The sequence below is a fragment of the Schistocerca gregaria genome, chromosome 4, assembly GCF_023897955.1.
Source record: "Schistocerca gregaria isolate iqSchGreg1 chromosome 4, iqSchGreg1.2, whole genome shotgun sequence".
Classification (NCBI taxonomy): domain Eukaryota; kingdom Metazoa; phylum Arthropoda; class Insecta; order Orthoptera; family Acrididae; genus Schistocerca; species Schistocerca gregaria.
In genome coordinates this window covers 256,401,037-256,689,394 of record NC_064923.1, presented here as the reverse complement: position 1 = coordinate 256,689,394, position 288,358 = coordinate 256,401,037, and the positions used below count along the sequence as shown (strand labels likewise).

The following is a 288,358-nucleotide window of genomic DNA, read 5'->3' as shown; positions in this document are numbered from 1 at the left end:
TTCTCTTCTAATACTAAGCTACATTCACTATGATGAGGAATACTGTTATCCTCAAATATAATTTGCATTAATAACATGTTATTTACTTCATAAAGATGTTTACACATTATTTATTCTGTTTTGTTCTAATGCTCATGTGTGAAGTTGATGTTTCAAAAGTTATTCTGATCTTTTATGTATTTACTTATGTCATAATTCCTGTAACAGTGATGTATATGTTTACTTCTATTCTTTTGTAAAGCCTGTATTACTGCAAATGTTATCTGTACTATTATGTTCTTTAATGATATATTTTGTACCTTTGTTATTGTATTCTCATGTTATAAAATTGTAATTGACATCAGTTCATCAAATTAAGTAACTTGTAAATTACATTTCACTGCACACGTTTCTGTTGGTCATAGTATATGGACAATATGTGAGAAGCAGGGACTTATAGTGTTTGCACATGTGTTAATAATTCAGCAAGGGACTGGATAACAGCATTGCTGGTTCTAAGGACATTTCAAACAAATTCTTTGTGAGTGGACAAGTGGTGGTTTAGGGACTTGCTGTATTGTCCACAAGACTTTTCGATGGTGATTGTGCATCTGCACAGTCGCAACAGTTGGCTGCTAGCCATCTCTACAAGGACTGAAGTGGGTCTGCACCTTCGATGGCCCACCAATACCATTATTTCTACAAGGACTGCAGTGGGTCTGCACCTCTGGTGGCCCACCAATACCATAATCTCTACCAGGACTACAGTGGGTCTGCTCTGTGATGACCTATCTAACAATAGTCTTCAACTTCGACTGACTCTGCTGTGGGTTTGCCCTGTTCTGGTCCATTACTTGTCTGCATGTCAAGTGTCAGCACTGTCTTCCCGTTGGAAGGACAACACTACTTCTTCAAGACTGCTTAGAAATCCACTACTTCCATGTGCATTCTCTTTTACTACTCAGACTTTGAAAAAAAAAAAAGAAACAGTGTAATTTTGCTGTGATGAATGATCATGACTGTCTTTGTGGGACTGCGAGAACATTTTAGCTTTTGAACAACATTGTATTAATAAGTGTGTGCATTTGATATATTTCTTACAGTAATTACGAAAAATTTTTTCAAATCTGTATTGGCCACTGCCCAAAACAATTTGTAAAATTTTTTGTGGGGAGCATGGGGGCTATGTAAGTAGGCTGTTTAGGTTTTCTTATTAGTAACGCCATGTAGCGCTCTGTATGAAAATCGCTGGCTGTGCTGTGTGCAGTCTGTGGCTGGTTTGCATTGTTGTCTGCCATTGTAGTGTTGGGCAGCGGCAGCTGGCTGTTAGCGGCATGTAGCGTTGCGCAGTTGGAGGTGAGCCGCCAGCATTGGTGGACGTGGGGAGAGAGATGGCGGAGTTTTGAAATTTGTAAGAATGGATGTCATGAACTCATATATATATATATATTATGACTATTAAGGTAAGTACATTGTTTGTTCTCTATTAAAATCTTTCATTTGCTAACTGTGCCTATCTGTAGTTAGTGACTTCCATAGTTTGAATCTTTTATTTAGCTGGCAGTAGTGGCGCTCGCTGTATTGCAGTAGTTCGAGTAACGAAGATTTTTGCTGAGGTAAGTGATTTGTGAAAGGTATAGGTTAATGTTAGTCAGGGCCATTCTTTTGTCGGGATTATTGAAAGTCAGATTGCGTTGCGCTAAAAAAAAATATTGTGTGTCAGTTTAAGCACAGTCATGTATATTTTTCTAAGGGGACGTTTCACTGTGAACGTCCTTCATATCACGAACAAATAGGGAAAGGTAAACAGCGTTGACACGATGGTTCTGCTGAACCGAAGAGAGTTGTGCCGACCGAAAAATGCCGCAACAAAATATTAAACGAAGCATCACGCTGTACGTCTTACTACCGAGAAAGACCAAGCAGAGGCGACACAGCCCGAGCTCTATTTCGCATGTGGCCCACACACCCGACACGAGTTAAGTTTGGAACACCGCTGTAGATGGTCACAAAATTATAGCTCGCTCTCAGTTAAATTAAGTCTTCGCAAAAAGTCAGTGCAAAGGTGTCAGGTGGGCCACAGAAAACCAGCGAAACTGACAGGATAATATTTATGGCTTTTTGACAGCTTCTTGTTGTACGGTTAGTGAGTGAGACTCATTAATAGTACCTAGGAACCAGCCGTCAATGTTACCGGACATTGATGTCAATCTTGGTATTCATGAAAAATATAACATATGATTCGTCAATTGACATATCGTCTGCTCGGATACGTTGTATCACATGGATTTTCGTTATGGTAACTTGTGTTTCACATTCCACAAAAAGTCCGGTATGAATGAATAAATAAACAGCTTCCTCATGCTATAGTTTATATATATATATATATATATATATATATATATATATATATATATATGTATATATATATAGGGAGAGCAATTTCCAGGCGCTTAGTGCACAAAGCATAAAGTAAAGCGCCGAGAACGACACCTTGTTTGTGCCGGGTGAGACAGTACAAGAGCGCATCATTTCGCCCCAGAACCTGATTAAAATTTTATGGGCACATATCATAAATTTATATCTAAATCTACATCTTTACTCCAAAGGTGGATGCTGTGCGAAACAGTCACTTTCCCCCTTTCCTGTTCCAGTCGAAAATTTTTCCCGGAAAGAACAATTGATCACAAGCCTCAACATTTTATTTTGATGTTCTTTTCGAGTGATATACGTCAGCGGAAGCAATATATAGGTTGACTGTTCTAGGAACGCACACTATCGCAACTTTAAAGGTAAAACATATCCTGAAGGGTAACGCCCCTCTTGTATCGTCTGCCATTGGAATCTCCTGGGCACTTCAGTGGCGCTTTTGCCCTTAGTAAATCAGTCTCTCACGAATCGTGCTCCTCTTCTTTGAATCCTCTCTACTTTCTGCATCAGTGATATCTGGTACGGACCCTAGACAGACGAGCGATATTCAAGTACTGATCGAACGAAAGTTTAGTACTCTACCTCCTTGCGGGTGGACTACACTTCCCTGCATGTGAACAGTTCCACCTTAAATCGCTCCGTACGCGTACTTCTCGTTACTTCGTGGATGTGACTGCTTCCAGTGATTGAGCTGTAATCGTGTAAACGTATGATAATATATATTTCTCTATTTAGATGCATGGGTTAAATTTGTTTAATGCTGAAGGTCAACTGCTAATCCCTGCACCACGCCTCGATCCTCTGCAGTTCTTCCTGCACTTTGCTACAAGTTTCTAACATTGTGATTTCTCAGTATACAATAGCGTCATCCACGGAAAGCATGATTATCCGCTAGACCATTAATATATGTTGTGAAAATTAATGCTCCAGTAACACTCCCTTGGGGTACATCCGAAGTTACTTTTACGTTTGAAGATTTCTATGCATTGAGAATGAAATGCTGTGTTCTGTTTGTTAGAAACTCTTCAGTCCAATCTCAAAGATAGTCTGATATTCCTTTCGTTCGTGTTTTGCTCATTAGATGCCACTGTGGAAGTGTGTCAAACGGCTACAGGAACTCAAGGAACATGGCGTCAACATGTGCCGATATCTACTGATTTCTGGGTCCTGTGGGCGAACAGGGCGATCTGGGTTTCACTCGACTAGAAGTCATTTTCATTCCTACAGAGGAGAGTTCGGGTCTCCAAAACTGTCATAACACACGAGCATAAAATCTATTCCCAAATGCTACAAAAGACTGTCATCAGATACATAGGACTATAGTTCTATCTGTCTGCTCGATGACCCTCCTAGAAAATGGATAAGACGTTCGCTTCCTTTCAAAGTACTAGGAATGCTTCTATCCTCCAGCGGCTTACGATAGACTGTTGCTGGAAGGAGAGCAAGTTCTTTCGCGTAGTCTTTCCCTTAAACAAAAGCTATAATTTAACCAACTGGGACCACACTTTTAAAATTATAAATAAATATTGTACTTGCCCTTGTCCACTAGGAAAACGACCATAAAAATCTGCAGCAATAAGATCCACACTTTTTATGGCACTATCGAGAAACGTAAATAGTTTAGTCGATGGGTACTAGACTTTATCTTTTGACACAAATCGCAGCTTTCCACCATTTGCTGCACTTTGAATTTCAGCCCTTTGAAATGATAATACTTGTGCCCATATCCAATATGGATATATTTTATTAACAGTACTACGTACAGAGTTATTTTATTAATAGTACCTTTAGGCAGTCGGAATACAAAGCCGTCAGAATGAACCACACAATCTTTTCTTTCACACAATACTTCATCATTTGTCAAAAACCTTTTCTTTGTTGTTTGATTTCGTTTACTCTTTTCTACCTTGACAATAATTCTTTTAAGCCAAGGTTGTGTGTCTGGTTTCTCTTTTACCTTTGAAACTGCTTGCTTTCTCTCTTGACTATTATCATTCTTTTTTCATAAAACATCTCATTTCCTTCTTTTCATCGTCTCCCACGTTATTAGTATTTGTCATTCCTAGAAGCATGTCTGTGACCTGGTTTGCTTAACCTCGTAGTGTTTTTTCTCTATATTAAAGTCTTTGTAGAAAAAGTGTCCTTCTCATCAATTGACTGTTCAGTAGATTCCTTTGCAGTAAAAAATTAAGGGCTCAGTGATGTAATTATGCCGTTGTTCTATGTCCTGGTAAAACGATTAAATTTCTTCAAAGGCCAAACCACAGCCAAAGCTTTATTCTCAATCACTGAATACTTTCTATCACAAGCTGTCAACAAACGGCTTGCAGAATCAATAATCTGTCATCTTATTTGGCCTCCTCTCCATTCTACCTGACAGATATCCGCGCCTGATCCATACCTCGATGTATCAACCACTGCATAGTCTAAATTTTTTGCATTTAAAGTTAAAATTACATACACTGTGTCTATCCATTTAGGACGTCCCAAAATAACTGGATTTCAAAAGACTATTTTTATTTGACAGAATTCCTTCTCACAGTCTTCAGTCCACTTCCATACTACTCCTTTCTTTAACAATTGAGAAAAAACCATACTTCTGAAGACCTAATTTGGTATAAATCGTTGATAGAAGCCTGTTTAGCTGAATAAAAGCTTTAGGTTGAACATTTTACTATGGCCAATACTTTCTTCTGGTTTTGTTTCACCTCTTTCACCATTTCTTATCTGATCTACATACTTTTACTCAACAAACTTCTCCAGCACTGACTGGAGTATATTGGAATTCACGCCATGTTTAGCGGTTATGGCAATGACATCAACATACAGAGCTTCTTTTTCCATTACCTCTTCTCATAAAGCTTTATCCGGAGCGTGAATAAATTTGGCTACACAAACGTTTAGTCCAAAGAACAGACCTCGAGTTTTTAACTTTTACCACCAGAAAGAAATGAAGTGTACGTTCTTGACTTAGGTGCCAGTGGCACTTGCCAATACCCAGTAGTTAAATAGATCATACTGAAATACTTGACTCCTACAAATGTAGCTAATAGTTACTCTACATTAAGTGGACGATCTCTTTCGGTTTTAATAAACTGATTCATAGTTCTGGCTTCTAGTGCTAAATGGATATCACCATTTACTATTCTCACTGGTGCTATTGTATTATTAAAAAAGTTAATTGACCTGTCGATAATGTTTCAGGTAAACATTCATGAATTTGTCCTCACAATTTCCCTTATACAAAATGAAGTAGGATACAGACTTTTATAATACTTTGTTCATTCCTTAATAATTAATTTACATTCAATTCGCCAATGTTTTCCTGATCTTTCAGGAAACACAGTTCTGTATGTCTCCAGCACTGTTTTGAACTATTCCCTTTGGCTTCGTTGCAGGTTTGTTAGTTTTGCACATTTTGCATCTACTTCATTTTCCTTAATCTATTACGTTCATTTGTTCCCAAATTATTTCCGTTTAAATTAGGTAGAATCTTAGCTACCCAGACACACTCACCTTTATCTTCTTGTAAGTCATTCATTTCATTGATGAATTTAATACCTCTCCTCCTAACATTGTTAAGGACACTAATACTTTCACCTAATGATATCCTTACTTGATTTTATTTCAACAGTTTGAGATCTAATAAAAGTTATGTTTCCAGTTCTGGTAAAACATACATAACTTGTTTGAAACTCATGTCTTCTATTCGAAACTCCACATCCACCATCTCTTGTATATTCTTCTCTCTATTTCCATTAGTACCACGAGTTGTTACTCTCGTAAAAGGTAACATAACGGCTCCACCTTGATTGTTATTTTCCTCCCACAAGCGCTGGTCGATAAAACTCATGTCATTGCCAATGTCTATAAAAAGACGAACAGGAACATCCTGAATATGACATTCTATTGGAGGCCAGTAAAAAAATCGACTCTATTACCTTCTGCTCCATTAACATATCTCCTACATCAGGGCTTCCCAACCTTTTCAGTTGGCGGGCCCCTTCTTCAATCGAAAATCCATGGCAGATCCCTAGTCAGTCAAGACCACAGTAACTTTAAATTTCAAAGCGAAACCCATTGGAACTGAAAGCTTCTTAATGCAAGTGCCATGTTCCCATTGACCCCCTCCCCCCCAAAGTATCAATAGTCTTTGGTTTATAGATGAATGAAAACAACTTGAAATTAACGATCCAATTTGAATTCCCACTGTATCCAGACAGTTACTAGTGGATTTACTCCCTTGGTTCAACACACTATAGCCGGATTTTAATTACTTGGTAATTGACATTTCACATGTCGGTGCTGCATTCCTCCAAGAGCAATCAACGCCACGTCCCAACTGTTCGCTGTTGACAAGCTGCCGCTTGCAGTCTGTTCACTTACACTGTTTGACTGCTGTTTTGTAAGGAGCATGCATATTTCGTAACAGTCGTGTGTGTGTGTGTGTGTGTGTGTGTGTGTGCTTGTGTGTGTGGGTGTGGTTTTTCGTGAAATCCGAAGAAAAATGTTCAAATGTATGTAAAGTCCATGTGGCTTAACTGCTGAGGTCATTAGTCCCTAGTCTTACACACTATTAACCTAAGTTTAACTTCCGCTAAGGACAAAGCACACACACACACACACATGCCCGAGGGAGGACTCGCACCTCCGGCGGGAGCGGCAGCGCAATCCACGACGACATGGCGCCTCAGCCTGCGCGGCCATTCCGCGCGGCTGTGGAGAAAAGAGCCAGACCCATGATTCGGGATACAAACACATCACTAAAGAATTGCCTTTAAAGGCATCTGTTGTGCAATGTGTGGGAATACATTCACCCAGTTTACATGCGTTTCGAAAACCGAATTTCGTAAGCCGATGTCCCAGTTCCGCTTTTAGTTGGTCAGGTAAACCCTTCAAAATCGATTATGGACATCTGCTTTTATAAAGCCGTTTTCCAGTTCCACAATCGATTTTCGTGCCCATGTAAACAGCTCGGAAAGTCTAGTTATTTTTACGTCTTTGCTTATCTACTGAACGGCTGCTGTCAGTCCATAGCTGGCAGCTAGCAGGCGGCGTGGCAACAGTTTGGCCACAGCTGAAAACTTCAACTGCTACTTGGACACTATATCATGGCAGTCAGCCTCGACTGTAAACAAATGAGGAAAACAAACAAACAGACTCTGATATATATATATATATATATATATATATATATATATATATATATATATATATGAAGACAAAGCATTTCACAGAACGTAAGACTTTTTTTCTCAAAGGAAACAATTCTGGTTCTGGGAGAGGAGGTTTACCTTTTACAAGGTGGCACGTGGAAAGTCCTTGTTTACGCTCGCAGCCAGTTGCCACAATATAGTGTCAGAATAATAGCAAGTAGTTGTAATTGAAGTATAGGCAGGCCATATTTTTAACTGAAAGGACGGAATATATTATAAAGAAAAGAACTTAGCTTTAGAGATAATTTTAATTTTCGTAACAAAAATATCAATGTCAACAGAATTCAGTTAATAATTATTTTGTAAATGATAGAAGACAGAAACAAAATTCCTACAGAGTTATAGTTCAGGTACGTTCACTGAGTATCTACGAAGAAAAATGCTTTCTTCTTTACTATAGATGAGTATGTAGGAATAATAATGGAATCCTAATGTGATGGTTGAGGGTGCTTCTGCTGATACAATTTTGAAAAATTGGGTTCGATTCTTGACAACTGGAGACGGATGTCTGGTTCCGCATCTAGACAGCTTCGGTACTTAGTTTTGTAGGCAACATGGACCGACAATCCAGATTCACACATGTATGTCGTGGCAATCGGAAGAAGTACACGTTTTGCCTTTTCAACAAGGGGGTAGTATTTCTTGTTATCCAAACGGATCCAAAAGTGTGAGTAACCGTCAATGTCAAATCTTGATTTCAAGGTAGTGTCTGTGCCAATTTTTATCAATAACTCATATTCATTTGATGATAGAATGTTCGGCTTTTTGGATACAGTGAATGGATTGACCACCCATTCGTATTTCTGCAGCTTCTCATCTTCAGTTGTTGGGAAATAATGCTCCAACAATCACATCAAGCTTCGGAGATGTTCCAAGATTTGATGAAACAAGTTCTTCCCAAGCGCCAATGTTTTGTTTTCCAAAAACTCTTTGAGAAGAGGAAAACACTCGACCTCCCCTTCCTCGACACTCTCTGCCCAAAAATTGATTTTCCTCTTCAATGCTCGAACTTTGTCAATAGCAGTTACCTTTGTTTCACTTTGCCCTTGGAGTAAAATATTCATTTCGTTCATTTTGGAGAAAATATCTGACAAATAGTCAAGTATACGCAGCCAATTTCCGTCATTAATAAGGTCTGCTAATTTGGTGTTATGCTCCAAAAGGAAAGCTAAGACTTTCAATCTTAATTCATACAAGCGAGAGAGTGTATTCCCACGTGAGAGCCACTTCACTTCTGTGTGGAGAAGCAGGGAACGGTGAAGGCTTCCCATATCTTCACACGGTATTGTGAAAAGTCTTGACTACAACGGCCTTGATTTTATGTAGTTAATGATTTGAATGGATTCGTCTAAAACTTTCTTGAACAAAACAGGCATTTGTTTCGTAGCTAAAGCGTTTCCGTAGAGAGCACAATGGCTACTGCTACAATTCTTCTCGTTTTCTTTTATTTTCGTTATTGCTCCGACTGTAGGACCTGTCATAGCTTTTGCACCATCTGTGAACACATCTATGCAATTAGACCATGAAACTTCGTTAGTCTTTAAAAATCATCCAGTAGACGGAATATTTCAGCACCTGTTGTGTTGGCAGGTGGTGGTCTGCACAATAAGAGGTCCTTCTCAAAATATCCAGAATATTCATAACGGACAAAAGTCATAAAATCGCTAATCCTGCAACATCGGTGGATTCATCTATCTTCAGAGGAAATGAATTGTGTTGGGTGCGAGAAAGAACAGTGTCTTTCACATCATTTCACATGTTAACAATACGTCTCTTGACAGTATTGTTTGATAATGGCACGGAGATACAAGCTTTACTGCCTCTTCGTCTAGCATGCAGGAAACAATATCATTAACACATGGCTTTATGAGATTTTCTGCAATGGGATGAGCTTTGCCTGTTTTTGCCACTCGATAACCAACCAAGAAAGAAGCTTTTAATGAATTTTCATTAATTTTTTGCGTGAGTTTTCATGCACTGCTGAGAAGCAGCTAGTTCAGCACTCTTCCTTTTGAAAAAATCGATGTCTTTATCCTGGAAATCCGGGTAAGTACCTTCAAAATGACGGCGTAATTTAACTGGAACCATTGACCTGTACGTGTACAAATTACACACTGAGCTTTACCCTCCTTTGTACCCATAAAGCCCATTTCTAAATAGCTTTGTCTGTACTTACTCTTCTTGGTTATTCCACTTCCACAGGACATTGCAACCAATAGAGAACTTGCAGCGTTTTCACATAATAAATCCGGCTGTGGATCTTCTTGTGATGGTTCTTCCTTTGGTCGTCCTCCCTCCTCATTCATTTCAACGGGGAACTTCCCTTGTTGTAGAGGCGATGGTGAAACTGTACCCTTCTTCAATTACCCTGACTTCAGCCACCTATCCATGTTAGAAGTAATAAACTGGTCAAAAATTGACTTATGCAATAGGTAGTGCACTGACAAAGCGGAAGTGCCAGCGAGCGCTGTGATTGGTCGACAAAGCTCGCTCCGCGCATGCGTAAAAGGTTTCAGCGCATCTAGCGCCGTGAGCCGGCGCACAAAGGACCCCCGTATTGTTGCGAAACAGTCGATCAGAGAAGCTGCATTCTCCAGCAGTGAACTGTGTATGCGTTCTCACTCAGGAACCGCAAAGGCTGCTTGGGAATACGACCTGACGTAAAAGTACACATGTTTTTCACACGAAAAAAATAGTGATGAATTTAATCAAAATACCCACGGGTGTACTGCCAACGAGCACAATATTTCGGCGATCAAACATGTCGCCATCATCAGGTGAACTGACGGACTGAGCTCCTGTGAACGTGCCGGCATGGAGATCAGTACGCTATGGCTGCTCAGGGGGAACTGGGTTCGGTTGCGGCGGCGGCCGATTTAAATACACTCCGCCCGCGGCGCGCTCCCTCCGCCGTCCGCGCCCCGCGCCACGGTCGCGCGTTGGAACAGATTGCGACGGCGTCTGAGATGACGTCGGTGTGATGGCTCTGTCCGCCGTGGTCGTCACAACTATACGTTTGCTCGATTTACTCTTGATTAACACAATCGCTGGTTCCCAAGCCTTGCTAAGATTATAGCCACAGTCACGGTTTATGAGGTCGTCATTGGTGCGAATTTCGATGGCCTCTCTAACAACGCTGTCCCAGTATCTCGACGTCTGTACCAGAATCCTCGTGCGGTCATACTCCATAGCGTGATTTTCCGACAAACAATGTTCAGCGACCGCCGACTTGCTCGGATACATCAGTCGAGTGTGCCTCTGGTGTTCACGGCATCGATCCTCGATGGTACGCATCGTCTGACCAATATACGACTTGCCACATTGACACGGAATCTGGTACACGCCGGCCTTCCTCAAACCGAGGTCATCTTTGGCGCTCCCCACCAGTGCACAAGTTTTATTCGGAGGACAAAACACAGTTCCGACCCGGTGTTTCTTCAGAATGCGGGCGATTTTCCCCGAGAGTGCGCCTGTGTATGGAATAAATGCAGTGCCTACCTCCTCCCTCGTGACTTCATCCATCTCAACAGGTTGTGCTGCAGTGGTTGGGCGGAGAGCACGTTGAATCTGCCACTCTGAGTACCCATTTTTTCGAAATACAGTTCTCAGGTGTTCCAGTTCCTGGGGTAGACTCTCTGCGTCAGAGATAGTGCGCGCCCTATGTACTAGAGTTTGAAGTACCCCATTCCTCTGTGAAGGGTGGTGGCAGCTGTCTGCGTGCAAATACAGATCAGTGTGCGTTGTCTTCCGATACACCCCATGACTTAGGGTGCCGTCAGCCCTTCTCTTGACCAAGACGTCAAGGAAAGGTAATTTACCCTCCGTTTCAGTCTCCATAGTGAATTTGATGTTGGGGTGTATGGAGTTTAGATGTGTAAGGAAGTCAAGGAGTTTATCCATACCATGCGGCCAGATGACGAACGTGTCGTCCACGTAACAGAAAAAGCAAGTAGGTTTCCATTCGGATGACGACAGGGCTTCCTCCTCGAAGTTCTCCATGTACAAATTCGCTACCACCGGTGAGAGTGGGCTACCCATGGCGACTCCCGCCGTTTGTTCGTAGTATTCTCCATTGAAAGGAAAATACGTGGAAGTCAAGTGGTATTCTCGTCAAACTTCTGATTAATCAATTCAACCGCTCTCGCAGGGGTACCCTCGTAAACAAGGAAACGACGTCAAAACTCACCATGATATCTGACTCATCCAATCTGAAGCTATCAAGGCGTTTAACAAAATCCACAGAATTACGGATGTGATGAGGGCATTTACCCACATAAGGACTTAATATTCCCGTCAGGTATGTGGCCAACAAATATGTAGGTGCCCTGATGCTGCTGACAATGGGGCGTAATGGTACCCCCTCTTTGTGAACCTTCGGGAGTCCATATAGTCTAGGCGGTACCGGACCTTGGGGTAACAATTTCTTTGCGTCACCCTCCGGTAAATCTGCGTCCTTGAGAAGAACCCTCGTCTTGTTCTCCACCTTCTTTGTAGGGTCAACGCTGATCTTCCGGTAGGAATCGTCATTTAGCAGGCTCCGCATCTTATCAGTGTAGTCCTTATGGGAGACAACAACTGTAGCATTGCCTTTGTCAGCCGGTAAGACAACAATTTCAGAGCGTTCCCTTAGATCACGAATGGCTGCCCTCTCTTTACTGCTGATATTTGACTTCATCGGCTTGGATTTCGTCAACGCACGACAAGTTTCACGACGTATTTCCTCGGCTGATTCTGGCGGAAGTGGAGCTGCAACCTGTTCAACAGCACTAACAATTTCTGCGATCGGAGTGAACTTGGGGGTGGGAGCGAAGTTGAGACCTTTCTGCAAAACCGAGACTGCATCATCACTCAACACCATACCACTCAAATTGATGACAGTCTTGCACGGAACCTGCAGAGATGGTTGGTCAAGGAGACGTGAGAACTTAGCTGTTTGACGTCCGGTAGCCTTCTTATGGGCGGAATCAGCTGACACCCAGGTGACACCATCAATCCAATCCCAGGAAAAAGGAGTGAACTTAGTAGCCAGTTGCAAATGTAGTTTGAGTAATTCCTGTGGGATAAACTCAAGGCTCCGGCGGGTGAATTGCACTCTCTCACGTACCAATGCGAGGCTGCCTCGTTTCTTGATTCTCTTAGCTGCTACAGAATCGATGTGATGCATAACCTTAGCAAAATTTGGAACAACATTCTCGGAACGACATCTCTTTAGAAAGGCAAGAGTACTTAGCAAACTACATCTACGGTGGCGCAACTTTTCAAATTTCTTCATGCTGCGATACATCTCCCCGAGAAGGTGTGTGATGTGATTCTTGAACTCAAGTTGGGAAGTCCTGTACTACATGTTCTCCTTCTTGGTAACGGATAAAAGCGGATTGAGAAATGCTCTCCTTCTAAGATTCTATTTCAGTTATAGTTGACTTTTCTCTGGTTGCTACTCTGAATCGTCTTTGCTGTTCTCTTTGCTCTGGTTATGTCCAACACCCTTCATTACTACAGTGTCGTCTCCAATACCGTTGCCTCCACATGATCAGACTTGTTCTATCATTACTCCAAAAAGATCCCTCCTTCTCTCTGTCACTTCCATTTCTGAGCATGAATCCGCTTTTCATTTCTCACATATTGTCAACTTATGCTCAGTATGTTAGACAGTCCAAAGTGCACATTATTCATTTAACTCGTTTTCTCATCACGTCTAAACGGTCTTTTTCCTTCATTACTAAATTCATTTAGACTATCACAACTCTCACCAGAAATACTTAAGTAGTCTAACAAAACTTGTGCGTTTTCCCAGGTTCTGCCAATAACCTTTCCTCTGGCTGTGGTGAGTAAACTGCTAATTAATTCCTCTATTAAATGTGAATCATTTGTACCTTTATTTAAATATTATACTTCTCCTGGGTAATATGCCGCTTTATAAAGTTTCTGTACCGTCTTCAAGAATCTGTACAAACACATAGTCTTAAGAAATGTATCCGCCGTCTCTTCTGCACATCTTGTGACCGAAACATGGCTTTAAAATCCATTTCAAATTGACTACAGGGCTCAAACCGGTTTACATTTAATGAACCCCATTGATCTGCACTGTAATTCACGTGGTAAATTACAAAACGTATCTTCTTATCATCTCAAACTGGTGGTAAAACACTTTGGAGATACCTTAAAAATAATACTTGGTGTGTTTTCCCATGAGAATCAAATTTTGGGAACTGTTTTTGCATTCCATTGAGCATGGCAAACGTTAAGTCTTCACTCCAGTTATTGTTTTCTCCTTTGTTTACCTAAGTCTGGTCTGTATTCTTGAAGGCAATCCCAGATGGTAAAGCTATATTCTCTTGTATAGTTATTTTCACTTCCACAATTTCATTACTTCTGTCTGGTACCTTGAACTGTGGAAGGGCATAGTCATTCCTTTTGTTGTCTGTTTGCATCTTCTACTGATTCTATACTAACACTATCGACCAACAGGTCACGCTGCCTTAGTCTTTTTACAGCCCACATCTAAACCTCCGTTTTGTACCTATGTATTTTTTTGTTTAATGCTTCTAATGAATGCTAGACACACTGACTTTCATGCCTCACTAATTCTATCTCCTGCTCGAATACTTTGGACATAGTTTGCAATTTACGAATCAGCCACTATTCTGCTGTTCATTTACAATAAGTTTGGCAACGGAAGCGTTCAAAGCTGTTAATTTTTGCTCTGCTGTATTTAATTATGAACGAAGTTAACTATCAACTTAAGATAAAAAATATCGTAATTGTTCTTCTGTTCTGGTATTACCTGTTTCCATAAAACTATCGAATCGTTCTGAGCCTTCTTCCACTTCATTTTTTATAATTTCCGTTTCTTCCATTTTTCTCTTTTTCCTGATTAGCTATAAACTTAGTCAAAAGTGTACACACATTCTCCTTCAGTCATTTAGACAAACTTGCAAAATTACTGTCGCAATTAACCACATAAATATTTAAAAAATCGACTGAACACACTTCTAGGCTGCATAACACATCCAGTTCTACAGACTATTGCTTCACTGTGGGTAACGTTAAACTAATTTCAATTCTTGAGCATAGTTCTTTCAAATAGCTTATTATTAGTGCAGTAATGGCCCTGGATACTAGTAACTGAGTCACTGTTCATGAACTACAGTTATTGGATTCACTGCCTACTCCTGTCGGATACATTCCTCCCCACATCACTGTACTCCTTGTTGCCTACTTCGCAGATAAGGCATTGAACAGCACATGTCTTGGCGGTTGTTCAGTAGAGGTTGCTTTTTCAGCGAAGGAATTACTGTGCCACACCTTCTGCAGACACCAACCAGGAACGACGATAACATCATCTGGCCCGAAGAGCCAATGGGCGACGAACTCGTTAACTCTGACAGTAATAGCCATCACGCGTATTCAACGCAGCCATCCGTGCAATGCCCGAGGGCTGCAGATACAGTCTCATTTCGAGAGTATCATTTTACAATCAATAACAGTGTTCTGCAGTCGACAGCCGCAGTTGCCAAGTTACCAGCACGTGTGGTGGATTATAGATAGAGAGGTACCATACTGGATTACGCCGTATTAGTAAACAGACTTGTTAGTCAAACCACCACAACCTTACTGCTGCTGTGCCCATACGGACTTAGTCTGCGGGAGGCCAGAACTACTGGATGCGAAAACTTGTCATTGACAAAGTCTTCGTCTGTATGGAATATTGTGTACTAGAGTTCATGTCACAGTATTTTGTGAGTTATTTTACTCTACTAATTTACACTCCTGGAAATTGAAATAAGAACAACGTAAATTCATTCTCCCAGGAAGGGGAAACTTTATTGACACATTACTGGGGTCAGATACATCACATGAACACACTGACAGAACCACAGGCTCATAGACACAGGCAACAGAGCATGCACAATGTCGGCACTAGTACAGTGTATATCCACCTTTCGCAGCAATGCAGGCTGCTATTCTCCCATGGAGACGATCGTAGAGATGCTGGATGTAGTCCTGTGGAACGGCTTGCCATGCCATTTCCACCTGGCGCCTCAGTTGGACCAGCGTTCGTGCTGGACGTGCAGACCGCGAGAGACGACGCTTCATCCAGTCCCAAACATGCTCAATGGGGGACAGATCCGGAGATCTTGCTGGCCAGGGTAGTTGACTTACACCTTCTAGAGCACGTTGGGTGGCACGGGATACATGCGGACGTGCATTGTCCTGTTGGAACAGCAAGTTCCCTTGCCGGTCTAGGAATGGTAGAACGATGGGTTCGATGACGGTTTGGATGTACCGTGCACTATTCAGTGTCCCCTCGACGATCACCAGAGGTGTACGGCCAGTGTAGGAGATCGCTCCCCACACCATGATGCCGGGTGTTGGCCCTGTGTGCCTCGGTCGTATGCAGTCCTGAGTGTGGCGCTCACCTGCACGGCGCCAAACACGCACACGACCATCATTGGCACCAAGGCAGAAGCGACTCTCATCGCTGAAGACAACACGTCTCCATTCGTCCCTCCATTCACGCCTGTCGCGACACCACTGGAGGCGGGCTGCACGATGTTGGGGCGTGAGCGGAAGACGGCCTAACGGTGTGCGGGACCATAGCCCAGCTTCATGGAGACGATTTCGAATGGTCCTCGCCGATACCCCAGGAGCAACAGTGTCCCTAATTTGCTGGGAAGTGGCGGTGCGGTCCCCTACGGCACTGCGTAGGATCCTACGGTCTTGGCGTGCATCCGTGCGTCGCTGCGGTCCGGTCCCAGGTCGACGGGCACGTGCACCTTCCGCCGACCACTGGCGACAACATCGATGTACTGTGGAGACCTCACGCCCCACGTGTTGTGCAATTCGGCGGTACGTCCACGCGGCTTCCCGCATGCCCACTATATGCCCTCGCTCAAAGTACGTCAACTGCACATACGGTTCACGTCCACGCTGTCGCGGCATGCTACCAGTGTTAAAGACTGCGATGGAGCTCCGTATGCCACGGCAATCTGGCTGACACTGACGGCGGCGGTGCACAAATGCTGCGCAGCTAGCGCCATTCGACGGCCAACACCGCGGTTCCTGGTGTGTCCGCTGTGCCGTGCGTGTGATCATTGCTTGTACAGCCCTCTCACAGTGTCCGGAGCAAGTATGGTGGGTCTGACACACCGGTGTCAATGTGTTCTTTTTTCCATTTCCAGGAGTGTATTTGTATAGTAGTTTCAGAACGCTACACTTGCACAGTCATTGATCGTGATACAGCTCAAAAGAAGCAGAAAGCACATCGCAACAGTGGCGAAATCGGTATTGTGTCTTGACACCTACATTTCTGTCAGCATTGGCACAAGGGACTCAAACATCGGCTGTATCATTTCTCCAGATATTTGGCACATTTATGGACAACCGTTGAAGCTTTTGTGCTTCAGTGGACACTTTGGACCTTGCGGACAAAGGTATGTCTTGCAGCAAGTATAAAGTACAGTGTACCCACTAGTGTTGACTTCAGAACTATCAGTCTCTTGTGGACATTTCAAATTTTATCTGAACTCTGGTTTTCTCTAGTGGACTTTACTTGAATTTCGTTATTTGGTGGACACTGGTTCAAATGGCTCTGAGCACTATGGGACTCAACTTCTAAGGTCATTAGTCCCCTAGAGCTTAGAACTAGTTAAACCTAACTAACCTAAGGACATCACACACATCCATGCCCGAGGCACGACTTGAACCTGCGACCGTAGCGGTCTCGCGGTTCCAGACTGCAGCGCCTAGAACCGCACGGCCACTTCGGCCGGCTGGTGGACACTGGAATTTGGGTCTTGCGTCTTGTGATTTCTTTGAGAATTCTACTTGTGTGTGACCCCTTTCAGGTGGAGCAACAAGCTGACTTTGAGTTTCCAATTTCTAACCTCCTCTATTCGGTAAGCAGCCTAGAAAACTTGAGTGCTACCAGGAAAATTTAGGGGCTACTCACGAACAGTTGCTACACCAACAGGAGTACCGGGAACATCGCCAAGTAGACGTCTAGCGACGGCCACTGGCATTCCACCCACTTGAACCGTCATAAGAACAGTGGGCCTGTTACGTGGAAATATTTCAAAAACATTTTATGGCATACGGAACCTTAGGTGATGTAACCAAATGTGTTTCCCTCTTGTTTAGTGCCTGTACTTATGCCCGCAGTCTGGTTCAGCAGCTTTTCCCAGGTACAAGCCCGTGTAACTTGAGTTATTCGGTTGCTAAGGACAGATTAAGATACTCTTCTCAGAGAAAACTTCTCGTTGCGGCAACAAGCCAGAAATGTTATGCTACTTATAAGAAGCCTGGCCAATCGTTTACTGATTGGGTCGCTACTTTGCGGGGCCTTACTCACCTCTGTCGTTTCCAGTGTGAAAGCAAGATTGTGCTCTTTCCTATGCGGATACTGCTGTGAGGGCTATCTTAATTAACCATGCTCCATTCACAGGGCTACTTATGTAAGTAGGCTGTTTAGGTTTTTTATTGGTAACGGCACGTAGCGCTCTGTATGAAAAATCACTGGCTGTGCTGTGTGCAGTCTGTGGCTGGGTGGCATTGTTGTAATACTCGCCATTGTAGTGTTGGGCGGCTGGATGTTAACAGCGCGTAGCGTTGCGCAGTTGGAAGTGAGCCGCCAGCAGTGGTGGATGTAGGGAGAGAGATGGCGGAGTTTTGAAATTTGTAAGACTGGATGTCATGAACTGCTATATACTCGTATATTATGACTATTAAGGTAAATACATTGTTTGTTCTCTATTAAAATCTTTCATTTGCTAACTATCCCTATCAGTAGTTAGTGCCTTCCATAGTTTGAATCTTTTATTTAGATGGCAGTAGTGGCGCTCGCTGTATTGCAGTAGTTCGAATAACCAAGATTTTTGTGAGGTAAGTGATTTGTAAACTGTATAGGTTAATGTTAGTCAGGTCCATTCTTTGTAGCGATTGCTGAAAGTCAGACTGCGTTGCGCTAAAAATATTGTGTGTCAGTTTAAGCACAGTCGTGTATAATTTTTCTAAGGGGACGTTTCATATGTCGAACCTTAGCCGAGGATAGCTCACTGTAATCTTCTGATTTTTTTTTTTTTGTAGTTTGTGTAATTAGTGTAGATTTTGCTTATTGCTAACGCGCAATTGTAGAGAGAATTTCCTCAGTAGTTGTAGTTTTTCATTGTTGTACAGTAAAACAGTTGTGGCATGCATGTAGATTTGCACTAAGTATTTCGCAGCTACACTTGCAACTAACTACACTCCTGGAAATGGAAAAAAGAACACATTGACACCGGTGTGTCAGACCCACCATACGTGCTCCGGACACTGCGAGAGGGCTGTACAAGCAATGATCACACGCACGGCACAGCGGACACACCAGGAACCGCGGTGTTGGCCGTCGAATGGCGCTAGCTGCGCAGCATTTGTGCACCGCCGCCGTCAGTGTCAGCCAGTTTGCCGTGGCACACGGAGCTCCATCGCAGTCTTTAACACTGGTAGCATGCCGCGACAGCGTGGACGTGAACCGTATGTGCAGTTGACGGACTTTGAGCGAGGGCGTATAGTGGGCATGCGGGAGGCCGCGTGGACGTACCGCCGAATTGCACAACACGTGGGGCGTGAGGTCTCCACAGTACATCGATGTTGTCGCCAGTGGCCGGCGGAAGGTGCACGTGCCCGTCGACCTGGGACCGGACCGCAGCGACGCACGGATGCACGCCAAGACCGTAGGATCCTACGCAGTGCCGTAGTTGACCGCACCGCCACTTCCCAGCAAATTAGGGACATTGTTGCTCCTGGGGTATCGGCGAGGACCATTCGCAACCGTCTCCATGAAGCTGGGCTACGGTCCCGCACGCCGTTAGGCCGTCTTCCGCTCACGCCCCAACATCGTGCAGCCCGCCTCCAGTGGTGTCGCGACAGGCTTGAATGGAGGGACGAATGGAGACGTATCGTCTTCAGCGATGAGAGTCGCTTCTGCCTTGGTGCCAATGATGGTCGTATGCGTGTTTGGCGCCGTGCAGGTGAGCGCCACAATCAGGACTGCATACGACCGAGGCACACAGGGCCAACACCCGGCATCATGGTGTGGGGAGCGATCTCCTACACTGGCCGTACACCTCTGGTGATCGTCGAGGGGACACTGAATAGTGCACGGTACATCCAAACCGTCATCGAACCCATCGTTCTACCATTCCTAGACCGGCAAGGGAACTTGCTGTTCCAACAGGACAATGCACGTCCGCATCTATCCCGTGCCACCCCACGTGCTCTAGAAGGTGTAAGTCAACTACCCTGGCCAGCAAGATCTCCGGATCTGTCCCCCATTGAGCATGTTTGGGACTGGATGAAGCGTCGTCTCACGCGGTCTGCACGTCCAGCACGAACGCTGGTCCAACTGAGGCGCCAGGTGGAAATGGCATGGCAAGCCGTTCCACAGGACTACATCCAGCATCTCTACGATCGTCTCCATGGGAGAATAGCAGCCTGCATTGCTGTGAAAGGTGGATATACACTGTACTAGTGCCTACATTGTGCATGCTCTGTTGCCTGTGTCTATGTGCCTGTGGTTCTGTCAGTGTGATCATGTGATGTATCTGACCCCAGGAATGTGTCAATAAAGTTTCCCCTTCCTGGGACAATGAATTCAAGGTGTTCTTATTTCAGTTCCCAGGAGTGTAGATATTATTTTCAGTGCTACTTTAATGTGTTCTCTTATTTTGCTCTTCAAATTGTGGTCTCCTGTGTTGTCGTGTGAAATATTGTGACAATAATGGCGTGTGAGAAACGTAACACTAGGCTCCAAAGTAAACTGAGAAATAATAGTGACGACGAGCGTAGCTTACCAGCACCACTGTGTAATGAATTAACAGACATTCTAAGTAGTAATTTGGTAACTATGCATAGGGAAATGGAGCGGGCGTCAAATAATGCTGTAGACAGTGAAACAGGTAGTGAACAGGAAAGCATTATCGATCGATCGGTCGGCAACAGCTCGCCTCAGGAATCAGGAATGACAGGACACAATCTTGCAAATACTGCAGATTCAGGTTTTGGGCCCTCCCCGTTTTCTAAAATAAGTCAAGACACATTTTCTTCTTGTCAAAATGTGAATGTTGCCGGTGCAACTTCACTGCCGAAAAGCACTGAGGAACATGTTTCAGACACCAGTGCACTGTTATTACAGTTAATGCAACAAATGGGACAAAGGCTACAAAAGTTAAGACACAATGCTTGAACAAAATCAGAAACAAATGGGACAAAAGCTTCAAAAGTTAGACACAATGGAACAAAATCAGAGACAAACACAGCAAAAGTTAGACGCAATGGAACAAAAGCTTCAAAAGTTAGACTCAGTGGAACATACGCTTGAACAAACACGTGAAGATTTTACTACAGAATTACATAAAATCGAATCGAAATGTCAAAAAGTCAGTAATGACGTAAAAACACAAATTTGTGAGCATTTCCAACCTATTTTTTCGCGGCATGAAAATGCATTACAGAATCACGAAGCAGCCATAAAAGAACTGCAAACTATTGTTCATGAAAATCATGAGACCTTGCAAGCTGAAATTGACTCCGTTGTATCTACCGATTCGGTTACGCAGCTTGCAAAAACTCAAGAAAACTTAAAGGACATAGGAGATACTCTGAAAATTGGTTCAGAATTACACATGGAGGACATTAGTTCATTATCAGAGAAAGTAGTTGAACTTTCGGATCAGCTAAATAATTTATCTACGAAGGTAGATGATAATCTGAATGACACAAAACCGGTAGTCTTTAATGACACAGAAGAGTTCGAACAAATTAGGAAATTCAAACAAAATCAGAATCAAATTAATACGCAACACCAAAGAGAAATCCGGGAAGTACAAGATCAGCTGACACAGGTAATACAAGAATTACGTATTTCAGAGGACACACGCACTCCATTACGGGAAGAGGGACATAAAAATACGGAACTGCCACAAAATAATAACACAGGGCACTTCGGAGATTATGAAAGAAATTGGCAAAGTACACCGAATTTTGAGATGGAACCTCCGAAACGACGTAACAGTGACCGACATGCGACTCGCCGACATGATGATTTTGACTATAAGCTGTTCATTACTACACGTAAATTCAAAACTCCGCCATCTCTCTCCCCACATCCACCACTGCTGGCGGCTCACCTCCAACTGCGCAACGCTACGCGCTGTTAACATCCAGCCGCCCAACACTACAATGGCGAGTATTACAACAATGCCACCCAGCCACAGACTGCTCACAGCACAGCCAGTGATTTTTCATACAGAGCGCTACGTGGCGTTACCAATAAAAATCCTAAACAGCCTACTTACACTTAGGGATCTTATCCATTAGATGAGGTGTTATCAGTTACCCAAGTTTCTGAACAGACCAAGCAAACAGAACACGTGCTCGACTACAAGGGAACTGAACTTCTTCAGACAACCTTAAAGTGTGTGGATGTTCTTAAAGGGAAATACACTCCTGGAAACTGAAATAAGGACACCGTGAATTCATTGTCCCAGGAAGGGGAAACTTTATTGACACATTCCTGGGGTCAGATACATCACATGATCACACTGACAGAACCACAGTCACATAGACACACGCAACAGAGCATGCACAATGTCGGCACTAGTACAGTGTATATCCACCTTTCGCAGCAATGCAGGCTGCTATTCACCCATGGAGACGATCGTAGAGATGCTGGATGTAGTCCTGTGGAACGGCTTGCCATGCCATTTCCACCTGGCGCCTCAGTTGGACCAGCGTTCGTGCTGGACGTGCAGACCGCGTGAGACGACGCTTCATCCAGTCCCAAACATGCTCAATGGGGGACAGATCCGGAGATCTTGCTGGCCAGGGTAGTTGACTTACACCTTCTAGAGCACGTTGGGTGGCACGGGATAGATGCGGACGTGCCGGGCTAGGAATGGTAGAACGATGGGTTCGATGACGGTTTGGATGTACCGTGCACTATTCAGTGTCCCCTCGACGATCACCAGAGGTGTACGGCCAGTGTAGGAGATCGCTCCCCACACCATGATGCCGGGTGTTGGCCCTGTGTGCCTCGGTCGTATGCAGTCCTGAGTGTGGCGCTCACCTGCACGGCGCCAAACACGCACACGACCATCATTGGCACCAAGGCAGAAGCGACTCTCATCGCTGAAGACGACACGTCTCCATTCCTCCCTCCATTCACGCCTGTCGCGACACCACTGGAGGCGGGCTGCACGATGTTGGGGCGTGAGCGGAAGACGGCCTAACGGCGTGCGGGACCGTAGCCCAGCTTCATGGAGACGGTTGCGAATGGTCCTCGCCGATACCCCAGGAGCAACAGTGTCCCTAATTTGCTGGGAAGTGGCGGTGCGGTCAACTACGGCACTGCGTAGGATCCTACGGTGTTGGCGTGCATCCGTGCGTCGCTGCGGTCCGGTCCCAGGTCGACGGGCACGTGCACCTTCCGCCGACCACTGGCGACAACATCGATGTACTATGGAGACCTCACGCCCCACGTGTTGAGCAATTCGGCGGTACGTCCACGCGGCCTCCCGCATGCCCACTATACGCCCTCGCTCAAAGTCCGTCAACTGCACATACGGTTCACGTCCACGCTGTCGCGGCGTGCTACCAGTGTTAAAGACTGCGATGGAGCTCCGTATGCCACGGCAAACTGGCTGACACTGACGGCGGCGGTGCACAAATGCTGCGCAGCTAGCGCCATTCGACGGCCAACACCGCGGTTCCTGGTGTGTCCGCTGTGCCGTGCGTGTGATCATTGCTTTTACAGCCCTCTCGCAGTGTCCGGAGCAAGTATGGTGGGTCTGACACACCGGTGTCAATGTGTTCTTTTTTCCATTTCCAGGAGTGTAGAACGGTAAACATCGCCAGGCATCTGGGCCTCGGGTTGCGCCACTGAAAGAGGTCACATCTTGAGCTGGTAACTCTTCTCGTGTCAAATCTTGCTCTCATGTTACATGACACGATAGACAGTCCTACTGTTGCAACCGCGTTACATACTCAGTCTGTTGGAAGCTCGGTCATAAGGCTGGAGTTTGAAGAAATTGTCACACCATCAAGCACTCCACATGCACTGGTGCATGCGTTTGATTCTAATACTGATGATTTTGAGAATACGGTGTACGGTGTTATGTCACATCATGGTTTTCCTGGATAAGGGGGATATCTCCTTTGTTCTCTCTCATAATGCACTTGACCCTAATGCTGATGAATCTGGAATTAATGCGTACAGTATTCTTTTACACAGTGAAAGCGCTGTTTTGGTGGATAATTACATCTGCTTTCGAATAATTCATTTAGAGCTGTTTAAGGTTCACCGAAAACCATCGTCAATAGTGACACCTATTCTCTAATTGGGGCCACATAGTTGTTCAAATGTCTTGGAACACTGATAATTTACAATGACCATACTACTCACATGAAAGATCGTTAAGCATAAGAGCCGTACTACTTCTGGTAACACAATCGCACACAGCAGTCTGTGTCTTGGGTCTAGACCTATTCCAGCTTCCAAACCGCCAGAGCACTGGATCACCAGTATCCAGACCACGGATGGTGCAACAATTTGCCTTCAACACTGCCTTCAGACCAGATCAACTGTGAACGCGCAAGCTGTCGCCTGCACGTGTCCCATTCCACGAGCAGAAGAAATCATGTTCAAATTGGGGCAGGGCCACTTTTCCTCTCACATCGATTTGACTGAGGCATATCTACAACTGTCTCTCAATGAAGAGTGTCAACAAATGGTTGTCGTTAGAACGCCTTTTGGTATCTACAAATATAAAAGACTTCCCTCTAGCATTAACACAGCAAAGGCACTAGTTTAGTGATATCTCGACCAGCTGAACCCACAAAGTTTCAGGTACGATATCATCATTGCCGGCAACACCATGAATGAGAATCTACACAACCTGGGTCAACTGTTGCACACCTTACGTCATACAGGACTCAAAGTGCTGATCTTCCAGAATGAAATCGAGTACCTGTGTAGCGCCCTGTCGCCAGGACGTCATTGTCACCATCTGGATCAGCAACAGAAAGCAGCAGTTCTTCGTCGAGTCCATCGTCGCATATTTGGAGACACGCTACGGTAAGAAGGAATGGTTGCCAGGTATGGTTCAAAAATGGTTCAAATGGCTCTGAGCACTATGGGACTCAACTGCTGTGGTCATTAGTCCCCTAGAACTTAGAACTACTTAAACCTAACTAACCTAAGGACATCACACACATCCATGCCCGAGGCAGGATTCGAACCTGCGACCGTAGCAGTCTCACGGTTCCGGACTGCGCGCCTAGAACCGCGAGACTACCGCGGCCGGCCCAGGTATGGTACTGTGTCAGATGGGCAACGTCATGTACATTTGTACATTATCTTAACTGCCGATGGTGATACAAGGTGGAAACATATCAACTAACACTGATGACCCTTAGAGGTGTATGTGGCTTCTGAATATTATAACCCATTCCGAGTTATAGGTAAGAGCACCAAACCTATCCAGCGGGAAGGAAGGGGGAGCTACAACAACATCACAACAGTCCACCATTTCCGACGCCCTTCCACATGGAGACACGTCACAAGTTGCCACTTCAAGTAGTAATGTCCTCAAGCGACTAATTTCGTACCGGCTGGTACTTGCCCCCTTTAATACCACCTTGCACAATCCATACCACAACTATTATCAGAGTGGGAAACGGGACGGCGAATCATGGTTGGTAGTCGTACTTTGATTTACGCATACTTAATTTATTAACGCAAGATGCCAGCAGATCATTCGCCATAACCCTCACTACAAGCAGTAGTTACTTAGTATAAGTTCTTATTAAAAAAAAAAGTATAACCATAAAATGCATGTAAAAACAGTTCAGAACCAACTAACAAACCCAGTATTGCCACGGTTTCGCCACACTTAACAAAAACTTACAACTAACAGCACAGTTCCTATCAGAGTGGGCCAGCCACTTATTTGCATTTAAATACTACACGGTCCAAACAACGTTTGAATCTCACGTGGTTAACCACAATTCACTAGAACACAGATATGTAACACAAGCAAGAAAGATTGCCATGAAACAAACCCAGGTTACACTTAGTTGCAGGTCTATCTTTATGTAACGCAAAAAGCATTTGTTTAAACATCAGATTATCACAAATTACAAAACGCGTTTTACCCGCCTTGGCAGAAGGAAAAGATACTAATCTTTTGTATGGGGTCTTCGTCCAAAGCAATCCAGCCGTAGCAGGGTTAGGTGAACACAGCGGGACATAGGCTGCGGGTTACACCTCACTCTCCGCCAAGGCGTTAGCGCTTACAGCAGCTTTTGACGAACACAGGACAATTGCAGCTCTCTGAAACACACACAAAATACAGGGCAGAATCCTTGCATCAGACATACGGGCATCAGTCTACAAAATGTTCCGTCCACAGCAATCACTGCTCTTTATATTGAAACCACTTAAGGACGGTTCACCAATAATAATAATAATATCACTTAGGTTTAGTTTTCAATCACTTAATACAGTTACAACTACGACTTCACTGCGGAGCCAACATTTAACTAGCTCACCCGGAGCTCATCCACATACTATTCGATTAACGGCTGTGTAGTTCCACAATCATCTAGTGAGTGAAACGTCTCTCAAAGCGTCGCTCAACCACATACACTAACGGCCAACTTACTTGATGTTTGCACACAGCGCAACTCAGCGGCTCAGACAGCTTATCCACATTCCTTCAGGACCTTTCCCTTGATAGAAATCATGAAACTTGGATCTCCGAGATGACCCAAAACACAGACTTGCCGATCAATACAAATGTGTGGTATATCACGCTGATAGGGCACACTCGACACTGCTTTCTCCGGAGACATCCCAAGTCTCTCTATGTTTTCCTTCTGAATGCTGACGGCCGACTCTTGAAGCCCGCCAACCCGGAAGAAAGCTACACCATATGAAAAGATCTCATATACCCTTCAAAATCGATCGCAACGATATAACGAGCGTACCCGGTGTTGGCTCACCAAAACTGCACCAATAAATCTGTGGCAATTTCACTAACAAATCTGTTTAGTAATACAGCATATTCCACTACGGTGTCTCTCTTTAGTCCACCGCACTTACTGGTAACTGCGTGACTATGACGGCCGATCTAGAAGGTAACTGTTGATTGTAAAATGCGGCCCTCGAAATGTGACTGTCTCTGCAAACTTCGGACTGTAGGTTATAACACCACACAGATAGCTACATTGGATCCACATGATTGGCTGTCGCTGTTGAAGGTAATGAGTTCATCACCCATTGACTGTCCTGGCCAGATGACATCATTGGTGTCCATGGTTGGTGTCTGTGGAGGTGTGGCAAAAAGACATTCCCTTCCCTGAAGGCAGCCTCTGTTCAACAGCCACCGAGAGTTGCGCTGCTCACTACCTTGTCTGTGAAGCAGACAACCCAGAAAACAGTGTTGTGGAAAGTGTCCAGCAGGCGTAGACAGAGAAACCAACATTCCAACACCCACAAGTGAGGGGAGGGTGTAGGTCTCTTCTATAATAGGCGTGAACAATGTCCATCTGTGTTGCCACTGATAGGGTCTATGCTCATTGTGTCAGGTAATGCAAGACCGTCGGAGGTGGTGAGCTGCTGTGATATTATACAGGGTGTCACCTAACATTACCGCTGGATATATTTCGTAAACGACATCAAATACTGACGAGTCGATTCCACAGACCGAACGTGAGGAGAGGGGCTAATGTAATTGGTTAATACAAACAATAAAAAATTGCACGGAAGTATGTTTTTTAACACAAACCTACGTTTTTTTAAATGGAACCACGTTAGTTTTGTTAGCACAACTGAACGTCGGAAGTTTCAAGCGTCAACTTTAGGGTACAATATCTCCGGATGTAATTAACATTTTACAATGAAACAAACGGCACTGATTACGTATTTGTTTATATGTTCATATGTGCTAACAAAACTAACGTGGTTCCATTTAAAAAAAACGTAGGTTTGTGTTAAAAACATACTTTCGTGCAATTTTTATGGTTTGTATTAACCAATTACATTAGCCCCTCTCCTCACTTTCGGTCTGTGGAATCGATTCGTCAGTATTTGATGTGATTTACGAAATATATCCAGCGGTAATGTTAGGTGACACCCTGTATAATATCACATCAGCTCACCACCTCCGACGCTCTTGCATTACCTGAGACAATGAGATACTACCTTGACCTCACTGACGAATTACCGATTAATGATCCTGATCCTAGTGGCCACAATGTTGTACCAGTGGCACAGTGAACCCGTCTGGTTGATGGAAGAATGCATTATAGACGTGCCCGATACCATGGGTTATGCAGAAGGATTCGAACTTATGACTCGTGAACGGTGCGCCACTGTCCATCATGATGGCGAGTGGAAGAGTCTCTACTGCGAGAATCTGCTTCAATGATCTAACAATTTTGGACATGACTCTACAGTGCATACATACAACATACAGATACCGCGAGGAGGCCTCTACAGAAATGAGCCAATAGTCCCAAGAAAGATGACCACAGAATTAATTTGCACCCGACTCTAAGGTTCTGCTGGATTAGGCCAGGAGAAATACGACTGCGGGAGAGCCGCCTGGTACTTGCAGCAGAGAGCACAAGTTCTAAGTAGGGACTCAACATCTTCCTCCAACCCCTCCCATTACACATGTTGTCGAGCTATACCTTAGTCATTACAGTGTCCCAGTGGCGACGGTGTGCCGCTGTAATTACAACCTACGCCTTGCCTCCTGCAGAATAGGGGATGATGACCCCTTGGTAGAGTGATAGAGCCGTCCAAAAATGCGCGAGATTGGGATGAGCCAAGGACCTTTTTGTTGCAGACCACAGAGATTGCGAGAACTGTGTGCTTTATGAGAAGACTGTATATTTCGTAATATCGTCAGCCACATCCCTGGATTTGAGCGGAAAGCTTGTGATAGCCTTACTTGAGAGGCCATGAATCCTGAAACAAACCTTGATACATGCATCAAAGGAATCATCTCCACCTGTAAGCAGGCGTGATGCAACGTCGGTATTTCCATAGTTGTAGGATGTCCGGAACTCGATCGCAAAGTTACAGGTCGGCAGAAAAAGGACCAGTGGTGCAGACGTTGCTGTGTCTGATCGGCGTAACGGCACAGCGAGGTGAGGTAAGGGAGTCTATCCATGTTCCAGGAGCCACTTGCACAGGGGCGCCAAACTGTCTCCAAGACAAACAAGATTTTCCAACATTTTTTGTGATTAGAGTAGTTTCTGTGTATTATTATATGCGTTTCTGGAGGGGGCGCTAATAAAGTGTAATGTCGTATCCCGTGTGCTATTGAAAAGGGGGGGGGGGGAGGTAGATCGCCAATAAACTATCGTGCCCTGGGCGCCAGTTATGTTCGCTACGCCACTGCTTTACGGGTCTTTGAGCCACCATGGGTTTAAGCTCCGTCTGCAAACAGCAATTTTCGGCCGGAGATGTAGTAACGGAATTTTTTAACAGCGAAAACGAGTGCCAGGGCCTCTTTCTGAACTTAGGATTAGCTGTGCTGAGCCGTTTTTATCGTTTTGGACACGAACGCTAATGGCTTATCTGCCTTCCCTATCCAGTGCTATGATATTAATATTAGTACAGTAACAGTAAATAATGACTACAATTCAATTTACTTTTTTCGTGGACGGCTACACGAAGAAAGCATTGCTAGTGGAACTTCCTTTTTTCTGCAACTCCTTACCGTCAATGTGGCAAAGAGCTTGATTAGCCAACACTACAGTGCAAAATAATTCATTCAAATTCTGTAACACTAGATCAGAGAATATCAGGTTCCTTAATGAATGCGCATATAAATCTGCTTTAATTGAAAAGTACCGATGCAAACAAAATCTTTTTTCTTTTCATAATTTTGTTAAACACTGTTCACCATGGAGTCAAAGGAAATGGCCCTTGTTGAAAATTCATTACAAAATGCAATATGCCAATACGTCGGAAATCTGAGCTTGGCAACAGTTGAAAGTAACGCGCCAACTCGTGAACTGGTCTATGGCTACCAGAACAACGAGGTTGGAGGCCCACTATTAAAAAATGATGACACTGGTAATATAACTAATCATGATGTCACTTTTATGATGATCTATGAAACAAATTCTCAGTTCTCACCGGGAAACATTTTTTTTTCAAATATTGAAACTGAAGCTCGCGATAGCGAAAATTCCTTTGATTATTTGCTCCCGATGTCGCGACACAAGAACAGGAAACAGTTCATAAAGGCAGTGTAAACACTGGCGAGACACAAAATTTGACACAACTCACGCAACTAATAACACAACAGTTTACACAGCAGTTCACAAGACATCAGGAAAATATAGGGCAACAGCTTACACAGCAAAATCAGGCATTCAACGATTTCAAGAATAGTATTAGCTAACAGTTCAGTGAGGTGAGTATAACTATACGCACTGAGTTATCTGACGAACTATCCGGGAAGTTGGCAGAGCTCGGTAAACAAGAAATAATTACCGACGTGTCCCGCAATACAAATACGTTAACGGCAAAGTTAACATCAGTAGATTGTAAACAGGAACAACTTGCAGGTGAGTTGCAAAACCTCAGTGAAGCATATTTTCAAATTCAGGCGACGCAATCCCAAGTGGATGCGTCGGTAAAAACGTGAAGAACGCAGTCAGTGAGCTGCAAGACGTATGCAGAAAACTGCCTACAAAAATACACAGGTTGAGTCTAAGAGTAGGTCAGTTAAGTCAGAATTGGCGAAAAAACATAGATAAGTTATGTGCAGATGTAAAGGAAATAACTGGAAAAGCTGGAGCTGAGATGCAGGATAGGGGCAGCACCCTTGCTGAAAAGGTAGTGTCAGAATGCAAAATTTATGTAGATACTGTAGAAGAAGCTCTAAAGGAGAAAAAAAGTCAACTTCTAGCTAAAATAGACTCGGCTTTAAAGGAAGCAGAGGAAAGGTTATGATGCAGTGTTGCCAAATCTACTGAGAGCGTGGTGTGCTTGTTAACATTACTTGCACATGAGGGATTACATAGGCATCGCAAATTCCCGATATTTACTTCTGAAGGGAAGAGAACACACCCTGTGGTCTTTATCAGAGCGTTTCGAAATGTTTTACCTCGTACCTGGACCGAAGCCCTGAAAATTAGATTTGTTGTTGGATACAAACAGGGTGACGTTCTGCTGTGGGCTACAGACATAGCGGCCGGCCGCGGTGGTCTCGCGGTTCTAGGCGCGCAGTCCGGAACCGTGCGACTGCTACGGTCGCAGGTTCGAATCCTGCCTCGGGCATGGATGTGTGTGATGTCCTTAGGTTAGTTAGGTTTAAGTAGTTCTAAGTTCTAGGGGACTGATGACCACAGCAGTTGAGTCCCATAGTGCTCAGAGCCATTTGAACCATTTGAACAGACATAGCGGAACGTTTCCAATATTGTGAACAGTTTGAGAGAGCATTTTTGGATAAGTATTGGTCTGAGGCCGTTCGAGAGAGGCTCAGACGTGTAGTATTCAACCCAGCTCCGTTCAGTAGCAAGTATGGAAGCTCAAGGGGCTATTTTGAAAAATATTTGAATGAAACTAGATGCTGGACGAACCCGGTATCTCAAATAGACGTGCTGAAAATTTTAAAAAGCCATCTTCCTGCCCACATTAGATAAAAACTCGTTACCATCCCGGAACATGACCCCGAATACTTTCTGTCTGTACTGGACTCAATAGATTTAATATACGAAGAGCGACCAGTACAACCCAAGCCTGTTAATACGCCGATAACGACACAGGGATTTACGGACCAACAACCTCCGCTGCTCGTGGTCTGGCGGTAGCGTTCTCGCTTCCCGAGCACTGGGTCCCGCGTTCGATTCCCGCCGGGGTCAAGGATTTTTCCTGCCTCGAGATGACTGGGCGTTGTTGTGTCGTCCTCATCATCATCATTCATCCCCATTACGGTCGGAGGAAGGCAATGGCAAACCACCTCCGTAGGACCTTGCCGGCGGTACGGGTCTCCCGCATCGTTCACCTACGCTCCGTCACGGAGTATGGGACTTTATCATCATCATCATCAAGTAAACAACGGTTCCTTAGTACAACACAGATGGCATCCTTACCCCACACAGACCTATGGTAATGGTAAAGGTAATCAAAACATCAATGGAGAAAGCCGTAAAGACAAAGGTGGATATAAAAGAAATGGGCAAAACCGGCCTGTACAATATGTACACGCACAGGCACAAGCTACCGTCAATTATCAGGTGATCGCTTGGCAAAAGCAAAACGGTAACAGACAACCGAATAACCCACAGACAGCGGAATTTGGCCAGCAAAGTAACGCACATTTGCCGAATAACACGCAGAGGCAAAGAGAATTTCAGTCGAGAGCCGTTGGGGTAATCAAACACCAACGGTCCACGTAGTCGAAGTTACTCCTAACCCAGAGACCGATGCCAATGCTACGCTGGGAAACTTGAATTGGTCACGGTAGGCCCCATTCTGTGACCTTGGAGGAGAGTGGCGGCAAGAGCTTGATCAACACTTGGCTTTATCAGACACGATCAAGGTTGGTAAATCCACTAAGTTGTATATAAGAATAATAATATTAGATTTAGGATGCTGGAAAGTCACACTCCAGAATTTATGTGTTAGTTGTTAAGGAAAATTTTTGTTTGTTTTTTTCTTGTCTGTCAGATGTGTAAATGATGAGGTAAGTGGATGTAACAAGGAAGAAAACTGATTCAAATGGCTCTGAGCACTTTGGGACTTATCTTCTGAGGTCATCAGTCCCGTAATCTAAGGACATAATACACATCCATGCCCGAGGCAGGATTCGAACCTGCGACCGTAGCGGTCTCGCGGTTCCAGAGTGTAGCGCCTAGAACCGCTCGGCCACACCTACCGACAACAAGAAAGAATATTACTTTTATGTGTCTGGATACGATGATACTTCAAACACAACGCTTCGCCTTGCGCCTAGCCCAGTCGTAAACGAATAAACAAACTTGTGAAACTCACGGTAGCGCGGAATGCACTACACAACTCGCCGCGACGTTAGTGGTAGCCGGCCGCTGTGACCGAGCGGTTCTGGGAGCTTCAGTCCGAAACCGCGCTGCTGCTACGGTCGCAGGTTCGAATCCTGCCTCGGACATGGATGTCTGTGATGTCCTTAGGTTATTCAGGTTTAAGTAGTGCTAAGTCTAGTGGACTGATGACATCAGATGTTAAGTCTCATAGTGCTTAGAGCCATTTGAACTATTTTCGTTAGTGGTAAGAGAACGACGCAACGAATGCACATTGGGGAGAAAGCTAGTGAACCAGCCGCAAGTGCGTGCGCGCCAGACACACAGCTGAAACTTTTGGGGCACCCAAAACAAACAAATCCTAGGAACTATAGCCTGCACCAGTATTTTTAAAGTCTGTTACATGGAAAGGGAAATAGAAAATTAATGGAGGGTCTATACTACAACTACAACTATCTACACAATACATACAAACAGAGATAAGCTAAGGGATTATATACACGGAAAGGTATCCTAAACTACGAAATATTTACTAAAGTTACGCTACTATGTACATTATATCTATATAGTTACAAATTTAACTAACTGAGGAACCAGAAAACTCTTGCTGCAGGTAAGCAAGCGAGTGAAATATAAGTGGCAAACTGAATAAGAAGTCGCGCCACCCTCATTATACACTTTATCTTTCAGATTTACAATGTAAGTATAGACGCACACATGACATTAAATGAGTCTGTGATAGCACGACTGCACACTGAAGTAAATGTATCCATAGTTGAATATATGGAAGAGGTATTAGTGACCATCGTGCCACTGTTTTAAGTTGGTATTAAGTTTTAAGCTGTGTGCGAGATAGGTGCGGCAATTGCTCACACTCGACCAAAAGTGTATCCCACACACCATTTCAACACAATGTCTGTCGACGTTTGATCGCAATTTGCAAGACTTTTTGCACCGAACTGTGGCTGCTGATGAAACCTGGATCCATCATGGGGCATGGTGTACTTATAAGTAGCCATAAAAAAGTTCAGTTGCGACCCTGTTAAAAACCTAAGTAATACCGACTTTGAAGTTCTTCTCTAGGGAGAAAAGCACATGATTAAACTACACTTTTTCCTTTCCATGAGATCTAGGTGGGTTCGCTGGGATCTAGGTGGGGGGGGGATGGGGGAGTGGTTTGAACTGGACCTCAAATTGGTTCCTAATCCACCCCATTCACCAGAATTAATCCAATTTTTTCCTGCTCCCTAACTTGAAACTTTTGCTTCCTGGGAAGAAATTTGCATCACATGAGGAAGTGATAGCTGCAGTCAAAGAGTATTTTGCAGAGTTTGACAGAACCTATTTTCCCGACGGGATGAAACGTCTGAAGGATCGCTGGACAAAGTATATACACCCAAAGGAGACTACTGCGAGAAGAAACGTGAGTTGTCTACAAAACAAACACTTTTACCGCTTTTTTGACAAACTTATCAAACCATATTCGTATATGATACATGTGAGCTCTAGTGACAATAATCTTTTTTACCTGTTTATAACTTATGTACATTAGTTTTGTCAGTCAAAGCATCTAGCATAATATTTCTCAAGGTTTGTCATCCTATTAATTTCATTCTAAAACAGAGAAATATGAGTGGGAGCATAATTTGGAAGATAAATATTTGTTGAAACCACTGTAACTTTTTCTCGTTTAATTTATTCAATTCATAGCAATTGTCATTTAAGCTATTCAAGGCCAAAATTTATTCAAGGTTTAAATAATTATCTTCGATTGTGGAAATATAGTTAGATTCCTGAATAGCAGTTGTTTTATATAGTGTAAAATCACTGGAATGTAAATTGTAAGTAATGTTTTTTGGGTATTTCATTCTACCATATTTAAATCGTATTAATTTATCTATTATCGCTATTATAGTTCTTTGATTTTTTCCACACAGAGAAACATATATTTTTGGTTATATTTACATTAGTATGAAAACCAGAAACAAATAAAATAATTGTAATGATACTATAATGTTCTGAAAAACAAATACAGAATATGTTATAAGTAGTAGTATAAACGAGCCAGAAAATAATTTGTAGTTCGGCAGTTCAGCAGTTACGAGTTCTGAGTTTACTTTAGTTCATTCGCACTAAGTCATTTGTTTCATGGTGCTTCGGATATAGTTTCGGTGAAATAACATGTTTGTGCACTTTCGCTGAAAAGTCAACAAATAATCAGAAGAAGGATCACTTGAGTACTCCGTCTATTTATCATCAAGACCCAGACATCAACTATAAGCGATCAAGTCACTGAATGAATCGAGACCTCGGGCACTGAAGCCAGATATACCGTCATAACACCCTTTACAAGAAAACTTAATTTTACATGCAAATATAGTGTTTAACACAAAACTGAGTACAGATATATGTTTTCATCGATGGTATTGTGACAGTGCTGTTGTCCCTCATAAGGGATGTTCAAAACCCTGGTGCAAGTCTTTCAATTTGAAGCCATTTCAGTGACTTGCGTGGCCATAAACACGCTGCTAATCCTACGTGGAATGTGAGCCACGTATCGTTCCTGGTGAAGCTTCAAATAATTGAAAAGCCAAGGCTAAGGTTAATACAGACTGAAAAATGCCAATCTCACCAGGGTTTGATCCTACGACCTTTATGTTCCCAGGCTTGCAGTTTACCCCAAGTCAAGAATCAGATACAATGCAAAAACAAAATTTAAAAATAAATCAGGAGGAGAAAAATGCCCAACAAGAAAGGCTTACTTAGAAACGCACTCATACGTTAGAGGAGACATCGGCACAATAAACCCCATCGCGCCATTATGACCATTGGCCACGAAGTTTCCATAAGAATGGTGCAGGGAGACTCAGTAAAGGTGTCTGAAAAAAAAGTTTATTATTAATCTTATGCATCCCTAGGACCTTGCTAACTCCACCTGAACGAGAACGAATAAACGATATCTATACAGGATCGTCCAGTACTAAAGCCACTTTGCTTCTCTTGTCTCTCACATTTAATCTTTAACGTTGTTTCGAGCCTACACGTTTATTACATTCTTTTTTCTTGTGCTAGTTCCCTATGATAGATTTACATGTTTATCTTCATTCTCTTATAATTCATATAGTCAAATCGTTTTTTAAAAATTCTTCATTTTTTATGAAGATCCATAGACACTATTAGATCTACTCTGTTTTCCGTTATGTGATATCTAAATGCGGAACGATCTTTTTCATGTGGCATTAAATCAGTTCGGCACAGTGGTTTTTATTTTTCTCCCAGAAATAAACATGTCTTCGGCAAGTTTTCACTGAAATACTGACGCAGAAACCAGGTTTTGATTTCCACCATATCTTCGTAATTGTATACCAGACATGTAAACACTGATCTGAATAATCTATGAATTTTTGACATGCATCTTCTTGCACTGTCTTTGTGGATAAGTGTCGTATTCTAAGAGAATATGTCGCTGTAATATAGATGCCGGCAGTTTATACGTGACGCCAGTGAAAAACGGGATGCACTCACAGTTCTTAAAACTCAGGACTCTGACATTGCGAGGTAGCCATTCTGCTACGAAGATTATGCAGCCTTAAACCCTTATTTGGCACACGTAGAAATACTGCGAATAAAAAGTATTAAATTATTTAAATTAGATGTAAATGATCATATGCACAATACATACACACACAAAAGGCCCATGGATGCTACAATAAAAGTACTGCAGTATTGTTCCTGTGGCTGAAAAAAATGCAAGTTTTTTCACTGTCGTATGTTAAAGATCTTAAAACAATTTCTTTTTGCTAAAAGCACGGAATAATAGTACCGAAAACTTGCGTATCATTCAATGACATAGGAGCTCCTGCTTATTCCTTTTCCTGGTCTTGTTGTCCATCAAGTATTCAGTTCCAGGCTTTTTCTTCCCAGAAAAGATAAGTCCGTTTGCAATGTCGCAGGTAAGAATTCTGTAACAAGTTTGTATAATATCTCACCTTCAAGACTTAATCTTTCCGTTTATGGGCAGTTTTCATTAAATAACTAAAAACTGTCCATCAATCTAATCAAATTACTACACCAGTAACTGACGCTCACATAAAATTGCAAGTTAAACAGAGTGCAATTTTGATATTTATTGAGAGCAACATTGTCAAATAAAGGGTTAATATCATATAGTGCATGCATTTGCTTAAGCATAACCGTACTGAAGACACATTCAATTTGGGTACAATATAACAAAAAAATATAAACACAGTATATTTTTCTATGATAATTGTGTTTCAGTACTCAAAAGACTCTCTGTAGGTGAAGACGCGTTGTGGAAGGACAAGGTCAAAAGTAAAAAAGAGTTTATACTGTAACCTGAAAAATTACTTGAAACATGATTCTAAGGTGTTAATTTACACTGCTGGCCATTAAAATTGCTACACCACGAAGAAATGCATATAAACAAATATATTTTACTGGAACTGACATGTGATTACATTTTCACGCAGTTTGGGTGGATAGATCCTGAGAAATCAGTACCCAGAACAACTACCCCTGGCCATAATAACGGCCTTGATACGCTTGGGCATTGAGTCAAACAGAGCTTGGATGGCGTGTACAGGTACAGCTGCCCATGCAGCTTCAACACGATACCACAGATCGTCAAGAGTAGTGACTTGCGTATTGTGACGAGCCAGTTGCTCGGCCACCATTGACCAGACGTTTTCAATTGGAGAGAGATCTGGAGAATGAGCTGGCCAGGGCAGCAGTCGGACATTTTCTATGTCCAGAAAGGCCCGTACAGGACCTACAACATGCGGTCCTGCATTATCCTGCTGAAATGTAGGGTTTCCCAGGGATCGAACGAAGGCTAGAGCCACGAGTCGTAACACATCTGAAACGTAACGTCCTCTGTTCAAAGTGCCGTCAATGCGAACAACAGGTGACCGAGACATGTAACCAATGACACCCCATACCCTCACGCCGGGTGATACGCCAGTATGGCGATGACGAATACACGCTTCCAATGTTCGTTCACCGCGATGTCGCCAAACACGGATGCGACCATCATGATGTTGTAAACGGAACCTGGATTCATCCGAAAAATGACTTTTTGTCATTCGTGGACCCAGGTTCGTCGTTGAGTACACCATCACAGACGCTCCTGTCTGTGATGCAGCGTAAAGGGTAACCGCAGCCATGGTCTCCGTGCTGATAATCCATACTGCTGCAAACGTCGTCGAACTGTTCGTGCAGATGATTGTTGTCTTGCAAACGTCCCCATTTGTTGACTCAGGGATCGAGACGTGGCTGCACGATCCGTTACAGCCATGCGGATAAGATCCCTGTCATCTCGACTGCTAGTGATACGAGGCCGTTGGGATCCAACATGGCGTCCCGTATTTCCCTCCTGAACCCACCGATTCCATATTCTGCCAACAGTCATTGGATCTCGACCAACGCGAGCAGCAATGTCGTGATACGATAAACCTCAATCGCGATAGGCTACAATCCGACCTTTATTAAAGTCGGAAACGTGATGGTACGCATTTCTCCTCCTTACACGAGGCATCACAACAACATTTCACCAGTCAACACCGGTCAACTGCTGTTTGTGTATGGGAAATCGGTTAGAAATTTTCCTCATGTCAGCACGTTGTGGGTGTCGCCACCGGCGTCAAACTTGTGTGAATGCTCTGAAAAGCTAATCATTTGCATATCACAGCATCCTCTTCCTGTCGGTTAAATTTCGAATCTGTAGCACATCATCTTCTTGGTGTAGCAATTTTAATGCCCAGTAGTGTAGTATTTATCAGGAAAAGATATACTAAAATTTACTTGTTGGACCTGGCGACTGTTCCAGGACCGTGATCAACGGTTCGCGTGTTGGCGTGCAGCAGGAATGCCGTGCCACCTCAGTGCTGAGTGAGTGTGCCGGAGCTCTGCTTTCTCGCCTCGGAAGTATTACGTGCTACAAAGTGAGCCTTCGTCTCCCACCAGTTCTATGAAACGCTTCATAAAGAGGTTAGTTCCCCTTTCCGGTCACTGTTTTCACTTCCAACATGCAACGCTTCCTAATGTTACTCTTAATGTTTGTTTCTCGAATGCTGACGCTCAGTTCGGTATTGGAAATCGATTCCAAATACCTATGCAGGTGCAGCGCGTGCGGGAATCTTAATGATAGTTACATTTATTCTGACAGGTATTATAACTTTCATTTTTGGCATTACGTGTCAGTAACTCAGTCTCGAGTTCGAAAAATGTGCTTTGAGGTAGATGCGGAAATCCTGCTTTGCTTTGATTAGGTAATATGCTGTTGCCTACCTCCGACTTGTTATGAAGTGTCAGGTGCAAGAGAGATTCGGGTAAGAGTACGCAGTTAAACAAAATTTGGATATATATTTAATCATTCCTTGTAATCTAAGTGTATATACACTAATTTGCCATTTAAGCTGCTACATATTAATCATTGACAAAATAAATGCATTTCTAATCTCAAGAAGGACAGTAAGAGCGAGAATACAAAAGCTTTTAACTGCATACTCTTACCTGCACAGGCGTCCTAAACCTTCATGATCCATACAGCCCTCATGTCACCATTCTTTATATTTATCACTTCTCTGCATCCAGATATCATCAAAACGACATCTGCGCCATGGGAAAACGTTATTTTCTCCTTTTTTGCATTATCACTTTTTTGAGGAGCTGTAATAATTATACATCTACATGTACATTTATACTCCGCAAGCCACTCAATGATGTGTAGCGGAGGGCACTTTACGTCCCACTGTCATTACCTCCCTTTTCTGTTCCAGTCGCGTATGGTTCGCGGGAAGAACGACTGCCGGAAGGCCTCCGTGAGCGCTCGAATCTCTCTAGTCTACATTCGTGATCTCCTCGGGAGGTATAAGTAGGGGGAACCAATATATTCGATACCTCATCCAGAAATGCAACCTCTCGAAACCTGGCGAGCAAGCTACACCGCGATGCAGAGCGCCTCTCTTGTAGAGTCCGCCACTTGAGTTTGCTAAACATCTCCGTAACGCTATCATGCTTACCAAATAACCCTGTGACGAAACGCGCCCCTCTTCTTTGGATCTTCTCTATCTCCTCTGTCAACCCGACCTGGTACGGATCTCACACTGACGAGCAATACTCAACTATAGGTAGAACGAGTGTTTTGTATGCGATCTACTTTGTCGATGGACTACATTTTCTAAGGACTCTCCCAATTAATCTCCACCTGGCACACGCCTTACCAACAATTAATTTTATATGATCATTCCTCTTCAAATCGTTCTGTACGCATACTTCCAGATATTATCCGGAAGTAACTGCTACCAGTGTTTGTTCCGCTAACATACGATCATACAATAAAGGATCCTTCTTTCTATGTATTCGCAATACATTACATTTGTCTATGTTAAGGGTCAGTTGCCACTCCCTGCACCAAGTGCCTATCCGCTGCAGATCTTCCTGCATTTCGCTGCAATTTTCTAATGCTGCAACTTCTCTGTATACTACAGCATCATCTGCGAAAAGCCGCATGGAACTTCCGACACCATCTACTAGGTCATTTATATGTATCGTGAAAAGCAATGGTCCCATAACACCCCCCTGTGGCACGCCAGAGGTTACTTGAACGTCTGTAGACGTCTCTCCATTGAGAACAACATGCTGTGTTCTGTTTGCTAAAAACTCTTCAATCCAGTCTCACAGCTGGACTGATATTCCGTAGGCTCTTACTTTGCTTATCAGGCGACAGTGCGGAACTGTATCGAACGCCTTCCGGATGTCAAGGAAAATGGCATCTACCTGGAAGCCTGTATCTAATATTTTCTGAGTCTCATGAACAAATAAAACGAGTTGGGTCTCACACGATCGCTGTTTCCGGAATCCATGTTGATTTCTACAGAGTAGATTTTAGGTTTCCAGAAATGACATGATACGCGAGCAAAAAACATGTTGTAAAATTCTATAACAGATCGATGACAGAGATATAGGCCTATAGTTTTACGGATCTGCTCGACGACCTTTCTTGAAAACTGGAACTACATGTGCTCTTTTCCAATCATTTGGAACCTTCCGTTCCTCTAGAGACTTGCGGTATACGGCTGTTAGAAGGGGGGTAAGTTCTTACGGCAGCGGGCAGATATCAGAAATGGTCATGTGCACCTGCACGCTTCCGGCACCAGATTCTAGTACTCCAGTACTCTGGTTGGAGATCAGACTGTGGTGTCAGTTGGTGTAAAGAAGTGCCTCTAATTTCTGGCATCATGTCTGAGTAGAGGAGATTGTTTTGCCTGTTTTTTGATGGAAAATATTGCACGTTTACAAGATTATCGAGGAGAAATCCTGTCATCCACCATTGGTCGTTTTGAGTTTTGACGCACTTGATGTGGTGCAATTTTTCGGGTGTTTTGCACAGAACGCAAGATATGATACAGAGTGTAGTTCTGATGCCAAGAACGTAGGGAAATGCAGTACCACACAGCAACACCCCAACTTAAGTTTCTATGCAGTACCCAAATGATTACACGAATGTGCTCTTAATGGACTGGTTGACACTTGTATTACACAACTGATCTTATTTGAAAGCTAGCTGAAAAAATAGATTAGTTGTGTGGGGTGTGTATATCTATGCCTGTGGGTTGTACTTTGCTCTGTGGGAGTAATGGTCAATCTTCATGTTTTAATTTCCCTGTTAACATACATCGATTAAAGAAGTATCACGTTAGACTAATTTAGGACTACTCTATCAAATGAGTACGTAAAACTATACTACAAAATCATTTTGTTGAGAACAGGAAGCAAACTGCCGCTTTCAGTCGACACTGGGCGTTGCGTGAAAGACATGATGAGTAGCATTTGTTTTAGCTGAGACCAGCTACAAACTTCCAAAACGAAATTGAAAATATCTACGCAACATAAGAGAAAATACAATTGACAAATTTTACGAGTGACGCCCACATCTCCGATTAGTACAATAGTGCAAGTCGTTGGATGTCCGCATCCATATATGTGGAACATGACATCGTAGGAAAAAAAAATACAATTTCTCCTGCATGATAAGGACAGTGTGACAGCGAGAGAAATATTGGGAAGCACTGGCAAGCATGTCGAGGAGATCATAAAAACCTAGTACAGTTGGAAAATAATCTGTATGTGTCTGTGCATAAAAAACGAGCTACAATATCTACGCTTGAGCCTCAAGGACTGTAGACCCTGCTGTGTTTAATTGATGTGTAGACATTCTCTTTATGTACACACGCAGTATAACAATAGAAGTGACGGTATGGCGCGCTGACTGCCCACGCTCAGACTCCTGTTAGAGTATAATGACTTTTAGCTCATCGTACAGCCGACATAGAATGGTTAGTGTACAGGTCTTGCTACGGAAAACAAATCAGGGTGATAGACTGTTAATAAAGTCTCATTTCTGGAAATCCTCGACGAGTAATGGGTGAGTTGCCCGCACGGTTGGCCGTGCGGTCTAACGCACAGCTTTCCGGGCAGGAAGGAGCGTCTGGTCCCCGGCACGAATCCGCCCGGCGGATTTGTGTCGAGGTCCGCTGAACCGGCCAGTCTGTTGATGGTTTTTAGGCGGTTTTCCATCTGCCTCGGCGAATGCGGGCTGGTTCCCCTTATTCCGCCTCAGTTACACTACATCGGCGATTGCTGCGCAAACAAGTTCTCCACGTACGCGTACACCACCATTACTCTAACACGCAAACGTAGGGGTTACACTCGTCTGGTGTGAGACGTTCCTTGGGGGTCCACCGGGGCCCAAACTGCACAATAGCCCTGGGTTCGGTGTGGAGCAGCGGAGGGGTGAAGTGGACTGCGGTAGTCGTCGTGGGGTTGCGGACCACTGCGGCTGCAGCGGGGACGGAGCCTCTCCGTCGTTTCTAGGTCCCCGGTTAACATACAATACAATACAATAGGTGAGTTACAAAATTATTATTACAGTGTTTTTAAGACTGATATTGCTGCGCATGATTAGCTGAGTGGTCTAAGGCGCTGCAGTCATGGACTCTGCAGCTAGTCCTGGAGGAGGTTCGAGTCCTCCCTAGGGCATGGGTGTGTGTGTGTTTGCCCTTAGGATAATTTAGGTTAAGCAGTGTGTAAGCTTAGGGACTTATGACCTTAGCAGTTAAGTCCCATAAGATTTCACACACATTTGAACATTTTTTAAAGACTGATTGCTACTACCCACATACGGTGGTGAGGCAATAGTCCTCTGCTGAGACTTGCATGCTGGCTTGAGGCGAAAGGCTTATGTGTTCCCAGTGTGATTTGTTATTACAGATGAGGCTGCTGCTGCCGAGGCGTGCGAGTGACCATTGGCTGAGGTGGCATCTCATCCGCATTTGCGAAGAGGCGGCTTCTCCAAGAACACTGCAGCTTGGTGTTGTAACAGCACTAGAGACAATGGACGTGGACTCTGTAGCTGCTGTCATGAGAGGCACGCGCGATTACAGAAACGATGACATGCAGGACTCTTCCTTGATTTTTTTAAACATAAAATGCATGGGGTGCTCATGAAACGAAGAGTTGTTTATGTTTGCAAAAGGGTCATAAATCAGTAGGGTAGAAACTGCCATCCCTCCATACTCATAGATTCCACATAATTTGGGTTAGTCGTGGTGTCAAAATTCCCCGTAAATATTCGTTAATTTTATTCTGAATTGGAAACATTTGATAACACACTCTCAAAAAAAGGTTAACTTCAAGGACTCATCGCACATGGTGGCCAAGAGAATGAAAGAAAATTCGTGTATCACAAAGCTTGGCAAAACTCAATCAGTAACTGTGAGTATATGTAAAACGTAAACGCTCAAGGATTAGGCTTTAGGCCTGTTCTGACTGGCTGGCTGTTGCCTACCAGGCAGCGAGAGGAGCAATCTATGATTCTGGGACATGTCACCAGCATGTCTACTATTTTTCCAGCTGTCATTGCCAGTAGACGAATCCTGATAATGTGGTTGCTTCTTTATTCAAGCAGCTCCTCATTTGGCCTCACCATTCCGAGAGGACTCCATTCTAGACATCTTTGTGTAAGAAAAATATCTGAGAATTAACTGGTTATTGAACCCTGGTCCTTCTGTACCACAGTAATGTTAACCATTTTGGTTAGATTAGATGTACTTTCATTCCAATTGATCCGTAGTGAGGAGGTCCTCCAGGATGTAGAACATGTCAAAAAAACAACAATACATGACAAATATTTACAACTAAAACTAATAAGCTAATGTACCATTCCACAGGTCCCAAGCGGAATGATCGTCATTTTTTATGAACACTATATGAAACAGTCATTTTACAAATACTAATGCACTGAATTTAAATTAAAAACTTTATTTGTTTATTTATAAGGTAATAAACTATAATACTTATTTACAATGAACACATTACTGCACTGAAATTGTGCAGAAGTATATATATATATATATATATACAGGGTGAGTTACCTAACATTACCCCTGGACCCCTGGATATATTTCGTAAACCTCATCAAATACTGACGAATCGATGCCACAGACCGAACGTGAGGAGAGGGGCTAATGTAATTGGTTAATACAAACCATAAAAAAATGCACGGAAGTATGTTTTTTAACACAAACCGACATTTTTTAAATGGAACCCCGTTAGTTTTGTTAGCACATCTGAACATATAAGCAAATACGTAATCAGTGCCGGTTGTTGCATTGTAAAATGTTAATTGCATCCGGAGATATTGTAACCTAAAGTTGTCGCTTGAGTACCACTCCTCCGCTGCTCGATCGTATCGGAGAGCACCGAATTATGTAGGGATCCAAAGGGAACGGTGATGGATCTTAGGTACAGAAATCAGTGGGTTTTACTGAGAAATCCATTAATGGAGTAGAAGGAGTTGGCCACCAACAAATCCTTTAGGCTTCTCTTAAACTGAATTTCATTGGTTGTTAAGCTTTTTATGGCTGGCAAGTTATTGAAAATGTGTGTTCCTGAATAATGGACACCTTTTTGTAGAAGACTAAGTGACTTTTAAATCCTTGTGGAGACAGTTGTGAGTATACTCGTTATTAAGCCTTATACAGGTGCATTTTTTGCAGTGACTCACGGAAAATCGTTTTCTTGTCGTATTAGATTTGTGATTGATTGACTGTATTTAAGTTTTTTGTAAGTTAAGGCCAAAATTTATGACGATAAGTATTCTTCCCATGGTTTTTTGTGAACTGTTACTGGTTACTATTACACAAATTTCGGAAGTTCAATGATGAACTAAAACATTTCAGGAAGCCAACTCATTATGCACCAAATTTCTAAAATATGACGATATCTGCTTGTTTCCACTAGTATTAGAAAGAGACAACATTTGTAACCTAATTATAAACAGAAACTGATTGTTGTACCAGCTTTTCTTTTATATACCTGGAATAATGCACTCTCACAAGCGGTCAGGCAAATTCAGAGATAGTAAGACATTCCCACAAACATAAGTAGCAGAGGTATTGGGGTTCTGGAACAGGTAATGATTTAATCTCAACGTACCGCCCAGGCCTCTTGAGCTATCGCGTATGGTATATACAACATCAGGATGTCATCTGATACCAAGCAGAAGTCAAGATAAGCACCTCCAAGCTCACCTAGCCACTATTCCAGTACAAGGCACAAAATCAAGAAGACCCTCCTCCCACTGATCTAGGTCAATACGCAGACTTAAAAATGGCGGGAAATCAACTCCTCTCTCTTACTCCCACTTCTCTCTTTAGGCCAATTGTGTGCCCCTTGTTATTGGCAGTCTGCGCACTGTAGTGGAAAGATCATCAGGGAGGTCAGCCACCATCCCCACATAGTAAAAACTAACTGCACAGTGGAATGTAAGTATTATTAACCACTTCCCCTCATTACTGTAATAGTGCGGTAAAAAAATCCATTTTCTGTAAACACTCAACATATGATCATCTCTCATTGCTGTTTACAAGTTTGGAGCAATTTGTTGTACTTTTTGACCAATTTTTGCTCACTTTTCACAATCGTACTACAAAGACACACGAAAGTGTGAGACTGAACAATTACTGCAGTACATTATTTCAACAAATAAACTATTACTACATACCAAATCTATGAATAATTTGGGCCTGCATTATTAATGACTGACATCATAGCATCTTAGAAATAATGCCAGTTTTTGCAGGTACTCCAACGTATGACCATCTTCCATTACTGTTTATAATTTTTGATTAATTTGTTACATTTTTTGACTGACTGTCTCCCACTATTCAAGAGGCTCAACTCTAAACTTTTAAACAGTTACCACAGTCTGATATTTTAATAAATACAGCGAGATTTCACACTAAATAATTACCACAGTGCGATTTTTCAACAAACACAATGCTATCCCATGTTAAACAATTAGCGCACTGGATAAAATACACCCCTGCTATTTACCACGTCTACGATTTCACTATAAGTAACTTACTCTACATTGGTAGAGGGCTAAAAGCGTTGACATCACTAACAGAATGCCTTAGAGGAGTCGGACCTGGAAGATTATGGTGGACTTGGAAATAATGGTGGGAAGAGCATAGTAGCAACATTCTACAGACAAGTGGTTTACATTGAAAAAACATGCACAAGACATCAAGAAACTGCACTGTAAGTACTTTGCTGCAGTTGGGCTCTTACCCCCACCAGAAACATTGGATGGAAATGGTAGAGGAATGAGCTTGATTTAAAACAAACAAAAAACATTTTCCATTTTCTGTTTCATAAATGAGCATGGCCCCTCGCGATCCTCCTGCCACAACGCTAGTTATGCTACTGGAGTGACAACACTGGGGGAACATCTACTCTCTGTCACACAGGCAAAAGTGTCTCACACACCTCACAGAGTTAACACTACTGAAGACAGAAAGTGAGATGACCTCTCGAACATTCTTTTAATCACAAAGGCAATGGCCACAAACTTGTCACATAGTTGATATAAAACACTAGTGGAGAGCGTAAGTGAGGTGAAGAACGGTCACTTGAGCCTTATCTGTCGCACCAGCCACCAACTGTTAAACGAAATCGCTCACAAATGGTAAATAACTGCTGGAAAGCTGCAACTTGTGCGTTGGCCACTCCAGCCAGCAACGGCCATAAGCATCCCACACACTTGAGATAAGAGAGAATGCTAGTATTGACATGTGGGCAGCATTGGTATCAGCAGAGACCTCGATAAGACTGGCAGGCTGAACCCTACAGATTTTAGGCACAGAATGCAAGTTACATTAACTGCTCTAATATTTTTTTATTGCGTGTCTATAAAATTTCTGAGGATATTGCCAATAATGAGTAATTATTAACATTCAATCATCTTAACATGCCACTAATGCCAGCAAAGTTATCTTCTACAGAAACAGTTTTTTTCTTGGCTGTAATATATAATAAAACACATCATTCCTTGGCGGCAGACACTACCTGATCAAAAGTATCTGGACACCTAACTCCGCATTAGTGATCAGAAATACAATGTGTCCCTTCTAAGAGCCATAAGATGGACTGTCTCAGTGTTTGCATCTGTAGGTGAAATCAGCCAAGCAAATACTGCTCATTGAATCTTAAATCTGACCCCAATTCTCACAGAAAATGTTAGCCAGTGTCTCTTGCAAACAAAATGTTTTCAAAGCAGTATCATTCGAAATCCGTTTCATCGATCTGCGTTAACAGGAACATTAAAAACATGAAGAATAACCAGTACTCCAACATTGAAAAGAGCTAAAGTATCCATGTCAAGTCCTAAACCCATCATTCTTATATACAGGGTGGTCCATTGATCGTAACCGGGCCAAATGTCTCACGAAATAAGCGTCAAACGAAAAAACTACAAAGAACGAAACTTGTCTAGCTTGAAAGGGGAAACCAGATGGCGCTTTGGTTTGCCTGCTAGATAGCGCTGCCATAGGTTGGTAACAGGTAGGTTTTTTTAAATTAAAATACAGAACGTAGGTACGTTTGAACATTTTATTTCCGTTGTTCCAATGTGATACATGTACCTTTGTGAACTTATCATTTCTGAGAACGCATGCTGTTACAGCGTGATTGCCTGTAAATACTACATTATTGCAATAAATGCTCAAAATGAAGTCCGTCAACCTCAGTGCATTTGGCAATACGTGTAACGACATTCCTCTCAACAGCGAGTAGTTCGTCTTCCGTAATGTTCGCACATGCACTGACAATTTCGCTGACGCATGTTGTCAGGCACTGTCGGTGGGTCACGATAGCAAATATCCTTCAGCTTTCCCCAGGGAAAGAAATCCGGGGACGTCAGATCCGGTGAACGTGCGGGCCATGGAATGGTGCTTCGACGACCAATCCACCTGTCATGAAATATGCTATTCAACACCACTTCAACCGCACACGAACTATTTGCCAGACATCCATAATGTTGGAAGTACATCGCCATTCTGCCATGCAGTCAAACATCTTGTAGTAACATCGGTAGAACATTAAGTAGGAAATCAGCATACAGTGCACCATTTAGATTGCCATCGATAAAATGGGGGCCAGTTATCCTTCGTCTCATAATGCCGCACAGTACATTAACCCGCCAAGGTCGCTGATGGTCTACTTGTCGTAGTCATCGTGGATTTTCCGTTGCCCAGTAGTGCATATTATGCCGGCTTACGTTAACGCTGTTGATGAATGACGCTTCGTCGCTAAATAGAACGCGTGCAAAAAATCTGTCATCGTCCAATAATTTTTCTTGTGCTCAGTGGCAAAACTGTACACGACGTTCATAGTCGTGCAATTCCTGGTGCATAGAAATGTGGTACGGGTGCAATCGATGTTGATGTAGCATTCTCAACAACGACGTTCTTGAGATTCCCGATTATCGCGCAAGTTGTTTGCTACTGATGTGTGGATTAGCCGCGACAGCAGCTAAAACACCCACTTGGGCATCATCATTTATTGCAGGTCGTGGCTGACGTTTCACATGTGGCTGAACACTTCCTGTTTCCTTAAATAACATAACTATCCGGCGAGCGGTCCGGACACTCCGATAATGTCGTCCAGGATACCGAGCAGCATAGATAGCACACGCCCGTTGGGCATTTTGATCACAATAGCCATACATCAACGCGATATCGACCTTTTCTGCAATTGGTAAACGGTCCATTTTAACACGGGTAATATATCACGAAGCAAATACCGTCCGCACTGGAGGAATGTTACGTGATAACACGTACTTATACGTTTGTGACTATTACAGCGCCATCTATCACAAGGCGAAAAAAAATGGTCCAACTAAAACATTCATATTTCTTTACATACTACACGAATATGTAATAAAAATGGCGGTTCCTATCTTAAAAAACGCAGTTGATATCCGTTTGACCTATGGCAGCGACATCTACACCGCCAACCATAGCGCCATCTGGTTTCCCCCTTCAAGCTAGACGAGTTTCGTTCTTTACAATTTTTGATGCTTATTTCGTGAGATATTTGGCCCGGTCACTGTCAATTGGACCACCCTGTATATCAACACCCCCTCCCAACCCCCACATGTATTCCTTGCTTACAACCTTCACATTTCTTAGTATAACATCTTACTCTCTTGTAGCTTCTTGATGTTATGACTGCCAGCGTTTTGTGTAAATTTTTTAGGTATCAGATACCCTCCACTATGTACACGATGGGTGCACTGTTGGACAACCGCCAGATTGTGGTGTAACAGTTGTGGAGGTCTTCAGATCAATGGTCAAACAAGTCTTGCTGCTGAACCTTTAATTATGTATTGCTTTGCTTACTCTTATGTCACACATTATCCTTCTCATCAAGGAGAAATGCTATTATTATCAAAATGCCGTGTTTCACGCAGACGAGTTAAAAACCTGCACTTGGCTCTAAGAACTAATGTTCTGCTATTTTTTAACGTTGCCATCCAAAAGTAGCATTTAAATCTCCATAAACAGGAGGTTTTTTAGGTTTTTTTTCTTTTCACAGGATAGCCAATAAGAAAGCAAATATTTGGGTACAAAACTTTCATTAATCTTTGCATACACATGTACATATGGAGAACAATTCTCTCTTTATGTTTTCTTGGTGTAGTTTTAATACCATCCACCTTAATTATTAACTTGTAATTTAAATCTACATCCGATTCATCTAATTCTTTCTTCAACCATGTAAGTAGGCTGTTTAGGTTTTCTTATTGGTAACGCCACATAGCTCTCTGTATGAAAAATCACTGACTGTGCTGTGTGCAGTCTGTGGTTGGTTGGCATTGTTGTAATACTCGCCATTGTAGCGTTGGGCAGATGTATGTGAACAGCGCGTAGCGTTGCGCAGTTGGAGGTGAGCCGCCAGCAGTGGTGGACGTGGGGAGAATCTTTTATTTAGCTGGCAGTAGTGGCGCTCGCTGTATTGCAGTAGTTCGAGTAACCAAGATTTTTGTGAGGTAAGTGATTTGTGAAAGGTATAGGTTAATGTTAGTCAGGGCCATTTTTTGTAGAGATTTTTGAAAGTCAGATTGCGTTGCGCTAAAAATATTGTGTGTCAGTTTAAGCACAATCTTGCACAATTTTTCTAAGGGGACGTTTCAACCACTACTTCGACAAATATTTTAAAATAAGAACCGATAGCGCATCGTGTTGGCGCATGCTGTCACGTGACGTTTTTCCACTGTCGGCTAATCGTGGCCAGTCTATCACTACGCCGCCATTACGTTTCATGTCTCTGCCGGTGTTGGTTGTATGATTATACTGCTTCGTTTGTCGCCATGTCAATCTTAATCCTACCGATTGTGAACTGCGCTCGCTTATTCGGTTCTTTAATGCAAAGCGAGTTCGTCATTCTGAAATTCACTGGCAGCGTGTTGAAGCTTATGGCGTAGGTGTAATGAATGATGGTACTGTGTATAAATGGTGTATGCTGTTTAATGAGGAAAGGACAAATGTTCATGTTCAAGAACAATCTAGGTGGCCTAATGTCTTGAGTGAAGACTTGACATAAAAAGTTGATGGGGCAATTCATCAAGACAGGTGCTTCACTATTGACGAGTTTCATCAAAAATTTCCATGAGTTTCAGGATCAGTAATTTTTCACATTGTTACTAACAAACTTGACTGCAAAAAAATGTGTGCGAGATGGATGCCGAAAATTTTGACAGAAGAACATAAAACAAAGCGAATGACACATTCTTTGTCCTTTTTGGAGTTCTGTCACAAGGATGGCGACCAGTTCTTGAGTCACATTATGACTGGTGATAAAACAAGGACTGCTCACTACACTCCAGAGAATAAACGTCAATGCAGTGGTGGGGTCATTCGAACTCCCCGGCGAAACTACGAAAATTCAAGCAAGAACCTTCAGCACGGAAAATCATGGCCACGGTTTTTTGGGATAGGAAAGGCATTTTCAATTACGACTTTTTGCCAGGAGGAATGACGATAAATGCTGAGAGGTACTGTGAAACATTATTAAAGATCAGGTACACTATTCAGAATCGTCGATGGGGACTGCTCGCTAGCGGCTGTGCTGTGTCAAAACGCACGGGTTACGTTCGCCCTTCCTAGTGCTGAGCATCCTACCCAATAACTTAATTATAACACCTGGTAGTTACTGTAAATACACGTGTTAAGAAAACAAAAATCTGTTGTCGATGATCCGAGAGCTGCAACGAAAAAAAAAAAAAAAAAAGAAAAACTACAGGTGGTGAGCGTGTGCGACTTCAGCGATGCAGCAACTCGCCATTGCTGGGTCCATAGATTTTGCCTGAGCGACGCGCAGCAGCTGGCCGCTGTCTTAGATGACCGACAGTATCGATGAATAATTATTTGTCAAAAGTTGGCATGGCGCTGCGTGTTTGTTCGTAAAAATGGTTCCTATTGTATGACTTGAAGAGTTAGTTAGTTCCCAAGTAACCTTTCACCGACTATGTAGATATATCGGTGTGTGTCTAGGTCTGATAATAGAGCGACCCATTGCGTGGTGTATTGAGGCACTGCAGCTGACGGTTAAGGCTTGGGAGAGGGGAAGAAGTTTTGATTGGTAGAACCAGTATTTTAATTTGGTGCAGCTCACAGAGGCAGCGTGGCTATTTAGTCTGTTAGACTCCTGTTCATATACGTAGCTGTGACGGTTGTTTCCTCCCAATGCTGAACAACGGAATGTACAGAGATTCTGTGTGATTTTATGAATAGTCGCTGGTGATACACTGGTTTTGGCGAATTTAGGTGCTCAGGCTGTCAATTGATTGTCGTCTTGTGGACAGTTTCGGTCGTAAGACATAGTTTGCTGTGATAAATCAGCATGAGCCTGGTTTGAGAGAGAAGTAGATTTGTAGGTGCTGAGTTTTTGGGAATCGGTAAAACTGATCCGTGGTGTATGATTAATGGTTGCAGCTCCCCTACAGATAATTGGGTTGTTAACTATCTAGTTGGAGCGGTTTGGAAGTGATTGGTGTGTGGGTCGAGAAGGAGAAACCTCGAACACATTTTTGTTATTGTTTAAGTACCATAATCCTACAGTTGGCGTAGCATGGGCTCGTACATACTCGAACTGTGTCTCCGTAGTGGAGCTGATAAGCGGCGAAAATAAAGGAACCATTTTACAAGCAACACGCAGCTAAACATAAACTTGATTAGCCAAAGTGACCAGTGGCTGAATTTGAGTTAGGGAACTTAGCTGGTCGCGTCTTGTCAACGCCTGAATAGGTTCAGATTTGTGTAAAATTGTTATTTAACGTTAGATTTAAAGTAGCGGTGGCACCTAGGGTTTTTGTTTCTATTTTTTGGATTACTGAATTTCCATTTTGTGGGGTGAGGTACTCTTTGATGGTCCTCCGGCACTTACATGAATAAAAGTGTACTGAAATACCTAGAGACAATAAATTCAACTTTTCTCGGGTTAACAGAAACCTTACGTGTATTCAATTAGTAGCTGATGTGCGTGCATATATATTTTGCGAGAAAAGCAATCTTAATAACGCTTTGCAGAACATAAGTATATGATGATATTTGCAAGTGTTGCCTGATCAAAATGATTCATCAATTGAGTCGATTTACGTTAAATATACAGAGGTTAAGCGTGTTAAACAGTTAAAACGATTTCATTGATGGAACTCTTTCCATCCTAAGTAATCTAACTTAGAATGGAAGTTGTCGAAATTTATTACGGGAAAGTCAACGATTACACCGATAACAGAGAATGGTACATCTGTGGAGTATGTGATGTCGTGTTATTTTCATAGCAACGCTGGCCTAAGCTGAAAGAGATTTAGTGACAGCATAAACTATTTTAATTCTTGTCGATATTGGGGGAAGAGTCTTAATACAAAATGGTCAAAACACGACGATATATGGAACAGAAATTTTGTAAGTAATTAAATGGTTACTAGACTTTTCCAGAGATAATATACTGTGTTGTGAGAATTTCTTTGTGTGAGGAGAACAATTGCAAGCTAGAAGTGACATTTATCACGACATAATAAAAACGGGTGCTGTATTTAAAGAGGTTTGATGCTTTGATTCGACCCGTAGTACGATAATGGGAGTTGTTAGCGAAATTGGCCTATCTCGTAAGTACTGCTTGATATTGGTGGTCATTGTCATTAGAATGTTTAGATGTGTCTATTTGCAGTGTAATCGTATCATTGTCCAGTCACGATGTTGTGTATAGTATGGGTGCTTTTTATCATTATTCGATATTCGTGGCGGCTGTATAGTCAGTGGTTGAGGTTGCTGCAGTAGTAATTATACTAAAGTTGATCTGTCTTCAATTTGTCCCTTGAGAGTGTGATTATGGTACGAGCTAGACTTCGAGTAGTTGCCAGGCGCTCCGCTACGACTGGAGTCTTCTGAAATCTGCTAGCGTTCCACAGTCCTAACATCGACTGTAAAATTAAAACTGTACCAAATTAAAGCTGTAGTGATCGATTGGTTTGGCCAAGTATTTTGCGCGGCAGGAAGCCATACATCAATGGCATAGCGACGTTGGTACAGTACGATTCATTGTCGTTGTGAGTTCGATCTTGGGTTCCGCCAGTCTGCGAGTTACACGGCATCGTTCTGCTTCACGAAAATACTCAGCCTCATGTCGCGGCAAGAATGAAGACCCAACTGGACTAGTTTCATTGGGAATTACTGGGTCGTCCACCATGCAGCCTTGACTTAGCACCATCAGACTCCATATATTTCCAAAACTGAAGGAATTTCTCTGTGGAAATCACTTCGTAAATGATAACATGTTGAAAGAAATTGTTAGTGACTGGTTTAACTGTCAGATTGCAGTGTTCTATGTTGCTGGTATTCAAAAGCTGGTGTCATGACTTGACAGATGTTTACATGTTCATAGTGATTATGTTAAAAAGTGAAAAAATGTGCATATTGTAGTTAGTGATACAATTTACGTTCGTAAATAAAGTTTCTCTTACTCCATTGCAAATCAGTTCTTACTTTAAAAATGACCCTCATAATTTTTCTCTTGTAAAATATCTCCTTTATGGCCTTAACATTTATGTCTGTTCCTACCTGTAATTCTTCTAGCCAACAACATTTGCAGATTTTAATTTTTCCTCTTATCTCCTGCATTACAGTACTACTAACATATTCCACATCTTCCTGGGTATATGTTGGCAGCTCTTCTGCGACACATTGTTGTCAATTCATGTACAAATGTTTAGGTCTGCAACTTTTGCAAACGAATGCCCATTGAATATAGTTATTCCATCAGTTCTTCACTCTGCAAAAGGCTCTTCTGTTGCAAGATGCATGGCATCCAGCTCACCACATGTAGATAAAAGTAACCAACCTCCTCAAGTTGATACATACAGAAAGTGGAGTTCATAAAAAGAAACTCATGTATTCTTTAATACAGTAAACTTCCACTGAATCATTTATTTCTGCAATCACTCCGATAGATGACCACTTTCCATCAGTATTCATAGTAAATGCCGATAATTTTTCCTATACACTGTGTTTTAAGTAATATATGAGCCTGCACATCTACAGTGGCTTCTTATTTTTCCAGTTACAGTTTGTTTTCCTCTTTCATGGCAATTGTTTTTGCTATATACTACCCTTTTTGTCCTTTTTTTTCAGCTCTGCACCTTCCTGTTCCAGCTTTATTTTTCATACATATAACACATTAACTACACTTAGGAGTGGAATTTCTTTACTAAAATATAGTTTAAGTCTGTTTGATACATTTCTTATTTCCTTAAGACTTGTGCAATAGCATTGTGGCGACCAACACTAATTTGCCAGTATCTATATTTAATGGTATTGTGGAGAACAACATCCTAACTGAGAAAAATATTTTTACTCTAGCTTTAATAAAACACTTATGTATAATACACATGTTGTTGTCTTTGTTGGAGTCTCTATTAATAACCTCTCCATACATTAAAGGTAGGGAATTAAAACTCATAGGCAGATTAAAACAATTTTATAAAATTTTCTTGGTTTTGATTGCCTGGCAGTTGTACTTCTATACCAGTCAACATTCATGTGTCCTCATTACTCTCTATCCCCCAGATATAAATTGCAGAACATAATCTTTATTAGGGAATGGTTGAAGTCTGCTTGACACATTGGTCCCTTTAGCTGTTATCGGTCTCAACATAGAATTTCGATATATGTTGTACACTTTAAACAGCCTTGCGGCAGTGGATACACCGGTTCCCGTGAGATCACCGAAGTTAAGCGCTGTCGGGCGTGGGTGATCATCCAGGCCAGCATGTGCTGTTACCATTTTTCGGAGTGCACTCAGCCTCGTGATGCCAATTGAGGAGCTACTCGACCGAATAGTAGCGGCTTCAGTCAAGAATACCATCATAATGACCGGGAGAGCAGTGTGCTGACCCCATGCCCCACCTATCCGCATCCTCCTCGGAGGATGACACTGGAGTCCGATGATCCTGAAGGGCCGCTTGTGACTTGTAGACAGAGTGGTTATACACTTTAACAAGATGCTGGATTGAGAAAAAATATGTTTGCCCCAGCTACAATACCCTTTGCCCCAACTACAATACAGTCACTGCGTATAATACAGATGTCATCTTATTAGTGTATATATTAACAAGGTTTGTCTATACAATGCCTGCCAGCTCTCTTTTTAGTAGCCAGTTCTGCAAGTTGCATTACATATGGCTTTTAGTTCCCTGTCTGGAGTACAGTATTGCTGCATGGACTGCTTCCAACCATTAACAAATATTCCATTTAAACTACATTCATCTATGGCATATACACTCCCTCTTGATGTTGAAATGCGATGTGCTTCCAAATAAAAGCCAGTACTTCGGCAGAACAACAAAATCGGAACTGTAACGTAGATTTCTACTAAGAGATAGCCTACAATCTGTCGGCAGTCCTATTTTTAGCTGTATGTTACTGCCTCCCACCATTAACAAATGTTCCATTAAAAAATCTACATTCTTCCACATTATATACCTCACCTCCTGATTTTGAGATGCAGTGCACTTACAAGAAATAGACAGTACTCCAGCAGAGTAATGGAATCACATGCATAACAAGAATTCCACCATGAGACAGTCTACAATATGTCTGTCATTCTCCTCTATTTGCAGACTTTTATTGCTTAGTAGTGCCTCTGCCATTAAAAAATGTTCCATTAAAAAAGGTTAAGCCTTTCATGCCCTATACACCCCCTCCTGATTTTGAAATGGAATATGCTTACAAAGAATAGCCAGTACTACAACAGAGCAATGAAATTGGATGCATAACATGGATTTCCACATAGTTTGCAGCAAATATTTCAAACTATATGCAGATAGAACGTAGTTCATAAACTTTCACAGTCCTGATTGTCTGGAAGGTGCACTACTATGGAGTTCAAAAAAATGTTCAAATATCTCTGAGCACTATGGGACTTAACATCTGAGGTTATCAGTCCCCTAGAATCTAGAACTACTTAACCCTAACTAACCTAAGGACATCACTCACATACATGCCCGAGGCAGGATTCGAACCTGCGACTGTAGCGGTCTCGCACTTCCAGACTGAAGTGCCTAGAACCACTCGGCCACTCCAGCTGGCTATGGAGTTCAACCTTCATGTTTTTATATTACACCAGTGGACAAACTGCAGAACAACAGTGGTGTAACATATATGTTTTATACTGAGAATCTTTAACAAGAAATAATTAATGGAGATATAACAGTCTTATTTTTGCTTACAATAGCATTAGTGCTTCCCTGGTAGTCATCTTCTTTCTCAAGGAAATTTAATGTTAGGTAGTCACACATCTCCATTTTGTTAAAAATCTCAGAAAAGTCTTGCATGATACCCAATTCCATAAGGCGATAATAGTGTACACGAAGTTTATGCAGTGGTCCAGGCACCTTTTCCGTCAGAATTTGCAATTTAACATTCGCCAATTCCACTTCATTTTACATTGCCATAGTTTCTTTATATTTCCAGAAATGGCTTCCACCATTGCCTGCTAAATTTTCCTTGATATCAGTTTTGCCTTGACACCATATCTCGAGAATTTCCGTGTTTCCACTATTAACATACACATTTGTGATCTCATCCAGTGCTCATATTTAGTGCTTACATTGAAGCTTTACAACTTACACTACAAGCTTAGCTTACTCCCTAAGTATAAGACTTTTTTTATTTTTAAATGTATCTACAAATTACTGCAGATAAGGAATTATAATAGTTATGTTAAGGCTGATTTCTGTGGTAACAGACTTAATTATTTATCTATTCAATGCTGCCTGACATTAGCTTAACAGAGGGTGCAATACAAGCCACCTCTTGTGTGCTCGTTTCACATTACAAAGCAGTTAGTAACAGATGTGTAGAGCTGAATGTTTTACCAATAGCTCTGTGCAAAGAATAAAATGGCATCTTTTTAACACTTTGGAAGACCTTTAATGTTAACAAATGCTGGTATTGTCTGTTAGTTCTAAATTTTAGCTTTAAAAACCAAGCTGGGTCAATGTTGACCAGTTTTTCGAAGAAAGTCTTAAGATCTCAGTGTAATCATGTTAAGAACCGACTATCCAGATATTGTCTGCCTATATACAAACATCGATGCATGGTGTCTCAATGTAACAAAAGGCATCCACATCCTTTTGGTGGAAAAGTAAGTACACAGCACTTTCGCCAACATCACCATATGATCTCTAATGCAACATAAACTATACAGAATCTCCAAAACACCAACTTATCTTCTATGCACATAATAAATACCCCCTAAACCATTATTTTTCTACATGTATGTCATTATATGACCACTCTGCTTTAGTATTTTACAGTAAATACTGGTATCCCAAATTCCCATTTCGTATCTCGATTTTTCTATATTTTTCCCTGTTTTACAAATTGTTCCCTATTTTCCGTATTTTTCCATATTTTTTCGTATCTTCCATATTTTTCTATCTGGTTCTGTTACCCCACAAACCATCTGCAACATACCAGTTATATTTCTTCATCTACAATGTGTTATAGATACACTTAGAAAAAAAGTTTTATACAGAGGAAGTAATCGAAATTTACACTATAAGCAATAGGACTTTCATGTAAGCTCTAGATTAGAAGAGACAAGATACCAGACATGTACGTATACACACACACACACACACACACACACACACACACACACACACATTACACAGAGGAAGTAATTAGGATTCGTGGTAGGAGCTCTAGCACTTTAATTTAAGCAGAGATTTAAAAGATGAACGGCACCACATATGCATATATTAACAGTGAAAAGATAGGACATTATACAGACATGGTGTCAAGACGAAACTGACATAATACAAAGAACCTACGGCTGTCCTGTAAAAAGAGGAGGTGATCGACATTAAAATGCATGTTTGTTGGCAAGGATCAAGTGCCTGGACTATTGGATTAGCTTCTTGTAGACGGTTATCACCTTATGGATGAGGATATAGTAGAAGACTTTGCTGGGATTTTTAAAATAGAGATGTGTGACTACCTAACATCAAACTATAAATTTTTTTGTGTAGAAGGAAGAATACCAGCAAGCAGTAATGTTACTGTAAACAGCAGTAAGACTGTTACATCTTTTTCATCTACATCTACATCTACATCCATACTCCGCAAGCCACCTCACGGTGTGTGGCGGAGGGTACCCTGAGTACCTCTATCGGTTCTCCCTTCTATTCCAGTCTCGTATTGTTCGTGGAAAGAAGGATTGTCGGTATGCCTCTGTGTGGGCTCTAATCTCTCTGATTTTATCCTCATGGTCTCTTCGCGAGATATACGTAGGAGGGAGCAATATACTGCTTGACTCTTCGGTGAAGGTATGTTCTCGAAACTTGAACAAAAGCCCGTACCGAGCTACTGAGCGTCTCTCCTGCAGAGTCTTCCACTGGAGTTTATCTATCATCTCCGTAACGCTTTCGCGATTACTAAATGATCCTGTAACGAAGCGCGCTGCTCTCCGTTGGATCTTCTCTATCTCTTCTATCAACCCTATCTGGTACGGATCCCACACTGTTGTGCAGTATTCAAGCAGTGGGCGAACAAGTGTACTGTAACCTACTTCCTTTGTTTTCGGATTGCATTTCCTTAGGATTCTTCCAATGAATCTCAGTCTGTCATCTGCTTTACCGACGATCAACTTAATATGATCACTGCATTTTAAATCACTCCAAATGCGTACTCCCAGATAATTTATGGAATTAACTGCTTCCAGTTGCTGACCTGCTATTTTGTAGCTAAATGATAAGGGATCTATCTTTCTATGTATTCGCAGCATACTACACTTGTCTACATTGAGATTCAGTTGCCATTCCCTGCACCATGCGTCAATTCGCTGCAGATCCTCCTGCATTTCAGTACAATTTTCATTGTTGCAACCTCTCGATACACCACAGCATCATCTGCAAAAGCCTCAGTGAACTTCTGATGTCATCCACCAGGTCATTTATGTATATTGTGAATAGCAAAGGTCCTATGACACTTCACTGCGGCACACCTGAAATCACTCTTACTTCGGAAGACTTCTCTCCATTCAGAATGACATGCTGCGGTCTGTTATTTAGGAACTCCTCAATTCAATCACACAATTGATCTGATAGTCCGTATGCTCTTACTTTGTTCATTAAACGACTGTGGGGAACTGTGTCAAAGGCCTTGCGGAAGTCAAGAAACACGGCATCTACCTGTGAACCCGTGTCTATGGCCCTCTGAGTCTCGTGGACGAATAGCGCGAGCTGGGTTTCACACGACCGTCTCTTTCGAAACCCATACTGATTCCTATAGAGTAGATTTCTAGTCTCCAGAAAAGTCATTATACTCGAACATAATACGTGTTCCAAACTTCTACAACTGATCGACGTTAGAGATATAGGTCTATAGTTCTGCACATCTGTTCGACGTCCCTTCTTGAAAACGGGGATGACCTGTGCCCTTTTCCAATCCTTTGGAACGCTTCGCTCTTCTAGAGACCTACGGTACACCGCTGCAAGAAGGGGGGCAAGTTCCTTCGCGTACTCTGTGTAAAATCGAACTGGTATCCCATCAGGTCCAGCGGCCTTTCCTCTTTTGAGCGATTTTAATTGTTTCTCTATCCCTCTGTCGTCTATTTCGATATCTACCATTTTGTCATCTGTGCGACAATCTAGAGAAGGAACTACAGTGCAGTCTTCCTCTGTGAAACAGCTTTGGAAGAAGACATTTAGTATTTCGGCTTTTAGTCTGTCATCCTCTGTTTCAGTACCATTTTGGTCACAGAGTGTCTGAACATTTTGTTTTGATCCACCTACCGCTTTGACATAGGACCAAAATTTCTTAGGATTTTCTGCCAAGTCAGTACATAGAACTTTACTTTCGAATTCATTGAACGCCTCTCGCATAGCCCTCCTCACACTACATTTCGCTTCGCGTAATTTTTGTTTGTCTGCAAGGCTTTGGCTATGTTTATGTTTGCTGTGAAGTACCCTTTGCTTCCGCAGCAGTTTTCTAACTCGGTTGTTGTACCACGGTGGCTCTTTTCCATCTCTTACGATCTTGCTTGGCACATACTCATCTAACGCATATTGTACGATGGTTTTGAACTTTGTCCACTGATCCTCAACACTATCTGTACTTGAGACAAAACTTTTATGTTGAGCCATCAAGTACTCTGAAATCTGCTTTTTGTCTCTTTTGCTAAACAGAAAAATCTTCCTACCTTTTTAAATATTTCTATTTACAGCTGAAATCATCCAAGCAATAACCGCTTTATGATCGCTGATTCCCTGTTCTGCATTAACTGACTCAAATAGTTCGGGTCTGTTTGTCACCAGAAGGTCTAATATGTTATCGCCACGAGTCGGTTCTCTGTTTAACTGCTCAAGGTAGTTTTCAGATAAAGTGCTTAAAAAAATTTCACTGGATTCTTTTTCCCTGCCGCCTGTTATGAACGTTTGAGTCTCCCAGTCTATATTCGGCAAATTAAAATCTCCACCCAGAACTATAACATGGTGGGGAAATCTACTCGAAATATTTTCCAAATTATTCTTCAGGTGCTCAGTCACAACAGCTGCTGAGCCCGGGGGCCTATAGAGACATCCAATTACCATGTCTGAGCCTGCTTTAACCGTGACCTTTACCCAAATCATTTCACAATTCGGATTTCCGTCAATTTCCTTCGATACTATTGCACTTCTTATCGCTATGAATACGCCTCCCCCCTTCACTGTCCAGCCTATCTCTGCGGTATACATTCCAATCTGAGTTTAGAATTTCATTACTGTTTACGTCTGGTTTCAGCCAACTTTCTGTCCCTAGTACTATATGGGCGTTGTGACCGTTTATTAATGAGAGCAGTTCTGGGACCTTTCTATAGACGCTCCTGCAGTTTACTATTAGCACATTAATATTGTTATTCCCTGTTGCATTTTGCCTACTCCTACCTTGCCGCGTCTCAGGAGGCATCTTGTCGGGCCTAGGGAGGGAATTCTCTAACCTAAAAAAACCCCATGTGCACTCCACACGTACTCCGCTACCCTTGTAGCCGCTTCCGGCGTGTAGTGCACGCCTGACCTATTCAAGGGGACCCTACATTTCTCCACCCGATAGCGGAGGTCGAGAAATTTGCACCCCAGCTCTCTGCAGAATCGTCTGAGCCTCTAGCTTAAGCCTTCCACTCGGCTCCAAACCAGAGGACCGCGATCGGTTCTGGGAACGATACTACAAATAGTTAGCTCTGATTCCACCCCGCGAGCGAGGCTTTCGGCATTCACCAATTCCGCCAACCGCCTGTACGAACTGAGGATGACCTCTGAACCCAGACGGCAGGAGTCATTGGTGCCGACATGAGCAACAATTTGCAGTCGGGTGCACCCAGTGCCTTCTATCGCCGCCGGTAGGGCCTCCTCCACATCTTGGATGAGACGCCCCGGCAAGCAGACAGAATGAACACTGGCCTTTTTCCCCGACCTTTCCGCTATTTCCCTAAGGGGCCCCATCACCCGCCTAACGTTGGAGCTCCCAATAACTAATAAACCCCTCCCCCCGTGTGCCTGCTCGGACCTTGCTGAAGGAGCAGCCACATGTCCACTCACAGGCAGAGCGGGCGATGTCACACGGCCAGCCTCCACATTTACCCTCCGCCTCGTGCGCCGCGAACGCCGCTGAACCCGCCACTCCCCTTGGGGAGAGGGTGGCCCAACCGCCCCCGGTACCCGCGAAGATGTCTCGACAGCAGGGACAGTGGGTGAAGCATGTAACACCTGGGGTGTACCTTGCGACGCACCAGACTCCCCACTGCCGCTACACTCCGAGGCAGCAGCCTGAAGACGGCTGACCGCGGCCATCAACACGCTCAGCTGTTCGCGAAGAGTGGCCAGCTCCTCCTTCGTCCGTACACAGCAGTCACACATCCTATCCATCCTAAGGAATCAATTTACTGAAGACGCTTAATCAACTGTTAACTAGACTGCTAATTCACTAAAGGCGGCTGATTATTGACTAAACTATGATTACTAGCCACTTCTTGTAGAAAACAATGAAAATAGTACGACCTGTCTCTGGACTGTATTGAAAACAAACACTAGCACTACTGGCACTATGGCTGACTAAAATAACTCTCCCTGACTGTATTCAAAACAAACACGAAGTCTGTGGAACACTATTACTAGCACTCGACAATTAAAGCTTCCTAAAAGCAAAAACACACGGAAGAAGAAGTGTCAAGTAAGAAAAATACATTTAATACTTAAATTAAGGTAGCTCGCTGCACAGCAGACGTGAAGCAGACGGCGGTTAGGGCGACATCTGTTCCCTATTTCGGATTTCGTGCTTAAAACATGTATACAGCACCACTGTCATTCTCCACTTTGTCTACTTGGGTCATATGAGAACATGAAGTTTCAGGTATGTAGTAGTACAACCAGCATTGAGAATAGGCTATAAACTATGTTCTGTACGCCTATAATTTTAATTGTTTTCCCATAATCTGCGTGGAAATCTATATTACACATCCGATTCCATTGATCTGTTGCAGTACTGACCGTTCTTCATGAGCGAACTGCATTTCAAAGTCAGGAGGAGATGTATATGCTGTAGAAGAACGTAATTTTAATATTTGTTAATGGAATTTTTGTTAATGGCAAGAGGCAATACCATAAGCAACACTACTAACGAAGGCAACTGGTAGCCACACATAGTGCACCTTGTAAGATACTCTACTAAAAAAGGCGGCTGACAGACAGAGGGTAGATGACTTTTGTTAACACAGGCTCAAAAACAAATGGCTTAGGTATTATATATAGGTGTTATATTTCAGCTGGAGGAAACATACATATTTATTAATCTACGATCTTGTTATACTGATATACATGAATATGCTGCAACGAAATGCTGTTTCCAAATGATGTGGAAGTAGGGGGAATAAGAACACCAGATATTGACTGTTGTAGCGCATAGTTCTCTGTTATACTGTCAAATAGTGGTATTGGCAAATTAGGGTTGGTTCTCATGAATAATGCTAATCGACAAGTTTTAAGAAAAAGAGAAATTTATAATGCAGACTTAACCCATGCCCTATTCAAGATGTTACACCCTTAAATGTACTGTAGTTAAGATGTTATTTGTATGTAAAATAAAAACTAGAACTTTAAGACATTAAATTAAGAAAGTACGAAAAGGAGAGTGTATGGCGAAAATACATCCTATGAAGCGGGAACACAAACTATAACTAGAAAAATAAGAGGCTATTGCAGATGTGCAGGTAAGGCTCACATATTAATTAAAATTCAAGTGTATGGAAAATGTAGTTTAGTAGTGTGGTACATAAAATATCGGCATTTACTGTGAGTATTGATGTAAAGTGGTCATTTGTTCGAACAATCACAGAAATCAGTGGTTCAATGGCAGTTTGCTATATTAACGAATACACGAAATTTCTTTTTATGAGCACCCATTTCCATTGGAATCATTTTTAGGGAGGTTGTTTAGATTGTACCTTAATGTGGTGGACTGGATGTCATGCATCTTCCAAAGAAGAGCATTCTGCAAAGTGAAAAACTGATGGAATAACTACATTTAACAGACATCCAATTCTGAAAGTTGTAAACTTAAATTTTATACAGAAATTGACAGGAATATGTGGCAGCAGAGCTGCCAATACATACCTAGGAAGATGTGGAATATTTTAACAGCATTGTAATGCAGGAATGAGAGAAAAATTTAAATGTGAAAATGTTGTCAGCTAGAAGAATTGAAACAAGGAACAGAGCTAATTGTTGAAGCCTTAAAAGACATATATTGCAAGAGAAAATTTAGATACAATTTTTGTTGTTGTGGTATCTTCAGTCCTGAGACTGGTTTGATGCAGCTCTCCATGCTACTCTATCCTGTGCAAGATTCTTCATCTCCCAGTACCTCCTGCAACCTACACCCTTCTGAATCTGCTTAGTGTATTCATTTCTTGGTCTCCCTCTACGATTTTTACCCTCCACGCTGCCCTCCAATACTAAATTGATGATCCCTTGATGCCTCAGAACATGTCCTACCATCGATCCCTTCTTCTAGTCAAGTTGCGCCACAAACTTATCTTCTCCACAATCCTATTCAATACCTCCTCGTTAATTATGTGATCTACCCATCTAATCTTCAGCATTCTTCTGTAGCACCACATTTCGAAAGATTCTATTATATTTTTGTCCAAACCAGTTATCGTCCATGTTTCACTTCCATACATGGCTACGCTCAATACAAATACTTTCAGAAACGACTTCCTGACACTTAAATCTATACTCAAAGTTAACAAATTTCTCTTTTTCAGAAACGCTTTCCTTGCCATTGCCAGTCTACATTTGATATCCTCTCTACTTCGACCATCATCAGTTATTTTGCTCCTTTACTACTTTAAGTATCTCATTTCCTAATCTCATTCCCTCAGCATCACTCGACTTCGACTACATTCCATTATCCTCGTTTTGCTTTTGTTGATGTTCATCTTATACCCTCCTTTCAAGACACTGTCCATTCCGTTCAACTGCTCTTCCAAGCCCTTTGCTGTCTCTGACAGAATTACAATGTCACTGGCAAACCTCAAAGTTTTTATTCCTTCTCCATGGATTTTGGTACCTACTCCGAATTTTTCTTTTGTTTCCTTCTCTGCTTGCTCAATATACAGATCTAATAACATCGGGGATAGGCTACAACCCTGTCTCACTTCCTTCCCAACCACTGCCTCCCTTTCATGCCCCTTGACTCAACTGCCATCTAGTTTCTGTACAAAGTGTAAATAAGCTTTCGCTCCCGTTATTTTACCCCTGCCACCTTCAGAATTTGTATGAGAGTATTCCAGTCAACATTGTCAAAAGCCTTTTCTAAGTCTACAAATGCTAGAAATGTAAGTTTTCCTTTCCTTAATCTAGCTTTTAAGATAAGTCGTAGGTTGAGTATTGCCTCCCATGTTCCAATATTTCTACAGAATCCAAACTGATCTTCCCCGAGGTCCGCTTCTACCAGTTTTTCCATTCGTCTGTAAAGAATTCGCTTTAGTATTTTGCATCCGTGACTTATTAAACTGATTGTTCAGTAATTTTCACATCTGTCAGCATCTGCTTTCTTTGGGATTGGAATTATTATATTCTTCTTGAAGTCTGAGGGTATTTCGCCTGTCTCATACATCTTGCTCACCAGATGGTAGAGTTTCGTCAGGACTGGCTCTCCCATGGCCGTCAGTAGCTCTAATAGAATGTTGTCTACTCCCAGGGCCTTGTTTCGGCTCAGGTCTTTCAGTGCTCTGTCAAACTCTTCACGCAGTAATGTATCTCCTATTTCATCTTCAACTACATCCTCTTCGATTTCCATAATTTTGTCATCGAGTACATTGCCCTTGTATAGACCCTCCATATACTCCTTCCACCTTTCTGCTTTCCCTTCTTTGCTTAGAACTGGGTTTCCATCTGAGCTCTTGATACTCATAAAAGTGGTTCTCTTTTCTCCAAAGGTCTCTTTAATTTTCCTGTAGGCAGTATCTATCTTACCCCTAGGGAGATAAGCCTCTGTATCATTACATTTGTCCTTTAGCCATCCCTGCTTAGCCATTTTGCACTTCCTGTCAATCTCATTTTTGAGGCGTTTGTATTCCTTTTGGCTGGTTCATTTACTGCATTTTTATATTTTCTCCTTTCAGCAAATAAATTAAATATTTCTTCTGTTACCCAAGGATTTCTACTAGCCCTCGTCTTTTTACCTACTAGATCCTCTGCTGCCTTCACTACTTCATCTCTCAAAGCTACCCATTGTTCCTCTACTGTTTTTCTTTCCCCCATTCCTGTCAATTGTTCCCTTATGTTCTCCCTGAAACTCTGTACAACCTCTGGTTCTTTCAGTTTATCCAAGTCCCATCTCCTTAAATTCCCACCTTTTTGCAGTTTCTTCAGTTTTAATCTACAGGTCAGTATCAATAGATTGTCGTCAGACTGCACATCTGCCCCTGGAGATGTCTTACAATTTAAAATCTGATTCCTAAATCTTTGTCTTACCATTATATAATCTATCTTAAATTTGTCAGTATCTCCAGGCTTCTTCAATGTATACAACCTTCTTTTATGATTCTTGAACCAAGTGTTACCTATGATTAAGTTGTGCTCTGTGCAAAATTCTATCAGGCGGCTTCCTCTTTCATTTCTTAGCCCCAATCCATATTCACCTACTACGATTCCTTGTCTCCCTTTTCCTAATACCGAATTCCAGTCACCCATAACTATTAAATTTTCATCTCCCTTCACTATCTGAATAATTTCTTTTATTTCATCATACATTTCTTCAATTTCTTTGTCATTTGCAGAGATAGTTGGCATATAAACTTGTACTACTGTAGTAGGCTTCGAATTCATGTCTATCTTCGCCACACTAATGTCTTCACTATGCTGTTTGTAGTAGCTTACCCGCACTCCTATTTTTTTATTCGTTATTAAACCTACTCCTGCATTACCCCTATTTGATTTTGTATTTATAACCCTGTATTCGCCTGACCAAAAGTCTTGTTCCTCCAGCGAGCGAACTTCACTAATTCCCACTATATCTAACTTTAACTTGTCCATTTCCCTTTTTAAATTTTCTAACCTACCTGCCTGATTAAGGGATCTGACATTCCACGCTCCTATCCATAAAACGCCAGTTTTCTTTCTCCTGATAGCGACGTCCTGCTGAGTAGTCCCCGCCCGGAGATCCGAATGGGGGACTATTTTACCTCCAGAATATTTTACCCAAGAATACGCTATCATCAGTTAACCATACAGTAAAGCTGCATGTCCTCGGGAAAAATTACGGCTGTAGTTTCCCCTTGCTTTCAGCCGTTCGCAGTAGCAGCACAGCAAGGCCGTTTTAGTTAGTGTTACAAAGCCAGATCAGTCAATCATCCAGACTGTTGCCCCTGCAACCACTGAAAAAGCTGTTGCCCCTCTTCAGGAACCACACATTTGCCTGGCCTCTCAACAGATACACCTCCGTTGTGGTTGCACCTATTGTACGACTATCTGTATCGCTGAGGCACACAAGCCTCCCCACCAACAGCAAGATCCATGGTTCTTTCGGGGGTAGATACAATTATAATTAAAGAATATACAGGTTTTTTATTTGTCAAAGTACTGGTTAAAGAAAGAATTACTTTGAAACAGTAATGTGTAGGATCACTGATTACAAGTTAGTGATGTAGTGAGATAGTTTTATTGCCTCACCCATGCATTGTGCTCAGGGTGTAGGCCATGGTGAAAGTAATTGGCAAATAACATATCTGCACAATGATACATTTATTTGTCATAACAGAATACATTACCAACTAACAAATCGGGATTGGTTCTCATGAATAATATTAATCCACAAGTCTTAAGAAAAGGAGACTTAAGCAATGCCCATTTTAATATATTCCACACTTAAGCACAGTTAATATCTTACATGTATGAAAAATAAAACTGGAGTTGGAAGATATCGAATTTAAAAGGAAACACGGAAAAAAGAGTTGTTGTTGTTGTAGTTGTTGTGGTCTTCAGTCCTGAGACTGGTTTGATGCAGCTCTCCATGCTACTCTATCCTGTGCAAGATTCTTCATCTCCCAGTACCTACTGCAACCTACATCCTTCTGAATCTGCTTAGTGTACTCATCTCTTGGTCTCCCTCCATGATTTTTACACTCCACGCTGCCCTCCAATGTTAAATTTGTGATCCCTTGATGCCTCAAAACATGTCCTACCAACTGATCCCTTCTTCTCGTCAAGTTGTGCCACAAACTTCTCTTCTCCCCAATCCTATTCAATACCTCCTCATTAGTTATGTGATCTACCCATCTAATCTTCAGCATTCTTCTGTAGCACCACATTTCAAAAGCTTGTATTCTCTTCTTGTCTAAACTATTTATCGTCCATGTTTCACTTCCGTACATGGCTACACTCCATACAAATACTTTCAGAAACGACTTCCTGACACTTAAATCTATACTCGATGTTAACAAATTTCTCTTCTTCAGAAACGCTTTCCTTGCCATTGCCAGTCTACATTTTACATCCTCTCTACTTCGACCATCATCAGTTATTTTACTCCCTAAATAGCAAAACTCCTTTACTACATTAAGTGTCTCATTTCCTAATCTAATTCCCTCAGCATCACCCGATTTAATTTGACTACATTCCATTATCCTTGTTTTGCTTTTGTTGATGTTCATCTTATACCCTCCTTTCAAGACACTGTCCATTCCGTTCAACTGCTATTCCAAGTCCTTTGCTGTCTCTGACAGAATTACAATGTCATTGACGAACCTCAAAGTTTTTATTTCTTCTCCATGGAATTTAGTACCTACTCCGAATTTTTCTTTTGTTTCCTTTACTGCTTGCTCAATATACAGATTGAATAACATCGGGGATAGGCTACAACCCTGTCTCACTCCCTTCCCAACCACTGCTTCCCTTTCATACCCCTCGACTCTTATGACTGCCATCTGGTTTCTGTACAAATTGTAAATATCCTTTCGCTCCCTGTATTTTACCCCTGCCACCTTCCGAATTTGAAAGAGAGTATTCCAGTTAACATTGTCAAAAGCCTTCTCTAAGTCTACAAATGCTAGAAATGTAGGTTTGCCTTTTCTTAATCTTTCTTCTAAGATAAGGTGTAAGGTTAGTATTGCCTCACGTGTTCCAACATTTCTACTGAATCCAAACTGATCTTCCCCGAGGTCCGCTTCTACCAGTTTTTCCATTCGTCTGTAAAGAAAGGAAAGTAGGTGGCGAAAATACTTGCCATGAAGAGCATTAAAATCCTAAAGGTAAGCTACCAAAGCAATAGCAACAAAGTGCCAGAGTTTGAAGCGCTCAGGAAAAGCAGTGAGGCTCACATAATACCAGGTACAGAAAGCTGGTTGTAACCTGAAACTGACTGCTGTGAGACTTTTGGGGTAAATTTAACTTTATATCGAAAGGATATGAAAAAGGGAAATTGAGATTGTGTGTTTGTCATAGTAGACAAAAAACTTAAATTCATTGAGGTAGAAATTGAAGCTGCAATTGACATTGTTTGGGCACAAGTTAGTATCAGGGGTGAGCATAAGATTAGATTAGGTTGGTTTAATTATTCATTCCATAGACCCATAAAAGAGGGAATCCTCCTGGGTGTGGAACATGTCAGATAAACACATTATAAAAATGTAATTAGAAAACTTGAGTTTCATTAATTTTAATGATCCTCGGTCAATAAACAGTAAAATTCTGTGCATGAATTAAATTAAAATGTCTAATATTTACAGGTATAACACTTACATCTGCTTTCATTAAATCCATCATTCAGACATTTGCTAGTTTCTTTGCTATTACGACCAAGTATTGTCAAAAATTAAAGTAAATTATTCATTTCAGTGATCCTCAGTTAAGAAGAACCAGATTATGTACAAGATTTAAAATTCGACTTCCACTATTTACAGACTTAAGACTTACATCTGCTTTCCATACATCCATCTTTCACACAGCAGGTAGTTACTTGGCTGTTACAACCAGATATTGTCAAAAATTAAAGTATAATAAGTTTTCATTAAAATAGTCTATTGAACTTGTTGAGAAACTCGTGGATAGAATAGAAGGAGTTGACCACCAAAAATTCTTTTAAATTATCTTTAAATTGTGCCTTGTCTGAGACTAAACTCTTAATGGTTGCTGATAACTTATTGAAAATATGCATTGCTGAATACTGGACTCCTTTCTGGGCAAGAGTAGGTGATTTTAAATCTTCATGTATATTGTTCTTGTTCCTAGTATTGATACTGTGTACTAAGCAGTGAGCTGGAAAAAGAGATGTATTATTTACGACTAACTGCATTAAGGAATAAATATATTGAAAAGCTTTGGTTGATATGCCCAATTCTTTGAATAGGTTTCGACATGATGTTCTTGGATTTTCACTACTCATTACTCTTATTATTCGCTTCTGTACTCTAAAAAATTTTTCTCTGTTTGTGGAGTTACCCCAAAATATGATACTATATGACATAATGGAGTGAAAATACGCAAAATATGTCAGTTTTTTATATTTATACCTCCTGTGTCTGACATCATTTGCATTGCAAACACAGACTTGATTAAGCACTTTAGTAGTAGTTTATTAGTATGTTGCTCCCAACTGAATTTATTATCAAGTTGTAATCCAAGAACTTTACACTCCCAACTTCTCCTATTTCCATGTCAACATATTGGGGAACACCAAATATAATTTATTCCCAGTCAGATTATATCTGACTGCCTACTGCTGAAGTGTTACGTAATGACACCCTTTGTTTTATATTAGTAAGATATGACTGAAACCACTTTGCAGCACTACCAATGACGCCATGATATTTTAATTTACTTAAAAGAATGCTGTGATTCACACTGTCAAACGCCTTTGACAGATCAAAGAATGTGCCAGTTGCCTGTAATTTGTTGTCCAATGAATTAAGGACATTTTCGCTGAAAGTGTAAATAGCTTTATCAATATCAGAACCCTTAAGAAACCCAAACTGTGACTTTGACAGTATGTTATTTTCACTGAGGTTCTTAAGTAGTTGCTTGAACATAACCTTTTCAAAGATTTTTGAAAAAGCTGGCAAAAGTGGCATCGGTCGGTAATTTGACAGCATTTCTTTCTCGCCCTTCTTGTGGAGAGGTATGACTTCAGCATATTTAAGCCAGTCCAGGAATGTTCCTGTGACAAGTGATTGATTACACAAATAACTTAAGATATGATTAATCTCATATGAACACTCTTATAATAACTCTGTTGATATGTTATAACCACTAGAATCTTTGATTTCAAGCGCTTTATGAGAGATTCTATTTCTTTGGGTGAAGTAAGAGTCAATCCTATTTTACTGAGATTGCTTGTTTGCACTTGTCTCAGATATTCCATTGCATTATTTACTGAACCTGACAACTCCATGCTATCAGTAACAGAAACAAAACACTTGTTTAAATGGTTTGCAACACAACATGCGTTTTTTACCAGGGTTTCATTTATTTTTAGAGCTATTTTTTCCTCCTCATTTCTGGTTCTACCTGCCTCTGACTTAACTATATCCCTTATTGTTTTTATTTTATTTTATTTATCTTCTTCTCATAATGCAGGTGTTTAGATTTCTGGATAACCTTCTTCAATATTTTGCAGTAATTTTTGTAATGAGCTATAGTGCTAGTATCAAAGGTGTCACTACGTATCAGATAGAGTTTCCTTTTTTTCCCACATGGTATCTTTATCCCTTGTGTGATCCATGGTTTCTTATTAGACTTCTGCTTAATTTGAGTTACCTTCAGGAGAAAACAATTTTCAAATAAGGTGCTAACTTTATCAATGAATGTTTTGTATTTTCCATGTGTGTCTTGGATGCTGTAAACATTCATCCAATTAATTTCTTTGAGCAATCTCAAAATTTTGTCAGTTTTTTACTGTTTTATTGGCCTTCTGTACTCAGTTCTGATAGATGTTTTACCCTGACAATTTTCAAAATTTAATGTTAGGTGTTGCATGCCGTGGTCAGATAGCCCATTTACCACTGGTTTTGTAATGTGGCTTAGTTGCATATAATTGTCTATAAATATATTATCAATGGCAGTCTTAGAACATTTGTATACTCTAGTTGGGAAATTTACAGTAGAAATTAAATTGAATTACAATGTAACTGATTTCAGTAACTGTTGACTGACAGTGTTTTTCAGGACATCTATATTAAAATCACCAGCAACCACTAGTTCTTTGTTTTTTAAATTTTATATGAGATAATAAACCCTCAAGACCGTTTATAAACAGGTTGAAATTTCCTGAAGGTGCTCTGTATATGGCTACTATTATAAAGGACCTATTATGGAATTCTGTCTCTGTTGCACATGCTTCTAAGTGCTTCTCTAAGCAAAATTTATTAATGTCAATATCCTTGAATTTAAAATTGTTTGTAACAAATGTGGCTACTCCTCCTTTCTCCATCTTCTGTCTACAGAAGTAGGAGGCTAACTTAAATTCTGTAAGGTTTAACATATCTATACCAGAGGTCACATGATGTTGAGAGAGGCAGATTATATCAACTGGGTTCAATGACTCTAATTCATCATTGTGCATAAGTAGTTCATTAATTTTAGTTCCAAACCCTCGAATATTTTGATGCACTAAAGATAGTTGGCATTTCACATTTACTGAGATGAAATAGGGTGGAAATAAAATTTCTGCTGAATGGTGTAAATTTTTAACCAACAGCTGCGTTCGCTGATCCAATGTGCCAGGATTATGCTGTTTGATTTCTTTATCAAGCTGAAGGTTTGTTTCAATCTTTACTTCTCTCAGAACTTGAATTCATTCTGTCCTACCTATGCTAAAAAGGTGTTGTTCCAACACCTATGACCACTGGTATATTACCACTCATGGCAGTGTCTTCCCCCCTTACATTTCCTGCTATTAGCCCAGCCAGTTTACCCTTCCCTTTCCTGTTGAGGTGTAGACCATGTAAGTATAATCCCACCTACTGAGAGAATCAACAGAAATCAAACCAATATGTGTCCCGGCACCCGACCCAAGCATCTGTTCCAACTCCAAATTAACTCTCCGACAGTAGAGTTTAAATGAGGTTGGACATGGCGTCTCAGAACAGACACAAACTCAACACTGGTATGTCTCGTTGCTGATGCAGTCTTTGCCAGGTCACACTTTATATTGTACCAAGGATCTCTGTCATTGATAATTGGATCCTTCTGTCACTCACCAGATTCATCTTCTGATGTAACTGAAAACTTCAGAGAAAACCTCAGTTCACTTGTGCATGAGTTCCCCAATCATACGTACTCATCAGTGGAGTTTTAATCATCCACAATTAATTGGGAGCATTGCAGTTTTGTTAGTGGGAGGCGTGATAAGACGTCCTGTGAAACTTTACTAAATGCATTCTGTGAAAACAACCTAGAACAGACAGTTAGGAACCCCACTCATGATGAAAATATATTGGATCTAATGGCAAAAAATACATCTGACCTCTTTCAGAATGTTCACATTGAAACTGGTGTCAGTGACCACAACATGGTTGTGGCAACAATGATTCCTAAGTACAAAGCACAACTAAAACAAGCAGAAAGATATATATGTTCAGTAAAGCAGATAACAAATCAATAGTGTCATATCTCAATGAGGAACTTGAAACTTTTAGCAAAGGTAGGAGCATGTAGAGGAACTATGGCTCAAGTTTAAAATAAAAATTGACCATGCACTGGATAGCTGTGTACCCAGTAGTACAATTCATAATGGGAGGGAATCTCCATGGTATACAGTCACTGTGAAGCAACTTCTAAACAAACAGCAATTAATGTATATTAAGAGTAAAACAAAGTGTAGGGCTATAGATAGAGAGATGCATTTGGCTATCAAGAAGCAATGCATAATGTCTTCAATGACTACCATAACATAACTTTGTCAAATGATCTTTCATAGCACCCAAGAAAATTCTGGTCTTATGTGAAGGCCCTTAGTAAAACCAAAGGTAATGTCCTGTCGCCAGCGAATGACATAGGAACTGAAATTGAGGGTAGCAAAGCAAAATCTGAAATGCTTAACTCTTTTTTCAAATGTTCCTTTACAAAGGAAAACCCAGGAGAATTGCTCCAGTTTCGTCCTCCTACCAGTGAAAAGTTGAATGAAATATGTTTTAGTGTCTGTGGTGTTGAGAAATAGCCAAAATCGTTGAAACTGAGCAAAGCGCCAAGCCCAGATCGAGTCCCTGTCAGATTCTATACTGAATTTGCAGCTGAGTTCGCCCCTCTCTGTGATACACATTGACATGATAAAAATAGCATTTCTACTACGTGAGAAAGATAATGTGTGACATTGAAAGGAAACTAAGCAATGTATAATTAAAGGTTCAGCAGCGAGGCTTATTTGAGCATTGATCTGGAGACCTGCTTATCTGCTTTCCCTTATAATCTCGCCATTAAATAAACTATTGTCTTTGTGATATACAGTGCATTTATTTCTACAATTTTCATCTCAAAAATTCACACACTATGCTGCAGCCATAACGTCTGAGTGACGACAAGAAAGTGATTTGTTAATAAGAAGTAGAGCAAAGTAAGATGCTGCATTAAGAAATATAAAGGTTATGAACTATGAATATTGTTGGGGTTGGGGTTAATGTATAAGAAGAATTAAATTGGGAAGCTGATGTGAGCAGATTACTGCTTTGTTATGTTGGAGTGCTACCTATTCTTCGTGTTTTTTATATCCCTCTTAACAAATACCGACGAAACATATTTTGAATGATGATGTACAATTCTGCTTTAAAACTGATTCCACCTACAAACTGCAAACACCTGAGACAGTCCTTCTGCTGACTCCTTGGATGGATACATTGTATTTCCGATCGCTAAGTTAGAGTTACATGACCAGCTGTTTTTGATCAGACACTGTCTGCCACCAAAGATTGCTGAGTTTATTATATATTACAGCCAAGACAAAAATGGTTTCTGTGGAGGTTAACTTTTCTGGCAGTAGTAGCATGTTAAGATGACTGATGTTGTACTGATTCCTGGAAATTTCCTCAGGAATTAGGTATACATGCAATAAAAAATATTAGAGCGGTTATTGCAACCTGCACTCTGTGTACAAAATCTGGAAGTTGCAATCTGTTAATCTTATCGAGGTCTCTGCTGATACCAATGCTACCCACATGTCAATACCAGTATTCTCTCTTACCTCAAGTGTGTGGGATGATTATGGCCGTTGCTGGATGGAGTGGCCAATGCACAAATTACAGGTTTCCAGCTGTTATTTAACATACAGGTATGTGGGCGATTTCTTTGAACAGTCGGTGGTTTGTGCGACAGAGGGCTCACGAAAGGCCACCTTACTCATTCTCTCATGTAGTTTTGTATCTCTCAGGTCTGTGGGACGCTTCTACCTGTGTGACTGAGAGCAATTACTCCCCACCCAATTACATCCATAATTAGCATTGTGGCAGGATAACTGTGACCCCGGCGGTATGGTCAAGATAAACAGTGCAGAGACCATGCACATTTGTGGCAGCAACATAATTCTTTGCAGCACACTTTAACAATGTCTTGTGTGCCTTTCTTTAATGGAAAATACTTATTTGTAGAAAGTCTCCTACTCCGATTTGCCAGCCAAAAGTGTGTGTGTGTGTGCGTGTGTGTGTGTGTGTGTGTGTGTGTGAGAGAGAGAGAGAGAGAGAGAGAGAGAGAGAGAGTGTACATATCGATCTTCCGCCAATATTTACAAGTCTACTGTAACCTTATAGTATCAGACTCCTCTAAGGGAGCTTGATAGTGACATAATTGTTTTTAGCCCACTAACAATGCAGGGATAAGTTGCTTACAGTGAAAATGTCGACTTGTCATTCCCAGGAGCGTATTTGGTAGTTGTTTAATTGAGATACCACTGTTGTTAAAGTATCACACATAGATAATTGTCCAATGTGGGATGTCAATGTCATTTGTTGTAACATCAGATTGTGCTATTTATTTAACATGGAATATTGATGTACAAGCTGAAATATTGCACTGTGCTACTTTTTTAATATGGGATGTCCTTATACTTGTTACAATATCACACTGTGGTAACTGTTAAAAATTAAAAGCCTAATATCTAAGGGCATCTTTGGCCGCCAGTCTTGAGAAGTGGGAGTAATTCAGTCAAAAAAGTAACCAATTACTCCAGAATTATAAACAGCAATGACAGGTGACCATATGTCAGAGTGCTTGCAAAAAAACTCCATCATTTTAACACACTATGACATCACACATTAAAAATGCAGGGACAAGTTCCTCAAAAAGTTGGTACATGGCAATAGTTTATTTGTTTCAGTAACACAAAGTGATAATTGTTCAGTCTCATATTGTGTCTTTGGATTAAGATCTTGAAAAGTGGGAGAAAAATTGTTAAAAATGTAACAAATTACCCCAAAATCGTGTTGTTATACATACATTGGAGTGCTTCCATAAAATGCCATTATTCTTAACACACTATTATAGTAATGAGCGGAAGGGTTTAATAATACTTATATCCCACTATGCAATTTCTTTCTAATATGCCTGGGAGACAGTGACTGATATCTCTAATGATCCTTTCACTAAGGTGGACAGACCTCAGATAACAAGGCTCACTCCACTGGCCTAGAGAGAGAGAGAGGGGGGGGGGGGGAAGGGGGAACTTGGTTTCTAGGCATATTTAAGTCACCCTAATGATCTCCATTAAATGGGAAAGATTACCTTGATTTTGGTTCTTGTACCGGCACAGTTGATGAGTGACCTTGGAGGGACTTATCTTGGCACATGGTTGGTATCAGGTTACATCCTGATCTTGAATATATCTTAAGCAGTTGCTCAAGTTGAGTTGACCTCTTTGAGATGAGTTTGTTATCTGTTCCAGAACCCACGTAATTCTACTAGTAACGTAGTGCAGCCACTAAGCTGGTGGTAAGTAAGCGTCCCACAGCCCACAAAAATAAATATTATTTTTATGGTAAGTATACTTCTCAAGCCTCGCAGAAAAATCATTTTGATAATAAGCCTACTTCACATTGGCCTTTAAAACAACCTTATTTGGTGCTGTGTAAACTTCACATTACTGCTGAAGGCACAAGAGACTTAAGTAAATAGTATTTCCGAACAGACAGGAACTACAACTGGTGCAGTGTACTAGCAATAGACGCCATGAGTGTGCAGAGAAGGTACAAATATTCCTGCGAATGCAACAGAGAAATACAGTTGCTAGTACGTATGTTTCCTGCGACCTGTAAAGTAAGCACTGAAGATGCAAGTATCAGATGTTTACTGCTAAAAGCCAAGGGCTCTTTTTCCGACCAACACCATATGGAAAGTCAGTGAACAGAGGTACAAGTCTCTAATATGCCATAATTCAACTCAAACTATACGGAGGCGAAAAGTAATTTATGTTGCACAAACTACTGAACTTCCAAAAAGCATGACAACACACAATTATCAGATCACATAGTGGCAGTTCAGATCAGAGCAAAGAGCCCTCATGAAAATCTGTATTATTCGGATGCTACTCTTGGTAGTGTAGTGCATAGCTGTTGTGTTTCTGTTGTTAGTCAGTTTGAGATGCAGATGCAGTCTCCTTAAATTCTTGTTGGTGTTTTCTTCATCTCTGAATAACTACTGCAACCTACATCCTTTTGATTTTGTGAGCGGTGGCGGCTGGCGCTAGGGTGTCCCACTTGCATCGCCGATATCGATATTCGTCTTCCTGCTATCTTTGACTGCTCCCCTGGTGGTTTTCCAGGTGAAAGTGTGACGAGGGAGTCTCTGATCGGCGTTCAACGCTCCAACTTGCATTGGAAACAAGCCCACGTCCCTAACTGTGGTGCATGGGCCTCGCCATGCTCGCCACCCTTGTCTTTTGGCGTGTGCCGGATGTACGGTGTCGATTATTGGTCGCCTTGACGTGCAGAATTGGGTGGGTTCATCGTATCACGCTGAACAGCTTCCCACCTCGTAATTTGCAAGCTTCAAGTTGTGTACAACTTTAACTCTGTGTTTAACTAAGAAGATTCTTGAAACTTATTGTGGCATTGGTAGCTGCTGAAGATAGTTCTGAAGTTGGTTCCACTGTGGCTACTTTAAGGAGGCTGATGTTCCTCATTCTGTTTCTGATCATTTGTGGAGTGTGTTTTTAAGTGGTTTTCATGCAAATTTTAATTTGTTTTAGGACATATTTTCCGCTTTGGGACTGGCTGCAGTTGTGTTCGAACCTGGTAGCTGTAGAGTTAATGGTTTAATATAATAATAACTTGGGGGTGTGCTTATTATACGTATATTCCAGTTTGGCTGTGATTTGATCTTGTCTTCATTGCAATCTATTTGCGCTGCAGGCCACATGTTAAGATTGCTCGTTCCCTGGCATCGGCGCGATTGTGGATTCTTGTCCGGACCGCTCATTGTGGGGCCGGTCGGATTATATATAAATATATACCACCTGCTATGTGAACACTCGTATTGCCTGCTGGCCATAGCATTATTGCTTCCAAACACTGCTATAGGCCTTAACACCGTTCTCTAAAGTTAAGTGCAATTTGGGAACCATTCTGAGTCATTATATGCGTTAGTTAAGTGAGGCCACTTTGTTAATATTAGCGTTTCTGTAAGTCATTTTACTGGTTGACATATTACTAGCTATTCTTATTTAACACTTACGTTAATCATTCATGTATCTTTGTAGTATAAGGATGCTTCACTGTGGACCTTAATGTGGGCAGTTCAGATTCATTAAGCTTTAAGATGTCTTTGTTCTTTATCAAGTTGTGGTTATGTATGGCTGTGTAACTTTGGTTGAAAGTGTATAGTGTTATTAGACTCTTGAGATATGAGTAAACAAGAACAATTGTTCATGATAGACTATTCACGATGCCTTCCATCAATGATTTTAGTTGCGGATGCAAAATAATATGACTCTTATTCGTGTTTATGTAATTCAACCAAAGTGAAGATTTGTATATTGCATCAATAAGAGGGCAAATGTCTCTCTGAAGTTTATAATAAAGTCTGTTTTGAGTCAATATAAAATTGTAAAACAATCACAAGCTTGTCCATCACCAGTGATCCTGGGCTTCCTATTCCCTTTAAATAACTTTGGTGAGATTGTAATTTTGATTTTCTAAAGAATTGAGTAGTACCACAGTTCAATGTGCTTCCTATAGTCAGGCTTTGGTCCCTCTTTACAATTGTTAGCCCTTATGTTTTCCTCCATTACCAACTTAATTTTTCCTTGATTCTTCAGGATGTGACCTATCAACCAGTAGTTTCTCATAATCAAGTTGGCCCACAAATTTCGATTTTTTCTAACTCAGAGCTCTACCTTTTTATTAATAATCTAATACAGGGGCGGGCAAACGTTGCACACGTCTCATGAGCGCATAGTGCTCCATGTGTGCTGCATGTGTGCTGCTTGCGTGCAATCGTCAACCGGGGAAGTGGCGACAGCCGGCAGGTTGCGGTAGTGTAGTACCAGGCTAAGCCGCGGACGTTGATGTGAAGTGACCACTACGAAGTAAACATTGTATTTCAAGAACCGGAAAATGCAGAGTGAATCAAGGAAACGGAGAAGTGGAGATTTGCTATCTTTTAAAAAGGAATGGAAGAATCATTTTTTCTTTGTGCAAAAACGTGAAAATTCGAAATGTTTAGTATGTGGCAGTATTCTCGCTGGTCAGCGGAATTTAAGTATTGAACGACATTATAATATATTTCACAAGGACGAATACAATTTATTGTCAGATTCTGAGCAGATGGGGAAATTGACTGAGCTTGAGAAGAGCGATCTGACGATACTATATGAATCTGACGTAAGTTGCTGTTGTCACGAGAGATCTGCGACTTTCTTTCGTCATGTCTCTCATCCAACTGATTTAACATTTTTTGGAGCACTGTTTTCAATTTTTCAGGACGACAACAATGATAGCCCAGCATACGTGCGAGTTATAAGATTGCGCTTAATATAGCGAGAGCTGGAAAACCATTTGCTGAAGGTGAGTTTATAAAGGAGTGCATCAATGACGCTACTGATTTACTTTCCCCACTGAATGCAAATCAGTTTAGAGCTATCAATCTTCCTTGGCGGACTGTAAGTCATCATATAAGTGCCATGGTATGTGAATTTTACCATCAATTAAGGAGTGCAGTGCAGTAGTTTACTGCATTTTCCATAGCACTTCATGAGTCCACAAATATTTCAGACACCAAGCAATTAGTGATTTATGTCCACGGCCTAGACACTGGTTTGCACATAACATATCTTTAAAATGCACGACCACCAATGCGGACTTCCTAAAAGTCATTGAAGAAGCTGTCGATCCAGCTGGCTTAAACTGGGAACGTTTGGTGTCAGTGACAACAGATGGAGCACCTGCAATGAAAGGGGAGCAAATAGAATTTGTTGGATTACAAAGACAAAAGCTACAAAGTACAGAAGAATCACTGTACAGCATCCACTGCATTTTGCACCAAGATGTACTCTGAGCAAAAGCAGCAAAACTGGGGAACATCACACAAGTGGTTATTCAGGCAGTTAATTATTTGAGATCACACGGGCTTACACATAGACAGTTTCACATATATTTAGCTGAAATTGGGGAAGAGTACACTGATGTACCGTACCACAGTGAGGGTCGCTGGCTTAGCCACAGTAATGTACTCAAAAGATTTTTTGAGCTGAGAATACCAACAAATCAGTTTTTAAAGGACAAAGGAAGGTACGATCCCAAGTTAGAAGATCCAGAGTGGGTTGCCGACCTTGCATTTTTAGTGAACATTACCGGATACATGAATGCATTGAACACAAGTTTGCAAGGAGAAAATCAGCTAATTTGTGAAATGGCTGAAAACGTGCCAGCCTTCACTAGTAAGCTTGAGCTGTGGGAGTGACAGCTCCCGTCAGGGAATGCAGTGCATTTCCCTACTCTGTCTACTGTGCGAGAACAGAATTGCAAAGAATATGTTTCGTACTTAGTGCAACAAAAGAGGAAATTCTCAAACGATTGGGGGATATATCATACTTGTCCAAAGCTTTTGAATGGTTCTCGAGACCATTTGCTGTTTCTTTAGATGATATTCATCCCAATTTGCAAATGGAATTAATAGATCTAAAGTGTAATTCTCGTCTCAGGGACAAGTTCCTTTTGGCGAGATGTGCAATATACTCTTATCAAGACTTTCCACAGCAAGAGGTTCCTCGTCTCCATCGTGAAGCCGTGAAGATAATGTCAATGTTTGGCTCGACATACGTTTGTGAGAGATTTTTTTCTGTTATGAAAATTAATAAGTCTCGATTAAGAGCAAACATCAGTGATGAAAATTTATGTAACTGTTTGCGTTTGTCTGTAAGTAGAAATTTTGTTCCATGCATTCAACGTATTGTAAACTCCACATGTGATAATTAAATAAAATGTATCGTAGGTAATAGGTACTCTTTCAAACCATGATTTCTTTCAAGCACTCTTACTAACCTTATTCCATCATTCAATAAAACAAGCTAGGAAACAAAATAAATTACAGAGGAAGGAGTGGAGAGACAGTATGGTGGGGAGGAGAGAGAAGTGGGTGGCCAACTTGCCCCTATGTGCACACAGAATACCTAATACCTGCACACGAGCAAGTGCACCGCACACATGTAGGATTTCTGCCCGCCCCTAATCTAATGTAGACATCTGATTCTCAGCATTCTTTTGTACCATCACAGTTCAAAAGTTTCTGTTCTCTCTCTGTATAAACTGGTTATCATTCAGATATCATTTCTGTACGACGCTACACACTGAACAAATATATTTGTAAAAGAGTTGCTAACACTGAAATTTATTGAATATATATTCAGGGTTAAAGAATTTCTCTTTTACAAAGAAGCAATTTTTGCAGCTTTCAGTCTACATTATATAGCCTCTCTACTTCGACAATTTTCAGTTAATTTGCTGCAAAATTAGCAAAATTACTACTACCTTTAATGTATCATTTTGCAGTATAATTTCCTGAGGAAGATTTGATTCAATTTGAATACATACATTATTATCGATTTCCTACATTTCTGTAATATTCTGAGTTTTAATCTGTAATTCATAAGCATTAAATTATTGTCAAAGTCCACAGCTGAACTTGGATTTTTTTACTTTAAAATCTCTTTTTTTATTGTTATATAATCTCAAACTTGCTGACAAATTAAAGCTGTGTGGTAGACAAGGACTCGAACGCACTAGACAGACGTCTTCTGCAATATATATAGATAACAAAATGAGCAGTATCAACTATGGTGTTACAGAAAAGTTCATCATAGAATTAGGGATATCTGACCATTCAGCCTTTCTTATCTCATTGTCAAATTTAGATGAAACTGTAATAGTGAAACTAGCCAGGAACTTCAGCCAATGAAATGTGAATATATTTGTCTTGAGACTAAATGAAACTTTCTGGTCTTTCAGCAACCAATATTCAGTAAACATAAACTACAACGTTGTATCAGAATTCATGAGTGCTTTCAATGAATGTTTCTCCTTCATAGCAGCACATGACTAAAAGTGTAAAAAAAGAAAGAAAGAAAAACTTGTGTATAATTGTAGGTGTCAGGATATTTAATATTAGAAAAAGGAAACTGCAGATGAAGCAAAGAATAACTGTGATGCAGAGTTTCCTATGTATGTAAACAAATACAAAAGAATATTTGGCAGAGTATTTAAATGGGCAAAACAATTAACAAACAGTAAATACATATGAAATACCACAAATAAATCAAAAGCTGTATGGAAGGTTCTCAAGACTGAAATAAGTGCTGAAAAAATCAGAAATTGATGGCAATATGATTACAAATTCCAGACATTTATATGAAGAGTTCATATAACTCATATAACTCAAAACAAAAATTATGATCTCCCTCCTCCACACATAAATCCTAATATCATGTGACACAGATGGGAAGAATTCGATTTTACTTGTGAATCCTGCTATGAAGTGGGTTACACTAGAAAATAACAAGAAACTCCAACAAAAATAATAAAGGCAGGATGTGATAATATTGCACCCAACGTCTGTCATAATAAATCAATCATTTGATGAGGACTGCATTATGGACAGGCTCAAATACATGGAAGTTTGACACATCCACAAAAACGACATACAAGAGGAGATAGGAAATTTTCGCCCAGTATCAAAACTATCAATTTTGTTCTAAAACATTTGAGCAAATAGTGTATAAACAAATAGAAAATTATAACAAAACATTATTCTTAGTAATCAGTATGGATTTAGGAAGGGGAAAAACACAGTGCACACTATTAATGAACTAATCACTAGAATAATCACATGCCTCAGTTACAAGGAGTGCATATCTGGTACCTTCTGTGAGCCCACTACAGTATTTGTTATGGTGAACTGTAAGTATCTGCTCCTCAGATTAGCTTCTCATGGCTTCCATGAGAAATCTTTAAGTTGGTTCTCATTCTGTCTCAAAAATAGAAAACAGAGGGTAGTTATATACATAAGGGTGAGAAATATTGCTCTAGTTAGAAGGAAATACAAGTAGGCATACCCCAGGGGTCCATACTAGGCCTGTTACTCTTACTATATTGTCAGGTAAGGTAACTTCAGCTACAATTATGCATCCAAACCAGTCCTGTAAAAACACTGAAGAATTCGCACAGAAAACGAAACAAACTCTTCAAGAACTAGAAAATTATATAAATAATAATGCTATGAAACTAAACCAAAACAAAACGCAAATTGTATACTTTGGACCAAATGAACTTTTTAATATATACAATACAGCTAAATGACGAAGGTGGAGAACTGATCACTACCAAATCTGTTAAATTTCTTGGAGCGACTATAAAGAAAAGCTTGCCATGGGCTGACCTTGTGGATTGTTTACTGAAACGATTAAATAGTTTTGTTTATACAGTGAGGGTACTAAAAAAGTAATTGACTTAGGTGACTTAGGTGTTAAGAAAATTTTGTATCATGCATATTTTATATCAGTTGTAAGATATGACATCATTTTTTTGGACGTTGATAAAGGAGACCGTCTCAGAGTTTTCAAACTACAGACAAAAATTATCAGAGCTATGACTGGAAAAAACAATAGACAATCATGCAAAACTTTATTTGCAAATGTTGACTTATTGACAATTCCTTCTATGTTTGTATATGAATCACTTCTCTTTGAGCCAAAAAAACCCATATCTTATGAAACAAGGCATAAACAGGATAACATGACACCTTGCCACAGACTAAAATTATCTGAAATTACTCCATATTACACGTCTTTGAAGATTAGCAAAATAGTATGATCAAAATTCGAGGAATGCAAGCTAGAGCCCATAGGAGCAAACATGGAAAAATATTTGAAAAGCAAATGTAACTACAGAGTGGATAGTTTTATAAATGAGGAAGACAAGTAGGAGATATTAAATTAAAATTGTTTTTCTGCATCTATCACTGTATGTACATGTTGTCTTGTAATGACACAGTATGTTCTTTTTATGTATTGGTGTAAGCTGTCGCCAGCACATCGGTCGGCAAAGAGGTTGCAAGAAGATCGATAATCGGCACTGAATCAAGAATGCCTATCAGGAGAGAGGTCAAAGACTGACTCGTAAGCAATGTGTCGCCAACGTCCACTCAACCACCAGTAGAGGTGGGCTAAATGGTTATTCTGGAGTAACTGTTATCACAGTTCCAGTTATTCTTTGATAACCATTATCGTTAACGGTTATTAATAACTGCCATTTTATTTTTCGCTAGCGAATACCGAATACTCTGAGGGGGTACAGTTCAATAATGACATAGTTGGAATCCATCAGTTTAGTTATCAGTATAATTGCGAGAAGTGTGAAATGGCAGGAATGTCGTATGAATCGTGTCATAACCTTAGCTTATTAACTCCGGGTACATTTTAGTTGATGTTAGAACGATTATTAGTGTTTCATATTATATGTTTGTAGGTTATCGGTCGCTGTTAGAAATATTATCTTCGCAGATGCGACAGAAAGTACGCAGAACTACGCCACAGCACTGTTTAAGTAAAATGTTAACAATGTGCGTTTTTAAGTATGAAGTAATATGTAAACTGAGTACTGTAGGTTAAATTCGAAGCTTAATTTCTTGTGCTGCTCACATAATAGAATAAAGTGTATAGCCTTGTAATACAATGCTTTATGAGTAAATTTTCACTCTGCAACAGAGTGTGCATTGATTGAAACATTCTGGAAAATTAATACTGTGTGCCAGACGAGGGCTGGAAGTTGCAGCATTCTCCATCATTGACTTATTTGACCTAGAAATTTTATGATTCGAGAAGGGCTTTTAATATCAATGTGGAACAAAGTGTAGTGTGTTTCAGGTACGTTAATTTTTTTGTAGAATATTCTTCATATAATGAACAAAATCAGTCAGTTTTACATCAATCACGATTTTGAAACTCTCAATATTCTCTGTCATACATGTAATTTGTTCATTTCGTATAGTGAAACCACCAAGTTCAAAAGGCTCACACTTGTGGTACATAATACATTTACAAAAAATAGAAACCAATAATAGAGAAAGAAAGAGTATTAAAATAATTCATCGGGTGAAATAAAACCTTCAGATTTAATTTAAAAAGAAAACAATGCAGTAATGACACGATTCCTTCTCTAAGGGAACTAGAGGTATTATAACGCAATCTATCAAGTCTGAAAGCAATGTTAGTTGCTATTAACTACAGCAGAGATCGCGAACTGACTGGTTCCGGTAAGTTGGCGGTAACCAAGCAGACTGCCTCAGAAAAGCCTGTTCTCCAAGAAGAGGAAAAAAATTGCCTATAGCATACACGAGAAGATAAGCACTCTGAAGCTGAGCTACAAAACATTTCTCTTGCTCTATTACCATATATTCAACAGATACACCGACTTCTATACGGAGGAGAGCACAGTGTAACTTATTATCACTTCGATTTCTGTCTGTAGTTTCTTAGTCTTGCTGCTGTCCTATCATCAGTGAAACAAAAGGTAAACGTTTTCCCTTGGTCAATATGAATATTCTAGAACTTGAAACGGAGCTGTCCACGCTGTAGCACAATTCTCTACTTTCTCTTATTTCTTCAAATACGTATTTCGAACTTTAAGTATGTAAGAACTGATGTGAAACGAATCGGCTGTTAGAGGTACCCAAGAAAACGGGTTCTCGAACCAAGATTTTGGAACTTCTTGCTCTTACTAACAGAGTACGTGATACAAACGGCAGAGGGTACATCCCATAGTACCAGTTGTTAGAGATTCTTTCTGTTCCATTCATGTATAAAGCGTGGGCAGAATGACTGTTTAAATGGTTCTGTGGGTCCTGTGATTAACCTAGTCCTGTCTACACGATCCCTACGTGATTGGTATGGAAGAGGTTGTAGTATATCCCGACAACCATTATTTAAAATCCGGTTCTTGAAATCATGTAAGTAGGCTTTTTTGGGACAGTTTACATATATCTTGAAGAGTGTGTCAGTTACAAAGTGCTGTTAATTTTATTGTGCTCATAATGTTTCAATGCTAATAGTGTGTAGTAATATTGCAGAGATCAGTTAATTATCTCCTCCTTCGAGATGTGCGCCTAGTAGATCAGAGTAATTCGTATGGTCGACCAAAGAACTAGTTGAGCTAGGAACATCTTCACCGTTTAAATCCTTTGGTATTTTGGCAGGTTGTATATATAAACTGAGAGGCATGGAATTTGTTATGGTTATGAATATGTTGTTGTGGGCATTACATAGCGTAAGATGTTACTCAACTTGAAAGAGGCGTAAAAAATCAGTTTTTGTCGTTAGGCATAATGGCGGGTACCATCACATGGGAATATTTTTTGAAATGCACCGACGAGTTGTTACGAATATCCGATATTATCAACGACGGCTGGGTTGGACGAGGCAGTAAAAATATTGCTGGATCGTATTACCTAACTAAGACTACGAAACGCAGTTGTATGATTGTGAAAGAAAATAATGAAGCTGTAGATTATTTAGAAGACTTGGAATTAAAAAGATATGAGACCGACAACGAATCGGTTTCCAGCAATGTCAGAGACAGAGCGAGTGAATGGGAATATCATGTACTGTACAACATTAGTTACAGTGTACCAGTGTTATATTTCAATGCTTGTTTCTCAGACGGAAGTTTGTTTTCCTTGGAACAACTGTGGCAACTACTGTCATGCAACTTTAAAGGAGCGCTAGAACCCCAGAAATGGAGTGTGTTGACTCAGCAAGAACACCCTGTTCTAGGGCGACCATTCTTTCAATTACATCCCTGTCGAACAGCCAAATTTTTGGAAATATTTGAAGGCTGCAGCTCGAACCTTCTTATTACATGGCTAAGTTCTGTAGGACCATTAGTTGGTCTAGAATTGCCTCTGCAATACAGTCATGAACACCACAAGAATTACTCACACTGAAACTTCCAAAGGAATATTACAGGACAGTGTTGTTAACCATTCACAAATTCATTTATTGTAAATAAATCTGTGTGTACAAATTTTAGAGTTGCAGTCATAATTTTGACCGCTGTATTGAACATTATTAAAATGAAGAGGCACTATTTATAATAAATTGGCTTTCTTACAGTGAAGTTTATTTTATTTATTAAAATTAGTTTTGCATGATATTTTCCTGTATTATATTAGAATAATACCACTGAGCTCAGTAAAAGTGTCTTCCATTATATTACAATAGTTGTTTAGCATTCAAATTTGTATGAATTTTGTCAGCATGTGGGGTTTAGTTTACGATCATGTGTATCCACATAACACAGTTGGAAGATAATTGGTTTTTAATGTTTAAATACTTGTAAAATCATTCTAAATTTTGTATGGTTAGTAGTGGTGTTGCAGTCATACTTAATTTGGCATTACAGGAATCTATCTGTTTTTCTTGGAACCATTGGCTAATTGTTGTGATCTACTTTTGTCTGTATTTTCTTGCTACGTCCATTCCATTTTTGGAAGTTCATTTTTACCTTGTTATTATTTCATAGTTCTTTTGTCATACATTTTTCCTTGGCAGAAGTTCACATACACAAAAACTTTGATGCACTTAGCTTCCTTTTCAATATGTTCATTACGTAGCCAGAGTGTTGGTCTCAATGGAAGTGTTAATCAGTTGGGGTATCCAGGTCACGATTTTACAATTTGGGTATATAGTTTCTAACTTCAGAATCTACCAAAATTTTGTGCAGGCAGTCTTCGAATAGAAGGTAACTATGATACGCACAGTCTAAATTAACACTGTGCCAGGTATGCTAGAAGTAGTGAAATAGGCAGAATCAAGTGTCTCCCTAGAATTGACTGCACACACCATCTAGTTTGGCTATGCATGTAGTAGTGTTACATGTGTCAAAAGTGACTCATATAATTAATAAAGCTGATCATATCTTTCATTCTAGCCGAAAAGCTTTTAATGCACATTGACATCTTTCTAATGACATACTTTTCTGGCAACGTAGAAATTTATTTTTCCCATGAACTTCATTCACATAATTTTCCACAAAATATTCACTCAATTGTGTTCATGTGGTATTCGTCAGTTTCTATATTTCTGTGGGCTGTTGCTAGAGCCCAGTCGTCAGCATAACCAAATTTTCGCAATCTGGTTGCAGGTTGTCAGCGATGTAAGGGCTGAAAAGGAGGGGTGCAAGGACCAACCCTCAATTACAAATCCATGAAGATACTCACGACATCCAAGGAAACCAACTCCAGTCTAGGCATCCTCCACTAAAGACCGCACAGGCTCTGCACCAAATCAACTTTAAAATAAATGACCGATGGAAAGAGGAATGGGAGAGTAGTAAACTGCCACAGTATACCATGCATCTTCAGTAAACCAAAAGGATTTGATTGCCCTCGCAAAGTTTGGTCAACTCTTAATTGCATCAGAACCAAATTTGCCGACTCCTTACACAGATGGGGTAAACTTCCTTCGGCCCCTTGCGACTGTGACGCTGAGAGACAGACGGTCAAACACATCGTGCAGGAATGCCCACTAAGGGCATACGAGGGTGACCCACAGGATTCCCTAATGGCGACCCAAGAGGCAATCGACTATTTATTATCCAAGCTGGACGTCTGCTTGTGATTGCTCTTCTGTGAGTGTAAATTTACAATTGGCGGTGTCCTTATATACTAACTGTTATTTGTTGCTCTGTTTATACATATGTGATTTTTTTTTTTTAATCGTGTTGTTTCTGTAATTTTTACTGTGATGTTATGACGACTCAAATTTGCAGTTGTAAGTTTTTTTGTAGGTGCTCAGCAGAATGTGATAATATTATTAAAGAGGAAAATGCTTCCTAATGTTCCACAAAATTGGATTTATTTTCTTGCAAATCATCTTATGGACTATCAGGCCAACATCAGGTGACATCTGAATGTCGCAAACACAGATAAACATTGTGTACAATGTACACATAGATATTGTTTGTACAGAAAACACATCAGTGAGAAGGTGTTTGGATAGGGTATATAAGAAAAGTATTACAATAATTGCATTAACTAAAAAGGTTGGGTAAACAAAGTTTTTATTTGAAGATACATATAACAAATGATGAGAAATATTTACAGTTTGAATCTAATATTTGGAACAAAAACTTAATTTGACAAGGGTGAAAATGGAAACTGGGTCTGATTATTTAGTACTTGGCTGGCATTTTGTGTCATATGTTTGTTGATTTCCATTAATTATATTCTTTCTGCTTTTCCTGGCAGACTATAAAACTTCATATTCTACATCAAAATAATGAAAATCAACAAACGCTAGATACAGAATGCCAGCCAAGTACTAAATGATCAGACTCAGTTTCCATTATTTATTCACCCCTCTTTTTGTTAATGTAATTATTATGATATGTTTCTTATGTATCCTATGTAAACACATTGTAACTTTCGTATTTCCTGTACAAATAATATCTGTGTAAATCGCACATCGTGTTTATCTGTATTTGCAACATGCAGTTGTCACCTGAAGATGGCCTGAGAAGCCAAAAGCTGGTTCATGGGGAAATAAATTTAATTTTTCAGAACATTAGGAAGTGTTTCCCTCTTTGATATTAATAACTTTGTAGTTGATTAAAAGTCTTCTATATTTTTTTATAAATTTATTCAACTTACAAATACACTAAAGCAATGTTAAAGCCACACCAACACTGATGTTTGCTACATATTTTAAATGATTTGTCCAGGAACCACTGCTGACCTACGTTTGTGACATATTTCATACTGATGCCAGCTACAAATTTTTGCATGCATGTGGCTGTCATGGAAGAATATCCAATGAAAGTGTTTTCAAGGATGCCTCCATAAGTGATGTAATGCACAAAAATAGACTGAACATGCCACCACAAGAATATTTAACTGGAGGAACAAAGAAATTTCCTATGTTTGATGCAAAAAACACACACAGAATTTTTGAATCCCGTCTGCCTAGGGCATGAACGGTTGTTGAAAACCCACTTAGCATTATGGTCTTGATCTGTCACTCAGACAGCTGAGTGGATCCAAAATTTCTTAAGATGAACTGCAGAATCAAGAAATCAATACACTCCATAGGAAAGCTATATTTCATATGATAATAAACAGGTGAGGTGACCTCGGGCACATGCAGACAAGATGACACTGTCTTGTCCATCACTACTACCTCCCAGAACTTACCATGGGGACCTTCAAACTCAAACAAACAAATACATGACTGTTTGGTAAATTACTTTTCAAGCCCACAAAGACTTATATTGCTACAGTACAACTGTCAATAAGTGCTGGTGTGAGTGTAGAATAGAAATAAATAAGCTTATAGACAAGACAAATTTTTGTATCTTTTGTTGACTGTATCCCTTATTTTCTTTCTTTTTTCATGTATGTCATCAAGAAGCTGCATGGTTTCAAAACTGAATCACATTAACTTAGATGTTGTTTCTATGCCACTGCCTGACTTCCTACTGTCTCCCATGCTCCTTTTCTCCCAATGGTACTGAATGATCAGCAACTTAACATTCTTCTTGATGGAGCTGCTGTTGATGTTAAATGCAGCAGCAACAACATGGAGCTGCTGTTGGATGACAAACATACAGACACTAGTGCCATGCAAAATGAGATGCAGTAGTTGACCGGGAACATTATTTCCTTTGATCTGGACAGACAGTGCCAGGGGTAGCTACTTCCACAGATGGCTACAAAGCACTCCACAAATGCTGTTTAAGGTACTGAAGAGGCAGGAGGATTAAAAGCAAAACGAATACAGTTCCTATGGAAATTTCATGTCATGAGAACTATCACCACTACAGAGGGTAGTAACAATAAATAGACTTCATCGATTGCTTTTCAAAGCTGAAATGTAGGGTAGGGTAGGGGGGGGGGGGGGGGGGGGGGGGAGAGACACAGTGCCTACAGTTAGTGTGGATGTGGTAATGGCAGGGTCATCATGTCCACGTTCCTCTGTCACATTCATAACAAGCAACATGGGTGATGTGGAAGAGATGACATTTGGTGAAGTGCTGTTACTGATGAAATATGTATTTCAACTATGTTTATTTAATTCAGTCATCATTATCTTTACATAATCTGAGGGTGACATCTAAAGGAAGTTAAGAAAAACTGTGCAGTCTTCTATATTCAGCCCACATAGTAGGTGATTCCTGCCATTTCATTTATAGTAAGTTTTCGTCCTCTAACAATGACTATGCCACCTTTCAGTTTATTTTATTTTTTTATTTATTACCATGACATGGCTCTACACACAACTATGTGTTTTAAGAGTAAAACTCTCATCACATCTGCCCATGTTCAAATCATTAATCAGACTTACTTGAATGTGTAAACTAATCATAAAATAATTTCATTTGGGCCAATGCCTTCTTGGGGCACTGTGGTTGTAGGGTAGCAGCTATTTACAAAGGCACTATGTCTGTTGAGTTATATTCGTGGTTCTTCATTGACCTAGCGTATTTCCAAATCATACATTCCACTAGTCTTAAATACATGTACAAGATTTGTTCTGGTCATATCATTGGCCAGTCTAATTAAAAGTGAGAAATTCCTATTTTGGATAACTTTCTAATCGATTCACTCTTTGTCATTTAAATTATCTGCAGTGCTACCAATCTGCTCAATAAGAGTTGAAATACGACAGGCATCAATGTCGGAGAGTAAAGGTACTTCACTTCACTTTGCTGAAAACACATCACCAAACCAATTCAAAAATAGAGTTATTTCGATCAATAACTGTGATTGTGCATAAACTGCAGTTTGTGATGCACACTCTTAATCAGTCCATTTTGCCATCTCCTATTTCCTCTGAATACATATAGGAGTGGAATTATTTGTCCTTCCACACAAGAGCACTGATGTGTTTTTCACGATAAGATGCAAATGTTTTTTGGTTGTCTTTTTCATCTACGGCTGCAAAAACTTTAGTTTATGACAGGTCATAGCAAATTAAGAATTGTCACAACTAAAGAGATCTAGTTTTCCATCAAGAAACCGTTCTTTAAAAGATTTTGTTACAGCTTTGAGGAAGCTTTGCACTGCTTGTGTCTTGCATGTTCAAATATTTATTCTTTCTTGATTGAAAAGCAGTACCTTATCGTAAAAGTTATAAACCAGCCTGCACCAGGCCACTAGTGTTCACATCTATATGGGAGGTTGTTTTGTATGATAAGTTGTGCAAGATCAAAAATTGTGTGTCCAGGTGAGCCAAACTCATTTTTCTCCATTGCTTTCTCATCCACTTCAGCATCAGACAAAGATGATCCAACACAATCATTATCCTTATCACCTCTTGGAGTGACTCCTTTGCTAAATACATCCAGAATACAAGATTTTGTATAACGCTAAAAAATACTGTATGTGAATTGTAGATGCTGTCCTGGTGGTCCTACTATGTACAGATCTATCCAGTGATTGGTCAACCATTCTAAATTTGAGCCACACTTCATTTACACGCTCCTATGTAGAATGGTGTTTCAAGTTACTTTTGAGATATGAAGCTATCAATATATTTCCATTGTAAGTAATCTTTTGAGTCTACCTGTTCAAAAATGTTTAGAAAAAGCATTTAGTATTGTTTCACAAGGTGTCTTGTCACTTCTACCACTTACCCAACTGATTATTGGAAGGAACACACAGAAAATGTTGTGGGGAATGCTAACCAAAGACTGCGTTTTATTGGCAGGACACTTAGAAAATGTAACAGATCTGCTTACACTATGCTTGTCCATCCTCTTTCAGAATATTGGTGCGCAGTGTGGGAGCCTTACCAGATAGGATTGATGGAGTACATAGAGTTCAAAGAAGGGCAGCATGTTTTATATTATCACGAAATAGAGGAGAGACTGTCACTGAAATGATAAAGGATTCGGGATGGACATCTTTTTTCATTGCGGCGGAATCTTCTCACAAAATTCCAATCACCAACTTTCTCCTCAGAATGCGAAAATGTTCTGTTGGCACTGACCTACATAGGGAGAAGTGATCACCATGATATATGGAAAATCAGTGCTCACATGGAAAGATATGGGTGTTCGTGCTTTCCTAGTTCTATACGAGATTGGAACAATAGAGAATTAGGAAGGTGATTCGATGAACCCTCTGCCAGGCACTTAAATGTGATTTGCAAAGTATCCATGTAGGTGTAGGTTATGGCCTTCACCAGTGATTACAGCATACAGGGCCGGTTTACGGCCCAAGCAACACAAGATGTCACTTGGAGCAGCACAATTCTTAAGATTTCTACACAGGACATTAGCAGCAGCCACTGGGACACAAAGTGGAGAGGAGCCCCCGGACCAACCAAGTGCAAAATTCGTATACAATGCATCTCAGAATTGGTAGCAAAAGCCTAAATGAGTGAAAGTGTATGAAGGAAGGGACAGGGGGCCTTCCAAAGTGATAAGCTGCTTGTGCAGAAAAATGTTCTCAAACTGTAGTTGGAATCACGAAGGATGGCAGTCGAGTTTAGGCTCATTTTGCGCACCTGTGTCATGCATTCTCCAACAGCCAGTGAGCATTCAGTAGTGTTCTGAGCACTGTGCTGTGAATGTCACACTGAATGTGAGCATTAAACCAACATCATAGCAAGTTATTTACTGCATTTATTCAATATTTTACAAGTTGTTATGGGTGATGGTGATGGTAAGCGACAAATACTGCATAAACAAGTGAGAGAGACAATTTGCATGATACATGCTTATATCAAGCACAAATCATACGTATGCACGTTCCACAACTGTCGCTTAGAACCGGCAACAATGCTATTTCCATCCCTTTCTCAGCCTGTGCGAACCACTATTGTTTGTGGATTGAACTATAGCCTTGACTGTATGATTGGGTAACACAAATGTGTTAGTGAGCTGAGGTTTTCTCTGATCGTTACATGATACTGAGTCCTTCTCAAATGATCTAAAAAAAAGTTTCAATTTCTGTCATGGTGGAACTGATTTTCACATCTACTGTGACAAATACACCACCTACATTTCCCATCAAAAATCTCACAGCTGTCATTTTTAGGTTTTTGCTGTTTTCCGTAACAGTTGTCATACGAGCTGCCCTGCTTTTCAGGAAGTGCTACAAACCCTGGAAATTGCTTTCAAATGCTTCTGGAGTTGCTCAATAGAATTTTAATAGTCTCATCTATGGGTGTCATTTATTTCAGTCTTACTCAAGTACTCTCGATAGAGTCACTCAGTCTTAAACACCCTTTTGCACACTCTGCAGTGGCAGCTTTTGATTTGTAGTCCACTTGTGACCCATTTAGTGTAACCCTACAACTAACAGCTGTGTGTCAGAAGTCTAAGAAGTCATAGCTCAACTAGGAACCAGAGTGCTGCTATCAGTTCGGGGACAGTGCTGCAGTTTGTGAGCTTAGTTGAAGCTCTGTGTGTAAGACTGGTCTTCTGCACCAGTTGCTAGTATGATCCAAATATGATCTCAGATCCCAGCCAACAGCCACTGTTTATTTCAACATGGGTCACAGTCTGCAACTGGTTGCAGCTTGTACCATCAACATCTGTCCAAGAAGCCTCCTCAACATTTTGAAGAAGGCTGTCTATGGATACACACTCAGTGTACAAGGTGATGTTTTCCACCTGTTGCTGCACAGGTAATCTGAGCGCGCTCGGTCCTACAGGAGGCCACAATGGGACAGACTGGTTCCGGTGGCGGGCTCTTTGTAGCCCACGTGAACGCGCAGTCGCTAACGGCTCACTTCGACGAGTTCTGTGACCTGTTCTGCCAATCGCTGTTCCATATTACCCTCATCTCTGAAACTTGGTTGAAACCAAACAGTTCTTCCAATGCTATCCGAATCACTGGTTACTCTCTCCAAAGAGCAGATCGTGAAACACGACGCGTGGGTGGTGTGGGTCTCTATGTTCGCTCTGATCTGACACCTACTGTACTATGCACATCGGATGCAAAGGGCGAAGGAGAAGCAGAGTTCTTGTTTTTCGAAATAAATACATTAAATCAGAAACTGCTAATTGGAGTAATCTATAAACCTCCAAAAGTCGGTGCCATGTCGTCCTTTCAGTCTGCCCTGTCCTCACTCTTGACACAGTATGAACACACAATCATTATGGACGACACAAACATCGACCTACAGTTAAAATCTCCCTCTGCAGAAAAACTAAGGAGACTGTTCCACTCCAATGATATGAGTTTAACACCGCTGGACCCAACTCATCACACACCACACCCTCATAGATATAATAGCAACAAAGTGACCAGATAAAATAATTCACGCCAATCAGACATCTGCTCCGGGACTCTCTGCTCATGACGTGATATTCTTAAATTACTCAATGCATACTTCCAAAGAAAAATCTCACCTGGTAACCCACAGAAACTTAAAAATGTTAACCATGATGCTATTCAAAAGGATTGCTCAGACATCCCTTGGCATGATATAAGCAATGAACCGACTTTAGACGGAAAAATTCGGGAATTATGTCCCAAAATTATTGCACTGTATGATAAATACGCTCATCATCGCACTGTCAAGGTAAAGAGAGCTCCACTCCGTGGCTCACCACTGCATTACGCCAGCTAATGAATAAACGTGAAGCTGCACATAGGGCCTTCAAGCGTAACCCAACTCCTGAGGCGTACGAAGCTTATAGGAAACACCGAAACAGAACCAAGCAAAGCGTGAGGAATGCCAAAATCAGACATGCCCGCTCTGTCGTATGCGGCATATCAAAACCTGCTGCACTGTGAAAAAAGCTGCGCAGTTTTGGTATAGGGAAGCTAAGATCTGACACTGTTTATCAAGCGTCTGCAGAAGAATTAAACGATTTCTTCTCAACAGCTGTAAACTGCCATGCACCGACAAATTAACAGCCCCAAGATATCAATCTCTCGAGAGACAAGTTTTTCCTAAAACATGTCACTACCAGCACAGTACACAAGGCAATTATGAGAATCTCTTCCGAGGCAGTAGGAAATGATGGAGTGAGCATTGGCATGATTAAGAACGTCGTAGACACTATTATTCCAGTTATCACAGGCATCTTCAACCTGTCTCTTGTCAGTAGTACATATCTTACTGAGTGGAAGCAAAGTTTAATTCAACCTATACCCAAGACTGACAACCCTAAGTCGCCAGGTGACTACAGGCCGATCAGCATACTACCTGCAGTATCTAAAGCCCTAGAATACATCATCCATGAACAGCTGACAGATTACCTCAAAACTCCTAACATCCATGACGAATATCAGTCAGGCTTTCGAAAGCACCATAGTACAGCAACTGCATTAATCAAAGTAACTGATGACATTAAACATGCTATGGACAGACGTGAAGCCACCATCCTAACACTGCTTGACTTTAGCAAGGCTTTAGACACAGTTGACTTTGATATATTACTAATTAAAATGAAACAGCTGAATTTCTCAAACAGCGCAATACACTAGTTTGACAGCTACCTCAAAAACAGAAGTCAACAAGTCATTTGTGGGTCGGAAAAGTCGTCATGGAAAAACGTGCGCTCTTGGAATTCCCCAAGGCTCCATCCTTGGTCCATTACTCTTCTCACTGTACATTAATGATATTTCTTCAGTGATTCACTCCTGCAACTACGATCTATATGCCAACAACATCCAGCTGTACATAAATGCAAGCCTCAAGAACATTGCTGACGCAGTGGCGAGTATGAACGCAGATTTTTGCTCTGTTTCTCGATGGGCACAGAACCTAGGTCTGAAACTAAACCCCAAGAAATCCCAGGTCATACTTGTATCTCGTCCAAAGTTAATCAGCCGGTACTTTCGCGAAACAGTCCCTCAAATACTTCTCAATGGTACCCAACTACCATACCAAAAAACAGTAAAAGACCTTGGAATAATCTTGGATGAACACCTAAACTGGGAAGAACAAACAGTCACAGCTTGCTGGAAATCGCTCTCCTCCCTACATGCAATTCAAAAATTTAGAAAAATATTTCCAACTCATGTTAAACAAAAATTAGTCCAAACACTAGTCTCGCCTAATCTTTACTACTGTGATGTAGTTCAATACGGCACAAATAGTGAAAATTCGAGAAGCCTCGAGCTAGTGATGAATGCTTGCGTTAGATACGTGTGCAATATTTGGTTGTATGATCATATCAGTCCTTCATACTCCCAAATAGGTTGGATACGCCCACATAAGGCACACGATCTCCACACGATGTGCTTACTTCATCGATTTCTTAGCCACTGGTGCCACCAATACTTATCTTCTCACATTAATCACCTATCATGATTCCACAACCGCAATACCAGATCGGATACGTCTAGCATCTTGGCTGTACCTTTACATAATATAAAATATTTCTCCGTGTCATTCTCCATCTCAGCCATACAACTATGGAACGCACTCCCCTGTGATCTGCGTCTTATCCAGAACCACTCAACATTCAAGAGGGAACTCAAAACTTACATATTAGGGACGGTATAGCCACCATTGTTGTGCCCCTCTCATCTCTTTCTTTCCCCTCTCCATCACAGCTTCGAATTTTACCATTCTATTTCTCTTCCTCTAACCTATCTACCTCTTCTATATCTCTTTCACCCCATTTTATCGTGTTATGTCTCTGCTCGATGAGAATAACTCACAAGCTGCAAGAACATAACGAGAAAATTCCCAACTAACAATAGGACTGACATTCACAAATGAAAAGTATGTTTACTTTCATATACATAGTCATTATCATCATCATCATTATTATTATTATTATTATTATTATTGATTATTATAATTATTTTTTTGATTGGTGTAATTATCATTGTACTACTGTTATTATCTCTATTTTTTTTCTTTAACATTAATACTGTATAACACATTATATGTTATGTAGAAACTGTAACTCGTTCAATCTGAGTATGCCTTGTTAGGTGTAAGAGAGGGCCTGAAGGCCCTAATCTTGCCAGGTAAAATAAATGCATAAATAAATAAAATAAATAAATTTCCCTGAGGAGGTACAATTAATAACATTACATTCAAAGTGCCTACTGTTTTGTTTTTCCTCCCCTGTAACATAGTGCTGTCCTACAGGAGAAATTTGTTTCCTTGGTCAGTTTCAATCTAAGTTGGAAGACAACAACTCAAGCCTTTTGGTGTGGGGGATGAGTGGTAAGTAAGTTCTCACTGCTCCCTCCTCCACTTGCATAGGGATCTTAAATCAACCACTGACTCACCAGCCTCAGTTAAGTTGACAAGTGGTAAAAGTTTAAGTAAATCTTGGAGAGAAGACAATATTCACAGAAGAGGATAGTACTTGTGATAGCTTTGGTATCCAGGTTAACTGGATGTCAGTAGTTTACGCAAAATATACTTTCATAGCAGCTTGACAGCAGTCAATTTGATGTTCATAAGCAGCTATGAACTGCTGTATGTAATGTGCTTGAGAACATTTACTTTATGCAGAATTTAAGTTATTTGCCAGTGCCTTTCCTTTATTGACATATCTAGTTTAGTTCTCTATTAATGTCCACCCTAGAGCAGCATTTTCTCATGTGGCAATATTTTCAAAGCCAGTAATGAATAGAACTTATAAAATAAAATATCTTGCTTGATAACTTGTTCTGCCATCTATTACTTTGTATTCAGTCTTTATTCACTAGAACTTAATGCAGTAATTTTCACTCTCCATGTAATCAGTTTTTCTAGATGTGTTTTTTCTTAAACCTTATTGTAAATTATACAATGTGGCTTTTTCACAACCAACAAATCCATTACTTAAAGCTTGTAGGGAAAGTGGAAGAAAATAATCTGAACAGAGCAACTGCATAGTTAACAGCTTTATACTGAAGGCCTGAATTTTGAATGGTTATTAGCAATAACTTGAGTGCATTGTTCTCCAGAGTGACATTTACGTAATGTGTACTGTATATGTGGCATCCAGTAATTACTGTGGCAAGTGAACACAAGGACGATGAATGTCTGTGAAATTTAATGTTTTACTGGAGGGAGACTATAACTGAGACTATTCCATACTTTAGCATCCAAGTCAAACAGTAACAGTTTCATAAACAACAGTCTACTAAATGTTTAGGCAGGTCAGGTGAAGATGTGCTTTGGTTTCATCAGGAGTGTGTGTGTATGAACAGAAACGAGAAAAATTCTCCAAGTTTTTTGGTAACCATTGAAGATAAAAAGGTAGTAGAAAGATTCCTGGTGAAGCCAGTCAGATGGTATGCAAATAGCACTTGGTCATCGAGGTGTCTTGCTAGCTCAGAAAACTAGCTGCAGCTAGATGTTAAAACCTGTCGTTCTTCTGCTAGAGCCATTACAATGCGCACTAACAAGTGCCAAAGTGAACATTCTACACTGCTAAGCACTTTTTGCTACCAGATAGAATTGTTTGTTCAGAGAAAGACACTTGGTAATAAATACCAGCATTCTCTAAGTGACTGTAGGACTGTCTGTTGCAAGATGATGTGAGAACACCAAATTGTTACATAGTTGATAAGATCTAGGACTACAGTGGATTTTCTAAGCCTGAACTGACACTTTCACTTGCAGAGAGATAATAGAGTAATGTGGATTAATTATTAAATGGATTGTTCACAGTTTTGCTCTACAATTTAAATGGATTAATTATAAAATAAATTCAAGCACACACATTTTCCTTTAAATAATTTGAGGAGTTCGAGTTCATAAAAAAAATTCTTATGAATATGTGGTTTATCTAATTCGAAAAATAATGAACAAATGGACTCTTGCCTCTAGTGTTCTGTAATTACTTATCCTTAGATTCAACAGTTCAGAACAAACAGTACTCCAACTTATTCTTTGGGAGGTCATTCATGAGCACCAGTCCATTCACAAAATGAGAACAGAGTCTATGCCCTTCATCTGTTGGGACATTGATCGCCATGCAGAAACTAAGAGGTTCTAGACCGTATGCCACTTTACTAAGTTTTAGTAGTTTCTTATCTTGGAAATAACATGCTTGTAGTTTTCCAATGAGTTTGAAGCTCTATACAGACATATTTCATGGTAAAGGGACATGGATGAATAATTAGGTTGTCAGGCAAAAGGCCTCACAAGGTAGCTACAAATAGCTGTTGACAGTCGTTGAAAGTCAGGAATCAGTTATGTCAAAGACCAGAGTAATTTTTATACTTGACTCGTTTACTCAAAACTACTTTTTAAGATATTCTTTTTAATATTTTGAAGAAAAAAAACACAAAGAGTTGAAAGTAGCACATACTAGTGCTGGTAATGGAATGGATTTTCCAGTCAGAGGATTTGTTCATTTATTATGGGGTTTTGACTTGTTCGAGTTGGACAAGAAATATAAGAAGTGCAAATAGCTAGACTCCTTTTTGTTTTCATCTTAATTTTTTGATGCTTTTGGACAGAAAAATTACTGCTATGTGAGCACTTCAGAGGTATCAAAACCCAGACCTTTGAATTGCAGTCTCCATAAAAATGGAGTCATACCACTTGCCTCCATCTAAACGTATTTTGTGATTAAAAATGCAGTACCATTCTCAAAGAATATTCTGCTCTGTGTGGCACATAAGTGTACAATGCACTTTGTGAAAGTCTAATCACTCTTTTCCATCAGTTGAGAGTGACTCTTTACTTTTATTTTTTGTTTAAAACACATTCACCAGTAACTCCTCTTCTGATGCCCGGCTCTGCTCCAATCAAATGATCACCTGCTAGGTTTCCTCTGGCTGGCTCCAAACTTGCTAGTCACTTAACAGCAGTACTGGGGATAAACCAGAGGGAGTGCACTAATCGGAAACTCCAACTTAATCAGAAGTTCACCAGATCCCTTGACCAATCCAGTATAAGCTGCCTGATCAACATGTGAGAATACTCTTGGCTGTTCTGGTATTTTCCCTAGACAGGGCATTTGATGCTGACTGCCATGCAATTCTGAAGGATGTGGATCTGATGTGTGATCAGAGAATGAAACTTCTGATCAGTTCCAGTCCTGGAAATTCTCCATAGACCATCCGGCAAACATCATTGTCCAGTGAATACTTCTGCAGTTGCAGAAGTATTTTCTGAATACTAGGATACATGAGAATGAAGCTGTAGGTTACACATTGTGACTAAATGTAATCCCACTGCATGTTGTAATATTATGGTTGAGAAGGTATCTAATACATTAATGCAACGAAGCCAACTTCCACAAAAAAACACCTGTAGGACCACAGCAGCATTACTTACAGATGCTTAGCTGTGTTATGTTGACATGTGTCTGAATAGGGTTGCATCTTTTATTTTCCCCACATTTCAGTCAACATATTCCTAGTTAACCATCACTACAACTGTTTGTCACCACTTAAAAAGAGAGAGAACCCACAATGTGATATGGTAATTCTTCATAGCTTTGTGTAATAATTTCAGAACTTGTTTCTGTTACACCTATGTAATATCATATTAAAATATAAAGAATTATTATTTTTAAGGAAATCACATTACAGATGTGTAATTTCTCGTTAGATGATATGATAACAATAAAATACAGAATGCAGCTGACAATGTCATGGAATTTATTTATAATATACATATATAACTTCAGTTTGATTATGAGGACTCTGAAAAAATATAACTTCTGTTCCACACTGTATAAAGATCCTTAAAGCTCATAGTACAGGGATCATGTAATGCCAGTATTATACTGTTATGTACAAAAATAATTTACAGGTATTTACACGATACTGGATGGAATAAAAATAATGGGAGCATTAAAGGCAACCACTAGTCATGTGGTTGAAGCACTGAGCAGTTAGAGACGCAAACACGATTGAAATAGTTGTAAACCTTTTAGGTAACGTCCTACCTCAAACCCACCTACTTCCACCCACACAAAATAACATTTTTGCAGCACTGCAACCTCAAAAGCCCAGCTGAGCTGCAGTACTGAAACAGTACAGCTGTGTATCACTTTTTTTTTAAGCCCATCAGTCCAGTGTCTGGAAGCTTAGTGGTGGAATCTGAGACTGTCGACTGCTCAATTGTACAGTGAATGGTTCCCGTCACTCCTTTCATTACTTACTCTTATTTACAACATGTACAGTGGTCAAATGATAAAATATAGGCTCTTATTTTGTCAGTGTTCTAGATGATCAAATAAACATTTTGCACTGTTTCTGTCTTTCCCTTCAGACATTTTCAGTTTCTTGACCAGGAAAGGAGTTGCTCCATTGCTTTTTCGTTTCTGGACCTGGAAAAGATTTTAAATTACATTATATGAAGTTTATTGGCAGTAATGCAAAAGAAGACAAGTAATGATCAATCCTTACCTTTTGAGTAACTGTTACTTCCTCTTTTTGCTCGGCTTTCTCAGGGCTAAGTGTGGCGAATACAAAATTGCGAGAATTCTTGGTTGTGATGACAGTGGATGTTATACTGGTGCCGTCAGTCAGCTGTGCTATCCTTGCTAGTGAGCTTTCACTACGAGCAAGGAACGATCCACGTTTTGTCTGAAATATTGAATTAAGTTAGAACTGACACTGTAAGGAGCAGAAAATGGTAGATAATATTCATAACTTGGTTTGATTGTTAAGTTCTATCACACAAAGAAACTAAAATGAGAAAATCATCTTTGTGCTGAAACAAATCCAAAAGGAGAAGAAATATTTAATTTAGTTCACTGCAGTTACCCCCTTTACCTTAATTTCAAAAGCAAAATTACAACAATCAAAAGCATTTAGTGTGTATTCACTGAACAGTTCTTTCTAGTGAGTTGTTGTATTTTCACACAATATTTTATTCTCATTAAAATTATTATTATTATTTCTTTCTTATCTCAGACGTCATGTCTGGTCAAAAGTAGAAAGTGACGCGGACCTTGATCAAGCGTGACTTCCTTTTAACTGTACGGTATATGTTATATTGCATTTAGGAACTTTCGGGTAATTGAACATGTATCAATAATTACGGATTTCTGTAGTTGTATATATAAGTTTGGATGTAGCTGTATTGCATTGATGTACTGGTGGATATTGTGTGGTATGACTCCTGTAGTTGGTAGTATAATTGGTATAATGTCAACTTTATCCTGATGCCACATATCCTTGACTTCCTCAGCCAGTTGGATGTATTTTTCAATTTTTTCTACCGTTTTCTTTTGCATATTTGTTGTATTGGGTATGGATATTTCGATTAGTTGTGTTAATTTCTTCTTTTTATTGGTGACTAGGATGTCAGGTTTGTTATGTGGTGTTGTTTTATCAGTTATAATGGTTCTGTTCCAGTATCATTTGTATTCATCATTCTCCAGTACATTTTGTGGTGCACACTTGTATGTGGGCACGTGTTGTTTTATAAGTTTATGTTGTAAGGCAAGCTTTCCTACATTGTCATGTCTTCTGGGGTATTCTGTATTTGCTAGTATTGTACATCCACTTGTGATGTGATCTACTGTTTCTATTTGTTGTTTGCAAAGTCTGCATTTATCTGTTGTGGTATTGGGATCTTTAATAATATGCTTGCTGTAATATCTGGTGTTTATTGTTTGATCCTGTATTGCAATCATGAATCCTTCCGTCTCACTGTATATATTGCCTTTTCTTAGCCATGTGCTGGATGCGTCTTGATCGATGTGTGGCTGTGTTAGATGATACAGGTGCTTGCCATGTAGTGTTTTCTTTTTCCAATTTACTTTCTTCGTATCTGTTGATGTTATGTGATCTAAAGGGTTGTAGAAGTGGTTATGAAATTGCAGTGGTGTAGCCGATGTATTTATATGAGTGATTGTTTTGTGTATTTTGCTAGTTTCTGCTCGTTCTAGAAAGAATTTTCTTAAATTGCCTACCTGTCCATAATGTAGGTTTTTTATGTCGATAAATCCCCTTCCTCCTTCCTTTCTGCTTAATGTGAATCTTTCTGTTGCTGAATGTATGTGATGTATTCTATATTTGTGGCATTGTGATCGTGTAAGTGTACTGGAGTGCTGCTAGGTCTGTGTTACTCCATTTCACTACTCTAAATGAGTAGGTCAATACTGGTATAGCATAAGTATTTATAGCTTTTGTTTTTGTTTCTTGCTATCAATTCTGTTTTCAGTATTTTTGTTAGTCTTTGTCTATATTTTTCTTTTAGTTCTTCTTTACTATTTGTATTATCTATTCCTATTTTTTGTCTGTATCCTATATATTTATAGGCATATGTTTTTTCCATCGCTTCTATGCAGTCGCTGTGGTTATCCAATATGTAATCTTCTTGTTTAGTGTGTTTTCCCTTGACTATGCTATTTTTCTTACATTTGTCTGTTCCAAAAGCCATATTTATATCATTGCTGAATACTTCTGTTATCTTTAGTAATTAGTCGAGTTGTTGATTTGTTGCTGCCAGTAGTTTTAGATCATCCATGTATAGCAAATGTGTGATTTTGTGTGGGTATGTTCCAGTAATATTGTATCCATAATTTGTATTATTTAGCATGTTGGATAGTGGGTTCAGAGCAAGGCAGAACCAGAGAGGACTTAATAAGTCTCCTTGGTATATTCCACACTTAATCTGTATTGGCTGTGATGTGATATTATTTGAATTTGTTTGGATATTAAGTGTGGTTTTCCAATTTTTCATTATTATGTTTAGGAACTGTATCAATTTAGGATCTACTTTGTATATTTCCAATATTTGTAGTAACCATGAGTGGGGTACACTATCAAAAGCTTTTCGGTAATCAATGTATGCGTAGTGTAGCGACCTTTGTTTAGTTTTAGCTTGATATGTTACCTCTGCATCTATTATGAGTTGCTCTTTACACCCTCGTGCTCCTTTGCAACAGCCTTTTTGTTCTTCATTTATAATTTTGTTCTGTGTTGTATGTGTCATTAATTTCTGTGTAATGACTGAAGTTAATATTTTGTATATTGTTGGTAGGCATGTTATGGGGCGGTATTTAGCTGGGTTTGCTGTGTCTGCTTGATCTTTAGGTTTCATATAAGTTATTCCATTTGTAAGTGTATCAGGGAATGTGTATGGGTCTGCAATGTAACTGTTAAATAATTTAGTTTGATGTGAATGTGTTGAGGTGAACTTCTTTAGCCAGAAATTTGCTATTTTATCTTTTCCAGGGGCTTTCCAGTTATGAGTAGAATTAATTGCTTTGGTGACTTCATGTTGCAAAATTATCACTTCAGGCGTTTGTGGTATCATCTTGTATATGTCTGTTTCTGCTTCTATCTACCGTGCATGCCTGTTATGTTGTACCGGGTTTGACCATATGTTGTTCTAGAAGTGTTCCATGTCTGTTATGTTTGGTGGATTGTCTATTTTAATGTGTGTGTGTTATCTATTGTCTGGTAAAATTTCTTTTGGTTTGTGTTGAATGTTTGGTTTTGTTTCCTTCTATTTTCACTTTTTTTGTATCTTCTAAGTCTTTTGGCCAATGCTTGAAATTTCTGCTTCATTTCATCTAATTGCTCTATCGCTTCTTGTTGTGAGATTTTACCTAACCTTTTTCGTTTTTATCTGACATTTGATGTCTTATAAATTGTGTTAGCTGTCCAATGTCTTTTCTCAGTTTTTCTATTCTGATCTGTAGCCTGTGTTGCCATGCTGGTTTTGTGGGTTTCTTCTGTGTGTTGGTTGGTTCTGATCTCTGCCTAGTGTGTATATTTAGTGTAGTGAGTGCTCCTATATAAACCAGTAGTTGTAACTCTTCCATAGTTGTGTTTTCATTTATTTTGTTGTGTATGATTGTGTTGATAGTTTTTATTGTTGTTTCGACTTGTGGGTTATTTGGCAGTCTATGCAAGAATGGTCTAATGTCTGTATTTGTGTCTTTGTATTCTATATATGTCAGCTGAAATTTTTCTTCTATATCTAACATGTGTGTCACTTCGTGTTCTATTTGTACTTGTTCTGGTGGCAGTCTTAAGATTTTGTTTTCCTCTGATTGTTTAATTGATACGTGTTGTTCTTTGTTTGTTTGCTCTGGGATGTGTGAGTCCATGACTGTATTTTCTTCTTCTTCTTATTGCAAATTATTTTGTTCCTGTATTTGTTGTACTTGTTGTTTGATTATTGATTATTATTATTATTATTATTATTATTATTATAGTGCTACAACAGAAATTCAACAGTGGGACTGCTCCGAGACGCCTAAGCACTTTGGAAGCCTGTTCAGTTTTCATTTGTATTTGTAGCCTTATATGTAATGTTACAACAAAGTAGATGAACAGTTTGACCAGGTAAATAACAAAGTGAAAAACTTTTATGTTTTGTATCAGGTCTCACTGAGTTGCAACTTTATTTAGTGTAAATCATTGTGTGCCTCAAAAAATAAGAATCACAATTTACATAACTTACAAATTCTTCCATCAGAAGCACGTTATACTTTCTAAATCAGTTTGGTATGGTTTGTTGGCCAAATGTAAAATCACAAATATGACAGTCTGAGGTAGAATTCTGTCATTCTAGGGGTTTTTTCTTGCTTACTTCATTAACTGGCTGTTAAATAAGTTCAAAGGTATTAGGAAAGCAATGGTACACCACCTCCATTGGACTATGCACAGTAAATCACTGTGGTGTTCAAAGCAACATTTAGTTTAGGACAGCTTCAGTCACATCAGTTATAATGATTATTTGTGTTTTTGGGTGTATTTTTACAGCCCCTGGGATCATCTGAGACCTGTAGGCTTCACAGATGACAGTAGCAGTATCACTTGAACAATTGATCATTCTTGAAACCTTTATTACTGTCTCTTGCTTCATAGGTGTTAGATGACCTCCAAGTTCTTTGTTTCATGCTTTTTGTTTGCTTTTATGTCGATTTTGTGTTCAAACACATTTTAGGATACATTTGCTGTGTCCTGTCCCAGTTACATCCCCACATCGCACGGATGGCCCAGCTTCAGGTGGCATCGGCTGGTATCAGGCAATAGCACCTGCCAGCCATCTGTGCTTGTTGCTTATGTGTGTAAATATTCTGAAAAGAACCAAATAGGATCATTTGCTGTCCTCAGAATATTTGGAAGGCATCACAAGAGGCACTAGCTCACCGACAATAGTGCATGTGTCCAATAGCACGATGCTGCAATTTTAGGCTATATTTTACCACAGCAGTGCCACATGCCTGCAAGCAGGTTGTCTTATCCGTGTGCTAGGACAGATTTATGCTGGAGCACCACAACCACATAATAGCAGTTCACATTGAGCTCAGGGCAATTATGCTGATCGCTCTGTGGTCCATAAATCAGATTCTCCTGGAAACTTCAGCAGCCTGTTCTCCAATGCCACAGTCTACCAACAACAGATCTTCTCCCTCTACACTATGTGGAGATGCCAGCAGGCCCTGCTGTGCTACAATGAGATGTGGCCTCTACAACATGCCTTTCCAGAACTGTAGTGTTACAGTGCACTAACTCTAATAATTGTGACTCAACGTTCCATAGCTGAGAGTCCAGTGGACTTATTTTCTCTTATTCACTTCAAACACAATTAAGATTATTTCTCATGCTTTGTAATTACACTCCACAGGAGGAGAATTTAAATTTGCTGTTCATTCCAACAAATTTTTTATTCACAGTCTACCTGGGCACCAAGTTTTTCAATGTCAAACCGGCATTGGGCAATTTCGACTACTGATAACAAAAGCAGATTTTTCATTGGCACCAGCACAAAGCTACATGTATTTTCAGCTCCAGTGCTATCACTGGCTTCACTGCCACCTCTCCACATTTGTTCCACATCATTTAGTGACATAGAATCACATTCATCAGGTCCACGGCAGTCACCAACTCTAGCACTGCCACTTCCAGATCCATCCCACCATAAGCAAAGGCTCCCATGTTTTGTCCCACCAATGACAATAGTTTCCTAGATCTCAAATTTCGTACCATCATTAGTGACAGCTACTCCACATGTGGGCAGGGCCTGTAAGCAACTTTCCACGACTTCTTGTACTGCCTTCCGATTTTCTTTGTAATACGTTCATCACTGACACTGATGTGATTCCCTAGTTTCTATGTCTATTGCATGACATGCAACAGATGCAGCATCACATAAAACCAGCACTGTGGATGGGGATAATATACAGCAACACTGCAACTTCAAAGAGACCCTGCCACCTTCCCCGAAATGCCTCCACAATTGACAGGCTCCAAATGGCTCTGCCATAGTTTGCCTCGTCTGGCTCAGCTTCAACTCAACAGAACCTCTCTACTCTGCGTCTGGAACTCTACTTCAGTATTTACGGACCTTTGATGCTGTCACACTATGTTCCTTGCCAATGTCATTGAGTGGCCTCAAGCAGCCCAACCTCTTCCCAGTCTCGCAGTCCAGCCTCATAGCCCTTTTTCCTGCAATTTTTCAGGCTCTAGTCCCACTTTCCTCATTCTCAAGTGCTCGCACCCTCATCTACACCATCCATGTGCAATGTTTCTACTTTCCCAATTCTCTCCCATGTATATATGCCCCTTGGGCATAATAATCTTATTTTTCAAGTACTCTTGCACTCATGTACGTCCGTTTGCAACATTCTATTCTTCAAGTGCTCTCGCACTTTTATACACTCTCCATGCACAACATTATAATTACTCCAATGCTCTTACACCCTCTACACATAAGTTACCATATTCTTTCCAAGGTGTTCTTGGACCACTGCCAGCTCTCTGGGCACATTATTTCTATTCATACTTTTGTCATCCTTATAAATTCACTTCAGACAGTCTGTTCATGGACATGGGCACTGGACATATCTGACGCCACATGCCACTTCCTCCATGCAAACACCATGATGGCTATGTCTCCCGATGGAACCGCCATTGCTTTCCGATGAGAGCAGGGAGGAGGCAGGGTAGTCACTCTCTACAAAGATGGATTCGCTATCTCTTCCTCTGGTGGAGGAGGATGAGGGGGTGTGCTGAGTCCTGAGCTACTTGCCAACCAGAACACAACCCTTGTGCTGCTGTTGTCCCAGCTTCAGGCGACAGCAACCAAATAGGCTGAAGGTGGTTTGGGAATTTCATAGAGATGAACCTCTTGGTGGAGTGAGGAGGATTTCGTGAAGGATGGCTCTCATTTCAGGGCAGGATTTGAGGAAGTCGTATCCCTGCTGGAGAGCCACATTCAGAGTCTGATCCAGTCCCAGAAAGTATCCTGTCACAAGTGGGGCACTTTTAGGGTTCTTCTGTGGGAGGTTCTGGGTTTGAGAGGATGAGGAAGTGGCATCGGTTATTTGCTTCTGTACCAGGTCAGGAGGGTAGCTGCGGGATGCGAAAGCTTCAGGTTGTTGGTGCAATGGTTCAGGGATTCCGGACTGGAGCAGATTCGTTTGCCACGAAGACCCACATCCTTTCGTCTTTCCCTCTCCTTCCCTCTTTCCTGATGAAGCAACCTTTGGTTGCGAAAGCTTGAATTTTGTGTGTGTGTGTGTGTTTAGTTGTGAGTCTATCAACATACCAATGCTATCATTTGGTACATTACATCATCTTTGTATCAGATAAATTATATAATGGTAAGACAGAGATTTAGGAACCAGGTTTTAAATTGTAAGACATTTCCAGGGGCAGATGCGGACTCTGATCACAATCTATTGGTTATGAACTGTAGATTAAAACTGAAGAAACTGCAAAAAGGTGGAAATTTAAGGAGATGGGACCTGTATAAACTAAAAGAACCAGAGGTTGTACAGAGTTTCAGGGAGAGCATAAGGGAGCAATTGACAGGAATGGGGAAAAGAAATACAGTAGAAGAAGAATGGGTAGCTTTGAGGGATGAAGTAGTGAAGGCAGCAGAGGATCAAGTACGCAAAAAGACGAGGGCTAGTAGAAATCCTTGGGTAACAGAAGAAATATTGAATTTAATTGATGAAAGGAGAAAATATAAAAATGCAGTAAATGAAGCAGGCAAAAAGGAATACAAACGTCTCAAAAATGAGATCGAGAGGAAGTGCAAAAATGGCTAAGCAGGGATGACTAGAGGACAAATGTAAGGATGTAGAGGCTTATCTCACCAGGGATAAGATAGATACTGCCTACAGGAAAATTAAAGAGACCTTTGGAGATAAGAGAACCACTTGTATGAACATCAAGAGCTCAGATGGAAACCCAGTCCTAAGCAAAGAAGAAAAAGCAGAAACGTGGGTCTATACAAGGGCAATGTACTTGAGGACAATATTATGGAAATGGAAGAGGATGTAGATGAAGATGAAGATGAAATGGGAGATACGATACTGCGTGAAGAGTTTGACAGAGCACTGAAAGACCTGAGTCGAAACAAGGCCCCTAGAGTAGACAACATTCCATTGGAACTATTGATGGCCTTGGGAGAGCCAGTCCTGACAAAACTCTACCATCTGGTGAGCAAGATGTATGAAACAGGCGAAATACCCCCAGACTTCAAGAAGAATATAATAATCCAATTCCAAAGATAGCAGGTGTTGACAGATGTGAAAATTACCGAACTACCAGTTTAATAAGCCACAGCTGCAAAATACTAACGCGAATTCTTTACAGACGAATGGATAAACTGGTAGAAGCCAACCTCGGGGAAGATTCCGTAGAAATGTTGGAACACGTGAGGCAATACTGACCTTACGACTTATCTTAGAAGCTAGATTAAGGAAGGGCAAACCTACGTTCCCAGCATTTGTGGACTTAGAGAAAGCATTTGACAATGTTGACTGGAATACTCTCTTTCAAATTCTGAAGGTGGCAGGGGTAAAATACAGGGAGCAAACGGCTATTTACAATTTGTACAGAAACCAGATGGCAGTTGTAATAATCGAGGGACACGAAAGGGAAGCAGTGGTTGGGAAGGGAGTAAGACAGTAGTCTCTCCCTGATGTTATTCAATCTGTATATTGAGCAAGCAGTGAAGGAAACAAAAGAAAAATTCGGAGTAGGTATTAAAATCCATGGGGAAGAAATAAAAACTTGGAGGTTCGCCGATGATATCGTAATTCTGTCAGAGACAGCAAAGGACTTTGAAGAGCAGCTGAATGGAATGGATAGCTTCTTGAAAGGAGGATATAAGATGAAAATCAACAAAAGCAAAACGAGGATAATGGAATGTAGTCGAATTAAGTTGAGTGATTGGTTGGGTGTGGGTTTGAAGGGACCAGACTGCTAAGGTCATCGGTCCCTTGTTCCACGATAAAATCACACGAAATAAAAACTGTCAGTCGTTAAAAACGGAGAACTGAGACAAGGGATGACACAATACAAGAAAGACAGACAAAGACCAGACAAACGGAACTAAAATCACACCGAGTGTGAAGGTGGTTGGACGACCATGAAAATAAGGAAAAGCCAACCACCAAATGACATTAAAACCCACAGTTTAAAACCACAGGCCAAAGGCCCAAGTCAATACAGGAAATAAAAGGACAAACACTCAAATCATACGATAAAAACCCCCTGCCCGAATAAAACTCAACACGAGGTCCGCCATAGCAACGTCATCACAGAAAAGGGCAGGGAGGGTATCAGGCAGCGCAAACGTCTGCCTGAGTCCTGTTAAAAGCGGGCAGTCCACCAAAATGTGGACCACCGTCAGAGCTGCCCCGCAGCGACATAGCGGTGGGTCCGCCCGGCGCAACAAATGGCCGTGCGTCAGCCACGTGTGGCCAACGCGCAGCCGGCAGAGGACGACAGAGTCCTTCCGAGAGGCCCGCATGGAGGAGCGCCACACACCGGTCGTCTCCTTCACCGCCCGAAGTTTGTTGGGCGTGGGCAGGGTGCGCCACTCGTCACCCCAGGCACCAAGCACTTTCTGGCGCAAAAGCGACAGGAGATCACACTCCATAAGGCCGAGTTCCAGAGCCGGTGAACTCACTGCCTGTTTAGCCAGCGTGTCAACCCGCTCATTGCCCGGGGTGCCGACATGACCTGGGGTCCAAACAAAGACCACGGAGCGGCCGCAACGGGCAAGAGCATGGAGCGACTCGTGGATGGCCATCACCAGACGGGAACGAGGAAAGCACTGGTCAAGAGCTCGTAAACCACTCAGGGAGTCACTACAGATGACAAAGGACTCACCTGAGCGGGAGCGGATATACTCTAGGGCGCGATAGATGGCAACCAACTCGGCAGTGTATACACTGTTCCCGGGTGCCAGCGACCGTTGCTCACAATGATCCTCTAGAGTAAGAGCGGAACCAGTGCGACCAGAGACCATCGAACCGTCGGTATAGGCCACGGCAGATCCGGGAAACTCGGCAAGGAGAGAAACAAAGCGGCGGCGGAGGGCCGGAGGAGGGACCGAGTCTTTCGGACCCTGTGCCAAATCCAGCCGAATGCATGGTCGGCGCACACACCAAGGGGGCAGACGGAGATTGGCCTGGAAAACAGGCGGGAGAGGAAAAAACTCAATCCCACACAGTAGAGCCCGGATGCGAACTGCGATCGTACACCCTGACCGGGGCCACCTGTCTGGAAGATGGACGATCGAGTGCGGGAACAGGAGACGGTAGTTGGGATGCCCTGGCAAGCTACAAACGTGGGCAGCATAAGCGGCCAGAAGTTGGTCGCGCCGGATCCGCAATGGAGGAACACCAGCCTCCACAAGTAAGCTGTCAACAGGGCTTGTCCGAAATGCTCCTGTGGCGAGTCGGATCCCGCAGTGATGTATGGGATCCAGCAATTGCAATGCTGATGGCGATGCCGAACCATAAGCCACACACCCATAATCAAGGCGGCACTGGATCAGCGCTTGATACAGCCGGAGGAGGGTGGACCGATCGGCACCCCATCCGGTGTGGCTAAGGCAACGGAGAGCGTTTAAATGCCGCCAGCATGTTTGTTTAAGCTGCCTAATATGAGGCAGCCAAGTCAACCGGGCATCAAATACCAGTCCCAAGAACCGATGCGTCTCTACCACAGCAAGAGGTTCACCGTCAAGGTAAAGGCGTGGCTCAGGGTGAACCGTGCGACGCCGGCAGAAATGCATAACGCAGGTCTTAGCGGCCGAAAACTGGAAGCCGTGCGCTACAGCCCACGACTGCACCTTGCGGATAGCGCCCTGCAGCTGGCGCTCAGCAACTGCAATGCCAGCGGAGCTGTAGTAGAGGCAGAAGTCATCTGCATACAACGAAGCTGCGACGGACGATCCCACCGCCTCAGCGAGCCCATTGATCGCAATTAAAAACAGGGAGACACTGAGGACAGACCCCTGTGGGACCCCGTTCTCCTGGACCTGGGAGGAACTATGGGAAGCAGCAACTTGCACGCGGAAGGAACGATACGACAGAAAATTCTGAATAAAAATCGGGAGCGGGCCCCTAAGACCCCACCCATGAAGTGTGGCCAGGATGTGATATCGCCAAGTCGTATCGTACGCCTTCCGCATGTCGAAGAAGACGGCAACCAGATGTTGGCGGCGTGCAAAGGCTGTACGGATGGCAGACTCTAGGGAGACCAGATTATCGACGGCAGAGCGGCCTTTACGGAACCCACCCTGAGACGGAGCCAGAAGGCCTCGAGACTCGAGGAGCCAACTCAACCTCCGGCTCACCATACGTTCTAGCAACTTGCAAAGAACGTTGGTGAGGCTTATGGGGCGGTAGCTGTCCACCTCCAGCGGGTTTTTGCCAGGTTTTAACACGGGGAGGACGATGCTTTCTCGCCATTGAGACGGGAACACACCCTCAACCCAGATGCGGTTGAAAACATCTAGGAGGCGTCGCTGGCAATTCACAGAGAGGTGTTTCAGCATCTGGCTGTGGATGCGGTCTGGCCCAGGAGCCGTATCAGGGCAAGCAGATAGTGCACTCTGGAATTCCCAGTCGCTGAAAGGAGCATTGTACGACTCCGCGTGGCGCGTGTGAAAGGAAAGCCTCCAACTTTCCAACCGCTCTTTCCGGGAGCGGAAGGCCAGTGGGTAATTCGTAGATGCGGAACACTGAGCAAAATGCGCTGCTAACCGGTCCGCAATCGTGTCGGAGTCAGGACACACCACCCCATTCAGCGAAAGCCCAGGGACAGAGACAGGTGGCCGATAGCCATGGAGTCACCTGATCTTAGCCCAAACCTGCGATGCAGAGGTACGGACGCCAATGGTGGAAACATACCGTTCCCAGCACTCCTGCTTCCATTGGCGAATAAGGCGTCGGGCACGGGCACGGAGCTGTTTAAAAACGATGAGGTTCTCCAAGGACGGGTGCCGCTTATGGCGTTGAAGAGCCCGCCGGCGATCTGTAATCGCCTCTGCGATCTCGGGCGCCCACCAAGGCACAGTCCTCCGCCGAGGGGACCCGGATGAACAGGGAATCGCAGATGCCGCCGCAGAAACGATGCCGGTGGTGACCGACTGAACCACCCCATCAATGGTGTCATGGGAAGGAGGTGCGATAGTGGCGAGAGAGGAGAACAAGCCCCAATCAGCCTTATTCAGAGCCCATCTGGAGGGGCGTTCAGAAGAGTGACGCTGTGGTAGTGACAGAAAGATGGGGAAATGGTCACTACCACATAAGTCGTCATGGACACTCCAGTGGATGGATGGTGAAAGTCCGGGGCTGCAGATAGAAAGGTCGATGGCCGAAAATGTGCCATGGACTACGCTGAAATGTGTCGGCTCTCCCATGTTTAAGAGGCAGAGGTCAAGCTGTGAGAGAAGAGTCTCGACATCTCTACCCCGGCCAGTAATCGCGGCGCTACCCCACAGGGGGTTATGGGCGTTAAGGTCGCCCAGTAACACAAAAGGAGGAGGCAGTTGTGCTATCAATGCAGCCAACACATGACGCGAGACATCACCATCTGGCGGAAGATACAAACTGCAGACAGTAATAGGCTGAGGCGTCCACATCCTTACAGCGACAGCCTCTAAAGGTGTGTGAAGAGGTACACATTCGCTGTAGACAGAGTTAAGGATGTAGACGCAGACTCCACCAGATACCCTCTCATAAGCTGCCCGGTTCTTGTAATAACCCCGATACCCATGTAGGGCAGGGGTCCGCATTGCCGGAAACCAAGTTTCCTGTAGGGCAATGCAGAGGAAAGGGTGACTGCTGATGAGTTGGCGAAGCTCAGCAAGGTGGTGGAAAAAAGCGCTGCAGTTCCACTGGAGTATCGCTTTGTCCATGTCTGAAAAAGGCGTGAAGGGACCGAGGAGGCAGATCACGCCACTAGGTCACCTGCTGCCACCGATGGAGGACCAGTACAATCTGCTTCCATGGTGTCTGAGGGTCCGGCGAGATCCAGGTCCTCAGCGGACGCCCGGATCTCCACCTTATCCTCGGACGCAGGGCCTGTAGGGAGCAGTGGGGTGGATGCCACCGCGTGTTCCTTGGCCTTAGAGGTCTTCTTCTTCGTCTTGTCTCTCTGGTCCTTGGGTTTCATTGGCTGGGAGGGCTCCAGCGAGTCAGTCTCCGGGACGGAGGAGGAGCGGGAAGCCCTGCGACCAGCCGCTGGTCTGCTTTTCTTCCATTGGCTGACGTCACCCTTCCCAGAGGCGGAAACCTGGGAAGGAAGGGACCCAAGGGACCCTTTCCATGCTATTCGAGCCGGGGAAGTTTGAGGCTTCCCCAGCTTAGAAGTGGGGACTGATGTCCCCGATGGTTGGGGGGTTGCTGCTCCTGAGGCAGGTAGTGCAGGAGCAGCAGGGAGTGAAGTGCCCCCCCACCATCAAGGGGGCAGGTGTAGCATTCCGGCTCTGAGAGGTGGCAGTCTGAGGGAGAGCTAATGGGGCCATAACAGTAGTGGCCGCGGCGTAAGAGGCAGTCATTCGAACAGGATGGAGGCGTTCGAACTTCTGCCTGGCCTCAGTGTATGTCAGGCGGTCCAGGGTCTTATACTCCATGATTTTGCGCTCTTTCTGGAAGATCCTGCAGTCCGGCGAGCAAGGCGAGTGGTGCTCTCCGCAGTTTACACAGATGGGAGGCGGAGCACATGGAGTATTGGGATGTGATGGGCGTCGACAATCTCGACATGTGAGGCTGGAAGTACAGCGGGAAGACATATGCCCAAACTTCCAGCACTTAAAGCACCGCATCGGGGGAGGGATATATGGCTTGACGTCACAACGATAGACCATCACCTTGACCTTCTCAGGTAAAGTATCACCCTCGAAGGCCAAGATGAAGGCACCGGTGGCAACCTGCTTATCCCTTGGACCACGATGTACGCGCCGGACGAAGTGAACACCTCGCCGCTCTAAATTGGCGCGAAGCTCGACATCGGACTGCAATAGAAGGTCCCGATGGAATATTATGCCCTGGACCATATTAAGACTCTTATGGGGCGTGATTGTAACCGGAACATCCCCCAGCTTGTTACAATCGAGTAACCGGCGGGACCGGGCGGAAGACGCCGATTTGATCAAAACCGAGCCCGAGCGCATTTTGGACAAGCCCTCCACCTCCCCGAACATGTCCTCTAAGTGCTCGACGAAGAACTGAGGCTTCATGGATGTAAAGGATTCACCATCAGCTCTCGTACACACCAGGTAGCGGGGCGAGTATGGTTCGCTGGCATCCTTAGTCTTTCGTTCCTCCCATGGTGTAGCCAGGGAGGGGAACGATTTGGGGTCATATGTAGTTGCGTTGTATTGAGCCCTGGAACGCTTAGAGACTGCTGGCGGCTGGCCGCCAGCAAGAGATGATGTACCACGCTTCACTGCGGGTCATCTGCCCTGATGCCACCTACTCCTACCAAGGGCCCTCCCCACGGGCGCCACCCAGCCTCAGCAATGACCACCTGGCAGGATGGCCATTGCCAGGAGTCCCAATGCCCCAAGGAGATAGGCATCTACTCCTTGGCATACGTGGGGAGTTAACGGCGCTGGCATCAGCAGAGCGATCCCTGTGTAGTCAGGGGGCTACAACCAACAGGGTACATGGCGGCCCCACCACAACGGACTGGCTACCGTGCTGGATTTCAGGTGATGTAGTCCAATATCGTCGTTGGCGCATAAAGCGACACAGCATAGCAGACTGCAATAAACTGCACCCAAGAACAAATCCACGCCCAAGAGATGGTAGGTGAGCGGGACTGCTAAGCGATGACGACAAACCTGGCTAGAGATGGTAATGCATGATGGACACATCGCTCCTTGTAAGGCGCCCTTCCCCAATCGGCTCGCTCTTCGGAATATTTAGAAGGATGGAGGTCAAACCCTTTAGGGGACCATCTCACAAGGCCAAAACGTTTGAGACTCCTTTTAGTCGCCTCTTACGACAGGCAGGAATACTGTGGGCCTATTCTTACCCCCGAACCCACAGGGGGATAAGTTGAGTGATGCTGAGGGACTAAGATTAGGAACTGAGACACTTAAAGTAGTAAAGGAGTTTTGCTATTTGGGGAGCAAAATAACTGATGATTGTTGAAGTAGAGAGGATGTAAAATGTAGACTGGCAATGGCAAGGAAAGTGTTTCTGAAGAAGAGAAATATGTTAACATCGAGTATAGATTTAAGTGTCAGGAAGTCGTTTATGAAAGTATTTGTTTGGAGTGTAGCCATGTATGGAAGGGAAGCATGGACAATAACTAGTTTGGACAAGAAGAGAATAGAAGCTTTCGAAATGTGTTGCTACAGAAGAATGCTGAAGATTTAGATGGGTAGATCACATAACTAATGAGGAAGTATGGAATAGGATTGGGGAGAAGAGAAGTTTGTGGCAGAACTTGACCAGAAGAAGGGATCGGTTGGTAGGACATGTTCTGAGGCATCAAGGGATCACCAATTTAGTATTGAAGGGCAGCATGGAGGGTAAAAATCGTAGAGGGAGACCAAGAGATGACTACACTAAGCAGATTCAGAAGGATGTAGGTTGCAGTAGGTACTGGGAGATGAAGAGGCTTGAAAACACAAACATACACACAAAATTCAAGCTTTCGCAACCAACGGTTGCTTCTTCAGGAAAGAGGGAAGGCAAGGGAAAGACGAAAGGATGTGGGTTTTAAGGGAGAGGGTAAGGAGTCATTCCAATCCCGGGAGCGGAAAGACTTACCTAAGGGGAAAAAAGAACAGGTATACACTCGCACGCACACACACACACACACACACACACACACACACACACACACACACACACACACATATCCATCCGCACATACACAGACACAAGCAGGAATTTTGTTAAAATTGGTCTACTGGCAGGCCTATAAGCCTAGAGAGTTGAGGAGAGTGAGCAAACTAAAGAGATACTAGAAAGTTCAAGCTTGGAATTTACATCAACCTGAAGTGCTTAATGCATGAAGATGATGATGGTAGGGTGATGTAATGAAATAATGATGTATTATTTGCCAAGGTCACTAGTAATGTTTGAACTTGCAGAAGAGATACATTTCTTTGGGAGAAAGTTGGAAAAAAAATGTCAGTGTAATATGGAAAGCAATCCCCTCTGATGTCTCTTTGACAGCCCTTGAAATGATGTTGAGAAGTTTTTGGGGAACTACAGTTTGTGCAGAAAGCTACTGACACTGGGTGTAATGAATAGTAGCAAATAATGTATTCAGCCAACATTCTTCCTCTCTACACAAATGTAGCATATGTAAGTAAGCTATTCCACTGAAGTGGCATGACCCATCTCCCTTCCCACTTTTAAATAAGTTCACAAACAACCCTTCATATTCCAACACAACCTGAAAACTGATCATATATGACAATATTAGATGTCTGGTGCTTGATCAAGGGATGAAAAATAGAATCAAGGATGAGCTTGGAAGTTAGAATTAATGAATGAGAATCAAGTTTAGCTGGGTAATTAGATCATGTTGCCTACATTGCAATATTATGAAACTAAAGAAATGTCTAACAAAAAGCATTTATAATTTCAGGATTGTACTGCTGCAAGCATGTCATGAAATGAAATATTTCAGTTAATATAATAAACTGCAGTCAAGCAAGTATCTACCTTCAGCACTGACTACAGTATTGTACATGGAACACACTGTTGGAAATGTACACTGTAAAGTGGCAGTGAATGGATGCACAATGTGTGTGTGTAAAAAAAAAACATTACTAGTGATATGAGAAAAAAATAATGACTGCTACATCCTGAAAGCTACAATGACAGTCACAAATTGGCTTCCAAATGATGCTATCAGTTCAAAACACTCACTTGTATTCATATTGTAACGAACTGAAGCAACATGTGATAGGAGACACTATAAATGCTATAGCATACTAAGTTGGCACAAACAGCATGCACAAAAAATACTGGACTTACCAGAAGCTGGAAAGGTTGCTTCGGATTTGGAGAAACATCCAAATTGTCAGAGCATCTTCTAGGGACACACTGACTTTCTGACATATCTTGCGAGAGTGATCTTCGCATTCGTTCAAGAGCTGCTTTCCCAAGTTTTAGTAACTGGCTGTCATCTTCAATAAACTCTATGTCGTCTTTACCTGCTGCAGCTGCTTTTTCCTATGTAAAGGGTAACAGTGGCAAATAATTTACATAACTAAGAAACTGTGGATAAATTTATCACAATTTGTTATAAGACACAGTACACTATGTATTTGTTTTGGGAGTTACTACATCATTTTCAATTTATCACCATCTCCTTTTCTTAACATGAAACATGAATACACCATTTAAAATATACGCTACTTTTTAAGTACCAAACAAAAGATTTGAATATATGTAATAAATGAATTAACGAAAAAAGAAGTTTGGATGGATGCAAGGTAAACTGCCTAATTTCTTCGTTAATTGGTAACTTTCACCCCTGGGAAAGTGAGTGCATGTAATATGAAGTAACGTTGATAATGATGATAGCAAACAAAGCCATTGTTGTCACAAAGACTCCTCCTAAGATGATGATGAGTCTGAAGTCCTTATTTGACAGATGACCAACCATTAGTAGCAACTTGTATCATCACTTCACTGTGGGAGGGGGGGGGGGGGGGGGCGCCTGAAAGCTGATCTAGGAAACAGGCACACTTTATGTGGATAACCGTATATCATTGTCAACCATATTCCAGTGATAAAAAATTCCAATTGCGTCTGCCTCAGAGTTTGGCATGTTAAAACCTGAAATCATCCATACGCTCATTGTTCATGAGAAAGAATTAAGTCAATATTCAACAAATTTTCCTTTTTCTGAACATTTGTTGAATAAGAAGTACTGAAGAGAATGACTGTCTAAAACATGGCACGCTGAAAATTTGCTGCCTCATGATTCTTATGCAGAATTATGATGAGAAATATTAACATTGCAAAGTTTTTTATTAAGGGTTGAAAGATTACCATTCACTGAGTGGCAAGCTACACTCACAGCCTGGAAGAATATAAGTACTTTAAAAGTAAATAAGGCCTCTTGAATAGCAGAAGCATAGAGGTACCAAAAGCGACACAAAAGAAAATGAAAACTTTGCTAGCTTTAAGAAGAAATCCTTTGACTACCATATTTACTCGAATCTAAGCTGCACTCAAATCCAAGCTGCACTCAAATCTTAGCAGCACCTGCAAAATGAGACTCGAAATAAAGGAAAAAAAATTTCCCAAATCTAAGCCGCTCCTTCAATTTGAGACTTGAAATTCAAGGTGAGAGAAAAGTTTTAGACCACCCCTCCAAATCAAAACAAAGTTGGTCTATTGTAACACGAAACACAATTGAGGTTGAATGGATGACGATACAGCTACAGTAGTTTGGTTCGAGTTGTAAGCTGAACAGTTACGCTGTACCAACTAGCCATTGGTATGTACCAGGTGCTCTGTCCGTATTTATACTGGCACCCTTCCTTTTTCACATGCTTCGTCTGGCTTGAATCGATTGCTTATTTTGCTTTGATCTGATAAGTGCCGTTCTCTTTGTTATACGTGTTTATGTCACTCTAAGCTGAAAATGCAGTATTTTACTGTGTCATGCATTGTTTGTCGCCCTCTGATAATGAGTGTTTACGACCTGTCGCCGCTAGCGGCATGGCTTGCTTTTGTGCACACTACCGCCGCTTACAATAAAAAAAGAGAGAAATTGTCTCATAAGCAAAACAATGGCAATAGACAGCTATTTGTTGTTACTTACACAGCTGCTTTCTTTGATAATGATCAACAAGAACCAAATAATAGGCTGCGTATGATAGAAGATGTTCTGAACAAGAGTTTAGCGAAAAATTTTCTCAGTTTGAAATTTTTTGCAGATGCCTCTTTAGTAATTACATTCTGCACAGAAATTAGATTCATCTTAAATTTAAAAATCTAGCCAGTTGCAATGCTTCATTTCTGATTGTGTCACTATTCAGCATAAGAATAATACGAATATAAACATGACATGATATGTATATTCTTCCATGTTTGCTGTTGTCTGACTCTAGTTTCGTAGTTTATTAGGCAGCAAACACGAGGCATAATGTTTACATTCTTCCAGCTTTTCTTTTAATTTATCTATTGACGCGGAGGTTTTGGCCCCAGTATTTTTCTTTGTACCTGCTAAGCATGCCTGTGTAGCACTACATATATTCGCCGGAAGAAGTTAGTTGTGGCGGCACCTACCAACATTTTTCATAACTTCTGCTTACTTTGCACTCGATTCTAAGCTGCAGGTGGTTTTTTGTATCACAAAAACCGGAAAAAAAGTGCGGCTTAGATTCGAGTAAATGCAGTAGTTAGAGGAAACCTGCCCCTCCCACACACACACACACACACACACACACACACACACACAAACAAACAAACAAACAAACAAAGTCAGCGCTGCAGTTCTTCAGGTAGACTGGGATAGGCGTTATGTTAGGTGGAGTGGTTAGTTAAACAATGTTGACCTTATCAAAAACCTACTCTATCACTTCCAGTCCTACAGTGGAAACATTTCCTTCATTATCAATCCTGCCAACCTAATACCAATGTTGAACCTTGTCTCTACCAGTTCATACCACCCACTGCTCACCTTCCAGGATTTCTTTACCTCCGGCTTGGTGTCTCCATCCTTCTCCAGGTTAATTCCCAGAAACAAACCTCACATGTGAAGAAAGGACATATATTCACAGACTCAAGACAGATCCTGATTTACCCATACTCCCTGCACACAAACGCTCTATCACTGTCATGCTGAATCACAGTGACTATCTGACAGAAGGCTTCTGGCAACAGTTTGATTCCCCAACTACAAGCTCTGCCACAGTGATCTTATCCCAGACGTCCAATGCAACCTCCAATTCCTACTGAACTCCCTAAGCCCATCCTCTAATCTCCCCCAAATCCACCTCCCTCCACACCCCAACGAACCCCTGAAAACCCACCTTCTAAATGCTTCTCAAAATCCACAAACTCACTCGGCAATCCTGGACATTACATTGTAGCTGGTTATTGTGCTGAACGAATTTCCGTTCTTCAACTAACAATGCCAGTCGACTGCCTGAAACCTAACCTCTCACATAAAAGATTCCTTCACGGACTCTTGACCATCCCCGCCCCATTATAACCTGGATCCCTTCTCATCACTGTCAATGCCATCTCCCTATAAACCATTCTCCTTTCTGCCCAAGGCATTGCCACTATCAAACAGTATCTCTGCCAATGTCTGTCTTACTCTGAACCCATCACCTCATTACTCATACTCTTTACCAACTACATCCTCACACAAAACTATTCCTTTGATGAGAAGGTACACAAACAAATCAGCGAGAGCCTTGGGCAACTGCAAGTCGCCCTCCTCTGCCACCCAGTTTATGGGCTTCATAAAGGAAATCTTCCTAACCTCCCTAAACCCCAAATCCCCCATCTGGTTCAGGTTCATCGATGATGTCCTCATGATATAGATTCAGGGCCAAGAACCCTATCATCATTCCTCCACAACCCCCAATACCTTCTCTCCCATTTGTTTCACCTGGTCCTCCTCAACCCAACATGCCGCCTTCCTGGATGTCTACTTTGACATCTCTGATGGCACCAACCACATTTCTGTCCACATTAAACCTACTAACCACCAACAGTACCATCATTTTGACATCTGCCATCTACTCCACACCAAAAAATCACTCCCACACAGCCTGATCACCCATGGAAGTGTACCTGCAGTGATGAGAATTCCCTTGCCCAGTTTGCTGAAGGTTTCACTAAGGCCTTCACAGACAGGTCCTAGCCCCCAAACTCACTCTGCAAACAGAGTTTCCCTGCCATATCCTCACACACCACTAATCCTGACACCAGCCCCAAGAATCAGATGTAAAGGAGCCTTATTGTTACCCAGTATCACTCTAGACTGGAGCAACTCAACCATATGCTTTGCCAGAGCTTTGATTTTCTACCACCAGACCCAAAAAGAGGGAAATCCTACCCAAGATTCTTCCTATGCCACCTGAAAGGAGCCTCATCATTACCCAATATCAATCTGATACGGAGAAACTGAACCACACCCTCTGCCAGAGCTTTGATTCTCTCCCATCATATCCATATGTGCGGGAAAATCCTATCCAAGGTTTTTCCCACACCTCCTAAAGCAGAATTCTGCCACCCACCCAGCCAACACAACATCCTGGTCCATCCCTATGTCACTCCCACTCCCAACTCCTTGCACCAAGGACCGTCTCCCTGTTTCCAAGCACAACATACTAAAGTTCAATGGCTTTCCTGAACTACCCCATGCGTCACACGCCTAGCCTGTGCACTTGCCGCCACCCCCTCTTCCCCCCAAAAAATTCCTATCCTGCACACCACATGCCTCCTCCTGAGCTATCCCTAACCCCTCCTTCTACTTCCCACCTGCCTCTCCCTCTATGAACCCCATCTGACAAGCTCCATCCCAGTCCACTGCTGAACAGCAGCTCCATCCCAGTCCACTGCCGAACAGCAAACCTGCACTGCACATCCAGCCAGCACAATGTAGGTGCACAGGTGTGTGTGTGTGTGTGTGTGTGTGTGTGTGTGTGTGTGTGTGTGTGTGTGTGTGTGTGGAGGGGGGCTTCAGCTCATCAAAAGATTTTTTTCCAAAAGCTGTCAAGGTTTTTTATTCTCTTTTGTGTGTCTCTTGATGACACAATGCTTCTGCTACTTGTTTTGTTTCATGGTTTTACATACAGTCTACAGTGGAGTGTACAAATACTAATATCTGAAAAATTATTGAAACACACTTATTTCATACAGTTTAATTGAGTACAGTTTTAGTCAATACCACAACATACATTGAGGTGACAAAAGTCATGGAATAGTGATATGCACATATATGCGCGGTAGTACCGCATACTCAAGGTGCAAAAGGGCAGTGCATTGGCGGAGCTGTTCATTTGTCTCAGATAACTCATGTGAAAATGTTTCCAACAAGTTCATGGCTACACAATGGGAACCAACAGACTTTGAATGCAGAATAGCAGTTAGAGATAATGTATGGGAGATTCCATTTCAGAAATTGTTAGGCAGTTCAATTTTCTAAGTTCCACAGTGTCAAGACGTAGTAGCCGACAGCCTTCACTTAACAACCAAGATCAACAGCACTTGAATAGAGTTGTCAGTGCTAACAGACAAGCAACATGAAATAACTGAAGAAATAAATTTGAGATGTACAATGACATATTCGTTGGAACAGCAAAATTTGGCACTAATGGACTACGACAGCAGCCAACTGACGCAAGTGTCTTTGCTAACAGCACATCGCCTGCAGTGCCTTTCCTGTTCGTGACCATACTGGTTGTATCCTAGATGACTGGAAAATAGTGGTCTGGTCAGATGAGCCCCAATTCCAGTTGGTAAGAGGTGATGGCAGGGTTCGACTTTGGTGCAGACACCATGAACCGATGGACTCAAGTTGCCAACAAGGCACTGTGGAAAGTAGTGGTGGCTCCCTAATGGTGTGGGCTGTTTACATGGGATGGATTGGCTCCTCTGTGTGTCCAGCTACTTGGAGACCATTTGTAGCCATTCATGGAATTCATGTTCACAAACAATGCTAGAATGTTTATGGATGACAATATTCCTTGTCACCAGGCCACTATTATTTGCAATTGGTTCAATGAATATTCTGGACAATTTGAGCGAATGATCTGCCCACCCTGATTGCCCAACATCAATCCTATTGAACATTTGGGGGCCATTATAAAGAGGTCAGTTCATGCACAAAATCCTGCACCGGCAACATTTTCAGAATTATGGACAGCTATAGAGGCAGCATGGCTCAGTATCTGTGTTGAAGGCTTCCAACAACTTGTTGAGTTCATGTCATATCAAGTTGCTGCATTACACCAGACACAAGCAGGTCCAACACGAAATTAGGAGGTATCACATGACCTTTGTCAACTCAGCGTAATTAATACATGTTTCCTTGCTCCTCTTAGTAATTTCTCTTTTTTTATACATTAATGAATCCTGTACTCTGTCTTTGAGGAGAAATTAAACAGTATTTATTACATTTTTAGAACAATAATGAAAAATTTAAATTAAAATTCAAATTACTGCACATTAGATAAAACTGAATGTTTCTATAATCAGGAAAGTTATCACTTTAAAAAGTATAACTCAAGGGTTTAGCAAAATGCTATTAGCAGGATCAAAATTTTATGAGCACTTGGTAATAAAAGATTTTTAATATTAAGCTCACCTATAAAATAAAAATTCTGTAGCAAAAGTACCTACACCATAGGAATCAGTAATACATAAAACACTGTTTAAATGACTACAGTTGGGAAAAAGAGACTGTGCAGTAGATTTTATATTCAGTAGTAGCAGGTAACTGTAGTCTAGAAGTGAACTAAAAATAGCATTTATTTACTCTTACGGGTGATATTAAGAGTAAGTTGAGCTGCCCAACTCTGCTACATCCTAGATGATTTCCACCAAAGAATGATTTAGTGACCACAGAGACAGAGGTAAATACCTGAACAAAAAACTATTTTATTATTCTTTGATACTACAAGCATGGGGAAGGATTACATAAACATATCAAAAATTTTGGAATTTAATTTTTTGCATTTCTCCAGAATTCTGCAACCTAATCATTAAAAATGTTTTGTGTAGAGCCTACAAACAATGTGGTAGCACAGTGCCTCAGACACTGTAAGAAGTATCATCACAGATAGGACACATCAAATGCAGCAGTGTTTTGTTCATAAATTTTATTTTATGTACAACATGTTTGCTGCATTATTTACTTCTTTACTCATAGTGATACAAGCTACACGATGAGCTCATTTCGGTGTTTTACCATTATCAAGTGTACCTGTTAAGATGGTATAATTAGAGCACGATTGGGGGGGGGATTCCGGCACTGTGACCATCTGGGACGGGGTATGAGAATATGTGTGTGTGTGTTGGGGGGGGGGGAGGGGGGGGGGAATTTAGCTTTCTTAAAACATTATTTTAATGCTTTCCTGAGCATTTTAAAAGTGTGAATACAACATTTTTATTGGTAAGAAATAATGTTCTACTGTACCACATCTCAAAAGCTGCAGTTCTGATTTTTTCATTAGAGGTGCCAGTACAGAGTACCGGGGCGTACAGTCACAAATCAAGCACTAGGTATAGAATCGTTCCTTAGTCTATGTTAGTCTATGTCTACATATAACACCTCTTTACTTTTATTTTCGTGATCTTGTAAAGCTATTTTTAACAGCTCTGGCTCCAGTGAAGCTACATGTTTACAATGGAATTTCTATTCCATGGAAAGTCAATGATTATGTTTAATTTTTCAGATAGTATATTTACGTAAATAATAAGTGTTATATTGTTTTGTATTTACCATGATAATTTACCCTTTTTCTTTTATAACGTCAATAAAATTCTCAAGGTATTTTTTTTTAATGTTTAAAATCTCTTTGTCTGCAAATGATGTCTTCTAGGTACTTTTTTGTATGAGCGTAAATTTCCATTTTCTCCAAAATGTTCACTGTATGTCCTGTAGGTAACTTATGTAGAATTTTCTGCTTTATGTTCTTGGCTTTTTAAAAGTAAATAAATTGTGGATTGGTTGCTTTCACAGTCTCATGTTTGTTCTTTAAATATGATTCCGAAATTCATGCCAGTTTGTCCGATATAAAATTTACTGCAATCGGCAAGAAAGCTTGTTGATGCCTGGGTTTGAAAATGTTTTTATTTATTGTATTTTGGGCTTCAAGTTGTTATTTGTATGGAATGCTTATTTTATTTTTGCTTTCTTAGACAAGTTTTCCATTTTTTCTGGTGTGTGGCCTACGTATAGTGTTGTAACATAGATAGGTTTATTTGTGATTTTTTCCTTCTCTTTTTAATGTTACTTCTTAATGTATGTCATCTGCTTTTGGTTTTGCATGTTTCTCATATAATTGTAGCACTATTTTGGAACTGAAGTCATTTAGTTGTGCTATGTATTACGGCACTTTTATTTCATTTTGTATCGCCTCATTATCGAGAAGTAAAAATAAAATTCTATTAACCATTGATTTGAAATATGCATATTTATGCGAATTTGGGTGACAAGAATTTTTATTTATGATACTGTAAGTCATACTAGCTTTATTTCAAATTGTTGGTCACTGTTGTTTCTTATTTTTAGGTCTAACAAGTTTATTGACTAATTTTATTCCATTTCCATTGTACATTTTATGTTAAGGTGCAGTGTGTTGTTTGCTAATTGTAACTAAAATAAAATATGTCATTCTTTGACCTCATGCAAGCTGGAAACGAAAATGTTCATGAATTTGTCAATAATCTCTGAATCCATGCCATGCCAAGGCAGAGCAATGTTGACATCTGCAGTGACCACAAGACAAGATTAATTATGATAGCTTCATATGCTTTTAGTCAAGTACACTGATGCAAAAACTATCCTTTCCTGTTCTGTGCCATGTACTGAAGACTAACATATCACCCAAACCAACACATTCCTTGTCTTCTTCCTCATTTAATTATTGAAAGTGTTGTTGTTACACTACCACAGGCTTGCTAGGCTTGTGTGTTAATACTTCATTGTGTTAACACTTTGTTGTGCACTAGGTGGTGAGCACATAACATTTATTTCTTCATGTCAGTAAGGTTTATGGTTTGTTCGACGATACTCACATGGATGACTGCAATGATTGACCACTGGATGATGGTGTTGTCACATCCCTACCAAGAGTACATTCCTATAAATTTTGTAAGATAATCTCTTATCTTTGACAGAGAAAATTTAAAAGCTTTTCTTTACATAATGCAGTGTCACATTGCTCCCCTTACTGTTTTCAGCAGCTTAGCTTTCAAAAACTGAGTTCCTTTTTTGTTAAAAACAAAGAATGAGAAAATTACATTTCCAATAGTTACAGCAGATAGGTCATAATAGACACAAACTGAAGCAGAGTGGAACACACGCAAGGTGGAGATTAATTTCTTTTCTGTAAAAACAGTTAACAATATTGTTTTCAATACAGTTTGGTTTGTTCAATATTCAATAGACAGAACATATATTCAGGGATTAACACAACATATTATACCGTTTCTTCATTCGTCGTCGGCGTTGTCGTTGTTACCGTGAGGCACCGTTATACCAAGAGGAAAGGCGCGTCGATTTTAGAGCATGAGATATGATGTCCTTAAGCCATTGACAACACACAACGCTCACGGTAGCACCTGATTCCAGAATAGCTTCAGTAGTTAGGATCTACGAACTGTCCCTTCTTGACCAGGTCCCCAAAACTTAACTCGAAACGAGATCCCTTCAAAACAAATTGTCATAACGATCGTCTATAAAGGCTTCGTACAAGGAGAAGAAATGTTACAGTTTATGGAATAATAACAGATACGACGTAACTGTCTTGTCTCTTCTGTTTTATTTAACATAACTTCGTTAACAGTTTCATTTCACATTCACCACTCATTCACCGAAACCCTTTGATTAACAGTTTTGGTTGCTTGACACCAACAGTCAATGATAATGATACAGCTTTTCTCCTTTTTATAAACTGAAGCCCGCTCTCCGCGATATATGCGTCCCTCAGGAGATGCGAATAGACTTATCCCGGAATTGACCGCCCTGTAGTTGTACTCAGTTTAATGACCACACTTCATTATCCACTATTTCTCGTAACTGAATGTCCATTTGTTAGTCTGATTATACAGTGTAGCTATTTAAAATTCGCCCATATATTTTTTACAACGCATAATTAGCACTTCTTTACTTGTTTTGTTTTTTTCTAAGAGTAAACAGATAAAAAAGACGCCGTATCATCGGCTTAGTCGATATAAAGCAAAACACCTTAATATGCCCAATTTTACCTCTTTTTATAGGATCGGCTACCTTACTCATTAATTTACTACATATTATTTCCAATAACACTAAACAGGTATCGCAGTTATATTTTAATGGTATTCAAAAGCATTTTACGATTATTATGACCGACCACATCGTAACAAAACGCGGCGTGCGTTTGTAATGATAACTTTATGCTATTCAAGTTCTGTTACAGCTATCTTGACTCATAATGTTACAATATGAAAGGTCAAGTAAGACTGAAGAAAACTATAGATACTTGAGAAAAATGTATAAATATTAGAGCTTCTTGCCGAAACAGTTTCATTTGATTTTGTGATGCCTGTATTTTGAAGTACAGTGATCTTCAAATATCTCACTTATAATAATCATACTAGTATCGCTCATCTTGAGAACTCATCATACACAAAGAATGGTTTTGTGTAGAGATCAGCTGGGATGGAACAGTATACATAGGATAAACATCATCATAAATAATATGGGACAAGAAAATTTCATGAGAACAATAATGCAAAAAAGAATGCAAAATTAATGGTATAGATTATGGTTTTTAGTGAAATATGAAATCCACGATTTTTACAAAATATTGTGAAATTTGTCATTTTCTCGTAAAAAAAAAAAAAAAAAAAAAATGGGGATAATATTTTACCACAATTTGTAACTGATAGTTATTGAACATTCAAATCATCTTGAATCTTAAAAAGACAATTCACCTCCCACATATTGCGACTTCAAAGATACCATTTACAAAAAAAACTGAATTTAGTAAAAATTGCAGTGAATTTGTGAAAATATAACACCAAATTTGGCAAAAAAATCAAATTTACAAAAAAGTAATACTGAATTTGGCCCTAAAATAAAATGGTTTTTTCCTGTTGCTACAAATATGGAATGAAATTTTATGTTCTGGCTCAACCAAATGGTCTTTTACATAGAATTCACAGTCACACATCATAGAGGAAAAGATCCAAGCATTAGCCGTCACAGCCATGCAACTAAGTGCACAAATTGCTTGAAGGGATAGAAGGGGAAAGACAATACACTATTTATGTAATTTTTTTTCCTTACAATTCTGTTATCCTTGCATAGAAGCTTCTGCCATAGCAAACTCAATGCACAGAAGCCCTGTGAGCTTACGAGAAGGGCAGTCTAGCATAAGTAGCAGTCCAAAATCTGCACAGGAAAAAAAACATGCAGCTATGGAAAAGACAGTGCATCTTTTGGTAAGTGCAAAAACAAGCAGGACATCCTTGGAATTTCTAGAGAATACAGAGGGGATTCAGTTTGAAAGTCAAATTGAAAATAACTGTAGCAAAGTAAACAAATTGCAATTGATTGCTGAATGTAGTAAAGTTATGAAAGGTGTTGACAGACAAGTGCAGACGTAAGCCTATTATCCTTAAACTCACAAAACGGTTCGTTGTTATAAGAAACTTGGAATACATTTATTCCACCTTTCTGCCCATCTTCACTGCCTGCCTGCCCCTCACCCAAATAAGCCGCACAGGCTGTGTGTGCGGGATGTGCGAGTAGATGTGCTGCACAAATTTTATAGAGCTTCACAAAGGTGGTTACATCTTGGCAGGTAAAGCTTCACACGTCAGAGAACATTACCGAAAAGGAAACATGCCAGCTTGCTTAACATTACACAGCAAAACTACAGTATAGCTTAATTAAATACGATAATGAATGAGAATGGAACAAAAATTTTCTAATACAATCAATTTGGATGCAAACAGATTAGTTAATTACAAACCTTCTGCTCCATTAAGAATGTTTCACGCTCAAATCTTTCCTTTCGCCATTCAGCTTCATCTTCTTCATTGCCTTCGAACTCTACAGCATCCTCTGCATCAGAGTCTTTTTTTGAGTGCTCATTTTCATCTGCTACATCTGTAGGAAGTGGTGGAATCAATAAGGAGACTGACAGCCAAACTATAAACATAATCGAAGACATATCTTCACACTATGTACAGAATTAAGTAATTAGTAATAAACTGGTGCACACACCACTTCAGTGCTTCAAAAAGTATATTAAAAACTAGCTCCACAAAATTCAAATATTGTAAATCATTTATTAACTCAGCAAAATATCTGAAATATGAGGAAGCTTGCCAGAAAGTTGACAACTTTGTTAATCAACACTGCGTTCCATACAATTTTGAAAAGCACATTATTCAAATGTGTATACATCTAAACCCGTTATTACAGAATTGGAATGCAACTTATAACTATGATTTCCATAACATAACCGTAAAACACAAAGATTAGTAAATGGAAAGTGTACATGTATACACAGGTGGAAATACTGGTTGTCTAAATTTTCTCAATGTGTTCCTCAAAAAGAACATCGCCTTCCCTTCAGGGATTCCTACGCAAGTTCCCGAAGCATCTCTGTAACACTTATAAGCCGTTCGAATCTACCGGTAACAAATCTAGCGGCCTGCCTCTGAATTGCTTCAATGTCATCCTTTAATCTGACCTGGTACAGTTCCCAAACACTTGAGCAGTACTCAAGAACAGGTCACACAAGAGTCCTATACGTGATCTCCTAAACCACATATTCCTAAAATTTCCCTGATAAAACCGACACCGACCATTCACTGTTCCTACCACAGTTTTCACATACTCTTCCATTTCATATCACGTTGCAATGTTATGCCCAAATATTTTTAAACAACATGACCATGTCAAGCAGGACATTACTAATGCTGTATACGAACATTATAGATTTGTTTTTCCAACTCATCCATATTAACTTACATTTTTCTACATTTAGAGCTAGCTGCCATTCATCACACCAAATAGAAATTTTGTCTAAGTCATTTTGCAGCTTCCTGCAGTCACTCAAATTCGACACCTTACTGTACTACCAAAGCATCATCAGCAAACAACCACAGACAGCCGCCCACCCTGTCCATCAAATCATTTACCTATATAGAGAATAACAGCAGTCCTATCACACTTCTCTGTGACACTCCTGATGATTGTCTCTGATGAACAATCACCATTGAGTACAACATACTGGGTTCTATTAAGAAGTCTTTGAGCCACTCACATACCTGTGAACTCATTCCATACGCTCATACCTTCATTAACAGCTTGCATTGGGGCACTGTGTCAAATGTCAATCTGGACATATGGAATCAAACTGGACTATTTGTGGTACAGGGTACCCCCTTCCACACACACTATGGTGGCTTCCAAGAGTATCAATGAAGATGTAGAAATAATGTCAGTGTAAGAAAACTTCTTTGTTAATAGCCCTTGGCATCTTCTGGGACATTGAGCATGAAGACTACAGCCCTGCAGCTCCAGTAAATCGCTCGCTGTACAGCGAGGCATTTAGGGTGGTTGCTACATTATAGGTCTATTTCAAATATCTCTGCACTTCAGCTTGAATTCTGTAACAGGCATGTGTGTTTCTACATAACAATGCTTCTTTTCTTGGAGTGCAGAAGGATTAATTTATTGGTTCCATGTACAACAGTAATAGCCTAGTTTTTTTTTTTTCAGTAAACTCATTCTTATAACCAAAATTTACACTTCTTATAACTGAGTAATCAAACACAGCTGATCATCTCCTATCTTCCTGTATGTTTCACTCTTATTCAAAAACTCTCTCTCATTAATAGAAATACAATGTAAGTAACGAGTTGCTTCCTCATCCCACATTTACCACTACCTTTTAACTACCAGTTACCGATACTAAGTGCTTGCACTTTCTTCTGGATCAAAGAAAATGAAAAATATTTGACCATTAAATACAAGAGTAATCCCAAAAGTAAGGTCTCCTATTTTTTTTATAAGTACAGAACTCTGTTTGTGGGGCAGTTGGTCACACTGTTATGAAGAGTGCTTCACGCACTGTGTGTAAACATGCGCACACCACACTGAGACACTGTCTCGGCTTGGCAGCTGTTGAGAATGGAGCTCCCGTTGGATGTTACCACCAAGTGCGAATTGAGCGCAGTTATTCAGTTTCTGAATGCAAAGGGCACTGTGCCGATTGAAATCCATCGCCAGTTGACAGAAGTTATGATGAGTCGTGCATGGATGTCAAAAATGTTCGTAAGTGGTGTAGAGGGTTTGCAGCTGGTTGAACCGAAATTCACGATGAATAAAGGAACAGGAGATCGCCAGTCTCTGAGGAGACAGTGTTGAAGGTTGAGAAAAGCATGTGTGAAGATCGGCGGATCACCCTGGATGATCTCTGGACGTTGGTTCCTGAGGTTTCCTGAAGCACCGCTCACAAATTTTTAATGGAAACATTGAACTACCAAAATGTGTGCACAAGATGGGTGCCACACATGCTGACTGAGGACCACATGCTGCAACAAGTTGATGCTTCCCACGCATTTCTTCACCGCCTTGCAGCCAAACAAACAGGACAACTTTCTGGACTCAATTTTCATGTGACAAAACCTGGGCATACCACTTTACACCTGAGACCAAGCAACAATCACGTCAGTGGCGGCATCTTTCTTCATCAAAGCCACGGAAATCCAAACAAACACAGTCTGCTGGTAAAGTCATGACAACCGTTTTTTGGGATCAGAAAGGGGTATTGCTGGTCGGCTTTATGCACATTGGGATCACAATCAATGCCGACAGGTACTGTGAGACTTCGAAAAAACTAAAACAGGCAATTCAGAACCGGAGAGGAGGAATGTTGAGCAAGGGCGTACACATTCTCCATGACAACACTCCACACATTGCTCGGCAAACCGTTGCTCCCCTGCAATAGTTTCAGGGGACCATAATCACCCACCCACCCTATAGTCCTGACTTCGCACCCAGTGACTATCACCTGTTCCCCAGGTTAAAGGAACATGGCCGGAAAGCAATTAAGCTCCAACGACGAGGTGAAAGAAGAGGTTCATTACTTTATGAACAGCAAGGTGGCGAGCTGGTATGACATGGGCATACAAAAACTGCCACAGCGTCTACAAAAATGCATTGACAGAAATGGTGATTATGTCAAAAAATAGCTAAATGTTCAAGCTGTAAACTGATGTAAACCATTGTAGAAATAAACAGGTCTATGTACTAATAGAAAATAGGAGACCTTACTTTTGGGATTACTCTCATAGTTATGACTAAGATAATTGGTGTACTGTTAATAATGCACACTGACTGTATTCTATAGCAGCCTATATTTTCATATTCTTTCCTTTTCTCATTTAATCCTTCCTTTCATCTCTTCTTTGTCTGTCAGACAGCACAGTCATAGCATAAAACCTTCTCTTATAAAGATGATATACATGTACAAACTTTTTCTGTGCAAGTTGCTAAAACCATGTGGAAGAAACTGTAGGCAACCTATATTGATATATGGTGTGTGCAATTTACCTTGGTTTGCTAATTCTGAATTGGTGAAAACCTTGAAACCCAGCAATTACAGAAACTGGACAATATTTGTAATAGGAAGAAGTGGCTCTTCTCCATTCTTACATTCCTGCTTAGATACAAAAGCTGTTCCATGTACATTATTATTTACTAAAATTATTTACCACCATAAAACATCAACAGCCAACCGCATGATACTGGTAACAGAAGGCACTTAATATACATACCACCAACGAAATGTTACATCAATAGACTTGTAAATGCTTCGCCTGGCAATGTAAATAACACCATCGCCTACCTTGTTGGAGTGTATCTACACTTATTCACGTGAGTGGATTGATGGTCTCACAGGCACAGCAGACAATATTCACTGTAAGACCATCAGCAAAACAGCACTTGAATTATGAGGTAGAATAATTGATGATGAAGTTACGTAGTTACTCTAGAAGGGTTTAAATTTTTCCCCAGTTCTAACTTTATTACCAACTGTGGAAAACATAGGCCATCTCCATCTTATCTTTTTCATCAAAATCTTATCACAGACATCTATGTTATTTGCATTATTTTTCTATTTGAAATTAATGAAGCAGTTTCCTTTTGAAGCAGAATATTACTTCCGAAAATTTTAAAGTAATCAAGCTAGGCAAAAACTTAAAATTATAATGATGGCTGCAACTTCTTACACCTTGGTTTAAGATTGTGGAACACTGATATTTTTGAATAGTGGAACTTCCTTATAACTGAGCTTCAAAACCCAAAAATGGAAACTTACTATTTACAACATTGCACAAGAAAATATAAAAATAAAAATTTAACTGAACTTTTTGTTTGTCTAGTTGTATATTGTATGCAGAGTTTCACATAATGTATAACCTTACACATTCTATTCCTTGGACTGGCTAGTGTTTACTTACAGGAGACAACTTCCCGTACACAGGATAAAACACACACACACACACACACACACACACACACACACACACACACACACACACACACACACACACGACTGCAACTCACACAAACACGGCCACTGTCTCCAGGTGCTGGAGGTTGGGCTCCAACACCCAGAGACATTGGCCCTTGTGTGTGTGTGTGTGTGTGTGTGTGTGTGTGTGTGTGTGTGTGTGTGTGAATTGTGCTTATATGAATCTGTGTGTGTTTTTTATTTCAGAAGGATGACTTTGGCCAAAAGCTTAATATTTTAGCAATATTTTTCATGTTGCATGTCTGTGACTCAACATCTCCACTATGTGGTAAGTTACAATCTATCCTTTCCATGCAGTTGTTATTTCATCCAAGACATTCCATTGTTTGAACTGTATTTAAAGAAAGAGAGAGAGAGAGAGAGAGAGAGAGAGAGAGAGAGAGAGAGAGAGAGAGAGAGAGAGAGAGAAATTATACCCAAGGCGGCAAATACTTTCTGCAACGTCAACGTAAATAGTGATGAGAGAATAATTAAATCTGGAATAACTTACTCATATTCTTCCAGCGAAACTTTCTTTCCCTTCCTCCTTCTGAATGCAGCTCACCATCTTCAAGTAAGAGTTCCTGCAGTAAACGCACATTTCGTTGATCATCATCTAAGACTTGTCTCCTGAAAAATAGTAATAAATATGTAGATGGACTTCTCTTCAGAATTATTCAGTTACTTGAGGCCACACACTTTGTTATCTTTTCATTTTTCTATATAAATATACAATACTTACAATTCCTTCTAAAATGTTTAAGTATTAAGTCCGCTAACAAGATTTTCCTTCATTTCAGATACAAGTCCACTGATGGGTCTTTGGGAGGTTTCAGATCTCGGAAACAAAAATCTTAATAATGTGCGATTGAAGGGTTGTTTTATGTGATCCTCTTGAGGCTCTCAACAAAATAGTATATTAGAGGTCATATGACTATATTATGACATCAGCCTTAGTAGAGTACTGTTGAAATAGAAATATTCTACAATTCCATCTGACAAAACACTCAAGAATGTAAGAGAATACAAACCATATCTTCACATATAATACAGCCTGTTTCCACAGAGGAGGTTACTGTAACAATTACCAAGATGATACTTAGATCTTATAATGTTGACCCCTTTCTAAAGTAAATCTGCCAAAAACAATGATTGATGTTATCCTTTCCTCTTATTGTAAGAAAGAGGACATAACAGCATTTCAAATTATCCTCTATCCCTAATACAAAAAAATGGTAAATATAATGGAAGAATCAGTGTTCTTCAGCAAAATATGGACTGGAAACACACAAAGCTCTCTTTCCCTAGAGTTTATCGCATCGTTTTCCTAATTTGGCAAATTTATTTCATTCCATTTTGTGGTTTGATGCCCATACTGTCATCACAGACACCAGTTTACCCAACAGAGGTACAGGAGTGGATAAAAAGTATGGAAGCATGGCAACAAATAAATGCTTGGAACATAAATACAGATCCTGGCCAAGCCTGAAGGTGGCACTATTGTATTTGACCATGAACAACACCTGTGTAATGTCAACACCTGTGTAATGTCCTTAACACGTTGCAGGTGTCAGTTGTGGTCAAAACAATGTTCTGTTTGGTTGTGGGTGCATAATGTCAGAGCTCAGTGGCTTCAAAAGTGTGAACATGGGCAAACTACTGGTGCTTGTAGGGTGGGTATCAGAGATTTATACCCCACAGAGGTATAAAGTGGAAACACATCACTACTAAGTCAACACACACAAATGCTTGTATCGAGTGATCATTACAGTAGGTCATTGAAGAGGATTGTGATGAAAAATATAAAGGTTACAGCTGCATAAGTCACCGCATAAATGAGTATAACACTTGTTAACCATGTCAGCACCAAACAACAGGAAGGGAGCTCTAGAAACAATGAATTGCAGTGCAAGCTGGAATTCCAAAACCACTCCTAAGTTATGCAGATGCCCACAGCACGAAAACATGGTAGCGAACCTGGACTATGGAAGAAAGTTGCTTGGTTGGATGAGTATTGTTTCACAGTGTTTCCAACTTCTGGCCAACTTAACATCCCACGAGAAAACACAGCAGAGGTCCAATGATGATTCGGACAGCCGTATCGTGGCATTCCATGGGCTTCACGTTTAACCTGCAAGGTTGCATTACTGCCAAGAATTATGTGACCATTTTGGCTGATCAGGTACATCCTATGGTACAATGTTTGCTCCCCAAAGGTGAAGTTGTGTTCCAAAATGACAGGGCCCTTTTCACACAGCTCGTACAGTCCAAGACTGGTTTTGTGAGCAAAAGAATGAATTTTGCTTCTCCCCTGGCCCCCTTAGACATCAGATATTGCTTTTACTGAGTCTGTGGTCTGCTATGCAGAGAGGAGTGCATGATCACTATACACCACCATCATTCTTATCTTAACTTGCTATATTTTGCAGGAAGAATGGAATAAAATTCCCTTGAAAGTCACACAGAACCTACATCAGGTTTGCCAGAAGTTTCCCCAAGTGAAATTCCCAGATATTTCCACAATTTCCAGACACATTTTAGAATTTTTCCCGGACAAATTTTGAGATTGGTCGATTAACAGGAAGAGTTTATGGGGCCAAATGGTGAGATCATCAGTTCTGCAATACCAAAGTTACTCACAGAAGAAAGAGGTCAGCTAAAAGTGGATGGATTCATTCAGGCGAGTAAAACTATAAAACAAGGAAGTTAAAACACACACAGTAAAAGGCATAAAAGCTTAGACCAAATCTGAAAATGGAAAAAAGAGTGTTCTTTCCACGGGGGATTGGTCATGGGGTCCCAAACCGAGAAAATGTGAAGAGAGATCCCAACCACAACCACCCTGCCTCTGCTCCAGGAGTAAAGCAAAACCCTATACCTGGAAATAACCACTTTCACAGAAGAAACTGAGGACCAGGGGGAGAGGAGAAGGGGAGGGGGAGAGGGGAAGGGGAGGGGAGGGGTAGGGAGAAAGGAGAAGGGGACAGGGAGGGAGAGAGGGAAAGGGGACGGAGAGGGAGAGAGGGAAAAGGGACGGAGAGGGAGAGAGGGAAAAGGGAGGGGGGAGGGAGAGAGGCGAAGGGGACGGGGGAGGGAGAGAGGCGAAGGGGACGGGGGAGGGAGAGAGGCGAAGGGGACGGGGGAGGGAGAGAGGCGAAGGGGACGGGGGAGGGAGAGAGGCGAAGGGGACGGGGGAGGGAGAGAGGCGAAGGGGACGGGGGAGGGAGAGAGGCGAAGGGGACGGGGGAGGGAGAGAGGCGAAGGGGACGGGGGAGGGAGAGAGGCGAAGGGGACGGGGGAGGGAGAGAGGCGAAGGGGACGGGGGAGGGAGAGAGGCGAAGGGGACGGGGGAGGGAGACAGGCGAAGGGGACGGGGGAGGGAGACAGGCGAAGGGGACGGGGGAGGGAGAGAGGCGAAGGGGACGGGGGAGGGAGACAGGCGAAGGGGACGGGGGAGGGAGAGAGGGGAAGGCGAAGGGGACGGGGGAGGGAGAGAGGGGAAGGCGAAGGGGACGGGGGAGGGAGAGAGGGGAAGGCGAAGGGGACGGGGGAGGGAGAGAGGGGAAGGCGAAGGGGACGGGGGAGGGAGAGAGGGGAAGGCGAAGGGGACGGGGGAGGGAGAGAGGGGAAGGCGAAGGGGACGGGGGAGGGAGAGAGGGGAAGGCGAAGGGGACGGGGGAGGGAGAGAGGGGAAGGCGAAGGGGACGGGGGAGGGAGAGAGGGGAAGGCGAAGGGGACGGGGGAGGGAGAGAGGGGAAGGCGAAGGGGACGGGGGAGGGAGAGAGGGGAAGGCGAAGGGGACGGGGGAGGGAGAGAGGGGAAGGCGAAGGGGACGGGGGAGGGAGAGAGGGGAAGGCGAAGGGGACGGGGGAGGGAGAGAGGGGAAGGCGAAGGGGACGGGGGAGGGAGAGAGGGGAAGGCGAAGGGGACGGGGGAGGGAGAGAGGGGAAGGCGAAGGGGACGGGGGAGGGAGAGAGGGGAAGGCGAAGGGGACGGGGGAGGGAGAGAGGGGAAGGCGAAGGGGACGGGGGAGGGAGAGAGGGGAAGGGGAAGGGGACGGGGGAGGGAGAGAGGGGAAGGGGACGGGGGAGGGAGAGAGGGGAAGGGGACGGGGGAGGGAGAAAGGGGAAGGGGACGGGGGAGGGAGAAAGGGGAAGGGGACGGGGGAGGGAGAAAGGGGAAGGGGACGGGGGAGGGAGAAAGGGGAAGGGGACGGGGGAGGGAGAAAGGGGAAGGGGACGGGGGAGGGAGAAAGGGGAAGGGGACGGGGGAGGGAGAAAGGGGAAGGGGACGGGGGAGGGAGAAAGGGAAGGGGACGGGGACGGGGGAGGGAGAAAGGGGAAGGGGACGGGGGAGGGAGAAAGGGGAAGGGGACGGGGGAGTGAGAAAGGGGAAGGGGACGGGGGAGTGAGAAAGGGGAAGGGGACGGGGGAGTGAGAAAGGGGAAGGGGACGGGGGAGTGAGAAAGGGGAAGGGGACGGGGGAGGGAGAAAGGGGAAGGGGACGGGGGAGGGAGAAAGGGGAAGGGGACGGGGGAGGGAGAAAGGGGAAGGGGACGGGGGAGGGAGAAAGGGGAAGGGGACGGGGGACGGGGGAGGGAGAAAGGGGAAGGGGACGGGGGACGGGGGAGGGAGAAAGGGGAAGGGGACGGGGGACGGGGGAGGGAGAAAGGGGAAGGGGACGGGGGACGGGGGAGGGAGAAAGGGGAAGGGGACGGGGGACGGGGGAGGGAGAAAGGGGAAGGGGACGGGGGACGGGGGAGGGAGAAAGGGGAAGGGGACAGGGGACGGGGGAGGGAGAAAGGGGAAGGGGACGGGGGAGGGAGAAAGGGGAAGGGGACGGGGGACGGGGGTGGGAGAAAGGGGAAGGGGACGGGGGACGGGGGAGGGAGAAAGGGGAAGGGGACGGGGGAGGGAGAAAGGGGAAGGGGACGGGGGAGGGAGAAAGGGGAAGGGGACGGGGGAGGGAGAAAGGGGAAGGGGACGGGGGAGGGAGAAAGGGGAAGGGGACGGGGGAGGGAGAAAGGGGAAGGGGACGGGGGAGGGAGAAAGGGGAAGGGGACGGGGGAGGGAGAAAGGGGAAGGGGACGGGGGAGGGAGAAAGGGGAGGGGACGGGGGAGGGAGAAAGGGAGGGGGAGGCACACCAAAGATGCTAGCAAGGGAGTTCTTCCCCACCTGGCTCGCAATACAGATTTCAAATTCAGAGATGTAGGTCAAACGTCTGAGGGGGACCAAAAAAGAAAAGCCAAAAAGGAGGAGAACGAGGAGGACAACCAACCAAAACCGCAAGATGAAGCAAAGTCATGAGGATACCCAGGCCAACATAATGAACAACACCAAGAGAAGGAACGGAAGGGCAAACGGGCAGAGGGGCAAGGGAAAGCAGCTCATAGAAGAATAAAGGCTGCAATAGCTCAGGGACCCATGTGCACGATACATGTACCCACCAAAGAGCTGTTGGCCCTGGGGGAGATAAATTTTGAGATCTCAAGTTTAAGTAAAGACACAAGTTGACAAAAAAATGCAAGGGCTTCTGTATTTCTAAGCATGTCAGCAAAATCTTAAGTACTAACAGCAATATTTTTTTAGTTGGAGAAAGCAAGTCACATGTTATATATATTTCATTAAGACCACAGATGATGTTTTATTCAATAAAACAGAACAAATTTGGTGACAAAAATATGTATTTCATTGAAATCACAAGACAGATTTCAAATATCTTCACTGGTTTCATAAATAACCTCAGAAAAAAGCAAGCCTCCTGAAAGAAGTGTATAAGGCACGGGAGAGTTGCGTAAACCAACATTATAGGTGATTGCCAATAAAATGTTGGTTCTACTATGTTTGTTATTGTCGGTTACTACCCACTGTGTTATGTCTGTTATTTTACAAGTACTGTGTGGTTTTTCTTTCACGAAATAGTGAATGCCACTGTTTTCTTCCTCTTATCAGCCATACTTTCTAATATATAAACTACTTTCAAAGTGCCAAAATATTCTAGAATAAATAAAATGTCAACAACATGCCACACTGTACAGTGGTCTTGCGGTGAGACAGTCATAATTCCTGAAATCCAATGCTCACGGCAGCTGCCCTGCCAAGGAGCATCGCAGTCCTGAGTCGATGGATAAACCACGGAAATCTGCCTCATTACACCACACACAAACAGATCTGGCCTGAAGGCAGATCATTGAGACTAGATCTAATGGACAGGGCCTGCACATTAGTGAGAAATGGTGGGCTTCAGATAGGCTGACCCAAACCATTAGAAATACCCACAAAAATGGCCTGCGGTTTTGGCCAGTCAAGGAAGTCCACTGATGTGGCCAGTTATTTACATGTCACAGATACCATGTTGACGAAATGAGACTGCAGTTATCAATCAATGCAACGGATAACTTACGTGAATACTCTGAAAATCAATACTAATGAGGATAGGTAGCTACTCATCGTACAGATGATCACTGATCTGCAGACAGGCTCATAGAAAAGACAATCGCACTCTCACAACTAAGCTTTTGGCCATAGCCATTGTCAGAACACAAGAGCACACACACATCACACAATCATTCAGACAAAACTCATGCACACATGACTGCTGTCTCTGGCCACTGCATTAACAGTCTCTGAGAATCGGATCCAAGCAAACAGCTCCTCACACCTCCCTGCCTCTCGTCAGCAGATGCTAGGCTAGCAGCAAGAAGTGGTGGCAGCACTGACTGAAAGCAGAGGGGAGTGGCAGAAAGGGAAGAAGCAATAAGAATGAGAGAGTAGAGAAGCAGCTCACGTACTCAGCTGCGCACATCCACTGACAATGCATGACATCTCAGTAAACAAACCATTTAATCTACTGAGACAAAACTATATTTTTTCCATCCTTTTTTATCAAATGTCCCTGACACTTTTGGAATTCCCTGATTTCCAGAACTGGTGGAAAACCTATGCATCTAAACATTCTGAGCTGGTAGCTGTTTTAAATACCAACTGTTTTCCTATACCATGTATGGTAATGTGTTATGTTTTGGTGCTTCCACATTTTTGTCCATCCCTGCAAGTCTTTTGCACTTTCTGTCTGTGAATAATGTATAAAATATATTCTGTGTGTTGTCAATTAACTTTTATGTGCATATATAATATTTTCTGAGAGAGATTAGGAGACAGCCCAGCCCTTGCAGAAAGAGCATGTAAAACTGCCTAAAAACCACACTCAGATTGGGCAGTATCCAATACCTACTCCTGTTTATCCACAAAGCAGATTCCTCACAGGTCTGGTTCACTTCCCTGCGTCACATGTTAGCACATTGTGCTATATGAGCTGGTCATCTCAGAACACACAAAGCTAATGCTTTAAAAATCGGAAAGTGTAAAGTTAAACTGGAAGGGAATTAGAGTTTGACATGCAGTTATTAGAGAAGGAGCATAAATTGCAATTGGACAACAATAGAAGAACAAAGTGGCCATAGCAATTTCTAAGGCACCATTTCAGAATTAGCCACAACTCACTTAGAGAAACCATTGGCAAGTCAAGTCAGTTGAATAAACTGCTTCTGAGCTAGCTACTGTGAGCAGACAGCGGTCCTCAGTAACACGACCAAAATATAATACTGGTAAACGTAAAAGAGGATCTCAAAAAATAGTCAATGAATTTAATGTATCACAGCTTCATCAGAACTACAAAACATATACTAATGAGCAAAAACATTATGACCACTTGTTAAATAGTGCAGTTTTTGACCTATGGAATGCAATACAGCTGTGATTCTGTATTGTATGCAATCAATAAATCCTTGGTAGATTTCAGGACACCTGTGGTACCAGATATCTACACACAGGTCCCACAATTCCTGTAAATTGCAGGCCAGTCATATGTGGTCACAGAGCTGGAGCCCTATAGCATCGCAAATGTGTTCCTTTACATTCAGATTGAGTGAGTTGGGTGGCTAAGACATCATTATGAGTTCACTATGCTATTCCTCACACCACTTTAGCATAAAGCTGGTGTATTGACAGTCACCTGCCACTTGGGATGACATCAATTTTGAAGGGATGCAAGTGGTCTGCAATAATATTCATGCATTCAAAAGCCATCAAGGTGCCACTGATTTTTATCACAGGTCTCAAGGAAGCTCAGTAACTGTCCCTCTGGGGATAATACTGGCTCCACCAACCTGCATGACGGCATTGGTGGACACAACCATCAATTTGATGTGAAAAGAAACATGGTTAATGAAACATGTGACGTGTGTCTAACGATCCATGGACCACTATTGATGATCCCATGACCATCACAATTTTAATAAATGATGTGATTAGGTCACCATGGGAACACACAGGGGTCGACTGCTGCAGAGCCCCAAGTGCACTAACAATGTGCTCAGGAACACTTGTGCCTGCACCAGCATTGTACTCCATCATCAGATCTGCCACAGATCATGTTTCCTGCCCTACAGATGCTCTGTGGTAAGACTGGGATGTCCAACACCTTAACACCTATCTATGGTTTACTGTCCTTCAACCACTTTCCATAGACACTGACCACAATAACACATGAACAGCTGACCAGAATCAATGTTTTGGAGATGCTCAATCCCAGGTACTGGCCCGTAACAATATGCTCTTTGTCCAAGTTGCTTATTTTCCTGATTGTGTCACATGTCCATAACATCATAAGGCAGAATTCAGTCTTGTGGTAAGCAGTGGCCATAATGTTTTGGCTCATCAGTGTATATGAATAGATATTGGCTTCAGTAATTCATTCACTTGGATAATATTTTTGTGATTTTGTTCCAGGCGAGATTAAGAGTGAAGTTCAATTATGACTCTTAAAGGAAATATATGGTGTGTGGAATTGAGTAATTAGAACAAATCTGGCTTTGAGGTACAAAAGACTTCCAAAAACAGTACAGCTGATACAGCAATTAGAAGCGTGTAGACAGTGGTGATGTGAAATGACACTCTAGCCAATGAAGGGAAAGTGAATCAGAGACAGAGCTCATACATGGGCCGGTCCAGTGTATATCATGCAAGTCTCTTCAAAAAGCTTTATGGAGCTCCTAATCTTTAAGACAACTACATACAATGAGCTTCACAGTTGTACCTACGGTGACTGCAATGTTGCAAGGTTAACAGCCCAACGCTAGTCCACAATGCATGCAATTTGTTGAGCACATTCTTGAAGGTTTTGCATCACAACTGATAGCAATTCGAAAAGAGCAGATGCAGACTTCTTTGACACTTCAAGGCACCTGGAGACGATTGCCACTGAAGAGTACAGTGGGCAGAGTCACTGATATCACAACCTACAAAAGACGGTCACTCCCTACACACACTTCTGGCCTTTATGCAGTGTAGTACTTCCACCAACCAGTTCACTGTACACTTGCAATACAAACTTGATTTCTGGACCTACAATGGATAATTGATTGCCCTTGACAATCTAGTCTACAAACTACCTCAGAACGTAAGCCGTGAACGCATTAAGGTAACTGTGCTTTGAACCTTGAGCTACACATGGACTGTCTTTCATATTTAGCCTGTCCTGCTGTACTACGCAAACAATTTGTAAATCAGTAGGAGCATGGTCATTGCAGTTTAAATCATTTATTTTTCTATTTAAATGGTATGGTAAACACAAACTTAATGCTTTTGTCTGGGGAAATGTTAATCTGCATACTGTAATGAAAATAGGATTGGTGTCCCTAAAGTGAACATGTGCTGTATGATGATCATACAGTTGAACCATTCATTCTTTTTATCTTTAAAAAAAGTTAATCTCATCAACTATCTTGATTTACTACATCCGTATGCTTTGACATAAATACTTGGCCATCAAATAACACCCATTTTCCAAGACAGTACACCACCACACTGGGTCAAGACTGTGCAAGATGTGTTGGATCAACGATTTCTTGAATGTTGGATTAGATTGGCAAAGGACATCCAATTCCATGCCTCATATGTTACCTGACATTAGACCCCTTTTTTCCCCCTCTCTGGGGTTTTGTCAAAGACCAAGTTTTCCAACTGCCTACAAATAACATCAATACAGAAAGGCAACTCTGTATCATTACAAGAAAATGGTGAACATCTTATACAATTTTATGAAAAATGTACAGTCTAGCTAACATATTTTTATTTTAATGATTTATTTAGGTTAACTTCAGTCATCATCAGATCTGAAGTATGAAGTTGATCTCTATCATCCATTCCAGGGGTCTGTGTCATCAATATAACATGCACCAGTTGATCGTACTGTTGCTACATGATGTGCATGCTATTAAAGAGAAACTTACTGAAATAGATTAAAAATTTTGAGTTTGTGAACCTGACAAGCCAAAGATATTCATATATGAGGATTGGAACTTAAATAGTGGCAACTATTTGTTCACAACTGATACAAAAGAGTTACGTGTTTGCACCTGTTACTGTCCTTCAAAGTACTCACCAGCATTGTGTTGAACCTGTTGCCAGCGATGTGTAAGGCGTAGTATACCTTTAGCACAGCCTGTTCTGTTGATGGTGTGAATGGAGCTGTCTATTGCCTGTCGAATCTCTGGAACAGTTCTGAAGTGAATGCCACGAAGTGGTTCCTTCATCTTCAGAATCAAATCAAAGTCACAAGGACTTAAGTCCAGGGAGTATGGTGGATGGTACAGTACTTCCCAGTCCCATCGACCAAACAGAGCAGCCACAGCCTGCGCTGTATGCACCTGTGCATTGTCGTGCAAAATGATAGGTGGGTTGCACAGAAAGTGTCACCGCTTCTTTCGCAAAGCTGGTCGCAGGTGATGTTCCAAAAATGAACAGTAATACTGTGCACTGACGGTCTGCCGTGGAGGAACGTAATGCATTAGGATAACACCATCAGTCATATAAGAGAACCACCATAACTTTAAACCACTCTGCCGGCCGGAGTGGCCATGCGGTTCTGGGCACTATAGTCTGGAGCCGCGTGACGGTCACAGGTTCAAATCCTGCCTCGGGCACAGATGTGTGTGATGTCCTTAGGTTAGTTAGGTTTACGTAGTTATAAGTTCTAGGGGACTGATGACCACAGCAGTTAAGTCCCATAGTGCTCAGAGCCATTTTTTAAACCGTTCCATTCGCACCATCAAGAGAACAGGCTCTGCTAAGGGTATCCTACGCCTTCCACATCGCTGGAAATGGGTTCTACACAACACTGGTGACTACTATGAACGACAGTAACAGGAGCACACATGTAACTCTATTAATTAATAGTTGCCACTATAAGTTCCAACCCTCGTATACCACATAGTGCAGATACTGAAATACAGGGTGATTTCGTAATTATGGTACAAACTTTCGGGAATGATGGAGAACGATAAATGTACCTGTTTGAGGTAAGAGACCCTCATCCAGAAACATCCAAAATGAAAGTTATAAGTGTAAACTGGAAAATGTTGCTACACCCTTACCATCAACAAAAAGTGTATGCTTCGATTCCTGATGACCTTGGACCTTGTGTCTTGCTTGTGTCTTGCTCATCCAATGGTTCTTGCAGCACCTTACTAATGATCATCACTTTCTTACATTTGTGAATTTTCATTTAAATGTGCCATTGTTCACTGTGCACTACCCAGGTACATGCAAGGTGATCACTTTTTATTTGTCAACCAATGTGGTTCCAACATTATGAAGCCCCACAACACTTTGGTCTGAGGGGTTAGGAAAGCCCTAGATCAGACATTCCCCAAAAAACTGATAGGCAGAAGAGGTCAGTCATTTCATGGGCAGCATGTTCGCTTGATGTCACCTCACTTGATTTCTTCTTGTGGGACCATGTGAAGGAGCCTTGTGCACGAAACATCTGTAGACACTGAAGGGGATCTCCTGGCAAAGAGTTCTTACTGCCTTCGAGACTGTTCAAACAACACAGGGGATATTAGAACAGGTCCACAGAACTTTGTGCCACAATACCATTCCTACACGGACACTGGGGGATGCCTTTTTGCACAACTGTTGTAAATGTAGTAGCTCATGAGACTTGTGCAGGTAAATGGATTTCATTATTATAGTACCGTAGATTTAGGATTTTCGGTCTCTTTGACATCAAGTTATGTACGCCATTACTAGTCCATCAACAGGGGAAATTATCTGAAGGTTTTCGGGAGTATTCAGCAGGAATTCTGTATTTTATGGTGAGGATTTCCAAATAGGTGCCGTTCATTTGAGCACTGTACAAGGCTAAGGTGGAACTTGAGTAGATTTCACTTATACCTTTCATCTCAGTTTGAAGTAAGAGACCCTAGTCTGGAACTGACTGATACATTTTCCCTTCATCATCCTTGAAAATTTGTAATATCATTATAGCTAACCCTGCATATCAATGTTGTAAAGTACCAATTGGGACACTCCAGTACTCGCAAATCAAGATGGATAGTATGAGTCCTCCAAGACATCATGGGCAATGAGATAAATTAGAAGTACCAAAGCTATTTTAACAGAATAAAAATTGAAATAAAACAATAGAAAGGGGCTTGATGTGGTACAGTTGTACTAAACATGTTGTGTCCTTGGCTTCCTCCAATCTAAGAACTGAACTGCCCAGCCAGTTATAGGGGACATAATACCTTCTAGAAAGATCTAAGAACCAAAAACAGTGACAAAAGCCACAAAGCCAAACATTGCTGTTGGAACTTCAAAAATAAATTCATGGAATACAGTAATGATGTATACAACTAAATTATTAATATAAATTATACAAGGAGAAAAGGTAAGTTGTCAAAAAAGTACACTACCAGATAAATAATTCTGATTGTACATTCAGTGGAGAAAAGCAGAATAAAATGCCATGACATATTTTTAACATTTAGTACGTATGAAGGTGTTATCAACAAACTTAAGTGAGATCCAGAATATCTGAAACTCTAAGAAAAGAAAACCAAATTTAAGCAGAATGATATATGAAATGTTATCAATAAATGCAGCTCAGAACAAAGCTGCACAGTGCAGTGTGGTTTACTGATAGTTTACTAAGCCACAGAAGTCCTTGTTCTGCTCCATACCATTGCTCCCAATGGATGTGGAGTGAAACGTGCAATTTGATTTGTGTGTGTGTGTGTGTGTGTGTGTGTGTGTGTGTGTGTGTGTGTGTGTGTGTGTGTGTGTGGGCGCGCGCGCAGAAGAATCCACAAATGATCAGAGTCTTCATTAGCTGCCCCTAGTTTACAGGCCTACAGTAATGACTGATGGAAATATTAGAGAATCATGTCACAGTTTTAAAACTGGACACATAAATTTGCATGAGTGCAAGAGTGGAGCGTCAGGCTCAGTTTACAGACCAGTGAGATTGTGCACAAAATGAATTAAAAATAGTCAGTGAAAGACAAATGGTGCTGTGCTGATGAGTTTTCTCAAGTTGTTACAGAAAAGGTCAGCTGTCACAAATTGTATACAAGACAGGTATCTAATAAGCTCAACAACACAAAGGGGCAAAAAATGTCAAGCTAAAAAGTGTTTTGGGATTGCTATTGACAATTTGTAGATGATCTGTTTTCCCCAGACTGTTACAGGAAACAAAATAGGGATGTCCTGCACACAAAAGCAGAATCTAAATAAAGCAATGGTACCATTCAGCTTCACCAAAACTGATAACTTTAAACAATCTTGCCACTCAAGACAAAAAATGAAGGTGACATTTAATGGAAACAAAAGGCCATTCTTAAAAACAGCCACCACATTGAGATGTCCCATACAAGATCAGTGGTGGAGGAAACTGTCATCTGGAATAGTCCTCCAAGAAGTGGTTTTTGCACATGACTGTTAAGACAAAGGATAAAATTCAGAATTTCCACTGGGCAGTTTACTATCGCCCATCCTAAATGAAAACCTCACATCCCGTGACTATGACCTCTTCCTGCACTTGAAATAATCAGTTGGTGGACAACAGATTACAATGGACTCCAGACCATCATTGTCAACCGCTCAATTCCTAGGCAGAGAATATTTATACAGAAGAAGTGAAGAAGCTGGTGCAACATTAACAAAATGTGCTTAGGAGTGAATAAGCATGGCCCTTACATTTCAAATGTGCCTTACAGTTAAGAATTACATTTGCAAAAATAGAGAATACTAGTACTAAACAAAAGTTCTAGAAATCTGGAGAGTTATTAAAATCACATCAGAGCAACGTTTTAGTCTGAAAAGAATTAAAATTACAGGTAATTAAATTGAGTTTTTCAATGTGTCTCCTGAACCAATTTAGAAAACTGTGATTTATCTTTTTTCCTGAGAGTCACTTGTTTTTGATAAATTATACGTTATGAAGCAGACTGATAAAAGACTGAGGCAGTACCAGTGAGCACAACCTGTCATCCGCTAAATGTCCTATGACACAACGAAAAAAGTTGGTCCATGTTTTATCACTCATACAATGCCTCTTAAAAATCACCAGCTAAATTCAGCACATGCTTCTTTGTTATATCATAATTATGCAAATCAAATTCCCCATAGGTGTTTCACTGAACATGACAATGTTAAACACAAACCATTTTCTTTATGTTCTACGCAATATTCTGTACCTGATCATGAACTGGTTGAATATCACACTCAAAGCTAAAACTGTGTGTGATACACACAGGTACTGCTCATAAAGATGCTTAAGATACATAAAATTAGGAGACAAAGTGTTAACAAAGGAAAGTATCACATTTTTTATGCCACACAGAAACCATTACATTTTATTAAAAATTAAAAAGCTGAATTTACAATTGTAATCCAATATTTGCATACATAAAACTTCATTAAACAGAGGAAAAAAATGAAACTGTTTGGTCTGTGTAATGTGTTTACTGACTTCAACAATATGACATAAAATAGATTATTCCTACTTCTCTCTCTCTCTCTCTCTCTCTCTCTCTCTCTCTCTCTCTCTCTCTCTCTTTCACACACACACACACACACACACACACACACACACACACACACAATCATCTCTGCATGCTACGACCCGACAGCAGTGTGTAGCCATCTCAGCTATGTTGGGTAGTGGAGGTAGAGAGGAGGCATGGAGACAAGAGGGAGAGGCATAGCAGGGTAGGTGCAGGGAAAAATGCTGTAGTGCTGCTTCAGAGTGAGCAGAGACATGTCTAATACAGGATGGTTGGATGCTACTTCAGTAGCAGAAGGCTGTGCAGGGAAAGGGGGGGGGGGGGGGGGGGGGGACGACTATGCAGGTGTACTGGAGGAGGGGGAGATAGAATGCTTATGCAAGACTGGAGTGAGTGGGAGCAGGGAAGGCAATAGGCGTGTGAAATACAGGGCTATAGAAAGTTGAGGCCAGGGGGGTTATGGGAACAAAGAATATGTTGTAAAGGCATTCCCACACATGTAATTAAGAGCTGGGAAGAATCCAGATGGCACAGGCTGTGAAGCAATCAAATTCTAGCACACTGTATTGGGCACCACACTCAGCAACTAGGTGATCCAGTTGTCTCTCAGCCATAGCTTAGCAGTCACTACTCATGTTGTCAGACTCCGTGTTGGGGGTCATGTGCACCTAGAATGCTGCACAGGGTTGCAACTGAGTTAGTAGAACACGTGACTACCTTCACAGGTGGGTAGGAGGCATTTTTGACAGGGCTGACATAGATAATAATGGGATAATGACTTCATGTAGTTCCAGGTGGGTCACCTTTCTGCTATTAGTAACACAATGTTGACTGTGAAATTTTACGTTCTTTTAACAAAACCAGAAAGACAACCTTACTGAATATATGCAAAATCAATAAACATAAGTCTAGAATGCCAGTTTAGTTTTAAATAATGAAAAAATTCCATTTTCCCTAGTGTCAAATCAAGTTTGATTTTTAAAGATATAGATTACAATTGTAAAATCAACTTAAATTTTCACCTGTTGTTAAATTTAATTATATCCACAAATAACTTAACTTTTTGATTTTAATTAAATTTAAATACGGTAATTCTTCATGACATAGGAATATAATGTTTTTCTTTGTAATCCCTTTACACTGATTAGCCAGAACATTATGACCACCTGACTAATAACTTATGTCACCTCTCACATGGATAACAGTGGCAATGTGTTGTGGCATGGAACAATAACGTCTTGGTAGGACAGTGGAGGGAGTTGGCACCACATCTGCGCACACACACACACACACACACACACACACACACACACACACACACACACAGTCATCTAATTCTTGTACTTTCCAGGGAACATCCCAGATTTGTTTGACTGGGTTCAGATCTGGTGACTTGGGGGCCCCAACACATCAACTGGAACTTGCCACTGTGTTCCTCGGACTGCTCCGTCACACTCTGGGCCTTGTGACATGGCGCATTCTCTTGCTGAAAAATGCCACAGGTGTCAGGAATCATGATTATCATGAATATCATGAATGGATGCTTGTGGTCTGCAACCATTGTACAACACTCCTTTGTCATCATAATGCACACATTCCACTGGACCCATGGAAGCCCATGTGAATGTCACCCAGAGTATAATGGAGCTGCCACCAGCTTGTCTCCACCCTTCAGTACATGTGTCAAGGAGCTGTTCACCTGGAAGTTGACGGATTCATGCAATGCATAGCACTGATGGTCGTGTGCCCATTTCAGTCGAAGTAGCTGATGTCATGGAGTTGACATGGGCACATGTGTGGGTCGTTGGCTGCAGAGGCCCATCATTAGGAGTTTTCGGTGCACTGTTTTCACACTCACTCATACTCTGCCCAGTATTTAAGTCTGGTGCTAGTCCTGCCACTATTCGCTGCTTGTCCTGTTTCACCATTCTGCCCAGCCTATGACATCTGTGGCTGCATAACCCCATGATGTCTGGATGTGGTTTCGCCTTGGTTTCGCCATATGTTAAAGGTACTCATCACACCACTCCTCGAATACCCGACAAGTCGTGCTATTTCCAAAATGTTCATGATGAGCCTCTGGACCATCCCAATCAGATTGATCGTGCACCTTCCCCGTTCTATACACGGACAGCGCGCTCACTGATACTACATGCATCATGCGTGCATCTGACTAGCTGTCATTCCTCGCCAGGTGACGCTGCTATCACCTGGATAGGTTTGTTTCGATAGTAGATCGGTGGTCATAATCTTCTGGCTAATCAGTGTACATATTATTGTCTCACGTACCTTCCTTATCTGTATGAGTAGTTTAAGCTGTAGTGACATTCAGTTGCCATCAGACAATAGATTACACTGAAAGATGGTTTGTGACTAAACAAATAATATTTTAGTGGCCATTTGGAAAGTGCTCCATATTTAATATTAATAATACAGTGTGTTTCCTTACACACCTTTACTGCAAGACAGAGACAAGCTGGCAGCAGCTCCATTATGCTCTAGGGAATATTCACGCGAGCATCCATGGGTCCAGTGGAGCTCATGGAAAGCACCTGGATGGCCAAGGAGTATCCTATACTTGTTGCAGGCCATTCATAACCCTTCATGACGATCGTGTCTTGGCAGCAGTGGCAGTTTTCAACAAGAGAACGCAAGAAGTCACAAGGCAAGGAGTGTGATGGAGTGGTTCGGGGAACACAGTGGCGAGTTTTAGACTGAGGCACACAGTTGTAATATATTTGGAGTGATATTTAAGTCACGCAGTAACACTTTAAAAAAGCTAGCTATAATTCCATAAACATGAAACTGGTCTGTGAAATACATTACAGGATCTATGAATGGGACTAAAATAGACTATTGTAGATGAATTTGTATTATACAGGTACTCACAAATCCAGCAATGATTAACATCTGCGAAATATGTCAGGGAATTGAATGAATGTCCTAACCCCCTTCTGCCCCCCCCCCCCCCTACCTGTAAATCTACTCCTCACCCCTCTCTTTGTCTATCTCCTCCTCCTCCTATTTCTATCCATCTCCTCATCCTTTTCTCTCTGACCATCCTCTCTCTGACCTTGAGCTTTTTTATTGTTATTTAACATGAAACCTTGACTGGAAACTGAATTTGCTGGTGGTGGAAGGAAAGATCCAGATGGCTCAGGTAGTGAAGCAGCCATTGAAATCAACTGGGTTACGTTCAGCTGGATGCTGTGCCACAGGGTGGTCTGCTTTGATCTTGGCCACAGTTTGGCAGTGGCCACTCATCCTGGTGGACAGTTGGTTGGTAGTCATCCCAATTTAAAATGCTGTGAAATGATTGCAGCAGAGCTGGTAAATGACATGGCTGCTCTCACAGGTGGTCTGGCCCCTGGTGGGGTACGATAAGCCTTTGACAGGACTGTAATAGGAATTGATGGGTGGATGGTTTGGGCAGGTTTTGCACCTCATCCTGGAGGCAAGGAGTTGGGATTGGGATTGGCATAGGCATGGACTTGGTTATGGAGGTTGGGTGGGCGATGGAACACCACTTTATAGGAGGGGTATGAAGTATCTCAGGTAGGATGTCCCACATTTCAGAACAATATGATATGTAATCAAAGCCCTGGTGAAGGATTTGGTTCTCAGTGGTGCTGGTGGGAGAATTGGGGATTGTGAGGCGAAATGACACGGGAGATCTGTTTGTGGACTAGGTCTTTGAGTAGTGCCTGTTTGTGAAGGTCATGGAGAGATCCTCAGCATACTGAGCAAGGGAGTTTTTTGTCACTAGATATATGCCGTCCCTGGGTAGCAATTTTTGGTGTGAAAGGGATGACAGTTATCAAAATGCAAGTATTGTTGGTGAGTTTAATGTGGACAGAGATGCAGATAGAGCCATCATTTTATTTCACACACTCATTCTTATGCACATTATCTCCCCAAATTTGGCATTGCCAGATGATGTGTAGTACCAGTTGCTGTAAACTGTTTAAATTTTTTATATTTATATGCAAAAAAATCTATTTCAAACTATCTCTGATATAATAGTTCATCTAGATACAATTGGCTATGAAGTAGTATTCATGAAGTAATTTTGTGTTCTCATTTTTTGAGGGAGACATGCACCAATATTTATTTGCCTTTATCACAAACTGCAAATTTTTCAGGTCTCTAGTAATGGAGGGAAGCATTATGAGTAAACATTTTAGTGGGACATAAAGGCTTCACTACTAGAAACAGATTAAAAAGCAAGCAGACAGCCATAGTTATACAGATATGAAGAGACTTGCACAGGAAAGACTAGCATAGAGAACTGCATCAAACCAATCTTTGAAGTGGAAATGACTATGACAAGGCCAATGTTGCTAATCCCAGTTACTCCTTACAATTTTTACTAAAAATAATGATGGACTTACTGACACAAATTGTGTCACTGTAAAATAAGAGCAAATTATAAATCTATAAATATGGAATACATAAGATGACTTGCTTGATAAGACCATGGAGTTTACATAATTTTCAACAATACATATTCATTTTTCTGACAAATACACAATAATTTAAACTTGTCAAAAATAAATTCAACCAATTATTAAGATAGTCCACTGAATACTATAAAAAGGTTTAGACACTTCACACAAAAACAAACTTACATATGTATTTTTCCCAACTGTTCCTTCAGCTTCTTCTGATCTACATTTTCATCATCACCTTCTTCCCATTCCAGGTTATCTAAATCTCTCTCATCTTCGTCTTCACTATCCCATTCAGATTCTGACAGCTCTGCTTCATTTTCAAAGAATTCCTTTGCTGCTAATGTTCGAGGAACACGTTTGGGGTTTTCAGCTACTTCATTTTCTTCTGAGTCATAATCAACAATGTCTTGTGGATTATCTGTTTCTCCCATCTCCTCATTGTCAGTCTCTCTCTCTGAAAGTACATTCTCCTCCTCTTCCTCCTCATCTGTCAAGAGCACCAAAAAAAAATAACAAAAATAAATCTCTGGAACAGCTCAAAAGTTAACCGGATTATTAAGTTTAGCATAAAGTGAGTTACTTGGATTTCAGCAACTGGTGAGTCAATGATCTTCTTTAATCATTAATATTGTTGATTTTACAACTTTATAATTTTCATGTGTCAGCATCACAATAAAATGCTTTCTCCCATGGGTTTCATGCATGGAGTTAGTGAGTGATCAGAAATTCAAACATAATATCTGTGGCTTAATACAATAACAACCAATGTCAACTCTTCATGAAACTGAGGTACGTGATGTAATCGACCAAAACGGTGACCAACTTATATACGTAAGAATGACCAAAATCTAACTTTAACGGGAATGACAAGACATAGTTTCTGGAAATGCAATGTCATAGTATAAACACCAAAGTATTTCATGCTATAATAACCAACATATACACTAGTTAATAATCTTCAATGTTTTTCACTGCTAGGACAACCAATGTTAACTTTGGTTAAAGCATTTAGTTATGTGACTAGAATGCCACTGTTCATTTTTTGACTGCAGCTTGTCATCGTTTAACCTCTGACTGACATTAGAACAACAGGAAATGTCGTGAAAAAATATTTGTATTGTAATAAGATGTGATGCAGAGGTTAGCAGACATTCTTTAGGAAAACAATGGGGTAGGTTCAAAGTTTTCAATTTTTATGAAGGAAATTATATGTAGTGTGAGTTACATTAATGTGAGCTCAAAAGTTGTGAGTTAGTTTAGTTCATTTTTGCTAGATTTGAGACATCTTGTTTGAAAATGACTTCTTCTTTCAGACAAAGGTGTTGATTTTTCTGGCAGTTGATTCTATGAACACTAAAAACATGATATAACTACTGCTGACATATCTGCACCCTCTATGTCTGAATGTGGAGCAACAACATAATAAAGGGGAAGAAATTAAACCCTGTGTCAAATACAAAACATCTGCACGATATAAGTGCATATGAGACAGCTGGTTCACTGTTTTTAGATATTGCATCTGATACTTGTATCATTATGCTACTAGATTACGTCACCAACATATGTTTTGTACTCTGTCAATTATTTACCTTTTACCTAAGTAAATGACGATTAGCTATCAAAGGTCAAATAAATAAATAAAATATCAGAACAACAATATCTGATTCTGCTGATTTTTCAATCTTACTATTCAGCAATAAACAAAGTAAGAGAAAATGGTATGCCACAGAAAGTAACAGCAATTATGAGGATAGATTATCATCTGGCGGAACGGCAGAGGAATATTTTCATGGAAGAAGTGCACAAGAAAGCAAAAATCTGAGCTAGCAAAAAGGGCTTGTAATATTCAAAAAATATTCAGGATACAATGTAAGCAATACTTTTGACAACAGCAGTACAGCAGCTGGGCAAGAGACTGAAACAACCACGTAAATGTTGAAGAAAATGCTTTGAAAAATTTAATAAACATGAATGGGAAAAAGTTTTTAGAAGATTTACACACTATTGAGTAAGACACAAAATCAACAAACAGCAATATCCAAAGAAAACCATTCAATTAAGACAAAAGGACACAATACATCCCGTGTCAGACAATGTATCTAAAACTAGTAATTGTGGCATTTCCCACAAAGACTGTTGAGGAAGACTTGGAGGATAAAAATATGTGCCAAAAGATGCTAAACAATAAAATTTCAAATCACATGGTATATTTACTGTTTACTGTAGTCATTATTCAACACTCCACCCACAAAAGAAATACTTAAATTCTGGCTTACATATATGTAAGCTCTGCAGATTATACATGAACCACTTTGAAAAGAACAAAACATTCATTATGAGCCCAAGGCTACTTACCTAAAATATTTGTCACAAATTTTAACTTTTTCTTCTATAGGACTGAGAACGATATACATAAGAAACATGACATGTATGTCTTTCCATTGACCCAAGAATGATACATGTGGTAAACATGACATGTACAAACCTCAGCTAAAAATAACCCATCATGAGGGAGGAAAAAAACTTAAAACTAGAAAGAGAAAAGACAGCTCATTTTAATCAATTTATGAACAGAATAAGATCAACAAAGAGAAAAGTAGGGAAAAATGAGATCATTTATTTTCTATGCTTTGATTTGCTAGTTTGCTCTCACACCTTTTATACAGTGTGGTAGCTTTCTACCACATCCGCTCTGCCCTCTCAATTTTACTGTGTTCTCTGTAACCAATAAGCACAAATCTGCTCAGTGTAATATGTGGGATGAAACTATTACTGGCAATGGATAAATGAAACAGTTTCTTGTATTCACAAGCATATTCTACCTTTACCTGAAGAAGTCCGAGTTCAATATGTTTAGTGACACCTGTGCTGGCCAGAACACAAAATATTAAACTCAGTCATGCTCATGAATATATTTCACAAGGAAAAATACTGGTGTAGTAAGTTGGAGGTTAATAAGTTCATTGAATGTGGTCACAACCAAATGTAAGTCCACTCCAATCATACAGCTGACAGACAGGGTTACGGGGACAGAAAAGAAAGAACTCCAGAAATTGATATATCTTGGGATTGGGCTAATTTGATTGCATTAGTTCCTGGGAACCCATGGATAAATGTAGCTGAACTTGACCAGAATAATTTTCCTAATTTTGGTGACCTACATCATCCATGTTATGTTCATAAAAAACAACGTTTTGTGAGTCACTTCCTCAGTATCAGATAAAAAGGTTACCATACAGGTGTAATTCACCTGGGAGTGCATATTATAAATTTCCCTTCAGTCAGCAATTATCTGCAGAAAAGGTCAACAACATTCATTCATTAATGCCCTTTATACATTCACAGAGTAGGGCATTTTGCCAGAACCTATTAGCAGGCCATCTATGAGACTATGTAGAATACTTACCAGATGAAACTGATGATGAGTAATGTTACAGAGAGAAAATTAAATTTCAGTTGGGTTTTAAAGAGTTGTAATCTCTCTCAACTATGTACTGATACACACAGTAATAATTTCATATGGAGAATTCCTTCAAATATTATAACACTGTCTCTCTTTGCATCAACATATGGGGGTAGAAATGAAATGTAGAGCATGCACAAATTCTAATTACACAAGTACGTGACATTATTACATTGCCAAAGCAACAAAGTTATGCTCGTTTCATAATTAATCAGTCACAATAAAAGAACATAAAAAAGTTACTGAAAATAATTCAACATAAGAACAATGTCGAAAAAATCTAATTAAGAAATGTGCTAGCAAACTTTTAGACAGCATTTATAATCATATTCATTAATGCCAAATAAGAAACTGGAGAATAAAGTATTGGCAGTATTAATGGCACTGTAGCTCTCTCTAAATTTTAATGCTCGAGTCCAACAAATATTTTTTTGTCATTGGTTGTTCTTGTATTAAGCCACAGGCATAGCCACCACTCAAATTACTACAAAAACACACAAACAGCAGTGGTTTCTCCATGTTTTGAGAGTGCTGCAACTCTGCATGGACAGTTTAAAACATTTTTAAAATTTACAACATTTGAATTTAAAACATATCAACATATAATTACTTTTAATGATAAAATGCCAATACTAGGACTTTAAACTTATCAAAATGTACAGTTTTTTAAATATGTAATCATAACATGCCCATTTGTCCTATGACTTTATTGAGTACATTACTTTTAAATGTACTGGATAACCAATTTTGTAATCATCTTATGTTGCTTCACCATAGCACAATGTAAACCATACTTTTCCTTCCATTTCCAATGTTTACACTGTGCAGGTGTAAAAGTGAAGTTTTTTCTTTTTTTTTTTAATGTTGAAATGACTATATTCCTATTACCTACATCAGTATCTACATCTACATGACTATTCTACAATTCACACTTAAGTGTCCGCCGACAGTTCATCGGACTGCCTTTGTATTATTTCTCTTTTGTTCCACTCTTGAACAGTGTGCTGGATAACACACACTTGAATCTTTCCACAGGAGCTCCTGTTTCTCTTATTTCATTACATTGATCATTTCTCCCTATTTAGCTGGGTGTCAACATAACATTTTCACATTTGGAGGAGAAAGTTGGTGATTTAAATTTTGTGAAAAGATCTCACTGCAGTGAAAAACACCTTTGTTTCAATGACTACCTACCCAACTTGTGTATCATGTTCATAACGGTCTCTATCCTACTTCTTGATAGTACAAAATGAGCTGCCCTTCTTTGAAATTTATGCTCATTCAGTCTTATCTGGTGCAGATCAAAAATCATGCAGCAATATTCCAGAAGAGCACAGACAAGTGAAGTGGTGAGAGGCTCTTCAGTAGATCTGATACATCTTCCTAGTGTTCTTCCAATAAAAAACAGTATCTGGTTCACCCTTTTTGCAACATAATCTATTGGTTCCAATTTTTGTTGTCTGTAATTGTAATCCCTTACATATTTAGTAGAAATGACAATCTTTGGGTTTGTGTGATTTATCGTGGAACCAAAATTTAATGGATTCCTTTTAGTACTCATGTACTGCCTGAATTTTTATTAGTCATGGCCAATTGCCACTTTTCAAACCAACAGATATCTTCTCTAAATCATTTTGCAATTGGTTTCGATCTTCCGATGACTTTGTTAGATGATAAATGACAGTATCACCTGCAAACAGCTTAGGAGTTTGGCTCGAGAGTCTCCGAAATCATTTATATAGGTTAGGAATAGCAGAGGACTTTTAACACTTCCTCGGGGAACACCAGGTATCACTTGTCAAACAATGAAAACTCCAGGTAGGAATATCAATAACGTAGGAAAAAGACAGGTTGCTAATTACCATAAAAAAGGCACGTTAAGATGCAGACAGGCACAATTAGGCACACACTACTTTCATCCAAAGCATTCATCAGTAAAAGAGACACACACAGTGTTCGTACACACAAGCAAGCACACTTCACGCACACATGACCACCAACTCCAACACCTCGGGCCAGATCAATATTTTATCACTCTGTCGTGACTACATGTCAACTGATCATTTTATCCGAGGCAATTCATAATATTCGAACATAGTATATGTTCCAAAACCCTACTGCAAACTGACATCAGTGATATGGGAATGTTATTCAGCAGCTTACGTATTCATCATCTTACTCATACTTCCTTTCCTGAATAACAGTGTGATCTATGCAACTTTCCAGTTTTTGGGCACGGATCTTGCATTACGCAAGCAGTTGTGTGTGATTGCCACCTATGGAGCTATTTTAACAGCATACTCTGAAAGGAACCTACCTGGTATACAATATGTACTGGAAGACTTTCCTTTATTATGTGATTCAATCTGCCTCATTACACCAAGGATATCTACTTCTTATTTACTCGTGTTGGTAGCTGTTCTTGATTTGAGTTCTGGAATATTTACTTCATCCTTTTTGGTACAGGAATTTCAGTAAACCATGTTTAGTAACTCCGCTTAAGTGTGCTGTCATCTGTAACATCATCATTGCTCATGTGCAGTGAAGGTGCCTTACTGCTGGTATACTTTATATATGACCAGAATCTGTTTGGATTTTCTCCAAATTGTGGAAACTATCAAAAGCATACCATGCATTGAAGTTGCACTAAGTTTTGAGCTTTGAGCTTACATCACAAATCTCACAGTTCTTGCATTCTCATTCTCTCTCTCAATTTGGCATGCTTGTAACTGCAACAATGTTCTGACTTGTTCTGTGAACCATGGATCATCAGTTCCATCTCATATTATTTTAACTGGTATAAATCTCACAATTGCCACTGATACTATTTCTTTGGATTCAAGCTACATCTTGTCTATGCTTAGAGTTAATTTGGAAGGAGTAGAGATTGTCTCTCAGGAAGGGGTCAATACTGAAGTACATGGTTCCGGAAAAGAATATCTCAGTTATAAATTTTAATAAACTCAACTATAAGCATTTTATTGTGTTGGTTCAAGGTCACAATTAAAGTATAACTCAAATAGTTTTAGGTAAGCATATGCACAAGTATTGTTTTGCTGTTTTCCCACTTGCAGCACTGCAAATGCTACATACACAAAATGGGGGCTCTTGAATACGAAGCGTTTTGTGTTCTGGAGTTTGCTAAGAAAGAATCAGTAATTTCAGTTGAATGCACATTTTGTTTTAAGTTTAATTGTGATCTCTCATATGACAAAAACATCCACTGATAGTATAGTCAATTTGAAACAACTTGGTGTGGGGCTGAATGGAAAAGCATGGGATGACAAAAAGTGTATGAAGGGGATGAGTACGAGAACCTTATCTTCATGTTCCTCTTAGCCTGTTCAGGAAGCAAGTCTTAAACTTCAATTGCCAAAGGTGACACTGTGGAAGGTTTTCAGAAAATTTTAGCACATCCAACCATACTAGTTGCAGTTGGTACATGCTTCAAATCCAGATGACTATGGTGCACACTATAGTTTTACAAGTGAAATGCTGCAGTGGGAAGTTGACTTTCTTGATCATGTGATAATCAGTGATGACGCAACTTTTCATCTAAGTGAGAAGGTAAATAAATCCCTTAGCGTTCCTTTCTAGCAGTCGGAACATCCTCACGAACTGTAGTGATTCGAGAATTTCTGTGTAAATTCTAGAGCCACTCAACCTTCTCCTGTCTCGAACACACAATATTCCAGATACGAGTGTGGGATACTAAAATCCTACGTACCGTGCGTGAAATGTTTGTGTGTGCAAGTTTAAAATCAGTTGCCCATTCTTGTTTAGAACTGTTGTCTAATGAAGTATGTGGTTGAATTACACTCGCAACAATCAAGAGAGAAGTGACCAGGACAAACAGGTTAACATGCCTGGTGAACAATGGAAGCATCTAGCCTGAACAAGGTTAACATGTTAAGGACAGTTGAAGGGGGAAAACAAGACAAACTTGTGGTCTCATTTCTGCACAAACTATTATTAGCATGGTTCAATTAACTAGTGAAGTGAGCATCACTTTAAAAAGGGGAAAGTGTAATTTTTTTTTTTTTTTTGTATAATCTACAAATCCTGTAAATTATAAGAAAATTGAGGGACACAAAACAGCTTCCTGTCTTAAAAACTAATTCTTAAAATTGTGTTAAGAAACTGTATTAAAAGTTTGAAGCCTTTCATTTTGGAATTGTGCAATTCATACAAAGCTGATATTTTGTATAAGCAGCATACAGCTGAATGCCTCATGATAAAGTGCCATGAAAACAACAAAAGAGTCAAGCGATTTTGTTTTCTTAATTTTGATTGTTTATGAAATCATAACTTTTGTTTGATCAAGGATGATGCAAATTTTGTTGTATGAATGAGACACATGATTGACTCCAGCAGTTACTGCATCATGATAATATGTTAATATTGAAGCCTGAAGGTTCTTGTGTGCTATGGAACAAATATTTTGTGGTTCTTATTCTCAATAACTATTATCTGCATCTATAATTTTTTGTCACTGGATGAAGCAACAAATACATAATAATTCAAAACAGACTGTTGTTTGAATCAACATTTTACATTTTTCATGAAGCGATCTGGGGAAACCACTGAAAACTTAAATCTAGATGCAAATCTAATATTGTAGCAACAGCACCACCCTGCTCAATTTGCAGTTTCTTGACAACTTTTAGTTTTGAGACATAGGCTGTGACCTCAAGTGTTATTTTATCACTCGCATTTTGTTTAATTCTGCAGGATACAACATTAAGGACTATGTAGATTGCTTCCAACACTTTCTTTGATTTGGCCAAAATCGAGCCTCCCACAAGCCAGAAAAACTAGTTGCAACAAATCGATCTACATTACATCTGCCGCATTAAAAATGACAATAATAACTGTGAAAATGGTATCACAAACAGAATTCTGGGGCATATACATTTAAAAGAAAAAAAGAACAGAAAACCACACTTGCTATACAACTGCATCTCAAAGGTATAGCTTGTGTCAATTTGTATTATTGTAGCAATAAATATTTAGCTGACTTCTTTCTTATATTAGGCTGATTTCTGTGACAAGTTTTTATAGGTGAATGTGAATAAATACCTGAAAAATCTAACTTCTTATTCCTTTTTTTCCTTTTTGTTGTAGCTGTGTCATCGCTTAATGAATCTTCTTCATCTGATGACACAATTTGTTTTGGGAATTGTTTTGCCTTGACACTTAAATCTCTGTAAAAGAAAAGAGAAAAAATGTAAAAAGGGGATTTAGATATGTAACAGTCCTTAAGCATGTTCAAAATTACAGGAACTTACCCTTGTGAAAGTTTTGATGATGCTGTGTTTTTTAGGGAGAAGCTTTTGTCACCTGAGAGGGTGGATCTCAGTTCCTGTGTGTTTTCTATACTCTGTGTATCATCAAATGCTGCAGCATCATTTCTGGACTCTTCATCTTTCTCCAGAGATCTCATACTAATTGGTTGTGTAGGAAATTTTCCAGAACAAAGGTCCAGGAGATCTTTTTCGATATCGGGTTGCTTCAACTCATTCAAGTTCTTAGAGTTGGTGCGATCTTTAACAATATCAATATAAAACAAATAAATAAATAAGAAAATAAAAAAGTGCTTTCATAAGTTTACTTCCATTCAGTTACAAAATCAATAAGTACTAAATTAAACTTTGCTGACAATATATGCTTATCCTTTATTCATTTATAAAGGGCACATACACCATAGAGAAAAGCATTAGTAACTGGAACGTCCTGAAATCCAAGTTTCTTTCACCTAGAAGTAAATTTATGTTATAAAATCTTAAGGGCATGTGGGGTTTACATTCACATAGAATCATGTCAGTGGCTAAAGAATTGTTCTTATTATAGAAAAAAACTGTGCTATGGCATACAGCAGATTTGTGACTATAGCCCACATCATGTAGGAAGGCATTTCCGTGCATAGTGAGAGCAATAGGGAAGTGTGGAAGGGATGAGGTCTGCACATGTGTAGTGGCAGAGAGCAGGCGTCTACAGGACAGAAATATTACTTCAAGTCTAAGTTGCATCCACTGCTCCACAGCAATCACTCGCACAATGTCGGAGGGCAAGATACTGCTTTGTAAAGATCATCGAAACTGGTTGCAATAATCATCACTTATTGTGATTTGGACTTAATTTATTATAAATATAAATGTAATATACAACAAAATTAATTTCAATCTCAAATCAAAATCTACTCCACACATACTGTGTCTGGAGTGGAAGCAGTTGTCAAGCAAATATAAGGATGAGTATAATGTGTGCAAGTGTGTGTGTGTGTGTGTGTGTGTGTGTGTGTGTGTGTGAAAGGAATCACCGGCAAGAAAGACTAATGCACACAATATTGTAAAAAATGGTCACTTTGTTGTTATATTTTTCACTGTCTTTGGACATTATGAGTGTGAACTAACTCGTTCAACATTACAGTGAGTGATCGAATGTGTGTTCAATTCAACATACAAGCAATTAACCACCTTCTGTGAATAATTCAAGAGAATACTGACTGATAACATTGAAAACCATTGATAACTCAACAGATAACTCTCCCTGTCACTTTAGCACATTTCCAATTTGTGTCTTGAAATTTACAGAGGTTTACTCAAAGTATTGATGAATTTATCCAACCACATTCTGCCAAGTATTCAAGCACACAAGAAGCTGGGAAAAGCTTAACTTTCCCTTTGGCAATATGGTGAACATTATGGTCGGCATACTTCATAGGGTACAAATTTTTAATAAAGGCTAGGAAGTTCTCATATACTGTATATGCAATTGATATGTTGACAAACTTTTTTTAAAACTGTGAGTCTTTAAAACCAAGAAACATTACTACCTTACTTTGTTCCTAAGTCTAGATCATAATACCATCGCCACTGCTTTCTGAGTCTCTGTCCAAACCATCTCATTGTAAATCTACGATGACAGGTTCAAGGCTTATATACATATTCACCTTTCTATCAATTTCTTCTTTCTGAAGCTTTTCAATGTGGTGCACACAGTGAGCCCACACTGAAGAGGGAACAGATATTGTCTATTGTTTCACACACAAGTGCTACAGTGACCATCATCTTGAATGTTTTGTTCCCCTTCCCCTCACTTCCTTTAACCTGTACCCAAATTAATTTGATTGGATTATACTGGCGGTAATATGTGGGTAAACACAAAACAGTGTGATCACATTCACATACAAGAAAGTCAAATTTGTACATTCTGTTACATAGCTTTTGTATATCAATGTGCTACAAGTGGACAGCACAAGACTACCTTATACTGTGAGAAACATTTTTATTTTTAAGCCAGAGTACAAAATCTGGTGTTTTCTCTGTGTAGTCACTGCTATTTTTCTTACACCTAAACACAAGTTCACTCACAGGAGCAAAACCAGAACAAGAGCCAGCATACAGAATAATTATCTGAGAACCTTTTCCTATGGCAACTAACTATCACTTACTTTCCATCAGGCACTCATGCAATAATTCTGGTTCACCAATGTTTCCTCAACGTAATACCCTGTTGAAGTACCTTTCCTTTTGTATCAAACACCTTTTAAGGGATGTAGTTTGTTCGGCACCTACATCACATCTTTCAATTAAATACTATCTTACTAACATACTTTAAATCAACGCATTTCAAAATTCTTTGCACTGGCAAAGTGAAGTGGAGCCAATTGGGCATAGTATAGCAACAGCCAACACTGCAGTACACTAGCGAGAGGATGGAAGCCTTTCCTTCTCACTTGCCACCAAGGAAGTTTTTAAAGCATGTGCCTTAAGCCCTAAACGGACTTAGTCTGGAGTGTATATGTACTCAGCCAGTCTTATACTAAATCATTCTCATCTCAGTATCACAGGCTACACCACACACCTGGGACACCCGAACAACATCCTGGAATGCAGTATGGGTTCCGTTGTTTGACCACAAGACAGGGCAGCTTGCCCTGAGTCACAAGGGAGCCACCCATTCATTGGAGGGAGTTCATAGCCATCATCAGCTGCACCACCACACTGTCATCAAGGCCTTAGCCAGAGACATCACTGACAGCAGCGTTCAAGTGACACCACGCTCAGTCCTGCTCTCTGTGTTCTCAGCAATGCCGGACATCTATTGTTTTGCACAAGAGGCAACTCGAGACCTCCATCAAGCTGTTCCCAATGCACTAAGGCTGAGGACCAGAATAAAGAATTTAATTGAACAAATTTACTGTCATCCTGATGTCTCATTTCACTCTCCATGGATGACAGTCTAAGTATCATTTAACACTGGCGTCAGAACATCGACGACGCCTTCTTACAGCAGCATCTGAACAGTGGGGAAGTTCTTAGTACATTTTGGTCATAGAGAAGATGTTTGGCAGTTGGCATTTTGTAAAGTAGATTTTATTTCAAGTAGAGAACCAGTGGATTTGCATAGTTTTAGAGGTAATTGAAGTCATGATTGGTTAAGGCTTGTTAGATATGCACAGTGTAACTTTGAGGGTCACTCAGCACAGTGTATGAAATCAGTTTCAGTAAAACAGTATACAGGTAATCGTTGGGGGCATATGGCTAGGCAATGCCGGGAGTTGAGATTGCTCATGATTAAATGCAGGAATTAAGTTAATGTATTTTGCTTGCTTGTCTTGTGAATGTTATTTCCAAAACAAGTGTTGTCAAGGGCAAAGCTTTGACAGAACCAGAGGTGCACAGTGTTTCAGAACTGGAAGCAGTATGCGTATTGTTAGAAAAGGTAGTAGAATTAACAATGAATAATACAGAACTGCATGGGTTGGTAGAATCACATTGTGAAAAGGTGGTGTTTATCTACCACTCGTAAACGTAACTGCTCCTTTTTGTGGTAGGGCCATTGAAAACGTGCAGGCCTTTTGTGAGATACCTTGGAAATCTGGCTCAGATAGAAAGTTGGTCTGATAAGGAACTGCAAAATTGAAACTAACAGGGGAAGCAAAAACTATGTAGGGTATACAGAAGCTCATGAGTGAGCCAAAACAGTCGAAGAATTTAAAGCAGGGTTAATTCAGACATATACAAAACGAAATTGTGCCAGACACTATAGGGAACAATTTGGAGCAATAACTAAGAAAAACATGGAAAGTCTGAAACAATTTGCAGGTAAAATAAGGAAAATTGGTGGATGTACCTATGAATTAGGACAGGATGCTGCAGTCAATGAAATTATTTTGCAAGAAGCTGAGCATGGGCTCTCTATGTTTTTTTAAGAGGGTTGCATGTGGAAATGTCAAAACATATATGGACAGGGGTCCAATGGATTTACGCACAGCAGTGACGCTAGCTGGAATCCAGGGTAAATGAACAGTGTTTGCACCTAATATAAAATATTTCATGTGTGGACAAACAGGGTATGTAGGGAGGCAGGGTTGCCAGCTTCAGAGTGATGTGAATAAAGTAAGAGGGAGCGGCAGTTTTAGAAGTAGAGGACCAGGGAAAGGGAAAAAATAAGGTGTTAAATGCCAGTGGGAGCCCCAGATCCACCTACAGACATACCCAGTGAGATCTGGACACTACGAAATCATATGCAGAGGTGGATTGTGCCAGAAGAAGAATAGTACAAAAAAAGGGCTGCAGGACATTATTGGATACAGGGGTGTATATGTTGGCTGCCAGTAGTGAAACATAAGTAGTGGGACCCACCATGATACACACCACATGGAGATGGGTAAAGATGTCACACCATCAGGATCGGTGGACATAGACTTTTACTTGCATATGGTTCAATTTAAACATTGTGTGAAGATTTTGCTACACATGAGTGAGGGATACTGGGATTAGATTTCTTAGATCAGCATTTTGCCATAACCAATCTTTGGCAACATAGGGCAGAACTTGATGGAAAAGTGTTTCAATTAGGTGAAGCCATTGCTAGTGTAGGCATGTCGTGAGGGGAGTCTCTCACAAAGACGAACCAATTAAACTGTGAATGACTCCATTAAGACTTGATTTGCACGACTGTGTACCTAAGGGTACTGGGAAATCACTTTGGGTCAGTGGTGAGTCCAGTTTGCCAGTAGGAATTTTGTGTGTGGTGGAACCTTTAGAAGAGAATAAAGCATTAGATCAGTCAGTTTGCTTATTTAAAAGAGGTACTGTATGCATAAAGAAAGTGTGAAAAGAAGGTACCTATTTCTATAGATAATTTTAGCGCACAGGACACAGAATTAACAAAGAGGTTATTGATGACAAATATGGATATACTGGAGGAAGAAGAATGGGACACGATGGGTGTAAACCACTGACAGCTGCCACTGAAACTGCATTAAGAGAAAACTGAAGCGCTTATAAAAAAATTGATAGAGAACATGTGGAAAAATTACTTTTTGAATTCAAGGATTTATTTTTTCCAAAAGGACCATTATCAGCTAAGCATATTACACATCACTGCTTACCAATGGGAAATAAATCACTAGTCTACTGCAAACCATACAGAATACCTGGGTAATTGCAACCAATTTTGGAGGAATTTATTGATTAACAGCTGAAAGACGGAATAACTGATGAAAGTAATAGTCCATGGAGGCAGGAACAGTCATATTGCCAAAAAGATCAATGGATGGAACACGAAAATACTGGATTTGTTGCAGTTAGAAACTAAAACAGCCAAAAGTCACAGGAATCTTGGACCATTTCGCGCAATGCAAATATTTTTCAACAATAGATTTGAAGAGTGGTTAACCCCCGTTACCGATTGCACACATGATCGACACAAAACAGTATTTTTTGGCACCCCAGGGACACTAAAATTCAGAAGAATGCCATCTGGATGAAAAATGCACCTATGGAATTTCAGAGATTGTTGGACAGAGTGCTCAGAGGATTGAAACCATGGCAATGCTTAGTGTATCTTGATGACATAATTGACTATGGGAGTGATATGGAACAGTATATGCAGTTATTAAGGGAAGTATTCCTTAAGTGAAATGCAGCAAAGTTAACACTGAGTATGGAAAAGTGTAATTGATGGAAGAGGTGGCATACCTAGGTCAAATCACAAAAAAAGATGGATTAAGACAGATTCGAGATTAGAGCTGTATGTGAATTTCCTGTACCAGACTCTGTAAAGGAGTTGCTATCGTTCTGTTCTTGGGACACTAACTGTTACCACTGGTTTGTAGTAGGATTTGCAGATACTGCCAAGACCGTTGACTCAACTGTTATAAATAGGGTTCTAAGTTTGTGTGTCAGAAGAGTGTCCACATGATTTTGAGAAACTAAAAGAAGCTTTAACATCAAGTCCTATACCAGTTTTTTCCAGATTTTAATAGAGAATTTGTTTTATTGTGTGATGAATCAAACCATGTAATTGGCTGTGTGTTATCACAAGAGGTAGAAGGCATAGAACATCCAGTAGCCTGTGCATCAAGGCAACTGAATTCTACAGAAACATATTATTCCACAACAGAGATAGACGTTAAGCCTTATTTATGGAATCACATATTTTGACTGTTATCTGTTAAGTAAAAAGTTTAGAGTATAAGAGATCATGTGGTATTAAAATGGTTGGGGGTAGGAGGATCCTTCCAATAGGATGGCACGAAGGGCAGTAAGACTAAGTGAATTTGATTTAGAAGTTACGCATAAACCTTGGAAGAAGCACGGAATTGTGGATGGCTTAAACAGGAAAGTAGCAGTACTACATATTGGGGGTAATGAGCATAAGGAATGGCAAACTGCACAGAGAGCAGGTGACAAATGTATGCAGTATTTTAAGCAGTGCAGTTTTGTGTGCAGGGAGGGTTGCTATGCAGAGAATCAAGTTGGGACCATGGGTAGCGGTACCAACAAAGCTAAGAAACAGAGTGCTACAAGGACCTTCTGATCACATATTAGTGGGTCATAGATGCAGAAAAACCAACAGAAGAGTAGCGGAAAGGTTCTGGTGGAGGAATAGGAAGACAGAATAAACCAGTATGTGCAGAACTGCAGACAGTGCACACAGAGAGTAGATTTGTTTCATACAAGAGCGCCATTGCAGAGGTTGCCTGAAACATTAACACCATTAGAATTTCTGGGAATTGATGTTTAAGGTCCATTCAGCAGAACACTTGCATAGAATAAGTACACACAATTATAGATCTTTTTCACAATACATAAAATGGTCACGATGCCAAACCAGCAGGCAGCAACAGTGGTATAAGTGCTTGTGTATAATTGGACATACTGAAGTTTGGAGTGCCTGGAACAATAACAACAGACCAGGGAACAAACTTCACGTCAGATCTATTCATAGAAATGGGTAAGTTACTGAATGTTAAGAAGTTAGGATGAGTCCACTCTATCCAAAAGCTAAAGCAGGAACTCAAAAGAGCGCATAGGACAAGCGGGAAGATGCTAGGATAGTACATTGACTCACATCAAACTAACTGGGATATCTATTTGAAGTACATCATCTTCACATACAATTACAGTAATATCACCATATGAAATAGTATACAGTCGTAAAATGCCATCACCATTCGACATATTGAAAATGAAGAAAGGGATGACTGGAGAGTCTGTTAAGGAATTTGCCAGAGTGGTTAGGAAATTTTGGAATAGAGTACAAAGGGCAAATACATGATTGATGGAGAGATGGGAAAAAGCAGTGAGCTGCATGGCAAGAATGCCACAGTATAATGTCGGTCAGCAGGTGATGCTTTCAATTACATATACACAGGAGAAAGAGAAAGAAGTTTTTTGCAAAGTATGAAGAACCATACCCAATGGTAGAGATTACGTCATCAGTAAATGCCAAACTCAGTTCCCAACGAGAATGATAATTGTGCATGTAGGGTGGTTGAAACCTTTTCAAGGGAGTCTGGAAGTTACTGCAGGGGTAGGAGATGCAGACCAGAAAGGGACAGTGAGGAGAAAGGTATTGAAGATAAACAAGAGGTTGTGAATGAAACAGTAGCATGGAACCTGCATGGATTAAGGCCTAGGAGATAGTCATTTATTTTTTTTAAGGTTAGGTATAGATTTAGCACAATTAATATAAGCAGATGTGGAACAGCTATGAATTTAAAGGGGAGAAAAGTAATAGGCATTCCTGCCCTGGGTGAGAGGCAGAGAAGGCAAGAAGATGCAGTATACCAGGGCTGCAGAAGAGGTAGTTAATAAGAATATCAGGAAACTACAAACCAGAGTAGATGTCTTAGATAGGAAAGTAGTAATGTGGAAATAGTAATGACAAAATTGCATTCCATGAAAGACAGTGTTTGAGAAGCATGAAGGAAAGTAAAAGAACTACAGGCTGCTAAGCAGCAGGTTGTAAGGGGTAAACTTCTTGTTGCCAGAGCAGTATTTAGAGCATCTAAGGAAAGTACAGAAGGAACTACTGCCAGAGTTGAATTTTGTTTTAGAACCCGAACACAAAAACTTACCCTTCTATTTCAACCCAGCCACAGTATTGGTGAGAAGTGATGGGGTGAAAGTTTACATTTCCGTTTCTATACCCGTCACAGGGAAAGAAGCATATTAAGAGTACTACATAGTTCATGTGTTTCCTGTCAAGTGGGGGACATTGAAGAAGTAAAACCACAGTGACTGCTATTAATTGCCAAAGGCAAGGGAAGATATGTAGAAATGGAGGAAACAAAGTTACAAAAATACCACCGATGAGAAACTACAGTCTGTCCAAATATGGTAATAAGTGAGGGGCAGGATTCCTGCACAGTGAAATTGCTAATGGGACAAAAGCAGGTATAAAATGTAATAAAGAAATGATTGAATGGAATTGTACTTTCGGCACGTCGAGGCGCATTGCCTGTACTTCACTTTTGGCAAGATGGTAGAAGAGCCTAGTTGTTTCGAGCAGGGAAAGCTTACGTCAGCAAAGAGGCTAGAATTAAACAGGAGTGGTCTGTTCTAAATGGAACAGCGTGCAAGATAATGGGACCTACGTTCCGTCTGCCCACTTCAATTTCTGGGATAACACACCTGAATATTTTGCAGCCTCCTTTGTACTGGACAGAGGAGCCTGCCGCAAATCTAACCAGTTTAGAGTGTTTGGAGTACATGCCTTAAGCCCTAAACAAACTTAGGCCGGAGTGTGTAAGTACTCAGCCATTTTTGTACTTAAATATTCTTGTCTCAGTATCTCAGCCTACACCATGAACCTGTGACAATTGTACAGACATTTCTGAATGCAGTATGGTGTCCACTGTTCGACCACGAGGCAGGACAGCTTGCACTGAGTTATGAGAGAGCCGCTTGCTTGCTGGAGGAGGTTCACAGCCAATGTCGGCTATGCCACCACACTGTCATGACAGTCACAGCCAGAGATGTCTGTGACAGAAGCATTTGAGCGATGCCACACTTGGCCCCGCCCTTTGTGCTGTCAGCAATGCCGGACGTCTGCCTCCATGATGTGCTACGGCCAAGGGTCGGAATAAAGAAATTAATTGAAGAAATCTACTGTTGTCCTGATGTCTCATTTCACTCCCCACGGGTGATGACCCAAGTGTCATTTAACAGCTAGGCATGTAGTGTAATAGCTGAAGTCTGGGACGCCTACAAATGCACACCAGTCACAATTAAAGGTAAAGACCATCTAAGTTACACTGAATATTATACCTCAAGCTGTAAGCAAAAGTGGACTCTCAGTACTACTGTGTTTTCAGTACTCTATTCGTGTCTGTTGTCTTGAACCAGGTGACAAACCATGGAGAAAGTCTTTCAAAGATGCGTTAGTAAATGGCTCAACGTCTTTGCGCCAAGCTGTGCCTGTAGTTCCAAAATTATAGAAGATATGAGAAGGTTTTTTTTGTCGAGTTCAGTTCCACTAGTTAAATATCTAATGCCGTATTTTTGCAATTGTATTATCACAAATAAAATGTAATGCCTTAGTATTAATGATACTCTGAAAAAAAATTTGTTCCTGCTGTTTTATAGAAAACTGACATATTTGAAACTGTGTACAGAGACAAGTTTCTTCATTCTTGCAAAGAATAAAACAGCAACTACCCATGTTCAAAATGCTATTTACTCACACAAATAATGTCATTACCAGTCACATTAGTTGTTGGGAAAAAATTACGGATAAATAATGTAAAAGAACAGCCAACAACTATTGGAAACAACAACAAAAATTATATAAATGTGAGCAGCTGGTGACAGTGCTATTTATGTAAACAGCATTATTAACAGTGGCTGGTTGCTGCTTTCTACTTTGCAAGAACCAACTTACAAAAACTTTCTTATTGGCTCCTGGTATGGCACTTAGAACATTCTCAATCAAGTATTTAGTTTCTAATGTGTCTCATTTTTTGCAGGGTTTCAGTGAGGAGTAAGCAGCATTTGCATGAAGTAATTTGGGGAATTCGCACAAAACCTAAATCGGTGATTTGTACCATCATCCTGCTGAACATAAGAACAGTGTGCTGACCACTGTGCTACCTTGTTCTGTAATCAGCACAGAGTGTACCAGCGGCATATCTTTGCACTGTCTGCTTATATATAGTGGTTATAAACTCGAAGGTTGGTTTGAAGACCATTGTGATTTACTAGGCAGGATCCTTTTGATGATGGTATGCCCTTGCCTTTCTCTAGCCCTCGTCTTCCTCCAACATTTGAACTGATTAATCAATCCATGTATATGGATAGCAACAGTCTAAGGTGGACTACAAGCCACTCTGTATTCTCACATTGATCAAACCCTTGATCTTTGAATCTGTAGTCCAGCATGTAACAACTGAGTCACATCATTATCTGCTTAATGGATGACAGACAAGTCATTACTGATTGCTTACTATTTCAGTTCATGACTGCATGCACACTACCACAGCAGTTTATGCACGGTCATTAGGTAAATTATCATCAACTTGTGAACACTGACTTGTGTAGAGTTTAATACAAATTGTGTAGTTACTGCTATTCAAGTCTAGAAGGTATTTTTGGAAGAAATATTCAACCATTATAAGCTGTTTTCAAACTCCACATACTTGTCATTCACCACACATGAGAATTTCCGTTTCTTACTCTGCCACAAAGTGTCTATGATATCCCCTCACACTTTTTCACATTAAATATGGATCATGCTCAAGAACTGTTACAGAAACAAATACCATCTGCACTCACTATTGATAACACTGATTAACCCCCTTAACCTAACTTTACACATTAAAAAACTCCAACTGCAGCACTATTGGAGTGTTAACAACAAATTCTTTACTATCTACTACTTCTCAGCTTCTACTTGTGAAAAATGGAATGTTTTTCTGTAGTGTTCGTTGTGTGAATCATAGCTAACACTTGGTTTAAGAATCACGAAAGAAGGTTGCATACATGGAAGAACCCTGGAGATACTAAAAGGTATCAGATAGATTATATAATGGTAAGACAGAGATTTAGAAACCAGGTTTTAAATTGTAAGACATTTCCAGGGGCAGATGTGGACTCTTGACCACAATCTATTGGTTATGACCTGTAGATTAAAACTGAAGAAATTGCAAAAAGGTGGGAATTTAAGGAGATGGGACCCGGATAGACAGACTAAACCAGAGGTTGTACAGAGTTTCAGGGAGAGCATAAGGGAGCAATTGACAGGAATGGGGAAAAGAAATACAGCAGAAGAAGAATGGGTAGCTTTGAGGGATGAAGTAGTGAAGGCAGCAGAGGATCAAGTAGGTAAAAAGACAAGGTCTAGTAGAAATCCTTGGGTAACAGAAGAAATATTGATTTTAATTGGTGAAAGGTGAAAATATAAAAATGCAGTAAATGAAGCAGGCAAAAAGGAATAAAAACGTCTCAAAAATGAGATCATCAGGAAGTGCAAAATGGCTAAGCAGGGATGGCTACAGGACAAATGTAAGGATGCAGAGGCTTATCTCACTAGGGGTAAAATAGATACTGCCTACAGGAAAATTAAAGAGACCTTTGGAGAAAAGACAGCCACTTGTATGATTATCAAGAGCTCAGATAGAAACCCAGTTCTAAGAAAAGAAGGGAAAGCAGGAAGGTGGAAGGAGTATATAGAGGGTCTATACAAAGGCGATGTACTTGAGGACAATATTATGAAAATGGAAGAGGATGTAGATGAAGATTAAATGGGAGATACGATACTGCGTGAAGAGTTTGACAGAGCACTGAAAGACCTGAGTCGAAACAAGGCCCCCGTAGTAGACAACATTCCATTGGAACTACTGAAGGCCTTGGGAGAGCCAGTCCTGACAAAACTCTACCATCTGGTGACCAAGATGTATGAAACAGGCGAAATACCCTCAGACATCAAGAAGATTATAATAATCCAATCCCAAAGAAAGCAGGTGTTGACAGATGTGAAAATTACTAAACTATCAGTTTAATAAGTCACAGCTGCAAAATACTAACACGAGTTCTTTACAGACAAATGGAAAAACTAGTAGAAGCCGACCTCTGGGAAGATCAGTTTGGATTCTGTAGAAATGTTGGAACACGTGAGGCAATACTGACCGTATGACTTACCATAGAAGAAAGATTAAGGAAAGGCAAACCTACGTTTCTAGCATTTGTAGACTTAGAGAAAGCTTTTGACAATGTTGATTGGAATACTCTCTTTCAAATTCTGAAGGTGGCAGGGGTAAAATACAGGGAGCGAAAGGCTATTTACAATTTGTACAGAAAGCAGATGGCAGTTATAAGAGTCGAGGGACATGAAAGGGAAGCAGTGGTTGGGAAGGGAGTAAAACAGGATTGTAGCCTCTCCCCGATGTTATTCAATCTGTATATTGAGCAAGCAGTAAAGGAAACTTTGAGGTTCGCCGATGATATCGTAATTCTGTCAGAGACAGCAAACGACTTTAAAGAGCAGCTGAATGGAATGGATAGCTTCTTGAAAGGAGGATATAAGATGAACATCAACAAAAGCAAAACAAGGATAATGGAATGTAGTCGAATTAAGTCGGGTGATGCTGAGGGAATTAGATTAGGAAATGAGACACTTAAAGTAGTAAAGGAGTTTTGCTATTTGGGGAGCAAAATAACTGATGATGGTCAAAGTAGAGAGGATATAAAATGTAGACTGGCAATGGCAAGAAAAGCGTTTCTGAAGAAGAGAAGTTTGTTAACATCGAGTATAGATTTAAGTGTCAGGAAGTCATTTCTGAAAGTATTAGTATGGAGTGTAGCCATGTATGGAAGTGAAACATGGACGATAAATAGTTTGGACAAGAATAGAATACAAGCTTTTGAAATGTGGTGCTACAGAAGAATGCTGAAGATTAGATGGGTAGATCACATAACTAATGAGGAGGTATTGAATAGGATTGGGGAGAAGAGAAGTTTGTGGCACAACTTGGCGAGAAGAAGGGATCAGTTGGTAGGACATGTTTTGAGGCATCAAGTGATCACAAATTTAACATTGGAGGGCAGTGTGGAGTGTAAAAATCATGGAGGGAGACCAAGAGATGAGTACACTAAGCAGATTCAGAAGGATGTAGGTTGCAGTAAGTACTGGGAGGATAAGAGTAGCATGGGGAGCTGCATCAAACCAGTCTCAGCACTGAAGACAAAGACAACAACAACAACAACAACAACAGGTCACACAATGGTAAAGCCATCCTCTCATGGGACATGAAAATGCATGTGGACAGAAATTTAGTCAGTTTGCGTCCACCTACTTGCAATTTTTCTCCCTTTTTTTCTACCATTTGTTTTCTAAAAGTTTCTGGATCTCTTTTATTCATTTAATAGAAGTAGTATCCCAAAAGTCAATGTTATTTACCACCAATAAGGTACTTGCTGTGATTCTGTTCCAAAGGCCACCAACTGGAATGTTTCCCCTGCTGCCAGAAATCCTAATGTGGCTGCCAGTCTATATCAGGAGGTAAACCCAAGTTACACACTGGAAGCTTTTCTATTATGAAACTTCAACTATCTCTGGGTTTTGGACTGGCTCATGTTTGTATCTTGCCAGTAAATATCTCTTTCAATTTTAGTGTGCAGCAACAAGTTGAAATTAAATTTAAAGTCATTGGTGTGCAGCTTTGAAAAATTTCCTCTTCCATTCAAATGAAATGATGGAACGTGAAACAAATTTTGATCTTGAAATTTATGTGATAAAGTTTGTTTCAGAGTGTTAGTAGTCAATGCAACATTGAGAATATGGATACTATGTACATGCAAACTGACATTAGGCAGTACACCTTAACTACATTCCATTTAAAACCAAAAACGAATAACTTCTACTTCTATGCACCACATGTTACTGTTGTTCTCCAGCAATCTGCTGTTCAAGCCATCGATGAGTCCAGAGTCATCTTCATGATTTCCTTTGCTCTTCTTCAACAACTGACTACAGAGTTAACACATCTATTTTACGCATGTCCTTTTTCATACAGAAACTGTATTTTTGCGAGCCAAAGAAAGCTGACATTGGCTGCTGGAGAGCACTGAGAGCACAAATCATGTTAACAGGTTCACCCTGTGTGCCGATGGCGCTATCTATCATGATGTCAGATGTCGCATCCATTTCAATGTTAGGTGCCTCATTCATTCTGAGAATCCCGTCTCCGACCATCCTGATTTAGGTTTTCCGTGATTTCCCTAAATCGCTTCAGGCAAATGCCGGGATGGTTCCTTTTAAAAGGGCACGGCCGATTTCCTTCCCAATCCTTCCCTAACCCAAGCTTGCGCTCCGTCTCTAATGACCTCGTTGTCGACGGGACGTTAAAACACTAACCACCACCACCACCACCACCACCACCACCACCATCATTCTGAGAACAGCTTAAAGGTCTTGCCTAGTAGACAATGCATTAAGAAACACTTTGTGGAAGAGAAGAAGGGGGAGGGTGGGGCGAGGTGAAGATAGTCACTAAAGATGGGAAGAGAATTATTTTAATAACAGTACAAAATATCCACCACAATAGTTTTTGGGTGCTGTATTAGCTACAACAGATTATTCAAGTCACACTAAGTACTTATGAATAACAAACAACTTCTCAGAATATTTAATTGTGTTCAAGCTAGTTGTAACATCTAAAAGTATGTCAGAGTACAAATTCTGTCAATATGTAAAAACCAGGAAGATGAGCAATTACAGGAACACACACACACACACACACACACACACACACACACACACACACACACACACAGTGTGGTATGTTCTCATTCACCAAAACTCAAAAGCATAACACTCTTAAATAGAAGCCTCTGATCATTTGAAAATTTTGCATTCTCAGCTACACAAGTTTTGAGCTTTCAGTTGTGGGAACTTCAACACTGACATTATTCTAGTCATCTACGGCTGTACAAGGAGCCTGGCCAAATGACACAGTTATAATCCAAACTCAAATTTCGAAATTACAAATCATTACTCGATGTAAAAATGGAATAGACTGTTAGGTACCATCCACCCAAGAAGTTCGTGGCATATAAGATATGTTAGTGCAGTAACTACGGTGACAGCTTGAAGTAACAACTATAATCAACAGATGCACTTTTGATAAACCACTTGTGAACAGGCAGTGTTGAGTAGTGGACATAGTGTGTCAATAATGCCATGTCACAAACCTCAATGGAGCAATGAGTAGTGATTCAACTTAGTTTCACTTGATAAACCGGCTATGGAGATGTCTGTGTCAATGAAAAAGGCTTACAGCAATAACTGTTTAAGTCTTGCATGAGTATTTGAGTAGTTTCAAGGAGGATAGTTGTCACTTGAGGACAACAAGAGGTTAGGGGGTTCAACCTCAAGTTCATATGACATCTTTTGAAAATCGACTGTCATCTCTCATGCAGAGCTATCACTAATGATCTGAATATCTGTAAGACATTCTCCAAAATGTTTGAAGAACAAGAAAGTGTGTGGAAAGTCTGTCCTACACATCTTAGCTCCCAAACACAAATTACGCACAGCTTCATGATACGACTTAATTGAAATAAAAAAAAAAATCAAGACAATTCTTATCTGGAAAAAAATCATCACAGGTGACAAGACTTGGTTTTATCAATACAGACCTACCACAAAATGACAAAGTGCAGAATGGGTCTCCAGTCTGCCAAGACCAGAGAAGGCCTGAATGAAATCAAAAAGTGAAGACAATACTGATTGACTGTTTTAATGTCCATGGCACTATCCACAGGGAATTTGTTACCACTGATAGTACCATACATTTCCAGTATTATTTAGGTATCATAGATTTTTATAGACCTTGTCAAGAAAATCTCTCGACGGCGCATACCTAGAGGGTGCCGCACCCAGTATATTGCTGGACTCAATGGTAGCAGCAAGGAAGCTCTGAAAAAGTATGAAGAACTGTACAACAAGGACCCCTTCTCAGAGGAAACGATCCAGGTAGGTGAGGAACTGATGTCTGGTATATCCAAAGCGAGAAAGGAAAAGTGGTGAAACCTCCTACAAGAGACGGACATGAAGCACAGCAGTAGGAAGGCATGGAAACTGGTCAAAAGTCTCAGCAACGACCCAAGAGAACCACAACCAAATTACAGTGATCAGATAGCTCACCAACTACTCATGAACGGAAAAACTAAAAGGAAGATCAGGAATGGCAAAATTAAAAGAAAACTGAACGAGGAGATTAGCTTCCTAGCTCGCCCGTTCTTCATTCAGGAGCTACACGATGCCATCAATGATTTGAAAAATAATAAGGCCGCTGACCTCGATGATCTGAGACCTGAGCAACTTAAACATTTTGGACCGGGAGTACAAACATGGATCCTAGAGCTAATGAATCACTGTATTACAACAATGCAAATTCATAAACTGTGAAGGAAAGCTCCGGTTATTGTGTTACTAAAACCAGGGAAAGACCCAGCTGAAGTTAAAAATTTTCGGCCTGTCTCACTGCTTTGTCATTTATTTAAAGTGCTGGAGCGAATGATCCTCAAACGCATAGCCGATTATGTGGACAAAGCCCTCATTAACGAACAAGCTGGATTTCGACCAGGAAAATCATGCTGTGGCCAAATCCTTAATCTCACACAGTACATCGAAGACGGCTATCAGAGAGGAGAAGTAACTGGGGTCGCATTCCTGGATCTCAGTGCAGCATATGACACAGTTAACCATAAGTTGCTTACCCAGAAAGTGTATAATGTCACTAAGGACTACACCCTTTCTATGTTCGTGAAATGCATGCTACAGAACAGACGCTACTATGTAACCTTACAGTCTAAAAACAGCCGATGGAGGACACAGAAAAATGGACTTGCACAGGGTAGTGTCTTGGCTCCAATATTATTTAACATCTATACCAATGATCTTCCCATCAGCCACCAGACACGAATGTTCATATATGCTGATGATGCAGCAGTGGCCACACAGGATAAAACCTTTGAACAAGTGGAGGAGAATCTCACAGGAGCCTTAACAGAACTTGCTACCTATTACGACGGCAATAATCTCAAACCAAACCCTAGTAAATCTCAAGTATCCGCCTTCCATCTTAGGAACAAACAAGCCAAACGGAAAGTCCGAGTCATGTGGCAAGGGGAAGAGCTGAAACATACAAACAGCCCAAAATACCTGGTAGTAACATTGGACAGAGCACTTATTTTTAAGCAGCACTATCACAACACTAAAAAAAAAGGGTCTGTGCCAGGAACAACATACTGCGGAAGCTAACAGGTTCATCGTGGGGAGCTCAACCACATGTTTTGCGCACCACAGGTCTGGTGCTGAGTATCTCAGCAGCGGAATTTGCGGCGCCAGTTTGGAGGAACTCTGCTCACACTAAGCAAGTTGAAGTCGCCGTAAACGAAACTGTACGTATTGCCACAGGATGCCTCAAACCAACTCCCACAGACATCATTTATCCCATCATAGGCATAGCACCACCCACTATCCGCAGACAAGTAGCCGCCGAGATAGAAACATCAAAACAAATGAATGATCCCCCGACACCCGTTGCATATGCACCGAAAACAACGTGTCCGGCTGAAATCCCGCAGGAGTTTCACTGAAACTACTGAAGAGCTCGCCACCAAGCCCACCGCAAGGCGGCTATCTCTTTGGGAAGAAATGGTGCCACACTCCACAATGGAACTACTTGAGGAGGGATCTGCAGGATTTCAACTACCTTTTACAACTTGGAGGTCATTAAACCGGCTGCGTACTGGAGTTACTGGGTGCAAATCAAACCTATTTAAATGGGGTTACAGTGATAGCGATAGGTGTGAATGCGGAGCAATACAGGACTTGGACCACCTACTGATTTGCCCAGATATGTCTATAACATGCACTAAAGATATTTTGAAAGTCAATGACAAAGCAAACTACGTTGCTAATTACTGGGAAGGGAAGATATAATTGGTGCATCCGGATACGGAAGAAGAAGAATCATAGATTTGTTGTACAAAAGGAGTCAGATGTTTTCTCCACAACAATGTGAGGGGAGGACTTTCTTCTTACTGTAGGACAAGGCACCCTCTCATTTGGCTGCAGTTGTAAAAAAGCACCAGTTCTCTAATAGCCTCCATTCTCCATATTCACCCAATTTGGTGCTGAGTGGCTTTTCTTAACTCCCAAAAATAAAAATTCACATGAAGGGTCAACACTCTGACAACATAACCAATATTCAAGCTACTACAACATGCGACTTTGACAACGTCCCAAGAAAGGTCCTTTCTTACAGTTTCACATGGTTGCGCGAACATGCTTGTATTGTAGAGGCTATGTAGAACACCTGAAGTATTAAAACCACCATATTATCTTTTCTCTATTATTTATTAATCCAGACTAAACTTTTTTAAATGACAGGGCACATATTAAAATTGAATTGCACAGTCTACATGTCAAAGTTATTTAAACTCTTGATCTTGCTATACTTTCAATTTCAGAAAAAATTAAAATTCTACATTTTGACATAAAAGCAAAAAGTTATGGCTTATAAGGGTCGCAACCTGGTCTCGAGCAAAACTGTAATGACAAAGTCACAAGACAGAGAAAATTAATTCAACTTCTTGGAAAATATTTTCTCCTTCACAAACAAAACAACACACCAAAGAAAATAGAAACATTCAATTAACTGCATGGAATCATAAACTAATCATCGAGGAAAGAAACATTAACAACATTCCATAAAACAATAACAATGGCAGCATCTTCCATACAATTAGCAACAAGACACTGACAATAACAGCTGGAAATGGACACACAATTTATGCTGCAAAGATCAAATGTTTTTAAGGATTATCAGACAGAATAAACAACACAACAATCAGAGAAAAATATAGTATTCGTGTACACATTAAGGAGTATAGAAACAGAAAGAGGCAAAATCACAAGAATTCCAGAAGAAGAAGAAGAAGAAGAAGAAGAAGAAGAAGAAGACGAATTATCAGATCAGTTAATGATTAGGACAATCATCAACCAAACTCTAGGAGCCTTCCATAAGTGATGTTTGAAAGGCTCATTTGTCAGTCCATATCTTTTTCAAATTGTGGAAAATAATTTAAAAAACTGTACCCGTCATTGGAAAATCTCCTGAACAGAACTCCATTAATTCATCCATATTTTTCTGGGTGTCAAATGTACCAGCTAGAAAAAGTTTCTTACAGTCTTCTTGAGAAGGTGCAACATTTGGAATACCAAATATTGATGAGGCAGCACATGTTGTAATGTCTGAATCTTCCAGCAGCTGGAAATAATAATAATAATAATAATAATAATAATAATAATAATAATAATGACGATGATGACAATAATAATAACAACAACAACCACAACAGCAGCAATAATAATTTGAAAAGTTAATCAATGTAATACCTTGTTTATCTCTGTTAGCAAAATATGGGTGTGAAATCTCATGGCTAGTAGATTCCTTTAGCAAATACACTTGGATAGAATAATAAACTTAAAGCTTTGGTCCGATTTTGTCCCTCAGTTTACTTTTGCAGCAATGAAACAAAGGAGACGATTAGTTAAGGGTTCTAGCTATACCTAATACTCGTGTAATGGTGCTTAAATATGTACCTTATTAATTCTCAACTCCATAAATATATGGTACAACTGTGGTTAACCAAACTAAGGAAGGAGGGGGGATGAAGCCGTTTAAGACAACAATTTTTTTTGGTTAAACCACAATCATATAATATGATCTACAGTATTTTCTTTTGAATTACAGTACATATTTTTGAAAGGTTTTGAAGGAGAAAAACTGTTTCTCCATTTTCTTGCAAATTGTCCGCAACAACCTTCATCCACCATGCACGTATCAGGGTCATTTATTTACTTCAAAATAAACCCTTAGACATATCTTTCTGTCTTTTAAATGTCTTTCTGCCATAATATGTATACATATAGTTCTCAGTCGCCCAAAAGTGCCTCACATGTGATCCACTTTCCTTGTATTTGGGAGTCCTGGTATACTATATTAGTTTCATTCTCATGTGCTTGCAATATCATTTCCTGTCATCGTCAGTGGAAGCCCAGGTGATGATTTTTCAGCCCATGTCAGACCTATCACAGTCCTTTTTGAAGCCAGCCTCTTAACACAAGTAGAACAATCATTCAGATGTCCAAGTGTTGAATTTTTAGCCTATTCCAATGTAATGAGAAAGCAGCCAACAATGCAAGGACTGTTGAAAGTGGAATGCCATTTCCTTCTTCCTATCTTTGAACTGACTTACCCAACCATTTATAGAGGGACCTATAGTTTAACATGGATTCTGGACCTGACACCAACTTAGCATTTTTCACATCAACAAACATTGCTGGAGGTGAAAGAAATGGTAAATGACAACTGATCTCTATTTCAATCCTTGGTGTTTGAGCAGCTTAGTAGTTTTATCAGTTGACAAACGGGGACATTACAGTCATGTCTTACCAAGAATGCAGTGACTACCAGTAAGGACACTATCTTCTATGTATTTCTGCTTATCAGCTGTTCAAAAGTAACCCAAACAAACAAAGTGAACAGGATGACAGCAGAAAAAGATATCACTCATAGATGTGGGGCATAAAGTCAATACATACATTGTTTGGACTTCAGAATCTTCAACAAATGCTTGTATTTTAGCCACACTGTATGCAAAAATGGTACTGTGGCAGAACAAAATCCTGCAATGGTCAATCTTTTCTCCACTGCTGGATCCTTTCAAAACAACTATGTCGGCATAAAACAGTATACCAATCCATGGTAACTATTTCTTCTCCTTTGTTGCATGAGCGTCATTAGGAAGACCCAGATGCAAGGTTGTTTCTTGACATGGACTAAAATTGGTTGGGGAAATTTTAGTATCAATTATGATGTTATGTGCAGCACAAAGTGATAGTAAGGATAAGAAAGAGCATTAGTTTCTTCTCCAAATTTTGCAATATTTTTCTTGCGACTACCACTGCGCCTCGGTGGCGGGATGTAGGTTACACAAGAGGCTCTGCAGCACTGGGGATGAATCCAACACTTTGCTCCATTGAGCTAGGGACGCTATCCATGGGGCTGTTGAGCAAGTAATGCTTTCAGAAGGTTCAAAGCCAAGCAATGGGAGAGCAGAGACTGGTCACGTGGGGTTTGCGGACTGACCGGCGAGACAATAGCCACAGCAGTGGATCATGCTTTGTCTACCAGCCCTCCTACTTTACAGACGTGTCTGCCTGCTCCTTCCATTGAGGGCAAAATGCTCTCCACTGCTACGCACAGTGCTCTGCACAATCATAGTAGATGACAAACCAAATGTACCCCATAGAATAGGAGAAGGCAAAAATCTCCATATTCTGGTAACTCCCTTTTTCATTCCATATCCAACAGTGAATAGTATCAGTCCTGAATGCCCACTTATGCTCCTTAAACCCATCCTGACAACTACAGTTAAATACTGTTTGAGACCCAAAAGCATTAAGCCCCTTGATATATTTTTGTAGAACTCCAAACATAAAATCTCCTTCCTCCGGGAAGGTGATAAGATTCTAAGAGATTGCAGGCTTTCCCGACTTTTAAGAAGCAGTCACAAATCCATTTCTGCGAGAGCAAGGAACATGCTGATTATGCGCAGCAGGCACACTCTTCAATCTTTTCCGGACATGAGGTCTAGTTTCTTCAATAGTGGGTGCTGTTCCATGTCTAGACTGATTTCCATCTTCAAGATAATTACCGTCAATCAAAGGCTATGACCATGGAGAACAAAACTCCAAATGCAATTTTTCAATGAAATTTACATATAACTCACTTCATTGCATAAAAATTCTCCCTTTTACGATTTCATGACTGATAATGGATATCATACCAAGCATGACAACACGGGCCTTTTCACCACTTCTAACAGCCACTTGTTAAAATTAAAATGTTTGTTTTTTATAAATTCTTTTTACAACTGAACAGTGAGCACTATACTAATAAATGACAATTTAGGCACGTCAAAGAGACAGGGTTTATCAACAAGCATCAATATTTGTGTCCTGCTGCCTGACTCTTCTTCCCCCACAACAGGCAGGCTTCAGGCAAGAACATTCAACAATGGTCAGCACCACAACCGAAGTGCTAAACAGAGGAGACTGTGTTTTGACAGTGTTTCTGGATATTGATTTCCTCTGCACGTTGTGCACTTCATCTGCTCAACCAATAGACTGGCAGTAGGATCACTATGTGAACTATCCAGCAAATTTAGCCCTGCAGCAGGTTTCAACATTGAGCAATGGAGGCTGTTAATGTTCAGGCACTGAAACATTATGCAAAGTGGAAGGTTTGAAATAGATGATCTATCTGTAATAACTCGGCAGTAAAGCATAGACCCAATTTGAAGTGCAAAATATCTAGTAATGGTACTCAATCATGCCATGCCCTGGAAACATCATACGGATGCAATCATCGGGAAGACAAAACAGAGGATGAAACTAGTAAAAATGCTTTAAATTCGGCAGTGCCAACCCAGAATCGGTGATCCACATGCACTAAACTTTCAGAAAGCCCTTACTGGAGTACAGTGCCTGCCTAGGAAAGCATCAAAAGCCCAATACGAAATAGTAGCAGCCGTAACGTTCACGGCTAAACTTCACCACACCGAAGCAAATGACACTATTTAAACTAATCAACACACGACCAATACTAGAAGAAAATCACAATGAAAACAGGAGATTATGGACTAGAGCTAGTAACAAAGGTTTAATAAAAGACTTTACCTGCAAGCCAATTTAAGAATTTAACATTACCCAGCTCCAAGTACCCTTACGATTCCATAGCTTTCTCAATCCAAAGGACATTTCCAAAAAACAATGAAATAATCGAACATATAAGAAGGAGAAGACTACAGTGACATGCACAAACCTTATCCCACTATCCCAAAATCCACCGTAACAGTCACAGGACAGTGAAGTGAAGTGTGATATTCCAACTAATTACCTCTTAACTGAGGTAGAAAACAATCCTTCCCATAACCCCAAACCCAACTCAGACACACCTATGACAGTGATGTGTAATTTAACATTGAAAATGGCTATCTATATTCATAAGTAGAAAATACACAAACAAAGTATACAGAACAGAACTGAACAAGGATACTTCAGTAACATGGGAACTACAACCAATTTTAAGCATTCAACAACTACAGAGAACTTGAAAACAAGTAGGGACAGTCTCATACCAATGACCAACAAAATACATTATGACAAAAGAAAGGTCATAGCAAACCAAAATACCACCCCAGCTGGGGTTTTCTCTGGTGGTTTTCCCTAGTCGTAAGGTGAATACTGGGATGTGAAACTCCACCAGGCACAGATAAATATCAAACAAAATGGCATGAGCCAAAGACAGACATGCAAATTACGCAAGGATCCCTCCAAATGAAAAATAAATAGTGCAACATAACAGCACTAACCTTGGCTGAAAGGGACGTGAATCCTATATAGCTGCCATCACCTGTAAGCATGTGGCAGTCCCTTCCATTGTCAAATTAAATAAATAAAATAAAATTTGAAAATCTCAATTTCTTTCCCCAGCTTATTTCACAACATATTTCTCAACATGGATGATACCTACACAATTACTATCAGCTAATGTGCTGCTGTGTTCCTGTAGTCATACTAGCAACGGACTTTTTTGATGGAACTGAAATGAGGAAAAAATAAATTCATACTTTTTGTGGAATGATTCATTAGTAAAGAGCCATTATGCCAATATAATTTGTTTACATGTCTTGTAAATAGAGACTTTCAAGTCTGCAAGGATATTTCCAAATTTGAAGCAGCGTCATAAGCCTTCCGACTAATCTGATGCAACCCATCATGATTTCCTGTCCGGAGCCAATCTTGTTATTGCAAGCTGCTCTTACACTCAACCTCTTCAACATATCTTTATGACAAAAAGTCATTTTAATGAATTCAAATGTCATAGGAATGTATTATAATTTCTAACAATTGCACAGTGTGTTTACATTGGGGTGTCTTATCAACAAATACATAAATTTCAGCTTACAACTTACCCAAAGTGTTCTACAAATAAATGGAGTAACCCCAATTAGAATCTTTTAGAATGTTGTAATTCTACACCAACATCCAAACTCTGCAAGCCACCTTATGGCATGTGGCGGACAGTACTTTGTTTAACTGTATTACTCCCCCCTCTCCTGTTCCAGTTGCGAATGGTCTGCGGGACGAACGAGTGCTGATAAGCCTTTGTGTGGGCTCAGATGTCCCTAATTTTATCTTCTTGATCTTTCTGCAAGATAAACATACGAGGAAGCAATATCTTGGCTGACTCCTCAAGGAATGTACACTCTCTATGCTTCAATAGTAAACCATACCATGGTGCAAAACGCCTCTCTTGCTGTGTCTGCCACTGGAGTAGGCTGGGCATCTCTGTGATGCTTCTGCATTTACTAAACTAACTTGTAATGAAACATGCTGCTCTTCTTTAGATCTTCTCCATTTCCTCTATCAATCTTATCTAGTCCAGGATTGCCACACAATATTCGAGTCACGGCTGAACAATGGTTATGTAAGTTACTTTTCTTGTTGATGGTCTACACTTCCTGAAGATTCTTTCAATGAATGTGTCTGGCGTCAGTCTAACCCGAAATTACATTAATGTGGTCATTCCACTTTAAATCTAGAGAAATGAGTTTCACATGATCGTTGTTCTTGAAACCCATGATGATCCTTACAGATTTTCAGTCCCCCCCAAATGTAACACGCAAGCATAAAACTATTCAAAGTGCTACAACAGAGTGACGACAGAGACTGTTCTTGAAAATGTGAATGACTGCACTTTTTCCAATCATCAGGAACACTTCAATCTTCCCATGATGTATGGTACCCTGTTGCCAGAAGAAGAGCTAGTTCTTTCACATAGTCTATGTAGAATCATACTGGTATCCTGTCAGGTCCAGTGTCCTCTCTTCTGTCAAGCAGTTTCAATTGGTTTCCTACCCCATGGTCAGTTGTTTCAACGTTTGTCATTCTGTTGTTTATGCAACAATTTAAAGGAGGAATTCCAGTACTATCTTCCGCTGTGAAACAGTTTTGAAAAAAGACATTTAATTTCTCAGCCTTCTCTCTGTCGTCCTCAATTTCAATGACAGAGTGTCTGGACAGATGGCTTTAATCTGTTTACTGATTTAACATAAGAACAAAACTTAGAATTTTCTGTTAATTTGGTAGACTTTTTGTCCAGGATCCCTGATAGCTTGTCAGTTTTCATCTATGTTATGAAAGAGAAATAAATCTCATCTACAGAGGTCCGCTCTACCTAATATTGATAACTGTTTCCTTACAATTACTCTTATTATTACAAAAAATAAAATAAAACATATTTATCATCTACAAATATACCTAAAAACAAAGATACTATATTCTTATCATCTATAAAAGATGACATACCTGCTGACTTGCTGACTCCTTTGACAGCATAACTTCTAAGGTAGGTGAAGGAGCATTAATTTTCTCTTGCGTAAGCTGCGAAATCTGCGATTGAGCTCCACCAGGTTGGTAGGGAGGGATAGTAAGGTTTGACACTGTGGAAGTATTGGCATCATCTCCTGAAACAGTGAACAATAATGTGAGAGAGAGAACTACCAAAACAAAATCTGTAATTATATAATACAATGAAAGCAAGTAGTATGACATCTACATGTCTCTGCTTTGGGTTTTCAGGTACAAAACAGTCAGAAAATGTCTGACACTTTTTTTGCTGGTGAGACTAAAATATTTGTGACCCCCCACAAAGCACTTAAGGAAAGCAGAAACGATCCAGGAGCTAGCTGAAGGCCTGTGCCAACACTACCGGAAACAGAACAACACACGATTTTTCACGGAAAATGTAAACAGTTTGGTATGGAAACAAAAGAAATCGGTTGAGTCCTTCTCAGATAGAATCCAAAACATCAATGTGCAAACAATTGTGCTGAGGAGAAATGCAGAAGCTGATGCAGTCACCTTACATGATGCTTAGAATAGGTCTTGTAATGTCTTCTTATGTAATACCCTGTGGACATGTCACAAATGAGTCACGACAGAGAATCCTTATGGTCTGGCCCCAACTATTAGAACTGCCACACAGCTGAAAGAAATAAATACTGCTACAAGAGGACATAATGACTATTGAGCCTTTGCCTCTGAAGTCGAACGTTACAGATGTGTACGTCGGCACCAAATGCAAAATGTCTTCTATCGGAATGTTATGAGTGTAGTCGAGTCAGTCATAAGGCACGAAAATGCAGGAGTCAGAGGCAAGAAAAACAGCAACCGAAAAAATATCCATTAAATGCATATAATAATGCACCATCCATCAGAAAGCATTCCCAGTAGAACATAATACTGTAGAGGTGTATGTGGAGACCGACTGCTGTTGGTTAGGCTTACTATACAGCGAGGAACAAAGGAACAAAAATTTTTAATACACACAGATGTGCATGAGTTAGATACAGCGAGGAACAAAGGAACAAAAATTTTTAATACATACAGATGTGCATGACTTAGTCATTAACGTATCAGCCAACCTTCAAAAAAATCGGGATATTCAGTTTTAAAAATCAGGAGATACAAATGATCGAAAAACAACTCATTTTCAGTATAATCCCGAGACAACTTATGTGAGTCTGTCCCTGCAATGTGAAAAAGCTAAATAATGCCTAAAAAACACACATGAAAAAACTGGAACAATGCAAAACGTTGATTCCATACCTATTATCTGTAGCACAGATGACTGCCACTAGTTGGGATGTTTACTGGATTTTAAATACAAACGTATTTTTCCCATAAAACATTGCCTGCCACATTCTATAACATATTTATACTTTTTTTGCCACAATGGAAAACAAAACACTGAATTAAAATAGTATGAATATGATGAATAAGGTACACATGAAATAACTGTTTACACAAAAATAACACTTTTCTGTGATTCAGGTAACAAACTAACACTCATCACTAACCACATCCGAGATTTGTACCAATTATAACAACACTGAATAATCAGCAACTTCACTTAAACTCAATGTCAACACACAAACGCATATCCAAACAGAGCACAACACTCAGCAAGATGAGTATATGTTCTACAAAATACACAGGAAAGAAGAAAAATAACAATCTATCTACAGGTCATCTGTGACTTCCCGAGTTCCATCAAATTCAATACATTTATCACATAAAAATGACTAATGAGCAAAGGAATTCTGACCATTGGCCATAACAATTGAAATGACAGCTTTCAAAAAAGATGTTTGATGACAATTAGTTAAAAACTGATAAAAATACTGGAACAATTGGGCGGTGGGAGAAAAATTGTAAAATCTGTCATCTCCCGCCTACATCAGGATAACTGACTGGTATAAGTTAGTATGAACCTCTTAGGCAGGAAGAGGCTGGGGCCTCCATATGACAGGTAATGGGGGGTATATGACAATGATGTGAGGTTATTAGGGACGACACTGTTAGACTTAAGCACTGGAGCTAAGGGTTTTCATGAGCACATGGAAGTGTCGCCACATGTTGGTGAAGAGTATTTTGCAATTCTTGGACTGGAATTCCCTTGGACTGGAATTCCTTGATAAACATCATGCTAAAATTGATCTTTTGTGGTATACAATTGAATCTGATGGAACTTTGTTTCTGCTGGGGACATCAACAGCAAGCAAGGCAATGTTGCAGGGTACACTGATCATGAAGGTGTTGCCAAGTGAACTTTGAAGATGTACACTAAGGACTGGTTCCCATATAACATATCATCAGGCATAGGGAAATTAGTCTGGGTTCCTGTAGATACCAATCTACAAGAGGTATTATGTGTGGTGATTATACTGGAGAGTAATAAAGAAGTGGATAAAATGCATTGTTTTGTGTGCAGAAGTGTGGCGCACATTTGTAATATAAACGGTGAATTTATGATTCCTGTTAGCCTAGACAATTTTGGCATGGATGAGGTTAGTTTGCCAAAAGTCTCAATGACTGACATTTTAGATGTTATAAGTTACCAAAGCCAAAAGCCGCAAGCAAACTGACAGTTCGCAAAAAAGTTAATCATTTAGAAGGGAGTTATTATAAGTGATGGAAGTATTAAACTACAAGTCATGGATTTGTTTAATACAGATAGTCCATTAGCAGCAACATCTGTTACACAACAACACTATATACCCAAGGGGAACAATACTTCGGTATATAGGAAACCACAATATGTCCAAAGGCATCTGGAACAGTTAATGGAGGAATTCAACGATCAGCATCTGGCAGAAGGAAGAATAGAACACCATTACAGTCCCGGAGGGACGGGAGGCAATGGCAAGTGTCATCATCCTCAAAAATCATCAGATGGTATGACGAAATACAGATTATGTTGTGATTACCAATACCTGAATGCTAAAACTACCACTGGTGCATATCTCATTCCCAATATTACTGAGACTGGACAGTTTAGGCCAAAGTAGGTATTTTTTCACAATGGGCCTCAGAAGCAAGTATCATCAGCTTGAAGTAGTCCGAGAAGATAAGCCAAAAACTGTCTTCACAGCACATGGCTTCATTATCAATATTACAGAATGCCATTTGGACTTACGAACACACCAGCTACATTTCAAAGCTAGAGATTTCTCCATGGCTTAAAGCCTAAGAAATGTGGGGCCTACTTAGGCGATGTCTTAGTATTTTCGAAAGATATGGAGAAACATGCGAGATTGTTAGAAGAAGTATTCAACAAACAGCATGTTTGACACTCAGTGAGGATAAATCCCATTGTACCTTGGACTGGTAGTTAGTGGAGAAGTTATGAAAATTGATCCTTGATTAATATCAGCAGTGCGTAACTTAACACCACAAACAACAAAGCAATTGCAATCATTCATTGGCTAATGTAATTATTATCGAAAATTTGTCAAGAACTTCACTGAAATCGCAGAACTACTGAACCACCTGTTAAAAAAGGTGTAAGATTTGAGTATTCGACAGAGTGTCAAAGGGCATTTGAAACACTGAAGAAAGGCTGCACATCAGATCCAGTACCGATATTGCCTGATTCTGAGATTCATGTCATGCCAGCAATAGTGCAGTTGGTGGTATTTTGATTCAAAACATAGATGGTAATGAATACCAAGTGGCTGATGTCACTAAACAAGGTGGAGCAGACCTGTTTTAATACTGAAAAAAGGATGTTAACAATTACAGAGTATATAAGTAGACAAGGGAGAAAATTCCCTGATTTCCCTGTTAAAAATATACTTCCCCCCACCCCCCTCAGGACCATAAAACTTATCAATCCTTTCCATGGTTAAGGTACTATACACATGTGTAGAACTTCCCAGCACTTTAGGAAATGAAACCCAGCAAAAAACACATTTTCGAAAAATCTTTGAAGTGCACCAACATGTATGCTGCATTTTTTCATATTATGAAAGTATATATTAGAATTCCACCAAATACAGCACATTAGTTTCCAAAGTACTGAAATCTGGATTGCAATTAGCTTTTATAAGCCAATCATAGCTCATATCACATGATCTCGCCAGCCAACGACAGCAGGTATTCGGAGCATAGGACACGTCAGCCAATAACAACATCACTGTTAATTAGTGCAAACATACAAATAGGAAAACTTAATGGTTTAAATTAATATAGTTAGTGTAGTTACATGAAAAGCTTTTATGTATAAGCTCTTCTTTGCAGGTTTTACACTTTAAGATGCATCACACAAATGTGCCAGTAAAATTTTAAATAATGCCATAAATGTCTGGTCTTGAAATTTTTTCTAATTTGCTGGTCCTCATAATGTTAAGTTTTAAATGAGAGTCGAATGCTATGTGATTTAAGAAATTAAGCCAACATTCTCACACATAACATAATTCATCTTGCACAAAAGGAAATTACTTTGAAAGTAATGCTTTTCAAACCACCATTCGCAATATGTTTCTGCGACCTGTTGGAAAGAGATTTGTTTCAGCAGTTGCCAGAGAGCACCAGAAAATAGATATTACTGTGTGTCCACAGCTAAGATGCTGTAGGAAGCCCATATGTTCATATGTATAAAGCATTAAGATATCTTACATTACATCACAAAAGAAACAGGACATTAGAGGCCACCCCAAGAGTATCAGAATTTGGCAAACCATAGTAAAATGCATGATTCAGCTTTACAATTTGTACAGAAACCAGATGGCAGTTATAAGAGTCGAGGGACATGAAAGGGAAGCAGTGGTTGGGAAGGGAGTAAAACAGGGTTGCAGCCTCTCCCCGATGTTATTCAATCTGTATATTGAGCAAGCAGTAAAGGAAACAAAAGAAAAATTCGGAGTAGGTATTAAAATCCATGGAGAAGAAATAAAAACTTTGAGGTTCGCCGATGACATTGTAATTCTGTCAGAGACAGCAAAGGACTTGGAAGAGCAGTTGAACGGAATGGACAGTGTCTTGAAAGGAGGATATAAGATGAACATCAACAAAAGCAAAACGAGGATAATGGAATGTAGTCGAATTACGTCGGGTGATGCTGAGGGAATTAGATTAGGAAATGAGACACTTAAAGTAGTAAAGGAGTTTTGCTATTTGGGGAGCAAAATAACTGATGATGGTCAAAGTAGAGAGGATATAAAATGTAGACTGGCAATGGCAAGAAAAGCGTTTCTGAAGAAGAGAAGTTTGTTAACATCGAGTATAGATTTAAGTGTCAGGAAGTCATTTCTGAAAGTATTAGTATGGAGTGTAGCCATGTATGGAAGTGAAACATGGACGATAAATAGTTTGGACAAGAAGAGAATAGAAGCTTTAGAAATGTGGTGCTACAGAAGAATGCTGAAGATTGGATGCGTAGATCACATAACTAATGAGGAAGTATTGAATAGGATTGGGGAGAAGAGAAGTTTGTGGCACAACTTGACCAGAAGAAGGGATCGGTTGGTAGGACATGTTCTGAGGCATCAAGGGATCGCCAATTTAGTACTGGAGGGCAGCGTGGAGGGTAAAAATCGTAGAGGGAGACCAAGAGATGAATACACTAAGCAGATTCAGAAGGATGTAGGTTGCAGTAGGTACTGGGAGATGAAGAAGCTTGCACAGGATAGAGTAGCATGGAGAGCTGCATCACACCAGTCTCAGGACTGAAGACAACAACAACAACAACAACAACAACAACAGCTTAAAGTGCACCTTTGTATGCCCAAATTCACAATTAAGTAGGCCCCAACCTGATATTAATAAGCTTTACAGTGTGGTTTTCAGGATGTAAATTTTCTTGGCGTGCCAGTACTGTGCTATCTCATGTTTGGTTCATTATTATGGCATAATGCCATATATGCCAGGAGATGAAAACATGCACTTGAAGCTAGCCAATGGTGTGGAATGAAACACTTCGTTCCAAATAAATTGACTGTCTCAGCACAAAAGATTAACAAAAGAAATTTCTTCAGCAAAATTGCAAAAATAGTTTCACTGTTCTGCAAGACAATTAATGCTAGACTGACGGGAATAAAATAAAATCAGAAAACTGGAAAAAGTAAGACATTTTAGCCTTCGTAATTATGTGAATGTATTTTAATTCATTTGATAGCTTCCAGCCACAGAAATCCATTTGGTTTTCATTTGAAGTGAGAGCTTGAAATGAAGACAAAACCGCAAAATCACTAAACGTAGACACAGGTCACCTAGAGACTTTCTCCTCCCCACCACAACTCAGACTACTCTCTGCATGCGCAAATCTGGCAGCTTGAGCGTGTCAGAAAAGTCTTTTTGGGCAGCACCTTACTGCTTGTTTACTAGTAGCAATACAGTTAGCAGCCACACCTCAAGTAGACAGAAGCAGAAGAAGGTATCGCTCATACGCGACTGAACTGTGTATGTGCGTGAGCCAACTGGCAACTGCTCAAACTAGATAATGTAAACAACTGTGATGTCATACTCATAAAAAGCAGTTTATTGTTATGAAATACTGCATAGTCTTTATCCTAAATCCTTTGACACATTTTGCTGGTGGCAGACAATTGTGTGTGCACTGTATTTTGTTGTTGTAAATGGCGCATTTCTTTAGCAGCTTAAATTTTTTTTCTCTGATTTATGCTTTATTGTTCCAGTATTATTCTACAGCAGCAGGAAACAGTAACATTCTTTATTATGATTTCAGTTCTTACCAGTCAAAATTAGAAAATTTAACTGAACACTGGAAAATTCACATAATTCTAAAAAATTTCTGTGTTTTTCCCAGTTTTCTCCTGGATAAAAAAATTATTGGGTTTTTCCCGGACTTCCTGGTTGTTCCAGGGCACAAACCCCCAGTTTATTTACTGGATCACCTATTTTTGCTGTTATTTGTATGGTCAAAAATTATAAATTGTAACAAACCACATGTCAAACTGAGGAAATTTGATTACGAAGTTATTCATAAACTTGGTAAGAGGCATACCAATGCTGATACTTTACGCAGAAAAATCACAGTATTACAGACACTAGACAAAAGTGTGACTATGGCAGAAGGCATAGGCATCTGACACACTGTCATGCAATACTACAGCCACAGTTCATGACTCATGATGGTATACTCTGTGCAGACCATGCATGATGGTTCCAACAGCTTTCAGTAATGAAGTTTTGCAAGAAGTATCAACCATTTGACACAGTACCACGAGCTATGCTAAACAGTTGGATCTCAAGTTTGGTGTACCTGATACCATAATTACTCAACAATACATTTCATTTCCGAGTTAACGAAACAAATGCACAATTTGCTTCGCATTCAGAAACTCTGAACAATTCCTTTTCATTCACAAGGAAAGGGGCGAACAGAGAGGGTGCACAGAATTATTTCTGGAATTTAAGCTACTATATTAATAGCCTACACAGCAGTCACGATATATACATATTAAATTCATAGACTTGGCGTGCAACTCAACATTTCGCCATATGACGTGGTTTACGGTAGAAAGATGCTATCTCTCTGTGTCATAATAAAGCCCAAACTTAGAGCAAATAGTGAATAAGTAAAAGAACTTGCAAAACATTTACACAAAGTTTGGCAAAGAGTAAAACAAGCTAACACAAAAGCCTTAGAACTTCAAGAACAGAAGGGGCAACATGTATGCAAACTTCCACAGAGTCAAATTGGTCAGTAATTACTGCAAACCAACCTATACACTCCTAAATGTAACCAAGTATCATGATCTATACCAAATCACTGAAATTAGTTCACCAGTAATTGTTCAATTACAATTGTTGATCAAAACATCTGTTGTTCATGTAAGTAGAGTCAAACCACTCAAAGGATTTGTGGATGCATTATCACAAGTTCCATCAGTCACAACACTAAAGTGTCTAAAAGAATTAGGAAACTGCCTCTTAATGACAATCAAGTTGCTCACAGCATATCTCATGCACTCAAGCCACTGGATAAGTAGTTTGTGATCAGATTTTCAAGTTGTACTGGAGTTTTAATATGCATTTGTTGTCTTTACTTTTTTTAAGTATTACTATGAATTTATTGATTTATTATGTACCATGGAGTTTGGAAGTTTTTCTGTCTATTATTGTTCAATAAGTAGGGTTCTTAGGCAGCATGTGGCATACCAACATGGACGTCAAGGAGGATTATCATAGTCCTGATATTGCTACACTCCATCAGGGGAGGGGAAGGAATACAGTTTAGAACCAACATCTACATTTTGGAATACTGTTCTCCAGACTGCCAGACACGCTATTAACTAGCAACTGGTATCAATTAAGATTAACTTTCAACATATGGAAGTAAGAAACAAGGTTTGCATGTTACAAGATGCACCACTGGAATTATGTACTGAAGCACAGAGAGAAAGTTTGTTTTTAAAAAAATACAGAACAAGAATTAAGAGTTGGGATACTCATGTGAAAAATCTAGAGCACAATTAACAGAAACAGTATCACAGACACTAGTACTAAGATTTGGGAGAATGTAGTACTAAGACTTGGAAGAATCTTTAAGAGAAAGCATTATGATTTGTCCACACAGAGTGACACAGACTAACACTTTAGTGTGTGAACTGCAACGGTTGTTAGGGAAAACGGAACTGGCAGAGTACACAAGAGAAGTGCTGGCTCCACAACTTAAGTTCCACTAGGTTGGAATGTACTGGATTTATTCAGTTTTCTCACCAGAAGCCATAATCATAAATTATTACAAGAACAGAGACTCCAAGGGAGTGACAAAAGTAGAATTAAGAAACAGTGGTATACTGATAAATGGTACAACTTAAGATACAGTCCGAACATAATTTCACCTTCCACAATCCAGTTATCACAACCTCCATTCTGTTAGCCGGAAAAACCTTTACAAATATTACCACCATAAAACAATGTTTCTAACGATCCTGAACAGTGGCTTATTATTATCATCTTTGGACAAACCTATAACATTTCAAAATGGAAGAATTACCTTGAAACAAATGTTCAAGCATGGTCAACAATATAAACAACAGTATATCATCAAAACTAACTACCCCCCTCCCCCTCCTCTGACTTACCAGTACATCAGATACTTTTCAAGTAGCTAACTAATGTAAATAAAAGAGAGTGCAACCTAATAAAATTGTAAACTTGTATAATACACTTGGTGTACAATCAATTAACAGACAGTGCAGAATTAAGAAGCAAAACAAAGACTTTGTTAATCAGCTTCCATGAAGATTTAAGTGGAAAAAATTTGTACAGTGTATAACTGTACAGTAACAGGTACATAATAAAACTGTTTCAGAAACAAACCAATGAAAATTAAGGGTGAATTTTCTAATGGATAGACAAGTGTTGTACCACAGAGAAGTTTACTGGATGAATGAAATTTTTAAAAGTTTTCCCCAACCAGCACTGAGCCACAGCAAAGCAGGCTCAAGAGCAGTGTTGCAACTGGACTCTCAAACAAGCAGGAGAGTCGACACTGCAATTTCGTAGCACACAACTGCGGCCATTGCCCCACACAACTTGAGGGAGAGGTATGAATCACCAATTCAGCAAAATGAGTTCATTGTGTAAAGACCATAATGCCATTTTGACAGTGCTGCAAGCTGCCAAAAACATGTAAATCTTACACAAGAATACCTTTTAGCCTGCTGATATTGCAGAAAAGCATGAACTAAAATGCTGAAAGCCGGGGTGCAGTGGAGACCGCAGATGAACCTAGAAAACAAGATCGCATTTGCCAACACATAATGTCACTGCCTCAGGCAGACAATTATGATTATTCACACTCCTGAGCTCCTCTATCTTGCAGCTGCAGTGACTCAGCATCAAGGCAAGATGTGTGATATGCCATCTAACATTGTCAGGTGACTACTACTTTTGAGGCTGCAGCCAGCCTGGTCTGCTAGACTTAGCCACTGTGACCTCTCATCTGCTGATATGAAGACCAAAGAGTCTTCTACAATTGGCTCATGGAGGTCAAACTGGTGGTGCTTGAGGCACTACCACAGTCATGCTGTGCTCAGGTGTACTATTTGCTGCTGCCTCTCAAGCTGTACCCATGAGATAGAAGCTGATTGGAGCACTCTCTACAAGGTCCTCAAATGTGCCCTGGTCAAAAGCATCATCACGCTGGTCGACATCGACGCCACATGAGCAACACTTGCAGCCAGCTGGGCAAGCTATCCTGCACAGTACCACACAGCTTCATGAGCCACCATGACCTCACAAAGGCCTCGAGAGACTGCTGAGCATGTGCGTCAGCGAAGTCCACTCTGTGTGCTGTGTCTATAGCCCTCCTCAAAGCTGCCACAGAAAAGATAATTCATTGTAACTGAAGTTAATAAATGCCTAATTCACTTATGCTGTCTGCCTGACTGGTCATCATCACAGTGCTCCACCCTTCAACACCCTGCATCCACAGGAGTCACACCCTAGCGACCTCTTGTACCCCTGTAGTTTCCGTTTCTGGTTCAATAGAGATTTGGGAACAGAAGAAGTGTCCTGTTGTGTTTGTACATCTTCATTATCAGGCAGGATAGGAACATTATTGAGAATAGCATCACTTCACACTTAGGCACAATTACCCCCCCCCCCCCCCTCCCCCAACAAGTTGAACTTTCATTAAGAAATTTTGGAGTGCTCAGTTCTCTCTTTATTTCATAGTATTTGCCATCCACTAAACTTGCACTGTTTAAACACTTTTTTGCATTAGTTATTTTAAAGGAGTTACTGTCATCATTTCCCAAGAGCACTTTGTACACTTGTGGAGCTTTTATAGTTCATTACAGTTACTGCTTCATAGCAGTTGCTGTCCACAAAATTCACACTGTTTTCACACTTTTTTTCATTTTCCACTTTCTGTGGACTGCTTTTGTACACAACTTTTGTCCACTTATCTAAAGAAGTCTCATTTTCTCAATCGGATTTCATCATATCCTGCTTCAACATCAGTCCACATTTTTCGAATGTAAGTCGTTAATACTGCTGAAATCGCACAAATTATTTAGTAGGTACTAGAAAAGTGATGTAACAGTCCTGAACAGTAACAGAAGAAGACAATTCAGAAATCCAAGAAAAACCAAGAGGCAACATGGTCAAGAATAAAAGGTAAAGCAGAGCTATCCTGTTAAGTGCATAATGGGAAAACTATATGAGAAGAAATTGGCAACATTTGATACACAGTGCCTATAGCAGGATTTTAAAGGTTTAGCTGCAAATGTGCTATTGCACTCTGAAATAAATAATACATTACAAGAACAATAGAGTATAATAACATACAGCGCAGGCAATGACTGGTAGGATGTTCCCTTCTGTATTTGACAGATGCTCAGAGGGGCACTTCGTGCATTAATTCCAATGCTGATGTGTACTCATCTGAAATTACTGACTTGCTTATCTAGAGTATATATCACCTACTGATATTTTCTTTTATCTTTTTGTGGACTTCATTTCTTTTGTAGTTTGACCTGTGCTGGAAGTGGAATAGCACTTATCTATTTCCAATAAGCTACTAACTAACAGAAGACATGTGTAGCCAACTATAAGACTTCAGAGCAGACTGACTCTTCTCACTGACATGCCAAAGTCCATTGTCATGGTGTGTTCTATTCCATTAAGTGCAGCAAGTCTCCAAGGCAGGAGTACAGCTGCATGGACTAATCTCCAAACCAGCAGGTGTTTCAAAGTGTGATCAAACTGGCACCATTGCCCTGTCTTGCAGAAACAATGAGCCCATCTGCACTCAGTTACTCGCACAGATAGCATGAAATATCCACACAATGTGCATGTTCAAAATTACTAAACCAACTAATAAAACTTAATTTCATGTTTGGCAATTATTACTTGTTGGCACTACAAACATTGTGCAACACATAATTTTGCTGAAATGTTATGTTGCACCTCAAATCTAATACAGTAAAGCTGTACTATTGAAAAGATTAACAGACATTAGGAAACACTGAACCACTGAAAAGAATGACACACAAAAAGGCACAAAAAGCTCACTACAGGAATAGGACAGACATTGACAATCCAAAAGCTTTTTAACATACAGTCAAATTATTAAACTAGTAGAAGTGTTTTATTAAAATGCCTCTCTTCATTTTCAAACCACTGGGACCAGATATTTAACTATATGGAAAGTTGCTGCACCACTGCTCTCCTGACATGTCATAGACTTTCGCAAGAATTTTATTCCTTTGATACATGGCATGTCAAAAACATATTCACTGTAAAACAGAATCACGTCATAAAAATAAGGCCCAAATGTAATAAATTAACTCTAACCTATAGAGGAATCCAAGTTTTCACACACACTATAAATGATAATTCATGATACAAACCTCCTGATCAACAAAACCAAATATATGTGAACTATGATCAAGGAATAGCAATCACAAAATAACACACAAAGAACTTACCTTCATCTTCAGAGTTACTTCCCTGTGAGTCAAACATGTCATGTGTCATTATTCTCTTAAGTCTGGTCAATTTTTTTCCTTTCTGCAGATTTCCATCCACTGCAAAACACACAGAAAAGAAACAATGACTACACAGCCACAATCTATACAAACCCACCACATTATATGTGTAGTTCGAAGTAATAGTAACCACTGCCAAAACTAACTTTTCACATTATAATCAATATTAACAATAAATTTTGAGGTTTTCCTACTATCTTAGTATTTTTCACCATCTTGTAATATGGGTCTACAATTTCTATAATTTTTTTAGACGTGCTAACACATTAATATCCTCTAGAAAAAATGGTGACACTCTGAGAAGGTACTAGTTTCACCAGACAATGTCTGATGCACGAAGTGACAAAACTAGTTGTATCTACTGGAATCCCACTGAAAACAACAGCTGAAAGGAACATCACATCATTACAATAATCTTGGAATCTTTCGCAAGATAAAAGGTAAAAAGTTTTGGTAAGATAAATCACACATCCGTCAAATTTTACAAGAGCATTAGTTCCACTTTTCACTTTCTTGCTATCAGGTGAAGATATGGCGCTGTAAGAAATAAGAATGGGAAATGTTTTTTGTTTTGCAGTCAGTATGCTGTTTGTCACTTGGTAACATGTGTTTATTTCTTCTGTGAAGCGAATGTTGATGTTAAGGGTTAAGATGGGTGAAGTTTTCTGTACAAAATGCAATGGCTACTGACAAGAAAGACCATGCAGCACTGCTGGCAAAGTTGTTTTATCATAACAGAAAAAATAGCAGCATGGACAGAAAAAGCCGTGAAGAGGCACCATGTCAATAAATGGGGTAAAGAATGTTGTTGTTGTTGTTGTCTTCAGTCCTGAGACTGGTTTGATGCAGCTCTCCATGCTACTCTATCCTGTGCAAGCTGCTTCATCTCCCAGTACCTACTGCAACCTACATCCTTCTGAATCTGCTTAGTGTACTCATCTCTCGGTCTCCCTCTACGATTTTTACCCTCCACGCTGCCCTCCAATGCTAAATTTGTGATCCCTTGATGCCTCAAAACATGTCCTACCAACCGATCCCTTCTTCTAGTCAAGTTGTGCCACAAACTTCTCTCCTCCCCAATCCTATTCAATACCTCCTCATTAGTTACGTGATCTATCCACCTTATCTTCAGTATTCTTCTGTAGCACCACGTTTCGAAAGCTTCTATTCTCTTCTTGTCCAAACTAGTTATCGTCCATGTTTCACTTCCATACATGGCTACACTCCAAACAAATACTTTCAGAAACGACTTCCTGATACATAGATCTATATTCGATGTTAACAAATTTCTCTTCTTCAGAAACGCTTTCCTTGCCATTGCCAGTCTACATTTTATATCCTCTCTACTTCGACCATCATCAGTTATTTTACTTCCTAAATAGCAAAACTCCTTTACTACTTTAAGTGTCTCATTTCCTAAAATAATTCCCTCAGCATCACCCGATTTAATTTGACTACATTCCATTATCCTCGTTTTGCTTTTGTTAATGTTCATCTTATATCCTCCTTTCAAGACACTGTCCATTGCGTTCAACTGCTCTTCCAAGTCCTTTGCCGTCTCTGACAGAATTACAATGTCATCGGCGAACCTCAAAGTTTTTACTTCGTCTCCATGAATTTTAATACCTACTCCAAATTTTTCTTTTGTTTCCTTTACTGCTTGCTCAATATACAGATTGAATAACATCGGGGAGAGGCTACAACCCTGTCTCACTCCTTTCCCAACCACTGCTTCCCTTTCATGCCCCTCGACTCTTATTACTGCCATCTGGTTTCTGTACAAATTATAAATAGCCTTTCGCTCCCTGTATTTTACCCCTGCCACCTTTAGAATTTGAAAAAGAGTATTCCAGTCAACATTGTCAAAAGCTTTCTCTAAGTCTACAAATGCTAGAAACGTAGGTTTGCCTTTTCTTAATCTTTCTTCTAAAATAAGTCGTAAGGTCAGTATTGCCTCACGTGTTCCAACATTTCGACGGAATCCAAACTGATCCTCCCCGAGGTCTGCATCTACCAGTTTTTCCATTCGTCTGTAAAGAATTCGCGTTAGTATTTTGCAGCCGTGGCTTATTAAACTGATAGTTCGGTAATTTCCACATCTGTCAGCACCTGCTTTCTTTGGGATTGGAATTATTATATTCTTCTTGAAGTCTGAGGGTATTTCGCCTGTCTCATACATCTTGCTCACCAGCTGGTAGAGTTTTGTCATGACTGGCTCTCCCAAGGCCGTCAGTAGTTCTAATGGAATGTTGTCTACTCCGGGGGCCTTGTTTCGACTCAGGTCTTTCAGTGCTCTGTCAAACTCTTCACGCAGTATCGTATCTCCCATTTCGTCTTCATCTACATCCTCTTCTATTTCCATAATATTGTCCTCAAGTACATCGCCCTTGTATAAACCTTCTATATACTCCTTCCACCTTTCTACCTTCCCTTCTTTGCTTAGAACTGGGCTGCCATCTGAGCTCTTGATATTCATACACGTGGTTCTCTTCTCTCCAAAGGTCTCTTTAATTTTCCTGTAGGCAGTATCTATCTTACCCCTAGTGAGATAAGCTTCTACATCCTTACATTTGTCCTCTAGCCATCCCTGTTTAGCCATTTTGCACTTCCTGTCGATCTCATTTTTGAGACGTTTGTATTCCTTTTTGCCTGCTTCATTTACTGCATTTTTATATTTTCTCCTTTCATCAATTAAATTCAATATTTCTTCTGTTACCCAAGGATTTCTAGCAGCCCTCGTCTTTGTACCTACTTTATCCTCTGCTGCCTTCACTACTACATCCCTCAGAGCTACCCATTCTTCTTCTACTGTATTTCTTTCCCCTATTCCTGTCAATTGTTCCCTTATGCTCTCTCTGAAACTCTGTACAACCTCTGGTTCTTTCAGTTTATCCAGGTCCCATCTCCTTAATTTCCCACATTTTTGCAGTTTCTTCAGTTTTAATCTACAGGTCATAACCAATAGATTGTGGTCAGAGTCCACATCTGCCCCTGGAAATGTCTTACAGCTTAAAACCTGGTTCCTAAATCTCTGTCTTACCATTATATAATCTATCTGATACCTTTTAGTATCTCCAGGGTTCTTCCACGTATACAACCTTCTTTCATGATTCTTAAACCAAGTGTTAGCTATGATTAAGTTGTGCTCTGTGCAAAATTCTACTAGGCGGCTTCCTCTTTCATTTCTTAGCCCCAATCCATATTCACCTACTATGTTTCCTTCTCTCCCTTTTCCTACACTCGAATTCCAGTCACCCATTACTATTAAATTTTCGTCTCCCTTCACTATCTGAATAATTTCTTTTATTTCATCGTACATTTCTTCAATTTCTTCATCATCTGCAGAGCTAGTTGGCATATAAACTTGTACTACTGTAGTAGGTGTGGGCTTCGTATCTATCTTGGCCACAATAATGCGTTATGCGTAAAGAATATGATCAACAAATCTGAAGAAACAGAAAATTGGGTGGTGCAACAGGGAGAGGTAGGCAGCTCATTCCCACAGCATCTGATGAAGTGGGTGTAGCAACAGTTGACTGTGCAGAACATGCCTCAAATTCTGCAACCATTGCTTGAGCTGTATCACAAGGAATTTTCTCCCCCCCCCCTCCCCCCCCCCCCCCCAGCTCAACATTTCAAAAGATTTTGCAGCCCATTTTACATTGGTATCCCTAAAATACTCAGAATGCACAAACAAAGCCCCAAGAGAGGCTACAATGCTGTGACTTTGCACTTCATTTGTTGGTATACATGGAAATGGATCATATGTAGCCAGGAAATATTCTTTGGATAGATGATGCACATTTTACACTGCAAGGTGCCATGGATGTACAGAACTATCACATGTGGGTTTTATTCTGACACATGTTGTGCAGTAACATCCACTACACTCAAGAATGACACCTCATAGGTCTGTTAGGTGTACAGTGACATCTGCACCTCCTTGTGCAACACATGATTCCAGCTTTGCAAGACTGCAACTGTGGCAACACCACTATTTTCATGAAAGAGGTGGAGCACCACATATCACTTGCAAGGTGAAAGATTTGCTCCAAACACCTTCAGTAACAACCACATCATCTCTAGGCAATTTCAAGATTTGTGACCTTCTAGATCCCCTGACCTAAAGCAATGTGATTTTTGGTTTTAGGCCTACCCGGAAGATCATGTCTATCAGGGATGTATCCGGACTCTCCCTGATCTGGAAGACAGCAAACAATTACATATTACTCTAATTACACTAGATGTGTTGCAAGCAACTGTCAACCATGCCATGTTACAGATGCAGCATGTTGCCGAGTCGGAAGACCATACTGAATACGTGTTGCAACTTGTGACTACATCCTACCAAACGTGCCAAAACCACCATTATCACTGATCGATCGTTCCTCCCTTTTTCCTGCCCTCACACTACATTCCTACTGCTTACAGCACCGTATTTTCACCTGGTGGCAGAAGGAAAAAACTATTATTTTTTCAAGCATATTCTGCGAGTGCATAGATTAATGAATATACCTACAATGTTTCAGTGTCTTGCAATGAATACAGCCCACACTGCAGCACTTGGAATGGGGTCAGTATAATTAACACCACCCGGTACATGACCAACTAATGAAGCTTTTAGTCGCTATGAACACACATGGCCATAAAAGAATTCCTGTCAAAAGTGGAGCACAAAGACAGAGTCATTAAACCCTTAAATAGGTACCTGAACATGTATCTATTTCGCGCAAAATTCACATCTCAATTTTGTTTAGTGGTAAATCATTAGACTACAAATTTAAAGGTTTTCGAGCTAATTGCATGATGACAATGCCCTAGTACTTTGAAATTGACTGTTTATAAAGTGATGATTGGGAATCTTTCTCACAAGGGCGTTTGCTTTTCAGAAAACTTCAATAGATCTGTCCAGAACGGTTCTTCCTCATTTTGTTCTTTTGGCTCTATTTAAGCTTTCAACAAATGATTGTTTCTGTTGAGCAACTGTAGTGTTTTCCCATTGGTGCAAAAAGTGAAGTTTTTACCTAACACTATTTTTCCTTTTGCCACCCACTCTGATAATTACAATATCTGAAAAATATAGATTTCAACCTTTCACAGGCATTCACAGCCATGCAAGCCATGCTTGAGAATGTTACAGACAGAATGGGTAAAGGGACGAAAGAAGAACTGAAAATAACTATTCACATATAGGGAAAGACTTTTGGCATAGTCGCAATATGTTAACAGCTTTAGTTTTCTGGTCACTATAGTAAAGCGTGTGGTCACTATAAACTGGCAGTAAGCTGCGAGCATAAACAAGCTAGCATTATGACTGCCAGATGACCGAGGAATAGGCACCCAGCAAACGCCCACATTCTGTGTAACTATATTAGCAGAACTGATATACGGTCATAGTGACTGCCGATCCATTCTGGTGTTGTGACAGTTGTAATTTAACCCTGTGATGAACCAGGATTTGTCTCTTCAGTGCAAGAAAAGAAAACAACAGGCAGCTCACAATACAACGCATTTGGTAATGGCTACCGTGTAGTTACATACAGAGGTTGGCAGCATCAGAAAGAAGATAGTTTAGGCCCGACTGCTACTGATATTTGATGCAACCACTGTTCAAAAACACCTGCCATCTAAAACTGCAACTTTAAAGTGTATGCATTACACCGACTTTTGAACTTTAGTTAGCAGACACATAGATGCAATTCTTGGTTCTAATATAACTGGTTCCATGGCTGAGGCCTACCTTGCTTACATGACAAGAATCTCACAAACCATTCAACTGCCCAAAACTGGCATGGCTCCAGAGCATCGAGCACACTAAAATGTCGACGTGTGCGTGCACTTTTAATTTTCCAAACATGTTTTTACACACATTACCTTTCTGAACTGGGAAACGAATAGGAAACCTGAGTGTTTATTTGGAAAAGAATTTAATCCTGTTCTTGATGTGCATCAAACAATGGAAAGCCATGGATGGAATAACAACAATATGCAACAGGTAGACTGCAACTCACCATACAGAAGAGTCAGAGTCGGAAGCAGGCACAGTGAAAAAGACAGCTACAAACTAAGCTTTCTGACAAAGTCCTTCCAAAACAGAAAACAGAGAGACATTCACACAAATACAACTCATACACACAAATGGCCACTGTCTCCAGACACTGGAGCCAGACTATGAGTGCATCTGACATAAGTAACAATCTACCATGTTGGGTGGTCGTGGTAAGGAGGGGTCGTGGGGTGAGGACAGAGAGGGATAGCAGGAGAGGGGTAGAGAAAGATGCCATGCTGCCTATGGGAGCATGAACAGACAGAGTGGGGACAGGATAGGGCTGCTAGGTGCAATGTCAGAAAGCTGTGCTGGGGGGTGGGGATGGAGGGTGGGGATAAAGGGAGTGGAAGGGGACAGAAGTACAGAAGGGCAGAAGAATATTAGGAGCGTACTGGTGGGATAGAAAGTGTGTGTAGTGATGGAGGGAGCAGAAAGAGGATAGGTGCATGGAGGACAGGGAGTAGTGAAGGTTGAGGCCAGGGGGCTTACAGGAATGAAGGACATGTAGGAAGAGTTCCTACCTGCATACCTCTGAAAAGCTGGTGCTGGTAGGAAGAATCCACATGGTACAGGCTGTGAAGCAGTCATTACAGTTAAGCACATTGTGTTGGGCAGCTTTTTCAGCAATTAGGTGATCTAACCATTTCTTGGCCACAGTTTGGCAATTGCCAAACATGAGGACAAACAGCTTATTAATTGTCATGCCCACATAGAAAGCAGCGCAGTGGTTGCAGCTTAGTTTGAGGATCCTATGTCTGCTTTCACAGATAGACCTGCATTTGATATGGCTGGAGATGCCTGTGACAGGACTGGAGCAGATAGTAGTGGGAGGACATATGGGACAAGTTTTGCATCTAGGTCTATTGCAGGAATATGGACTATGGGGCAAGGGGTTGGAGTTGTGCTATTCAAGTCAGATGCAATCACAGTCGGGCTCCAGTGCCTAGAAAGACTGGCCACGAGCATGTATGTGAGTTGCGTTTGTATGAATGTTTGTGTGCTTTTATTTCAGAAGCACTGTATCAGAAAGCTCAATATTATAGCAGCCTTTTTCACTGTACCTGCCTGCGACCCACTGCCCCCTCTATGTAGATAATAGTAATCTATTTTTTCTATATTATTGTTCTCGATGCGGATCCACTGTCTTACCCCTTCTGCTACCTCATATGAAGTTAAAGCCACCAGCTGAAATGTTACATCATAAAGAAGCAGTTATATTGTAACAGTCTATTTTCATTGTACCTGACTGAAACGTATTGTCTCCTCTATGTGGAGAGTAGTAATCTATCCTTTCCATATTATTGCTCTTGATGCGAATCCACTGTCTTATCCCTTCTATTACCTCAAAATGAAGTTAAAGCTACCAGCAGAAATGTTATAACATCAAAAGAAGCAATTAGGTTTCTTAATGTATTGACACTAAAACTGCATCTTCTTCAGCCATCGAAGGCTGTGGAATCAACATACAGCCAACAGAATGAGATGATGTGACAATGTGAACAGGAGTCCTCCTCTTTGTAAGCAGAAGTTACTCTATTCAGACAGCTATGCACTTTCAGAATATTGCATATTTCTTTACAATGAAACCATCTCAACAGGCCAATAATGTGAACTTTGCATTTTTGGGAGCTCATTTCATCTGTTTGAATTTTCAGTATCTTGATTTTTTATTTAATACATTGACACACTACAAGAAACTTTCAGAATTGTTACGTATTTCTCCAATTTATAACCTCAGGCCTGTATTTCCTACTATGTTATTTCAAACATCAATATATCCTTGCATATGTTGTCGTTTCCAGGAGCAGTAAAATATAAGCAAACACTTATCACAGAAATGCATCACTTGTTGACAGTCACTACTTTTTTATTCTGGGAGACACCTTGGACTTCCTCGACATCAATCCTTTCATTATATTTTCACAAGTATTTATTTTGAAAATGCTGAATAAGTCAGTCACTTGCACTTCTTGCACTTTAATGAGAGGTGCACTGCTGAGTTGGAACTACAGACATAGTCTGCAAAAACAGTTCAGGTAATAAATATCCTAATTCCTTAAGGGTGTACATAATTTGGTGTAAAGGAGACCACTCACGAATAGCAGAAGCATCATGTCATCGACAGGAGAGGGAGGGAGGGAGGGGGCGGGGGGAGATGAAAAACTAAATAAAAAAACTTGCTAGCTTTCAGAATCAATCCTTTCCCAAGCTGAGGAGCATGAGTACCAAGTGGTCAGTTGTTGGATTGAGCAGGTCTTGCATGTGGGTCTTCCATGCGGATACAATTCCTGTGGCAAGGAGTTGAGAGTGGGAGTGCATTGGAATGGAGTAGGATGTCATGTAGGTTGGGTGGGCGATAAGAGTACCACATTAGGATGGGTAGGAAGGATCTTGGGTAGGATGTCCCTCATTTACAAGACTGATTATAGTTTATCAAAGCCCTGGTGAAGGATGTGGTCCAGTTGTTCCATTCTAGGGTGATACTAGGTGGTGATGAGAGTACACCTTTGTAGACTACTCTTGGGAGGTGGTAGGAAGATTAGGAGTGTGTGAGAATAAGGCATGAGAAATCTGTCTGATGACTAGGATTGGTATCTAGCACCTGCTTGTGAAGGTGACCTGTACACCTGTCACTCCTCCCTCCTGCATTACTAGCCAGCAACCTGGGTGCCTCCGTCCGAGCAACTAGCCACTCACCCCCAATCTCACCTCCTGCCTCTCACTTCTCTCTCCAATTACCCATCCCACACAACCCTTAACGCACCCAGTCCACCTGACCACCCGAACTGCAATCACAGCATTGTGCATACAGTCGGCACTATGTAGATGCACAAGTGTGTGTGTGTGTGTGTGTGTGTGTGTGTGTGTGTGTGTGTGTGTGTGTGTGTGCGCGCGCGCGCGCCTTTTAGCCCTGAAGGAAGACATTATTTGAATGTCTCAGCAATCTTTACCGATCTTGTTTATCGGCCTTTTGAGTGCTCAGTGCCTTACAATTCTTTGTATCCTATCCAGTACTATTCCATCACAAATTATTACTTTGACCATAAAACTAAGCAACAAATAATGTCTGTTGAGAATTAAGTATGGAATATGCACAATAGTTTTATACCTTCAGTAGCATTTTCGTCTGTAACTTCCATTTTATCTGGTTCTTCACCACAGTTTTTCTTGCGTAATTCACTGTCCTCAGTACTACTATTACCATCATCTTCCTCTTCTTCTTCTTGGTTAGCATCAGAATCATCACCACCACCGTCATCATCCTCATCCTCCTCATAATCCTCATCGTCACCAGATACTTCAGCTTCATCATCCAAAAATTTATTCTTTATAGTTTTCTTCCGCACAACCTTTGTATTTTCTTCCTCCTCTTCCTCCTCCTCAGATTCTGATTCAGTAAGTGGTTCTTCAGCATCATCATCTTCATCAAACATACCACAGTCACTCTTTTCATCTGCAAACAGACAAGATAATGTTTACCATTAACTTAGAAAATATAAATTGGTTTGAGACAATAAACACTAATATTTAAGAAAACTCCAGCAGTCAGAAATAAAGGCCCAAACAAAAGCCAATGGAAATGACGTGTAAAACAGTGCGGTAACATAAGTGTTAATACTCCAGGCCAAGCTTTCCATCTTGATTGCTCACATGGAGGCAGCCTGGTGACTGCAGGCAGATGTGGATAGGAGTGAGCAGTCAGGTCATTGTATACTCTGTTGAATGCCTCAGCCGAGGGTCCATGGGCAGGGGTGAGCATATACCTCATGCGAGGTTATTTTCTACAAGTTGAGTTTATTTTATTTTATATAGCACTTGCACACCAACTTCACTTCTATCAAAAAACTTTAAATATTGGGACAATTGGGGGACTGGAGGGAGATCCTAACAACAATGAATAATTGTGACTATAGACGAGTAAAGTGTAACGGTTTGATGTGGCACTGAATGCAACATGCACTCTTAACTATGTATTTATGACACTCAGTAGGCCAACTGCTACAATGAGAAGGTTTTAGGGTGAGAGATGCTACCCATCCTTTGAGCAGCTTCACGTGCACATTTCAGCACAACAATGGCCATTGACATGTGGCATGGAATATGTAAACTTCTTCAAAGAAAGATGAGTAACACTGCATTGCTGGTCTGCACTTTTACCTGACGTGTCACCTGCTAAAAATGGCTGGAGTAGAGATGGCAGACAACTTATTTGTCAGGCTTTCAGCAATTACTGTAGACGCTTTATGAACTGAAATAAAAAACTCACGCTGAGAGATCCCTCACAAATTTATCCAGGCCATTTCTGTTCCCATACCATAACATTTAGAGGTTCTAACCGCACTATACGAGCAATTAACTGAAATCCTTTAGTCAATGATATGATGTATACAATTATGTAATATTAGCATTTGTGTATTGACATGTACCTAATATATGTTTTAATGTTTATTACACTCGTGCATATCCTTATTTGTTTAGCAATTTTCTGACACAATAATATCTCTTAGCATGTCATCCCCGAAAACTTCAAAAACACATTCTCGTTCAATACAGTTGCTGCATCGCTTATAACAAAAATATTAGTAGAGAATGCTTATTGGAACAACCTTTACTTAGTGCTACTGACATACATGATAACACAATCAAAGTAAAGAAACTCATGTTACTTTAAAAGAGAGGGAATAAATAAGCTATCACTGAAAGAACAAACCATCAATGTCCTCTTCATTATCCATTTTAAATTCCTGCTGCTTCTTCAACCATTCCTCTTCCCTCTGCCGTGCCATTTTTTGTTGGAGCTCTTCCTTCAGTCGCAAGAGTTTGGCACCCGGTTTGGCTAATTCAGGATCTTCAGGTGCCTCTTCATCCAATGGTACTGTTAAAACCTCTTTCACTACGTTTTCCTCTCCATTTTCACTTTTTTCCACACTTGAAACACTGTCAGATAAAAATCTCATAAGAGCACTGTACTACTTGAGAATGAGCTCATTCAATTTTTTGCACCAATAATTAATATATTTCAGCATTAACAACATGGTAATTAGATAAAAGGTAATTAAATATTTTCCTACAAGACCCCTACAGAAATCTCATTCCTTTTAAAAGGCCTCAGCTTAAGAATCAAACCTAGATTTCACCATGATGGACTTATAAGAAGCCTACTTTCCTTCTCCTGTTCTCTTCTGAGAAAACATTTATTCACCATCAACCCTACTGGCTACTTCCAGCCCAAGGAGGCCAATAAATATTGTCTTTAATACTTCCAATCTGCTTGCAATAATGTTCCCCCCTCCATTTCCACAAAGGCACTCTGATAATCTTCCAAGAATTTCTCACCTTCAATGTGGCTACACCTTTCTTCTTCATATACAGTCTTAGTGAGCCCAACACTACAACTACTGAACATCACCTTAAATTAAAACCGATGCTGATATATTTGATATAATTGTTTTCCCCCCCTATCAAAAACTTCATCACCAACTTTATGGAACTCAGTGACTATGTGAGTGAGAAGTTCTGTATGTTTTCTGACTCCTACACTAACAATATTATCACATCCCAGGAATCCAACATCACCCAAAACTTAGATCCATCTGACACCTAAATCCATTTCCTCTTCACACAGGCAACTCTTACCTTACACCAACTTTGTACCTGCTGTCAAAGCTCACAAACCCAACTTCACAGGTTACTCCTATTGTGACTAACCACAATGCTTCCAAAAACTATTCTGTGCCTTGGCTGACCATTACTTTCAACCTCATGCCGTAGTCTTCATTCATACATCCATGATACTTATTACTTTCTTCTCCAGTTTTTCACAGTTCCTGGACCATTCTAATTTACTGTTTTTAACTGGACACAGTGTCAACTGGACACTGTGTCATTGTATACCAACATTCTTCGGGTTCTAGCAGCCATACAACACAACTTGTCACAGCACCATTCCGATATGAATGAAACCAACCATCTCCTGCCGAAATCGTTTAGCCAAACACATTCTGAGCCATTATTGTGTATCCTTTGAAACTAAATCTACAAGCAAATCCACAGTAGTCTGAAAATACTCATGTGACAATCTGTTAGCAGGCCTCATACATGAAATGTTACTAACATATTTAATATCTTAATCTGCAAGCTGTGCTGACTTGTGGACATCTTCATGATCTGGTCCCATGGCAAGAATACCCTCTGCTCTTTCACACATACTGTCAAATTGAGTTCACCATGTAGAAGCTGATATCCACCTATCAGATGGCTCCATAAAAACTTCTGTCCACATCAAATGCCTCAACCACCAACAATGTCACCCATCCCACACCAAAAGGGACTCACCAACAGGCTCAGTGCCCATATGCGTCTTATCTGCACTGGGAAATAGGAGTTATACAAACATGATGTTAATCTTGCCAAAGCCTTTAAATGCAGCCTATACACTGCTCATTTGGTCTATAATATGGTTTTCCACATAACTTCTTGTGCTGAAACCAACAAACCGTGAACCAGCCACCCACCACTACTCCCTATGTCATCCAGGTACTGAAAAAATTGAACAGATCTTCCAAAGAGCCCCAGGTTGATTAATGGCTCCTCTCATCCCTCAAAGTAATAACCCACCATCCACCCAACCTATGAAATATCAAGACCCACCAAGGCCTGTTCCATATACTAAACTCATCACCACCCACTTCAGTCCAATTACAGTGCTTCTAATCAGTTACAGAAACTACCTACCCACCAAAGGAGAAAGTGCCAAGAGAAGCACAGTGTCTTACACTGGATGTCCACACAGAAAATACCATCAAATGCCTAACAACCAAGTCATTGACAAGATTAGTGAACACCACACCAGCAATAGCTTCAACAGATGGCTCAATAAGCCATGTCATACAGATTCTGAAACCTCCCAAACCCAACACCAGTTCTTCCATACTACAAAGGTAATTGCCCCTCCACTACATTGTTCCAGTAATCCCTCTTGCCGACAACTTCAGAAGATCTTGTCTTGAGCTAATCTCTTCCTACTCCATTGCCTTACCCTTTCTTTTCCAGTCATATGCCATTCCATTCCTCCACTGTCCCACTACTGCACTCATTCTTCCTCCACACTTCTCACTCTCATGATCTACCCATGCAGTTTTGTGATTGTTACCTTATTTAATCCTGAGTTTCCCACCGCCACTGAGAATCACATCTCCATCTAGCATGCCTTCAAATGCTTCCCTATCCTTTATTTACTCCTCATATCTCATTTCATCCACCCCAAGCCCTCCTCACCCTACTAACATGCCTCATCCATTTTCCTTAGCAACCATTCTTAAACAATTGTGTGTTCGTGTAAGCATCAACATGTTGCACGTACGTAGTTTTCTTTCATTGTTTTTGTTTACTGTTTCCATACTGGAATTTCAATTACTGTAACAACCATAAATAATTACTCTTACACAGACTAAAGCTTGTAAAACATGCACAGATTCTTACCTGACTTCCAACTTTTTCTTGTCAACAGGTTTCTTCTTGGCAGCCGAATGTTTAATAAACCTCTCGATAAGTGCATTGACACCACTGGGAGTTTTTTTAACACATGCATCCAAATCAATAATCTCATCAGGATCCCCTTTCAGTTGTGGTTTAAAGAATGTATTTATCCTGCTCTGAAATTTCACATTTTTAGATTTATTTGAAGTACAAGCTCCTACTGCTTCATGTGAAGCATCTTTGGTGCCACAACTGTCTGCCACATCATTAATGCTCTTAATGCTGTCCATAATTTCTGTCTTTGCCACCTCGATATTTATAGTACTTTTAAAAGGGTCATTATCCTGCTTATGTAGATTTGTAACACTGGTCAAACCATTAGTCTCAATTTCACTGGTCCTTGCACCTCCTAGTTCCTTGACACTTTCACTGGCATTTGCACAATTATCTGAAGAAGTATTACTAACAGAACCCTCTGCAATTGACGCCTCTAGATGTGGACACACTTTTCTAGATTCATGGAAAGAATTCGGTAAAATTCCTTCTGTGTCTGAGTTCGGAGCTCCAGATGTGGATACTGAACTATTATCAGAACTTTTCTGTATTTCTGTTGCAGATAGCTTAGTTTCAGTTTTTGTTTCTGGCTCAGATGCAACATCACTGGGTGGCTCCAGTGTTTCCGACATTACGTCCTTGTCTTGACACAAATCAACTGTGTCACTTACAGTGTAATGCAAGACTAAATCCTGTGAACCTATGTTAAACACATCCAGCATTGAAACATTTTCTGAATAACTCACTGTGTGGTCATCTACAGTAGAATCACAAGCATTATCATCACATATCATGCCACAACCTACAGCTTTTTTTGTCACCTCACTTCCTTCCTTGTTGTGTAGTGTACATTTACTATCAGAAGTGATATTTGGGTTGCTGACATTACTTTTTTCATCTGCACTCCTGACATCTGAATGATCTTTACTAATTTCATGAGATTGGGCACTGTCAGTATCATATGTAGCAGATGACTTCTCTGCACTGGTTGGCATTTGATCACAGTCCAGTCCATTTTGCTTAACGCTACAGTTTGTATCAGATTGATAGGTATTTCCATCATCAACTTGCCCAGTTTGTGTAACTGGTATGTTTGATGAAGTAACGTCATTTGCAGTTTGTGAGGAGATGGAAACTCCTTTATCAGAAAAACTTTCACCTGTATTACTTAGATCAGACACCTTGGGTTGTTCATCAAGTACCTTATTGCTAGTCTCACTGTCAGAATCCTCTGATTCAGATTTATAAAAAACTTCAGCCTCTCTCTCTCTCTCTTCAAGATCTTTCCTGCAAAAGAGCAAGACAAATTACAATTTAAAAAATGAAAGAAATGTGTACACCACAGTCCTGAAAATCTCATCATGCACAATGGAAAATAAAGACATTGCAACTGTCACTCAGCAATGTTCTGATCACAACAAAGTAAAACTCAATAGTTCACAGTTTGACAGAGATACAACTTGGTTTAAAGGTACCTTTCAGGCAGTGTTCTGAAAATGGATATTGTTACACTGTGGGTGCAGACAAAAAATGTAGAAAAAACACAAGGAAAACTTGTGCATCCATAAGCAGCATTACACACAGAACTCATAAGTGGCAGTAAAATGAAAATGAAGTTGCTGGAAAAAAGTAAGTAAACTTTTCATTATTTCAAAAGTAATCGCCATATCTGATAATACCTTTATCCTAGTGAGAGACAAGACAGTCACCATGACTGTACCCAGGCGCACACATCTTCATCTGAATCAAATAAAAGGCCACAAATGTCTTTCTTCAGGGCTCCCACAACACAGAAACCCCATGAGAAGAGATTGGGAATATACGGAGGATGTGTCAGGGCTTTTCATCTAAAAACTTCTGCAGTTTTTTCTAAACAGCTTTGGCAAAATGTGAGCCAAGTAAATTAGACAGAACACTCTGAAAAAAGCTGCTGTTTCCTCAAGTACATTACATAGCTGCTATTTCTCTCCCATTGGTACCCTAATACTTACTTGGTATTTTTAAAATACAATACTTACATCTGTAACAACAGAGGCCTGTTTACGGTGCACTACTACTTGTCACACAGCTTTACAATGAAAGCTATGGTTTGTCATGTAGCTAACAGCTTTCGTGGCCACTCATCTAATGATGAACGTCGGCCGAAGAACCCGAGACAGAAGCGAATAGGCAGTTAGCTAACAGAACTTTTTCAATCTAAAAAATTTAGGTATTCATATGATTTGTAGTAGCTAATGAGGTACACTTTTAATTTTCTTTTGAATTAGTAGATTTTCATTTGATGGGAGCTTGTTACAAGCACTCTGAACTGCAGACACACAGGCTATGTCTACAGTAAAATTGTTTGTGTGTGTTTGATTGCAATAGTATACATCACAACTCAACTGAAACAATGTTTTCTATTTCGTCAGTAAAGAATTTCAAGATCCTTAAAAGGGTCTCTGCAGAACATGTAGTTATCTGCTTTATATAATTTCCTTACTGTTTGCTTCTGCTGGATAAACATTTTATTTACTCATGATGCACTGCTCAGAAGATAATTCTACAAAACAAGAGGAAGCAAAAATATACAAAATCTGACTACTCTTTTGTCTTCAAGTCGACAAAAAGTGAGAGACTTCAAAGGACAAAGCATGCTGAACTGAGCTTTGTGATTAGTTTATCTATGTACTGACTCCATTTTAACTAGTTATACAGGAAGACACACACACAATTTTACACAGTGTGCTCCATATATTGTAGGACTTATCATCTACTTCTGGTATTGGCAATTAATTGTTGCTTGTTTGAAATTAAAATGATAAGTCTTAATGAGATTGAGACTCAGAGCTGTGAACCATTTACCCTATTCAGTTATCATTTGAACCACGTCTGGTATGGTTGAGTTTGGACCCTTGACTGATATACTTCTTAACATTAACAAAAATTATAGTTTCAGAATCATCCTTTAAATACATTGAAAGATCATTTTCATAAGTTAGAAACAAGAATTGATCCAGATACTTAAGGGCCCCCTCATGCCATGTCTCCCTGTTCTGAGGACAGTTTCTTACCTGTGAAACAGTCTGATAGACTGACCCACTGCTTTTTGTTACGATAGTACGAAACCATTTGCAAAAAGTGATGCATCAATGCCATAACACTTTAGTTTACCCAGGGGAATTTTTTAGGTGCAAAACCAGAGGCTTTGACAAATTCACAAAATATATTAAGGATATAATTTTTCCTGTTTAGCTCTGCCGGGACACCATTTGTGACACACTATATGTTGAAGAATACTTATGATAGAAAAGGTAAAGTGACAAGCAGTTAACAAGTTCTGATCAGATGAATGAGTCAGTATTCTAAAAATGTACGCCACTTTCTCAAACACCTGAGGAAGTTGGAATGAGGTAAGTAGGTCAGTAGATTACCTCTAGTTACAACAGAATATTTAAGTCTGTCAGGAAATATGCCGCGAGTCACTGATGGTTTACAAATGTAACTTAAGGGTAGTCCCATCAAATCAGCACGAGACTTTAAAATTCTCATCATAGCAAGCAAATTAATGCCTTTTAGTCACCTGATGAATTTTGTAATCTCCATAGGAATTATAGTTTTTGAAACTAATATCTGTCAGTGCTGCATGTTATACTTGCACAAATATACTGCGCAAATAATCTATATTTAGCAGTTTATTACTGGGAGTAATGTTTGCAGCCGCAGTGAGGAAATAATTTTTTTTTTTAGTGGTCAATTATTTCAAAGTGTCATCATTTCTACAAGATATATTTTCTAGGGGCTTGGTTTCACCCAGATAACATTTTTTTTTCATTTCTTGTTTAATAATGTTCCAAGTGATTTTTGCATTTTATTTTTTGAAGATAGTGCACAAGTTTTGTTTTTCAATAGCAGACTAGAAGCTTTTAGAACACTGACGGTACTGGAGTTTCAAGTCTTAATTACAACTTGACCTCTGAATCTGTTATAGCTCTCTCCTCCTAGCACAAAATACTTTACTCCCAGCAATTACTCTTCCTCCTGCCAATTCTACACTTGTTTTCTATGGGAAAAACTAAAACTCAAAGTGCTGTAGGAATGTGCTCCGATACGCACAACACACATCTATTAACATTCCAGCTATTCTTTCTATTATCTCTTCTCAGACTGCTACCCGCAACAAGCCACCAACTTCACAGGTGTGAACTCGAGGCAACTGCAGCTCAGGTCATCTAGCTTCATGGCCCTGGAGATTGATTAAAACAGTCTGGCATTGACACAACTATGCAGAGTTGTTTTCAACCCAACCTCCAGCAGCTGCCACACAGCAATGCACATACCATAGTAAACTGCACTGAACTGCAGACCCATTTCTCTTCTCAGAAGTCACGTTCCTCCTGAATGTCCCATGTGTATCCTTGCCCCAAACAGGTGTTTAGGGTACTACCCACTCACTCTACAGCCAGTGCACATTCTGGGCTTGTGATGGCCATGCTTAGCAGCCTATCAATCAAAGTTCTCACTCAGCTCTCATGCACATTCCAGACTCGCACCAGCCATGCTTAGTAGCTATCTATCAGAATTCACTGTCAAATCATCATCTCCCAGAATTTCATCTTTGCCGTCTTCGATCTCATGCCTCGCAGGACCTCATCTTCAACTGTCCTTGAACTCACCATCTCCCTGGACCTCACCTTCAAGAGTCCACGAGCACATGCTGGATTGCAATGTCAGTGATACACATCCAGTCAAGAATGTTCTAGTGCAAACAAGTAATGCAAATTTAGGTCCCAATAAATTGTGCTGTGTATATTTTGTTCATTAGAGTAAACAAACATATCATTGCTCATGATTACAACCACTGGGTCATGTTCCCCCCCCCCCCCCCCCCCCCCTCGGTCCCAAATGCAATAGTGGCTATCGGACATTCTTACACTTTTGATGCTTCCTCTTTCCACTTCATAGTGACTCATGGACCCACCAGTTCTGCAATGCAAGCAGAAGTTACAGCTCAGAGTACAACAACAACAACAACAACAACAACAACAACACTCTCAGCATGAGCTGATGCTGAGGATCCTCAAACAGAATGTGAAAGTAGTCCATTCTTACATCATACTGGTGCCAGGCTCGGCACCTGAGAAGAAGCCATGTCCTCCAGTGCCTTCTGACGTCACTCAGGTGTTTTGACAAGTCTCCAGCCACCGCTGCTCCGGCTAAGCCTGTCGCCCCTTGGCCGCAGACACTTGCTGCCATGGTACCCCCCCCCCCCCCCCCCCATTTCTCCCATTCCTTTGGTCTCACTTTCTGCCTCTCTTCCTGCACTCACTGCGCGCACGGATCCAACTGACAGTCAGTAATTCCTGTCTGTACCAGTTCCCCAAGGATTCTCACCTACTGCTCTCTTACCCTTGGTAGAGCCTTCTTTCTCATACTTCGCCAAGGCTCTACCCACATCTCCAGTCCTCCTGGGACCTTCCCCTTCCGGCTGTGGATATCGCATCAAATGTGACACATTCAATGCATCTAACCTCACTCTGTCAGAGACTTCTCAGTGACCTCACTTGCCGATAGTGTGGGTATCAAGTCTTCATCGACGCTCTCCAGCATCCTCACCTAGTGTGGGTATCAAGTTTACATTGGCACGATCCAGCATCCTCACCACACTGTGGCTGTTCTGCTGCCTCATGATTCCATTTGGCAGTTGCTCTCATTTGGTGTTGCAAGTGTCCATCCCAGGAATCACTTCCCCAGCCCAGGGCACCCTCTTCCCTGCAGCTGTCACATGGTCTCCAAGATGGCTCCTCCCCTTCTTTCTTATGGGAGGTGAGTTATTGTTTCCTCTCAGGTTACATATATCGCTAACCACACAGGCACGTTCTGTGGGCTACAGCAACTATGTGATATGTTCATATGGTCTGTTTGCATACATATAATTTACAGCTTCCATTAATTCTCAATTTTACCATTCTGCACTTGAAACCAGTTGTGGAAGTAACCATTGCCCAGATACTTTGGCTTCAAAGTCCTTTTTCCCTGTTGCAACAGCTGTATCACCCCTAAAACTTACTTAAAAAAACATCTATTTAATACTCTCAAATTCTTTTTCTCTCCAATATGTATATTACACTCCAGTTACAAAATGTACACTGCATTTAATAGTTGCTTACAACTTCAAGCTATACAGCATTTTCAATTACAAACTCTCTTGTACATCAGAAGTGCCAAGCAACGATTAACTTCACATCACTGAGACAGCAACAGCAATGTCTCCAACTCCCGGTGGCTCCACGAACCGGAGTATACCAGGTGTACCGGTATGAAATGAGCGTTAAGATACAAATGTGTCGATAGGGAACATTTGTTGTGAATGAGCCTTAATTTTTTGTTTTTATGGTTGGTATGACATCTGTCAAAGTTATTTAGTATACATCAAGTCCTGGAACAAACAACAACATATGTTTTCATCATGTTAACAATGTCGAATTTTGTACCAGAAAGTGATGATTTGCGGAAAGCATTAATTTTTTGTTGTCATTTGAAAAAAAGTGCTGCAGAGTTGCATCGAATGATTGTCGAGGCATATGGTTATCATCCTCTATCAGAAGCAACATGCAAAAGATGGTTTCAACGGTTCAGAAATAATGATTTTGATGTAAGAAATGAAGAACGTGGAAGGCAACCAAAAAAGTTCGAAGACGCCAAATTGCAAGCAATATTAGATGAAGATGATACTTTGAGTCAGAAGTAAATGGCAGCAATGCTAAATGTTGCACAACAAACAATTTCTGACCGTTTGAAAGCTATGGGAAAGATTCAAAAGTGTGGAAAATGGGTGCCACATGAACTGAATGAAAGACAGATGGCAAACCGAAAAACCATTTGTCAAATTTTGCATCGAACTGTTACTGGCTATGGAAAATTGATTTATTTTAAGAATCCAAAAGGGAAAAAACATGGGTTAATCCAGGACAACCATCAACATCGACTGTAAAACCAGACCGATTCGGCAAGAAGACAATGCTCTGTGTTTAGTGGGATAAGAAAGGTGTGGTGTATCATGAGCTTCTAAAACCCTGTGAAACTGTGAATACTAATCACTACAGACAACAATTTGAACTATGCATTGATCTAAAAAAGACTAGAATGGGCCAGAAGACATGGCAAAGTAATTTTTTAAACGATAATGCACCTACACACAAAGCTAAACTGGTTCAGGATATAATCAAAACACTTGGCAGGGAGCTGCTACCCCACCCGCCGTATTCACCAGGCTTGGCCCCTTCCAACTACCATTAGTTTTCATCAATGGGACACGCATTGGCTGAGGAACACTTCGATTCCTACAAAGAAGTCGAAAATTGGGTGTCTGATTGATTTGCTTCAAAAGACAAACATTTCTATTTGCGTGGTGTCCACAAATTTCCAGAAAGGTGGTCAAAATGTATAGAAAGCAATGGTCAGTACTTTGAATAAAATGTTTTTACTTTTCAATTCAAAATTAGTTTTCATTTTCACAAAAAACACTCATTTCATACCGGTACACCTGGTATCACCTAGGCAGGATACCTGCATCATGGAGTAATCGCTCACTGCACAGGCAGCCTCAATGCAACATAACATCACTGTTCATCACCCCCATTCCACAGATATGCTGCGTTCACCACAGCACGTGGTACACGCTCAAAGAATACCAAAAATTCTGCACACAGAAAGCAGGTCACACAAGTCTACTAAAAGAACATGAACATCTTTTTAAAAACTGTGGATATCATTCATTTGGTTGAAAGATCAAAGTAAAACATATTAAGCAATCTGTTACACTTCCACGTCCACTAGCTACATGGCCCTCTGGAGTTCAATGGCAGAAGTATGGCAAAGACACAACCACAACTTTTTATTTTCAACCTAACCTCCAGCAGCCATCACAATACCACAGGGCACCAGCTTCATCTATAGCACCGTGTGTCAGCTTTTTGGACATCTTGTGTTGTTTGAAAATGGTGTCCCTTGACTGCCGATTTGACACTTGGAAATAGAAAAAAGTCGCACAGAGCGATATCTGGTGAATAAGGTGGCTGTGGTAGTACTGAAATTTGTTTTAAGGTTAAAAATTGCTATACTGACAAAGCAGTATGGGACGGTGCATTATCATGATGCAGAGTCCAATTATCAGCAATGTTGGCATGGACACAAAGAACTCTTTTACAGAATCTTTCTAAAAAAATTTTGTAGTAATATTGGTTACCTGTTTGTCCAGGAGACACCCACTCTTTATTAACAATTCCCTTGGAATCATAGAAGCACACAAGAATGCATTTCACTTTTGACTCTGACATGCAAGTTTTTTGGTCTGGGTGATCCCTTTGAGCACCATTGCAAACTTTGGTGTTTTGTCTCTGGATCGAACTGAAAAAACCAAGTTTCATCACCAGTGATAACACATCTAAAAATTTCTGGATTGATTTCAGTTTGCTTTAACAGATCAGCTGCCACATTTTTCCGTGTTTGTCGCTGTTGCGGTGTGACATTTTTGGGGACCATTTTTGCACAACTCTTTCTCATACCAAGATCTTCTGTTATTATTAGACAAACCATTTCTCGAATTATGTTCAGTTCTTCTGCAAATCATTTTCAATGATAATCTTCAATCAGATCGTACAAGTTCAGGCACCCTGGCCAAGTTGACATCCATCCGTGAGGTTGGTCGCCCACTGCAGTCTTCACCTTCAACATTCGTTCTGCCTTCACTAAACATTTTATGCCAACGAAAAACTTGAGCTCTTGACATAACCTGCTCTCCAAAAGCCTTCTGAAGCTTACCGTAAGTTGTTGTTGTGTTTTCACCCAATTTAACGCAAAAAGAAATGGCGTACCATTGCACAATATTATGCGGTTCCATTTCCGTGACGAGACACACAAACACACGTTAACAACTCATGACTGAGCAGTTGCATTGATGTGCCGCTTGGACTAGAAGCAGCTTATAGACCGAGGTCAAAGATATTGTACTTACACAAGCCTGCACTGTTGCCACATCTTGCACAGAAAATCAGTCTCATGACTTTATTGTCGCATCTCGTAATTGTGGGCACTGCTTTTCTTCCATGAAGTCATGTGTCTGCTAATGCCACACCCGTATCCTTGTACCAGGCAGGTATTTAGTGTGCAGCCTGGTTACTTTGCTGCCAATGAACACTCCAGGCTTACTTCAGCTTTGCTTAGCAGCCCACCAATCAGAGTTCTCAATCAGTTCTCGCTCATGCTCTGGGCTTACACCAGTCATACTCTACAGGCCATCAGTCAGCATTTATGCTCAAGCCGTCACCTCGCAGGAGTTCGTCTGTGCCATCCTTGAGTTCATGCCTTGCTGCACCTCATATCTGTTGTCATTGAGCTCATGCCTCACTGGATCTCATCTTCAACTGTCTGCAAGTTCAGCACCTCACAGGACTTCAACATCAATGATAGACTTCCAATCGAGAACATTCCAGTGTGATGTTAGTGTTGACTTTTAGCCAACTAAATAGTGTGGACTCGTGTGTTAAGGAACTGTATTGTTGTATTTTGTTCATTAGATGTAATAAACATATCACTGTACCCGCCTACCTGGGTAGATATGTCGTGGTGTGCATGATGTGAAAAAGGAGTGTGGGGTGCAATTAATGCAAGAATAATTATTAGACCAATCTTTTTACATGAAACAATACATTCTGAGAGGTATGTGAACAATATACTGCATCCTCCCCCCCCCCCCCCCTCCCTCTGAAAACTAACACCTAGTGAAAAGATATGCGGTTATTTCATGCAGTACAATGCAAGACCCACACTGCCAATGGTTCTATGACAGTAATACGAAATGTTTTTGATAAGATAATTGACTGGTCTCCTCTTTCTCCAGATCTAAATCTGTGTAATTTTTATCGTAGGGGAATGTTTAAAAACTAAGTGTATGCAACCAATCCCCACACACTAGCATAGTTGGAAAACAGGTTCAGCTGATCATTTCCCAGATTTTGGAATCCGAAATTCATCAAGTGTTTGCTAATGTGTTCAGATGTCAGGCTGCTCTTACTACAGAGGGGCATTGTTTTGAGCACATACTGTAAATAAAGGTAAGCTTAAGCTAATCTAATGCCTATTTTGTTTATGTTTAATTCAGGGGAAGCACGTGCACAGTCGACTACCGACAGATTAGTATCCAAGAGTCGAGTGCTGCTGTAGCCGGCAGATGCATTGGCGGCAGCCGGTGGCCATTCCAAGTGATTTGTGCAATCCCTCTTAGGCATCTTTCATGAGACACCCTGTATTACAATGATGATATTTTGCACAACTGTTGAGCAAAGATTGCTTATTTTGAATTTTATGCCATTGTCATGCACTGAAAATAACAAGTGTGTCAGTTCTCTGTATGTCCATTTTTTCAGAGATGGTTCAGGACCCATCTGTTCACTAAAGGACATCGAATCAAACACCTTTCAGCCATCTAATGTCCAAACTTATTTTATTTGGTTACCAGTTTCAGCAATTTATTACACCATCTTCAGGCCCCTGACTGACATGTGGGAGGATTCCACCTCAGTTCTGCTCAAAATAGAGGCCACCATTCAAGTACTGGTATCTATAGATTTCTGCTTGCTATAGCAATCACTTCCACCATCACCTGCTAGCCCCCATTTTGGCAGAACTGAGGTGAGACCTTCCTTCCCATCTGTGAGGGGCCTGAAGCTGGCATAGTAAATCACTGAAACTGTTGGCCAAATAAACTAAGTCTGGCCATTAGAGGGCTGAAAGGTATTTGATTTGACACAATGTGTCAGTTTTCTTGCCCCAATCAGCTAGCCTACATATTTATTTTATTGTAAAGAAAATTCTCATTTGTACCCTGTACTCAAATGACTATACTATACAAAAATTTCAAACAATAAATTATTTCAGTCTGGAGTTTTAAAAAAAAAAAAAAAAAAAAAAAGATGCAGTACCATATAAGTCCAAGGTTTTTTGTAGCCTCCGAAATTTCTTTCACAGCTGGTACAATAGGTTTCCGCCTTTGTAGGAATTCCTTAATACTGTGCTGCTTAGGGCGATGGTACGGCAATGACAAACGAGACTGGCGAAGCAATCTCTGTGTTTCGCTGTGAATGTTATCTATTTCACTCTTTGCAGCAGTTTTGGCCTGTGGAAGGATGATTGTGAGCATCATTATTTGAAAAGAGAAATTTACAACTACGAGACTGAACGTGACAAATTTAAAACATTCAATCAAATGACTGAACTACGCCTATCAGTAACATATTACACCACTTAACAATTCAAAACAAACAAAATTAATTGATTCATTGTTGGTGTCTTGCCTTCCGAGATGCTGGTTGTCTGGTTGGTTTCATGGGTTTCTTTAACTTCTGTGAAGAAGAGTGGTCAACATCCGTGGAGGTAGTGGTAGGAAAAATCTCCTTTTCATCCTCGTTGTTACTGCTCCCTCCAGCAGGGCTGCCTCTGATGTATGTAGAATCACCTTCTTTGTTTTCACCGTCATCACTATTATCATCATCTGTGCTTTCAGCATCATATAAATCCTTATTTTGGAACAGTGACTGTATATGGAGGAACATGAATTGAGCAAAATTTATAAAATCAATCTATTACTATTTTCAAAAGTGGTTTCCTTATCAGAGGAACAAGTCGAAACATATATTTAATTAAATACAGCAACAGCAACAAAATCAACAACTAAGACAGCAAATTCTCTCTAACTCCTTCGCAGCTTCTTTAGAACGAGCTAAATACCTCACCTCACCCATGTTACAGTAAGATACATATCAATAACAGTGAAGACTAAAGTAATGGGGAAAAGAGAGAGTGAGATTTTTCTTTAGCCCAATGGTGCAGCTGATTTTGTTTAGCCCAGTGGTGTGGCTAATGGTATAAGCTGAAAGCTGTATTCAGTATCTCACAAATTCATAAAAATACTTTTGTACAATTAACACACTTCTGATGAAATGAAGACTGATATCGTTCAAAGATTTTAACGTAAAAGAATTAAAGTAATATGTTTAGTTACATTACGAGATTACCAATAATAAATGAAAAGAGCCAGTTTGCTTTTGTTCTACAGCAAAGCAAACTAGTGCTTTTCATTTATTATAATGTTGTTCTACCAAGAACCATTTGAAGATTCAGTTAACCAGATCACCAATACCTTAACATCCCACAATAAATCAAACAGGGTAGCTAGAACACTAATATTTAAAAACTGTTACATTTATAAATATCATCATGTGAAGTACCAAATAGGTTTACAGCAATGGAACAGTGTATTGGCACAAACAAACAAAATAAAATTGTGCTTCAGTGTCCTCAGTATGTAACAAAAATTAAGAGAGTGTTATTCTGCCAACATCAATGTCATTAGAATGGAAACAATAACTTGGCTCGTGTCCAGATACTAAATGCACCTAAAATATGAGCTTGGGAGATTGTTTCAGAGATTGACTACTAGCAAAAGAGGATATTTCGAAGCTGGGAGATCAGAAGAGAAATCTGCCTAAAAGTTATATCAGGAACAGTACCAGTCACAGCAGTGTTTCTCTACTGCCCATAGGTTGGCAGCACCTCAATTTCATGTTTTCAACCAATGATATTTTCACATAACCAATGAGATGTAAGGGAAAAAATTAATGAATTTCAAGCACACAGTCACAAATATTTGACCCCTTTTCTTTTCTTCTTTTTCCCCCTCTCTTTTTTCCCAAATATTTAACAAGCTACAAGGTAGGGTAGGGGACCTAAGCTTAAATTGCTGCAAGTGAAATGTGGTTCAGAGAACACAGTAAACTGTTAAGTCCCCCTATAACTGGTTTGGAAGAAGGCAAGAGCATATCACCTCCAAAAGGACCACGCAAAACTGAAGTTACTATTTACAGCAAGCATTACAACGTGTGTTCAAAAAGGAAGGAGACTTTATATTTTTATGAAAAAATATTTATTTACTCATCAATATTCATGCTGTCTTCCTTCAAAGTAATCCCCCTCAGATACAATCCACTCATGCCAAGGCTTCATGCACTCCTTGAAGCACTTCTCGTAAGCACTTTTTGGTACTGCCTTGAGTACTTCCAGCAATGCAGTTTTTATTTCCTCAATCGTTGAAAATCTTCATCCTTTCATAGGTCTCTCCAGTTTTGGGAACAAATCGCAGAGAGACAAATTCGGTGAATTTGGTGGCTGAGGTATGATTGTCATGTTTTTGGCCAAAAAATCTCTCACTAGCAACAATGAATGAACAGGTGCATTGTCATGACGCAAAAGACATGAATTGTTTTTTCACAACTCCAGACATTTTTTGGGTATTGTTTCTCACAAACAGCAGATAATGTCAAGGTAATACTCTTTATTGACTGTACCATCTTGAGGCAAAAATTAATTATGCACTTCGCCACAGTAATTGAAAAAAAGAAAAGAAAAGAAAAAAACAGTGAACAAAACTTTGAAATTTGATCAAACTTGGCATGCTTTTTCGGTTTTGGCTCTCTGTGATGTTTCCATTGGAACGATCGGGCTTTGGTTTCAACGTAATAAACGCAACTCACATTTCGTCACAAGTTATGGCCGTTTTGGGCAAATTAGGGTCATCAGCGATGTCATTCAAGAGCTGCTGAGTGATGCTCATAGAACAGTTCTTCTGATCAAAACAGAAGTTTTGGAACAAACTTCAATGACACATATCTCATGCCCAAAACAATCGAAAAAAATTGCAGGACACAAGCCAATATCCTCAGCAACTTTTCTTACAGTAAGTAACCGATTTTCCAAAACAATTTTCTTCACAGCTTTGACATTATCATCTGTTGCTGATGTGCTGGGGCGTCCAGAGCAAGGTTCGTCATTGGCATCTTCTCAGCCATCTTTTTTTAACTTAGAGCAGACTCACTGTATGCCACTATCAACATGTCAAGTATTTGAGAGTACTTGATTCCACTTTTCACACAAAATTTGATGCACATTCTTTACTCCATTTTTTATAATGATCGAAAATCACCAAGCATACTAAAACACACCTAACCTTTCCATCTCTCAAAGATAAATGAAGTATACTGTACACTTGAAACTGTGAACACATGTTCAGGACATGTGTACCAACATAACAAAAAAAAATATTGATAATCGAATGTATGTTGCCCGCACAATTTGAAAGGCCACCTTACTTTTTTGAACAGCCCTCATACACTGCACCATGCTTAAAATTCAGACAGGCAGGAAGACATCTGACTACTGAAAAACGTCAATGAGGAAAGTTGAAAATCAAACAATGGAAAATCCAGGATTTGATTTTGCCTGACAGCTTTTCTTCAATCCTAACCCTGTGCTGTTTTGCTTTGTAACTACTTTCTTTTGCGTCGCTATACTCAATGAGGAAAGTTGAAAATTTATGTCAGACCTGGACTTGAACCTGGATTTTTCCATATCTCGCAACCGTTCACATTGATCAACTCTGCTATTTCAATATGGTCCCTGACCAATTTTAAATTTCCAACTCATCCACACACTACTGACGTAGTACCCCTCCACATTACCCTTGCTACTCACTGCGATTCGCTGATTCTCATAAGAGTTCGAGAATGTTGTACACCTACACAAAAAGGATCACTGGGTCATCCAGCTCTAGTTATATACATGCAGTGTCTGTTCTTTCGAACATGCCCGAAAGAAGACATTTTTGACCATGCAACCATACATATGAATATGATAAAAAAGTAAATAAAAAAAAATTGCTGCTATTGGGCACGGAAATACATCTATTGGGGAAGTTGAAAATTTGTGCCGAACCAGGACTCTTACCTAGATTTTCCCATCCAAAAAGACAGACAGCACATATATATAGATATAATTAGAGTGGGATGGCCCAATGATTCTTCCTCTGCAGATGAACAACACACTTTAACTCTTACAGTAATCAGCAGATCACTGCAAGTAGTGACGGTAATGGCCAGGGGCACTACATAATAAGCATATGGAAAGTTGAGTCGGTCAGAGACCATGTCTGGTTGACCGAAGCAGTCAAGGTGACTGTTAGCGAGAAAATGAAAAATAGGGGTTCGAGTACCAGTCCACCACAAATTTTCAAGTTTCCCCACTGATGTATTTTAATGCCCAACTGCAGGCATGTCTTCCTTTCTTTAGTATCATGTTCACATATATGGTTGCATGATCAAAAATGGTGTCTGTTCTTTAGGGCATGTCAGAAAGAAACAACACCGTATATATCTTCATCAAAGGCTTTGCAGCCCTTTATACATATAACCTTATTAACTATCCCTGAATTAGAAGCTGCTCACAGCTGTCCTTTGGATATGGTGGATATAAGGTTGTTTTTCAGCACAAAACTGACATGTGATTTAAATGCCACCTACAACAATGCTACCACAGATCCAGCAGGCAAAAGTACAAAGCTACTGTATTGTTCCTTACAATATAAATACAAAACTCTGTATCTCCAGAAAGATTAAATAGAACCAAACAATGGAAAATCAATCCAGGATGAATGGTGACAATATTATGAAAAGCATAGTTGCAACTCACCATAGAGCAGAGAGAGTCCCCAATAGGCACAACAAAAGGACTGTCAAACAAGTTTGCTTTCGTCCAAAAAGGCCTTCATCGCAATTAAACAACTCTCTCTCTCTCTCTCTCTCTCTCTCTCTCTCTCTCTCTCTCTCTCTCTCTCTCTCTACCCCCTGCAAATGCAATTCACACAACCATGATCACAGTTTCTTGCTGCCAAGGCCAGACCCTGACATACCTGAGTTTCTGGACAACAAGAAAACTACAAGTAGAAGTTCTTTCCAAATTTCATCACCAACTCTATATAGACATGGATAATTAATTAAAAACTGTGCGCTTTTTATGTATCACAGTTAAGGTAACTGAACAATGCAGCACCTCACACATAGAAAACATCATGCATAAATGGTATAGCTTATAGAAAACACACTTGAAAATACAAATCATTTCCTGAAACACTTCATGCAAAAAACAGATAAATAGAAAATTATGACTTTTAACAGAAAAGTTATTCCACAGCGAAATCTATTGTTTTTAGTCACAGGTTAATATTTGAAAGCACTCGAGTATCTTAGCGGCTACTGCACTTGAATTGGTTACTGCATTCAGACAACAATGTATCAGGTGACAAACTCTAAATACAAATAGATTTGGACTATCACGCAATGTTTGTGGGGACAGTAGCATCACTGATGGATTGCCAACTTCACAATCTACAGTCTTTCATTTCGGGAAAATCTTTCCGATTTTGAATTATTCCTTAATAGTGGGATAACATTCCAGCAGGTGATGTTACCCCATACTTTTATTAGCAGACTGCTTTTACTATTCACCAGCTAGGTCATTTTCCTTGATAACATAAGCTATGATTCAATATAAGACATAAAGAGTGAAATTTTAAGATGAATTTGGTTCCACGTAACACTAACTGCACGTGAGTACCAAGAGTTTTTTTTTTTTTTTTCCCTCTCTCTCAGTGATACACTATCACTCAGTTCAAACTGTCCTTTTTGGCATTCCTAGAGCTTCTTTGTGGCTCTGTATCAATAAGCATAGAGGCTTGAAGGGAGACAATGGTTTGCTGGCTAGGAGTTTGGGAGTAAGGGGTGGCAGGTGTACAAGCTACACATGTGATGCATGGGTGATGGGAGCTCGGAGCTGGTGGAGAGCAGCACAAAATGAAGGTTACATGGAGACATGAAATGGAAGGGAATGGTACGACAGGGGAAGGAGAAGGGGAAACGGTCAGGTGAAGTGAATGGGGACAGCGGGTTAACAGATACTTGAGGCCAGCAAAGTTACAGGAGCGGAGGATGTGTTGAAAAGATAACACCATCTTCATAGTTTAGGAGGGAAGGATCCACATTACTCGCATTGTGAAGTAGCCATTGAAATCTAGCTGCATGTTGTGTCACTGTGTGGTCCATTTTGTGTTTGGTCTAACCTGGTGGTGGCCATGGTTCTGGTGGACAGCAGGAGGATTTTCATATCACCGTAAAAAGCTTGGCGCAGAGTTGACATATGACACAGGTGCTTTTAGAGGTGACCCTGCCTCTGATGGAAGTAGGGTAAGCCTTTGACCAGACTAGAATAAGAAGTGCTGGTGGAGAGCATTGGCAAGTCCTGCACATGAGTGTCTTCCACTGGGATACGGACCTCATGGCAACGGGTTGGGAGTGCTTCTGGAGTGGAACTACACACCCTGAATCCTACCAAATGTGTGTGAATTCCTAAGTGGCCGAACTGCTTAGGTCATCGGTCCCTTGACTTAAACACTACTTAAACTAACCTATGCTAAGAACACCACACACACACACACACACACACACACACACACACACACACACACACACACCATAGCCATACCCATACCCAAGGTAGGACTTAAACCTTTGGTGGGAGAGACCGCGCAGTGCTTGAAAAGTGCAGCCACTCCGCATGGCCCCGAATCCTACCACCATCCCCCAAGAATCAGCCACAAAAGGAGTGCCCCCTCATTACCCAATAGTACCCTGGTCAGGAATGGCTGAACCATATCTTTTGCTAGGGCACTGATTGTCTATCATCATGCTCTGAGATGAGGAACTTCATGCCCAAGAGACTTCCTACCTCACCTAATGGGGTATTCCTTTGCCCATTGTCCATCCCCATTGCTTCCCCCCCCACCCCCCCAATCCACCTGACACAATTCCCACCCCACCAAGACCAGGTGCCAAATGGCAATCACAGCATTGTGCGTCTATCTGGCACTATGGAGGAGCACAGAGAGAGAGAGAGAGAGAGAGAGAGAGAGAGAGAGAGAGAGAGAGAGAGAGAGAGAGAAACTTGTGCACTCTAGCTCAGTCGAACAGTTTTATTTTTATGTGTGCCTTGCAACGAACTCAACACTTTTGCTGTTCAGTGAGTGGTCTCCTTTACTCCTAAATTATTTACATTCTACCAGAATTATCATAATATATTTAAAGCTCAAGAGTTTTCATGTACTCTCCCTGAACTTGAGTTCCTTTCCAAATTTCCCTTGGTTTCCTTTATTGCTTGCTCAAAGTATAGACTATGACATTGGGGATAGGCTACAATGCCTTGTATATTCCTACAGTTCTCCAAAATCCAGAATTCTCTTCTCTGACATTGTCTTCTACCAGTTTTTTTTCCATTCTTCTGTGAATGATTTGCATCAATACATGACTTATTAAACTGATGGTTCGATAGCATTAACACCTGTCATTGCTGCCTTCTTTGCAATTCTAATTATTATCTTCTTCCTGAAGTCTTAGGGAGCACTGCCTGCCTCATATACCGTGCACACAGGTGGAGTAATTTTGTCATGTCTGGGTCTCCTAAGGATCACAATAATTCTGCGAGAATGTGGTCTACTCAGGGGACTTGTTTCCACTTGGATCTTTCAGTGCTCCATCACATTCATCTTGCAGTATCATATTTCCTATTTCATCTTCACCTATTTCATCTTCTCTTTCCTGTTTGTTTTCTTCATATAGACTCTCTCTATAGCCTTTCCACAGTTCAACTTTTGGGTTCCTTTTTTTAGTGCTGGCTTGCCATCAGAGTATTAATATACATACAAAAAATGGCACTGAGGAATGGGACTTAACATCTGAGGTCATCAGAACTTTGAACTACTTAAACCTAACTAACCTAAGGACATCACACACATTCATGCCCGAGGCAAGATTCAAACCTGCGACTGTAGCGGTCGCTCAGTTCCAGACTGAAGCACCTAGAACCGCTCGGCCACAGCAGCCGGCCCGATATTCATACAGCTGCTTCTTTTTCTCTAAAGGTCTTTTTCTTATCCTATAGGTACCTATACAATACATACTTCAGTTACCTTCATAAGCTCTGTTATAGAGACAAAACTGGCAATGACAAGCATAGACCATAGTCTTCAAATGTTGCTTGATAATTATCAGCAGAGTACTTCGAACATGTGAATGAGTATAGTCTTTCATGTAGTATACACACTTACTTCTACATATACACTTCACTAGTCTTTGTACAGTGTATCATACTCGTACAAGGTACTTCTAGTATTTTAAAGACTATAAAATGCACCTCAATTTTTAAGCAACTGACCTTTAAAATCCCTGAAAATCATCATCTGAACTTTCTTCTTCCTCTTCTTCTTCTCCTCCTCCTCCTCGCCATCGTTGTCCTCTTCATATTGCCTTCACTGTCATAGAGAGCATTACTTATGCCACACTTCTTGGAAGATTTAACAATAATGTCTTCTCTCACTCTAGACCACAACTGTTTCATCAACTCTAACACTTGTTTGATTGTAGGTGGTTTAGGGCTCCCTTCAGCATAAGTTCATATTGGGTTTCATAAATCATCCATTTGTTCCAGTCCTCTCTTGCATATACTTTAAATGGTTTACTTATCGAGATATCAAGAGGTTGCAATTGTGAAGTCAGTCCTGGAATAACAGCAAGCTCTGCATTTCCCTCTCTCTGTTTCTCTTTCACAGACTTTTTCACATGACTACTAAACTGATCCAGCACAAGAAGAGAACTCTTCTCCAATAAAGCACCTTTCTTCTCTCCCTCACTCTGTTAATCTATAATTTCATACCAACTTCATCCACCCCACCCTTGTCACGAATGCGAATGACACCTGGAGGTATTTCAGGAGGTTTTGGGATTTTCCTGTGCTTGAAAATGATCATTGGATTAAGTTTAGTACATGACAACAGTTCTGTTACTCGGCACACCAAATGTCAGAGGGGGGTTTCAGCCACACTCACTAATTCTCTTAGATCCACACTGGTTTTCTATAGACATTGAATAATACAGCTACAGAAATATAATATTTTCCCTTCATACTCTTGTGGCATTATCCGAGATATTTTGGTTTCAATTTTCATGCTACGTCTATGACACATTTAATCTCCCTCCTTTTTTCAGTTGTCCATTACACATTTGATCTCCCTCTTTTTTTCAGTATTTCTTTACTAGCCCACCAATCGTGAATTGTTTTTCTCTGTCTGTGTAGGGTCAAAATTCCACTCAATTGCTCTGTTTCCATGTTTTTTGCAAATCCTATTAGTTTCAATTTACAGTCCGCATCACAAGAATATCTCTTACTTTTTTTTTCATTCCATTACGAAACCAGCTACTAACAAAAATATTGTGCACTTACTGATAACACAAATCACTTTCAATTCAAGTTCACTGGCACTGTAGACTGCAGTAACATATCGTAGGCTAAACAATATTCTTGGTTTGTCCTGGTGGGTCAGGAGGGAGATAGTGTTAGTAAGCTTGTGAAACCCCATGACATATGTTCGCTGCATCAATGCACTGCTGCTACCAGTTGCATCCAATGTTGTCAGACTGCTAGACAGAGACAGGTTCCCACGGCATCGAATATATAGCCATTTATAAGACTGCGGGAATTTTAAATCTAAGATTGGACATTTTTATATTAATTTTGAGTATAAGATGCACCTGAACACTGGAAGCAATTTTTCGAAGATAAAAGTGTGTCTTATAGTCCGTCAAATATCGCATTACCAATACACAACACCCAGAGACAGTGGTCATGTGTGTGCAAGTTGTGCTTTTGCAAATGTGAATGTTAATGTGTGTGGGTGTTTTCTACTTCAGAAGAAGGCCTTTTAGCTGAAAGCTAAAATGTATAGCACTCTTTTCATTTGGCTTGTCTGCAAACTCAAATGTCCTTTGTATAAAATATTAAGGTAAAACCACCTTTGGTCATCTGTATTTTGAATGTAATTTATTTATGCAACCAGTTTCGGCATTTTGCTATGTCATTTTCAAGTCCCTGACAAGTCAAGACAACAATAATAATTGTGCGAACTACATAATAAAGGGGCAGTGTAGAATTTAAGAAATCAGTTCTATACAATGGTAATATGTAGTAAACATTCACAAAAAAACAACCAGTACAACAGGTGACATCAAAGTAAATAATAAACTAAGAAATAAAATGAGAAACCAGTTGCACACTGTATGAATATAAACTCAGGAACAAAATGCACAAATGCCATGTAACAGTAACATGAATGTACTAATCTGAGTTCAAAATTGCATATCACTCTTAAATTACTGTGGTGTCACATAATGACAAATACGTAAAAGTAATATAACACTGGTACACCCTAATTTAGTTTCAGGCAATCAACTTGATATTTATACATTTTAGTTTGGCATTCTGAGCTATTGTTGCTCGTAGAAACAGAGGAAGATGCAAAAGAAGAATGTACTTTGATGAAATTTGGATATTTTTCCTCATTAAAAATGCATACTTTGGAAGAAACTGAAACATTCAGTGAATGACTTTACATAGGACCTATTGTTACAAATGCCAATAAGCCACTTATCCATGGGAATGGAGGACACAGTCTCACTTTATTGTAAAACCTTAGAACTATTTATGCTTCCAATGAACACACAATAGAAATCAACTTCTAGCTAACACACTACCTTTGAGCTGACTCTTGAAGCTTGCCTGAAATTGAGTGGATAGTAACAACAGTTGTGATTAACAATCTGTTCTTGTAGTCATTGTAAGAAAGTGAGAGTTACACTGTCAAGCGGTTTGGTTTATTGTCATTAGAGTTTGTTAAATGTTTGGAAAGTAGATAACCCAGTGGGTGATTGGTAACAACTTTTCTCAGCATTCCTGCTGACAAAATCTGTTGGTCAGTGCAGCTTCTTAACTTGTCCGCTGCAAGTCTTTTTCTTACACAACATGAAATACAAATCTTTCAATCAAAGGTGACAACCCCCCCCCCCCCCCCACACACACACACACGATGAGTAAACATCTTTTTTCATAACACTATTTTTATTTCATCTTACACTTTCCACTGTTGGTTAGTACTCATACATACAGAGTGCAGCATTTGGCTGACCCTCTTTATACATACATGCTAAAGGTAACATTCCAAAAAAATTAAATATACTGGGGTGTTGAAAAGCTGGTGAAACTGATTTACAGTCCAACTTGCCATGTTACCTGTTTTACTGCAGTTGCACAGAGACTGGCACAACAAGTTTCGTACCATACAGGTATATCCTCAGGCACATTTCTGAGCAAAAGCTCTTATACAAATTACTGAAGCACTTCTCAAGTTACTCAAATTTATCTGGATGGTATTGTTACTTTACTGTCTATTATAATTCTTAGAAAATTTCATCAGAGCTCTTATTTTCATTCGTAACACAAATTTTTGATAAATGTATGTTAATTGGAAAGTCAAACCAAGACACTTTCGGGAGAAATCATAGAAGATTTGCAATGTGACGATGACGACAACGACACTGACAATGATGATGATAATGACAGAAGTCTATAACTTTATAACTAGATTTGCCTTATAGCTCCCTTGACAGTACACTGCTTGACATCAAAATTGCGAGACCATGAAGACAACCCAGGCAACAAATATCAGACTGGCATGAAGTGTACTACACACTTGTATATGTAAGTGACTAGCATCTCAATGTGGCTGCACAAAGTAAGAAATTGTAATACCATCTAACTCTGTATATCAGGAAAGAATAAGCAGCAGGTTCATCAATCAGAACGCACAGTTGCATTTGGCTGTTTGTGTGAATACCGTGTTATGTATCATGGAAGAAGGAGAAATGTCTACGACTGTGTGAAGGAATTCAGCAGTGGCAGGATGGTGGCCTATCGAGACTGATGTTGAAACTTCCTGGCAGGTTAAAACTGTGTGCCTGACAGACTCAAACTCGGGACCTTTGCCTTTTTCGGCAAAGGTCCCAAGTTAGAGTCTTGGTCTGGCACACAGTTTTAATGTGCCAGGAAGTTTCATCAGCGCACACTCCGCTGCAGAGTAAAAATTTCATTCAGGAGACTGACATTCATTGTTCCGCAATATTGCTGATGGCATCAGTTGAGATCCCATGACTGTTGTACTAATACATGCAAGAGACCACGCAGGATCTCAGTGACCCCATGTGGTTAGCGCCTGAGAGGGCAGAAATACAGTTCACTTGGCCACACAGGATCGTACAGCCACATCATGTACTTTCAGTAAGAAAATGGGCTTGTTTACAGCATGCAAGAGGCCACACAGACAGTACCATGATGTCCAGAGCAGCATAGACTGTCAGCATGGTGACCACTGTTGCAGCTTTCCTTAATGCAGCACAGAAAGTTTTGTACCCAACAACAAAACTGGACACGAGTGGAATCACACAGTCTCTCTCAATTCTGTGTACAGCATCACAATGAATGTGTCTGTGTGGTGATGACACATGGAGAATGAACATTGCCACATTACACTTGTAATAATCATAAAGGCACAGCACATCACTTTTTGTGCATGTACTCGGTAATCTGGAGTGCAGACAGGACATTTATAACATGTTAAGGCCAATAGCTGCACCATACCTTCAAAGTTTCCATGACATTATCCTCCAACAAGATAATACAGGGCTACACATTTCCCCTGCTGTTCTGTCCTGCCTCGATATAGGGAGTGTTCGACCTTTGCCCTGTTTATCGTGTTCCTTAGTTTTTTAGCTCACTGAAAATATCTGTTGATGGGTTGCCGCATCACATGCACACCACCACTAGCCAGACACTATGACTGATTAACTCTGGCATAGACGTGAAGCAACATGGAATGAAATACCCAAGTTTGTCATCCATACTCAGTTCAACTCAGTGCCCAATGAGGTTAAAGCCAGTGCTACTGCGAAAGGTGGCAGCTCTGTATACTAAATTTTGCACCATGTACACCCTCAAATCACATACAAATTTAATTACGAATGGCAGGGTATTTGTGCTCGCATACGCAAGCCATTAAAGCACATCCTCCCCCCCTCCCCGCAACCACCACCACCATCACCCAAAAAACACTCACTCACAATGTTGGTATGAACTAAAGGTACTTTCTGCTACATTCATAATACTACATGGTCACTCAAAACCCAGGCTAAGACGAATCCACTTCCACTCTATATGGCAAAGGAGGATGGCCAAGATGATCGAGAGAGAGAGAGAGAGAGAGAGAGAGAGAGAGAGAGAGAGAGAGAGAGAGAGAGGATAAAATATGTCGTCATCTTTTTATCTACAGTACTTGCTGTTACACCCAATAAAGGCAGTAGTGGCCAGCCTGTCTGTGAATGTCACAATTTTCTTGATTGAATTTTCCATTTTATACATTCACTAGTTTTTCACTAACTGCAAATGCTTCATACACCACAAGATAAGGGAAATTCTTCAAATCCCTTCCTCTCTCTGTTATCAGATGAAGGGATACCAGCTAGTGTGCCAGCTTTTGCATGTGACTGTGTCAGTCAACCAGCTGTTTGGTATATAGAATTTTCTATTAACCTTAACACGATTTGAACTGATGTTTTCAAAAGTGATAAACACACTGGTATAAAAAGTAATGAACTGTAATATACTTACTTTCTGGGTGGACACTGAGCTTTCTCTAACACTGCACTGCTGCAAGTCAGGAGTGCTAAACTCAGTAAAATCAGTCTTGTTTCCATGATCATCATCACAGTCAGCATTTACATTACTGTGGCTCATTTCATCATTGCCTGAAGTGAAACCCTGTGGCTCATTATCCACTGATTCAGTCTCTTCATCACTATCGAAAAGAAGTCTTTTTGATTTTCGTTTAATTTTAACAACTTCATCATCAGTCCAGTGGTTTTTCATAGTCATTACATCAACCATATTGTTGCTTTAAGTGGAATGATCTGGAACACACAGAGAGATAGAAGTGAGAAATATAAAACTGAGCAGTCTGGCAGACATTTATGGAGTTTATCATCATCATCATTACAATTATTATTATTATTATTATTATTATTATTATTAAACTGACTAAAGAAAGAAATATTAAGTGTCATATTTTGAAGGCTTATAAAAATGAACTGATGGAAGGTTACCATAAGTGAACTGTATGTTCACTTCAAAACAAAAGTGTCTCTTTTCAAACTAACAGTGTCTCTCTAAAAAAAATTGTTGTGCTGAGGCTATATATTATTTAAATAAGTTGCTTTATATCACTATTGGCTTACTTCAATCAAATGGTTACTTTCAAATGATGTTCCTGTCTTCAAACATTTACTACATTAACTTTAAAATGACCATTTGGTTGATACGGCTCAATAGTGACCAACATATCGTTTTTTTCTTTTTTTAAAAAAAAATAATGTACAGCTTTTTCAGAATTGTGAATTCTTTTCATTGACATTTCATGGCTGTTGTCTCAAGCATACGGAAACCAATTTAAAATATGTCTGTTGTGCAAATGATTAATTTCTTAATACTATTGACTGGGAGGTTTAGTACTGTTGATTCAGTTATAAATTATTGTAGTTCTTGACCATTTTAAAAGAATTCAAACATGAGAACTTTGAAAGGACGTTTGCATTACGCAACATGCTAAACTACAAGTTTATTTAATTGGCCTGCTGCAGCACAACTCCCTCCTCCTTCCTGGACAGCTACAGTAGCAAGTATCATGGCTAGTATATAACTAAAATTTAGATGCAAGTAAGTCCCACATGTAATTATGTTTATACTTTTAAGCAGGTCACATACTACTCATTCACAGTCCACAGTACAAAATCTTTCAATATTTAACTTTATTCAAATGCAAAAGATATTGAGTCACATATTCTTGTACAAGTCTATAACTTAACAGTAAAGCTGCATGTTTAAGCAGACATAGTTATTTATATAATTTCATGTGGCATACAGACAGAACTACCTGAACAAAAATTTTGGAGTTAATAATTACACAAAAATTTGCCAATAACTAGCAAACTGTTTCTGGTGCCAAATCTTCCAAAGAAAATACAGTAATACTAACAGTATGAAAGCAAGCAACCTTTATTACTATTTTTTTCAATTTAGGAAATATATACCTCAATCAATATACGTTTACTCAAAACACATTAGTGCACTGTTTACATTATTTCATGGCATCTTCAAAGGATCAACACAGAGCTTTTGGAAATTATAGGCATTTCATCACACACACACACACACACACACACATATATATATATATATATATATATATATATATATATATATATATATATATATATATATATATATATATATATATATATGGTGTCCCATTTATCTTGACCACCTTAAATAACTGTTTGTCCAGATGCAAATTACAAAATGTTTCACGCAAATGTTCTTTTGCCATCAGGGGGACATCAATCAGCATGATTGCCTTCATTGTAGCTTTGGTTTTTACAAAGACATGAAAAGTGGTATGACTTTTTTTAAATGGCACTCTGTAGTTTTTATTCGGTATTTCATTTCCTCTTCTAAAGACCTATTCATAAATGTATCACAGTATACCATTCACTGAAACACAACATTATTAATTACATAACACAACACTGACTTTGAGCCTGGGATCACAAACTCATCCACTTGCTGGAGTTGTCAGAAAACAAATGAAAACCAAGTCAAAAACGTAAATCAAAATTGACTTTGACTGCCAGCCAGAGTGGCCGAGCGGTTCTAGGCACTACAGTCTGGAACCGCGCGACCGCTGCGGTCGCAGGTTCAAATCCTGCCTCGGGCATGGATGTGTGTGATGTCCTTAGATTAGTTAGGTATAAGTAGATCTAAGTTCTAGGGGGCTGATGATCACAGCAGTTAAGTCTCATAGTCCTCAGAGCCATTTGAACCTTTTTTTTTTTTTTACTCTCCTGTACCATTGACTAGGAGTAGAACATTCAAAGGTGCTCAAAGTGGTGACCCTGGACACCGATACACTGGTGCACTCGTTGAATGAAAGAATTATTTACTGCTTCCAGTGTTGCCTGCCAAAGACAATTACAAGCAAGCACGATACATACCTGCATGTCCTCTGGAGTTGTTGAAATATCGTGACAGACTACATTTTTAAATTATCCCCAAAGAAAAAAGTCCAGAGGATTCAAATCAGAAGACCTAGCAGGCCAAGTAACTGTTCCTCCTTGACCAATCCATCTGCCAAGATACCTTCGGTTCAGAACACAATGTGCATGCAACGCATTATGTGCTGGACATCCATCATGTTGATACCACATAAGCAATCTGGTTCTTAGCGGCACTTCATCCAGAAGAGGAGGAAGAATATGTCCGAGTAAGTTGGCATACACTGTGGCATTTGAACTATTCTTGATGAAATAAGGGCCAATCATTGTAATACCAAGCATCCCACACCAGACATTGATGTTCCACCTGTCTAAGCCATTGTGGGTTGTCACTGGACCAATAATGCATGTTCCTTGTATTTACCTGTCCTTTGTTTGAGAATGAACATTCATTGGTAAATAGAACATTGGAGAAGAGCTTTGGATTGGTGAGAATTTTCTTCTGTGCCCACTGACAGAACTGTATACGATTCTGGAAATGCAGTTTGTAGGAAGGACACCCTTTACTGTATGCCTACTCTACATAACAGTATTTAAAAGGACTCAACTAATGTACTAAATGAACCCATACATAAGAAAACAGTATTGCAGTTACTGTGCTGCTAAGTTACATTCCCAATAGATGAGTAGCATTTCTACCTTCTCTTTGTTGGTGTACATTCTACTCACACAACTCTTCAACTCGTGACGGTTGACAGAATGACAGGTGTGCATTCTACTTATGTTTACATTTGTCTTCTGTCAATGTCAGCACATGGACGTGTTCCATTACCCCAGGTACCTGCACTAAGCACTGGGAGCATCAATGCTACTGTTGTGTTATTAATAATGTTAATGGGGTATAAAATACAGGGCGCAATTTTAAAAAAGTCATACCGCTGTTCATATCTTTGTAAAAAACAAAAGCTACAATGAAGGCAATCATGCTGATTGATGTCCCCCTGACGGCTAAAGAACATTTGCTTGAAATGTTTTGTAATTTCCATCTGGACAAACAGTTATTTAGGGTGGTCAAGATAAGTGGGACACCCTCTATATGAGGTAGTCAAATGAAGATGAGATAGATAATACAATGAGCATGGCATGTACATTGGCAATGCAGTTAGGTCTGTGTGTAGCAATGCATGTTCAATAAAAAACACTGAATGCTCACCACTACGTCATTTGTCTGTTAGACTTGCTCAAAGTGAGGTCAGCATGTCAACTGTGTGTCCAACTTCACTGTGGAGGCTGGGAAAGAGGAACAGCGTGGCATAGTGTCATTTCTAACAGTGAAACGAGTGTCAAGAAACGAAATTCATGACTGAATGTCATGCTGCACACAGACCACAGCACGCCACATGCATGTGGCACTGGTGTCACTGAAAGGCAACAGTTGGCCAGGTTAGGATCCTTGTGTCATTACCCACTTATGTCACAGCTGCAGTGGATGCAGCAGCTGTCAGAAATGAGCAACAACGGACGGTGGAAGACATTTCGCTCATGTTGGGCATCAGTCACGCCATCATGACAGAGGATCTCCAGTTCCAGAGAATCTGTGCACAATGCATTCCCCCACAGCCTGACAGAGGAGCAGAAGTTGAAAAGAACATCAACACTGCAATGAAGAATAGTGTTTCCTGTCCCATATTGTAGTGGCAGATGAAACGTGGTGTTGTCACGTCATCATTTTAAGCCAAAGAGCAAGTGTTAGGGCAAATAATGGAAATATATGGATTCACACCAACTGAAAAAATGCAAAGCCATGAATGCCAGCTATGAGAAAGTCATGATGACCAGTTTCTTTGACTGCAAGGGCCTGCTCCTCATTGATTTTCTGGAACATGACGTCACAATTAACACACAATGTATGTGGACACTTTGCAAAAATTTAAGCATGCCACCATGTCCACATGCACAGGATTGTTGACGGATGGCATCATTCTGTTGCACAATAATGTTCGCCCACACGTTACCAATGTTGTTTCGATTACACTGCAGAAGTTTCACTGGGAAGTCCTAACACATCCTGCATACAGTCCTAATCTCTCCCCATGCAATTTCCATATTTTTGGAGCCCTGAAGAAAGAAATTTATGGCTATTGTTTGCCTCGATCGAAGAGGTGCATGCCTGAGTACAATCATGGTTCCGTATGCAACTGCAACATATTTTGTTAAGGCATTGACCGTCTTGCCTGACAGTGAGATAAACGTACTAACAGTTATGGAAGTTACTTTTGGAATAATAAACAGTCTGCTTACTTTTTTCCACCCCTTGTTTTCATTTGACTGTGCCTTCTATGTGGATTGTAAAACAGAAAATGAACATATGGTATCTCTCAAACACTTTAATGTATTCCTCTGCATAATGCCTTTAACAGCAATACATTGACTTTTATCTCATTACCTGTTCAAGTAACCCCTCCTCACACTACAAATGTATCAGAAAACACAGTCAGTCCATAAAGCATTCTGGAGGCCCTCATTATCCCTATAGTGTTTGTTAAAATCACCTCCTGAGAAAAAAATCACATCAATGATACTTGGGGATGGCCACAAAATCTATATGATCAAACTTGCTTCACCACACTTTTGATACTAAGAACTATTTCTGGACCCTGGCTGCATTTGTGACTTTTTCCACTATGAATCCATAATCCATATGTGTTGCATTTCAGTCAGTGAGAATTATAATCACTGCTTTTACTGTCACAGGTAGTTACACTACATAGACAAGTTCATACTGTAATAGACCAGCCTCTACCACTTAACAAATAAAGAATATATGAGTGGCCTTCAGGAAGCTCCACAACAACACCACACCCATATTCTTTATTTTCTTAATGTCTCTTTCCATATCAATATTTTGATTACTGTGGACTACCACAACAGCAGAAGTGTGCCATGTGACTGACATGCACCTGACATGGCTGACTGCTGCAGCAATTGTGCACCTATGTGTCCCAGGTGCACTCAACAGCTGTAAGAATTTTAAAATTAAAATTTGTCTATCATCTAATTCCAGAAGACTTCTGTGCCAAACTGATTCCTGGGTTACTGGTGCACTCTCACCACACTATCCCATTGAAGTCAAAACCAACAGGAAGTACTTTAATTTACATAGAGGACTAAGCTCATGTACAAGACTTCATCACCACTTTGGTTCATTTGGTACCTTCTGGTACGGTTTGCATTATGCTGACAAGGAGTTGATTCTCAACAATTCCATAGTGTGTGTCTTGGTTTTTTCTTTCTCTGTCTTTTAAGGGTGCAAAAACAAGAGGGGTCATTGGGGGCCGAGAGGAGGTCGGCCAAGTCGTTGGGAGAGGTTTAATTCCACAAAACTTGTTCCCTTGAAGACAAGACCTGTGGTGATGCCAATGCGACAACACCTGCCAACAGACAGCAACACGGAGATAAGAAGAAGGAACTAAAAAGCTAGCACACTGAGGTAGCAGGACTGCAGCCTTGGCAGCAGCATCAGTAGCCCCATCTCCCGTCAGTCCTTTAGTGCAAAAGATGATGTTTATGTGGGTTCCTGGTCATGTTGGTCTGACTGTGTAGTACAGTACACACGAGGATCTGAAGGGCACAAAGAGAACTGGAGCATATGACAATTAAAAAACCTGTGTTACTTTATGTACTGTGTGGCCTGTCGGGGAGGGGGGTGGGGGGGGCGTCAAAAAACTCTGCTGTAAATATTGAACAGTGTCCTGCAATCCTATACCAAAAATCATCAGTGCAATGACGAAGGGACACCTGACACTATGTCTGCCTTAGAGCCACAAGTGCACACAAAGGTACTATCACCAAGTGAGAAGGTTGAGAAACTGACAGTGATAGATTGAATCTGGAGCTGTGCCCTTGGGAAGCAAATGAAAACCAAGATGAACACAGGTCACCACACAAAGCCAAGGTGTTGAAAGGTTCACACCCATCGAGAACATGGCAGGTAACGTGATGTTAAGTTGCAGGAGAAATAGCTGAAAGTGAAGTCCAGGAGGTTACAGAGAAGAAGGATGCGCCCCATCCTGGAGGTCAAGGAAGTCACTGAGGAAGAAGGGTCTAAGATGTGTGACCAGGCATGGCAGACAAATGACGTACATATCCGCTGAGGAGAACATCACACTGATATGGCAGCCATAGTTTGACATCTCATGTATAGAGACTCTCAACTGGGCTAGTGTAAAAGGAGCCAGTGGCCAAACAGATTCCACAATGGTGGACTGTAGTAAGTTAGCATAAGAAGGATGGAAGCACAGATGCATAAACGAAATTTCCATAGTCTAGTTTTGAACGGACAAGGGATATGTACAAATGGAGAAGGGTGGTCCAATCAGCTCCCCAGGAAGTACCAACACCACTTAGGGCATATCGGACATTGAGGGACCATGTACAATGGGCAGTCAGGTAATACATGTGGAAGAACCAAGAAAGTTTTCTATCAAGCATGAGCCCCAGGGATTTTGTAATTTCAGGGAATGGAACAGCATCAGGCCCAAGATGTAAAGACAATGGACAAAAGAAAATGCACTGCCAGAAATTCAGACAAATGGTTTTGCAAGTGGAAAAGCAAAAGCCACTCCACAAGTAAAGACAATCGAGACATTGCTGAAGAGGCTGTTCAACGAGACGAGCCCAAGAGACCTGCAATAGACTGCAATGTCATTGATGAAAAGGGAGCTGGAGATGGGTGGTGGAAGACAGGCCATAATACGGTTAATGGCTATAGCAAAGAGGACAACACTCAGGACAGAGCTCTGGCACACAATGTTTTCCTGGATAAAGGTGTCCGACAAGGCCAAATCCACATGTACCTTTAAATCGCGGTATTTTAAAAATTTCTGAAGGAAACGGGGCAGGCAGCCTCAGACACCCCATGTGTACCGAGGGTGCCAGTCCTCCAACAGGTATTGTAGGCTTCCTCCAAATCGAAAAACGTAGTCACAGTCTGGTGTTCCCGCAGAAAAACATTCATAACTTGGGTTGAGAAAGTGACAAGATGGTCAACTGCAGAAAGGCGTGCTCAAAATCCACATTGTGCAGTGGTTAGTAGATTGCGAAATTCAAGCCACCATACCAATAGGCCATGTATCATATGTTCCATCACCTTGCAAACATAGCTGGTGAGAGAAATGGGGCAGCAGCTGGAAGTCTGTCTTACTAGGTTTAGGTATGGGTATGACAGGGGCTTCACACCAGCATCTGGGAAATGTGTCATCTGCCCAAATGCAATTGTACGAGACAGTGCTTGTCTGCAAGAGAAAGGTGCTGCAACATCCAAATGTGATCATCCGGCCCTGGGGTGGAAGATCAGGATGAAGTGAGAACATGATCTAGCTCCCTCATAGTAAAGGCAGCATTGCAGCATTCACAATCCTGAAAGGAGAAGGGTACCACTTGAGCCTCCTCCATTTGTTTCCAATGGAGAAAGGTGGGGTGATAGTGGGTAGAATTCGAAAACTCCACAAAACAGCAGCCAAAGGTGTTTGAGATAACAACAGGGTCCACAATGACATCATTTACTACGGTCAGGCCGGAAATTGGAAAATGGACATTGGTTCCAGAAAGCCATCGGAGGTTGCCCCACAAAATGGAAGAGGGAGCGACATCCTTGACTGCCAGCATGGGGCACATCATTCTTCTCTGTTACCTCCTGGAGTTCACTTTTGGCTATTTCTCCAGCAGCTTAACTTCACGCTATCTGCCACATACCCGATGGGTGTGAACCCTTCACCACCTTGGCTTCATGTGGTGATCTTAAACGAACTAGTAAATGAAATCCAGCTAGCTTTTTTGCTATCTTGAAGAATATGACGACACTGTGAACGCAACTGTTTATAACAAATACAGCTCGCCATCTAAGGATGACAGTTAAAACCATGAGAGCATGTCTCCACATGCGAATCGCATTGTTGCATGCATCAGTCCACCAGGGGACTGGAACATGGTGTGGTAAAGATGAAGTGCAAGGTATTGAATATTCTGTGGCGGCAAGGATAAAATTTGTAAGGTATTCTACCTGGTCATCACCACTGGGGAAATTTTGTTTATTGAAGGTCACCAGGGAGGAGTAAAGCCGCTAGTCAGCCTTAGAAAGCTGCCAATTGGGTTCACCATAGATGGGATAGGGGTCAGCAAATGGATAGCACACGGGAAACAGTCGCTCGAGTACTTGTCAGTGAGAACAGACCACTCAAGATGACAAGCAAGCTGGGCAGTGCCGAAAGAGAGGTCCAAATGGGAGTAAGTGTGTGTGAAGTCTGCAAGGAACGCAGGTGTTCCAGTGTTAATGCAAATGAGGTTGAGTTGATTGAGAACGTCAGCAAGAGGGCACCTCTTACAGGTTCTGGAAGAGCCCCAAAAAGGATAGTGTGCATTTAAGTTGCCAAGCAGAAAAATGGTGTGAGGGAGTCGACCAATGAGCTGGAGGAAGTCTGCTCTGGTGACAGCAAATGATGGAGGGACACAGATGTTGCAAAGAGAAAACGTGAAGCGAGGAAGGATAATGTGGACTGCAGCAGCTTGCAGTCAAGTGTTTATTGAGATGGTTTGGCTATGAATGTCATTCCACACAAGCTGCATGACTCCCCCACAGTATGGAATGCTGTCCTGAGGGGAAGGAAGGTTGAAATAGACTGGATGGAAATATGAGAGGTCACAGCAGTTGAAAGGACACATTTTGTTTCTTGGAGACAAAACAAGCAGACTCTGTGATTCCAAGAGCAGCTGCAATTCCTCCTTGTTGGATCTAATGCTGCAAACTTTCCAACAGAGGAGAGCTATGATGCGATAAGGGGAAGAGGGAACAAATGAAGGGTTGTCACCTTGGCAGCTGCCGAGTGTCAGCCTTTGAAGACTCACTGCTACAGCATGAAGGGCTGGAGGACCTGTTCCATGAGATCTACAGAGGCTTTAGCATTCTCACTGGATCAGCCTGCAGATTCCACGGCAGAAGAATGGTAGGCGATTCACACCAGTGAAATGGAGGTTGGCTAGGTGACAGTATCACGTGGAAGCACGCTTGAAGAGGATCTCCGAGACAGGGAAGAAGTCAGTCTGTCTTTGATTTTTTAGAGCCTTTGTGGTTGGCAGTTGAAGATGCAGATGGATGCTGGCTGGAGGGACATAACAAGTCTTCGCAGGAGTGTTCTTTTTGTCCTTTCCAGCCTGCCATTTGTGAAGCAAGCGCTTTCGCTGCTGGGAGCGAAGATCTGGTGGCTTGCTGCGCAGCTGCAGGAGAAGGGTACAGGGATACTACCATGATACTGGGCGATTTCACAACTGCAGTGCTGTATTTGAGGTCGCAAGTCTGTGTGGCTATCTCCTTCCTGAAGCAATGCATAGCATGAATGGTACTATAAGTTCCAGATGGTAAAAAGCAAGGCTTCCGACTAGCCAACAGCTTGCGAGTGACAGGGTAAGTTACTTTTTCCTTCACCCCCTATCTCCTGGACGGCCTGCTCATCGAGATAAATGAGACATTCTCGGGATGAGGTTGCATGGGGGCCACTGTATCTGATACAGCAGGGACATGGAGGCAGGCAATCATCCTCATGAGCATCCTTACCACAAGAACATATATGGCTGTGTTTTAGACGAAATGCAAGTGGTGTAATGTTGGCACCTATAGCAACAAATCGGGTTTGGAATGTTCTGTTGTACCATGATGACTTCATAGCCTACTTTGATCTTTGATGGAAACGCTACTCTACCAAGTGTGAGAGAAAGAGTGTGTGTAGGCTCTAAGGTTGTATCAACCTTTTTCATTACCTGATGGATGCAATGATGCCCAGATCAGTGAGGTGAGTTTGGATTTCTTCCTCCGTCAGACCACTGAGCAGCCAAGTGTAAATACCACCATGTGAAGAATTCAGTTTTCGATGAGCCTCAACATGAACAGGATAGCCATGGAGTAGCGAAGCTACAAGCGGTTGTTGGACTTGAAAATCACAACTGGTCTCCAAAAGCAGTTCCATTATGTAAAAGAGAGCAGGATTTCACACAGCTTGCTATTGCATAAACACTTATCCAAGTAATAAGCAGATGGATTGTAACAAAGCACTGACCTCCTTCCGTACGTGATAACATGAGGAACCAAGGTGCAACTGGGAGATTCTTTGAATCTTTAGCCACATTCCGTTTATATTTAGTAAACACAAACTGAGATGATGATTGGCTCATTGCGAGAAAATCCTCCAGATTGCCAGTGCCTCTGATGGCATGCTCCTTCCCATTGGGGGCCCTTCTTGGGCTCAACCAACTTAGGTGATTGTTCATATCTCAGGTCACACCTTCCAAACTTCTGACAGAGGAACCAATTAGCGATTTTGGAAGGTAACAGCTCAGGCAATCACCCCTTCCTGGACCTGGCCTCTACCAGGGCTATGTATGAACCCTGCTTATCGACCCTGGGCTGGGAATTATGCATTACCCAGGCACAAACGCACGTGCCGGCCTTCAGGAGTGCACAGGGAGACAGAAGAAACACAGAGGAAGGATAATAGATAGAGAACAAAGAAAGAAATGAGAAACAGATGAGGGGCAGATCTGATGTCAAGCTATTAACAACTCACAAAACATTCCCAAAAATATCCCACACATATTACCCAAGGGAGGGGAAAAATAATGACAGAAGGATAGACATTCAGCACAGAAAGAGAAGAGGTGCTGCAAAGGCTGGAGCCTCACAGTAGCTAAGCACGAACTCACCAAAGAGGTGCACACTGAATGGGAGCCATAGTGTGTGGGGAGGACCAAGAGCGTTTCCTATCAAGCACGAGTCCCAGGAATTTCGTAGTTTCAATAAATGGAAGGGTAACAGGCCCAAGATGGTGGGAGCAACCAACTGCGCCGCGAGCAATTCGTACAAACGGTTTTGACAGTGGAAAAGTTAAAGCCACCATCGATGCTCCAGGAGTAAAGACAATCAAGACATAGCTGAAGACGTCGCTGAGTGAGACAGGTCCATGGGGAACTGCAATACATGGATGGCAAAATCATCAACAAAAAGGGAGCCAGAGATGACCAGTGGGAGACAGGCCTTTATAGGGTTAAAGGCGATAGTAAAGAGGACAATGATCACGGCAGAATCCTGAGGCACACAATTTTCCTGAATAAAAGTCTCCGAGAAGGCAACCAGTTCTCCAACAGGTGTCTTAAGTCTTCTACAAATCGAAAAACATGGCCACAGTCTAGAATTTCCGCAGAAAACCATTCCTGACTAGGGTGAACAAAGTAATGAGATGGTCAACTGCAGAAAGCAGCACTCGAAATCCACACTATGCATTTTTCAGTAAATTGCAGGACTCTAGTCACTATACCAGCTGGGCATGAATCATAAGTTCCACCACCTTGCAAACGCATCTGGTGAGAGGTGTGGCAGTAGGTATAAGGTAGGTTTTTGTCCTTACAGGGCTTAGGTACGGGTATGAAAGAGGTTTCATGGCAACGCCTGGGAAATGTGCCTCTGCCCAGATGCGGAAAGTGCTTGCTTGCAAGAGAAAGGTGCTCCAAGGTCTGAATGTTGACAGCTTCTGGTCCTGGGGCAGAGGATCGGGATGAACTGAGAAAATGCTCTAGCTTGCTCATAGCAAAGGCGGCATTGTAGCATCACAATTCGGAGAAGAGAAGGGTATCGCCTGAGCCTCCTCCACTCGTTTCTGATGAAGGTGCAGAGTGATAGAGGGAAGAGCTCAAATGTCTGTAAAATGGCGGCCCAAGGTGTTGGAGGTAGTAACAAGATCCATAATGACATTGTCTGCTACTGTCAGGCCAGAAATTGGGGAATGGATCTTGGTTCCAGAGAGTCATCAGAGGTTGGCCCACACGACGGAGTAATGGGTGGAACTGTTGAAAGAACTAGTGAATGAAATCCAGCTAGCTCTTTTGCTATCTCGAAGAACTCAACAACACCTTGCACACATCTGTTTATAATGAATGCAGTTTGCCATCGTAGGATGACGGTTAAAAACATGGGGAACACGTCGCCATGCACAAATTGCACCTTGGCATGCCTCAGTCCACCAACTGACAGGGACACGACATGGTAAAGAGGAAGTGTGAGGAATGGAACATTCTGCGACAGTAAGGATAACGTTTGTGAGATATTCCACCTGGTCATCACAACTGGGGAAATCTTGTTCTTTGAAGGTCGCCAGGGAGGAGTAAAGCTGCCAGTCAGCTTTAGTAAGCTGCCATTTGGGTATGCATGCACGTGGGGTCGGAGTCAGCAAACGGATAGCACACGGGAAACAGTCGCTCGAGTAGGTGTCAAAGAGAACAATCCACTGAAGACAATAGGCAAGCTGGGCAGTGCAGAAGCATAGGTCCAAACAGGAATAGGTGTGCCAGGAGTCAGAAAGGAAAGTGGGTGCTCCAGTGTTAAGGCAAAAGAGATTAAGTTGGTTAACAAGATCAGTCAAGAGAGTAACTCTCTGGCAGGTCCTGGGAAAACCCCGAAGAGGATTATGTGCGTTAAAGTCACCAAGTAGAAAAAATGGGGGAGGTAGCTGGCCAATAAACTGAAGGAAGTCTGCCCTGGTGACATCGAATGACGGAGCCAGGTGGGGAAGGAAAAGGCGAACTGCAACAGCTTGAAGACGGATAGTCAGGGAGATGGGTTGACTATGAACGTCATCCCTTAACAGCAGCATGATGCCCCCATGAGATGGAATGCCGACCTCAGGGGGAAGGTCAAACAGGACCAGGAAGAAATGCAAAAGCTCAAAGCAGTCGTGAGGGTGCAATTTCGTTTCCTGAAGGCAAGGTACGAGGAGGTGATGCCATGCTAAAAGCAGCCATAAATCCTCTTTGTGGGATCGAAGGCCACGAAAGTTCCATTGGAGGAGAGTCATGATGAGGAAAAAAGGAAGGAGTGTCATCTCGGCAGTTGCCAAGTGACAGCCTGTGAAGAGTCGCTGCCAGAGGGCACAGAAGCAGGAAGCTCCTCCTCCACAGGATCGACAATAGCATTGGCTTGCGCATGCTGTTGGCTTGTGGAGTCCAATGCTGAAAAACGGTTGGTGGTGCACACCGGCAACACGGAAGCTGTCCGTGGCAACACCGTCAAAGAGGATCTTCAAGTCGGCGAAGGAGATAATGATTTGCCTTTAGTGGACTTCTTCGAGCCTTTCTGGTTAGCAAAGGAAGACTCTGGCGTTGTTTGGCTGAAGGGAGGTAGGAAGTCTTCACAGGAATACTCCTCCTGTCCTTTTCGACCTACAAGTTGTGTAGCTGGTAGTTTCACCACTTGAGGTGAGAGTTTGATGGCTAGTTGCTCAGCTGGATGGGGAGGTGGTGGTGCTACTTTGACACTGGGTGATTCTGCAATCTCAGAGATGAATTTGAGGTCTCATGTCCTTCATGGAGGTAACAAGAACAGAACTATAGGTGCCACGTGGGAGAACGCAGGGTTTGCTACTAGCCAATATCTTGTGGACAACCGAGTAAGGCACTTTTTCCTTTACCCGGGTCTTTGGGACAGCCTGTTCATCAAGATACATGGGACAATTCTGAGAGGAGATGGCATGGCTGCCTTTGCAGTTATTACGGTGTGGAGGAGGTCGACAATCGCCTTCGTGCGCATCCCTACCACATGTTACACATTTGGCTGGGTGTCAACAAGACATTCTAGTGTGGTTGAAATGATGACATTGGTAGTAGCACATCAGGTTTGGAATGTATGGTCAGACTGTGATAATTTCATAACCTGCTTTGATCTTGGACGGAAGCACCACTCCATCAAAAGTGAAAAAAACGTATGTTGGTGGGCACTAAAGAGGAATCTACCTTTTCCATCATCCGATGGACGGCAATGACACCCTGATCAGAGAGGTAAGATTGGATTTCAGCCTCGGTTAGACCGTCGTGTAGCCTAGTGTAAATAACAACACAGAAAGAATTCAGAGTTCTATGGGCCTAGACATGAACAGGGTAGTTGTGGAGAAGCAAGGCGGCAAGCATTTGTTGTGCTTGAGAATCAGAAGTAGTCTCCAAAAGCAAAGTGCCATTCTGTAAATGAGACCAGGACTTCACAAGGCTGGTAATGACGTCAACACCTTTGTGAATAATAAACAGATTTTGCACAGCGAAGGACTGACTGTCTTCAGTGCATGAGACCACAAGGAACACTGGTGCAGTGGGAAGAGCCTTTGAATCGTTAGCCTCATTATATTTAAGTTTCGTAGACGTTGATTGGGAAGATGATTGGTTCATCGCGAGAAAACCTCCCATGATTACCAGCGTCTCCAATGGCATGCTCCTTCCAACTGGGGATTGTTCACACCTCAGGTCATGCCTCCTGAGCATCTGACACAGAGGGACCAATCAGCAATTTGGGAAGGTTGCTGCTCAGGCAGTCACCCCTCCCTGGGTCTGGCCTATACCAGGGGGTACATGCGAACCCTACCTGTCAACCCAGGGCTGGGAATTATGCTTTACCCAGTCACCTGTTATGCGTCAGATGTGTGGGCCGGCCTTCAGCAGCACACAGGGATGAAGAAGAAAATGAGGAACCTCAAACACTGAAGTGGAGGAACGAGAGGAGAAAGGAAACAAAGAAAGGAAAAGGAAGTGAAAAACAGTGGTAAGACTGTTCTTACGTCAGTGACAGGCAATGCAGAATATTCCCGACAACACCCCAGACATGTTCCCCAAGGGAGAGGAAACAGAATAGCAAGAGGATAGACAGGCAGCATGGAAGGGAAAAGATACTGCAAAGGCTGGAGCCCAATGGCAGCCAAGCAAGTGGCAGCCAAAGAGTGGTGAGCCCCCTGGGAGGGGGGGAGGGGGGGGGGGGGGGGGGTAGGTGGTTCACGGTATCCATGTATCCATATGGGGACTATCATGCCCTAAATGCATGGGCCAGAGCGGATTGCTATTTTGTCCCCCACTTACGTGATGTTATGGCTGCTCTAGCAGGCTCAAATATTTAGCATTATCGACTTCCAAAATACCTGTCATCAAATTCCAGTAGCAAGACAAGATGTACAAAAGAGAGCAGTAATCATGTCTTTTGACCACTTGGAATATTACAGATGTCATTCGGCCTTAAAAATGTAACAAACACACCAACATTTTGTTGATGAGGTCTTACAGCCTCAATTTCTGCTTCACATACCTCAACAACATGCCGATGTTTTCCAGACCTGCTACTGAGCATGAAATTCACCTACAGACTGTTTTTGCAAGACTTTGCTGCAATGGACTGAAGGTCAACCATGACAAGCGTGTGCTTTGCAAAGAGGCTGTGAACTTTTTCCTTTACAATCAGCTCCCCCACCTGAAACATATAAGCAATTACGTCATTTCTTAGGCCTGCATAATTTCTAAAGGTGCCACTTGCCATGAGCAGCAGTTGTCCAGGCGCTGGTCATAGCAGCACTTTACAGGGACAATGCTCTGTCGTGTGGATACTGGAAATGTCTGATTTTCACAAAGTCAAATCGTTCTCTGCTTTCAGCCAGTGGCTGTGATCATCGAAACTATAGGCAGCCTGCTTGCTATGGGGGTGATGCTGCAGCAGAAGAAAAGGGTAATGGCAGCCCCTCAGACCTTTTTTCCCCATAAGTTGTCTGGCGCACAGATTTAATGGAGTGCCTATGACTGTGGTCTACACAGCAAGTAGAGATTTCCGATCCCAAGTTGAGGCACACCACTTCACTGTCTTAACATACCATAAACCTGTTTCTTTGGCATTTAACAACCCTCCCAATTCCTTGCTTCCTCAGCAGTTATGCAATTTGAAATTAACCGCTCATCGCGCAACTCGCTATATATTTCTGTCACCTGCGAGCAGCTGACAATGTGGTTGCCGACTATTTCTCAAGAACCAATGCATTATCTGCAAAAGAGCATCTAACCCAGGTAGCTACAGCACAGGAAACAGCCCAGATCCTATGTTGAGTCTCTTACAAAACAAATGACGAGACTGCAGCTGAAACAATAAGCTATGGGCAATTTTCTTGTCCTGTGTATGTTTGTCATAGCAGACCCTGGCCTTTACTACCTTTCTGTGGTACAAAGCAGGTATTTGACAAAATTCATGGCCTTGGACATTTTGTTGTGAAATGGCTATTTGTATGATAACTGACATATGTTTAGTCAGACTTATGACATGATTGTTATTTATGGGTTAAAACCTGCTTATCATCAGTCAGCCATGCCACACCACATCCACTAGCATCTAGGTTCCTTTCAAGAAGCAACATGCCATTTTCCTCATGTTCGCATTTATTGAACAGGGTCACTAACCCCAGTGCAAAGATTCAAATACATACTCACAGCTATTGACAGATCTACCCCACCGGGTTGAAGCCATACCTATTATGCAGTGACAGTTGCATGAATCTTTTAACTACATGGATTTCAAGACCTGAGTGCCCACAGATGTGACAACAGATCAAGACTGTCAATCTGAGTCTTCTATGTTGAACAAAATAGCTAGTTTATGTGAGTATGCTCATCATCGCAGCATGTTGGAACACTGGCATTCAAAAGTAAAATTCTATGTACCGATTTGACAGAAAATCCTAGGAAGTTCTGGTCTTCCATTAAATCAGTAAATGGATCGAAACAGCATATCCAGACACTCTGGGATGACGATGGCATTGAATCAGAGGATGACACGCGTAAAGCTGAAATACTAAACACCTTTTTCCAAAGCTGTTTCACAGAGGAAAACCGCACAGCAATTCCTTCTCTAAATCCTTGCACGGACGAAAAAATGGCTGACATCAAAATAAATGTCCAAGGAATAGAAAAGCAACTGAAATCACTCAACAGAGGAAAGTCCACTGGACCTGACGGGATACCAATTCGATTCTACACAGAGTACGCGAAATAACCCCCCCCCCCCCCCCCTTCTAACAGCCGAGTACCTCAAGTCTCTAGAGGAACGGAAGGTTCCAAATGATTGGAAAAGAGCACAGTTTTCAAGAGGGTCGTCAAGCAGATGCTTGAAACTATAGGCCTATATCTCTGACATCGCTCTGTTGTAGAATTTTACAACATGTTTTTTGCTCGCGTATCATGTCATTTCTGGAAACCCAGAATCTACTCTGTGGCAATCAACATGGATTCCGGAAACAGCGATCGTGTAAGACCCAACTCGCTTTATTTGTTCATGAGACACAGAAAATATTAGATACAGGCTCCCAGTTAGAGGCCATTTTCCGTGACTTCCGGAAGGCGTTCGATACAGTTCCGCACTGTCGCCTGATAAACAAAGTAAGAGCCTATGGAATATCAGACCAGCTGTGTGGCTGGGTTGAAGAGTTTTTAGCAAACAGAACACAGCATGTTATTCTCAATGGAGAGACGTCTACAGACGTTAAAGTAACCTCTGGCGTATCACAGAGGAGTGTTATGGGACCACTGCTTTTCACAATTTACATAAAGGACCTAGTAGATAGTGCCGGAAGTTCCATGCAGCTTTTTATGGATGACGGTCTAGTATACAGAGAAGTTGCAGCATAAGAAAAATGCACCGAAATGCAGAAAGATCTGCAGCAGATAGGCACCTGGTGCAGGGAGTGGCAACTGACCCTTAACATAGACAAATGTAATGTATTGCGAATACATAGAAAAAAGGATCCTTTATTGTATGATTATATGATAGCGGAACAAACACTGGTAGCAGTTACTTCTGTAAAATATCTGGGAGTATGCGTACGGAACAATTTGAAGTGGAATGGTCATATAAAATTAATTGTTGGTATGGCGGGTGCCAGGTTAAGATTCATTGGGAGAGTCCTTAGAAAATGTAGTCCATCAACAAAGGAGGTGGCCTACAAAACACTCGTTCGGCCTATACTTGAGTATTGCTCATCAGTCTGGGATCCGTACCAGGTCAAGTTGACAGAGAAGATCCAAAGAAGAGCGGCGCGTTTCGTCACAGGGTTATTTGGTAAGCGTGATAGCGTCACGGAGATGTTTAGCAAACTCAAGTGGCACACTCTTCAAGAGAGGCGCTCTGCATCGCGGTGTAGCTCGCTGTCCAGGTTATGATAGGGTGCGTTTCTGGATGAGGTGTCGAATATATTGCTTCCCCCTACTTATACCTCCTGAGGAGATCACGAATGTAAAATCAGAGAGGTTCGAGCACGCACAGAGGCTTTCCAGCAGTTGTCCTTCCCGCAAACCATACGCAAGTGGAACAGGAAAGGGAGGTAATGACAGTGGCACGTAAAGTGCCCTCTGCCACACACCGTTGGGTAGTAGCTTGCAGAGTATAAATATAGATGTAGACACTAAAGTTAGCATTAATGAGCCACAAGTTGATCACCTGCCTACTGGTGTAACACAAGCTGCAGACTGCATTCAAAACCAACTTTCGCACTTCAGCAGCAGAAATAGTATACAACAAAACCCTGAGACTTTCATCACACTTTTATCTAAACAACTAGAAGGCCACCCTGATGATCCTTGCCCATCAGTGATATAAATGAGGAAATGCATTTCAGATTTCTGATCTTCAACAGTGTTTTGCCATCCAAACCCACCCATTTTCGTTTATAAAGACCTCAACTCAAGGCCATTCTCTGCATAGGTGTCATTACAACTCCTTGCAACAACTGCCTTACACCAGCCCCTTTCCAGTCTTAGAAAGTGGCACTCACACAATGACACTATCAGTTACTGTAAAGTCAAACAAGGGTACCACTGAATGGGTAAAACCAGCATACCATCTCCCATCAGATGACACTGAGCAACTGCAGCCTCTCCGTTGGCTGACGCCTGCTTCTAGATGTTCTTCTCCTGAACAGGCCTCCCCTCCACCAGACCCATCCACTGCCCCACCAATATCAATGGATTGGTTGATTGGGTGAGGGTAGGGGGAGGGGAGAGACCAAACAATGAGGCCATCAGTCCCATGATCAAGGTTGGCAGCAATCAAGGAAAGAACAACAAAAACAGCACAGCGCAGTCAAGGGGAAGAGAAAACGGGCATACAGAGAGGTGAGAGGAACATCAAGGCTGCAGGAAAAGGAAAGAACAGGACGGGACTGGGGGGAAATGGGGATAGAAGGGGTGGGACACCAGCACTGCCCCAAGTCCATCCCAATGCACTCACCATACCATGATCACGACACAACGGCGACAACACCTGGGGAAAAGGACGCAAAAAAAAAGAAGAAAAAAGGGGGGGGGGGGGGGGGGCATGGAGAACCTGGCCAGCGTAAAGACAAGGCCAAGGCCTCCGTAACAAACACCAATGCAAACTGAGGGCCTCCAATTCCAGAGGAAATTTCAAGGACATTAACTTTAGAGGACAAACCACTTTCACTAAGAAAACCGTGAGCGGACTTAATTATGCGAGGTTGTCTCCTAAAGGAAGATGGGAGGGCACATTTAGTGTGAAGGGCAAAATGGTGGGGCGGCCCAGCAACATACAGATCGCTGTGGGGCAGGGGCCCATAACTACAAATGGGAGGTGGCTCACTGTGGAGTAAAAAGCCGTAGGACAACCTAGTACAGCTGATACAAAGTGGGTAGAAGATGGTAGATACTGTCCGGGAGAGGTGGAGGGAAGAATGCCATGGAGTGAGAGTCTCCTTGATTGGGCAAAGTTTATTAGACAGTGGGGTACCTCCCAAGAGTCTGCCCCTGCCTGAGCAAAAAGAGATTTGATGTAAAGCTGCCAAGTCACAGGTATTTGGGGGTATGTGGCCTTGCCTAAGCCAGACAATCAGCAAGTTCACTATCTGGGACTACTCCATGGTCAGGAACCCAAAGGAAATCAACCAAAATAACAGCATTGCAAGGATCAGTTAGCAGATCGTTGATGGCAGAGACCAAGGGGTCTACATCTACATGGATACCCCGCAAATCACACCTAAGTACCTGGGAGGGTTCATCACTACAACAATTCTCTATTATTCCACTCTCAAATAGAACATAGAAAAAAACAAACACCTCCTATGCAGGGCAGTATCAAAAAAATATTTTCACATTTGGAAGAGAAAGTTGGTGATTGAAATTTCATGAGAAGATCCTGCCACAATGAGAAATGCCTTTGTTTTAATAGTGTCCAACCCAGATCTTGTACCATTCCATGCACACACTCCCCTATTTCTTGATAATACAAAATGTGCTGCTCTTCTTTGCACATTCTTAATGAACTCCGTTAATCCTCCCTGGTAAGGATCACACACTGTGCATTACTCCAAAAGAAGATAGACAAGCATAGTGCAGGCAGTCTCTTTAGTATATTTGTTGCATTTTTTAAGCGTTCTGCCAATAAATCGCACTCTCTGCTTTGCCTTCTCCCCATTTTCTGTATGTTCTTTCCAATTTAAGTTGTTCATAATTGTAATTTCTAGGTATTTAGTTCAACTTATGGCCCTTAGATTTGATCAATTTACTATGTAACCGAAGTTTAACATATTTCTTTTATCACTCATGTGGATGACCTGACACTTTTCATTATTAAGGTCAACTGCCAATTTTCGCACCATACAGATATCTATTCTAAATTGTTTTGCAATTTGTTTTGATCTTCCGATGACTTTACTAGATGATAAACCAACAGCATAATCTGCAAACAACCTGAGATGGCAGCTCAGATGGTCTCCTAAACCATTTATACAGCCAAGGAACAGCAAAAGGCCTATAATAGTACTTTAGGAAATGCCGGAAGTAACTTCTGCTTTACTCAATGACTTTCCGTCAGTTGCTACGAACTGTGACCTCTGACAGGAAATCGCAAATCTAGTCACATAACAGACAATATTCCATAAGCAAGCAACTTTATTACAAGCCAATTGTGAGGTACAGTGTCAAAAGCCTTCTGGAAATACAGAAATACGAAATAAATTTGAAATCCCTTGTCAACACCACTCAACATTTTGTGTGAGTAAAGAGCCAGTTTTGTTTCAAAACAATGATGTTTCCAAATCCGTGTTGACCATGTGTCAATAGACCATCCTCTTTGAGGTAATTCAAACACTATATATGTTCTAAAATTCTGCTGCATATTGATGTTAATGATATGGGCCTGCAATTTAGTGTGTTACTCTTATTGCCTTTCTTGAATATTTGTGTGACCTGTGAAACTACTCAGTCTTTGGGTACAGATTTCTCACCGAGCAAGCGGTTGTAAACAATTGCTAAGTATGGAGCTATTGCATCAGCATACTCTGAAAGGGCGATGGTGAAAACGCTGAGTGATAGCCTGGAGGCCACGACAGTTAGGGCAGCAGGTGAAGGTGGCCTGTCGGGAGAGGGATTGCAAACCTGACCACTGGGTCCAAGTGGACCTGGACGGCAACTGCTTCCAATGTGGTACGAAGTGGGATCCATGTACTAACAATGAACATACAGACCTACATGAGAACGCTACAAGAAGCCCTCAAAGGGCTGGTCAGGTTCTTACAAATCACAAAACCCACGAAGGGTTGGCGAGTGAGCCTCAGTAAAATGTGGTTCCTAGAGAACACAAGCAGCCAAATAAAAGGCAATAAGGGATTGCAATTCTGTGAGGTGAAGGTAAAATCCATTACAGTTCCACTGAATAATCACAGAGCAGTTATCCAAATGGGAGGCGAACAGGCTGGAGCTACTCACACAGCCATGTCACTACCTGTCACCAAATAAGGATGGGATGATACCCATATAAGTAAGAGGCCAGACTCACGTTGCGAGGGGTGAGATGACACCTCCAGGGACACGGGAAGAGGGGGGGGGGGGCAGTGGAAGGGGTGCAGGAGAGAGGGGAGGGGAGGAATCAGGGGATGGAGGGAGAGAGGTTCGGCATGATCCAGAACTGAAAGAGAACAGGCAACCTTGGAGCACACAGACTGTGCCTATAGCTGAGTAGTGGTAACACTTGTGGATGCTGGGGAGGAGAGATCCCCAGAGGAAGCCCCATCACCAGCGGGCACCAAAGAAGTGGGACACTTCTTTGGCCGGGGAGGGGTATGACACCTGGAGGTGATGATATGGGAACTACAGAGGTGGGGAAGAGGAGGGGAGGGGGAGAAGACTGGGGTAAGGAAGAGGGAGGGGAAAAATACACAATTGAGGCAACAGTAGAAGTCATCGACACAAGTTTAAGTTGCTCAGATTTCTGACAAGGCTCAGCATAAGATGAACAATCAAGAGACTTATACTCCTGTATTTTCTTTTCCTTCTTACATGCCGGGCCATCTGATAAGTGTGGAGAGTGACGGTCATGACAATTAACACACGTGTGGTAGAGCAAAGAGGCTCCTCTCGTGGAGTGGCTGTCCACATTAACCACACATAGGCATTGCCATACATTGGGAAGACATACCCAAAACGCAAGGACCAAAAGCACTTGATGGGTAGCGAGACGTACAGTTCACATCACACCGATAACACATATCTCGACCTTCTCCAGGAGGGTCTCTCCCTCAAAAGCCAGAATAAAGGCACTGGTCTCAGTATGGTTGTCCTTAAGATCTTTCTGCACACATCAGACAAAATGACTGCCCCATCATTCCTGTTGGGCCTGGAGTTCCTTATCAGTTTGAAGGATACGGTACCTATGAAAAATGACTCCCTGAACCATATTCAAAGACTGATTCAAAGTAGTAGATACTGGGACATCGTCAAAATGAAAAAGCATGAAGGACTGCATATTGGGCAACAGAAGCAGTTCTGATCAACATCTTACTCAGAGACTCCATTTCACCAAACTTGTCTTCAATATTTTCAACAAAAAATATCTTTGCGGAAATCCACATCCATCCTAGTACAGACCTGGTAGCAGGAAAGTGTTTCATCTCAAGCCAGCAAGCCTGGCCCTCCTCCAATGGTGTAGCCACAGAAGGGAAGGCTGCAGGGTCACAAGCACCAGCAGCATACAATAATCCATTCCCAACCAAATACACAGCTGTGGAAGAACAGCCAGCTTTTCAGAGTTTGACGTGTTTCATACACACAGCATCCACCCTGATACCATCCACTCTGATCAGGGGCTCTTCCCATGGGCAGCTCCCAGCTGCAGCAAGGGCTGTCTGGCATGGTCACTGCAAGGAGTTCTGATGCTCCAGAATGACAAGCAATTGCTCCTATGCATACACGAGGAGGCAACAGCTCAGGTATCAGAAGTGTGATCCCTGTATTATCAGGGGGCTCAGCCAGATAGGTATGTAACAGTCCCACTGCACAGACTGGCAACATAGGCTGGTGACCTAGTGGTACGGAGGGCGAGAAGGAGGGATGGAATGGGGGGAGAGGTTTCCACAATATAGATGCTAGGGAGAGAGTACTTCCCAAAACAGCTCACACTACAGCGAGAAAATTTAGAAGTGGGGGTCAAACACTGAGACATACACATTACAATATTATGTAGACCCCCAAAATTTCGTGATCACAGAACGTATAGGTCAACATATCGCCTACTATTAATACACAGCAGTTGTTCTGATAATACATTAGTGGCAAAATTTACAAAATAATTCAATCATATGAATGTATCACCAACTTTTCCCTCTGAAATACATAAAATTAATGTATTACCTTAAAAATAAAAGCTTCTATTGATCTGATGGTGCTTCCAAGAGGGTACTAAAGATTTATTCCGATATACAGTAAGCACTTTCTTATCTGAAAGATGTAATGCATCACTTACTCAAGGCATTTTTCCAGAGAGATTGGAATACGCCACAGTTAAACCCATCAATAAGAAAGGTGATATGAGAGATGTCAACAGCATCACTACTGACATTTCCCAAAATTTTTGAGGTGGTGTATTCTCAAATAATATCCCACCTGAACAACAATAATATCTCCAGTAAATCACAGTTCGGACTTCAAAAAAAGTTGCTAACTGAGAATGTCATTTAAATGTTCACTTCACAAATTTTAAAAAATTAAATAACAAAACAGCACCAGTTGGTATTCTCTGTTACCTGTGTTGGGCAATTGACTGCGTGGACCACAATATCCTCATAGATAAACTGAGGTTTTATGGAATCAATGGTATAGCCAACAAATGAATAGTGTAATGTCTAACCAAAAGAACTTCAAAAGTACTTCGTAATTCAATCACTGGGAGAGGCGGCCCTGACAAACTTCTGCCATCTGGTGAGCAAGATGTATGAGAAAGGCGAAATACCCTCAGACTTCAAGAAGAATATAATAATTCCAATTTCAAAGAAAGCAGGTGTCAACAGGTGTGAAAATTATCAGACTATCAGTTCAATATGTCACGTCTTCAAAACACGAACACAAATTCTTTACCGATGAATGGAAAAATTGGTAGAAGGCGACCTCGGGGAAGATCAGTTTGGGTTCAATATAAATGTTGGAACGCGTGAGGCAACACTGACCCTACGACTTATCTTAGAAGACAGATTAAGGAAAGGCAAAACCACATTTCTACCATTTGTAGAAAGCTGTTGACAATGTTGGCTGGAACACTATCTTTCAAATTCTGAAGGTGGCAGGGGTAAAATACAGGGAGTGAAAGGCTGTTTACAAATTGGACAGAAACCAGATGGCAGTTATCAGAGTCGAGAGCCATGAAAGGGTACCAGGGGTTGGGAAAGGTGTGACACAGGCTTGTAGCCTATCACAGATGTTATTCAATCTGTGTACTGGGCAAGCAGTAAAGGTAACAAAAGAAAAATTTGGAAATGAATTAAAATGAACCGATAAAAAATAAAAACGTTGAGATTTGCGGATGGCATTGTAATTCTGTCAGAGACAGCTAAGGACCTGGAAGAGCAGATGAACGGAATTGACAGTGTATTCAAAGAGGAAATAAGATGAACACCAACAAAAACAAAATGAAGATAATGGAGTGTAGTCAAATTAAATCAGGTGATGCTGACGGAACTAGATTAGGAAACGAGACAAAGTAGTAAATGAGTTTTGCTATTTAGGGAGCAAAATAACTGATGACTATCAAAGTAGGAAGGTTATAAAATGTAAACTGACTATGGCAAGGAAAGTGTTTCTGAAGAAGAGAAATTTGTTAACATTGAGTATAGATTTAAGTGTCAGGAAGTCGTTTCTGAAAGTATTTGTATGGAGTGTAGCCATGTATGGAAGTGGAACATGGGTGATAAATAGTTTGAACAAGAAGAGAACAGAAGCGGGTCGACAGAAGTATCCGATCCCACGCGTCTGCTAAGACCTGTAACGTAAGGGCGTTGTCATGTGTGACGTCATGACGGCTTGGAGTTTGGTTTGTGAGTGTGGCATGTTTATAGATATTGTTGTGTTGTGGTTTGTTGTGCTTTCTGGTGGTATGTTCAGGATTTTCGTTTGTGTGGTGTAATGGGCTCAGTTTGCTTTTGCTCATTATCCAGAATTGTTCGGGTGTCAGCTGAGTTTGTAGTGGAATTCATTTCAGTGAGTCAACAATTTTGTGTGAAGGTTAAATTAGTGTTGTTCGCTGTACATCGTGTGGTAATTTTAGTAAAATTAATGAGTTGTTGTTTTTGTTCAGGAATGGATATGACGAATAAAATTAACAGTGCGCATGTCAAGGGAAGTGTTCGATCCCAATGTGTGGCAGTGTATGTTGATATTGATATCAGGTGATGTTTTTGAGCTATATAGGCCAAGGGAAGTGTATGATCCTAATTTATGGGAATAGGAGCTGCTGCTGAGCTATATAGGTCAAAGGAAGTGTCCAATTCCAGATGATATTGTGTTTAGTGATATTTGGGGAGTTTTGTGATGTCGGTTTTTTAAGTCGTTTTGTGTGGGTGTGGGTGTCTAAATTTGTTTATATTTAGTTTGGCCCCACCCAAAAGCACCACATGTCCCACACTTGTCCCATTAGTGTCATTAGGCTTTTTGTGGAAAGTGCGCGTGTTTGTTTTTCGATGTATCTTCATCCTCATAATGTGTACGTACCGACTTTATAAGTGCCATATTGCAATCATGGTTTATGGTCGTTTCCACCATATTTGTGACGTCATGGGTCAAAGCAGACGGGTGGGATCGGACGCTTCCATATTTCCACAGAAGCTATCAAAATGTGATACTAAAGAAGAATACTGAAGATTTAATGGGTAGATCACGTAATTAATGAGGAGGTACTGAACAGAATTGCGGACAAGACGAATTTGGGGCACAACTTGACTATAAGAAGAGAATGGTTGATAGGACATGTTCTGAGGCATCAACGGATCACAAATTTAGTATTGGAAGGCAGTGTGGAGTAAAAATCATAGAGGGAGACCAAGAGATGAAAAATGCAGATTCGGAAGGATGTAGGGTGCATTAGTGACTTGGAGATGAAGATACTTGCACAGGCTAGAATAACAAGGAGACCTACATCAAACCAGTCTCTGGACTGAAGACTGCAACAGCAACAACAACAACCTGGAGGGATTCCACTAATGGGAGAAATCACTTATGCACCTCCCCTAGGCTCAATATTAGGTCTGCCATTGCCAGCCGGGGAGGCCGAGCGGTTCTAGGAACTACAGTGTGGAACCGCGTGACCACTACAATCACAGGTTCGAATCCTGCCTCGGGTTTAATTAGTTCTAAGTTCTAGGGGAGTGATGACTTCAGAAGTTAAGTCCCATAGTGCTCAGAGCCATTCAGGTCTGCCATTGTTCATCATATATGTAAATGATCTCCCATATAACAATCAACCTATATAATTTGTTCTGTTGGCTGACAACGCTAGTACTGTAATCAATACAGGCATACACACAGCAACAGAAGAAATGATAATCAATGTTCCTAATGGTGTTATTCACTGGTTTTCCATGAATGGTCTCTCTCTCGATTTTAAAATGAATCAAAATAATCCGTTCTGCACATGTAGAGGAACCACATCAATAACAAGTGTAACAAAAAGTGTCAACATAATAAATAGTGCAGAAACATCAAAACTTTCAGGTGTCCATGGGGATGAGAACTTTAACTGGAAAAAAGCACACTTTGGAACTTGTAAAACAAATTCATTCAGCCACATCTGCACTTAGAACCACTGCAAATCTTGGACAGAAAGAAATCAGTAATTCACATATTTCAGATTTTCAGTCAACAATTCCATATGGAATAATGCTTTGGGGTAAAACAGCTTTAAGAAAGTAAGTCTAAGTTGTTCAAGAATGTGCTATAAGAACAATATTTGGTGCTCCTCCATAAGAGTCGGGCATTTTGTCTCCGACTTTCCTACATATTTATCCCTCTTGAGGTTTGTTGTAAATAATCCAATGCAGGCCTATCTCAGGAGGGACACTGATGTACATAATTGGAATAAGAGGAGAAAAAATAACTAATTACCTCACACTGTTACTTGCCTTTAGCCCCAAGCATGGGGCAAATGCTGCACCAAAAATTTTTGGTCACTTACCCAGACAACTTACTGACAGACAGCACATTTAAGTTTGAAAACAAAGTGAAGAAGTTTCTCCTTGAGAACTCCTATCCCACGCAGAAATTTCTACCATTGTAATATGCAAAAGGTGATGAGTATAATGATCCACATCTGTATATTCAAAAAATCTTGAAATTCTTCAGTATTTTGTTACATTTATACATTAATTTGAGATGTGAATGTAAAATGACTTTTTTCACATCAATACGATCAAGCGTTCAAACGATCCAAGGAGCATTAAACTATTACAATTTGGAACTATGCTGCCTAAACTATCTGTCAACTTGTTTTGATATGCTTTCCCAAAACTTGTCATTCAAAACACATCTGGAGGAACTCCGTAAAGAGAACTTCAGTTCCATAAATTATGCAGAAATGAAGAATGTGTAGCCTACATGAAAGTGGTTCACAGTATGACAGCGATATTGCTCTCTGTGTTATTTCACGTACAAGATCATATGCTAAAAAATTACTGATAAGTTCCCTCACCCAATAACAGCGCATAAACAGTCCGTACTACATAGGAATATGCCTAATATAGATACCTTACTTATACTCTTTCAAGATCCGCAATTCCGCTTTCGAAACCAATCCACATTAGTCACAAGCCACAACTCACAAACACGTTACGTTGTGTTTTAATTCAATAATTTTCATCTCCCGCCTTTTCTAGTGAAGAAATCTGCCAGTGGTGGCTCTGCGCTGTGCTATACAACCAGAGGTTGTATTATTCACACATTAATTTGTATATCTTTGGACTGAATGTAAATATGTGGTGACTGGGATAGTGTTGGAGATTTTGTTATTGTTTATATTTAGAAAGGAGAGCTTTACAGTGACCCGTGCTTAATTTGTCTGTTTATGGCATTTAATTAAACACAGTCTATGAATCAGGACGGCACGCCATTGTTTTTTATGTTAAGAATAATTATTTATCTGATCCATAGCAATATTGCTTATCGAGTTCACTAAGGTTTGACATAAATATTAGCTGAAGCTATGGATTATCAGCTCGATACGTAGACATATGCTGGTGTGCCAACGATTTCTTTTTACAGGAAATGTCAAAAACTTCCTCTAGTACGACGCATTCCGAAACCCAGATAAAATTAGCGCAGTTACAAGTTGAAAGAATAAAGGTAATTAGCATATATTGTGTGATTTAAAAATTGCAAACGATATTTGGGTCTTCGACCCATGGCACAGCTTATACTTAACGTTAATAGATGCTTGATAAGAATTGTGTGATTTTGTTACTTTCGAACTGTAACCATTTGAAAATACTCGTGCTGTAGCCTTTGTGTTTTTAATTTTGAACGTTGATTTCAAAACTGTCTACGACTGTTTGTAAATTTAATGTATCCAAACTGAAACACAGCAATTGCCTCTTCTCTTGGAAATAAATTGGTAAATGTTGGGGATTATAAACCCTTATCGTGGTGCGAGAGCCCAGTAAAAAATAAAACTTTTTCTTCTTGTACGATCGCTTTGCAAAGCAATTAATCAGTGCATTGCTTCACATGACCCCAAGGATTCAATAAAGTTGTGTCTAGAGATTATTATAATGAAAGATCAAAATTGAATGAATCCGAGGAATAAAACCAATCGTTCGGTGAAGCTGAAGAAGTTTACAAAAGATTTTTTCAATTTCTTAAGCTCATCTATGTTTCTCACAACATTTAACATACTACAGAAAGTTGTTGAGCGTATATGTGCGTATAAATCTTGACTCCTTTGGTGTACAAATGGTAATTCTTGCTCTTGTAATGTTGTCCACTATTTCTTTTGAAAAGAGAAATGAGAGAAGACAATAATGACTATATATGCTGTGAACCAGTTATCAGAAATCGAATTGTATTTTGTTTATTTATTTTAAATGTTTAAAAAAATTTATTCTACTCTCAAGACCAGACATAATTTTTGTAACATGTTTCTGTAATGTGAAAAAGTTCTCTGTTAATCTTGTTACCCCTGTAGATGATTCTGGAACTCTTTAGTTGAATGGAAAGATACATAATAAGCTAATTTCTAAATCACCTTTGTTCTTAATTCTGCTTACTGCTAATTTAAGTGAACTAAGTCCAGGTTGTGGGCACTTATTTAATGTTGTTGAGTGTGGATTTTTCATCCAGTTTCTGTTCCATTTCTAATCCCCAAAATTGAACATATCTCCTTATATTGGTATTTTATTTCTGATTTTATTATAGTTGCAGGTTCTGGCACCTTGTTAGAAGTAGGCTATTGCAGTGTTACCAGAAGTTAATAATAATCTGTTTTCTTTGAACTGTCTGTCTTTATTAGCTGTCCATTCTATCAAAATACAGATAATCATATCACTTTTTGTACATGTCTAATACACATTTTATAGACCTACAGCTAGCTTTTTATTACATAGTGGGTATATCTTGTGATTGTAAGAAAAGTGAGAAAGGACATTCCGAACATTTAGTAACTAAAAACAGACCATAACAGCACATTATGGTGATTTGTAATAAACAAAGTTCTCTTAAATGTTTTGTACCTAACCAATACCAGAGGTCGGCTTTGACTCATAACATAATGATGATGTGGAATGTGATATGATAGATATTCAAACAGAGAACATAGCACTGGCAATATTTATTTTTCTTCTATTTTTTGGACCAAAGGAGTTTTGCTATTTAGGAAGTAAAATAACTGATGATGGTCGAAGTAGAGAGGATATAAAATGTAGTCTGGCAATGGCAAGGAAAGCGTTTCTGAAGAAGAGAAATTTGTTAACATCGAATATAGATTTATGTATCAGGAAGTCGTTTCTGAAAGTATTTGTTTGGAGTGTAGCCATGTATGGAAGTGAAACATGGACGATAACTAGTTTGGACAAGAAGAGAATAGAAGCTTTCGAAATGTGGTGCTACAGAAGAATACTGAAGATAAGGTGGATAGATCACGTAACTAATGAGGAGGTATTGAATAGGATTGGGGAGAAGAGAAGTTTGTAGCACAACTTGACAAGAAGAAGGGATCAGTTGGTAGGACATGTTTTGAGGCATCAAGGGATCACAAATTTAGCATTGGAGGGCAGCGTGGAGGGTAAAAATCGTAGAGGGAGACCGAGAGATGAGTACACTAAGCAGATTCAGAAGGATGTAGGTTGCAGTAGGTACTGGGAGATGAAGCAGCTTGCACAGGATAGAGTAGCATGGAGAGCTGCATCAAACCAGTCTCAGGACTGAAGACAACAACAACAGGCTATCGTCACATACTGGCCTGTGACATAGCCCAAGGTCGGAGTTATGTTGAAAGACATCAGTTTGTCTGTGAGCTGGCAAATCCAATGAATGTAATGTCATGAGAATAACTATAACTCTTGTTAGGGCATATATATTGTGCATGATGTACTGGTATTGAGATGACTATCTGATTCAAACCAGTCTCTAATGTTGATGTTAAGTCCCACAATGCAGTTGGGAAGCCTGTAATGTCTATTCTGTGGAGGTGACTGGTAAAGTTGTTGTGATGCAAACATATCTTCATTATGGAAGTTCAGTGCCATCTTCTGCACCTCCAATCCATAAACCAATATCTTCTGGATGCAATAGTTTACAAAGTAGAGTTCTGGCAGTTTCAATGCTGTCCTATTTCCTGTTCTTCGTGCTCTATCTTTTTATTTCAAGGATGTGTCAGATTCTTTAAAATTTGGATTAATTATGTACTCATGATGTGTTTCATCCTTTGTGAAGCAGCCCACATACATATTTCATTGGATGCCTTGGTGCTCTGGTGTGCAGAGGAAGTTCACTAAAGTTCCAAAGTGCTGTTGCTCTGTCCCTTCTGCACTTTGTTCATAAGAACATATTTTCTTTCCACATTGCAGGGGTAAGGTGGTATTCTTAACAAGTCAGATAGGATGAGGATCTCATTTTCATATACCTTGACAAAATGGAGTGTTTGCATGATGGTCTAGCTTCCATAAACACTGACATGTTCTGAAGAGGGGTATTTGTCCTTTCTTCTTGGTGACTAGGACAAAAGAAGGCACTGCCTACCTTGTCTGATTAGTTATTTTTTACTAGTAAGTGAATATTTTAATCAAATCTGTCTGTTCATTTGCAGAGCTCTGGTGAATATATGGTTCACAATTGATATATCAAATTTGGTAAGGGAATACCAATTGGATGAAATAAGCAGTGGATAGGAAGGAAGTTACCTATTGAATAGTGATTGCTATTTAGTAGCATCTTCGTGTGTTATTACAACATAGCTGTCTGAGTACTTCATTGTTGACCTTGTACTTTTCTTCGAAGATGAATTTTGATGACCACATCTCCATTTGCTTATCAATAGAGAGCAAACATGCACATCAGAATATTGGGAAGTAGCGGTATGGCAGTGCATAGTGCTGATCACCTGTCTATCAAATTAACAAACTTTAAAGTTATTGGTTCTAGTGTGAGGAATGTAACTCTGACTTAGAACAGTTAGGCTCGGAGTGAATGGGTGGTAGCCAGTAACTATGTTAAGCAAACTTTTCTCAGCATGGGAGGAGAAGATAATTCATCATTGTTTTTACTGGCTCAGTTGTTTAGTCTCCTATCATGCAAGCCAAGCATTAAATATGATGGACTATTTTAATCATTTCATTTGACAGCTGCAGAAACTCTGTCTTCAATGAATATATGTTATATTTTAATTTTGTATCTCACTCTCTGAATCTTTAAATCTTACCAGTAGAAATTTCAAAACCAGTCTGATAAACCTCGTCAGAGTTTTACTACAGCTGCATATTTCCTGATCAGTGTTGAATATTAATGTTCAAATCACAGCATTGCAGCTACAGGATGCACCTAGTTCTGTAGATGTGAATTTAATTTGCTGACTGAAAAGTAAACAAATTGTAGCAGACACAGTTGAAGTATTGATGTACTATCAGTTTTATCGATGACATGTAGTTATGACTCAGATGCTGACCTCTGTGGTAGCAGCACCAGGCCAGTTGATCATTTGTGCGTCCATTTTATTAGCTTCTAAATGTACGTGAGTCATTCATTTATAGTTCTCTGTGTGTTGTAATTCAGTCCTAAATTTCTCGCATGTCTGTGTAGTGTAGTTTTCCACTGTCTTTAATGTGGATACGGATTGTGATTGCTGTGTTCAGAAGCGAGCTGAGTCTATGAACCTTCACTCACAACTTCAGTTGGTGATGGCTTCAGTCACACAGCTTGAAGCTGTTGCCAGTGGGCACCACTGTGTGGGGCCAGATGTAGTAATCCAACGGACATCCCACGTGTCCCCCGATCCGTCCATTGCTGGGTCGAGCCTGGTTACTGCCCACATTGAGATTGACCTTACACAGGGTGAAGTGGGAGATTGTTTCAAGGTGTGGCAGGCAGTGAAAGATTTTCCATGGGCTGATCAAAAACCCTCACCGGCTCATCTGACACATAGCTATCAGAGATTGATGAAGATACTGAGCCAGATACAGCCACTTTTTCTGTTTCAGAATAAGTCTCTTAGCTTGTAAAATACAGAGGGTAAGATTACTGGTAGATAGGAGCTCTAATATTAGACTTGTAATGGGACTCTTTGGGGATATTGCTGCCAAGAAGGGGAAGAAGTCAAATATGCATACCAGAGGGAATTGTACCAGGTGTGGAACAGGTCCATCTGGATGCCATGAAGAGCATAGGTTGCAGCCAACTGCAGGCGATAGAACATGTCGATTTTAATGATGTATGTCATTTTAGATCAGGAGAGATGCTCTGTGGTTTCTAGCAGCTGTCTGAAGTGATACAGAGAGCTAGTCTTGCTTACAAGATGAGGGCAGAGCTCGCCATCTGTAGCATTGTAGACCGGACTGCTGGTGGACCTATGGTACAGAGCCAAGTAGAGAATCTGAATCAAAGGCTGAGACAGTTCTGCTACTGTGTAGACTGCATATCCCTTGACCTACACTACAGGATAGTGGATTATCAGGTTCTGCTTAATAGACTGGATGTCTGTTACACAGAGGAGGCAGTACACAGGTAGTGGGTGCTGTGTGAAGTGTACTGGGTGGTTGTTTCAGGTTAGAGATTTGCAGAAATGTAGAAACAAGTGTTCAGTCTCAAAGAGTGTAAGTCGAACATGTTGTAGCTGTGTTGGGAAAGAACCAGAGCCCCTAATGCTCCTGGAAAGTTCTGAAACAGAAGTAGTTGTTGTTGTTGTTGTGGTGGTGGTCTTTTCAGTCAACAGAATGGTTTTATGCAGCTCTCCATCCTACTCTACCCTGTGCAAGTCTGTTCATGTCTGAAAAACTAATGCTACCTTCATCTCTCTGAATCTGCTTACTGGACTCATCTCTTGGTCTCCCTCTACAATTTTAATCCCCACACACCGATCCCTCACACTTCCCTCCAGTACTAAATTGGTGATCCCTTGATGCCTCAGAATGTGTCCTATCAACATGTCCCTTATTCTAGTTTGTTTTTGGCAAAATTCTTTTTTCCTCCCAAGCCCTGGTCAGTACTTCTTCATTAGTTACACGGTCTACCCAAATCTTCTGCATTCTTGTGTAGCACCACATTTCAAATGCTTCTGTTTTCTTCTTATCTGAACTGTTTATCATCCAGGTTTTGCATCCATACATGGCTACACTCTACACAAATACTTTCAGAAAAGACTTCCTGACACATAAATCCATGTTCAGTGTTAACATATTTCTCTTCTTCAGAGACACTTTTCTTACCAATGCCGTCTACATTTTACATCCTCTCTATTTTGGCCATCATTAGCTATTTTACTTCCCAAATAACAAAACTCGTGTACTACTTAAAGTCTCTCATTTTCTAATCTAATTCCCTCAGCATCGTCCGCAGCTCGTGGCCGTGCGATAGCGTTCTCGCCTCCCGCCCCCGGGTTCGATTCCCGGTGGGGTCAGGGATTTTCTCTGCCTCGTGATGACTGGGTGTTGTGTGACGTCCTTAGGTTAGTTAGGTTTAAGTAGTTCTAAGTTCTAGGGGACTGATGACCATAAATGTTAAGTCCCATAGTGCTCAGAGCCATTTGAACCATTTTGAACCCTCAGCAACACCTGAGGCCTTGCATGTTCCTACATTTCTCCGGAATCCAAACTGATCTTCCCTGAGGTCAGCATGTACCAGTTCTTCCATTCTTCTATAAAGAATTTGCAACCATGGCATATTAAACAGATAGTTTGGTATATTCACACCTGTCAGCACCCGCTTTCCTTGGAATTGTTACAGGCTCTGAGAGCTGACTACAACCAGAGATAAGTTCAGCTGAAGATTTACCAAGGGCCTGATTGGTGTTCAGAAAGTACAGATTGAATTCAGATGCCAGTGGTGTGTTTGTTGTTGTTTAAAATAGTTTATCTTGTAGTGAAACTGAAGTAGATAGTTTCTGAAAGTTAATTTGTCTAGAGGTTATACTTGACAACAAGAATAAATTAGTAGTTGGTTCCTTTTATTGACCCCCATGACTCTGATGATACAATTTTGTAGGGTTCAAGGAAAATTCAAGTCTCATCTTGAGCAGGTAAAATTATAATTTTTGGTGACTTCAATCTACCTTCGAAATGTTGGTGAAAATACATAAGCAAGTCAGTGGTAGGCATCAAACATCATCCAAAATTGTACTAAATGCTTTTCAAAAACTATTTTGAGAAAATTAGTTTGGGAGCCAACTCAAAGTGTAAACAGTTGGAATAACAAATAATCCTGAGCAAATAGGGAGCATCATGAAGGACACAGGGGTCAGTGACCACTTGGTCAATTTAGCATAATATCCGAATTCACAAAAAAATAAATATAAAAGTATCTCTTTAAAAAGGCAAATAAAAGTTCACTTACTACCTTCCTAAGAGTCAGTCTCCATCCCTTCCACACTAACTATGTAAGCATAGACAAGGTGTGGCTTAAATTGTAGGAAAAAGTATTGAAGACAATTAAGAGATTTATACCAAACAAATTAATAAGAGGCGGAACAGATCCCACATGGTACACAAAACAGCTCAGAACACTGGTGAAGAAGCGATGAAAAAAGCACGCCAGATTTAAAAGAACGCAGAATCTCCCAGAGTGACCATGTTGTGGTAGAGAATCTCAAAATTTAACTTAGTGTTCAGTATGAGAAGCTCTAAATCTGGAAAATCCAAAGAGATTCTAGTTTTATGTAAAGTATATCAGTGCCAAGACCTCCGCTGTGTGATAGCAATGGTAATGTTACTGATAACAGTGCAACCAAAGCAGAGTTACTAAACACAGTTTTCTGAAATTCCTTCACCAAAGAAGATGAAGTAAATATTTTTTAATTCAAATCAGGAACAACAGCCAATATGAGTAACTCAGAAACAGAAACCCTCGGGGTAGCAAAGCAACTAAAGTCACTTAATAAAGGCAAGCATTCCACACCAGATCTTATACCAATTAAGTTCCATTCTTAATATCCTGATGTTATAGCTCCATACTTCGCGATCATATACAGCTGCTCACTCGGCAGAAGACCTGTACCTAAGGACTGGAAAGTTGCACAAGCCTTGTCAATACTGAAGAAAATAAACAAAGGTATTTTCTATATTACAGATCTGTTTCACTGACGTCAACTTCCAGAGTATTTTAGAACATATAATGTGTTTGATCATTGCGAATTACTTCAAAGAAAACTATCTGCTGACACATAGTCAGCACAGATTCAGCAAATATTGTTCTTGTGAAACAACTGGCTCTTTGTTTACTAGAAATAATGCATGATGCTGACATAGGACTTCAAATTGATTACACATTTGTAGATTTCCAGAAAACTTTTGACACCATTCCTCACAAGTGGCTTCTAATCAAATTGTGTGACATGGAGTTTAGTCTCAGTTGTGCAACTGGATTTCTGATTTTCTGTCAGAAGGGTCACTGTTCATAGTAATTGGCAGAAACTTGTCAAATAAAACAGAAGTGATATCTGCCATTCCCAAAAGAATTGTTACAGGCCCCCTACTGTTCCTGATCTATATAAAAGATTTAGGAGACTGAGCAGCCCTCTTAGTGTGTTTGCTGATGGTGTGCCATTTACTGTGTAGTAAAGTCATCAAAAGTTCAAAACCAATTGTAAAATTATTTATACAAGATATTTGTATGGAGTGAAAAGTGGCAATTGATGCTGAACAATAAAAAGTGTGAGATTATCCAAATGAGTACTAAAAAGAATATATTAAATTTCAGTTACATGATAAATCACACAAATCTAATGGCTATAAATTCAACTAAATACCTAGGGATTACAATAATGTTGTTGTTGTTGTGGTCTATAGTCCTGAGACTGGTTTGATGCAGCTCTCCGTTCTAATCTATCCTGTGCAAGCTTCTTCATCTCCCAGTACTTACTGCAAACTACGTCCTTCTGAATCTGCTTAGTGTATTCATCTCTTTGTCTCCCTCCATGATTTTTACCCTCCACACTGCCATCCAATGCTAAATTTGTGATCCCTTGATGCCTCAGAACATGTCCTACCAACCGGTCCCTTCTTCTTGTCAAGTTGTGCCACAAACTCCTCCCCAATTCTATTCAATACCTCTTCATTAGTTATGTGATCTACCCATCTAATCTTCAGCATTCTTCTGTAGCACCACATTTCGAGGGCTTATATTCTCTTCTTGTCTAAACTATTTATCGTCCATGTTTCACTTCCATACATGGCTACACTCCATACAAATACTTTCAGAAATGACTTCCTGACACTTAAATCTATACTCGATGTTAACAAATTTCTGTTCTTCAGAAACGCTTTCCTTGCATTGCCAGTCTACATTTTATATCCTCTCTACTTCGACCATCATCAGTCATTTTGCTCCCCAAATAGCAAAACTCCTTTACTACTTTAAGTCTCTCATTTCCTAATCTAATTCCCTCAGCATCACCAGACTTAATTCGACTACATTCCACTATCCTCGTTTCCCCCCCCCCCCCCCCCCCCCCCCCCCCATATTGTATCCTCGTTTCAAGACACTGTCCATTCCATTCAACTGCTCTTCCAAGTGCTTTGCTGTCTCTGACAGAATTACAATGTCATCAGTGAACCTCAAAGTTTTTATTTCTTCACCATGGATTTTAATGCCTACTCTGAATTTTTCTTTTGTTTCCTTTACTGCTTGCTCAATATACAGATTGAATAACATCGGGGAGAGGCTACAACCCTGTCTCACTCCCTTCCAAACCGCTGCTTCCCTTTCATGCCCCTCGACTCTTATAACTGCCATCCGGTTTATGTACAAATTGTAAATAGCCTTTCGCTCCCTGTATTTTACCCCTGCTACCTTTAGAATTTGAAAGAGAGTATTCCAGTCAACATTGTCAAAAGCTTTCTCTAAGTCTACAAATGCTAGAAATGTAGGTTTGCCTTTCCTTAATCTTTCTTCTAAGATAAGTCGTAAGGTCAGTATTGCCTCATGTGTTCCAATATTTCTACGGAATCCAAACTGATCGTCCCCAAGGTTAGCTTCTACGAGTTTTTCCATTCGTCTGTAAAGAATTTGCTTTAGTATTTTGCAGCTGTGGCTTATTAAACTGATTGTTCGGTAATTTTCACATCTGTCAACACCTACTTTCTTTGGGATTGGAATTATTATATTCTTCTTGAAGTCTGATGGTATTTCGCCTGTCTCATACATCTTGCTCACCAGATGGTAGAGTTTTGCCAGGACTGGCTCTCCCAAGGCTGTCAGTAGTTCTAATGGAATGCTGTCTACTCTCGGGGCCTTGTTTCAACTCAGGTCTTTCAGTGCTCTGTCAAACTCTTCACGCAGTATCGTATCTCCCATTTCGTCTTCATGTACATTCTTTTCCATTTCCAGAATATTGTCCTCAAGTACGTCGCCCTTGTATAGACCCTCTATATACTCCTTACACGTTTCTGCTTTCGCTTCTTTGCTTAGAACTGAGTTTCCATCTGAGCTCTTGATAATCATACAAGTGGCTGTCTTTTCTCCAAAGGTCTCTTTAATTTTCCTGTAGGCAGTATCTATTTTACCCCTAGTGAGATAAGCCTCTACATCCTTACATTTGTCCTGTAGCCATCCCTGCTTAGCCATTTTGCACTTCCTGATGATCTCATTTTTGAGACGTTTGTATTCCTTTTTGACTGCTTCATTTACTGCATTTTTATATTTTCTCCTTTCATCAATTAAATTCAATATTTCTTTTGTTACCCAAGGATTTCTACTAGCCCTCGTCTTTTTACCTACTTGATCCTCTGCTGCCTTCACTACTTCATCCTTCAAAGCTACCCATTCTTCTTCTACTGTATTTCTTTCCCCCATTTGTGACAATTGTTCCCTTATGCTCTTCCTGAAACGCTGTACAGCCTCTGGTTTCATCAGTTTGTCCAGATCCCACCTCCTTAAATTCCCACCTTTTTGCAGTTTCTTCAGTTTTAATCTACAGCTCATAACCAATAGATTGTGGTCAGAGTCCACATCTGCCCCTTGAAATGTCTTACAATTTAAAAACCTGGTTCCTAAATCTCTGTCTTACAATTATATAATCTATCTGATACCTTCTCATATTTCCAGGATTCTTCCATGTGTACAACCTTCTTTTATGATTCTTGAACCAAGTGTTAGCTATGATTAAGTTATGCTCTGTGCAAAATTCTACCAGACGGCTTCCTCTTTCATTTCTTTTCCCCATTCCATATTCCAGTCACCCATGCGTTCACTATGCTGTTTGTAGTAGCTTACCCGCACTCCTATTTTCCTATTCATTATTAAAGCTACTCCTGCATTATCCCTATTTGATTTCGTATTTATAACCCTGTATTCACCAGGCCAAAAGTCTTGTTCCTCCTGCCACTGAACTTCACTAGTTCCCACTATATCTAACTTTAACCTATCCATTTCCCTTTTTAAGTTTTATATCCTACCTGCCCGATTAAGGGATCTGACATTCCACACTCCGATCCGTAGAACACCAGTTTTCTTTCTCCTGATAACGACATCCTCTTTAGTAGTCCCTGCCCAGAGATCCGAATGGGGGACTATTTTACCTCCGGAATATTTTACCCAAGAGGATGCCATCATCATTTAATCATACAGTAAAGCTGCATGCCCTCGGGAAAAATTGCTTCCAGCCGTTCGCAGTACTAGCACAGCAAGGCCATTTTGGTTAATGTTACAAGGCCAGATCAGTCAATCATCCAGACTGTTGCCCCTGCAACTACTGAAAAGGTTGCTGCCCCTCTTCAGGAACCACACGTTTGTCTGGCCTCTCAACAGATACCCGTCCGTTGTAGTTGCACCTACAGTACGGCCATCTGTATCGCTGAGGCATGCAAGCCTCCCCACCAACAGCAAGGTCCATGGTTCATGGGGGGGGGGGGGGGGGGGGGAGGGGATTACAATAATGAACAACTTAAATTGGGATGATCACATAGGTAACATTGTGTGGAAGGTGAACCAATGACTATGTTTTATTGGCAGAACACTTAGAAGATGCAACAGATCTGCTAAACTTACTGTCAACACTACACTGATCCGTTCTCTTCTGGAGCATTGCTGGGCAGTATGGGTTCTGTATCAGATAGGATTCACAGAGGATATTGAAAAATTTCAAAGGAGGGCAGCTTATTTTGTATTATTACAATAAAGGGAGAGTGTCACAGTTATGACATACATGTTAGGGTAGCTATCATTAAAACAAAGGATTTTTCAATGTAGCGACATCTTTTCAAGGTATTTCAACCACCAACTTTATCCTCAGAATGGAAAAAAAATTTTTTTGACTCCCACCTACAGCAGGAGAAATGATCATTGTGATAAAATAAGAAAAAAATCAGAACAAACACAGAAAGATTTAAGTGTTCATCATTGCAGCATGAAATTCGAGACAGTAATGGTAGAGAAATAGATTGAAGGTGGTTCGATGAACCATCTGCCAAGCACTTTGTTGTGAATTGCAGATAGTCAGCTAGATGCAGACACTGGTCATTATCTCATCCTGGGGAGAATATGAAAGGATTTCTTCACTCTCAAAATTTTCCCGATGTCACTTCGCAAGTAATTTTGCAATTAGAAGAGAATATACATCTTTTATTCCTGAATGTACTAATCAGACATAAAGTGAGTGCCATATTGGCCATACCAGGTATCCTAGAAGGTTGGGGCAGATGAAAGTGGTCCATAGAACAGAGTTCCAGGGTACAAAGGAACACAGTACTAACGTGACTACAGCAGACTTTGAAAGTGACCACTATTCATCTCTTGGCAAGGTGCCAGGTGGACTCTGGAATTTATGAAATCTCATCTGAAATGTTCTGCTGCAGTTCTTGAAGACTATGAGGATTGTTCCTAAACATATTAGACTTGAGAGCTCTCCACACAAAGTAATCAAACATTGACAGATCAGGTGACCTGGGTGGCCAGCTAGGGCCACGACCAGACTGCCCTCTGCTAAGAACTCTGTCAGGCGTGAATGTTGTGCAAATGTGCCCCAAGGTACACTCAACTGTATAGGCAGTTGCTCCATCCTGTTGGGGTGTGGTTATATGCATACATTCATGTCCAATCACATCCACTCGTCTGGGCCACTTTTATTTGCACCAACCTGTACAATACAGGATAACCTCTGCTTACTTGCCTCCCTGCAGCACAGTGTTTTGCAGTCATAAATCAAAGTAATTCCCATTTTAGTGTTCTTTACATTGTGTAATGCAGAATAAAAGGATGGTAGAAAATGGAAGCTAATTTCCCAGTCTGATGACCGAGCAAGGTGACATAGTGTTTAGCACACTGGTCTCACATCCAAGAGGATGATGGTTCAAACCTGCATCAGGCCATCCTGCATTAGATTACCTGTGATTTCCCTAAATTGCTTCAGGCCAATGCTGGGATGGCTCCTTTGAAAATGCACGGCCAGTTTCCTTCCCCATCCTTCCCTAATCCAAGAGTTTGCCCTGTCTCTAATGACCTCATTGTCAGTGGGACATTAAACACCAATCTCCTCCTCCTCTCAATCTGATGGACAAATTGTCATTAACGGTATCACATATTCTCATTCCCTGAAACACCATCTCTCCTATCATTGCTGGTCAGATATCAATAATGAAATTCCTTCCACTGGTGGACCTTGTATAGCTACCTCCAAGTCAAATATCATCACCATAAAAATAGTTAGAGACTTTAATTGCAGTGCCAGGCAGTAAGAAAATTATGATGCTTGTGATGAAACGTGGTCAACCTCTTAACTACGTTGGTAATATTACTGTACAACCAACACCATAATGATGTGTGTTATCTAGCTTTCCTCTGAATATACCTCCCTCTCTTTCTGTGTGTACTAAAAAGTTTCCAACACAATTTTGGGCTTTCTTTCTTTTTGTGATTTTTTACATACATTGTAGATTTTCTTCTGTACAATAGAAGGTAATGTCTATCAAATTTTATGAGAACCAGAATGTGATTATCTTATTTCTCCAGAATCTTATGTTTTATGATATCATCATTTATGTATTAACTTTCTTAACAATCCCAGCACATAACAAATAATGTAAGACACTTTTTCATAACAATCAAGGCATTTGTTAACAAGGCACCTACTAATTGGAAAAAAATTACATATTGTCCCTTAAGATTGAGTGGCTTGTTGAGTTTGTATTTTATACAACTTAGTTGCATGGACATTACACAGTGTTTTTACCGGTTTCAAACAGTCTGATCTTCAGACTAGAAGCATATGCTGCAAGCTGTGATGTAATATTCCAGTCACATTGTCAGCCATATTAAAGCTATCTTGGTTTCTGTACGCTCCTCAAGTACTACAAACCCATACATTTTGAAACAATACAACAGGAGTGCCACATCGCCAATTGCAGCATGTGCCTTAGTCTAAAGTTGACCTCTAGCTGTTTGAAACCATTTACATCATTGTGAAATTCGCATGTAATTGTGTCATAAAAAATGTTAAAAAATAAAACAGCAACTACTAGTGATGGTATACTGTTTCTGCAACTCAAAAATTGTAACTGCCAAATCTGTGTAATCTTTTTTAGTTAGTTTACAACCACTGAGAGTGAAAAATCCACTTTGTAACAAAGCCACTTTCCATGCCAAACCCATATTTGTGACCTAAGTTTAATACATAAAGGAAAAAAAATGATATATTAGTAACATGAGCTCCCTGCAAAAGACTGCACATTCAAATAATGGATCTTTTGATTCCCAATGTGCAAGTGGGAAGTACTTAAGCCAATGTAAAAACACCAAGACAGCAAAGAAATTTATAAAAGAAGACTTAGAGAGAAAAACCAAGAAAGAATAATAAAAATGCAATTGTGTAATGTTATGAATTATGTAGTGAATCCTTTGAGAAAAAACCCAAAGTGAATTGAATTTAATTTGAGAATATTAAGACAGAGGTTTAAAAATCTTAGAAGGAAACAGTTCAAAATGAATTTCTCCAATTGGCTAATTAAAAGAAAAAAAGATGGGAAATACAAAATCTAAAGCTTAAAGAACCGAACTAAAAAACTTTCTACAAATACATTTCACATTTTTAGCCACATTCAGTTTTGATTAATCTTCTCTCAAACAATGGGAGTACAGCATGTTCTCTTCTCTGAAGACAACCTCTAACTGGTAGAAACCAGTTACATCAAAATTACATATCTTTACAGTAAAGTTGTAACATCTGTAAAATGTACTTGAAGTGAGATCCACTTTCTGTTGTTTTATTAAGAGTTGTTTTCTATTGTCCACCCAATTTCTCTAGCATTCTTTAAGCTTGTGTGATGATCCAAATTCCTTTCTTTGCCTTCAGTTCATGAGATCATGATGCAAAACTTATGTAAAATATCCGCTCCTTAATTTTTGATTCCTTTATTATTTTAATTTTCCTCTCATAAAGCTGCCATTAATATGCTAATATCTCAGTTGGTACTTTTTGTTTTAGTTTCTCTTTGTGAAATGGGTTTTATGCCCTATCTCCTGGTTATCACAAGAAATTGTCTTAACCATTTGTTATCTGACCACACAACTAAAACTGATTCAGAATTTCATTGTCATTGATCTATGTTTAAATAAGACCGCAAATACTTCACAAGCCACTACACATTGCATGGAGGAGGGTTCATCGTACCAATATTATTGATTTTCTTTCTTATTACGTGTGTGTATTGCGTGAGTAAAAAATGACTGACTGTATGCCACCTATTATATAGTTCAGCCAGTATGAGTCTCGTCTCTTAAGTTGCTTTCACTTTTTATTTCCACTTGCTCCTGCTTCTACCTTAAATCCCAGTGCTCTGTCTCTTTTATCATCATTTTATTATCCTTAACATTTTTCCTGTGACCTTTTTCATCCATTGTGGGAACCTCATGGTTCTAACTACTGCAGATTTGTTAAAGTTTTTTCTAATGTTGATTATGTAATCAGCTCACATTCAGCCAGTACCGTAATTTACACTGTTGCAAATTTCGAGCCAGTAAGTTCCCATACATAAACTGTTTGGAGCCCACTCCTTTTGTCTGTCTTTTTCAAACAAAATCCTTGTAAACCATTTCAGTCTGTAATTAAGACAACAAATTAGAGTTCTAAACACTGTCAGAATATATTAACAAGGGAGCTTTATACAATTAACTGAGTATGGCCATAATTCTGCTTTGGGTCACTAAATAACAAAAATCCACTTGTTATAAAAATTGTACTGACGCATTTGCCATTTACAGCACAGTGTACAAATTCTCTTTTACTCTCATTGTTCGAGGGCACTTATGAGCTCATACAGCAACAGTTGGATTACGTCAAAAAATTTCACATATCAGTCAAAGGTGACTTTATTGTTTCACTTCTGTATAGTTATCAGCACTGCGGTCTTTACATGCTGATGTTTTCTTTATTATATGCTTTCAGGATGAAGATGAGCAATGGATATCTGGAGAAGAATTGTACACTGAAGGCAGCAGTGATGATGATGATGCTGCATTGAGAGCAAAACGCAGGTATGATGAAAGACATGCAAGAACACCGAAAAAGAATGTTAAATCTTCATCAGTTAAAGACAAAAGTGATATCCTTGAACAGAAGAGCTCCCCAGCAAAACAGTATGTAGAAGCTTCACCTGCTGAGTGTGTTCAGAGTACTACTGAAACAGTAAATACTGTTGGTATTGCAAATGAAAGTAAAACTTTCAATAGTATTGTTGTTGTCAATGAAACTGGGGCAGTGTGTACTACTGTTGAAGTGGATGAAACAGGAACTTTGAATACTGTTGGTCTTGCTGTAGATTCACAAGATTGTTATGATCTTCAACAACCAATTCCCAATGATAATGATGGCTGTGATTTACATGTGGAGGCTGATGATTCAGAAATTTCTTGGAGGCCTAAAAGAGGTAGTATTAAACTTCCCAATGTAACAGTGGAAGGAAGAGTAGTAGAATTGTTAACCAATTCACAAATGTAGCATTATTATATTTTTGTACTTACAGTTACTGAGCAAAGTTGCTGTGGCATTAATATGGTATTTTAATATATAAAGAATTTATAACTGATCTTGACACTGAAAATGTTTGAAAGTGATGCAGAACACAAAATAACAACAGAAAAAAGTCATGCTACAATTTGTTTTGTATTGAAATAATTACACTAATTTTTCCTTCGATGAAAGATTTACATTTATATTCAGATGAAATAAGAATATTGTTATTCATGTAAGGCAAAATACTTTTGTTATTGACTGGTTGTCTGCTTTCGTGAAAAGTTATGTAAATATTAGTAATATTATTTTTATTATTATTTAAAGTCATACTCATATAAAAAATGTTAATCCAAAGATTTCAAGTTTTGTTTCTTTCACCACTCTCCAAATACAATAATTATTTTTTACATTATTGAAGTAACTGTATTTAACATTCCTACACATGTGGTGTCACTTTCTCAGGTGTGATAATTATTTTGAACTTCATATTTGTATCTTTAAGATTACTTATCTAATATGGAAAAATCAACTTGTGGGCTAGAAAATAAAGCCTATCACATACACCACAGGTCATACAGTGGGAGTAGATATTGTCTTGTACCAGCAAAATCGGTGTAAGTATTTTTTGGTGACGTGATTGTCAGTGTACAACATGTACTTACGTAAGCATACCACACAAACCTAGCAGTTTTTACTCAGAAATATGAGATTAAGAACAGGCTGGTTGAGTACAAGTGCATTAAAATTCCAGATAGTGGTTATCTACAATTCAGGGGACCTGTGGTCCAGGAGTGTTAGACTTCTAAATTCACAACTGTCATTTGTGAATGTTGGTTAATTGTTCTCATTACTCAGCTGGAAAATATTTATCACCTAATGCCAACTGTCTATCTTAACAGAGTAATTTGCTGGAGATACCCAGTAGGAATGATAAGATTTGTTATATGCATATTAACAAGGTAAAAACAGTGACAAACTTTTGTACAAGTCAATGCAAGGAATAAAAATGTAGTGTCCATAGTTACTCATAAAAACACAAAAGATTATTAAATAAGCAGAGCACAGATCCAAAATTATCACATCCCAACTAGAATCATGCCTGCAAGAGAGAGATAGAAGCTACATTTTCAGTACAAAATCTTGTTGCAGCAGGTGATTGTGAGGCTTTGCCAAAGGTTTGTCATCATGTCTGCTAGCATTTGGTCCAAGCATTTGTGGTCCACAGTGACTTGAGTTGATTTTATTTTGTCTCTTATAAAGCGCTATCTTCTGTCTGCATGTTTGATTTGACTCTTGTAGCCACTAATCTTAGATTGTTCAATTGCTTCTTTGTTGTCACATAGTAGTTTAATAGGATCCTTCTTTGGTTTGGAGAAATTTCACTGCATCAACCCAGTCTCAGGACTGAAGACCTCAACAATGGCAAGGAAAGCGTTTCTGAAGAAGAGAAATTTGTTAACATTGAGTATAGATTTAAGTGTCAGGAAGTCGTTTCTCAAAGTATTTGTATGGAGTGTAGCCATGTATGGAAGTGAAACATGGACGATAAATAGTTTGAACAAGAAGAGAATAGAAGCTTTTGAAATGTGGTGCTACAGAAGAATGCTGAAGATTAGATGGGTAGATCACATAACTAATGAGGAGGTATTGAATAGAATTGGGGAGAAGAGGAGTTTGTAGCACAACTTGACAAGAAGAAGGGACCGGTTGGTAGGGCATGTTCTGAGGCATCAGGGGATCACAAATTTAGCATTGGAGGGCAGAGTGGAGGGTAAAAATCATAAAGGGAGACCAAGAGATGAATACACTAAGCAGATTCAGAAGGATGCAGGTTGCACTAGGTACTGGGAGATCAAGAAGCTTGCACAGGATAGAGTAGCATGGAGAGCTGCATCAAACCAGTCTCAGGACTGAAGACAACAAACAATCTTTGAAGCCTTAGAGCCTTTTGACATGCTGAGATCAGGGCCATATATTTTGACTCATTTGTAGATAGAGACACTGTGGGCTGTTTCTTATTGTGCCACGATACCACTGAGATTTAAACAGTATTCATTTGTCGACTTAATGTCTTCAGAATCAATCTCCAACTCAGTCTACATCACACTTTTTTTTATTTTATTTACATGTCAAGTTAAATGTAGGACCAAATTGAGGAGCAAATCTCTAAGGCCATGGAATGTGTGAGTACATGAAATTACAACATAAAAGTAATAACAGATAAAAATAAAATGTTTATGGACCAGAAAAAAGTCAAGCCATAAGTTTTAAGTAAATGCAACCAACAGTACAACAAGAATCAGCTCAATTTTTCAAGGAACTCCTCAGAAGAATAGAAGGAGTGACCCATGAGGAAACCCTTCAGTTTTGATTTAAAAGTGCGTGGATTACAGGTAAGATTTTTGAATTCTTGTGGTAGCTCATTGAAAATGGATGCAACAGTATATTGCATTCCTTTGTGCACAAAGATTAATGAAGTCTGATCCAAATGCAGGTTTCATTTCTGCCGAGTATTAAGTGAGTGAAAGCTGCTTGTTCTTGGAAATAAACTAATATTGTTAATAAGAAATGACAGAGTAAGGACTATATATATTGAGACGAATATCAAAATACCCAGACTCGTGAACAGGGGTCGACAAGAGGATCATGAACTTGCACACCACTTGTTGCCCGAACTGCCCATTTCTGAACCAAAGGTATCCTTTTAGAACGGGAAGTGTTACCCCAAAATATAATACCACACGACATAAGCAAATGAAAATAAGCAAAGTACACTAATTTTTGTGTCAAATGATCCCTCACTTCAGATATTGTTCTAATAGTAAGTTTGGCAGCATTAAGTCTTTGAAGAAGATCCTGAAAATGGATTTTCCACGACAGTTTACTATCTATCTGAATACCTAGAAATTTGAACTGTTCAGTTTCACTAATCATATGCCCATTCTGTGAAATTAAAACATCAGTTTTTGTTGAATTGTGTCTTAGAAACTGTAAAAACTGAATCTTATTGTGATTTAGCGTTTGTTTATTTTCTACAAGCCATAAACTTATGTCATGAACTGAACTGTTTGAAACTGAGCCAATGTTGCACACAACATCCTTTACCACCAAGCTAGTATCATCAGCA

General features: G+C 40.6%; 3 protein-coding genes across 5 annotated transcripts; 2 read left to right on the top strand and 1 right to left on the bottom strand.

The window, feature by feature from the left end:
• Nucleotides 1–86,843: 86,843 nt before the first annotated feature.
• LOC126267033 (ubiquitin-like-conjugating enzyme ATG10) lies at nt 86,844–87,654 on the top strand. Its single transcript, XM_049971820.1, has one exon. The coding sequence runs from the start codon at nt 86,938–86,940 to the stop codon at nt 87,553–87,555; it is 618 nt and encodes a 205-aa protein (XP_049827777.1). The 5' UTR covers nt 86,844–86,937; the 3' UTR covers nt 87,556–87,654.
• A 14,458-nt stretch (nt 87,655–102,112) lies between these two features.
• On the bottom strand, nt 102,113–268,521 carry LOC126267032 (claspin-like). Of its 3 annotated transcripts, XM_049971817.1 has the most exons (19): nt 268,341–268,473; nt 255,598–255,759; nt 240,004–240,302; nt 226,869–227,108; nt 226,497–226,690; nt 215,485–216,822; nt 212,714–212,940; nt 211,112–211,456; nt 201,894–201,992; nt 189,454–189,611; nt 183,112–183,283; nt 163,998–164,253; nt 163,789–163,913; nt 155,424–155,733; nt 136,458–136,576; nt 131,387–131,523; nt 119,706–119,903; nt 102,889–103,068; nt 102,113–102,809 (listed from the first exon to the last, which is right to left on the bottom strand). In XM_049971817.1, the coding sequence occupies exons 3-19, from the start codon at nt 240,277–240,279 to the stop codon at nt 102,696–102,698; spliced, it is 4,488 nt and encodes a 1,495-aa protein (XP_049827774.1). In that variant the 5' UTR covers nt 240,280–240,302; nt 255,598–255,759; nt 268,341–268,473; the 3' UTR covers nt 102,113–102,695. The 3 variants fall into 3 exon arrangements, with proteins under 3 accessions (XP_049827774.1, XP_049827775.1, XP_049827776.1); XM_049971818.1 differs by lacking the exon at nt 255,598–255,759 and having other exon boundaries at nt 268,341–268,521; XM_049971819.1 differs by lacking the exon at nt 255,598–255,759 and having other exon boundaries at nt 268,346–268,511.
• A 13-nt stretch (nt 268,522–268,534) lies between these two features.
• LOC126267031 (uncharacterized) lies at nt 268,535–285,587 on the top strand. The gene is made up of 3 exons (XM_049971816.1): nt 268,535–268,768; nt 268,854–268,934; nt 284,665–285,587. Exons 2-3 carry the CDS (start codon nt 268,857–268,859, stop codon nt 285,214–285,216), a joined length of 630 nt encoding a protein of 209 aa, XP_049827773.1. The 5' UTR covers nt 268,535–268,768; nt 268,854–268,856; the 3' UTR covers nt 285,217–285,587.
• The last annotated feature ends 2,771 nt before the right edge of the window (nt 285,588–288,358 follow it).

Excerpts from the sequence above, each read along its gene's own strand:
- LOC126267032 (XM_049971818.1), bottom strand. The coding sequence starts at position 240,279 with ATGGTTGATGTAATGACTATGAAAAACCACTGGACTGATGATGAAGTT. Across the intron at positions 189,612-201,893 it reads AAGTAACTCTGAAGATGAAG|GAGATGATGCCAATACTTCC; the intron begins GTAAGTTCTTTG and ends TCACTGTTTCAG. Across the intron at positions 102,810-102,888 it reads AAGTAACAGTTACTCAAAAG|GTCCAGAAACGAAAAAGCAA; the intron begins GTAAGGATTGAT and ends AATCTTTTCCAG.
- LOC126267033 (XM_049971820.1), top strand. The coding sequence starts at position 86,938 with ATGGCGGGTACCATCACATGGGAATATTTTTTGAAATGCACCGACGAG.
- LOC126267031 (XM_049971816.1), top strand. The coding sequence starts at position 268,857 with ATGTCAAAAACTTCCTCTAGTACGACGCATTCCGAAACCCAGATAAAA. Across the intron at positions 268,935-284,664 it reads TACAAGTTGAAAGAATAAAG|GATGAAGATGAGCAATGGAT; the intron begins GTAATTAGCATA and ends ATATGCTTTCAG.